The sequence below is a fragment of the Cricetulus griseus genome, chromosome 4 (assembly GCF_003668045.3).
Source record: "Cricetulus griseus strain 17A/GY chromosome 4, alternate assembly CriGri-PICRH-1.0, whole genome shotgun sequence".
Lineage (NCBI taxonomy): Eukaryota > Metazoa > Chordata > Mammalia > Rodentia > Cricetidae > Cricetulus > Cricetulus griseus.
Window position 1 is genome coordinate 192424072 of NC_048597.1, and position 288358 is coordinate 192712429.

Sequence of the window (288358 nt, forward strand, 5' to 3'; positions counted from 1 at the left end):
ACTGTCTATAACTTATGTCTCAATAATAAATAGTAAGATGATACTATGGTGAATACATTCTGTACGGGAATAAAAAGAAGATGCATCCTTTTATCCCTAAGAGAACCAGTGTGCTTCATAGAGGAAGAAATAGCTGAGATAAGGACTGAATAGGAGTTTGTCAAAATGCAATCCTCAGGAAGAAAATTACCATAGAAAACACATAGCACTGTGGGAACAAATATCCTGTTTGAGAAAGAGATCTTGGTTTAAAAGAGAATTCAATACTCAGAGGTAGATGTATCTCTAAAGTTGAAGCCATGTTGAATCTTGTGGATCAGACTACCCAACTTTTACTTTTACAGTATCTTGCAAGGTGACATTAGAATTGATTGAATGATAAAAACTACCAGAGAACTTGAGAGATTTTTAGCCTAAAACCATCCTTTCGTAGTTTCTGACTTTAACTTGAACCCTAGAAATCATGACCTAATCCATCAAGTGAGCTCATTTTCCAATTTTACAACTTTTGCAAACTGAGCCATTTGTAGCCATGAGTAAGAATAGGATTAAAGTTTTACTGACTTGGAACCAGCTCGACAATTTAAAGAAAATGCCAGTTTGGAAGCCACAATAGAGCCAGATTTCACCAGTCTGCATTTAGGATGGTTATTTAAAGACAATAGTTATTATTTTTTATTATTTACTTTTTTCCTATGAAGTTAGTATTTTAATCAAATTTATAAAAATAAGAATTATATTCCAGAGAAGAGTCAGTTGGAGGAGGAAGAACTAAGAGCTACAAAAATAGTCAAGAGGCAACTGACTGACCTTGCCAAGAAGCTGGGGACACTTAGGCCATACTTGAGCAACAGAGGCCTTGAAATAAGAGAAACACTTTCACTTGGAATAAAACAGTTAAAGATGATACAATGCTAAAACTTGAGAGAAAGGAACTGAGTTTCCCTCACATCTGAAGATTAATTATCATGCTTCATTTTTAAAGTTTTGTTTTATCATGCCTAGTATCTTTATTCTTCGCTTCATTTTTTCTTATAATTTGAGTTCTTTTAACATTTATAAGGTTCTCTTAATCCATGTTGCCCTTTTGAAGTGAGGCAAGGCAGTGATAGTCTCACTTTATGACGGAGAAACATATTTAGTCCCTTTAGTTCAAACCTGATACCTAAAGCTTCAAAAACAGTGCTCTTAAAAGTGCTCTGGACAGTGGAGTGAGCAGCTGCCTGCGCAGCCTTCCATGACTGCAAAACTCCAGTGCACTTTAAACACACTGAGCCGCTCCAAACGCCACACTCTGAAACACAGTGGTATAGCTTCTTCTCATGTTGACTTCTTAACACCTCTCTGTGTCAGATTTGAAAGAAAATTGAGACATGAAAAATAGCAGTGTTTCTGCTTTCAGTCCCAGGCCATTTGGCAACCTGATTCCCATGAGCTACCATTCCAGAGTATGAGTGCCACATGCTCTGACCAGCTGTCACCCACGGCACACACAAGGCACAGCTACTAAGATAGTAGTACTTGGGGTGACTAGAAACTGAAGCTGATAAACTGAAAACCTCATTTCAGCCTAAGATTTCTTATTGTGTCTTATAAGGTGACTTGAGAGTAAAATACGAACCAATGGGATCCTACCACAGTCATCTCACAGACAGAAAGAGTTAATCTTATTCTTCTTAAGTCACCATCTAGAGGTAACACTCTGGATGCAGACAGGCCAAGTCACTGCAGCTGGTCCTTGGGCTTTCAAGCTGAAGCCAGAGTGAGAAATGAGATGAGTTAAAGGAAGAAATGAAAACAGTTAAATTTCCCACACTGAAAAGCTTCTGATGAAAAGTCAATGTGATAAATTGAATATATGACAAAAGCCACAAGACAAGGGTTTCTGCTATTAAAAGGAAAAAAAATTACTTTGGCAAAGCAGTGAAGCCTTCTTTATAAGATTCTCTGGAATCCTCACTTTGTAATTTTATTTTAGTCCCTCTTTCTTCTTCTCCTTCCTTTCTTTTTTAACCCCCCTCACATCTTTCTACTCCTCCACCCACTCCATTTAAGTAAGATTTTTTTTAACATAATAATTTTAAAAGCTGTCTTTTCAGATGACATCATCTGGCATCATGTTCCTATCAGTTATCAAATTTTCAAGTCAGTTTGAGATTCAAGTGTCGTATTTTCTTGTCTGAACCACAAGGAGAACACACACACACACACACACACACACACACACACACACACACACACACAGCTAAATATATTTATTAGATTAAATTGATATATTTAAATATATACACATTCATGTGTACTTGGTTCTTTAGATGAAGGTTCACAAAGCTTATCACTACTGTCTTCTCAGAATCCAGGGAATGTGCCTCCCAGGCATTTTTCTAGAAGTTGACATACTTCCAATCTTCAGAGTTCTTTATTCCTTTGTAATGAGCTGTGCATTTCCAGGCCTTCCTTATGATTTTCCTTTTGTCTGAGACCTGAACTTTAACACTGTTTGCATAAAGCACTGTTGTCTGTCATAATGTCCCGTGGTTCCTTTTCTAGCCTTAGACTTTCTCATAACCTCAATGACTAGTTCCTGATAAACACTTTAGGAGGGAGCATCTGTGGATTTCAACCACATGTCCTCTCCAGTTTTCTGAGAATTCCAGCTACCTTTGTCTTCCCAAGTTCCCCATCCATCCCTTGCTTCACAGGCCCCACAGACATATCCTCACATGATTGGACTTGCATATCTGTCTGCAAGCATTCCTTTCACAGAGCACAGCAACAAATCCAAAAGCAAAGCCATCGATAGATATTTGACACTGACAACAGAAGCTCCCCCATCTCAGTTTTTGTCTCAGAGTCCCCAACAAAACTCACCCTTTTAAGATATAATTTTAAGATATAATTGTATAGATTAAGTATTAATCCCTGGCATCCCAGAGGATAGCCTTAATAAAAATAGGACTGCTGAAGAGATTACTGTTCAGATGAATTCTTCTGGAGCAGCATGAAATTTTAGTCCATTATTACTGTGGGGACCAGAAGGGCAGTGGTAGTACATCGTTTAATCCTAGTAGTCTAGAGGCAGAGGCAGGCAGAACTGTATGAGTTAGAGTCCAGCCTGGTCTACAGAGTGAGTTCCAGGACAGGCTCCAAAGCTACAGAGAAATCCTGTCTCAAAAAACAAAACAAAAAAACAAAACAAAACAAAAAAACTGGTGGGACTGTTGGTATTGGTAGTTTATAGAAAAATGGGGAAAATTCTGCTGTAGGCTTCAGATGTTGACTGATGAAAGTTTTAGTTTTGAAATTGGTGAAAGTCAATGGTCTGTTGAATTAATGAATTTCAGGACACAGGGAAACTTACTATTTCTAGAGGCAGAAACACATAGGTAGAGACATATGACAGAAATAGAGGTGATGGTACAATAAGACAGAAATCAGAAGGCTTGCTGGCCACGACCAGAGACCAGACAAGAGGTATAAGTATGGAGTGTTACGATAAATCTTTCTGCCAAAAGCCGCCTGAGCCCTACCGCCACATGTGAGCTTTACGCCAGCCAGCCACCCACCCAAGTTAGGCCCAAATGAATACACAGAAACTTGTATTAGGTTCAAAGCTGCTTGGCCAATGACTAGGATTCTCATCTGTTAGTTCAGTCTTAATTATCATAAACCTATATATTTTATAAGACTTATCTTATCGGATGCCTTATTGGCGTCCCTCCTTGCCGGTGGACCATATTGCACTGTTGGAGGAAGATCGGGAGGGGAAAAGAGGGACGCTTCCTGTTTCTCCTTCTTTAACTATGAGTCTCCTTGCTATGTCACTTCCTGCCTGGATCACCACTTATCTACTACATTTCCCAGAATCCTCTTTGACTCCTAGTCCTAACTTACTGTCTCATTGGCCAAACAGTATTTTATTCAATAATCAATAAGATAAACATACACAGTACATTCCGCATCATCTCCTCTTTTCTGTCTAAATAAAAGAAAGATAACTTATCTTTTATAATAACTGAAGAAAACTATAACCATAACTATCTGTCTTCAACTCTATCAAAGACCACAGAAGGATAATATATAAACTCTAGAATTAACAGAGACATCTTGCTACCTGGACAGTCACCCAAAGTTCCTCTGTAACGTTAGGGCATCCATCTTCAGCCTATAAGCCATAGTGTGTCTAGCACACTTTTCCATTTTAACAGGAACCCTTCAGTACTGTCTTGTTTTGTAAGTTCATTTTCTTGTGGGTCCTGCATGTCCAGTTTATACAGCAACAAACAGTCCAGGCAAGAGCAGTTTCTTGCCCAAATGGCTAATCTTGCCATGTTGAAAGCAAACTCCATAAAGAGTTTCTTTGATGCCCATCCTCCTTGCTGACATAATTGGTGTGCCAGGAGCAGTTGTGTCTCACTGCCAAGAAAAACCCTAAACCATTTAAATGCATATTTCTGTAGGTCTTTGAAAGGTTTGAAGAATACCTAACCATCTCAAATACATCTCTATATCTAGAAAACCTAACTAACCTAATTATAAATTCTTACTATTATATGTAAAAGATCTGTATAAACACAATACCTAAACAAGAGGAGACCTATACATATCACAAAATTGACCTTAAAGCTGTATCAATAAATGAAAATCTATAGCAATTCAAAGTATTCGTTCCTATATCCTATTCCCGTTTTCTTTCTTTAAAAAGAGATTGACCATGCTCATTATCATTTATAATCAACCTCATTTAAATGAAAACAAACATTTATAAACAGTATTTGGGAATTTGGGCCTCGTTCTTTCTAAACTGCTTCCTGCTGATTGGGGGTGATGCTCATACCATTTGGGATCATGATAAAACACAGAAACCTGACCAAGTCCTTGTTTTTTGTAGTCTGCAAGGCTGTATCATCTCAGCTTCAGGGAGTCTTGATTGAGTAAACCATATTAGTCTGGAAGGAATCCACAGCTTTTCATTTTCTGTGGAAATACAAGCAAAACCTTGATTTCTAAGTACCCTGTCCTTAAACTTAAAATTTGAAGTTAGAGCATTTTTAAAATGTATAAGTTGGATTAATTTAGCAGCATTTATAATAAAATGTATTTTAATAGCAGTAATTCTTTCCTTGGCAATCAAACAATTTAAAGACAACAATATGGCATATAGTATCCAGACTCTCTGTGTATTTTCCATATTTATGTGGCTTTTTATTACTTTATTTTTACTTTCTTTTGTTTCTTTTTTCCTCAAGCCAGGGTTTCTCTGTGGAAATCTGCCTTCCTCTGCTTCCTTCTCTCACAAGCCTACATATATTTTTAAACGCAGTGTAAACCTTTAGAGGTTTTTCTTTATCTGGATCTGTCTTTATCATCTCAGAAATGCTGAGTCTAAATTCCAGAATCACCGGGATGGCTCGTGCATATGGAAGCTGCTCCGATGCCTCTCAGCGGCCCAACAGGGCAGGCTGTGGCGGCAGGTTTATCTCTTTCTCTGGGAACCTTGGGACCTGGGGTGATCCTGCTCACTGACACAATTCTGTTAGGATAAATCTTTCTGCCAAAAGCTGCCTGAGTCCCACTGCCACTCGTGAGATTTACACCAGCCCCCGCCCCCCAGAGTTAGGCCCGGAGTTAGGCCCAAATGAATACACAGAAACTTGTATTAGGTTCAATACAAGTTTGAATTGCTTGGCCAATGACTAGGACTTCTCATCTGTTAGATCAGTCTTAATTATCATAAACCTATATATTTTATAAGACTTATCTTATCGGATGCCTTATTGGCGTCCCTCCTTGCTGGTGGATCATATTGTGCTGCTGGAGGAAGAGAGGGAAGGAAAAAGAGGGACGCTTCCTGTTTCTCCTTCTTTAAATATGAGTCTCCTTGCTATGTCACTTCCTGCCTGGATCACCACTTATTTACTACATTTCCCAGAATCCTCTTTGACTCCTAGTCCTAACTTACTGTCTCATTGGCCAAACAGTATTTTATTCAATAATCAATAAGATAAACATACACAGTACATTCCCCATCAATGGAGTGTCAATAGATACACGGCTTTATTGACACCCTGACTTTGAACATCTAAATTTTAGGAACAGTATATATTCTAAGCCTCCCAATTTTCAGGGTTAAGGTAGCCTTAAGAGAAATGTTTAAATGAATCTGATGCTCCAGTCATTTCCTTAGACCTAATAAAATGCTATCAGTCATATCAGATGAGTCTATATTTTACCCCAGTCTGAATTCCTGTAAAAGCAAAAACAGAAAGTGCCTAACTATGCCTAGTAGATGTCAGGTAAATTCATAGAGGAGTTTATTTTTAATCTACAGATTACATTTGGATCAGATTTTTCCAGCTAGGAGTATACAGAAACGAGCCAAGGCAGAGGAAATAACATGTATACCTTTTTCAATATTTATTTCTAATAGTAATTCAGTTTAAAGGACCAAATCCATCAACTTTCTAATATTGCCTGTTCCTCTTTTGCTTTCATAGAGTAGATTTAACCTCTCTGACTTTCATTTGGAAATGCAGACTTTTTTCACATAAGAGCAATTGATAAGGGTAGACAATCACATTTTAGATAATAGACCATTATAAACTGTAACACTCCACATAAAAACACAGACAGATTATGTTTCTGGCAAGTAGAAGACTTCAATGAAAATTCTATACATTTGAATTACATACAGTAAGTTTAAGACAAATGCAACCTTAGAATACCATCCTTGTACTTGAAGAAACCATTCTGAGCAAGGTAACCCAATCACAAAAAGACAAACATGATATGTACTCACTCATATGTGGATTTTAGACATAGAGTAAGGGATTACCAGCCTACAATTCACACTGCCAGAGAAACTAGTAAATAAGGAGGACCCTAAAAGAGATAAACTTTGTCCCCTGGAGAAGGGGAAAGGGTCAGGATCCCCTGAGCAAATTGAGAGCATGGGAAAAGAGGGGAGGGAGCTACAAGAATGAGAAGGGAAGAAGAGGAAAGATGCAGAGGTCATGAGGGAGAAGAAATTTTGAGTCAGGTGTAGATTAGCAGAAAGGATATGTGATAGGTAGGGTTTTAGTTGGGGAGATGGTGGGGGGTAAGGGAGAGAGAAGGGAACTGGGATTGTCATGTAATTCAATCTTGTTTGTAATTCAAAAGAAAAAAAAAAGAATACCATCCTTGTAAATAGCAAAAGTGAATGGAAATTTATGTTCCACCTGGTTCTTGAGCCATTTAGTTCCAGATAAACACACAGAGGCTTATATTAATTATGAACCGTTTGACTGATGGCTCAGGCTTCTTATTGGCTAGCTCTCTCTTAATTATTAACCCATTTCTATTTATCTGTGTATCTCTTTGTGGTCTGGCTTACTGTTGATGACTGGATTTCTTGCTTGACTCCACCTACTATCTTTCTCTGTCTCTGTTTGGATTTCCTGCCTGGCTAAATCCTGCCTGCTCATTTGCCAAAACAGATTTATTAATTAACCAATAAGAGAAACACATATTCACAGCATACAGAAGGACATCCCCCATTAAGCAAAAGTTACTTGTATTATATTATCTTAATTTTCAGACCAGTGCAATTACTAGTATGCATGTTGACAGGGGTTGCTAAATACAATTCTAACTTTAAAGGGAATAAGAGATAAACTCTGAGGCAAATATAAGTGCACAAAACACAGAGACATAGATCTGGGTTTCTCCAAATAATATGAGCTAATGTGGAAATAGTTTCATGAGTGATCCTAGTGTAAGGACATAAAACAAAGCACACATCAAGGCATATTTAGAATATATTTGTGGGGACATCAGATAGGTAGGTTATAGCAAAATGTTAAAATTCTGCTGTAGGCTTCAGACATTGACATACTACAATCCTAGTTTTTGAATTGATGAAAGCCAATTGTCTATTAAGTTTATGCATTTCAAACATTTTATCTGACAGTTTTAAAAGATTATCTCAAACCACAGAAGTTGACAATGAATGGATGTTAAAGGGATCATGATAGAACAAGATAAATTGTTGGATCTTTTCCATTCCTACTCTCAACAATTACAAAGTTCTAATCACTCAACTTTGCAGAAAGTTTAATATGCATACTGCTATGTTTAGGAGGACACTCTCTCCTCTTCCACCTCTGTGTATTTGTGTGTGTATATATTAATAAATATCCAGCAAAAATATTTTTGAAATTTTAAAATGATACAGCAAGACAAATCGTGTAAAATGTGCTATTAAATTCATTTAATAATATACTGGTTTCTCCTGGACTTGGAAGAAGAAATTTTTTGTCATTTTTTTTGTTGTTCTGTGTCTTAGTGTGAAAATAACCTGAATTTCCCTTATGGATATAGGAATATCATGGTTACAGAACAGGTTTGCGGCAGCATATAAATTTCTAATTATTTCCTGTGGAAGATCTAAAGCCACAGGTACATGGTAGCTATGTTGGCTTAATGTTATCTTTCCATTACTGAGACTTACTGACTTTATGTATGCTAACAGATAAGATATCAAAATCACACTTAAATATATAAAGGATGGAAATATAGCCTCAGTGTAGGCATAGATGTTCTTAAGTCATAGTCTTTTTGTGCAAACATATATGCAAACAATGTGTTTTGGTTATATTCACCCTCCATTCCTCCCCCAATTCCCCCCATATCTGCCTCCCTCTCCCAACTTTATATCCTCTTTTATATAGCCCACTAATTCCAATTTGTTCTGTTCATGTACTCATAGGTGTTGGATTGTCCAAACTCTGGAAGGAAACTGACTCTCCCTACCTCCAAACCCATAAATGCTAACGAGGCCTTTCCCTCTCTGTGCTACAGTGTTGACTGACTTGATTTCATGCAGGTCTTCTGCAGACAACCACAGCAAATGACTTATTGTGGGCGGGGCGGGGGGAGGGGGCGGCTGGTGCTTTCCTACCTTTGTTTCTTACAATCTTTCCACACTCTCTTCTGCAAGGGTCCCTAAGTTTCAATGCTAGGAGTGTGAGATAGAAGTCCCAGTTGTGGATGAGCACTCCACAGACATTTATTCTCTATACTTTGATCAATTGTGAGTTTTACATTCACTGAACCTCTCACAGAAACCTCTCTGATGCAATATGAGTGCTGTGCTAATTAGAGGGAAGTTATATAATGGCCCCATTTAGGAAAATAAATGTAGGTTTAGCTCTGGGGATTATGAGCTCCCTGGCTATGGTCTTTTGGCAAGATTTACAGTACCAGGCATGCTTTCCCTCCTGGGAAGTGGACAGTAATTCTAATCAGAAAGTGGTTGGTTAGCCCAATAAATTTGAGCCACTATTGCACCTGTGGGCATATCATGCCATACTGGTCAGTTGTTATTATAGCTCTTGGTGGTTTGAAAGAAAATTATCCCCAAAGGAAATGGAACTATTAAGATGTGTGGATTTGGTCTCATATATATTCAGGCCACAGCCAGTGTCTCAATTCATTTCCTGTTGCCTGAAAGATGTAGAACTCTCAGCTCCTTCTCCAGCGCCATGTCTGACTGTACATCATAGGTTGATATGCCAGATTTTGTTGATTTCCAGGGGAGGCCTTACCCTATCTGAGTAGAAATGGAGGAGGAGTGGATGGGGGAATAAAAGGAAGGTGGAAGAAAGGAATAGGAGGAGATGAGGGAGGGGAAACTGGTTGGTTTGTAAAATAAGTAAAAGAAATGAAACACACACAAAAAAAAGTACAGGGAAACAGAACTAGAATGAGGCTAACACTTGGATATCAATTTACCACATATCCGAGGAAGTCTATTTTCAGTAGATAATAAAAATACATGATATGATTCTATTCAGAAGCTATCCATATGGTACTCCAGTAACACATTCTGTTAGTGTGTGGTATTTACATACATGATGTATGTATGAAAAACAAAAATGTTAATGTGGTCATGCTGTCTGTTCATGGCAATAGAAACCCTTACTCCGACATAGGTCAAAGGGATTACACATGGGAAAGACTGTTTTTGACCCCACCCACCAGTACCATCTAATGAATTTTCCATATCCTGTGTCCAGTCTTTGATGTCTTCAGTAATAGTGTCTTACCACCAAGTTCTGGTGGGCAACCAAGAGCAATGACAACTGCTGGTATTCTGGGGTAGACTTTCCATGCCACTCCTGATAAACCATTCAATGGGAGATACCCTACACTTGATAGTGAACTTTTCATTTGGCAACCTATGGCTTCTGGCTTTTGGAATGAACATTATCCCATATGTAGAATAACTCCAATTAAACTATTTAACCCGAATACACACAATACACCTTATAAAATGGGCCTTGGTGCTTTTAAGTGTAAAAACCACTAATATTTGTATATTTTAATAAAAAAGAAAGTCAGGATATATAAATAGTAGATGTTTTCCTAATTTACTATTTTAATAAAATTATACTTATGATTACCAAAACAAAAACTATTACATTAAAAAGTCCCCAAAATTTAACCCCAGTTTTGCAAACAAAGAAGCTTGGAGAGTAGTGGAGAGGAAAGGAATATAGTAAAATTATTGCTTAAAACTAGAACATGACATAACATCTAACTAAATAACATTAATTTTTTTAAAGTTCTCAGTGTCCCATGTCAATTTTGAAAGTGATAAAACTCATATTCCAGCAAGTGTAGAGTTCTGGGGCTTGACAGAAACTAATAGAGTTTTTGACACCAATGATTGTTAATGTGACCAATAAAAAGCCTCATTTCCTCTGCCTGGCTTTGGTGATAGTCTTTCCAAGATGGCAAATTGATTGAGTTTTGCCTATCAAGTCCCATATTTAACTTTAATTGCATTGCTGTTTTCTGCAATTATAAGTACAAAACCATGTAGAATTGTTTCTTAAAATACTATTCAATTGTGTTAAAACAGAAACAATGCAACATCTACACTAACCATTGTTCAAGCATACATAATTGTTGCAGTTTATCAGACAAAAAAAGGGATTTATATTTTGCTTCAAATTAATAGGCAATTTCTTGCTTCAGTATAGTCAACAAATGTTGACATTTTGCTTCAAATTCTAAAACATAGTTTGTTTTTATAAAGAACAGAAAATGTCAAAATACAATTTCACAGTGAATATTGTTAAATAAAATTGTAACTTTGTAAATCATTATTCAATGTTCACTTGAAGATATTGATGTCTTATCCAATATCTGTATCTGTACAAACCTTAGTAACAGCATACATTTCTATGAATAGCTCTTATAAGAGTTTAATCCCTTAGTTTTTGTTTTAATTACTCTCATGAAGTTTTATATATATATATATATATCCTTATATATATATATACACATATATCCTTTATATGCAAATAGGTGACACGCTGTTTCAGTTTTCTGCTTAAACATATCATAGAAAAAACAAAATTGAAAGATACTGATTACTGAGAATCGTAAGATTCATATGTGATCTCTGCTTTTTAAAGAATTAGATGCAGATTTTTGGGTAACCAATAGCGAAAGGTGTTTCCGAAATTTTCCCTAGGCAGTTATAGTTAGCAGCACACATCAAACTGTCCACAGAAGATATTAAGTACTTCTCACATATGTCTCTTTCTTTGATGCAATATTCTCACTTTTACTTTTCTAATTTAAATATGTGAAAGAGATCATTTCAGATATGTATAGAATCCTGGAGCTATATGGAATGTGGTTTTAAACTGGTTGAGATGATAGATGGATAGATAGATAGATAGATAGATAGATAGATAGATAGATAGATAGATAGATAGAGGTAGATAGGTAGGCAGATACATAGATAGATAAATCCTATTTTCAGCTTCATAGGATTAATATTATTACTGTGTAGCCCCTGCTCCCTCTGATCCAGTAAAGCCAGCTCTTCATTCTTCCCAGAAAAATGGCATTTGGCTACCCTTTACTTCAATGTCTTTAGCAGAGCAGACAACTAATGAATGCATTTTACTGTTAAATCTAAATTTAAAATTCTTAACTGCCTGGTTCTATAGTACTATATCTTCCTCCCTGGCCCTCAACAGAAATAAAAATGATTGCTATTGAATAGACTTAGGAATGAAATTACAGTACTTCTCTAAGATCTATGGTTTTAACACTAGAAAACATGCATTTAAGTTTTAGCTAGTAGAGTTATTCCACAGTTAACAGTTCTGAAGTGAGTAAGGAAAATCAAACTATTTTGTCACAAATAACCTTCAGGAAAGGGCTAGCCTGGAGTGGCAAACTAGATAAAGCCAGGCATCCTCTCCTGACATGATCTGGAAACAGGCACAAGGATCTGTGACACAGTGACAGCAAGAGGAGGGTGGGTTGTCCTCTACTGTCCTGTGTATGAAAGAGCAGGAATTGGGAATGAGTGTTGTGTTGGACTTTATGTTGCAGACCTATTAATATCAAGGCTGGATTTAAGAGGCTTGTTCTTCTACTGCATCCAACGACATAGAACTTTATCTGCAGGAGTATTTTTGAAATCCTCTTCTGGGTTCCTTCAAAGTATTTTCTCTTAAGCACTTTTTCTAAACTCAACAGTTTACATCTCTAAGCAAAGACAGCATACGATGAGTTCTGTTCTCTATGTATGCAAAATTACAGAAAAACATCCTTTCCAAACCTTTTCATCAATCTTATTTCCTTCATGTAAATCAGATGCAGCAATTTTGTCTCTTTGCTTCTCACGTCTTTCACTTTTGGTCAGCTGTTAACTCTCATCTAATTGCTGGAGTTTCAAGAGGCCTGCTTCTCAAAAACATCTTCTTTGTAATTATTTGAAATTGTAAATGTTCCTCTGCTTAAAATTTTTCTTTTATTCTCATTTTCCTTTTATATTTTAGTAGTTTTCAAATGTCTTTGGTTATTTGGATTAAAAGCCACAGTTTTAGTTACTAATGCATTTGCCAATATACTAAAATTTCAAATTTGTAAATTCATACTTTATTTTATATTAGGGCAGATGACATGAGTTGAAGTCACTACAATCCCTTTATATTTCTTACTTGAAAATGTTCATGTAACCAATTCACTTCATTTACTAGAAAACAAAAAGAAGTTTTTCCTCATTAAGTTCTCATTTTAATTTTAATTACACAGCACATTATCTTAATAGACAGATAACAAATAATTTATATTGTTCTATGTAACTCACACATGCATAAAGAAGGCTATTGGGAAGTGAATCACACCTAATGAAGTCCAGAAAGAAAAATTTCATAGTAATATAAACTTTAGCCTTAACAGAGAACAAGTTTTGACTCTATAACACTTTGTACACAGCCAACCAATTCAATGTATTGACTCATTCTATTACTTGATTTATTGGAGTTATATGTGACTATGTTACCCAAACCCAAGCCCTACTGTAATGAGACTGAGGAGCTGGTGTACTAAAAATCATAAATAAATATCCTGGGGGAGAGCTTTGTACTAACTTCAATCACATGTAAAATTTTAATCTTCATCAATTAATTCTATAAAGTTAAATTCTACTAGTCAAATGCATAAGTATAAGTCTCGAGTGAATATACTTATTTTTGAGACATATTTTATTGTCTATATAATAAAATTTTAGTATTATCTAGGCAGGGTGAGTTCTGGGTTAGGTTCAGAGAATGAGCCATGCTTGGTGTTTATTTTTCATGCACTCTCATAGGGATTGTTAATTGTTTGAAATACACTAATTCAGGTATGCAGAATTCAATGTTGAAATAGCTAAAGTTCCAACAGATCAGAGTATCATCCATTTGTAAGGACTCTGAGGCTATTATTTCTAACCAGCAGTGTGGCTTGGCTTTTCTACCCTATCATGGGAAGGGCATAGGTACCTAGTGCCCAGCTATTTATACTGAGGTTATAATCCCACATGGGGTTGCATCAATGGAAGTGGGCTTGTGCAAAATGTAACAATAGTAAAAGGTTTCTGAAAGTATAGTGAATGACCTAAATTTATCCAAAATCAAACGCAAACATTTCAGTAAGCCAGGTATGTAGTATTTCCTTGTATAACTTCACTGTGTATTTGGTTTTGAACAAGGGAAAGGGGCACTTTGCACTGCACTTGCTATTACTAAGCATAAAACAAACCAGTACTGCCTTAAATACTTTAGCTCAGTTTTGAGATTGCTGTATATTATGAATTGCACTGTACTTATTGTACATACAAAGTTTCCCACTTTTAGAAAAACAATGATTTAACAACAGAAACTAAGACATGCCCCATTTTCCCAACAAATTAATACATCATTGGAATGTATTGTGCTAGATTATTTGGTTTTAATTTTTTTCAGTTGCTAAGTTGAATTTCATTTTTTTAAAAAAATGAGCCAATTATTAAATGAATTTTGAGGCTAGAATGGCATACCCAGCAATTTGTGCAATGGCCTTAAATATGCCTCTGTCATTTCATACTATGATAATAATATATAATGATATATAATGATATACAATAATAATAATATATAATGATAATAATATATATCTTAGTCTCAGAATTGATTATTACAAGCTATTGATTGTTATCAAGCTATTGCTCAATTATGAAAACTGATGAAGATGCTCTATATTCTATGGTCAGTCACGAGGGTACTATGTCAGGAATGAACACATTTGTGTCATTCGTCAATGTCACAATTTATTAAATGACAACAAATCCACACAGGCCTTTGGTTTCAATGCCAGTTCTTTGCCAGATTTTCCATGAGAGTTCTTGATTGAGGCCAACACATCTCTCTCTATTCTAATGACTAATTTTCAGATTTTACCACACACAGTAAATATGCCTAAAGTTACAGAATAATAGAAAGGGTTAAGAGAACACAAAAGGTCTCAGAAGTCCCCCAAAAGCAAGTGAGTTGATAGATGGATATGTAAATGAGCTCCTGTGATAGAACCTCTGGAGAAACTTGCTGTTGGCAGTCAGGCCACCGTGGATCAGAGCTTTGAAACTGAAGCTGCATAGTTGAGTCCCGCTGCAGATGAAAAGGGAAGGACTGAGTCTAGAGGAAACAATGGGCCTGCAAATGGAAGACAGGTCCAGATGGACAGCAAAATGTCAGGCACAGTAGGCAGCATCAACAGTGGGGATGGTGCCAAACTGAAGCCTCTGGAATAGCTTGTAGCTCTCTGCCAGTCTGCTCTCGATACATATACTAGGTGGTCAAATGACAGAATAGTGGCAGCCATCACCATCACAGATAGGTGTACACCTCTTTATGGGGTCCAAGTAAAGAAGTTTAAGCCTTTTTTATGGGGTGTGTATGGTATGCCCTGTAAAGTACTGGGCCTTGTTTTCCTGTGATAATTATAACATGCCCATCTTCCCCCACAATCTTAGTATATTCTAACAAATATTTAGAGGGACACACTTTGTACTCCCATGAGGAAGTCAATTATCCTTTGTTGTCATATGGGTGGTTCCAGACAGATGGCACAGTTCATATATCCACTGGTCCTCCCTACCCAAAATGAAGCCAAACTTCTTGTAAAATGGAGTCTCTCAGGACAAGGCACAGTCTGAAAGAACCGTTGATTTTTACAGTATAGAGTATAGCCTTATTTGAATACCTATCCTACTGAGTATGAATCCAAATTTTAACTCTTTATGTTTTTTAAAAACGTTCATGCATCTCATTAGCCTGAAAATTTATTTCTTTAGAAAATGGTAAAATTACATTCAATGTATCTGGCTTTATGCTGAGGTCTTTTACACACTTGAACTTGAGTTTTGTGCAAGGTGATAGACATGGTTCTATTTGCATTCTTCCATACGCTGGCATCCAGTTAGACAAGCACCATTTGTTGAAGATGCTTTCTTTTTACCATTGTGTATTTATGGCTTCTGTATATGTACAAAAAAAGTCAGGTGTATATAGGTGTATGGAGTTAAGTCTGGATCTTTGATTCAATTCCATTGATCAACCTGTCTGTTTTTACAACAATATCATGTGGTTTGTATTGCTATAGCTCTGTGGTACAGTATGAAATCAGACATCATGATACCACTGGAATTTCTTTTATTGTGCAGAATTGTTTTAGCTATCCTGAGTTTTTTTTTTTTTTTGCTTTTACATATGAAGTTGAGTACTGTTCTTTCAAGGTCTGTAAAGAATTATGTTGGAATTTTTATGGGGATTGCATTGAATCTGTAGATTGGTCTTGGTAGGCTGGCCATTTTTACTACGTCACTCCCACCTGGCCATTTTTACTATGTCACTCCCACCAATCCATGAGCATCGAATATCTTTCCATCTTCTGGTATCTTTTTCATTTATTTTTTTCTTTGTCATACAGGTCTTTCAGTTGCTTAGTTAGAGTTACCCCAAGAAATTTTATATTATTTGCGGCTATTGTGAAGGGTGTTGTTTCCTTGATTTCTTTCTCAGCCCATTTGTCATTTGTATATAGAAGGGCAAATGATTTGTTTGAGCTAATCTTGTATTGGGACACTTCACTAAAGGTGTTTTATGGCTGTAGGAGTTTCCTGGCAGAATTTTGTGGGGAGCTTATGTGTACTATCATATCATCTGCAAATAATGACACTTTGGCCTCTTCCTTTCCCATTTGAGGGAGCCCACATCTGACACTGCCCGGATGGCCAGTAACGAGAGGCATTGCAGCAGAGAACCAGGACCAAATACAACTGGCAAAAAATAGTCAATGAAATGATTCCTAATTATATTCTGCTCTATACACAGAAGGGTGCCTAGCCTGGTTGTCATCATACGGGTATCATCCAACAACTTATAGAAGCAGAGGCAGAGACCCACAGCCAAATACAAAATAGGACCAGGGCAACCCTGCAGAAGAGTAGGAGGAAGGATTGTAGAAGCCAGAGGGGTCAAGTATGTCAGGATAAGAAGGCCCACAGAAGCAACTAAGCAAGGTTCATAAGGGTTTATAGAGCCTTAGGAGACAAACACAGACCTGTATGAATCTGAGCTGGGTTCTCTGCATATACCTAATCATTGGTGTTCTTGTGGGATTCCCAAAAATGGGTTTGATATGACTCTGATGGTTTTGCCTGTGCATGGGCCACTTTTCCCCCTACTGGGTTGCCTTATCCAGTGTTGATATGTGCCCATTTTTATTGTATCATTTTAGGCCATGTTTATTGGCTGTCTCTGGGGAAGCCTGCTCTTTTGTTTTTTTTTTTTTGAGGGAGAGGGGAGGTGGGGGGAAGGGATTGGAAAGAGTGGGGGGAGGGTAAACTGCATTTGAAATGTAATATATAAGAGAAGAAAAAAGTTTTAAAAGTATCATAAAATTACATATATACCAAATAATTGCTTAAAGATAAATTTCTTTGTTTTACTAATAGTGTTTAGCTTTTATGTGTATTCTATTTATGTGCATGAGTGGCATGATGTGGAAAGTATCTTGGATGAAGAAAAGTCACCTACAGAAAACTTGAAGAACTGATCTACTGGCTTCATAGCCTATGGTCTTTTGAATCCAAGTTCAGTCTGACTTTAGAGCTAAATGTGTGCTACACTATTTGTCAAGTATCCACAGCCCTGGTTGGAGCATAAGATTAGCTGAACTCTGGGGAGTCTATCAATTATTAAGAGACCATAAAAGAGAATGGATCCACATCAGGGACTTTCCATAAGATTGGTCCAGAAATCCCCCAATCAGAAAAACCTCTTCTGCAGCCAAACCTTGATGGGGTAGTGGGGTTGGGTGGGGAAATAAGTGCAACCCATCACCATAGAGCTTCTGGTTTACAATTTCAGCTTCTGCCTAGGATGACCATTACTTAGATGACCCTCCTGTACATGGTGGGAATAGAATGATGAAACTGCATGCACAGCTGCTCAAGGTGTCCTTCCAGGACAAACACTGGGACATCTGGACTGCCCTTGAAAGGAAAGTCACCACCCAAAAGACCAAGTTCTCAGCACACAAAAGTTGTATTTGTTGTCCTAGAGGGACAAAGAGAAGGAAATAAGAGACAAAGACAGGATACAGAGGTTGAGGCAAAAGGAGAAGGGAACAAGGGAAAAGGGGAAGAGGTATTTGTGCTGGAGGGCAAAGCACTGTTCCTGGATAGAGTGGAGACAGATGCGGCACATAAGAATATGGCAGTTTATAAAGATACAAGGGGAATACCATGTTAGGGTTACTTAATTTTAATTGGGCATGTTATTTAGATAGCTGGTTCTTGGTAGTCAGTCTCAGGAGGAGCTATTGGCCCAATAAGGGAATAGATACTGGAGGCTAGCTTTAGGAATGTAATCGAATGGTTTTTAAACAAGGCAGAGGGAATGAGGGAAAAGGTCAAGGCCTGGAAGGGCCATTCACACCATGCTAAGGATGGCCAGAGTCTCTCAGGCTCCCATTTACATGGCGAAACAACCCAGAAAAATGCATGCAAAAGAGCTCACTCTAGCCAAAGGAAGATTCTTCCAAAATGATGACTCCCCACAGTTCATTACCTCATACTACAAACTAAACTCTTATTGCTTCCTAGCCCACTGTTTTGCAGTGTATGAAATAAACTTCTCTGTCTGTTTAAAAAACATAGCACTTTATGCTATGTTTTTCTATTTAAACCCAAAGAGAGCAATATTATAAGTGTTATGTCTAGTATCCCCCAAGAGATAGAAAATAGAATTTCATTGATTTGAAAAATTGATTACAAGAGTAGCTTTGTTTCTATTGGCTGTTAGATGGTGTAGGTCACAGAATGTGATCTAAAATTGGCTAGTATTATAACTAGTCCCCTTTTAGAAACAATATATTACATTAAAATTATGAATCTGTAGTGGTAGCATGCATTTATGCATGTGAGTGCAGTTATTTTAGAGGTCAGAAGAGGATATTAGGTCCCGTTGGCCTGGAGTTACATATGAATGTTTAGGAGATGTTCTTTGTGGATGCTAGGAACTGAATTTGGATCCTCTGGAAAGTAGAATACACTCTAACTACTGAGCTACCTCACTAGCCTCCAAAACAGTCTTTCAAATATTATGCACCTCCCATACAACTCCTTCCTGACACAAGCTTTCTGAAGGGTAGGGTAAATAAATATCTGGGAAGAATAGTGTATCACTAAGTCAGAGTCAAATTAATAAAATCTAAACTACTATTGCTATTGTGAGAGAGTGACTTTGACACAGAGAATTGGTTAATAAGAAACTATTAGGTGTGAATAGTAATGTAAGAATAATAATGTGTGTGCTTGTGTTATGCCCAGATATAGGAACCCCCAAAATCCACCACCAAGGAAGCAACACACCAAATGTAAAAACAAAGATTTCTTCATTATGAGTTGCAACTCAGACCCTGCCCATTTGGAAACAAGCAGAGTGCTGCTTTTTACCTGGGGATTGGGGGTTTAAAGGAAAGGTTCAAAAGACTGGATGTTTTGAGATTACAAAGTTTTTATGGTTACACAGGATAAAACAATAACTGTGTGTTTTGACAGGATGCAATTAAGCATGAAGCTGTAGAGGAAATAAGTTTGTTAATTATCTCCTAGGCAGGGACTTTTACAACTACCAATTGACAGCTATCTGATCTTCTATAGTAGAGAGAAATGTTGACATAGTTTGGGTGGTGTTATCTGTTCCTAGGTCTCTGTACCCAGTTCTTTGTTTAGCCTTATCTGTCCGGCTGCTATTTTGGGAACCCAGAGAGGCTTAAGAGTTTTTCTATTTGGGCTTTGGAGTCCAAGTTTTAGACTTTCATTAATTTTTTCCCATTTTATTCCTTTCACCTGAGATTCTGAGATGTAGATGGTTATGTAAAGAAGTGTTAAGAGATTTCAGCCACCTTGGGCTACTCAGTCTAATTCTATCTCCAAAAACTGAGGCTTGGAAATTTAACTCTGGTAATTTATGCAAGGTCTACCTAGGTTCAACTCCAGCATTGAAAGAAAAAAAACTGGAAAAAGAAAGTTGATGGGGGATGTATTTCTCTGTATGTTCATCTTATTGGTTGTTGAATAAAGTACTGTTTGGCCAATGAGGCAGCAAGTTAGACTGGACTAGGAGTCAAAGAGGATTCTGGGAAATGTAGTAAAGAAGTGGTGATCCAGGCAGGAAGTGACATAGAAGGGAGACTCACATTTAAGGAAGGACAGGCAGGAAGTGGTCCCTTTTTCCCCTCCTCTCTTCCCCCAGATCCGCCATGTGATCCACCAGGCAAGGGAGGATGCCAATGGAAGGCGTCTGATAAGATAAGTCTTATAAAACATATAGATTTATGATAATTAAGACTGAGCTAGCAGAAGAGAAATCAAATTCATTGGCCAAGCAGTATTTGTACCTAATATAAGTCTCTGTATTATTTTGTCCATCCACGTGACAGGCAGAAGTCAGGCAGCTGGCAGAGACCACCCATGTGGTGGTAGGGCTTGGGTGGCTTATGGCAGAAAGTCTTATCATAACAGAACGTCTTGGCTGCCACCTCCAAGACTGATAGTACTGAAAGGAAGAATTTAGTTATCAGAACCTATCAGCCTCTGACAGAGGATGATTGGACTCAGCTCTCAGAGAAGGCGAACAATTCTAGTGATGCTAACAGTGTGGCCAGTGTAGAAACTTAGAAAACAACCTGAAAATAGAACCAGTTGTCTGTGGGAGGGAACCACTGCTTAGAGATGCTGGCAGGAAATGGTATTTTTTTTCTCATGCCTCATGAGTTTCAAATTTTCATCTCTTAAGTAGGGATGGAGCTGAGAAAGCAGAAACATTTGCAGGGCCCAGCTTAGCAGTGCCACAAATCAACAGTGAAAGAGTTTGACACTAAAAGAAAACGGCTTAATCTAGGGTTGTTTGTTCAGGATGTTCCCACCTGTAATAGGTTGGCAAGATAGGGAACAGAGCAGTCAGGACAAGCTAGCACATCACAGATTCTATTGGCTTTTTACTTTGAGTTGCTGAAGTCTGCGTGATGCATTATTATTTTCTAATTGGAGCAGTTGCCTCTGCAGAAGATCCTCCTGTAATGGTAAGGTAGAAAGGTCTAAAAAGCGAAGAAAATTAGAGGGTTCTGTTGCAAAACAAGATGCAGTTTTAGTGTCATTCAATACTGAATGGAGCTCCCACCCTTGGTGTTTATCAATAAAGATCAGCAACCTTTCCAAACAGCTCCCCTGTAACAGGCTTGATCTAGTGGCTGGCAGGACCTGGGAGAGATTTAATGTGCTATTAGTGCTGTGCGTGGTGTGGTTCTAAGAGCACTGCACTTGGCAGAACATTATTACAACCGAAGGGCCGTATTAATGTCTTACGAGGCTGTAAACTTGTTGAAAATGCACCTGAATTCTCAGAGGTGGGAAAATGAAGATGTAAGTAAGCCTGGGGCAAGTGTTTAGCTTTGCAGTTTATTTTCTGCTTAACAATAATGGGATGGGAAGTAGCAAATTCCTGTTATTTGTGATTCACACAGCCATACACTTTCACCTAAGGTGGACAACTCTGGGATGATGTAACTGCATCTTGATGCCCAGGAGAGAGATGTTAAAGATTACTCTGTGCAGACTTGACAGTGTGAGGCTCCAGACCATTTATAGATACCTATTAGATACAATTTGTTTCAATTAATATGAGATCTTAGCATTTTCCCAAAAGCACCTCCTAGGGAAAGCTGTAAATATATTGATATTTTACAGGATCTGTTTAGTTAACCAGCACATAAGGCATTATGAATTTCAGGAAGCCATTACTGTGCTTAACAAAGTGGCCCATTTTCCAGTAATAGATGTCTCTTTGGCTTGACTTTTCAAATCCCAAGTCACATTATTTTTATTCAGTTCATTCTGTAGATCACATCCTCCAGATTATAGAATTAGTATTAGTAAAGCTTGATGGACGGGCCTTATACAAAGAACGTTACCCTTGACTTAGAAATAGAGATGGAGAGTAGGAAACAGGGAAGTCTGAAGGCTTGTGACCTGGTTGCTCTGGGTTTATTTTAAACTGATTCTCATTTTCTTCATATGTTCCTTAAAAGGTATGTTGTTGGGCTACATTTCTCCTGGAAAAAAAATGTGTTCACTTCCTTAGTTTTGAATTCTTCGAACATTTCACTTTTTGTTAATATTACGGACACTCCAGCCTGTTGCCACATTCAATAATGTCTAATAAACATCTAACAGATATTTACAACTCTTGGAGATTGTTTCTTATAAAAATAAATGTTGGATTGCATCATTTTATTACTTCCCAATATTTGTATATTTGTGTGTGTGTGTGTGTGTGTGTGTGTGTGTGTGTGTGTGTTGCTCAGATAAACAAAAAGAGCTAGACCCTAAAAATGGGTTTTGAAACTAAGAAAATCAGTAATACAGCATGTATACCACTTATAACTGGTATTGTTATAAGCTGAAGTAATAAGATAGTAAAGTCTGAGGAATGGGATTGTGAAAATTTTGAACTAAGAAAATCAGGGGTCTATGGCCAACTTGAGTGGCAAATGGAAAATCAGCCAGTGATGCTCTTGGAAGACTAAGTACAGGTGGAGGACCAACACAGGGCTGATGTTCTGGGACTTTGCTTGGGGCATATCCATTCAAACTCATTCACACTTTGTATATGCCAGATGGTATTGCTATACACCCCACTGCTTAATGTAAACATAGCCAAATGAAATAATACAAATCCACAAAGTGAAAAGATACATGAAGCAACATTTACAGGAACAGACACAAGCTCCCATGAGTACTCTCCGCAGCACGACATAATGCTGATTTGCAGTTTTTCATTTGGCTACATTTACATTAAGCGGTGGAATGTATAGCAATGCCATCGGACATACACAAAGTGAATGGATATGAATGGATTTGCCCCAAACAAAGGCCCAATACATCAGCACTGTGTTGGTCTTCCAAGAGCATCACTGACTCATTTTCCATTTTCCAGGCAAGTTGGTCATTAGTCTGCCCCCCATTCTCTTAGTTCAGAATATTCACACTAGCATTCCTCAGACTTTACTATTTCATTACTTCAGCAAATTGTGACTAAGAATTTTGTGTGTTTGCTTGTGGGGGCTTATCTGTGTATGTACTGATGCATTTTGGAGCCAGATGTTGAGATTAAATGTCTTTCTTGTCTGTTCTCAACTTTATTTTCAGAGACAGGTTCTCTTGCTGTCCCAGATCTTGTTGATTCTAAGAGTCTGGCCAGCCATCTTGCTCTGTAGATTCCTTGGCATCTGCTTCCCAAATGCTGAGGTTACTGGTAGCTGCCATTCCTGCCTGATAATTAAGTAGGTGCTAGGAAGTTGACTTTTGGTCTTCATGATTGAATAGCAAATGTTTTATCCACTGCACTATCTCCTCAATTGGCCAGACATTCATTTTAGAAATTTATTTATATTATCTTTTTTCCTTTATTATTTTATGGAAGTCTGCCATGCTAATTTTCCCAATACATTAATATTTCCTGTGCTTTTTATATCTTCTATAAGAAATACCCAATGTCCTGAAGTCTCACTAAAGTTCAAAACTGTCACCTTACATTTAAGCTTTAACTATTTTACATCCGAAGCAATTACATGAGAGACTGAAAAAAAAGCATTAAATGGATAACGAAAATGGCAGGATCAGAAAATTTCCACCTTATTCTAATCATATTAGTCACAGATTCAAGGAAGACTGTTAATTTTTTGTTAAATGACCATTTGTTGACTTTAAAATGTTCTTTAAAATGTTGTCTCTAAGTTAGTTCCATAGATAACTTGCTGGTTGCTGGTTATATGTTCCTGCTTATCACGGGATGCAACTTTCCACTGCAATGCTCTACTCTTCTAAAGTAAATGTCAATGTGATTTGGGCAAACTCTAATTGCTATTTAGGTTGATAATAGAGCAACTTTTATATTTATCTACTAATGACCATTTGCTTGATTTCATATTTTAGCTACTGTGATAGTACTGCAACAAAGAGGAGAGTGTAGCTGCCTCTTCAACACTGATTTCATTTCCTTCGGCTATATATCCAGGAGTGGGATTGCTGGGTCACATAGTAGTTTAATTTTAATTATTTTCTAGGACCCACACTGTTTTCCATAATGCCTATGCTAATGTATATTGTCATTCTATCACTCACTTTTCTATTGCTGCAATAAACTACTATGACCAAGGCAAGTTATAGAAAAGACAGGTTTCAGAGAGATAAGAGTCTGTCACTGTCACAGCAGAGAAATGTGGCAGCAAGCAGGTATGATGGTTGGAAAAGAAAGCTGAGAGTTGACATATTAAACCATAGCATGAGGCAGAGAGAGCAAACTTGGAATAGTGCTACTCTTTGAACCTCAAATGCATCTCCCAGTGACATAATTCCACCAGCAAGACCATATCTCCTAAACCCATGCAAATAGTGCCTCAATTACAGACCAAGTATTCAGATAACAGACTCTATGAGGGACATTCTCATATAAGCTACCACACCTAGGAATAACAAACAATAGTATGAAGAGACAACTGTCTTAATTTTTTCTTGTTGCTATAATGAAATACCCTGAAAAAAAGCAACCTGAAGGAGAAAAGATTTCTTTTCCTCACAGTACCATGTTACAATCCATCACTATAGAGAAGTCAAGTTGGCAAAATTTGTAGCAGCTGATCACATTAAATACACAGTCAAGATCAGAGAGACATTAACAAAAATGTACTGGTGCTTAACTTGTTTTCTCCATTCTTATGCAATCCAAAATTCCCTGTATAGGGAATGCCACCACCCACAGTGGGTGGGTCTTGTTACCTCAATTAATGTAATAAAGTTACTCTTTCACAATCCAAACTGTCTTAGGTACTTTTCTATTGCTGTTATTAAACACCATGAAAAAGGCACTTTTTTTAAAAAAAAAAGACATTTAATGTGGAGTTTTTGGTTTTAGAATGATAGAGACCTATAGTAGGAAATTACCAATACGGAGTCAGGTAGAAATATAAGGGTATTTAATAGGGAAAAGCCTTACTTACAGATCGAACCAGCCAGCCGGTGGTAGTCTGTACAGCAAGCAGCAAAGAGAAACCGAAACCGAAAACACAGACCCCCTACTCACTCTGACCACGCCCTCACAAGCCTGCCCAGGTACTCCTGTAGCCAACCCCTAAGAAGGCGTGGCTACAGCTTCCCCTACAATTCCCCTTTTAGTCTAAAAGAGGATTAAAACTTAACAATATAAAGGTAAAATATAAGAAGATACAACAATCTGCTTATGTCACCTCCTAACTATCTATTTTAACTAAACCCTAAAGTCATCTGAAAGAGGTGTCCAAGCCTGAACACCTCCTTCCAAACCGAACCATAAACAATAGGAAGCTATTCCTAACTAGGTATTGTGGAGCAAAACACTTGAAAACTTGTATCTTGATTTGAATAGAGGAGAGCAAGAAAAGAGATACCATAATAGAGGGAGCTATTATAGGTTTAAAGAGAAATCTGGCACTTGGGAAATGTCCAGGGATCTACAATGATGACACCAACTAACAATCTAAATAATAGTGGAGAGGCTACCTTAAGTGCCCTTCCCCAATAATGAGATTGATGACTACCTTGTATGCCATCCTAGAGCCTTCATCCAGTAGCTGATGGAAGCAGAAGCAGACATCCACAGCTAAACTCTGAACTGAACTCCTGGAATCCAGTTGCAGAGAGGGAGGAGTGATGAGCAAAGGGGTCAAGACCAGGCTGGAGGAACCCACAGAAATAGCTGACCTGAACAAGGGGATCTCATGGACCCAAGACTGACAACTGGGAAATCAGCATAGGACTGATTCAGGACCCCTGATCGTGGGCGTCAGTTAGGAGGTCTGGGCAATCTACGGGGCCTCTGGCAGTGGATCAGTATTTATCCCTAGTATGTGAATGGACTTTGGGAGCCCATTCCACATATGGGGATACTCTCTCAGCCTAGACACACCTAGGTGGGCCTAGGTCCTTCTCCAAATGATATGACAGACTTTGAATATCCCCCATGGAAGACCTCACCCTCCCTGGGGAACAAAAAGGGGATAAGATAGGGGGTTGGTGGGGGGCAGGGAAGGAGGGGAGGGAGAGGGAACTGAGATTGACATGTAAAACTGAAGGGACCAGCTTCCCTTTCGGCAGCCATAACAGCCAAACACATGCTTGCCATAAACCTGCCTTGGTCACTTAGAGGTCAGATGCCTGTCTCGTGACAAGGAACCCATCAGAAGTTAGTCACTAGAAAGTCAGATGCCTGTCTCGTGACAAGGAACCAATCAGAAGTTAGCTGGTGGCGCTATGCTTTACGACCCTGGGTGTGCTTTACGGACAAGCGCACAGCAATGAAGTAGAGAGCATAGCAACCACCCTGGGAGGGCCTATGGGCCATAACAACCAGTTGACCAATCAACACAGGGCAAGCCCTCCAAGCCTGGAGGCACACCAATTGTGAGCCTGTGCGTACCCCTAGACACTCCCCTTACGCTGCCCTATAAAGATCTGTGCACAGCGGCTTCAAACTGTCTTTTCTAGCCATCCGCCATGGCGGGTGGGTGAAAGACCCGAGCTAACATGGGGTTAGCTCCTTAAATTACAATAAAGCCTCATGCAGTTTGCAGCAAGCTCTCGAATCTGCCTGGTGATTGGGGTGACCAAGAACGTGGCCTGGGACCCCGGAAACTTGAGTTTTCGGGGGTCTAACAAAACAAGCTTGTTTCTAATTTCTTTTAAAAAAAAATCTGAGAAAAAAGTTAGAATAAGAGATAGCTAATTCAAAATAATAAGTCTTTTGAAACCTCAAAGTCTGCTTCTAGTGACACACTTCTTACAACTCAGGCATTTCTCCTAATTCATCCCAAAAGGTTCCACCTGTTAAGATAAATCTTTCTGCCAAAAGCCGCCTGAGCCCCATGACCATGTGTGAGCTTTACGCCAGCCACCCGCCGAGTTAGGCCCAAATGAATACACAGAAACTTGTATTAGGTTCAAAGCTGCTTGGCCAATGACTAGGACTTCTCATCTGCTAACTCAGTCTTAACTATCATAAACCTATATATTTTATAAGACTTATCTTATCAGACACCTTATTGGCGTCCCTTCTTGCTGGGATCACATCTTGCCGCTGGAGCAGTAGCAGAGGGGATAAAGGGGGGCCTTCCTTGTTCTCCTTCTCTTAAATATGAGTCTCCTTGCTATGTCACTTCCTGTCTGGATCACCATTTATCTACTACATTTCCCAGAATCCTCTTTGACTCCTAGTCCTAACTTCCTGTCTCATTGGCCAAACAGTATTTCATTTAACAATCAATAAGATAAACATACACAGTACATTCCCCGTCATCTCTTCTTTTCTGTCTAAATAAAAGAAAGATAACTTATCTTTTATAATAACTGAAGAAAACTATAACCATAACTATCTGTCTTCAACTCCATCAAAGACCACAGAAGGAAAATATATAAACTCTAGAATTGACAGAGACATCTCACTACCTGGACAGTCACCCAAAGTTTCTCTGTAACGTTGGGGCATCCATCTTCATTCAGCCTATAGGCCACAGTGTGTCTAGCACATTTTTCCATTTTATCAGGAATCCTTTAATACTGTCTTGTTTTGTAAGTTTAGAAGTCACTTTCTTGTGGGTCCTGCATGTCCAGTTTATCCAGCAACAAACAGTCCAGGCAAGAGCAGTTTCTTGCCCAAATGGCTAATCTTGCCATGTTGAAAGCAAACTCCATAAAGAGTTTCTTCGATGCCCATCCTCCTTTCTGACTGTTCCAGGAGCAGTTGTGTCTCACTGCCAAGGAAAACCCTAAACCATTTAAATGCATATTTCTGTAGGTCTTTGAAAGGTTTGAAGAATACCTAACCATCTTAAATACATCTCTATATGTAGAAAATCTAACTAACCTAATTATAAGTTCTGACTATTATAGATAAAAGATCTGTATAAACACAATACCTAAACAAGAGGAGACCTATACATATCACAAAATTGACTTTAAGTTGTATCAATCAATGAAAATCTATACCAATGTAAAGTATTCATTCCTATATCCTATTCCCCTTCTTTCTTTAAAAAAATTGACTATGCTTATTATCATTTATAACCCCCTCCGTTTAAATGAAAACAAACATTCATAAACAGTATTTGGGAATATGGGTGTCGTTCTTTCTAAACTGCTTCCTGCTGATTGGGGGTGATGTTCATACCATTAGGATCATGATAAAACATAGAAACCTGACCAAGTCCTTGTTTTTGTAGTCTGTAAGGCTGTATCATCTCAGCTTTAGGGGGTCTTGCTTGATCAAACCATATTAGTCTGGACGGAATCCACAGCTTTTCATTTTTTGTGGAAATACAAGCAAAACCTTTATTTCTAAGTAGCCTGTCCTTAAACTTACATTCTGAAGTCAAAGCATTTTTAAAATGTATAAGTTGGATTAATTTAGCAGCATTTATAATCAAATGTATCATGTATTCAAACTTATGGCCATTCTCACTCAAACCACCACATCAACAAAATATACATAATCTCTCATTGAAATTCCTTTCTCTGGTGATTCTATATCATGTGAAGTTGTCAATTCAGTCTAACCATCACAATAACTTAATTAGTGGAAGAGAACAATTGCAAACTATGCAATTGATAATGGGTTAATAGCTAGAGAAACCAAACTCTGAAAGCCCATATGCTTGCAGAATGTAAGATGAACAGGAGAGCTGAATAAATATTTCTCATTGAAACCACATACAAATAGTCAGCAAGCATCTAAAGAATATTCAGTGTCTCTAATCATCAGGTAAGAGCAAAGTCAAACTCACAGCAAGGAATTACCCTACTCCAATTATAATAGTCATGTCATAAACGCAAAGAATGGGTAACTTTGGCCCATTAATTTTAATAGTGCTTTTACTCTTTCTGAAGGTTTACTTTTGGTCTTTCTTAAGCTAAAACGTAAATTTATTACTATTGTTTTCAAATACTTAATACATTGTTCTTAACACAGAGTTTTTATTCTATGTGATGTTTTGTGTGTATGTCATTTTTCTATTATTGTGATCAAAATACTCAAAATTTCCTCTGTAATTTTCTTGTTATTTTATTATTTGTAAACAATCATTTGAGGGGCAGTCTTATTGTTTTATTGTAGTAAAGAGATCCTAATATTACGGCAATTTTTATAAAGGAAAGCATTACCTGGGGTCTGCTTGCATTCAGAGGTTTAGTCCATATCATCATGGCAGAAAGCATGGCAACATTCAGGCAGACATCACTGGAGAGGTAACTGAGAGTTCTATATCCCCAGCAGGGAGCAGGAAGAGAGAGACACTTGGCCTGGCTTGAGTATTTAAAATACCAAAGCCCACCTCCAATGACATGTTTCCTCCAACAAGGCCATACCTACTTCAACAAATCCACACTTTGTAATCCCTGTCAAGTAGTGCCACTCCCTAATGACCATTCAAATCTATGATCCTATGCAGGTCATTCTAAATTATAACCACGAGTGCTGTTTGTTCACAGTGGCTTGGTCATTTGAATGTCTTTTTTGGTTGACTTTAATAATTATAATTAGGTTAGATAATACATTAATGGAGTGAAATTGAAATTTGCTAATAGTCTATGGTTTTTAAATATCATAGATAAATTATAAACAAATCTCAATGGTTGACTCAAGGTTAATTCATAGTTTATTTACAAAAAAACCACTTTGTATGTAAAAGAAAAATAAAAGTATTGCTGAAAAATAACCATCTTAAGATTGCTTCAAATAAGAACATAAATGCCCATAATAGCTATAGATAGATTGACAGTTATGTTGTTATTGGAGTCTTAAGTAGTTTATTTTGTCTGCCAGTCCAAGAATTAAAAGGTGGGGGAAAATATCTCAAGTGCAACAGGTAGCTGCAGAGAAAATATCAGACACATCAAACAGAGTCAACTGGTGAAGAAGCTATTATTGGGGTGAGGAAAGACAGGAATTCACACAGAAAAAGATCATCTTCAGTGCATCAGGGAGAATCAAGAAATTAAACATGGGCTTCTCTTTATCTCACGGTTGGGAGATTTAAGTGTCTTTAAGGAGTTTTCAACATTTTTTATCAATTTGAACAAAAGCAGGGATATAGATGGGCCTACAACATTGTGGGTAAGCATATCCTGATTCAACCTTAAATTTATCTGGCTGGTCTACTGGCAGGAGTCCTCTTGGCTTGAGAAAAAGCCTGCCAGGTCTTTGTGCCTTTATCTCTGGCCAGAAGTATGAGGAAGAAACTAGAAGTTTATCGTCTTTATTATCTATTTGTGTCTTCCAAATTGTCTGGCTATCATGATTCTGTCTAACTCCTAGTTCTTCAGTATAAATGTGGTTCCCAGAAGGGGCTATTAAACTCATTATAGCCCATAAAACATTTAATTGGAAATGCTAATTTATTAACAGATTGAGAAGCTCACAACCTGGTACTCAAAAGCAACCTGGTTTAATAAAAATACTATTTCTCACTATGTGCACAGTAAGCTCTTATCCAAATTGTAAATCTTAAACCTTGGTGTTTAATTAACTTAATCTTATTTATTTATTTCAGCCACCTCCCAATGACACAGGGTAATTAGTAATGGGGATCAGCAAAAAAAAAAATCACTAACTATCAAATCAAGTTGTGCTTTATTATGTGCGAACACTGTAACCAGTCTTTTAGGGCACTGTTCATTCTCCACTTTGTTCTCTTTGCATGTGCATGTGCATATAGGTAAAGTCCTAGCTCTTGTAGGGGAAAATATGCCTTTGCTTTGCTTCTGTGCCTGTGAATACTATCCAGGGCTGTCCTCATGCACCCTTCACCTTATGTAATACAATTTCTCCTCCATCTCCTCTCATGTATCACACATTTGGAGATGGAAAGTGGGATACAGAAGAACCAAATAATTTAGAATATCCTTTTCCTAGATAATAAGCTGAACTGCAAGGTTGTTGTTCTGCTCTATAAAATAACTGAGTTGTAGACACTATTAGCTCTTTCTTGGGGTAATCCTCCATAACAAATTCTAATACCCTCCTACACTCACTGCTCCCCCATATTCCCTAAAGGAGACCGCATTACATAGAAAGGCAAAGGCACATTTGGGTTTTAAGTAAAGCCTCTATTATATAGGTCCTACACTGGTATGCTAGGGTAACTACCTTGAAGTGACTTTAAGAATATTGGTAACCTATGACTGATCTGGTAGAACACCTTGGCTCTGTGGCAGCCTCAGGCAGGGCCTACTCCACCTATATCTCTGTTTAGCTTTGTTTCAGCCTCCTCAAGCTAACAACTCTCTTTAAATGACATCAGTAAGAAAAGTCAGTTGAAAGTTTTGCACTGACATCTTTCCATGAGTGTAAGAATGATACCAGTTTTTGTTAGGCAATTAAGACTGGCCTGAGACTTAAGATTCAGATTTGCACTACATACAGAGGACAGAGGGTGAGCCTCAGAATCCAGGGAATTGGAGTCACAGGGGTTGTGAGCAGCCATGGGATCTGAGCCCAGGTCCTTTACAAGAGCAGTGAGTGCTCTTAACCACTGAGCTATCATGCCAGCCCTGTAACTGGATTTTAAGGAGGGGCTTTCAGATTTAATAAATACATTAACGATAATTCATTTAAAATTTTCTTAGTAATTTCCTACATTTACCTGACTGATCACAGTTTCTGCACATATGAAAACATATATATTCAGGAGTCTCAAATTTTTAGTTGATGAATCTCATTGAAATAAACATGTGTGTTAGTCAGGCTTTGCTTTGACACACTATATAATTCTCCTTAAGGGGGGAAGGATTTAATTTGGTTCATACTATTTCAGAGGTTTCTGTACATGATGTTCATTTCTGTTGCTTTCTTTTTAGGTAGAATACCATGGCAGAGGGAGCATGGAACAGAAGTTTCTTGTCTATAAACTCATACAGGCTCACGCACATATAAACAACAGGTAATACAATTCTACCCCAAAATAGCATGATACTATGATCTTGGCTAGAAAGGCAGTCAGACCTTTATTGAAAGACAGTTAAGAGGACATTTTCAAGCTAACGGCTCAACACAGTGTTTTGTATTGAATTTAAGTAATAAAACTTGTTAAGCATCAAACAAATATCTTTAGATACTTTCTGGGGGAAAAAAGACTTGGATATGCATGGGGATTTTTTTTTCTATTTAAATTTAGGTAGAATGCACAATGTAAAATCATGGACCTTAAGAATATGTCTCCATGAATTTCCATAAATGTAGATATTTTATAACTATAGTTCAGATTAAGCTATATCTTATTTCTGGTCCTTAAAAGCTCCTCAAGTGCCCTTTTCTTATCAGTATTCCCCACACAGTATAAATTATTCTGGTTTTAGCTTCAGTCTTTGTTTGTTTTGTTTGACCTCCGTCATGAAACTGAAGTTTTACAATGTCAGATATCTGGCTACTCAATGTTATTTCTATGAAATCTGCTCAGACAGTTGCACTGTGGTCATCTGGTTTTCCTGTGTTGACATGCATCACATGTTATTCTTTGACTGTTGATAGCCATTACAGTTGTTTCCAAATTTGGACTGGAGACTTCTTATGGTAAAATGTAAATCACATAAATGTACTGTCTGGTCCACTCTTGCTTTGATTGCATGAGACAGAGTTTCAGTCTGTCACACAGTCTTGTCTCTGTCACCTGAGTGCTGAGATTGCAGTCATGTGCCATCACACCCAGCTACCTTGACCATTTATGAGTGTATAGTTCAGTGGCATTATTACATTCATTTTGCAATGGATCTGTCAATATTCTTCTCACTAAAGCTCTACACTATTAAACAACATTCTCATTTCTCCTCCTCTTCCTTGACAACCATGATTCATCATTGTCTGCATGAATTTGACTACTCTGAGTACCTCACAGAGGTAGGCTCACCTTATTTGACATCTTATAATTCTTACTCAACTTTACATAACATCTTCAAGGTTAATCCATGTTCTAGTAAGTGTCCAAATTTCCTTTCTTTTAAAGGCCAAACAGCACAGTGTTTGTCCATACATAAACAGATACTTTGGTTGCCCTCACACTTTGACTATTATAAATAGCACTGCTATGAACATGAGCATAAAATTATGTGTGTCAGTACTCTCAATTCTCCTGTGTGTATATTCAGAGAAACCATACAGTAGTTTCATGTTTACTTTTTCTCTAAGAACCACAATCATGTTTTATAGAGGCTAAGCCATTATTTTCATACCAGCAAAACACAAGTGGTCTGATTTCTCTACATCATTTGACAACATTTGTTAACATTGGTTTGGTTGGCTAGGTTTTGTTTTTTCTATAATAACTATGCTAAGGATGTGAGAGGTATTGCATAAGCGTTTGATAGAATATTCCTATTTACTAGAAATGCTGCATATCTTTTCATGTGCTTATTTTCGATTTCTTTGAAGAAATGTTTGTTCAGGTCCCTTGCTCATTTTCATTAAGTTGTTGCACTTTTGTTGTTCTTGGAAATAAGTAAAGACTTCTACTATCCTTCTGAATCTCAGCTCATTTCATACTTATGAAAATGTCTTCATATGAAAGCAAGGTTTGTTTTCTCATTTATCATCTCTGAACATTTTCATTTAATGTATAGAAATACATTTTAATTGTCTTTATTTGCAATGTACTATCATTACCTGTTTTGGACAGAGATAAAACCTCAGATTTTAAATAGAAAAAAAAAGGGTTGAGTCAGGATTCTCTTTCCCCTTCTGGAGATAGTCTAAATACAAGATTTTTATTCTGTCGTCACAGCTCCACAGAGGGTCACATATTTGCAAGTGGTAGTTGCCATTTGTCAACAGTAAAAAGTTGTTTTTGAGTTCTTACCAACCAAAAGTTTATTCAAAACCAAAACATAATGGATGTGAGATGTTTCTGGTGGTGTTCATATGAGTTTCATCACGTGACTTCAGTGCAGTATTGATTCTGAACATGCGTTGTCCTTCAGTGGACACCACATTAGACGACATCAATCAAGAGAACCTCAAAGAGCTTACTTGATTAAGATATAAAACTATTATAGACAGTAAAGAGAGGGTTTCTTGTTTTGTTTTTCTGTATATACAAAATGTAAGTAACAAATAAGTATATATCAGATTGTACTCTATGTTTATGTTGTTTTAGCTTTAAGTATTTCTGGTCTAATTGTCTTTTGAAAAACGCCCAATTGTTTAATCAATCCATTATAATGTTTTCATAAGAAAAGGTTAAAGAAATAAATACCCAAGTGTGCATCAAATTATTTCTTGAGAAAGATTATCATTCAAGGACAGTAGCATAGCCCCTCCTTCTTCAAATCACTTGTCTTATTCTAGAAACTATAAAAAACGTCAAGGCAGGGCTTCTCAACCTCCACATTATGTATATTTTCAATTAGACATTTTTTGTCTTTTGCACTGTAGTCAGATCATCCAGATCTTATTATCTAATGTCTTTTCAACCCAAGGATATAATAATAAAAATACTTCCAGATATTCTGATGTGATTCTTAGAAGTAAAATTTCCCCTAATCAAGAGCTACTGTTTCTAGTTATAAGCTTCCCTTTGCTGTGTGACGAATTACTTAGAGCGATCTCTAAAGAAGCAGTGGGTTGCATTTGGGGCCACAATTACAGATATAAAGTGTATCATTTAAACCACACAGGCCTATCTTAAAATGCCAGGCACCACTCTAACTTTGTCCAATGACATTGCCCTCCAGTTTGTTTGTTTGTTTGTAGTTTGTTTTTTTCTGAGACAGGGTTTCTTTGGAGCCTGTCCTACAACTAGCTCTTGAAGACCAGGCTGGTCTCCAACTCATAGAGATCCGCCTGCCTCTGCTTCCAGAGTGCTGAGATTAAAGGTGTGCACCACTACCACCTGGTTGTTGTTTGTTTTTTAATGAAAAGAGGGATAGTTATGATGTGTGGCCTATCTACTCACATATGCTCAGACTAATGGAAAGACCTACAGAGAGAAAACTCTTCAGTAAATCAAGCAGGTCTTTCTCATTTAGAAGATCCATAGGAAAATCAATATGATGAAGATGTATATGTCTGTTTTGTGCTACCATCAGTGATGCAGTCAGACTTCATAAAGAAAAGACATTTATTTAGCTCAGAGGTTTGGCAGTTCAGTGGCATTTACATTAGAGTAAGCTCACCTCTTCTCAGAGTCCCTGGGGTGGTAACATTTTCAGTTGGTGCATATGTATGAGAAACAAGTAGGATCTCACAACAGAAAGCTTCAGAGAGGTGGGTGGAGCCAGCCTCATGCTTTTATAGCAAACTTGTCAAGAGAATTATGGAGGAATCCCACAAGAACTGCCTTAATCATATCAATGTGCTAAGGACTTTCAAATAGCCTCCAAAGTCCACATCTTTTACCCATGATCCTTTAGAGGACACAGAAACCACATCCAAAAAAATTGATGGAACACAGAATGGCAGTTCTGCCCATGATGGGGGAGGGAGCAAGGTGGTGGTGGTTGATGGTAAACTTTGAGGAGGTGTAAATCTAGGGTTGATCATGCAATGAAGAAGCAAAGAAGTGAAGTAAGATCACAACTGCAAGAAGTCGAAGGCCCATTTCGAATAAAACTTATTCACACGTATAAGACCATGCTACTACAAAATTAGCATTGCTTGAAATATGCTAAAAATCTCTTGCTAAATGTTTTACATCCATTTTCCTATAGTTATTTAATATATGGCATATAGTTAAGCTTGAATGGAATAATCATTTCTTACTCTTCTCCCCAGGCTAGCAAAGACTGACTCAGGAAGATTTAAGCACTCCAAGGGCTGGAAGTAGAATAATGGAAGTTCACACAGGTGTCTCAGAGTCATACTAACAAGCCTCTGACCAGCATAGAAGCTATCCTGCAGCTGTACTTCTGAGAAGTTAACGAAAATTAAATGAAATGGGCAAGAAACGTTGGTGACACTTGATGGCTTGGTAAAAAGAAGAATGCTGTTTCATCATGACTTGGCTACTGTAGCATTCTGAAGTGCTTTATAAGGAGGGTACTAATAGAAACTGGGTCCAGAACTGATACGTGACATGTCTGGGATGATGTCCTTGTGGAAGATGAGAAATAAGGCTCCTTGGTGGCCTTTATATGCACATGGTCAATGGATTAGTCCTGCTTTACAGTCTTTTATTGTGTATCCAGGAGAGAACCCATTGATGCCTAAGAAAATCTGGATAGATTTAAGGGATCAGAACAAGATTAAGCTTACAAGAAATAGAAAACTCCTTTAGATCTTTGCAAAAAAAAAATACCTTTAGAAATACATAGAGTCTGGTAAAGTCAGTGATTAAAAAAAAAACAATAGGTTTCTAAGGAAATGAAATTTGATATTTTGTTTGATATCTGACAATATTTTGGGAAGACACAGTCTGAGAAACTGGAAAAAGAGTGATCAGTTTTTCTTGACTCAGCATTAATACGTATGGTTGTGGAAACTCAAGCAATGCAGCGTTGTATAAGCAGTTTTGCTTCTTTTTAAAATTATTATTACTTTTAAGAAATAATAAGAAAATAACATTTTCTCCTATATGAAGATATCTCTATGGTCCAGAGACAATCAGAAGAAAAATAACACTTACTTAATATTTGCTCTCTTAGAAAGAGCTATAAGGTAGTTGAAATGAAATAAGGAAAAAAATCAGTGATAGATTGATAATTCATTCCTTTGATATACTTGAAGATAAATATTGTAAAAAATTTCTATTGAAATTACAGTGTGTGAATACATTATCCAATAAATATGAAATCTAAAAAATTATTATTTTTAAAATGTATTATTACTCCAAACTATAGTTAGGAGAAATAATATGTGGTTCCTTTGTGTAAAGCAGGGTAATTAGAAGGACAGGATTTGTACTACAGTTAAAAGTACTGTGTGCTTACTCTAAACAAAATGTACTAATTAACAATAAGTCACTTGTGCCTATTCCAGTAGAAGTTACTTATAAATGTATATAAGTATATAAATGAGACTTCATATTCATATGTCTGTAGACTTGAAAACTAGCCTTACTACCTTTCTTTTCACTAATTGGTTGCAAACTAAAATTAACAAATTGTTATAAAACCATGAAAAACTAAGAAATTATGACATTTCTAAATTTAATTATGGTAATGAACTATCACCATGATAAACTAATTTTATTATAGCAGAGATAAGACTCCAATGGTTTGGCAATCTATATTCCAAGAACAGAGAAAAGAGGAAAATTAAGATTGCCATATGGGAATTAATTATGAATCTTCTCATAATGGAACGAAGCTGAGATATTCAAAGACATTATGTAACTTGATGTTACATAATGGATCTCAGGTCAAAATAAGTCTGAAGTAAAATGAAATATGTCATTTTAAAAGTGAGTGAATGGCTTAGGAAAACTGAAAAGATATGGAGTGGAGAGGCAATGGTGGCTGAACACAGCCACCCGCTCAAATGAAGAGTGGCTAGCCCTGTTTTGTCTGACATCACTGTACATGGTAATAGTGTACCTCTTTCGAGGCTATTGGATGTCCTTGATCATCAAGTGTCATTCAAGTCATCCTTTTGCTCCAAGTTCATGCTCATTAAGCCAGTATTATATAATCTAATTGTCTACACATTGAGATAAAAGCACAACTTATAACAGTGTGAACACAGCAGTTCTAACAAAAATTAACAAATTGCAATTGGACCCTGTACACAGTTTCTGAGTACAAAAGTTTCCTCGTAAGAGAGTATGACTTTGAGGTGATAGTAGCTATGATTTAGCATCTAATTTTTCATAGCTTCACCTGGATCAATGTCACTTTGTTACATCCTTTGCAGCTTCTAGGCAGCTTTTATAATTAATGACCATATCCCCCAAATACTTTAACAATATATTATTAGTCTTCATTGGAACAAACTATTAGGCAATCAGAATAGTTGATATTATGCTGAATGTATGAGTCTCATTATTGTTTGAATCTGACACATGCCCTCAAACCTCATGTTTTATAGGATTGGTTCCAGCTGATAGTACTGTTGGAGTTGGTGGATGGTTTGGTATGTGACAATTGAAAGCAGTTGGTCTTTGGGAGCATCACCATGTAAAGCATTTTATCAATTACTTTTCTGTTGCTGTGATAGAACACAATGGCCAAGGCAGCTTCTAGAAGGAACAGTTTAATTGAGTGTTCCAGGGGAATAGTCCAAGATAACAGTGAATGAATGGCAATAGGAGCTGAAGCAGGAAACAGAGTATATCTCCAGCTGTAAACATGAAACAGAGCAAATTGGAAGTGGGCCCAGATTATAAACTCTCAGTACTCACCATCAATGACATACTTCCTCCAAGGCTGTGCCTTCTAAATACTCCATGTTATCCATCAACAGTACCACCAACTGAGGACCAAATGTGCAGGTACTGGAGCCTATGGAGGACTTTTGTTTATATTCAAACCACCATGAGCTTGCTAGATTGCAGCCTATTCTTCTCTCTTCTGTATTCTGTGGATACTGTAAGGTGAGCCACTTGTCTGTGACAAGCACCTATGATGTGAAGTTCTGCCTCACCACAGTTCTAAAGCAAAAACACCAAATATCCACAGAAACATTTTTGTGTATTTTTTTCAGGCACTTTTGTCAAAATTGTAGAAAGCTGACCAATACAATTTCAAATGGCAGTTTGGCCACCAAGACCACCAAATACTCTTGTGTTTCTAGACTTGGATCATCCTCTCAATCTCTGAGGAAAGTATTTACAATTTTCTTCACTGCTCAGAAACTGTGTATGTTCAAAGCCATGGATCAGTGATGGCCTTCCCTTTCCTTTATATTCTCTTATAGAAATAGAAGATGCATTTCCTATAATCCATTTGAATTATTTGAATTTACAAGTCTTTCAGGGGAAAAAAATCTTCTATTTTAGTCTCAGAAGCACAAATCTTTCTCTGGAGATCAAATTTATATTAAGTGATTAGAGTCCATCTCCTATTTCATTAAGACTCTGTTTATCATCCACTCTTACTTCATTTGAATCAAACCCTGAAGAAACCAATATTCAATATTCTCTTTCTCAACTCAACTAGAACATAAATGATAAAAAACAAATATTACCTCTGCTTCCACATTCCCTATAGAGCTACTAAGCCTTCACAGCCCAGTTTCTTCAAAGAATTGACATCATACACCATCCTTATCCATGTCTTTGTCTTCCCTTTATCCTCAGCCTCTTCTCTCACGTCTTATAGACATGTGGAAAGGGAGACTGGGGTTCAGGATCAAGACTCATATTTCAAATTAAACTATGCAAGGAATGAGACAATGAGATTTCTGAACGTGCATCATTCATGCCATGTTTTACAGACATTATACAATCCTTTATATCCAGAGTGCATGAAGTTTATGCATCAGGAAGCATGATGGCCCATGATTACTTTTAATAAAACAGCAACAATTATGATTTTCTTTTACATTTGTCTTTTAATTTCCACATATAGACTGCATATTCACAGAGCTTACTACTACAAATATAAATTACAGCAAAAGATCAGTTAAGTCTACACTAAGTGCAATGGTAATTTTCAAAGACTAGTATGTTTTTTTCATAAATGCATGCTAAACAGTTTCAATTTATAAAGCAAACAAGTAGAGATGAGGATATGGTAATCATTCACAATGTCTGCCCTTCAAAATAAGACATCACCAATAGAATGTGGTTTTAGTATATCTTTACATATAAATTTTAGCATGTCATGTTTTACATCCATTCATCAGCTTTGATGTAATATAAGATTGCATTCTAAGAATGTTTTCCACAAAACAAAAATGTGTTGAAACTTGTTTTTATTGTTTGAGAGTTTCATGTATGGATATTATGTATCTTGATAAAAAAAAAAGCCATCTACAAATATGTCCCTTCAATTCCTTTTCATGTCCCACAAAACTTTTCTTTGCAAATCGAAGTGCTCTTTTTTTAATTACTTATTTTCTGAGATTATAGTGTAGTTGGACCATCCCCCCCACCCCATTGCGTGCCCGAAGAGGATCCGTAGTCCATAAGGCTAAGATTTCTTTATTCAGATAAACACCAGCCAAACGCAAGCTAGAGCATGCCCAGAGGCAGTAAGCTAGGGAGGCCAGAGAGAAGGGGTCTCCACGTGTCCAGGGTCCCTTAAGAATCCTCCACCTCCCCTGACCATGCCCTCATGGGCGTGGCCAGGCACACCTGCAGTGGCTACTAGGAGGCAGGGCTACAATGTCTCCCTACATGTGCCCTCTCTTTTCTCTCCCCCAAGCCTCTCATATATCCCTTGTACTCTTTCAAACTCATGTCCTCCTTTTTCATTAATTCTCTCTCTCTCTCTCTCTCTCTCTCTCTCTCTCTCTCTCTCTCTCTCTTTCTCCCCCCTCTCTCTCTGATACATACATAATTACATTCTGCTCAGTGTACATACTTGTAGGGAGTCACCCTAGCCCCGCCCAATAGTCCTGGGGCAGGTACCAGGTGGACCTGGGGACTCGCCCATAAGGGCGGGGTGAAGGAAAGCCGGGATGACGTAAAGGTGGCTTCTTAAAGGACTGCACGTGGGGACCTGGCTCTTTTTGTTCTGGCTGCGCTGGCTGGGTTCTTAACCTAGCTCTGGCCTGTGTTTCACCTGGCTGTACTTGGAAATAAAGAGACCTTAATCCAATACATACTGTTACATGTTTGTATGCTTTCATGCTGTATTTGGTATGTGATAACCAGTTGCAGTGCTCTTTACAAGGGAAGACTGTTTCTCTTGCTCAGAGCACTTCTTAGTTCTCTGTAGTTCTTTGTGTAGAGTTGAGGTGTCTTGGGCATTCTCCACTCCCTGTCACAGGGTTATTGCTGTTGTTCATTTTCTGTTTAGGCAATGATGTTGATGAGACTCATGCAAGCAGCTTCTAACATTGCTAGGAGACACAATCTCCCTGACTCTCTGCTCTTACAATCTATCCTCTTTTGTCGGGAGCGAGAACAATTCCATTAGAGAATGTCTCTGGGTCCAAACCTCTGGTTCCAGTACCCAGGAGCTCCGGTCTGCACAGTATTGCAGATGCTAGCTGATTTGTTGTTGAATGGCATAGTCTCATTGGAGAATGTCTCCTAGTTTTGCATCTCTACAGAACTAAACATTTGAATATGCCTGCACCAGGGCAGAGTGCTAGGTCTATGGGAGTAGAGATGTTTTATAGGTATCTGCTGAGAGGGTCTAGTGAGGCAGAGGAGAAAGGGTCTCAGGGTCAGAGAACGGTAGAAAGCAGTTAAGGAAAATGCTAGAATAAAGGGGAGACTCCAGTCTGCAGCATGGGACTGAGAGTTCTCCAAAGATGACAAGATGCTTGTGTCTGATCCTTATCGCCATTGGGTTGCTAGGAATTTCCAAGTCCACGCTCCCCTTCTCCAGCCGGACCTCTGGCTTCTGCGGTTTGGGACTGAGACATGCTGAGCCATGACACTGTTTCTTGTTCTTTTTTTCCCTTTTCTTTATCCTGACCAAAGTCTCTCCTCCCTCTCTCCTCCCAGTCCCCCGCTCCACTTCCCCGGCCTCCTCTTTCAAAATGATCTCTTGTAGCACGATTAATAAAAACCCAGAAATAGATATTGGGGTTCAAGCTGATGGTCAGATAAGCAAAGCACCCAGCCTAGTGGCTGCCTCAGACTGAAAGGGTGATCGTGGCTCCACGAATCCTGAGTGCAATGCTCTCTCCACGAATTCCTCAGAGACAATAGCTAAATCTCCACTTGAGACCCATTTATACCTCCCTAGTTCTGGGATGAAAGGTGAATGATCCCAGATTCTGAGATCACTTTTGTGTGAGCTGATTCTCTTTAAGACTAATAAATTTCCAGTGGTTCCTGTGGCCTTGAACTATCAGAGATCTATCTACCTGTCTTCTGAGTTCTGTGATTAAAGGTGGGTGCCACGACCACCTAGTTCTATGGCTACTTTGTGTGGCTGCTGGAATTAAAGGTGTGTGTCACTATTGTCTGACCTCTATGGATTGTGGCTAGCTTTACATTCTGAACCCTCACGTAAGTTTTATTAAAACATAAATTGAAGGGACCAGCTCCCCATTTCGGCAGCCATGACAGTAACGTGTTTGCCATGACCTTGTCCTAGTCACTAGAAGTCAGATGCCTGCCTCGTGGCAAGGAACCAATCAGAAGTTAGCTGGTGGTGCTATGCTTTATGGCTCTGTGTGTGCTTTACGGACAAGTTCACACACAATGACACACAGAGCATAGCAACCACCCTGGGAGGGCCTATGGGCCATAACAACCAGTTGGCCAATCAACACAGGGCAAGCCCTCCAAGCCTGGAGGCACACCAATCCTGAGCCTGTGGGTACCCCTAGACATTCCCCTTACGCTGCCCTAGAAGATCTCTATGTAGCCGGTTCAAGCTGTCTTTGCTAGCCATCCGTCATGGCGGGTGGGTGAAAGACCCGAGCTAACATGGGGTTAGCTAAAGCCTCATGCAGTTTGCAGCAAGCTTCGAATCCACCTGGTGATTGGGGTGACCACGGCCGTGGGCTAAGACCCTGGAAGCCTGAGTTTTCCGGGGGGTCTAACAAAATAATATATTGCTGCAATCTCTGAGACTTATTCCAGGAGTTGTATTGTATAAGTATCCTTTAGGACTGGGCCCCACAAGTCTACATTTTGGTTGGTTGTTGGTTTGGGTAATGGACTCCATTTATGGCAAAATGAAGCACTCTTTTTTAAAAATACACTGTATTTACTTAGTGCCATCAGCCTGTTCATGGATGTGGGACCATCTACTGGAGGAATGGAATCTTCAGCATTGCTGTATGCCCCTCCCCCATTGACTATCTCTTCTTCAGCAGCTATTAATTGCCAATAGCTCCATAGCTAGAGATAGGACTTTCTCCACTCTCCCATCCATGTTCACTATGAACTTGTGTTTTGTCTTTATTACACTGAGATGTCTCCTGGATTCCTCATTTCTCCAGGACTTTTATAATGAAGAGGTGTTGGATTTTGCCAAAGATTTTTTCTACACCTAGTGGAACGATGGGGATCCTGTCCTTTAGCATATTTGTGTGGTAGATTATATTTATTGACTATTATTGAACTATTTTGTATCTCTGGGATGAGGCTAACCTGACCATCTTGGATGTTTTTTTTACAAAGAATTTTTTTTAATTTTATGTATATTGGTGTTTTGCCTGTATGCATGTATGTTCATCGTGTGTATGTCTGGTGCTGACACAGGTCAGAAGAGGGCATTGGTTCCCCTAGAACTGGAGTTACAGGTAATTGTTATTCACCATGTTGGTGCTGGAAACTGAAACTGGATCTTCCACAAGAGCTCCCAATTCTATAAACTTTGGAGTGATTTTTCTACATTTTATGGTGACAGACCTTTTTTTTATGTGTTTTTGAATTCAGTTTTTAAGTATTTTATTGAGAACACTAGGATCTGTACTTAGCAGACAGACTAGACTACAATTTTCTTTTTTGTTGTGTCTTATTTTGTTTAGGTATCAAGTATAATGCTGGCTTAATATAGAGAACTTGGAATCATTCTTACCTCTTTTCCACTTTATAGAATTGTTTGAGAAACATTTATTTTACTTCTTCCATAGGGGTCTAGTAGAATTCTCTAGTAAATCGATCTATCTCGACCTGTTTGGTTTTTTATTTTGTTTATTTGTTTTATTGTTTAGAGGATTTCTTTTATTTTTCTTTCAGTTTCACCTCTGTTGCTGGATCTATTTATTGAGTCTTGTTTTAACATTGGTATGCCATATGCATTAAAAAATTGAACCATTTCTTTTAGATATCCTAATTTTATGGAATAAAGGCTTTGGAACTATGTCCTGGATTTTACTGGTGTCTGCTGTAATATTTCCCTTTTCACCTCTGAGTTTATTAATTTTTATTTAATCTTCCATCCTTTTGATTGATTTGGGTAAAAGTTTGCCAATCTTGTTAACCTTTTCAAAGAGCCAACTCCTAATTTCATTGATTCTTCGTAATTTTTTTCATTTGTACTTCTATCATGCTTATTTTTATTTTCTATCTTATTTCTTCCTACCTCTTGTGGCAGAGGCTGGAGTCACAGTGAGTGTGGGGCAGTGCTCTCTGTAGAAGGTGATGGACAGTCACAGCCATGGACAGTCTAGTGGCCTGAAGTAAGTTTTAATTGCACAATTTCAGTTCACTTCAACATTCTATGTGATGGATTCTTTTTTTTGTACAATCTCAGTTCACTTCAACATTCTAAGTGACGGATTCTTTTTTGTTGTTGTTTGTTTGTTTTTTTAGATTTTCTTACATGATTTAAAATGCTACAGTGGGCACTTTGATTATTCAAGTGTGGAATTAGTACATCAATAAGAATGGTAAATATGAGTTTAAAATTAGTATTTTACAGCAAACAGAAAAGTCGAACATTCTGGAAGCACAGAAAATGAATACACCATAGTGTTTTCAAAATCTATTTTGAACATTTGCTATTAATAACGAATTTATGCACAGAATGTTGTCTAAGATTCTCTTATATTCACCCAAAATGTCATGGAAAACAAACAAACAAAAACACTCGGGAGTGTATAGGCAGTAACTTCGATATTGTGGCCTTCTCTCATAATAGTTTAAGAGCTGCTGTGATGAACAGAACTCCTAGGGGGAATGCTATTAAAATTACAACTGAAATTATCACTTACTATCCTTGTTAACAGAGAAAAAAACAGTTTGGTGAGATGGGTAAATTGTTTGTGCAGGATGGCCTATGCAAATATTGAGGTAAGTTTAGAATCCCTTGGAAATGATTGCAATTGTTCAATTTGAATGTCAAAGAATGGCCTTGGCAAAAATCCTCACAATTTTGATTCATAGTAATAATGAAGGGGTGGTAGACAAATAATGCAGAAAATAGACTTAATTTTAAAGTTACCATTATTTACATCATAAGTAAATAATTACAAAAATTAATATTTAGGATGACCATTTCTTATAAGTTTACATAACATAATATATTCTAAATTGTCAATAATCTACCCTATAAATTCATATGTAAATGCAGAGGAAATCCCAAAAGTATATCAGTCTTACTTCGAAGTTCAAAAAATTTTTATATGAAAAAATGTCTCTGAAGCAGTACTTTGAGAATATTACATTCTGAGCTAATATTAATAACTTGTTTGAAATATTGGAATATTTGACAAATCTAGCATATCAAATCTATAATCACTGCCAGAGGGCCTATGAGAGTGTTTTCCCCCATCAATTTACTAAATTTGACCATAAATGACTAACTTTGTAAAATGCCATAGAAATTGACCTGTAAAAATGTTTTGTTTTATTTTGTTTTTAATTTCAGTAGGTTTCTCTAATATGACATGACAGAAATATTTATCTGGTCTTTGGAAGTTTATTTATGATGAAAAGTTTTAACACAGACTACAATTCATGTGTTAAAAGTTGAGATTGTGGTTGCTTTTAGGCAAGGTCTTCATGTAGCTCAGTCTGGTCTAAAATTTACTGTATAGAACAGGATGTTCTTGACTTCTTGATTATCATTTGTCTCCCCCTGAGCAAATGAATGAGTTAACATGTAATGTATTACCACACCCAGTGTGAAGGTTTCAATTTTGGGGTGGGGGTAGGGATATGGGATGGCATTCAGGTTAAAGATCAGCTTGCTAGACTTAGTTCTTTTCCTCCACCATGTGGGTCCCAGTGATCAGATAATTTGTTTGGTATCAAGTGATTTTATTGACAAAGCCATCTCATTAGCCTAAAACATTATTTTTAATGGTAATTGCTGCTTTTTAAATATCTTTCCTGGAGCTGGAGAGATGGCTTGTTAGTTAAGAACACTTGTTGCTCATGTAAAGGACCCAGGTTTTGTTCTTAGCACACACATGATAGCTCACAACCATTTGTCACTCCAGTTCCAGGGGACCTGATTCCTTCTTCCAGCTTCTGCAGACATCAGGCATACACATAGTGCACAAAAAGCTTTCAGGCAAAGCGCATACACACACACACACACACACACACACACACACACACACACACACACACACACACACAGAGTAAAAATAGTCTAAAAAACATCTTAAAAATCTTAGTCTATTTAGATTTTCTACTGTGAGTAGTTCTTTAAAATACAATTTAATAACTTTTTAAAAGTATACTGAATTTTAAAGGTCTGTCTTTGTACCTTGACCTTCTAGTTTTTCAAAAACTCCTCTCCTGGCTCTGCAATGGTTGAGTGAACTGAGGGTTTAGTTCGAGAACTCTGCACCTTCAGCTACATCTACAGCCTATATCCATTGTTTTTCCCTTTTAGCCAAAACCTTTTATTGTTCTTGCCATCTCTTCAATTCTCTTCTTTCTTTGACAATCTCTCATTTGAATGCTTAGTTGGACAGTTCATTTTTTTAAAAGAAGTTTGTAGTCATCCATCATTTGGTTTTAATCACAACTGTACACATTTCACATTATTTTGTCTATCTATCAATCTATATATATTGACCTGTTCTTCTCTGAGTTGTCATTAATCAACTTGCATTTCTGGCTGTCTGCAAATGAAAATAAAGGAGAAATTAAGTCCCTTGGTTTATCTTTCTCACTTATTATTGTTCCTGCCTTCAAGCAACCAAATCAGGGGCAACCTTTGATCATTTTCCTTTCATCTCACTTGGCTAAATTTGCTTTCCCTTCAGCAAACTTGTGAAATATATCCCTCTGTCCATGGAGCTCTTGTGAGGAAGATTTCACACATAATATGCTGCTGCTATTTTGGCTCTTAATTTCTTCCTTCATGCTATCCATCCTTGAATGTAAATAAAACATCTGTACCATTTTTCTCATTAAATCAATCATTCATTTAATTTCCTTGGTCAGTCTTCCAGATTAACATTGGGATCGCAGTTTTTCATTCTTCTACTCTTTATGAAGATTTATTTTTTAAAATGTGTTTCTTTTTATTGAAAATTGATTTTCCACACATATTATATCCTTATAACGGTTTTCTCTCCCTCTATTCCCATTCTTTTCCACATGTTCTCCCATCTGGATTTACTCCCTTTCTGTTTCTCATTAGAAAACAAACAGGCTTTTAAGGAATAATGATGAAATATAGTATAATAAAATATAATAAGATGAATAAGAACTAATACATTAGAGTAGGACAAAACAACAAGAACAAAAAAAAAAAAAAAAAAAAAAAAAAAAACAGAGTGAAAAGTACCCAAGGAGAGGCACTGGCAATAGAGACCTACTCTTTCGTACACTCAGGAATCTCATAAAAACACTAAACTGGAAGTCATAATTTTTACCCAAAGGATCTATAGGGTAAAATGAGAAACAAAAAAATTAATTAATTAAATATGATAAGATAAAATACTCACTAACACATCAGAATTGGACTAAACAAACAAAGAGAAGAAGGCCCCAAAAAACAGAGACCCATCAGTTCACCCACTCAGGAATCCTACTGAGCAGGAAGTCATAAGGAAAGGTAGGGCAAAAGAGAAATGAAAATAATATGTAAATAAACAATAATATTGTAAAGAAACATGATATATATATACATATATACATTACATAAGTGCATATATACATATATTTTTAAAAGGATGAAAGCTCTGACACAATATTGTAAGACAAGGAACTTCTAAGGATGCTATCTAGTGCAATGAGTCTTTCTCTTTCCAGTTAGCTCCCAAATAAAGACAGGTACACTTACTATTATGAAAGCTTGGCCTTAACTTATGCTTGTCCCATGAGCTCTTATAATTTAAATTAACCCATTTGTTTTAATTTACATGCTATCACTTGCCCATGGCAACTCCCGCTTTCTTCTTCCTCGAGACATATTCGTCCCAAGAAGTCTCGCTTAACCTCTTCCTGTCTAACTATTGACCATTCAGCTTTTATTAAAACAATCACAGTGACATATCTTCACCACAATTTAATCATACCTTTCACAACAATTGAATTTGGTTTTTGTTGGCCATCTATTTCTGGGAATGCAGCCTACCCTTAAGAGTAGTTTGTTTCCCCAGTGAGACTCCTTTGGAAGAAACTTACTTTTCATTTACAGGTGGTTATTGAATGGAGATAGCTTTGGGGTTAGGGTGGGGTCTTGGATCTACTTCTCCTTTCAGCTCTGGAACCCTATCTGGTGTAGACATGTATAGGCTCTGTGCATGCTGCTCAAAATCCATAAGTGTCTCGATCCTGTTTATTTCAAGGGCCTTGTTTCTTTGCTACCCTTCAGTCCTGCTGGCTCTTAACAGTTTCTATCTCCTCTTCCCCAGAGTTTTCTGAGCCCTGAGGGGAGGAATTTGAGGAAGTCAATCCCTTGAGGGCTTAGTGTTCCAAGGTCTCTTCCATTTTGCATATTATCTGGCTGTGGATCTCTGTATTTGTTTCCATCTGCTGAAGAAGGAAGCTTTTCTGATGATGCCTGTGCAAGAAACTGATCTATGAATATAGCAGAATGTCATTAAGATACATTTTTATTGCTACATTTTTGTTTTGTTTTTAGAACAGTGGTATTTGGTTTTGCCCTGTGTCCCAGGGCTATCTAATCTGAGGTTCTTAGTCACTCAAACAGTATCAGGTATTTATTTGTTCTATCTCATCAAATGGTCTTTTACTCAAATCAGATATTGATTGTTTATTCTTGCAAGTTTTGCACCACCACTGCACTAGCATATCTTGCAGTGAGGTCACCATTGTACATCAATGGGTTTGTGGTTGGCTTGAGTCGGTGTTTATATTTTTCCTTTGGTGGTGGCATGCCGAATACCTTCTTGTATCAAAGATCCTAGCACATAGTGGTGAAGGCTCTAGGTAAGCCCCTGTGCAAATTCTCCATGTTTGATGAATTATGTAGGTGTTGTCTTCAGCAATAAGGTTTTGCTGTCTGTTTGTAAAGAGCAACATATAGACTTAGCAATAGCCTGGTTTGTTTGGAGACCCCCATGGGATCCCTTTGGCCAACAACTCAATTAGATGTAACCCAATCCTGGTGCTAGGAATTTCATTTGGTGACAAGAGATGGCCAGTAGAGGCTGTCTCCCCCATTATTTAGTGATATATATATATATATATATATATATATATATATATATATGGAAGTTTTTACTGTATTAAATTTCCATACTGCCTCTCAAATGACCCTTATTCTACCTATCTTCCTGCCCTAGTTACACTCTTTCCTTCCCTCCTCCACTTGATGCTCCTGTTTCAGTCCTATCCTTCATCTATCTAAAACTATCTATTCTATTTCCCTTTCCTCAGGATGTCTATCTGCACAACCCCCGGCCCCCTGCAACCCTGTTTCTTACACAACACCTAATATCTGTAGTTCTATAGATTGTAGCTTGTTTATCATTTACTTAACAGCTAATATCCAAATATAATTGAATAGATAATATATTTGTCTTTCTGGGTCTAAGTGACCTTGTAAATGGTCACCTTCATAATTGGTCTGAGTAATAAAAACCTGGAGTTAGATATAGAGAACAATGTTGAGAGATCAGAGAGGAACAAACCACTGCCACACCTTACCTTGTAAGACACCCCCCCCCACCGAGACTGCAGCCACCCCAATCACCATGAGGAGGCTGAAACTTGAAGCAAACAGAAAGAGGCTTTAATGAAAGGTGGACATTTGTTCAAACGGGCTCTCCCAGCATACAGGCTAGAGAGCAGCCATGTCCTCCAGGCACAGGCGGTTTTTAAAGGCAAAAACCATAAGCTTAGGGAGGGGCCTTGACTCTCTGTCCATTGAACCCAGGAGTCATGGGTTCCTAGGAAGCCTTTTTTCTTGAGGGGGGGGCTGGGAATCAGATAGCCTCCTGACCCCACCAGTTGTAAAACCTGCAGACCTCAGGATGTGCTAACTAATGGTAGCTAACTCTTTGTTTCACAGGGACCCTTAATTGTTAATTATTGACACATTGGCCAGTGGAGCAATCTGTTTCCTTCATGAGCCCCTCAGGGAGGGTGGCCATCTGGGAATTCTTGGTACCCAGTTATCTTATGGCCTTGTAAGGGAGTAATTGCTGGTGGCTGGTAAATTCCAGGCACTAAATCATAGTAGTAGCCTTGGTCAGTTTCTGGGCTATATTTCTTTGCTAATTTTTAAGTCTTTCAACCTCTTTGGCAAGAGTAGACAAGAGATCCAGTTCCTGTTTCTCCCTGCTTATATCCAGTTTCCACTCAGCTATCTCACTTCCTGTGTTTCTGTACAAACATCTACACTTCTATGGTTAGCTTGTGGCAAGTTCCATTTACTGACCTTGTATGAGCAAGATATCACCATATTACCTCACTTAGGATTTTTCTAGTTCCATACATTTTCTAGTTCCATACCTATAAATTTCGGGATGCCATTTTTTTAGCAGCTGAATAATACTCCAATGTGGAAATGTACCACATTTTCTTCTATCTGTCTGTCTGTCTGTCTGTCTATCTATCTATCTATCTATCTATCTGTTAAGGAACATCTAGGTTGTTTCCAACTTCTATTATGAATAAGGAAGCAATGAACATGGTTGAGCAAGTGACTATGTGGTAGGGTAAAGCATCTTTTTGGGTATATGGCCAAGAGTAATATAGCTGGATCTTGAGGCTTATCAATTTCCATCTCGCTGAGGATCCTCCACACTGATTTCCATAGTAGCTGTGCAAATTTGCACTCCTACCAACAATGAAGGAGTATTGGATACTTAGTAGGTGTGTTCTTCCCTGAGGAGGACTATTTCTTCCACCCATAGCATTCTTTAGTTTTCTGTAGTTTTTTGTGTGTAGGGTTGAGTCCTTGTGGTCTTTCCTGCATCTATTTGACACATCTATTATTTTTGTCCTTATTCAGTTGATGTCTAAGTAGTCACATTGTTTGAGTGAAATAAACACCAAAGCAAAGTAAGAATTCCTCATGAAAGAAATAATAAAATAATTTATCATGAGATAAATATGAGTGACCATATTCTAGAAACATTGATTCGTTAGTTTAAATGATTCATTTCACCATGGAAGAGATTACATTAACGTGTATAACCAAGGAAAAAAGTCATAAATCAATATTTTTGACATGCATTGGTAGGACCATTAGGCGAGCAAACTACAGCAAAATGGAAAAAAATAGTTTTAACTGGTATTTCAGATGTTACCTTATCCCATTCTAAATGTCAGGGATGATGGATAATAGAGGTTGAGTAAGCTTCACAATATATTTGAGAATTTTCCTTAATAGATATGAGGACGTTATATCAATTTAGAGGTGGATGGCTACAAAACGGACTAAGATAGCCCAAGACAATTTTGACTGCTGACCTGCAACTTTCCATATTTTCATAGTCACTTTCGCCAAGGTCAGTCAGTCTTCAGGTCCTTTCCTAAAGATGCGGCTTTTCAGAGAACTTTATCTTCTCAAGTTTATCATTACATACTCTGTGGCTCTGAGTTGTTGCTAGATCATTTACTCTTGTTTTTATCAAAAAGAATTTTCATTTCTATAGTTATGAATAGAAACAAAAAAATAAAAGATTCTATGTGTATAGAATGAGAGACTATTGAAATTATTATAACACATGAAGCTATGTATTTAAATTTCTTAAAAGTAAGTCAGGGCTGGGTGTTGGTGGCGAATGCCTATAATCCCAGCACTCAGGAGGCAGAGGCAGGTGGATCTCTGTGAGTTTGAGGCCAGCCTGGTCTACAGAGCAAGTGCCAGGATAGGCCAGGATAGGCTCCAAAGCTACACAGAGCCACACTGTCTCAAACAAAACAAAACAAAACAAAACAAAGTAAGTCACAGAGTAATGGGCACCTGATGGGGGAAGTGCTTCTGTGTATGTGTTTGTCTTACTGGATGATAAATAAAATACTGTTTGGCCAATGAGGCAGCAAGTTAGACAGCGGCACAGTGTGATCCACCGGCAAGGAGGGACACCTATGGAAGGTGTCAGTTAAGTTAAATCTTATAAAATACATAAATTTATGATAATTAAGACTGAGCTAACAGATGAGAATCCTAGTCATTAGCCTAGCAACATTTGTACCTAATATAAGTCTGTATATTATTTTGTCCATCCAAGTGGCGGGCAGAACTCAGGCGGCTGGGGGAGACCGCCCACGTGGTGGTAGAACTCAGGCGGCTTTTGGCGGAAAGATTTGTCGTAAAAGGCACCATCTTCAAAGAAATATGTTTTTACTTTCAAATATTTGGGCAATGGTTGTTAAATAAGGGACTGGAAATAATTATTTCATGTAGGTTTGTAATTCTTACACTAACATCTGTTGTCTTTATTCTCAAACAACACTTTGAGTTCAGTGTATAGACTAGACTACAGAAAAACTTCCTTCTGACTCCTCACTCAAGTTTAACAGGTTTCCAGATTAAATTCATATCATCCATCCGCTACAAAGTAGTTTAAATTTTAAATTAGTTTATACTTTTTTTATGCACTTGTCTGTATTTATAAAGATACCAAGAAACAAATGAGGAGAAAAAAAATCCCGTTTCTAACAAAGTGGATTTCTCATTTTTAGAATCATGACACCAAGAAATATGTTTATATGAAGGCTTTTAAAAAATTTATCAATAGCTTAATGGAGAATAGGGCCTGATGATTGCATTAGAGATTCATAAAAAAAGGAAATTAAAAAGTGACTGCCCCCAATCTTCTCTGATGTTTATGCTCTGTGTTCAAAGGAATCACTGAGATAGAATCAACTTAAAGAATTTCTCAAAATTTCTCTCTAATTGTACTCAAAATTTCTCAACAAGAATATCATACCTGGTGCTGGAACTCTAACCAAATACCCAGGGCTAGTGTATTTGTGTCCTTGTGGGAAAACCTACAACCACCATTTTAACAAATCAGTGTAATATCTAACTACATTCTAAATATTTGTCCTTATACCCACAGATTAGTGGAGTCCTCACTTATCAAGGAAACTTCTCTTTGCAGCAGATGAAGACCATTACAGAAAACTACAATCAATCAAAATGCAGAATTGTAGACCCAGTCCGGAAGGATGCATCTAAAATGCACTAAGGCTCAGAAAACATTGCACAAGAGAAAGCAGAAAGTTTCTAAGAGGCAGTGGATAGGGGAATTTGCTATTACAATGTATCTCTTAATCTCAGAAGCTACACCCACCCAGTCTCACTATTATGACTACCCAGCCTGATCTACAGAGCGAGTGCCAGGACAACCTCCAAAGCAATACAGAGAAACCCTGTCTCGAAATAATAATAATAATAATAATAATAATAATAATAATAATAGTAATAGAGATCATCTGGAGGACTGTCAAGTGGGCCATGTCAGCTAATATACCAATAGGTTTCAGACTCTCACCCAATCACCAACAGAATAAAGACAACAAAAATAGACAGGCTAAGTACAAAGGGGAGGGGTCAGGAAGCACATTGAAAACTACACAAAGAAATACAGGCAATTAAGGAATACTGAGAGCAAGAGAAATAACCCAGACAACAAACATGCAGGTAACATTATATATGGTTTAAGAATGTTGTATTATACATTTAAGAATATATATGTATCCACTCAGAGAAATAGACATATAAGAACAATGAATGAAAAAGGAGACCACTAATTTGAAAGAGAACAAGGTAAGTTATATGGGAGGGTTTGAAGGGAAGAAAGAAAAAGGGGAGATGATGTAATTTTATTATAATCTCAAAAAATTAAAGAGATAATAAAAAAGAATTTCACAAAATTGATCATTGAACATTGGCATTCTAAAAATCAAACATTTCTGTTATGAAAGACAGGATAGAGTAGCCATCAGAAAGAATCGTTTAGCTTAATTCAAAACTTGAATGTATTTTTTATGATTTATTATTTGCTTATTTTTTTACACTTTGTTTACATGCATGCACATGTCTATGTGAGTGTATTAGGTCAGAAGAAGTCATTGGATTCCCAGGAGCTGAAGATCCAGGCAGTTTTGAACTGCCCAGCATGGGTGCAAGGAAATGAACATAGGTCCTTTGAAAGAGCAGTAAGTTCTCCTAATTGCTTGTACATCTCTATAGGCTAACAATGTGTAATTTTTCTATTTCCAATTGTCTCCCTATATGCTTTACTCAATAACAGTAAGACTCCATAAAAGGTACGCAGTTTTATTGGTGACTGTTTAAGGCCATGGATAAATGGATCCTTTCTTACCTTGCTGGGAGCTGAACCAGCAGCAATAACATATTCTAGTCTGTAAAGAAAAAAAATCAAGAAACATTTGGGTACTTATTATTTGTATCACTTACTATTGAAAATGCCAGAACATTAAATTGGCTTGGCATTTAAAAAAATGGCTAGAAATGAATACTTTCTGAATTACTTTTCCCTTGTATCCTTGGCTTCTTTTTCTATATAATAGATAAATTTTGCGTGGGGTTTTTCAATTTCATTCTAAAATGCAGACAAATAGCCAACTAGAATTGATTCAACCAGAATTGCACTCATTTGCTCACATTCCAATTTTGAAGAGGGGATGATGGGTAAATAACGTAGATTTTTTTATTAATTCTTCTGATGAGCCAGTATGAATGTATGGTAGTAATGAAACTCGTATAATATGAAGAAAGCAGCATGTCTGCATAATTATTAACTTTATAAAATATATAAAGAGCCCACAAATGTGTGGCTATAAAACTTGTGCTCTTTATGGTTTTGAAAACTATAAATGAAATCCTATTGACAAAGTTATATATGTTTGGTACTGACAGACCTAAGGAATAAGTATAGATTTCTATTTCTTTGGTATTTTAATAACTCGAGGAAACATTATTTCTTATTTGTTTTTACTCAATTGTGAGAAACCTAAATAATAACACACTATAATATATTGCATTCTATTTGCTTTTGATTCCATCTAAATGGTTTTAAATTATTATATCTTTTAATTTTTAGAAAACCATTAAATCTCTAAATTCTGATCCCAACACATATTGACTTTATTAATATTGATTTATGACACCAAGCAACTCCTGATTTTGTCATTTATGAAACTTTAGAATCCATTGTTTCTTATGGTTCAGTAGCATAAAAACTACATGAGTACAGAGTCAATTTAAATGTAATATCCCAGGCCGAGCTGGGCAGTGGTGGCGCACGCCTTTAATCCCAGCACTTGGGAGGCAGAGGCAGGTGGATCTCTGTGAGTTCGAGACCAGCCTGGTATACAAGAGCTAGTTCCAGGACAGCCTCCAAAGACAGCCTCCAGGACAGCCTCCAGGACAGCCACCACAGAGAAACCCTGTCTCGAAAAACAAACAAAACAAAACAAAACAAAACAACAAAAAACTCCCAGGCCCAGCCTCTGAGTGTTTTATTGACTAAGAGATGGTAAGGGGTGTGGCTCTGATAAACCCCATGTGTTCAGAGTGTTGACACCATCACAGGACAATACTGTTGTCATCATTGTACACATAAAACATTGTGGAAACTGAGAGGATAAACTGCACAGTGATTTTTTTTAAAGCTAAAACAAGTATCCTGAAGGCAGCTGTATTTATTTTAAATTAAGCTAAAAATAATTAAAATTTAATTGAAGTTCTTGATAAGAACAAGGCTGATATGCATCTAGTTTTGAAGTTTTCCAAACAGCTTCTTTTAAGGTGAGTGGACATACCCTTGCCACGATGCATGTGTGGAGGTCAGAGAATAGCTTTTGGGAACCAGCTCTCTCCTTACACTGTAGGTTCTAGGACTTTAACTCAGGTCCTTAGGCTTTTGTAACAAAGACTTTTAACCTAAGGAGCTGTCTTGCTGGCACTAGCCTCTCACCATTAGATGGGACCCTATGTATGCCTTTATCCATTACTCATTTTTGGTCTATTCTAGTGATATGGCACTTCAGTTCTATATCTCAATTCAATGTAACAAATATTTGCTGTTTGCAAAGAGCAATGTAGAACCCTAAAACATATATGTATTTTTGTCTACTATTTATATTTTAACAGAAACCTTTTCCTTGACTCTATTTTGTCTTATTTATAATGCAAAACCAATGAGAGAATTATATCTCATTAAATTAGATATTAAAAATAAATGACTAATCATATTTCATATTCAAAAATTTTATATTTCAGATTGACTCAATAAATTAATTAGCTATTTAGGCTATATAAAGCCTTAATGTGTTGAGCTATGAATTTTTAATCTAGCAATTTTTCTGTTCAGTTATAATATGCTTCTGGCAATAATTTTTGGAGGTGTAGGGAGCAGTTATATCTATTTTGCTTTACGGTTGTCCTGTTCTAATTTTAGAAATAATAACAGAAGTCATAACTTCTAATATAAGATTTTTCCTCACAGAAATAAACAATTTATAAGAGATACCTTTGCTGGGGAAAGTATGGATAAATAATCACACAGAATGTACAACTAGGAATGATTCTATCTACCTTCTCTCTAATGACTATATACTCTGCTGGATGCATGTTTACATACTGCTGACAGCTGTACTGAACAAGGACCACAGTCACTCTGCTGAGAGTTGTAAGTAGCAAGACAATAACATGTCTGGCTGATATTCAGTGACAATGAATATCTTTCCCATGAGCCAAGCTCTTTGTTATGAGCTTATGAGAATATACTCATTTAATGCCCATATCAATCCTATTGCATTTTTCATCTTCTATCTATGAACTCTAAGATTGGGAGACACTACTTTCTCAAGATGACTTGGTCAGCTCGTATTTGAAGAGAATTCACTGGATTCTAAAATATGCAGTTATAAACACAATGCTGAATTGACTGTTCAGTATAGGCTGCAGGACCTTCATAAATCTTAAATAATTCATGTACAGAAATGAATAGTTAATCGAGTAGAAGACATGTATGCCTGCAGCCTAACGGAGCATTGGATTTCGGAAGCATTTTGCCCTTCCCATAAAGCATTTGTATTTTAACATTCACATTCTGAAGATATCTGGACAGGGATTAATATAATCAACAAACGTATAAAGGTGTCCTTAACATTGTTAGTGTTCCACCACCTTTTTCGTCTCCACCTCTATTTCTTATAACTCATTCCCCAAAAATCTAGTGGCTTTCTTAACTTTATTTTAGGAATAAATTTTAATAATCTAAATATTTGAAACAGATAATACATACTTTAAAAGGAAAAAAATCAGCTTGGAACAATACATTCAAATATTTAATATATCCATAGATTTGATTAGAAAATTAGTTTCCTGAATATTCTTAGTCATTTATTTCAAAGATACCAGCATAAATATTTCAATTTATGGTTTCCTGCTAGTTTTCTCCTTTGCAGAGGTGATTTAAAAAAAAAAAAAACTGGGTGATAAAGGCCTGGCTGGAACCCATGTCACTCAGAACTGGTAAAGATCATTACGGATCTCAGAGGCTTCATTTGCTAGTACAAGGAGACATTGCAGTTCTACAAAGTTGTAAAAAGAACAGTTTATAAATGAAGCTTTAGTGCGTCGAGTGTGTTTTCACAGTGTTGCTACATCTGTTCCATTAATAGGCCCTATCAAGACACAAAACAAACAAAAGAGAGGGATTCAGTGGAGGACAGATTTGAAGGCAGAAGCAAGAAAAAGATGAAGACAATATGCTGCTGATGAGTTTACCATCAAGGCAAACACTCACCTCCAGCTGTGATTTTAACATTTGTTTATCTGGAACAAGCATCAGTGTAAAAAGCAGTCTCAAGAGAGCAACATTTCCAAAAGTTGATCAAATGGTGAAATCACGGAGGACAAAGAGCTTTCGTTATCTGAAGATATAGTACCAGACGTTCCATTCTAACTTTTGAAATGAATTATTATTCATGAAAAAAAAGCAACTGATTTTTGGCCTAAAGAGAATAACTTGAAAGGATAGATAAGAACTGGAATTTTAAAACACAGTAATTTCTAATGAGCATACAAGGTCCCAAAGATCATTCCACAGTAAATAATTAGAGGTAATAATTTAACATCAGGGAGTTTGAGTATAACTGTAGGTTCAAGTAGATTAGGACTCCGATGTGATCCTATGGGTTAAGAAGACTCAGATTCAGACATGATCCTTCCACAGCATGGCTCAAACTATTTCTCACTCACAAAAAAGAGAAATTTAGCATACACTCCAGTGTACTAGGTCCCTTTAGGGTTGGAGGCAGAACTGGGCATGATCTCTTCAAAGCACTGCTCATCTTCAGTTTTAACATTTCCTCTTTCCCAGAGTCACTAACATCCTCTCCACAAGTGAAACTGGTATTCACTCTATGTTACCCATGCCACCCAGTGTTGAGAATTGTTAAACCACAAGCAGCATTGTAATGCTTGTTATCTCACTTGTGTTCTGCACACAACTCTGAACACTTTAGTGGTGATTCCTTCCTTCCTTCCTTCCTTCCTTCCTTCCTTCCTTCCTTCCTTCCTTCCTTCCGTCCATCTGTCCAGTCCTTCCTTCTTTCCTTCGTTTTATTTTTTAGAGTTTTGAATGGTAGCTCAAATGTCCAATCAACATTCCATTAGTTACTTGTGTGACTGCTGTGACAAAATAGCCTCTAAAAAGCATTGTTGGAATGAAAGGGTTTTGGCTCATAGTCTGAGAGTACAGTGCCATGGAAGGGAAGTCATGGAAGCAGAAGTAGAAGGTCACACTGTAACCATAATGAGAAAGCAGAGAATGAAGAATCTAGTGCTCTATTTGCTTTGTCCTTTTAATTCAGTCCCTGATCTTGGCCAAAGGAACAGTGCTTCCAGCTGAAGTAATCTAGATAACCCTTCAATGGCCATTCACAGAGGCTTGCCTCCCAGATGGCTGATAATCCATAGTAACAATTCGCAGCTGTGAAGAAACTCATACAGTTTTCTCCAAAGGCCTATCATGTATAACTTATATATTGTAATATAAAGAGCAACTAAGGTAGCCTGTGTGTTGCCAATGATGTATCAATATAAGTAAAAATTAGTAACAACCTAGATATGTTTAACTCCCAGCACATACAATCAACATTACATAGTTACTTTTCCCCTTATATGTACATATATGTCATTTAAAAACAAAAATAATGGTGAATGTAGTGATCTTAGAGGAAATTAGAAATTTGACCCTTCCCCCACCCAGGCAGAGCCAGTAGCACACTGCAAGGCATTCTTGTGATTCTTCTTAGGCCTTTGCCCAGAGCACCCCTCACTTTAAAAAATAAAAAATAAATAAGCAAGTAAATAAATAAATAAATAAATAAATAAATAGATGCTATTTGGTGAAAGATATTTAGAAGTAATAAAATGATAATTGTAATACAAAAGTTTGAAAGAAGTTGAATACCAGTGATGTGGTTGGGAGTATGATTAGAATTTCCTAGCAAAGAGAAAGTCTATGGACATCTCGCCCAAGTCTTTCATTTTACAGAAAAGTGATGCTTCACAGAGTTACAATGCACTAGAGGGCAGACTCTAGATTAAATCCTAGCCACTCAGAAACCAAATCTACTTACTCTCTTTCCTTGGATTCTGTAGCTTCTTTTAGGGGAAGTAGAAATGGCATATTTTCCAGCTCTCCGTTAGCAATGAAACCAACAGATGTTTATTGCTTTATGTAATGTAAATGCAAAAGAAAATGTCTGTTAAAATTTGTGATGCAAATTCCTTCTACCAGTATAAGACGGTACCAAATGAACAACTCTACATAATGTCATTTGGAAGAACGCACACAAATGAATCCTGGCTAATGAGAATGCAGAAGAAAACTGTTTTGAGAGTGCAGTTAGTTTTCAGTCCGTCATGTCATAACATTGTATTTCACTTAGTCCTGAAGATGGCTCAAAAAAAAGTAGAGCCTGAAGATATCCTAAGTACCTCACCACTTTTGAAGAAGGGACAGGAGAAAATGAGATTGTAATTTAAAAAATTCAAAATAAAGATGTGTTTAAATGTAAATTAGATCTTCTGTGCTAAATCAAAGTCATGTAGTATCAATGTGAGTTGCACTGGGAGTAGGGTTTTGTTTCCCTTGGAGAAATTCAACCCAAGTCCAGGAAGAGAGACCTCAGGGAGTGTGTTTTTTTCAAGCAGGCTGAAACATTCACTTTGCTACTTTAAATGTCCAGATAACCTCTATGATTTAATAATAGAGGGAAAACAAACTCATATCTTTCTTCCCTTTTTTTCTTTTTCTTTTTTTTGTGGTGTTGGGGATTGAACTTCAGTCTTCATGCAAGATAATATAAGGAAGTATGTTTAATTCATAAAGTTGTAATGTTTACCCGAAATATGGCTTGCAGCCCTTCGAAGAGTGTAGTGTCAATGGATATAAGATAGTTGTCATTTGCTGTTGTCTTCATATATGTAATTTGCCGCTAATCACTTTGGCTGGGGTATATTTTTATAATAGTTTTTTTTTAATTATCATATAAAATAATGAATTCCACTATGGTATTTTCATATATGCTGTGGTTTTTTGGATGTTCTTTTTTCATTCCCCTCTATTTCTTTGCTCTTTCTTGCTAATTCTCTCCCCCTCTCCCCAATACTTTGCCTTTTTTTCTTGATGCCACATGAATTCTACTACTCTCATTCTCCTCTTAGGATTCCTTCTTCCCTGGGATTTATCAGCTCCTTATTGTTGTCCAAAGCAGAGTAGTCAGCCCGGAAACTATATACATATGAACCACAAATCAGACTCAGCAGGTTGTATTTATATATTTGCATGCCTGTGTGCCCATGCATGCACGCGCACACACACACACACACACACACACACACACACACACACACACACACAGCTTTTATTTGTATACATAAATGTATGTATTATATGTTATATATTATATATATTAAATGTACGTATAATAATATTCAAGAAAAAGGTTCTATCAATTTGAGATTGGGGGAAAGCATTTGAGAGTTTAGAGGGAGGGTACCTAGGAAGGACTGGAGGGGGGAAAGTGATGTAATTCTATTTCAATTATAAAGTACTTCTCCCTGTCTCATGGCATCCTTTCATGTTATGATCTAACCTCACCCACACACCCCCACACCTCCCACCCACAAACACACACAAACCCCAAATTCTCCCCCTCCCAAATCAAAATACATGGCAAAAACTTCAAGTTGAAACATCTTAACATCTGGTTGAAGTTCCTATGCAAAGAAACATTTAATTAGTATAGGACTTGAAAGGACTGAAATCTGCACAGACACCCAAGATCAAGTTATCAGCACCAAGATTTACTTGCCCCAGAGGGACAAAGGACTGGAATAAGAGACGAAGACTGTAGGCAAAGGATGAGAGAGAAGAGAAAAGGAACCAGGGTGAGGGGAAAGGATATATGCCCGGGAGAGCACTTTGATAGTCAGCCTAAGGAGGAAAAAAAATGTCAAATAAGGAAATAGACCTTGTTGGCTTGCTTTAGGGGTATAATCTAATGGTTGAGCAAAGTAGAGAGAGTAAGGGAGATGAGTAAAAGGCAAAACCTGTTAAAGATGGAGAAATGTTTGCCATGCTCAGGCCTGCTAAGAGCCTGTCCAGATGAAGCATGTGGGAAAATTATCAGATGGAAATCTAGCCAAGAGATTGATAAATGGAAATAAAGGATGTGGAATTATCTGATTAGCTATAATCATTCAAACAATTCTAAGATAATTCAACCCTGAATAGGCAGCTTGGAAAGCTGTGTTAGTGGTCAGTAGCTAGAGAATGCTTAGCTATTCCTGGATGTGCTACAGTGCATGTGCCTAGTGTATGGACCTTGAGAAAAGATAATAAGATGAACATCATAGCCTCACTTATCAGCAAGCTGAATGTCCTTGAATGATTACATCTGAGTCAGTTTCCTCATTGCAAAATGAAAATTAAAGACAATGCCTGTGTCATAAAATTTTATGAGGAATACTGCAGCAAGTAGTCCATGATTGCAGGACATAGAAATTGTATTTAGTATTTGTTTTTTAAAACATTTACTGGCTAGTTTTGTGCCAACTTGACATAAGCTGGAGTCACTTGAGAAGAGGGTACCACAATTGTGAAAATGTTTCCATAAACTGAGCAGTACGGAAGCCTGTGGAGCATTTTCTTAATAAGTGATTGATGATGTGGGTGGGGCCATCCCTGGGCTGGTGGTTCTGAGTTTTATAAGAAAGCCAACTGGGCAAGCCATTATGGCAAATCAATAAGCAGCACTCTTCATGGCCTCTGCATCAGCTCCCACCTCCAGGTTCCTGCACTGTTTGAGTTCCTGTCCTAACTTCTTTCGGTGATGAACTGTGATATGGAAGTATAAGCAAAATAATTCTCTTTCTCTTCAAATTTCTTTCCGTCACAGTGTTTCATCATAGCAAAAGAAGCCCTAAGATATTGATGATGCTTAATGGAAAAATTGACTGACACTAGACTGCAAAATCATGAAGAATAATGACTTTCGTTTCTCAAACGGTTGAATTAAACAGAGCCACCAATTCCTTTGTTAGCCTCTGTTTTGTAAAAGATAAGCTTTATTACTGTTTTCATAGTTGTGTATTATGACACACTACAAACTGATTTTTATTTTGCTTTCTGTACTTCCAGTGCTATAAATTGAGCCCCTGATCTCAAACATACTAGTCAACTGCACTCTGCTCTATAATTCAGTCACTGAATCTCCAGCCTACAGGTTTTTTTCCCTTTTAAAAAATCCTAAAGCTTTGCAACATTAGAGAACAATCCACATTTCCCTTGATATTTTATCAATTATTCTGTTGTTAGTGGTTAGGCTAGCAATCTTACAGTGAATTTTGCTTCTTGACTACATATTTTTAGTTATTTGTGTGTGTGTGTGTGTGTGTGTGTGTGTGTGTGTGTGTGTGTGTGTGTGTGTGTTCACACTGTGCCATATCACATGTATGGAGGTCAGAGTACAACTTCTAAGAACCAATCCTCTTTCTACCATGTGGATTCTGGAGCTGGAACTCTTATTTGTCAGATAGGTCAGAAGGAAATGCCTTTACCTGCTGAGCCATCACACGGGCCCCTTGATTGCATTTTTGTACTCAGTTTACTCACACACTTACAATTGGTTTAAATAACTAATAAGGTAGTAGTCTCATCACCTAGGGCTATCCACTTTCATGAAACTATTTTCATTTGATTTTATTTGGGTACTAGAAATTCAAAGGTGCAGAGAAACAAGGAGATGGAGGTCCTTGGTAGACAGACCAAAGGGAAATGGGACTACTCGTCATTAATAAGATGACAACTATCTAGCTTATTAGTCATACTCTTTGGTCCAATGACCTTCCCTTCTTTTCCTAAAAGGACCAATAGGAAATGAGAGGAGGAGTAACCATCTCAGGCCACCAAAGTTCCAGCTTTATGGGGGAGAAATCAGATTCTGGTTCCCAAGTCCTCTTCCTAGTTTATGGTGTGTCTTTCTCGGTGTGTTTGCTCTTTCTGTGTGTATGCCTATGTGTTTTTTCACTTTTAATAAAGTTTGTCATTTCACATTTATCCATCGTCTATCTGTCATCCATCTATCATCTATCTCTATCTATCTATCTATCTATCTATCTATCTATCTATCTATCTATCTATCTAATTCTTTAGAAGAGTGGGTTAGTCACAGTCCATTATTAGACTGTAACATTAAAAAAGTAGTCTCTAAAAAATGCTTAGAATTAAATGGTAAAACATAACTGGAGAACCCATTACTCTATTCAATAAGCATGTATTGATTGACCATTTTGTGTTTTGAGTGAGTAAAAGACTTGCATAATTTTCTTGAATTGTTTTTGTGCTATGTAGTTCTAAAATACCTTTAAGCATATGAAGATGTTCAGAGAAAACTGCTGAGGTTATTGAAGTTAGTTAGCGAGTCTCTAAATTTAATATCAAAGACGAAGATTCTGTTAAAACTGAGTCTGAGCTTTTCTGCAGAATTTCAGTGGCTGTGCTGTTTTTGGTAATTGTTACACATTTGTTTTAATTATTAGACTGAGTGCTCTGTCTTGTATAGGGCTGTAATTGGGCCTCACCCAGTGTCTGTCACATAACAGTTCAATTTGCTCAATAAATGCATGAATGTAATTGAAATAGAATAGCATATATTCAGCAACACAAGGCAACCTTTTTCCATTGCTCCTACTTGACTCTGGATTATCTCTGAAATGAACTTTGATGATTGGATTTTAGATTTCTCAAAGAAGAGCAGCAAATACAGTAAAACATTAATTTCTTGTTCATTAACTGGAGTTCAAGATAATTCAATTTTAGTTTATATGAAATTCACTGTTGCAAGATTAATGAAAAACCATATTAAACAAATTATATTATATTCAAAATTATTGACTTTCTTAAACAAGCATGTTATAGAACAATGAAGCTTAACATCTCAAAGACATTTAGAACTGACTGGTTGTAAATGTATGTCTTAATAGGATCATCTATGTAGAATGAGTTTGGAGACTCCTAGTTGCAATATTTGATAATTTAAACTATAAGGTTGTCATAACTTCTACCTATTAGCAACAAAGTACTTTGTTACTAAAGACTACAGAAATGCTTTGAGGATGCTTAGAATCTATTTGCATTGTGATATACTCGGGATTTCAGTATTTGAGGCAAAAGTGAATTAAAAATTTACATTAAAATAACATGACAGGTGGACAAATAAAAAACATAGCTGTAGAATAATTACATTCCCCTGAAGGAAGTAAAACCTTAAAAACACCTTTTGGAAACAAGCAAACAAACAAAACCAGACAATCTGTTTTCCTGACTCATGTAGAACAGGAGTCACCAGACCATAAGTTTTTCCGAGACTTTTTTGTTTTGTTTTTTTAAACTCAAGGCCCAAGTCTTTTGGACCAGCAAGCCCCGTGGGGCTCTCCTTAGAACCCAGCCAGGGCATCTGCCTCTCTTAGCAGAGGAACTGGACAATTGTGTAACCTTGCAGCAGGCACCAGGATGCAGGAAACTCCTGTCTTTTCCCGCCAAACTCGTTGCGAGCATCCACCGAGCTCACCCGAGCTCGCGCGAGCCGGCCCGAGCCCCTCCGAGGTGGATAGCGCAGGGGCTTCTGGGGCTTGTGGTCTCGGTCCGCCTCCCTGTTGATTGACACGGAAAGAAAAGAGCAGGGCGGAGTGACGCTCAGGGCTCTGGCGCCTACCTGCGGGCAGCCCTCGTATCCGCGTGCATGGCACGGAACACTGGTCCCGCGCTTCCCCCGCCGCCTGAGGGCGTCCTTCCTGCTCAGGAGCCCTAGATTTGTGAAGAGCCAGCTTGCTCTGTTCTCTCAGGCCTCTGGTCCCCTCAGGAAGCGCATGCTCCCTGGTGCTGTGGCTTGTGGTTCTGTGTCGGGCGCCCTTGCAGGAGGTAGGTCTCATCATCCAAGGGGTTGGGTCTTTCTTTTTTATTTTTTGTTTTTGTTTTTTTAAGACAGTGTTTCTCTCTAACAGTCTTTGCTGTCCTGGAACTCATGGTGTAGACCAAGCTGGCCTCGAATTCACAGAGATCCATCCCCTCTGCTTTGTGAGTGATGGGATTAAAAGCACCACCACTGCCCAGCAGGCCTGTCCTTAACTGATTAAGTAGATTGCATTTGCAACTTCAAAAACTTTGGCAGGCAAAGCATGTGCTCTCTGGTGTGTGTATTTTACACCTTTGAGTGTGTACAAACCTTACTTGACCATCAGTCATGTTTCTGAGGCTTCCTGTAGAAGAGGGCATTTTTAGGACTGGTTAGATACTTGTTGATCAGTTCTTTGACTTGGGCACTGGCTAGCCACTTGTTGGTCAGTTTTTTGTTGAGCATGCACACACTGGGAGGAACTGCAGGGAGGGCTGAGGATGTTCAAGGTGGGGCAGATGGGGTCTCATGTCTCAAAGATCTGACTAGCATGTAGTGGTAGGATAAGACCCATCTATGGGAGGAAAACCAGATTATGGAGGGTTGTACCCTATCCAAGGAACCAGACCAGGATTGGGGTCCACATTACAGAAGAAGGAGCTAGTGAGGGTTTGGTGAGTTTGGAATGTCCAAAGAGGCAGAAAATGAGTAATTTGTATTGAGTTAGGTATTGAGTTAGCCTTGAATAGCTTTATAGTCTGCAGTTACGTATTTAGGATTTGAATTCTATCAGGAACCGTAGACAACAAACTGATACTTTGATAGTCACAAAATATACATATTGTGAGAAGAATTCTGTAAAATGGAATCTCCATCAACTGAATTTTTACACATATTTTGGAGTTTTGAGGCCAGGCCTCACACTGTAGGCCAGCCTAAAAGCCATGTTCTCAGGACTCGGGACAATCCAGATGCCTCAGACTCTCAAATGCTGGGATTGTAGTGTTAGCCACCAAGTCTGGATATGTCAGGCCATTTTCAATTGCAATATTTGTATCAAGTTCATCACATGCATCCTGATTATTTTTTGGCTTGTGTGTATTATTATTTTTTCCTACTTAAAATTGTGAGATTTTTCAGTGTATCTGGTAACTACAGTGATGAGATTCATGAGTTACCATCCATTATTTTACTTTGTTTTGTCACACCTTTTGGAAGAAGTTTAGATCAAACACAATGTCTTTTTATAAGCATGTATCAGCCAGATGATTTTCAGGCTTGTCAGTGGATCATAAAAATGACCCATCCAGATGTGTAGTTTGAGAATGAAGACCAGAAGGGAACTGTGACTTTGAATATTTTTTAATTATTTTTTTTATTAGTGACAATGGGGGATATCAATATTTTGAATCAAATAACTAAAACCAGTATTATGGAGGCCTTGTTAAAACTTGTATAATATTAATGTATACCACAGTCGGGTATCAAAGGAAATTTGAAGCTTAGTTTATTTTAGCTTTTATGGAATATATGTGTGGCACGTACATGTTAATTTCTGCTGTATGAAGGCACTTGCAGCCAAAAGTCAGAGCATCAATTTAATAGGCAACTAAATTAACTCAAACCATTGGAAGTATTAGTGAGGTACCCATACTTATTGTGGAGAATGGTTAGGAGGAGTTGAGAGTTAGAATGCTGAAGAGTTAGGAAAGAAAAATATGTTAGTGAGCTGAAGAAGAAGTGGGTAAGTTTTTAGATTCTGGGGTATGGTCAGGGAGGTATCACTAATAAATCCAGAGGTAAGTGTTTTAGGAACAGGGGAGTGACTGAATGTCAGATACTGCAACTGGAAGAAGGAGCTCCTAGGATTTGGCAATTATGTCACTTGTAACAATGGTCGGAACATTTGAGTCCCATGGGAATATTGAAAATGTCTCTATATTTGAAAAACAATAATGTTAAAGAGTTTTGTAAATGTATGTTTTATGCCGAGCACATCCCACTTGATACCTCCCTACTCTCCTTTTCGTAGCCTCCCCTTCCCATTAGTTATTCTTCCCCCCATTTGTTCTCCTAGACAGTTTTGTTTTTTGCTTTATTGTCCTATGTATACACATGAGTCTGTGTATCTCTATAAAATATAGGGACCACCACGAATGAGAGAAATACTGAGTTAATTGCCTTAAAATGATCATCTGCAGTTGCATCAATTTTTCCAGCAAAGGACACGACTTTCATTTATTCTGTATGTGTAACACATTTTCCTTATCCCTTCCTCTGTTGTGAACACTTCATTGGTCCCAAAATGGGTTAGTGTGAACAGAGATTCAGTATCACCAAGGTGCATGTAGATGTGCATGTATTTTTGTGATAGCTTGACTTGAGTCAGTTGAGTAAATACCCAGGAATGATGTAACTACGTCATATAGAAGAATTATATTTCTTCTATATGGAAGAGAAACTTCCACTCTGACTTCCACAGCGGCTGAACTACTTCACATTCCATCAACAGTGTATAAACATTCCTCTTGTCCACATCCTCACTAGCACTTTCTGTTATTGTTATTATTATTATTATTATTATTATTATTATTATTATTGTGTGTGTGTGTGTGTGTGTGTGTGTGTGTGTGTGTGATTATCATTTTGACTATGGTAAAATAGAATATCACTCTAGGTTTTAAAAATCTTTTAAAACTTGAGATTGCAATACAATCACATCATTTCCACACTTTATAGAATTTCCTCTCTCAATCACTCACATATATACCTTCCACTTTGTTCTTATTCAAATTTATGGCCTCCTTTTCTTTAATTATTGTTATACACACATAATAATAATAATAATAGACACACGTGTGTGTTTAAATATATAAATATTTAAATATATAAATTCAACCTTCTCATCTTGTATAATATTTTGATTTGTATTTCTTGGATGGCTAGTATGATTGATTGTTTTTTTTTATGTTTGTAGACTATTGGCATTTCATCTTTTGAGAATTATCTATTTACTTCAGTAGCCTATTTATTGATTTATTGATTCCCTAAAGAGGGAAAATGTTTTCCCTTTGGGCTGGTGGGGTAGGGGTTGGGGAGACTTTAAAGAACCAACACTTTGGGAGGATCTTCCTCAAGCATCGTATTGCTGCTACATGGTGATGGAATGTGAACTAAGCTGCCATTTAATTTTATTCATGGTACAGTTATTCCCATTAGGGGAAACGAAGGGTTTAGGGAATGATAAATCAATGATCCACCACAGCCACCACATAAGGGATTTCTTGTTTATTTTTCTGTGTTCCTTATATATTCTTGATACTAATCCTAAACATGGCTGGCAAAGTTTGTCTCTCTTTCTGTAGGCTTGCTTCACTCTGTTAACTGTTTACTCTTCTCTGCTGAAACATTAATTTCATTATATCCTAATTATATGTTGTTGACCTTATTTTGTGAATGACTTGAGTTCTGTCAAATCCTTGCCTATGCATATATCTTCAAGTGTCTTTCCTAATTTTTCCTCTTACAGTTTCAGAATTTCACATGTGATGGTAGTTTTCCCTTTGTTACTGGTGAGAGAAACCTGATGATCATGATATTTGAAAGGCAGAAGCCAAAATAGATGGGGAAAACCCCATGAGGTCTCAACTGTAAACAAAGAACTACAGAGAGCTGGGGAGTGGGAAAGGGGATCTTTCCCAGGGAAGAGCACACCAATTGGTTGTCCAGAACCAAATGGCTAGCTCTGGAAACATACATAAAAATAACATCATATGGACTGAACTAGTTACATATTTAGGAGCATGTATTTACATACATTGATGCCCACCATAACAATTAGTGAAAAAAGAGTCCATAAATTTGAAGGAAAGTGGGGAGGGGTATATGTGAGTGTTTGGAGGGAAGAAAGGGAAGACAGAAATGTTGTTTTTCAGTTTATCCTTTGTTTTTGTTTTCTGTGTTAGGGATGGAGCCAGATCCCTTGAGCTCATTAGGCAAGTGCTCTATCACTAAGCTATACCCTCTGCTGGGGCCATATCCAAAGAACTAAAGGAGTCCTAGACCAGAGGATGAGATGGAAAAGAACTAAAGAGGGAAAATGGTTAGTGGAGAAGACAAGGATTTGCTATGTAATTGCTGCAAATTTTTTGAACATCTCTTGTGGTATATATGTACATATATGCCATAAGCACATATCACAAAATAATTACATTTTCTTATGTTCCAGCTTAGTGGATAAGGATCTAGCTTGCTTTTTTTGTCTCTTCAGTTGGTAAAATTAATCACCTAATAGTTTTCAGTAGCCATCCTCTATCAGTAATAGAGATTTTTGTTCTAGTCAGTGAGATTGTGATCAATGGCACTTACTAACTACAGAGGGATTTAGTTATCAAAACTAATTAGGCAGAATGAAACAGAAGCAGTTCTGATACTTGATATGAAAGGTTAGGACCACCTTCATTAGAGAGAAGTAACATGTCCTGCAAGTATCAAGGAAAGTGATTTCAAGCATGGAGTAAACTTAGATCCTTGTTAACAAGTCCGCTGTACCTCTCCCATGTGACATGTCTTTACTTACCATCAACTTCTTCCTGGCTCAGTGTCCCCTCTTGGGCATTTGAAATATGTTTTCCCTTTGGGCTGGTAGGGTAGGTTGGGAAGACTTTAAAGAACCAACACTTTGGGAGTATCTTCCTCAAGCATAGTATTGCTGCTTCATGGTGATGGAATATGAACCAAGCTGCCATTTAATTTTATTCATGGTACAGTTATTCCCATTAGGGGAAACGAAGGGTTTAAGGAATGATAAATCAATGATCAACCACAGCCACCACAAACTAAGTTTTTTTAACATCCTTTGGAGAAAGCACAGCACGTGCAGCGCCTGTCACTTCTTATTAGGAAGTTTTGGTAACAGCTAATGAAAGAATCTATTTTTTACCTTTCCTGTTTTAAATTTTAATGCTTTTTGAGTCAAGTGATTGGGGAATAAGCACCCGCTTTGCAGAGAAGCAAAGTTACTGTTGCTACTATGATTTAGCATTAGAGCACTGAGTGTTGGCTAAATGCTTTTATAATCAATTGCGTTGTTCAATTTAAAAGATAGCCTCAAGTCACCTCTGTCAAATTTGGTTTGGTGTGATTCAGAATCTTTTCTTAATAAGGATCTTTTCTCAAAAGAGGCTCTTCCATGATGTAGAAGACAGTGAATACTGAAGATTAGAAAAAAAAAATAAGACCTTTAAAGTTATCATCACTTGAAGGGAGTAAAGCCTTTAGTAGATAATATTATCCATGTGAGTCTTTTTTTGTTACCTATTTTAGCAATGGAAGTATAAATGAATGTAAAATGACACCAGCAGAAATATGATCTTGTAGATTGCCAGCTTTCTTCATGATATGGTTTTTAAGTAGGGCTCCTAGATGTGTGTATGTTTGTGTGTGTGTATGTGTGTGTGTGTGTGTGTGTGTGTGTGTGTGTGTGTGTGTGTGTTGCAGCATATTAACATCTTTTAATATAAATATACCATTTTTAAAACACTAGATACTATTTAGAGAAAAGTTTGTGAAACATTTTATATATTGCCAGAGTCAATATTTAATGCTTTGTAGGCTTACATATTATACCTTCTCAGCTCTGATGGTCTAATGCAACAGCAGCTATACCTAATCAAATGAATATGTACATTTTATTTTTATTTTGGGTTTTATGTTTCATAGAGACAGGGATGTTCTCTTCTGCAGTGTGGGCTATGGTTTCCCAACCTCACATTTACAGCACCTCTGAGATTTTCTAGTGAATATTGAGTACTACAGACCAGAATGATCGACAGCTGAATGCTACATAAAGGCAGAACTGGACTAGTTTTATTGTCTGCTATGTATTCATTTCTAGCACAGTGTTTGATAAGTAAGAGTTAATTACACTTATTTGTTGAACAAAGTCTTAACTAGCAAGTTTATCTGGTAGAAGATTACCAAATGACCTTCTACATTTGATTTCCAGGTTATGTGACAGGTCTCTAAAATACTACCATTTGGGGCAGAACAGATAGTGCCTTTGAGTACTTAGATCTGAGAACAAATCCGGAGGAGATGAGTGAAAGAAAAAGAGAGGCTAGAACATATTAGTAAGAAACATTAGGTTTGTGAATCTCTCCCAGTAAAATAGAAAATTGTGTCCTTTAGAAGTCTATAAAGAGAATGTGTTTCAGCCCCTCTCACAGTGTTGGGTATTCCTAGTCCACCCTCTGCTCTGTGTGGCTTTATTAGCATCTGTGATGCATATCTTCCTCTTGTTTCTCCAGATGTTGTACACATTCTTTCCATCTTTCTGCTGCCTGTTCCTCCCCACAGCCCAGAGCTCCCATCAGAGGTCCTCTTCTTTCTCAACTCTCTTTTGCATTTCTCTTAACTGATCTAACTCTCATGCCTTAAGCTTTTGTCAATGGAAGGATGCCTCTGATATACTGTTGCAATTACCAACTCCTGGGCCATTGTGTTGACATCTTAGTTGTCCCCACTTTTAGAAACAGGCTCTAATAACTGTACTTATGTTATTTAGACTGGGCTGTCATCAGCTTGTCTGTGGACCTTTGGTGTGTGTGTATGTATGTATGTATGTATGTATGTATGTATGTATGTATGTATGTATGTGCATATGTGTGCATGTGTCCACAAAAGCCATGGTGCTTGTGTGGTGGTCAGAAGATAACCTGTAGGAGTTAGTTTTCTCCTTCTGCCATGTGGGTTCTGGGGATAGAACTCAGACTATTATGTGGCAAGTGCCATTATCTCTACCAGCCTAGCCAGCCATCTGCATTGATCTCTTACGGGATCTTAGGGTCAAAATGGTTGTAGAAGATGACTCACTTAACTCTATGGTCAGAGGTTAGGATGTCTGCCACAATTCTGTCATACCCTGCTGTACTTGACCATTTCTTCAGTAGGGAACTCAACAGTCTTTACATTCTCACACATGTTTAGATATGCCTGACTGATGGGATACATGTACACTCCTTCCATAGTCTCTGTCATCTTCATTGGGGCTTTATGGAACATGGAACGAGTATTGTTTCTACCTCGTTCTGTTCTTAACAGTAGACCTTCAGGTTTCTTTGCCACCTTTGAAATTAGGGTGCCTAGACAGAATCTGTATTCGAATATGTTCTCTGATAATTCTGGATTGAGTCTTGGTGGGAAGTATAACTTCACCTGGAAGATGGAGATGAAAAGGAGCAACATCTTCTCCCCAGTTTCCATAGATGCACTAAACCGTTCTCTTCACTCCTTACCGGCCTTATGCAAGCCCAAAACATGATGTGAACAGTTATGTTTGATGGTCACTTAAGTTTTTCTCTTCTGTCTTAGACTTAGCTATATTTAAAAACTTTCGATCAATACAAACTTTATTTCCATTTAAAATCTATATAGTAAAAATCACCACATGTGTCTGTGTTTTTAGTATCTTGTTCTGTTTTTTATTTAATTTTCCTTTTTTGATTTCATTTTATATTCCAATCACTGTTCTCCCTCCCCCCCCTTGCCTCCTTCAATCTTCTCTCTCCTCTCCCCAGCCCACCCCCAGTCCACTCCTCTTCAAGCGTAAGTGCTCCCATGAGGAGTGAACAAAGTCTGGTATGATAGGTTGGGGCAGGGTCAAGCCCCTCTCCCATGCATTAAGACTGAACATGGCATCCACCATAGGGAATGGGCTCCAACAAGCTAGCTCATGTTCTGGGATTATATTGTGGTCCTAATGCCACTGTTTATTTTTTGGAGGTGAATTTTTTTTCTGGACCTTAATTTTCTTCCTTGTTCATAATTATATCATTTAAATCTTGTGACTTTAACAAAATATATAGAAATGTATATATTTTGAACATCAAACTGACCTTAAGGAAATGCTTAGAGATAAGTTATTGACTGAATCATTAAATTTTGCTGGGTTTTGTACTGAAAGTCCAATTTAATTTTTACCAGGCTTCTCAGATCATTGTCAGCTTCTCTAATTCTTCCTTCTGATTTATTCAGTGAGTGCATTCCCGGTTTCATTTTTTATTAGATTGTATTCACAATAGCAGAACTCTATAAAATAAACCCTCCTGTATTCACACATGTTTTAGTTTAGTTGGAATAATAAAAAGCCTATTAGAAAAACTAATTTTGATGGTTTGTGAGAGAGATGTAACATTTTTAATCTTTAGTGTAAGAATATATATTTCAAAGGCTGCTTCTTTTCCTGTATCTTACTGTTATTTACATGAATATCTGTCATGGCAAGATGGAAAACCAAACAAAACCTTATTATTCCCCCCAGTGCTGACTGTTTATAGCTCCTCAGAGCAACTGGAAAGTTAAACTTACATTTCCTTTTTCACTAGTTGTATACCTGACCAGAAGTTTATTTATGTGTTTGTCTGTAATCTATTTATTTTCTTATTATCCGATTCTATGATCTTCCCCCCAGATTAAAAGCCCAGAGAGGGGGACGTCTGAGTCACCAGTGTCTGATACAACCAATCATTAATCCCGAATACTTACTGATAATAAAAGACTTTAATATTCTGCCTTTCGATAACAACATGCAGAACATTTAATGTAGTTCTCAAAATATTACAGCTTCCTAAAACTGTATTTGCCTGATAGCTATACCCTAAATAACCCATTATTATCTAAGTTTCATCTTTTAAAACATTCATGACTTTCATCCATTAATCTGATGATTAATCATAACTATTGCAACTCTATAACAAATAGATTAAAAACACATATATTTCTGATAAACTTTTCATCAAGATGTGTTTTCTAAAGCAAATGTGCTAGTTTAAATGCTATGTCAATATTAGAAGACACAATCTAATTGCAGGCAGCATATGGGAGCAACTGGTTCTGACAGTGCATTTTATAATATGTCACTGTTAAAAGGAGGCTAAGTAAATAGAGAAAAAGCAGTTTCCCCAGCCTGCCCTAAAAAAAGATGGCCATGGCTGCTGCATAAAATCATTTAAGGAACTGATCCAAATGTCGTGGCTGGTCCTCAGTTATTAATGTGCCTGCCTCCTGTTTTACCAGTCATTGATAAAAGAAAAAACAAAACAAAACAACAGAAAACTAAGGTTAAGTAAAGAATTGAAAAAACTCAAGAATTAAAAAGAATTAAAAAACTCAAGATGTGTGGGCAGATATTTTTCAGCATTATTTCGAATCCTTGTTACTCTCCGATGCTTTCAGTATGTGTTTCTGATTGGGGTCTGTCACTTCATAGACGAGTCACGTTAGAGTATCACTTCATTTGTCCTGTGCAGTCTGGTAGCAGCTTTCCAGAGGTGCCCTTCTTTATGCACACTTTTGTTGTTTGGGCCTGGTTTTCCTTCTAGATTTCTTTATTTACTAGTGTCAACATCTCTTCATTTTTTTTTAAACAAGCAGAATACACTTCTTCAAATACCACTCAGTTCATTTCACTTATCCACTCTGAAGGCTAAGCTATCTTTCAGCTACCTAGTAAAGGTAGTTCAAATGTCGCCACCTGACATTCAAGGCCCTGTTTTCCCAATCTTATTTTCCCTTTATTCCCTAACCTATTACTGAGAACTGACCTACAGCTTTATATCTTCTTGGATGGGAGTGGAGAAACAGTTCAAGAGCAGTAACGGATTATATTTTTCATTAAATTGTAGGCTTGGCACTGGATGTCACTGGAGAGGACTTTCCCAAGTCAGAGAATCGGTAGAGGAGGCAGGCATGATGAAAAGGAACTGTGATGCTGGGAGAGATGGGTGTGGAAACTGCAGTGGGAGAGCTTGATTGCTCTATTCAGATCTTGGGAGAGTGATTTAGGAAAGTGAACTTTATGCTGTTTTACTGTCAAGTGTGGACTTGGGAATAATCAGAGTACAGAGCATTTAGAAGGAATTGCTGACAATTGATCCTTAGGTAATCACATTTTCAATATTGCTCATGGATGTGTAGTCTGGGCTACACTTCGAATTCTGTCATTAGTTGACAGACTAGATCATCCCTCTGATGTCAGCTTTTAGGAGTTCATGATATATGCAGCATGGTTTTGGTGTTACGTTTTTTAATACCCGAGATACATTCAAATAGTTATTTGTGCCAAAGATGATAATTTACAGTGTTCACTTGGCAGTCAATATAGAAGGCTGTGCACTCAAATCATGTCTTTATTTACTAGTATGTGATTTTGGGTAGGTTACTCTTTGTGCTTTTACATCACAGGGTTATTACAAGAATCAGATATGTTGACAGGGAATTAATAATTACATCATAAAAACACTATCATTCATAATAGCCTTTATTTTCCTTCCATTCCTTTGTTTTTTCTTTTTGTGGTGATGGGGATTGAACACAGAACCTTACACACGCTAAAGAAATACGGTAACACTGAGCTACAGGCGCCACAGCTCAAGATTTTCCTCTTTTTTTTTGAGGTGCCTTTCTAAAAGATTGCATTCCCCACTTCAGAAAGAACCATCAAGTGTTAAAATGATATATCCATATTGTCTTCTAAAGGGCAAATTTCCTCTTGTGATTTAAGTCCACTCCTAAATGTTTTTTTTTCTATGAATAACATGCCATTTTATACAGAATGACAAAAAGGTAATGGCAAATTAAAATTGTTAGCTACATGCCACAATCTGGAAAGATTGCCAGACTTTCTATATTTCTTTCTTCTCTATTTTCTGTTATTAAAAAGATGAGCATAAAGTACATGCCCCTGGCTTTTGCCTATTGAGAGTTCATTTGAAAGCTAGAGAGATAAGTCCGAGTTGAGACCACATACACTGCTCTTCCAGATGATCGGAACCCTGTCGTGAGGACCCCAAACACATCGTGTGTGCTCACCCAGACATACATACACACATTCTCATAAATAAAAAGAAAAATCAAAGAATTTGGATATAACCATTGGCTTTCTTAGTTGAGTTCTGCATTTATTTTTTAAGCAAACGATGCTTATTTTCTCGAGCAGATGGGGGCTAAATGTTAAGTGGCTGCTTTTGGTTCCTTTTTAGGGCTGTGAGAAGGACTTTCTTCCCCACATCTCTCATAGTTTCTGGTGGGTTTCTGGCAGTCTCTCGTGTTCCTTGTGAATAGCATTCTCCCTGTGTTTCCATACTGAATTTCCCCTTCAAAAATGACTGTGTGTTCAAGTTTACTGTTGTTTTTAAATGGATTATTTTTTAAGTTATATTCCTGTATGTGTCTGTTTGTGTCAGTGCCTGTGGAGGCAAGAAGGGCATTGCATCCCCTGCATTTGCAAGTGCAGGAGGTTGTGAACTACCCAGCTCGGGTGATGGGAACTGTAACTCTGGACTCTTAACCACAGAGCCATCACGCCAACCCCAGTTTCTCTCTCTCCTTTAAAAATAAAATATTTGATTCTTTTTGAGAATTCCATATATGCATACAATGTATTTTGATCAAATTCCCCTTAACTCCCTCGAGAGTCATTCTTCCATCCCTCCCAACTCTATGCCCTATTTTTCTTCTTTTTTTTTCAAGCCTTCTTATTCCAGTTTGTGCTGCCCATGTAATGATGGGTATAGTGGTCATGGCGTCATCCATTGGTATGGAAGACATGCCAGGAACCACACACCCTTAAAAGAAGAAGCATCAACTGTCAATAGCTCTATAGCTGTGCGTGGGGCTTGTGATACTTTCACCCTCCCTGCTGGGATATTGGCTGGCTTGTGCAGTCTTGTGCAGGCAACTAGAGCTGTTGTGAGTTCACACTTGTGCATGTCTTCTGGTGCTAGTTCATCGTGCTTGGTGTATGGAATTGAGTTCTGTGATTTGAAAGGAAAGCATGTGCCTGTCAGTTCATACTTGTCCTTGAGTGTTGACATACATTCACACACTCACATGGAGCATACATGGATGAAGATTTGTGGGTGTCATTTTTTTTTACTAAAGACTTTAATATTTTTTTTAACTTTTATTTGTATTTGAAATTTTCAACTGTTAGGAGTATTGAATGAGTACTATGTAAAAAGCTGTGATCAGTATTGCATTTTTTGGAACTTATTGTTAAATAGACATTTTGTTAAGTTCTGCCCAACTCAGCTTTGTCAGATATATCCTAGCTAATATAATCTCTGTTGCTTCATGGAAGTAACTTTCGTAGTTAATGAAGTTATTCCTCAATCATTTAAACAAAGTTAAATAGAAAACGCTCCATTATATCACCTGTTGGTCATAACTATGCAATAAGGTTAATTTTTACAAGGTTTGCTGATAAATTTGAAGAGATGAACCTTCCAAAAGAAATCATATTGCATTAGCCCATTGCTTGCTTAAAAATACTGTCAAGTTTCCAAAGAGAAATTGATAAGAATAAGTATTGTATCTGTGTGTGAGTGCATATGTGCACATGGGTGCATGTGGCTGTGGAGGCCAGAGGTCTTCAGTAGCTGTCCAGCTGTTTTTTTCTTAATATAGGATCTCTTAGTGAACCTTGAGATCGCCAATTTGGCTAGACTTTCTGTCCAGCAAGCCCTAGGAATCCCCCTGCCTCCACTCCCCCAGTTCTAGTAATATAGGCATGTGTCAGGTTCCTATAAGATGGTCCAGCTGGTTGTTGTATGACTCTGATGCCCTTAGTTCAAGCCTTAGAGCCCATATAAACATAGAAGGAGTGAACTGACTCCACAGTGTTGTCCTTTGACCTCTCTATGTGTGCCATGGCATGTGTGTGCCTACACTCACACACATACATCACACAAATACATACAATAATAACTAAATTTTCTTTCTTTGTTTTTGGTTTTTCAACACAGGGGTTCTCTGTATTGTTTTGGAGGCTGTCCTGGAAATTTCTCTGTAGACTAGGCTGGCCTCAAACTCACAGAGATCCACCTTCCTCTACCTCCTGAGTGCTGGGATTAAAGGCGTGCACTACCAACGCTGGGCAATAACTCAATTTTCAAAAGGCTCAATAAAACATGTTTCTTAAGTTCCAAGATGATAGTGCAAACTTTTAAAATATGTTGTAAAAAATCATCTCATGTTGAAGGGAAGTATAATATGATGATTAAATTTGAAAAGAAACTATAGGTGTTTATTGTTTCTGCTAATTTTAATATCATCATGTTATAACTGTACTGTAAGAGTTCAAATTTGACATTGTACTCTTTCTGGTGCTGAGCAAAAAACTGAAAGAAAAGAGAAATGAATTTATGTACATTATGTATATATTTTATATGGTACTTTAGATATGCATATCCATATTATAATTGAACAATTAAAATTTCTCCCAGGTGCCAGGAACTTTATTGAGTCTTTTTTATGAGTTATTTCATTTAATTTTCATCGTAACTATATGACATAGCTTGTGGCATTTGCTTTATTTTTATTTCTTAGATAAGCAAGCAGGTGTGTGTGTGTGTGTGTGTGTGTGTGTGTGTGTGTGTGTGTAGCCTATACTTTTCACTACCTGTAGCATTTGTCTGCTGCTTGTCTTATTGCAGATCCAGAATTGGAAAGTCGATGGTCAAACTGTATAGCTTTCATATAAGTGCTGAAATCTGTCCCTCACCTCAGGCTCATGGCTGCTCAGCTTCTGCTTGAGTAACTCCAGTAATTGGAATTTCATAACGTCACAAGATAGCCCATTCTGTTATTGGATAGCTCCTATCAGTAGATATCTTACTCATCTGTTTATTGCAAATTTGTCTCCCTGGAATCTCCGAGTGTTGGTTCTAGTTCTGCTTCTGGAAATTCCTGAATATCTATCTGTCTTTCCACTTTGTCCTGGCATCTTGACAAGGCTGTGCTCCTGAGCTTTGCTTCTGGCAGCTCCATCTGGGTATCACATTTTTAGGGGGGAGAAGTGAAGTGGTCTTGAGAGCACACTATAGACTCAGCCACTGCTTTTCAGCCTCTCTCTCCTAGGCCTGCATTGCCATGTTCTTTCATGTGGGTGGATCTTCTCTACGCATCTTTGCTGGGAAGTCACCTGCTAAGTGGGGCCATTTCTGGTTACTCTTTAAAATTGGGACAATTTATATATCTCTATTCATTTTTTTTTGTTTTGGCTTTTTGAAACAGGGTTTCTCTGTGTAGCTTTTGAACCTGTCCTGGCATTCACTCTATGGACCAGGCTTGCCTTAAACTCACAGAGATCTGTCTGCCTCTGCCTCCCAAGTGCTGGGAATAAAGGTGTGCACCACCACTGCCCAGCATTCTCTATTCATCTTTTTTTTTTTTTCAGACAGGGTTTCTCTGTGTAGCTTTGGAGCCTATCCTGGTACTCGCTCTGGAGACCAGTCTGGCCTCAAACTCACAGAGATCTGCCTGCCTCTGCCTCCCAAGTGCTGGGATTAAAGGCATGCGCCACCAACACCCGGCTCTCTCTATTCATCTTTATCTAAGTTGTTTGTAGCTATTTATCACAATCTGAATATGCACATTTTGTGTATTCTTAGTATTCCTCCCATTTGAATTAAAAAGCACTAAGTGATCTATTTCCACCATTGCCACAGTCTTTGAGGACATAGTATGTAACCAGATGATATTTGTTAAATAAGTCAGTGAATTGCCATCACACTTACATTTGAGGGTGCTGTGCCCACCAAAGAGCTGGAGGAGAGATGCTGCTCACATTCTAAGTTTTGAAATTAATAGCAATAACAATACAATTATTAATTTGTGTTTGTGTATACATGTCTACCTGATTATGGCTAGGGGCATGCTTGTTCGTGTGTGTGTGTGTGTGTGTGTGTGTGTCTGTGTGTGTGTCTGTTTGTGAGTATGTCTGTGTGTCTGTCTGCATATAGGACAGAGGACAAATTTGTGTAGTCACTTCTCTCCAGTCACTTCCATATTTTCAGGGACTGAGCTCAAGTTGCTAGACTTGAATGACAAGGTCCTTTACCCCTCTGGCCATATTACCAGGCTTGCTCACTTTGTAGAAGAAAATGTACTCTTGGAAACTGTACTAATTTTTCTTTTGATCTTTCAGTTTCATGCACTTATTGGTCAGTTAATTTCTTTGTGATCCAGGAATGTTGTCTGACAAAATAGTTGTCTGTACCACATTTCCTGGTGCTGACTATTATAATGTTAATATTCTACAATACTAGTTATGATGAAAAAGAATTTTATCATTGATTTAATCCTTTAATGGCCCAAAGTCATAATTTAGTGAGTAAATGTATGCTGACTTTTAGAGTATCAACAAATCATGAAATTTTTTTTGTGGTCTCTTTGTATCTCTTCACCTTGACTTTTTGACTGACAGTGTATCTTACAGCTTTTTTTTTTTTGTTCCTAAAAGTGACCACAGTCTTAGATAATTGGATATTTCCACGTTAGTATGTTTTATTGAACCTAGTAATTGAAGACAAATGAACAGATGAGGAGAGAAAGATGAGCTGCTGTGAAATCTACAAAAAGCAAAAGCTCTAGGGCAGTGGTCCTCAACCTTCCAAATGCTATGACTCTTTAATACAGTTCCTCATGTTGTGGTGACCCCCCCAGCCATAAAATATTTTTTGTTGCTACTTCATAACTATCACTTTGCTACTGTTGTGAATCATAATGTAACCTTTATTTTCTAATGGTCTTAGGTGATGCCTGTGAAAGTGTGGTTCAACCTTCAAAGGGATCGAGACCCATAGATTGAGAACCAGTTCTCTAGGGACACTAGAGTATCTGCTTTTTCCCTAGTAGGCAGAGTTTAGGAAACTCTCCTTGAATCCTGAGAAAACATTCCATAAGATAGATGTAGGATTTGGTCACTAGAAGGAAGCATTTTCCCAACAGATTTCTGTTTTGTCATTAGAGGACTGCACAACAGACAGCTGACTTCACTGAAAAAAAACAACCGAAGTCAGCACTGAGTGTCTCAGTGTAACAGGTGACCTGTCTGTTGGTGGAGTGAACGGGGAAGAATTTCTTCATAGTCAAAAGGTGTCTTGGGATACAGAGGGAAAAGACAGATACTCTCTCCATACCCAGACAGTTGACTCTAGACCTATGAATTATTGACACATACCACTATTGTTGTTGAATGTTTGCACATCTACACAGATCAAATGATGCTGTCAGTCATTAGTGCTGGGTCAGACTGTTCTAACTTTAAAACTGCAGAGTCATGATTAAGCAAGGTGCAGGAAAACTCTCGAGGCTGCTTACTTACAGTTATTTTTAATGGGTTTGGAAATGTTTTTAATAACAAGGGGGCTTTTAGCGGTGTACTATGAATCTATCACCACTAAATACAAAAGTTTCGCCAATATGTCTGGTAAGGCAGATGATGACCCATTAATGCACTGTATCTTTACATACCATTTTATATCTGAATGGGAGGGATATATATTTTAGGATACCATGTATTTACCATGGGTGTATGAAATGTCTTAAGGTTTTTTGTGAAGTATATTAAAATGAAAATGATTTCACCAAGGATATAATTTCTTACTTAATTAGTAAGAGCAACCACGTTGAAGCTTTTGTTAAGCTAACAGATGCTGTTGCTTGGAAGTCAACATTAAGGTACAGATATGAATATTTGTTTTTTGCATTACACGAAAAGCTGTAATTTAAATTGGGCTCACAGACTGCTGTTAAGGAGGTAGGGAGGACTGGTCACTGTAATGGCCAAATGAATATGGAAAAAAAAAGAGCAAAAGTAAGGAATTATGTAGTCAAGAAACTTCTCAGACTCCCTTGTCTTTCCCAGAAACTGCATGGCATTTCCCTGGAGGCCCCTCTTTTCCTTCCTCTTCTCAAAATCTCCTAGTCTTGTAGCCCCAGCTATACTTTCTGCCTGGCTACTGGCCAATCAGCGTTTATTCATCAACCAATAAGAGAAACATATTCACAACATACAGGACATCCCCCATCAAGAATCTATTGCTGAACTACTTACTTAACAAATTCTGATGATTAGCGGTTTACTAATGTATCAATGTGTACATGTATATATCCATATTTCCTTATAGTAAGCTTGTTTCTAAAACCTGTACTTTATCCCACTGGATATTTATTCTGTCCATATTCTAATATTATAGTCAATAGTGCCTAAATTAAAACATAGGCTTTTTAAGTTTCTCTCCAAGTAACTTGAAGTTCCCAGTGTTACTCTTTTGCTTTCTTTTCTGGGCTCAAAGCATGTTTTCCACATTAAAAATCAGTTTGTTAGCATGCAAAGTAGTAAGCGTAATATGACATTTTCATATATACACATATATATATCATATATATGACATATATATTAATGTCATTATGCATTGTTCTAATTTACCCTCCTTCCTCTGTCCTCCTCTAGTTGCTCTACCTGCTTCTTCTTGCATTCCCTTTCTCCCGTCTAGCCAGCCCTTCTTTTTTGCTTTTGTGTCATCATCTTTCTTTCTTGCCTCTGCCTCCTCCCCCTTTTCAAGATCTCTTCTCTCTCATGCTTTCTTCTGCACTGTCCGCGCATGCACACACACATTCATAAATTTAAATCTACAATTGAATATGACAGAAAATATGCACTATTTTTCCTAATCTATTTTATTTCTACCCTATTACATGGAATGCCATGGTTTTATTTTCTTTGATAACTGAAAAAAAATTTTCCATTTGTGCCTGTGGTGTGCACATGTGTGTATGTGTATGATATTTTCTTTATCCATTTATGTAGTGACAGACAGGTAGACAAGTTTATGCTTCCTAGCTATTGTGAGTGATGTAGCAGTTATCATGTATGGATATTTGATGTTTATTGTCTGTGTTTCTTAATATATGACTTAGGTTTATGAAGCTAGAATTGTAATCTAGTTTGTCCTAAAATATAAATCCAAGGAGGAAAAGGGATGATTGGAGTGTCTTAGAAAAATGAAGCCCTGAAAGAGGCCATGAAACACTGTCAGTTGCTGGCAGGAATTTGTAGTTCTCTTCTTGAGATTTCAGAGGAACAGAACATCTTTTCAGAGTTAAAAATGAGTACTTAGGAAAACGTTTCTGTGTGGTTATTTTTCTCTTGAGTTATATCCTCAGATTGTACAGAAAGAAGGTTCAAGTTGGTGTTACCTAATAGTAAAAAGTTTATTTTTGTTGTTTGTTTGTAATGCAGTATTTACAGATTGGACCTTATTAGGATTTATTCACGTTTATGCATTCTGGAAACTTTCTTCTTCATCTTCCTTCTAGTCTTTTATACTTCAAAGCTGAATACCTGGCTAAGCGGGTCTGCAGGAGGCAGCTGCCTTTCTCTCTCAGGACTGGGGAAAGTGCTCAACTATTTCTGGTTGTTTCTCTAGTCTATGTTCTGCATAGTCTCTGCATTTTAGGATCTGTAGTTTTTCTCAGATCTAGATTATAGAGTTTATGGGCTTGAGTCATAGAGTTTCTCAGATATTTTATATACTTAGAGTTGACATGGGTTTGGTTTTGTTTTTTGGTATATTTTCAGGATTATACCTATTTCATTTTATGAAATAGCAGTGTAATTGAGGGACACTGATAATTCTTCTAAATATTGTTAAAATACTGATCATTCTTCTAAACACTTTTTTAAAATACATGTAAGTAGTAACCCTCATCATCCGTTTCCTTTTGTGGATCTATGAAGTAGAAGCTGATGGTGAAATAGTGTATGATGTGGAAGCCCGTGAACTTTTTGGTAATTTGTAAAATGTCTGTGATACATCGTTTCCTTGAGTGTTCCTGCAAGAATTTGAAGAAAACACATTCTGTGGCAAAGAAGGAATGGGAATGAGAGGGTGGGGGCATAAAAACCAAAACCAGTAAAACAGTATCAGAAGGCTTATATACTTAATGTCTGTGATTAGTTAACTCTTGCTCTTTTTTAACAAGGAAAAAAAAAAGGTAACTGGCTTGTTTTGATGGGACTGGAACAGAAATAGAAAGGAAGAAAAAAAAAAAGAAATCTGAAGAGGCAGTGTCATTTTATCTTTACCAGCCTCCTATCACCTACACTGGCTTAGAAAGGCTTTTAAAGCTGCCTTCATAATTAAAGTAGACAGAGCTGAAATCTTGACGAACTCCTAATTCTTTTATGTAAAACTCACATGATGTTAATCTGCTGAACACCTCACAGTAACTGTGTGCTGCAACTATAACAATAATTAAGGAATGTGTCAGCTGGATCGAATCCAGAAATTAAATGTTAGACATTGTTCAAACTTTAGTGAACTAATTATTTTTAAAAAAACTCATATTAACATAGTGTTTTGTTATTTCCAGTGCTCTGTTGACCCAGTGTGATATTTGATGAATATGTATTTCCCTATCATGGTTCATAGGTATTTCCTTTTCTATTTTTACTTTTCTGATCACATTCATCTCAATGGCTTAAGAAGTGCTTTACCAATGTCTTTTAGTTTGTTTTATTGGACTAAAGCTCTGCTGCTTCCTTCTAAGCCAGTGGTCCTCAGTCTTCCTAATGCTTGAACGTTTTATACAGTATCTCAAGTTGTGGTGACTGTAAGCCATAAAATGACTTCTGTTGCTACCTCATAACTGTCATTTTGATACTGTTATGAGTCATAATGTAAATATCTGTGTTTTCCTATGATCTGAGGTGACTCCTAGGAAAAAGCTGTTCAACTCCCTAAGGGGTAGTGACTCACAGGTGGAGAACTGATGATTTTAACCCAACTTCCATTTTCTATTCCTGAGCTTCACCCCTATTTTCCTACATCTCATAATCAATGAATATCCCATAGGTGAGAATTATGTTGTTTAGCTTAATAAGCAAGTATATATACATTGAAATATTTTGACATTTGTACATATCGAGAAATCAATGAATGAAACTAATACATATCCTCCCATAGGTGAGTTTTGTGACAAAAGTACTTAAGATCTGTCATAGCAACTCTCCACCATATTCCCAAAGTCCCGACAGTTTATTTACTCAGAGAGAAAATTGTTACTTAGTTAACATCTCATGACTACCCAGCAATAGTCATTCTATTCTCTGCTTCCATATGTTTCACTTTTTTAACTGTTGATTTACTTTATATCTCTCTTTTATCTTTCTCTCCTTTCCTGTGTTCCTGACCTAAAATGATACTGCATTTGTCTCTCTGTCCTAGTTTATTTCATTTACAATGTATTTCAGATTCATCCATGCTTTCTCAAATGACAGAATTTCTTTCTTTTTTGAGACTTAATATTACTCTGTAATATGCACATGTATAATATTCTTCTTTCTCATTCATTTGACAGGCAAACACCTGCTGTCTTTTGATATTTGGAGTTTTCTTCTCTCTTATTTTTTCTCTTCTTCCATTTTCTCATTTTTTTTCTTTTCTTTCCCTTCCCACATTGTACCCCTTCCTCTCTCCCTCCTCGCCTCCTTCTTTCTCTCTGTTCCTTCTCATCCCCTCCTTTTCTTTTCTTTTTTCTTTTTTCTTTTTACAGTACCTGTGATGCAGCTCAGGGTTAGGTGGACTCTCTAGCACAGAGTTACACTTGCTTAGTATCTTGTAGGTAATTCATTCTCCCAGGCAAGAAATAATATCTCATTGTATATATAACCTGCATTCCTCTGGTGATTGATAGTGTAGAGCATTTTATCATGTATCTGTTGGCTATTTGTATGTCTTCTTTCGACGAGTGTCTATTCAGGCTCTGCTCACATTTCTTTGGATTATTTTCTTTCTATTGAAGTGAGTTCTTTTCATATCTGGCACATGTAATGCACTATCAGATACATTTTCCCCAATACAAATATTTTATTTTTATTCTGTTTACTGTTGCATTGACTTACAGACACTTTTAGCATGATAAAATAATCCCATTTTCTGATTAATTCCTCTTCTGTTGTTTTGCCTGTGTTCTGCAATCATAGTTGAACACTCTTAACAGAAGTGTAAAAACATCATTTGCATGTGTTTTCTTACAGTATATTTAAAATTTCAGCTTTTGCATTTAGGTATTGAGTACACTTTGAGGTGATTTTGTGTATGTGTTGGGATGAGTACTTTATTTTTAAAAATAATTTTATAATTCAATGCATGTTACTTTTATTAGTTCTTTGAAAATTTCATATAATGTTTTTTGGTCATATTCACCTCCCGTCCCCCAATTTTTGGATCCACCCACTCTTTCCCAATCCACCAACTTCGTGTTCTCTCTCTCTCTCTCTCTCTCTCTCTCTCTCTCTCTCTCTCTCTCTCTCTCTCCTCTTTCTCTTCTTAAATTTAAACCTACCATGTAAATTTGTGCTGAGCACAAGTATATGAGTCTCAGATGTGTGGCCACCCACTGGAGCATAGACTGGCTTACTAGGTACCACACTCTTAAAGAAAACTGACTCTTGCTGTCTTAGGAACTATCAATTCCCTAAGGAATCTCAGCTAGGGTCTTTGTTTCACCTCCATTCTCCATGATGGAATTTTTCTATTGTGAGCTTGCATAGACCTTATGCTGCTGTCACAACTGCTGTGAGTTAAGAACAAATACTCTGTTATGTCTGGATAACACTGTTTCCTTATAGCCAGGCACCATGTCCTGCTCTTAAAATTTTTCTGTCCCCTGTCCCACAATGGTTCCTGAGCTTTGGGAGGAGGGGTTGCAATACAGGTGTCCTAGTTAGGATGGGTATCTTGTAGTGCCGTGTTCTTTAGACTTTGACCGGTTGTGGGTCCCTGTGCAAATAGATGCTTCTCTGATGAGGGCTGAGAGATGCATTAATATATAGGTCAGTCTAACAATGTGCCCATTTAGCAGAATCATCGTAGTAGGTTCTCTTCTAGGGCCCATGACCCACATAACCACTGGTTATTGGCCTCAGGAACCATGGCAAGTGTGGGTTTCATCTTGTGAAGTGCTCCTTAAATTGGTTTAGAAGTGGATAAGCATCCCATGATATATATTGCCCACTGTTGCACTCGTGGGCATGTCTTACTGGCTGGTTATTATTGTATTTCCCAGGGCTCCCCACTGGGCGATATTCATTATTGATTTTCTCCTCTGGTAGTGTGTAAATCATCTTCCAGCACTATGAAAGCTTCCAGTAAGGATGAAGATTCCAGGTTGGTGCCAGATTTCTCCATGTACTCAGTTATGTGGTATCTTCAGCAAGAGTCTTACTGCTAAGTTCTGGAAGGTGACCATGATCCTGTGATATTTGGGCATCTGTATTACCTCACTGACCAACCACTCCAGAAAAAGTAAACCATTTCTGTCACTGGGCTTCTTATTTATTAGCCTGTGGTGTCTAATGGGGGGGATTGTTGCCATGTCATAGCCTAATTGCCATTAATATATATTATATATAGACATGTATGTTTATACATATGGAAGCTTCTACAGTAATAGATTCCTCTATGACTTTTTTGATAAGCCTTTAGCTCTATTTATCCCTCCTCATGTATTCCCTCCTCTATTCTACCCTTGTACTCCCCACTCCAATTTAGTCCTTCCTATTTTATTATTTTTTTTAATTGTCCTAGAAGTTTTACACCGAGAAGTGTGGCATAAGAGAAATTTCTATAGGTTTAATACTGAGGCAATTTTATGTTTTACATGTTTATTGTGAAAATTTTGGAACATAGGATGATATAAACAAGAAATTATTATCACTCATTCTCAGCTCACTCAGTGCTTAAATCTGTCTTCTTTTGACTTTTTTTTGCCTCCATCTCTTTTATTCTTCTTTTGTTCATTTTCTTCTTTTCCTCTTGTGTTTCCAAAAGTGTTTTCTATTAGAATTTTTGAAAAAATATTTTACTAATTTATGTTCTACTTTGCATTCAATGTCTTATGTTGGTAATGTTTTCCCATATTAAAAAATTGAAAGGAACATTTTTCTTCATTTTATTATGCATAATAATAATTTAATCATTGTTATTAGCTGTTCAATCTGGCTACAGGACTTTTGTTTTAATAATCAAAATGTCCTATGAGTCATTTGGGGGAGTAAATTTTCACATGTAGCTGTGAATACTTTGTAAAGGCAAAACCAAGGGTCATGCCCTATCATAGATGCTTAGAGCATGTTAGGAATTTATTTTTGTGAATAGTTATCTATTTTAAATTCTTACTAGTATGATAAAGGAGTGAGCTGTGGCTTTTGTTATTATATGATTTTTATCAGTGTTCTTGGAAATTAAGCAACTTTAGAATCTTGGATTATATTTCAAAACAGTTTAGTTCAGAACTTTTGATCGTTAATATCATGTTATTATTCATTGTGAAAACAGAAGAGGGAAGGCTAGTACAGTTACAAAAACCATGTTGACAGAGTATCATTCATTGCCAGATGGAGAACCCAGGGAATATAGGGATCCACTAGATTAGTTTTCCACAGCTCAGTGGAGGTGGAGGCTTTTTTATTGTAAGGGCTGCTCACAAGTGGAAAGAAAAATCCCATATAAACTAATATGTGTAATATATAAATATCAAACTTTATATTTCAAACTACTAAGAATTCAAAGACACTAAAGACTTGCTTGGGGAACATTAAATGTTCATTTTAATTCTTTACAGTAATTATTTGAGTATAAATTGAATATAAAAAGCCTCTATGAATATAGTTGGGAAGTTAAAATACTTTCCAGTCACAACAACAAATTTTCCAGTTCTCCAGATACCAGTGCGTTGTCCAACAATTCAGTTTATTTCTGAACCCTCTAACCCAAACAAACTGGTGTGTTGACCCAGTTACAAAGACTACCACACGATCAGGTGTCTTATGTAGGACCTTCAGATTACCCGTGAACTGTCCACTTAAATAATTAGAAAGGCAGCATGCTTTTTTAGAGTTTGCCACAAAGGATTCATGTTGTGGAATATTATTTTAAGATGTGTTACATTCATTTATGTGTGGGCTATTTGTTTAATTATGCAAAGATAAGTTACATTCTTTTATGTTGCATTTGTTTAGCTCTGTAAAGCTATGTTACTTTGCTTTTTAAAAGACTTGGTTGGTCTACTAAAGAGCTGAATGGTCAATGCAGGGTAGCAGAAAGGATAGGTGGGGCTGGCAGACAATAAATAGGAGGAGAAATCTGGGAAGAGAAAATCAAGGGAGAAGAAAAGGCGGAGAGGAGGATTTCAGGGACTAGCCACTCAGCAGCACAGCCATCCACAGAGTAAGAAGTATAGACAGGTATATAGAATAGAGAAAGATAAAAGCCCAGAAGCAAAAGGGAGATGTGATAATTTAACAAAAGTTGCCTAGAAATAAGGCAAGCTAAGACTGGGCATTCATAAGAAAGAGTATGGAGGTATGTATTTATTTGCTGGGTATTGGGCCCCTCCAAGAGCAAGGAGTATAAAAACAAACTAACAAACAATCAAAAAACAAAAACAAACAAACAAAAACCAGATTCAAGCCAGGAATGAATGGAAGAGACACTAATGAATGGTTCTTGTGGTTTGGAATGCAGGGAATGCACAAAGCTGTGATACTCATTTTCTATGCAACATCCTCTTGATGTTTTTATTAGCCTGGAAACTCTCTGTTCTCCATTGTTTAAAGGTTTTTGTTTTCTTTATTTGCTGCTCTATGTGTCACTAGGTAGACAGGATCCATTATTATCCCCATCTTCTGTCTCTGCTCTTCCCCTATGTTGAGGTGGGAGTTGCTAATGACAGTTCCAACTGTGTATTTATGCTTCCTGTCTCTGGCACTCAGTTCCCATTTGGAAACATGCTGGGAGTTGCCTCATTAGAATATGAGTATCTATTGCCACTTGGGAATTTCTAATCCAGAGGACTCAGGAGCTTTGAGTGAAAAACTGAGGACAAAGGCTAAAGGCCAAATGTATGTTTTATATTTATATGTATATAGAAGCTCTAAGTTTGATTTATGGCTACTCTAAGATTAAAAGGGCACAGGCACACACACACACACACACACACACACACACACACACACACACACACACACACACATATCCCAGGAGCCCAGTCTGTTTGGTTTTATTTTGGAGTCTGCATGTGTTTTCAGTTTGATTTATACCCCACAACTCTACACCAGGAATCTCTATTAGCAATTGTGTCTGCTCATTTGTGATTCAATTCTAATTAATGTTCAGACCCTGAGTTAGTAACAAACCAAAGGACTTAGCAGTTTGATCTTTTTTTTTCTGGTTAATGGTAGCATAATTTAAAGACACATTTCATACAAAGACTAAAAATCATAACATGAAGTCAATCAAATGAATTAAAGCAATTAAGTATTACTGAAAGATGTTTGGGGAGTTGGCTGTTTTTATGATCTAGGGAACTTTTCACTCTGATGTTACCAAACTGCTTTTCTAGTTTTCCTTTCTAGGTTATATTCCCACTATACACATTTGCATTTGAGAATTATTTTCTAACTGGAACAAATTGTAATAGCTTCTAAGTGTGTGTGTGTGTGTGTGTGTGTGTGTGTGTAGGGGGTGTCAATATTGTTAATATTGTTAAATATACAGGCAAGGTTCCTTCTTCAGAGGACATCATCCGTGTAACTGTGATCTGCATGCAGGGTGCTTCTCTGGGAGTAACAATTATCTGAGCCCTTAGCCCTATCCCTGACACAACAGATGGATGATGAACCAGCAAGTGGAATGGCTATTGCCAAAGTCAGAATTAGTGGGGTTGTAAGTCTAATCAGTATGTTCATTGCACTAGCATGTAGTCTTTTCAGCAGTGGTGAGAGGTTCCAAAAGTGTCACTGTGCTTTCATTTTGAAAATGTACTCTTTAATAATTTAATATATTATGATACATGTTCATTGACAATAATTAGGATAACAGACAAATGAAATTTTAAAAATCAGTAATTCTACAGTTACATATAAGTACTAATTTACAGCTTTTGTGTTTCTGTTTTTTATGTCACTGGGGCCCTTACTATATTTAGATTTTCATATTTTCATTTACTTCAGTCAGTTCATTATTAATACTTTCATATCCAAATAAAACATTCCATACTAATACCTATTTTTGATGATTAAGTCATAGTCTCCTTTATAATCATGACTTTACATGCTTAAGTACTCAATTGTCAAATCCAGTTTTCAGTATAAAAGCAGTGATGTGAGAAGAGCATATCACAGTTTTAATGAAACATTAAGGGCTGGGGAGATTGTTCAGTTATCAATCATGATGACTCAAGTTCAGATCTCCAAGCCCCAACTAAAAAGCAGGTGTGTTAGTGTGTGTCTATAATCTTAGTGCTGGGGAGGCAGAGACAAGAAGATCCCTGGGCTTTAAAGGTCAGCTTGCTTAACTAATGGGTAAAATCCTTGGGTCAGTGAGAGACTCCATCTCAAAAAATAACCAGGGAATTGATAAAGACACCAGCATTGATTTCCAGATTTCACATCTGCATGCATAATTAGGGTACTTGTTACAGTGTGCCATTTTGTTTCCCAATGGCAGGATATCAGATAGGTTCATGTGATTGTAGGTGGGGGCAAATCTGAGGAGTCTGACTAATTCTCATATCATTTTAAATGGCAGTCTTGCCAAAAGCAATCTACAGATTCAATGCAATCCCCATCAAAATACCAGCACAATTCTTAACAGACCTTGAAAGAACAACACTCAACTTTATATGGAGAAACAAAAGACCCAGGGTAGACAAAACAACCCTGTACAATAAAGGAACTTCTAAAGGCATCACCATTCCTGATCTCAAGCTTTATTATATAGCTATAGTTCTGAAAACAGCTTGGTATTGGCACAAAAATAGACAGGTAGACCAATGGAATTGAATTGAAGATCCTGTTATTAACCCACATTCCTACGAACACCCGATTTTTGACAAAGAAGCAAAAGTTGTACAATGGAATAAAGAAAGCATCTTCAACAAATGGCACTAGCATAACTGGATGCTGGCATAACTGGATGCTGGCATGTAGAAGACTGAAGATAGATCCATGTCTATTGCCATGCACAAAACTTAAGTCCAAATGGATCAAAGACTTCAACATAAATCCAGCTACACTGAACCTCTTAGAAGAGAAGGTGGGAAGTATCCTTGAACGAATTGGTATAGGAGACTGCTTCCTGGACATTATGTCTTTAGCACAGACACTGAGATTGACAATTAATAAATGGGACCTCCTGAAACTGAGTAGTTTCTGTAAGGCAAAGGATACAGTCAGCAAGAAAAAACAGCAGCCCACAGACTAGGAAAAGATATTCACCCCCCCCATAGCCGAATAAGGGCTGATCTCCAAAATTTACAAAGAACTCACGAAACTAGTTTCCAGAACACCAAATAATCCAATTAAAAAGAGGGGTACAGAACTAAATAGAGTTTTTTTCAATAGAGGAATCTAAAATTGTTTGAAGACACATAAGAAAGTGCTAAACATCCTTAGCCATCAGTGAAATGCAATTCAAAGCAACTCTGAGATACCATCTCACTCCTGTCAGAATGGCTAAAATAAAAAACACCAATTATAGCTTATGGTGGAGAGGTTGTGGAGAAAGGGGAACACTCCTCCACTGCTGGTGGCCCCAACTTGTAAGCCACTTTGGAAATCAGTATGGAGATACCTCAGTAAAATGGGAATGAGTCTTCCACAAGATCCAGCAATTCCTCTCTTAGGCATATACCCAAAGGGTGCACATTCATATAACAAGGACATCTGTTCAATGATGTTCATCACAGTATTATTTGTAATAGCCAGAACCTGGAAGCAACTTAGATGCCCCGAAACTGAAGAATGGATAGAGAAAATGTGGTACATTTACACAATGGAGTACTATTCAGGGGGAGGAAAACAATGAAATCTTGAAATTCGCAGACAAATGGATGGAAATATAAGAAACCATTCTAGGTAAGGTAGCCCAGTCACAAAATGACAAACATGGTATGTTCTCACTCATATATGGATATTACACTTGGAGCAAAGGATTGCCAGCCTACAATCCACACTGCCAGAGAAGCTAGTAAACAAGGAGGATTCTAAGAGAGACATACATGGTCCCCTGGAGAAGGGGAAAGGGACAAAGATCTCCTGAGCAAATTGGGAGCATAGAGGAAGGGAGAGGGAGCTAGGAGAATGAGAATGAGAGAAGAGAAGGAGTGAGGAGGACATAAAGGAGCAGGAAGGTTGTGTAGGGGGAAGAATAGAGGAGAGCAAAATAAGAGATACCATAAGAAAGGGAACCATTTTAGGTTTAAAGAATAATCAGGCACCAGGGAAATGTCCAGAGATCTACAAGGATGACACCAACTAACAATCCACGGAACAGTGCAGAGGCTTCCTTAAATGCCCTTCCCTGATAATGAGATTAATGAGTAACTCATATGCCATCCTAAAGCCTTCATCCAGCAGCTGATGGAAGTAAAACAGATACCCACAGCTAAACACTGAACTGAACTGGAATCCAGTTGCATAGAAGGAGAAGTGATGAGCAAAGGGGTCACAACCAGGCTGGTGAAACCCACAAAAACAGCTGACCTAAGTGGGAGCTCTTGGTCTAATAGCTGGGAAACCAGCATAGAACTGATGCAGACCCAATGAATGTGGGTGTCAGTGAGGAGGCCTCAGAAATCTATGGGGCCTCTTGTAGTAGATCAGTACTTATCCCTAGCATAGGAATGGACTTTGGGAGCCCATTCCACATAGAGAGATACTCCCTCAGCCTAGACACATGGGGGAGGGCCTAGGCCCTATACCAAAGGATATGACAGACTCTGCAGACCCCCCCCATGGAAGGCCTCACCCTCCCTGGGGAGCAGAAATGGTATGTTATAGGTAGGGTGGTAGTGGGGGGCAGGGGAGGAGGGGAGGGAGAGGGAACTGGGATTGACATGTAAAACAATCTTGTTTCTAATTTAAATTAAAAAATGGAGAAAAGAAAAAAAAGTGCAGTGCATTAGTCGTTTATGAGCTATCCAGGAAGGATGTACAGACAGGTCTGAGGCAGCCATAAGGGAGTTAAGGCATCATAACTGGTTGAACATTAGCAGAGATTTGAATGGAAAAGAACTTGGGTAGTGTAGCCCTACTATAGTAGAGGATAGGCCTCAGAAATTGAAGTTAAGAAAATACAGGGTGTAATGTGAAATAGTGCTAATAGGATCAATGTGGTAACCATACACTCTTAATATTTTGAAACATTACATGGTCATCTCTGGGCTTTGGGGAAATGGATTCTAGGATCTCCTCAAATATAAATTTAAATAAAATGTACAAGTCCATCATATAAAATGGTTGACTATTCCCATATAATATATGCACATCTTCAGGTTATCATTGTGATACCTAAACATGTGACTACTATGCAGAGTTGTTGCTTGGAATTAAGTAATAACAAACAAAATAATCCATACATGTTCAAAATAGGTAGAAGTTTTTATTCAAACGGATGTGATCTGCATTTGGCTGAATGTGTGCAACAAAAGTGGAAAGTGTAGTCATGAGCAGCTTTTGTACTTTTAACTACATAGAAAATATTTCTAGAGTAGGTTTTATGTTCATAGCCTCTGTGGTAACCCGGTGAAATATGGAGGAAGTCAAAATGTACTTACCCTTCAGTGGAAATGAATATTAAATTAATTAATTAAGCTAAGGTCAATTGTGCATCATGTTTTTCCTTTCAACATATTCATATTGCAAGACTGAAATGTTAATAGTTTGGAGAAGTATACTCAGGACATCAGTTGGAGTAGTTGGAAGTTCAGGATCAAACAACTTCTACAATGCAAATATTCAAAAATTTTTTTGCTTGAGATTATAATATAATTACATTATTTCCCCCTTCCCTATTCTCCCTCCAAAGTTTCCCATATACCCCTCCTTGCTTTCTTTTGAATTTATGGCCTCCTTATTCGTTAATTGTTTTTTCATTCATATGTGTATATGCATATACATATTTGCTAAAAAACAGCCTGCTCAGCCTATATAATGTTATTCATATGTATTTTTCCGGCGCTCATCATTTGGACTGGATAATCAGTTGTTGTAGTCTTCCCTGGGGAAGACTGTTTCTTCTACTCTCAGTATTTCTTACTTTCATGTAGTTCTTTATGTTTAGTTGAGGACTCTGAGATGGTCTTTTCTAGTAATGTCAGAAGCTATACCCGTAATGTCTCACTAATACAACTACTTAAACATGAGTTGAACATGGCCAACAATAGACATGCTAAAGTGTACAGTGAAAACTCATGATGTCTCATACTATTTATTTTCATTCCTGAGAATTTTTTTTCTGTTGCTTGGAACCAATTTATTTTATACATTTTTTAAAATTAGCACTCCCCTGAAAGATCAATTTTTTTCAAATAAACACTCTGTGAAAGTTAAAAGTAAATTTTGAAACTCTTTATTATATCATAGGGACAAAAGCCAAGATGGATGTTCAGACATGGTATTTGAAAACTTCAAAGCTGGCCCTGGCTTTGGCGATCATCCACTCAAAACCTGCAGACAGAAGCAGCAGAGAATATACAGAGCACCTTGCCACCTTGGTGGCCCAGAAGGAGCCCAAATGCCAATCAAAAGTTGAAGCTCTAGAAGCTGAAGTTCTACAATTACGTCAACAACTTTTCCTGAGTAGGATTTCCTCAGGGTTGTTTAAGAATGGTGAGTATGTGAAATCAGTTTTCAGTAATTTATAAACCTATTATTACCATAAATCACTAGAAATTTATCACAAAACCCCGAGAATGTTTATTTCTCCCTTTTGCCCCATATAACTTCTTTTATTTTGTTTTTGCTTGTTTGTTTTACTTTTAGTTAATCATTACAAGTTATTTTTACCTTCTGATGAATGGAACTACATTAGTCTAGGAGATTAAGTAAACAGAATTAAAGTACTCCAGATGTGAAAACAGTTGTTTATTATTGTTATTGTGTTAATGAGGATTGAACCTAGGGCCCTGAATATCTTTGAGCAAGCATTCTACCACTCAATAACAATCGTGCTTGAGGTTGACTGAAGAAATTTATTTTAAAATTTCATTCTTAAATGCAGTAATATTTTTCTTTTTATAATAGCTGACATTTATACAGTACCAGTTCCTTGTGAATAATTAAGCCCAAAAATATACAAGATGAGGGACTATTTTCTCTTTTGATCACCTACCATTCTAGTGGAAGAAACAGACCTAAAATCAACCCAGTTGTGATGTATTACATTAGAAGGATAAAATGCCAAAGAATCCATTCATCCTTTTTAATTTCTTTGAAGGTTCCAGAGGTCTGGCCCTTCAGGTTTGTGTACTTGTCAATGAAATTGTTGCAGGGGATCTAGCAAATGTTAGAAGTATGAGCAAAAAGAGAGGAGTAGAGAATACACACCCATTCAGACACGAGCACTGCATTTTGGAGTAATCAGATTCCTGTAAGTCTGTTGGACATGACAAGAACAAAGGAGAGTTGAGGAGAAAGCTCAGAAAAGCCCCAAATATCAAGCTGCTTCCAAGAATGAAAACTTAGTGGAGATATATTTATATTATTAAATGTTTCTTTCTGGAGTTTTCAGTGTTTCTATTTGTAACTCTTCTTAAGTGTTCAGAAGCTCTCAGTAATGCTGAATCGAACACTTCTTGTAGGATTGAGAGGCTGGGGAACATAAATTACAGAGTCAACTGTCCATTGAACCAATGGAACAGTCTAGAATTAAACAAACCAGTGCTGAAATGGTTTATAGAGCATCTTAGGAACCCAGATAATTCTGTATTCTCGTTTTTTTCTTAACTTTCTTACTGGGGATTATATTCCTTAAGGAACTAAACTACAGAAGGGATAAGTAGAGTCTAACTTTAGAACTATACCACATAGCAGGTTTTTATTTCACTGAAATGTTCAGTAGTAGTAAAGAAGGAAGTATAGAAAGAAAAGAGTCTTTTTTTTTTTTTTGGTGATTTGTGCCAGACACAATTCTCTATTCAGTAAGCAGCTCCTTTCTTTTTTAAAGTTCTTCATTTTATTTGGAAAACATGCTCGTGTCCAGTGGGTTGACCCATAAAAGGCTTACGGCTGTTTTTTGAGAGTTTTGATCTATTTTTTGTGGGGCCCAATTTTGGCCAATGAAAAAAGGAAAACAATTGGGAGAATCTACCTCTTTGGATGAAGAGCTAGAGGCCCATGAAGAAAGACAGAAATTCGAAAATCCGTTTTCCTCAACCTCTTGTTTCTTGTATGCACTGTGCCAAGCCCACAAATGATTGTTAGCCAATTGCTAATGTGGTCAGAATGGAAACCTATGAGGGTGAGGTGAGCCTGCACCCCAGTGACATTGTCCTGTAGATGAAGCAGTTCTCATTAGCGAACATTTAAAAGATGGAGGATGGTAAAATCATTGTTTGTCATTTCTGAGGAATGGTTGGACATCATGAATGAGTGTAGTTAATAATGAGCATAGTACCTATGTTGTGTAGAGGAGAAAATGCGAGAAAAATAATGTCCTTCAGTCTGGAACAGCTTTGTTGAAAATGGCCACATAAAGTTTGCCAGTACTTAATCTAGGGTTGAATAAGTGGAAGAGAGAAATTTAAAAGCACAGACTTATGCCAGGAAGGGGTTAAGGGCCCAAAAGGGACATAGAAGGACCAAAGACATGCCAACATAGGAAACAGATCAGACCTTCAGAGGTTTAGCTCTTCCATGAAAATTCTGTAGTGGTTAATATTGCAGACAGAAGCCATCCTTCATCCCAGCTCTGAATCTGATTGCTTGATTTAGGCATCATCTTTGCAGATGCTGGGTTCTAGGACTTTTTGTTAGGTGCTCAGTAACCTCTTGAGTTAAGTGGTCTCTGCTTTGTGTGTATCACTGGAAGCTCTCCATATCTGACTATTCCTAATGAAAATTGTTTTACCTAATTATTCAAATTCAACTGTATAACTTTACCTCTCTTGCTAAATTTATCCTAATTAAAGTGTATTTATTGATGCAGCATCAGCATTTCCTACTCTAGACTATACCCAATCTCAAGATTTCTGATTGCTTTGGAAAGAAGTCTGAAATCCTTAAGTTGGACTACAATGTTTTCAGTGTTTGGAGCTTACTTGTGAATCTATCCAAGCCTCCTAACTTTGGGTTCCTTTATATTCTGTCTTGTTGCATAGGGAAGTTTTTCACTTATATGCCATCTTCCTTTTGCTTCCTCCCCAAGCTTCTTCCTGCATTGCTTATGTATAGTGGGATATCTCTTCTTTCCTTTTTGTCTGCCTATATACTATTCATATTTTCCTGATACAGTTTCAATATTCTACTTCTTCTCACTACCTCTGTAGACTAAATTAGATTTACATGCTGTGTGTCTCATAGTTTGTATTTGCACTCCATATGTAAGGTAAATTCTAAGTGTCTAATTCTGCTGGCCTTGGTAATCTACACCATGATTGCAGGAATTATGTTGATATTCATCATCAGTATAATCAAATTTTTAGCACAGTGCCAGCCTTTTCAGGGGTAGTTAGTGACTATTTGTAGAAAAAAATGATAGAATAAATACATATATATACATGTTGATATTTGTAAAAACTATCCTTCCTCGTGTGTGTGTGTGTGTGTGTGTGTGTGTGTGTGTGTGTGTGTTTTGGGATCTTCCTAGTCCTTGTAGCAATAGGTGTAGACACAGAGGAAATCTAGCATCTTGCTGAAGATCGTGTTGGTAGAATGAATCTCTGACTCCTGCCACTCAGGGAGTTTAATCAGATCAGAATAAGTGGACAGTGACAATGGCAACTTCCTTTCTTTGAAACAGAAACTAAAATTATTTAGAATACTTCCAAAATTTTAGATGTTTGCCCAATGTGATTTTTTGTTAGTTCAAGCAATAGGACAGATATTTCTCCATATTATTATTATTACCATTATTAATTTGGCTCTAGAAATTGAGCTCATGGTCTCATGAAGTATATACATTATTTCTTAGCTATACCCCTAAACCTACAACAAATTTCAATATTCTTCTTATGTTTAGGGCTATGTTTTAGCTTTTGACATATTGTATATGTGCTTTTTAAATGCCTCAATGTTAATCTGTTTTTGAGATTAACACTATATTAAAATTTTTAATGTGCTTTTCTCTCTCTCTGCCCTCCTCTCTTTCTGCTCCTGTCTTCTGGCCTCCCTTTGTGTCTCTGTGTCTCTTTGCCTCTTTTCTCTTTCCTTCACCTTATCTTCCCTTTCTAATAAAACTTCTCATTCAAAAAATTAATATGCAATGATTCTGAATTAAATATTTAGGCCTTAGAGCCTGAAATTTATATTTTAGAATAAATTCAATATTCAGTGAACAAAACTCATTTAGCTATTGGTGGAAAATGTACAGTATGCTGTCATTCTCTTTATCAAAGCAAAAATAAAATCAGATAAATGAGGCAAATGGGGTGGGGCTAAGACTCTCCATTTCTGTCCATATTCTAGTGTGGAGAGGTGCTGGTGTGACTGACAAGGCTGAGACTTCTCCTTTAATATAATGAGCTTGACTGAAAGGAACAGGAAATAATAACAGTAGTTGGGTAATGTGTGAAGGTAGTTTGAAAGAATTAGAAGACAGGAAAATAGGAGATATTGAAGAAGGGGATCCTACATGGATCCAGAAAAAAAAAAATGAGTGGAAGCAGGAATGGGTGCCCTGAGTTGTAGGGGAAAATGCTGACCACACCCGCTTGGCGCTGGACACAGATATCGAAAGGGTTTAAATATCAGAGAGGCACACACATGGCTCTCTTTTTCTCTTCCCCCCTGACTGAGCAAACGAGCAAGCATCCTGTGTAAACCTGGTCACTGGCTCCATTTCATGAGTACTTTCTTAATAAAATATCTGTGATCAATCTAGTTCTGACTCTACATTGCGTTTGACTTTATTGAGTCCCAGGGAAGGGTCCACTGTAGATAGAAGTTTCTGACCCTCCTGGTCCTGTAGCCATTTACTTCCAAATAAACATACATAGTCTTATATTAATTAGAAACTGGCCTATGGCTCAGGCTTCTTATTGGCTAGCTCTCTAGTAATTATTAACCCATTTCTATTAATCTGTGTATCTCCACATGGTCTTGGCTTACTGTAGAATGCTCAGGTGTCCTACTTTCCCTGTAGCTACATGATGTCTCTGCTTTTTTTCTTTCTTTTCCCTGCCTACTTGTTTGGAATTCCTGCCTAGGTGAATCATGCCTGTCCATTGACTGTAACAGCTTTATTCATCAGTAAAAGCAACACATATTTGCAGCATACAGATGGATCTGTCCCATCAGTCCACATCTCAGAGGCTCTCATTGTCTGGCTGGACATCATTTTGGCATTATCCTTTAAGGTTCACATTTTTCATCTGTTCTTCAAGTAGTCTTTCCTTTGTGTCCCTGTTCAGTGTTGAATGAGGAAAACGCAGTGAGGAACTCATCTAGAATGAAATAAATGATATCAAATGGAGTGGGGTCCTGTGGAATCCTCAACAATGTTCTCCTCTGTCATTAAGATATGTACTTAAATCAGTAGCATCAGTTAGGAAGTTGCTGGGAAAGTAAAATGCTTAAATCCTACCTGAAAGCTGAATAAGAAACTCTGTACACCCAGCAACCCAACACAACTCTTTTAGGTGCTCATGATAAATGCTGAAATTTCAATGCAACTGGTTTAAAGAAATAAAATCGAAATATGCATTCATGAGACATCATCTATAAAATGTACCAAAATGAAGCAACAGAAACTTAATTATTGCCTGGTAAAATACCTGCATGCAGGAAATGAAGAGGGCAATAGGAACATTTTATACTCCCAAGCAAAAATATTAAGACTGCAGTTCCAGAATTCAGTGTTCATTTAGAGTCTGGTTGAACCAGCAGAGTTAAGAGAAAGCAAGCCAGCAAACAAACAGTAGCATTAACTTGACTTTAGTACTGGTTTATGATAGTGTTCCATACCAGTAAGTGAGCTGCATACACAAGCATGACAAGAATCCAGGGGTAGAGTATTGTTGCTTCCTTTTCACTGATGACTTCTGTTATTTCAGTTTTACCTTCTATTCCTGCATCCTTACTGCCCTCTTTCTCAGTAAGCACCTGTGCTGCTTGAGGTCTACTAAGATATCTCATATTTTATGGTGTGAATTGTACCATTGTATAAGGCAGCCTTTTCTGTTACCCTCAAGAGAGTATCTTTTTCTCCTATCAGTTTTAAGTAATTTTAAAGACATTTTGTAGGAAAAGCATGATTATGAGGAAATTCTGTATATTGCATACTGGCAATCTATATGAATGTTAAATTGGATGAAACTATAACAATCATTTGAAGAGTATACAAGGTAACCCATATAAAAATAAGTTTGTTGCTGTGAATGAATGTCAGAAAATTGTAGACAATAATACAAAACAGTCTTCCCATATAAATAAAATTTCACATCATAGATGCTGAACTACACAACATGTATTTATGTTATGTTCCAGGACATATAGAAACTTAAAGTAACTGACCTTAACCTAAAACATGTTGAGTACATTTCTAAGAAGAAAACATACAATAGCACATTTTAGTATAAGTGTTACACCGTCAGCTGAGAATACTTCTAAGGGATGTCTTGTGATATTGCTACGCTAAAGGAGACATTAGGGTGGTGTGAGATGTTCTTAGCCAGTGAAAAGACCCATTGTTTCATATCATCAGTTTTGGAGAAAGTGTATGATTGTTTTGTTGTATCCGGTATCCATTTTTTTCCTCAAAGTTCAAATAAATACTGTTTATATGTCTTTAATACATAAAGAATATTTCTGCCAGTGTTTATGCTATAAAATACACAAGAAAGAGGCTGTTCACTGAAATCTGGGTTCTTTTTTTCATTTTCAAAGTTCTGATGTTAACACTATTTTCTTTTTATGAATTCATATGAAAGACAACTGAGTTGTTTTCTGCTTTCCCTGGTTTTAGATTCAGTGAGATCTTGGACATAGGTTTGCTCTCAAAAGATCTTTCTGGGTCTAGTGATAATATAATTTCAAATCAAGCCAATAGTAACGAAATAATAGAAATTATGTTCATGAGACTTGGTAAATTTTTCAATGAAAATTAATTTGTAATTCATAGAAGTTTAAATTTTATGTTGACAGATGTATCTTGGTGAAAGGTGACTGATGAAAATTTAAATACTTCTGCTTCTTCTGTATATTTTATAATATTTAAAGTTTTCTAATTTGTTATTAAAACAAAATCTGCAGGCTTTAGGCATCTTGCTTTTGTCCATTGTAATTTAAATAATAAATACCATTTACCCTGGAATTTAGTATAATTTGCCTGTTTCTTTCCATAAAATAGTATTTTTAACAGAATGCCCCCATTCTTTGACCTACTTCCTACAAATTAGAGAGCAGTTTGCATATTTTAATACCTAATTTTGTTAATAATTTACTGTGCTTTCAGTGGCTCTGAAGCTGGTTCTACCTGTGCATTGTATGAATGTTTCACCTCATCTGATTAGTTCTCATTCAGCGAACCATGAGGCATCTCATGATAACTGTAATGTCTGAACCATTGTCAGTCCTTAATGATAGGATGCGTTTGTGTGACTCTGTGCCTCTGCCCCATAACTAGAGAGACAGCAGGGTTATCTGGAGCCAGAGAGGTGTGTGCCCAGGTGATCTGGAGAGAGGAATGGGTAGGGAGGGGGGCAGGGAGGAAGCGAGACAGACAGACAGACATACAGACAGATGACAGACAGAGAAACAGAGGGAGACTGAGAGAAGGGACGGAGCCCAGCTCATGCAGGTTGTGAACACAGCAAAACTTGGGAGTGTAAGACTCTTTCCCCATAGTTCTGGCTTTGGAAACATGCAGGGTTTGTGGGGATAAACTGAGGCTTGGGATCCTGAGAAGCCAAGAGACACCATTGGTGAAGGTGCATCGTCAGTTGTCATGGAGATCCTGGGAATAAAGGAGTCAGAGTGAGAAATAGAAGCTTGTCATTGTGAGAGGCCACGAGAGGCCACTAGCCGAGTTGCTGTGAGGACACAGCTTATTGGAGAGGCCGGGACTGTGGGATGACTGACTAGGACAATGACAAGTGTAGAGTGAGACTGGCGTGAGCTTACCAAACAAGATCTATGTGATGGGGGTGTCATCAGCATCGCAGAGGTAGGTCCCAAGCCCTCAGAAAATCACGAGTGATTCTCAGATGTCAGATATTGAACTATTCATAATGTTGAGTTTAGGTTTTGCTTTGATCTCTAACTGTGCTCTGTTGTTCTTCTCTCTTGCAGTGCGAAAGTATATGCCCTCTTTTAGATTTTTACAGCAGCCCAAAGTTGAGGAAGACTTTGGATTTTTAAGGAGACAATGGACTTTTATTATGTTGAACTCTTTTAAAGTCTATGGGATTTGTGTAGTTTCACTGAATGTGATATTTACATGAAATCTTGGGTACAAAGAAAGGAGACGTTATGGCTCAATGTGTTGTCTTTATATGTCAAATTTGAAAAGGAGTGGGTTGTTTGGGTTAGTTTTTGTCAACTTGATACAAGTCTAGACATGCCTAGGAAGAAAGAATCTCAGTTGAAGAACTGCCTCCAACAAATTGACTTGTGATCGTTTTGTGTGTTGTTGTTGTCTTGACCGAACATTTATGTAGGAGATCTGAGCCTGTCTGGGGTAGTACCATCCCAAGACAGGTGGGCCTGAGCTGCTTAAGGATGTGGAGCTGAGCAAACCAGAGGAAGTTAGCCAGTAAACAACAGTTTTCCTTGGTGTCTGCTTCAGTCCCCACCTCCAGGTTCCTGACTTGGCTTCCTTCAATGATGGACTGCATGTATGTGTGTATCTGTAACACAAACAAAACCGTTCTTCCCCAAGTTGCCTTTGGCCTTGGTTGTTTAACACAACAGAAAGTAAACTAGAACGAATGTAGAGGCCAACTAGTCAATGAAAAGATTCCATATTAGTTCATTTTGAGACAAAAGTAGTATCATCTATTGAATAACCTACTGGCCACAAGAAGAGAAGGAAAGGCTGCTTAAAGGGGATTAGAACAGAGACAAAATTTCGTTTATGCTGACATGGAGATTCTGGCCTAGAACTTGCTGTGTAACATAACACTGGCTGCCTCTGAACTAAAAAAAAATCCTGCCCCAGCCTCAGTAGTGTTGGAATACAGGTTTATCAGGCCCAGTTTGAGATAGAATTATCTTTCATTCAACAGTGATGGCTGTATTTGTGATTTAGCTATTACCACTTACAAGATCTGAAAATATTTCCTACTTTAAAGGAGAAAGGACAGCAATTTAATGAGTCAATATTTTTTTCATTTCCTTTTGGTACCTGGAAGATACATTGTTGGATTTTCTTGCTGTTAATGCAACATTTACATAAAAGAAAAAGTAATACACATGGCAATTCTGAACTCCCGGGGGATGGTAGGGGTTCAGGGCACTTCACAGAGACTCTCAGTACCTACTACAGACAACAGATAATACACTAGGATTCTTCAAGACACTTAGAGGTGTGTATTATGGATTTTATCATGATTGTAATTGGAGGAAACATTATCAATGGTCACCAAAAGTGAAGATTAACGAGAATTTTATAATGTTTTCAGTATTTTAGCACTGCAAGATTATTTCATTGGTGATGTCAAGTTATTTTAAGATGTAAAGCTAAGCAATTACCTAGAGATAGTCTGATAGAGATTGTCAGTGCTCTGAGTAGGAGCTAATAACTCCTTCCAAAGAAGGGGCATAGGATGAGAGAATTGCCCATTTTAACTATATTAAAAGTAGTCATTTCAAAATACAGTGGTAACAAAAATTGCCTGAATTTTGTGGAATTTTCCCTTTCCTTAATAGAAAATAATTAGCTTAGTACCTGTGATTGTCAGTAAAGTTTGGGGGGAAATATAGTATTATAATGTTGCACACTGAACTTTTTGATATCTTTTAGTGAGGCTTACGTTTCATAGACCAGTTTCAATATCTGGAGTATAAAAAAAAAAATGATACCTTGAAACTAGACCAAACTCCAAAGCCACTAGCTATCCACAATAGGTTGTAAAAATACTCTAGTCAGAATGGGTTTATATCCAAGCAGGCAGCACAGATTGTGATATTTCCTGATTACTAATTTCATATAAGCAGACATACATTAATAAAACATGTATGGCTTGTATAAGCAAAGCCTACAATTGTAGATAGACCTTTCCACATTGTATTCTAATAATATGGATATGATTTAGAGAGTGGAATTGAAAGATGAAGGAATTAAGGTGTGATTTAAAATTGAAGATATCTTGTGTGCTTGTAAATATGATATAGTAAGCTGACAATTTAGTCTGGGTGTTTATGGATTGCTAGTTTATGGAAACACTCAATGTTGTTAGTTACAATATTCCTCAGTACTCTTAAATTCAGAAATAAATACGGAGACTCTACTGAAATAGTGAAAATGATCAGCAGATACTTGAATATGTCATCTTTTCTCAGTGTGGTGCTTGACTTTGAAGACTAGAAAAGAAGAAAGAGGCTGTTTACTCATTAGGAACTTGTGTCTGGTAAGAGAGGCAAGATATCTTGAAATGGTTATTGTTGTTTCTGCAGTTCCTATAGTGACAACACAGAAGGAATAGAATTTCTATTCATGGAACAGACAATAGCTATGAAACAACTAGCAAGGGGTATCAGAGTGTGTTAAAAAATATAGTAGAGAACAAAACAGGTTGTGGTACTGAATTGCTCAGGGTGGAAAAGACCAGAGAAGTTAGACTGGATGGGCAGTGAGCCACAGTACAGAAGCAGGTGGTTGAGCCAGCTCCTCAAAGAGAAGTCCACTCAGTGTTCTTGAGAAAGGAATGCTCAGCAAGTAAACAGAAGCCACACTGATTGTGGAACAGAAAGAACAAGGATACTGGGGCTATAATGAAGGCCGTGGAGGAAGCAGTTATACAACATATGCGGGGCTCTTTTCAGTGAGTAAAGTTTTTGTGACAGTGGAGAGATCCTTTGGCTAAATTAACTAGCAGTTTTAAAATTCTTGTCATCATGTCTGCGTGGATTGGATTGTTGGTGGGAGAGGAATCAAAACTGCTGGGTAGAAAGGAGGCTATGACATGATGAAGGAAATAATAATGACCCAGGCTAAGGTGGAATGGATAGCTAGAACAGTAAAGCTAACTTTGCAAGGCAGAAAAGGTAGAATCTATGGAAAGAGATTGGAGCTGCTATTGAGCTTAGAAATACTCAACAGCAGACAAATGTGATGAGAGAAAGTAGGAAGGCTTTCCAGGAGTCATGAAGGTACTTATTTGTAATGGCACAGAAAAGGCCTAAGCCATTGTTCTCTCCAGAAATAGCAAAATAAATATAAATTAATGTGCAGTAATGATTCTCCCATCAGAGTTATCTGAGAGCCTTAAAAACGATGGACTTTTAGGCCCCATGCTTAGAAAATCTACTGTGTTTGGCATGGAGTGTGAGCTGACTGTATTGGCTTTTAAAAGACCTGAAACAACTCCCATCTGCAGCTAAGACTGAACATTACAGAAATAAGGTGTTTCAGAATGACTTCTTGTATCTAGATTTAGAGTCTAGTAAGGAACAGGCAAAAACATTCTAAACACATGCATTTGGGAACAGAGGACAATGGTGCATTTTGAGACTTGTATGTTTCCTTTAATTCTGTGTCTGTGAAGGAAAAATACTATATTTGATATAAACATGTGATACTCCTGAAGTGTTTATTTGAGATATAAGTTTGATATCTCCCATGGAAATATTGAGTGCCTATCAATTACTCAATTATAGCTGTTAAATTGTAAGATATTCCCTTTATGATGTAAGTTAGGGAAATAGTGCAATGGCTGGAAGATTTCACTATGCTAGACTTTTTTATAAAGCGTATGAAGGAGTTACTTCTTGACAGCTCTGTGTACTGAGGGTGTTTTAAGCAGGAGGGAATAGTATAAAGATAAATATAAAAATCCTCTGGAAAATTGTTGAAGTTGACTTTGGTATAAGCAGAGAATAATGGTTGTTGTAGAAAACAATGAATAACTAGGGTAGGTCATTTTAAGAGGATGCGTGAATGCCTGCACCAAATGTGCTTTTGCAGTTGGTAATGAAGAGCCATGTTTCCTAGCATGAAAAAAAGAAGAATAACCTAACAATTTTTGACATATGTTATACATGTTGTAAGAAATATGTTTCCTTAAGGCATCCCTTTATGTTATCTGAGTGGTAAGTTAGTTAGACAGAAAAATTAGACAGGGCATAGAATCTTCCCAATCATAATCCCACTCTCTACACATAACCATATGAACATAGCAATAAAAGAGGCTATGGTATAAAACAGGGTTTTGTTTGTTTAATACTGATTAGCTCTTACTCAGAATTACATAGTCTGAGATACAGCAAAAGACCAGGAAGTCTAGTTCTTTCTTGGAGCATATGTTCTTAAGGGTGAAGACAAAAAATACCAGTGGGAAGTGGTTATGAAGTGACAATGACAGGCTAGGGAACCAAAATAGGAAATTGGGATGATGATTCATCTGAAGGCCTCCTTAGGTTACCATGGTAGAGAAGGAATGTCTGAAGAAATGGCATCTAAAGAGATTTTGAATGACAGGAAGCCAGCATTGAAAAACTTGTGAATGAGTTTTGAGAGAGAGCAATTTACACAGAGTGTTTAATACAAAGGGGTGTTCCAAAATGGGAATAGCCCGAGCAGACTTAAAAACTTCAATGAACAGAAAGATAGGCAGGATCAATATGTGTTAATGTATGAGGCTCACAAAGTAGATTCTCAGGTTTCAAACTTTGGAGACAGAGGGATAGCACTGATGCCAGGATCAAGTGTAAGGGAAGGTGATGGTTTCTTTCTGACTTGGCAGGTTTTAGGTGCAGAGGTCAGTCTTGTCGAGATAATAGTCAGAATGTAACATGAATATAAAATGTTCCCACAGTTCATGTGTTGAAGGTCTTGATTCTTAGTTGATGGCACTGTTGCGGGAGGCTGTAGATCTTTTCAATGGTGGGCTCCATGGGAGTAAGTTAATCACTGCAGGGCCAGCTTTGGGATTTATAGTTTTGCGTTGTGGTCCACTTATATATGAGCAAGTATTTTTATAATCCTTCTACCTAGGATAGTCTAGGTCTTCCATAATACCTTCAATTCTATGAATGGTTTAAGCCATCTCAAAGTGAGCCAAAGTAAATACTTCCTTAAGTTATTTCCTGTTAGGCATTTGTTCATGTGCTGGGTAGCAAAATAATTTGACTTTCAGTATCTGATTATGATTTCAGTACTGAGGGCCACACTCTGGGATGTCAGCATTCTAAGCACTCACTTAAATTTATTCACTGTACTGTCTATGACTAAAAGTTTTTTTCAGTAAATCCTTCTGTTTATCCCATTTATCTTCAGCCTAAGTATCTTGAGTTCAAACCATTGAGAGGTAGTGATTTTTGAAAGTTATGTTCACTAAAATTCTAATACTTGTTCTGTAAGAAATAACTTATTAAAATGCTATCAGCATTTTAAAATGGAGACAATAGCCAGCAAAGAATAATTGAGAATTGGTTGGGATTAGAGAGACAGATTTGAGAGTCTTTACCCAAAATAGTTCTTTGTGGGTGTAGGATGGAGATATTCAGGATGGTGAAATAAGAGAAGAAAGACACAGATAAAACAGTGCAATCGTGAAGAAAGCTACCTTTGCAGAGCTAGAAGAGGTGATAGGAAAGAAACAATAAGGAAATCCCAGAGCCTGAGCACTTGAAGACATGAGGAATTATGGTATCAAATTGCCTAGGACAAAGTTGGCCCACAAATACACATTGTGTTTTGTTTCCACTCAGAAAAGACAGTTCAGGCAAGAGAAATCATTCTTGATTTTAATGGAAACACTTGCCATTAAGAGCTCCCAAATTGATTATCCTATACCAAGTGATCAACCTTGAGATCATATAAATATGTGAAACATGGACTGAGCAGGTTGTATTTATGTATTGGGGACTATAAAGAAGCCATGAATTTGAGAAGCGGTGGGGGAGGGAGGAGACATGGGAAGGATTGGAGGGAGGAAGGGAAAATGCAATTATCATATAGTTATAAAATATAATTATCTTATAATTAAATGTAATTATCTTCTAGTTCCAAAATTATAAAAAGCATTATTAAAAACAATTATGAAATGGCTTTAAATAACATTTTCTGTTTGACCACTAGGTGGCATAAACATTACTTTTACATTATTCAATGCAGGAGTATAAGTTGGATCATGATTATTAATGATGGGAAATCATAATTGGTAGTGGCAAATTATATATCCCTATGTGAAAGTATTTGATTTGAATGGATGTTAACGAGAGAGAGAGAGAGGAGAGAGAGAGAGAGAGAGAGAGAGAGAGAGAGAGAGAGAGAGAGAGAGAGAGACATTCTTTCAATAAGTATTAAAACTACCCACCAGGCAGGCATCAAATAGGAACATCCACAAGAATAAACTCATCCCCTCAGAAACTTCTCCCTGTAGTATGGAACCACTAGCATATTAAAAGCACGTTGAGGTGAGGAGTAATGAAGTACATGTAAGGCTTTTCTGAGCCTGGGAGAACCTGGAAAGCTTCACAGAGGCTAAGAACTGGATCTGAAGAAGAACCAGTATGTATTTGGAGAACAGCATGTGCAAATGCATTGCTGTGTGAAACAGTGTGGCTTGATTTGTGAACTCTATGGGGCTGATTGCTACATTCATGAAATGGGGCTAAGGATAAGGGTAAACTAAATAAGGGGGGCAAACAGAGATGGGGTCTGTGTGCTAAGCTGACACCCTTGGAGGGCTGTTCTATAGCGAGAGAGAAGCTTCTGGAATATTTTCACTGAAGTGGTACTTTAGTGAAGGTAGTACAGACTTACTAGAGACTATTGATCATGGAGGCATCTATATGTCCAAGAGATGGTGGTGGCCGGACCCAATGTGAGGAAGTGATTAGAGGGGGACATACTTAGAAATGATGCTTTGGTTATTGACTTTAAGTTTCAGTTCGTATATCTTGACACTCTTTGGTTAGGGGCAAGATTATTTGTGTCGGTAGACTGAGGACAGCAGACTGGGTTGGCCTCATCCAATAAGTTGAAGGCATGACCACAAAAGAAAACCTCATTTGTTCTAGTAAGGGGCATTTCCTCCTTCCTTCCTGATGGTTGGACAAGTATTTGGATGACAAGATGTGTTTCAGGAAGGCAACAGATTTATTTTGTTGAATATTACTGAGATCTATTTTGAAAAGATAAATGGATTTAAATAATAAAATTTAAAAATAGAAAAATGTAAGGCCTATGGTCCAGCAAAATAAAATATAATACTTATAGGATTTGGTATGTAAGAGATACATATAGAATTTGTAGAGAGAATCTGTAGGTAGCATTTGTTATAGCTTTTAGTTAATAATCTCATTCCCTCAATTTTTGTACATGGTACTGATTTTATTATAGATTTCTTAGATGTTCTAGTGTTTGATAGCAGTGGGTTGTGCTTATTGAGTATATAATGTTTATTATATTATAGTATCTATGTGTTTATGTACAGCTTATCTCTATTAAATCTACTAAAAAGCATGTTAGGAAGATCATATATTCCAGGTTGGAACACTGTTATTTTCAGTACTTAAGCACCATAGTAAATTAAGAAATGGCCCTTTCATTTAGGAGGATTTCTATTTACTCAGTCAATTTTTTTTTATTCTTCTCCTGTGAAGAAGCCTCTTAATTTCATCTAATCTCATGTTCTCATGTTCATCTTTTTTTTTAATTTCTTGAGTTATTGGGATCCTTGCTTGTGCTTATATCTTGAAGGGTTCTTCTTCAGTTTTCCTCTAATAGTTTCACAATTTGAGGTCTTATATTATGGCCTTTACTGTTTGAGTTGACTTTTACACAGAGTGAGAGATGTGGATTTTATTTCATTCTTAATCATGTAGATACCCAGTTTTTCAGCATCATTTGTTGGAAAGGTTGTTGTTTTCTCCAATATATATTATTGTCATCTTTTGCTAAAGTCCTCTGCTTTTACTGTGATAATTTTTGCCTAGTTTCTCTGTTCTTTATATGTGTGTGATTTTGCATCACTACCATGCAGTGTTACTGCTATGGCTCTGTATGGATAAATGTTGTCTCTATCATTTTTCTTTCTGCTTGGTATTGGACTGCTTAGAATCTTTGGTGCTTCCCTATTTTTTCTCTCATTCTGAGAAGAAAATGCTTAACATTTTAATGGAAAGGGAATTAATCGATTGATTTTTCTCAACAATACAACCGTTTTTCACATCATTCTAATAATCTATGATTGTAGGAGATCTTCAGTTACTACATAGATGTTTTTAATTTTATTCCTAGGTATTTGAATTTTTTGAAGGCACAACGAACTGATTTCTTTCTCTGTTCATTTCTAGCATATAGAAAGTACTTGTTTTGGGGTATTGATTGTGTGTCCTGCTACTCTGCTGAACATGGTATCAGATGTAACAGTTCTCTATTTGGAGTCTTTAAGATAGTTGAAAACCTGGATCTTGTCATCTGTAATTATGCATACTTCGGCTTCTTTGTTTCCCATATGTATTCAAATTGTTTATTGTTTTCCCTCTTACTTCTTTCTCTTGTCCTCTTACTCTACCAAGATGTCAAGTGCTGTATTCAAAAGAAGTGGAGGGAGGGAACACCTTTATCTCCTTTCAGATTTTAGAGGAACTGCTCTCAGTTTTCCAGTTAGTAGAGAGATAACTACAGGATTGTTGATAATAGCATGTGGTTTTTGAGATGTGTTCCTTCTTCCTAAGTTTCTTCAGGGTTTCACCATGAAGGAATGTTATACTTTACCAAAGCCTTTTCTACACTCTGGATATTTTTATACTAAATTAAAATTACTCATTTGTGTACACAGATACAATATTGTATTCCTGGAATAAAACCAACTAAATCATGGTGTGTGATCTTCTTAATGTGTTCTTGAATTCAGTTTGCCAAAATTTTCTTTAAGGAAATCTTTACTGGTGAATAAATTCTGTAACATATAATTTGCATATTTATACAATTTAATGGCTTTTAATGCAACATATTCATTACAACTTTTGATTTTAGAACATTTTCTGAAAATTTCACAAATGTATATTTTATTGCACTTATATTCACTTCCCATTACCATCTTATGTTCCTCCCACTCATTCTGAATCCCTTATTCTTGCAAACCACTGAATTTCTTATCACCCCCCCCCCCGCGCCACTCCGTGTTTGGGTGTCTTGTGTAGGTATCCTTGGCTGATTTCTTAAAGTCGTCAATCACCACTAGCTGTCACAATTTTTCTGTCTCCTTTTGCAGGTAGAATCCTGAGCATTGAGGAAAGGGATTTGATGAAGACATTTAGTTCTCCAAAGTCTTTCACTATCTGTATATTGTCAAATTGTGGGTCTCTGTGTTAATTCCCAGCTGCTGGAAGAAAAAGCATCCCTCATGAGGGGTGCATTAGGCATTGATCTATAGTTACAAAAACAAGTCATTAGGAGATATTTCACTGTTATATTGCTTTGGCAAAATAATAGTTAAATTTACTACTAGGGCCAACTGTAGGACATAGCTACTTCTTGGCTACTTTAGCAGTATTTTTTTTTTTTGGTTTTTTGATACAGGGTTCCTCTGTGGCTTTGGAGGCTATCCTGGAACTAGCTCTTGTAGACCAGGCTAGTCTCGAACTCAGAGATACACCTGCCTCTGCCTCTCGAGTGCTGGGATTAAAGGCATGTGCCACCAATGCCTGGCTTACTTTAGCAGTATTGTGTATGGGTTCCATTTCATGGAGTGAACCTTAAATCTAATACAAAAGTAGTTGGTTACTCCCATAATGTCTGTGTCACTATTGCACCAGTGTATTTTCCAGGCCAGGCATTGTTTTTAGCCACATGGTTTGCAGATGTGTGAGACTGCTGATTACTTTTCTCATCTAGTATCATACAGTGTCTACCTAAAAACTTATAATAAATGTAATTTGGGGTATAAATAAGTAGTTTAAATGAAAATTTCTTAGCTGGGCTGGCAGTGCTCCCTCTAAGAGCCAATGACTGTCTAACAAAAACCAGAACACAAGGCATGAATACATTTTTCAGGTTATTTGTCTTGGCTGTCCAAGATACTCCAGAAACATTATAGGCCATTGCTATTGCTCTTGGTTGTCCCCCAGAAGTAGAAGGTAAGTCCATTTTGCTAAAGATAATGTGCACTTCTGATACAGGGTCCAGAGCCCCTGAACTGGAACTGACCTGAATGCCTTGTGCCTCAGAACTAGCTTTTGTGGTACGAGAAGTTTTGTGGTACCAGAAGGCACAAACTCAGATGCCTATGACCCATGCACTGGGATCTGTTCTAAATTCCCCCTTTCTTCCCTAATTTAATAATTTGTGTCTCCCTCTTTTTATCTCTCTCTGGATATTTTTGCTAGGGGCTTTACCCAACTTGTTTAGTTTTCCAGAGAATCAGCCCTGCTTGCTTGAGTCTATATATTATTCTTTTAGTTTCCATTTTATTAATTTCTTCTTCAATCTTCATAATTATTTAGTATTAAGAAATCTTAAAAATTAAAATATAATTATCTCATTTCCCCCTCCTTTTCATCCCTCCATTTCTTCCCATGTTTCCCTCCTAGTTTTCTCTCAAATTTATCTTTATTTCTTAAATTGTAATTTGCTACATACATATATAATAAATAAATGCACAAACATATAAATAAGACATTTTAAGTCTGTTTTTGTTGCTTATATGTATATATCTTTAGGACTGAACACAATATTAGATAACTTATTAGGGGCTTGTCCCTGGCTAAAATAATTCTCCCTCTCTTAGCAGTTCTAAATTGCAATTGCTTACAGTTTTTCATCTTGTGTTGGATCATTGTGAGATTTCATCCTTCCATGTAAGCATGCCTGTTGATTCTGTTCAGGTCTTCCTTAGGCAGCCATATTGTTGAGGTGTCATGGGTCTAACTTCCTTGGTCGACTTATAATCTGCCTGTCTTCTCTACAGCAATGTTCCCCAACTGTAGGGAACAGGGGTGCAGGGGTTTGTAGAAGAAGTATAAATAGGGATTGGGCACCCTGATCTTTACAATTTTTTTGCTATCTACTGCTTCTGGTTTTTATTTTTACTGTTTCTTTAAGGCTTTGTGGTACTTAATTATATAAGATCTCTCTTATTATTTAAGGAATGCATATTGCTGTGAATGTTTCTGTAAAAAGAACTGCCTTAGCTATAACTCAAAAGTTCTTGTAAATTACATTCCTATTTGTATATGATTCTAGCTACTTTTAAATTTCCTCCATGATTTCTTCAGTAGCCCACTGGATATTACAGAGTGTACTTGTTTAATTTTGGAATATTTGTGTGGTTTCATATTTTTAAAATTTGCTTTGTGGCCTATAATGTGTAGTAAAATAGTGACAGTTCTTATAATGTGTAGTAAAATAGTGACAGTTCTAGGAGCTGTTGAGAAGAATGTGTGTTTTGTTGGATTGAGTATACTGTACATATCTGTGAAGTCTACGTGGTATGATGTTTCTATTAGTTTTGAGATCTCTGAAAACAGATTCAAACACATGAGTAGGTTTTGATTGCTGCTGTAGAATGCTCTCTTAATGGGTCACGGATATATTGCTATTTCCATGATGTATATTCTCAAACAGATTGGGCATTTAAAAACTTGCCTTTATCAATAAATGCCTTGCTTATGACCATTGACAGAGATTATAATGCATTAATAGTGGCACTGGAGTTGTTTAATTCTAAGAAAAAAGTGTGTTTCTTCTTCTATCTTAGTGACAATCACTATATAATTGCCCATTATTATTTAGCTAGTTAAGCCATAAATATTTTCCAGAAGAAAGCCTTGGCTGTTAAAGTAAATGTTAGTTATAAGTACCAACATCAGCATTAAGAAACAGGATGGTTACCTCGCTCAGAATGGTTTCCTCAATCCATTTTCCTGCAAATTTCAAGATTTCATTGTTTTTTTTCTGCTGAGTAGTACTCCATTGTGTAAATGTACCACATTTTCTCTATTCATTCTTCGGTTGAGGGGAATCTAGGCTGCTTCCAGTTTCTGGCTGGAAATACAAATAATGCTGCTATGAACATGGTTGAACAGATGTCCTTGTTCTATGAATGTGTTTCTTTTGGGTATATGCCTAGGAGTGGAATTGCTGGATCTTGTGGTAGACTGATTCCCATTTTCTTGAGGAGTCGCCATACTGATTTCTACAGTGGCTGTACAAGCTGGCACTCCCACCAGCAGTGGAGAAGTGTTCCCCTAGGAAGTCACAATCACTCTGTGCTTCCTCTTCCACGCAGAACTGAAACAATTCTTTGAATGATTTGTTTTATTTTTTGATTGTCTGCTTGCATGCTTTATGTTATATTTTCATTTAGAATAGAATCATTGTATCATCATTAAGACATTTAGCTGCAGGAAGATAATGCTTTTGTCCTTTTCTGTTTCAGGACATGATGTGTTCCCTGCTGTGTTGCCAGATCAGGAGCCTACAAGTTCTGAAAATACGTTGGCTTTGATGGATGATTCTGGATGTGTTTTATCAAACGAGCAGAGAAGTGAACCTGCAGAGCTGTCCCAGCATTGGTTGGAGAGCTGCAGTCCCCCATCCCTTCTACCACTGCCTCTTGAGAACAAGCCATACCCCGCCCTGGACAATCCTCCGTCTTCACACATGCAGTTCTTGCAACATCTGCTTGAACTCAAGAAACTGACAGAATCCAGTAGTCTGAAAATATACTTAGCTCACTTTGAAAAAGACTCTTCTATAGTTTCTGAGTCTGTTTTGAAGTTGTTAGATGGCCTGATAACCTTTTACCGTAACCCCAAACTCCCTTCCTCAAGCTTTTGGACTCAAGCTGTTGGTACATTAGCTAGACTGGCGAGTGATTTTAATTTATCTAATCATATTCTTAAGAAATGTTCTAAGAAGTTGGAAGAATTTGAGAAAACTCTCCTTCAGGCTATTATAGGGAACAGCAGTATAAACCGGGTAAGTAATACATCTTAACCTATTTATGACTTAAGATCTAAGCAGTTTCAATGTACATTCCTTTTGCCAGAGATGCTTGGTCGTACTTTCACATTGGTGGCTCAGAGTCTGCAGTTGGGCCTGCGCACCTGTATGTGTCTTTTCCCAGTTGACTGTTTCTAGCCTTCTGTTGCTACAGTGCTGTTCTCTCTTGACATGCCTCTGCCTCCTGCTTTTGCTGCCTCTGGTTTGAATTCTTTTACTTTTAATGTTTTTGTTTTTATCCTTTGAATTTTGCCCTTTTGGTTTGTTTGTTTTCTTTTGCCTCTTTTATGGGTCAAAAGTTGCAAGCCTTTCCAGATGACCACTAATGCCCAAGGTCACCCAACATTATGTCTTCTGTAATAAAGTTCCACATGTCTAATGTCTGGAAAGAGATGTGAGGGAGAAGTAAAAGCATAAGTTATTAACATTACTAGTCCTAGGCAGAGAACCAGAAGCCAGGACACAGTCTGGTTTAAATGTTCAAATCAAAGTCCATTCCATGGGCTCTAAAGATCATGCATCTGTTGAGCCCCTCCTTACTGTTCTTTGGCCTTTAAGGCTGATCTCTAGAACGATGAACCCAAGGTGTGTTTTCAGGCTTTTTGGTAATTGTTGAAGTAACCAGAATAAATAAAATGTCTTCATATGGCTTCTAGATATTTGATCATCATACGAGTTTTAGCTTAAAACAATTCTCTTTGACTGTAAGTGCTATTTCAAGGTGAGGTCTGAAGGCTTATATATGGGCATGTTTTTTTTTTTTTCTTATCAAGAAGAAATTAGCTAGTGAGAAGTAGTTGTCCAAGGAATACTTTGTATAGACTAGAGCCATTATAATGGTTGAGCATACCAGGCATATTCAGTTTTGCTTATACTTTCTTGCTTGTTAAGACATTGAAGGAAACCAAAATTTATCATCTCTTCCTCTTCTTTTTATGTGCCACCAAGGCCAGTTGGTGATTTTGCCCTCAGGGGTCTCTGCATCTTCTAGTCTTTCTTATACCTGCTGTTCCATCTATGTGATGTAAGCCTTCACTTGAAAGCACTGAAGAGGCCATTCCTCTGCACTGACCCTGATCTTTGTAGAATAGACATTTGTTAGAATTCACCAGATGGGGTCTTCATCACCTTCATAAACAAGAGAATAAGTGATGCCCCCAAATTACAGAACATTTCTAGAGAAACCTAGCATTTCCCTTGGATCTAGTTGAACTTGTCGAGAAAAGGAAAAAAAAAAAAAACAGTCTTCCTTTCAATCCACCTGATAACATTAAAATATAGGCCTCCAAGAATGGTTATTGAACACATAGTAGGCCAATTCTTATACTTTTAAATACTGTGTAATATTTACCAGACCTCCAGTGTGTGTGTGTGTGTGTGTGTGTGTGTGTGTGTGTGTTTTGTTGTTGTTCCTTGTTTTGTTTTCATTTTGATACATTGTTTTGACTGATGTAATTATTGACTTCTACCAGGAATTAAGAATTTTCCCAGTTTCACTCCTGCAGTCAGATACCAAAGGGAGAGGAAACCTAGAAATGGCTAGACTTGAAAAGCATGTGTGATTTTACAACAGTCCAGAGAAAACATGGGAAAGCACAGAGCCCATCCTTAACCCAAAGCATAAACTGTAGGTGCTAAACAACCTTATGCTAATGGGCAGCTACAATAACCATAGACAAATCGAAGTCAGCCTCCTTATTATGACATAAAAATGTGCTGACCTTATCACTTGGCAGTGCAGCCTATGCTAGAGTCTCCCCTGGGCCTCCCATTTCCATGATTCCCTTAAGTATCCAGGGAGGTGAAAACAAAAATCAAAACAACAACAACAACAAAATGGGGAAGAAGATTGGGATAAGGGACAGAATGAATGCCTGTGGTACATGAAATTCAAGGGGTACCAGGAAGTTTTATGGTTTATAGCATATGATTGCATTAAACAAGACAGCACTTAAATCACATTGCTTTCCTCCCCTTGGTCTCTTTCTAGCCAAGATACTCATCTTTGTAGGCTGGCCACTGGTTAGAATTCACCAGGTTAGAATTCTCCCTGAACAAGGGGCCAGGTGACTCCTGAGCATTACAGAATGTTTTGAGGAGTGCCACAATCCCCTGGGACTCACTCAACCTCAGAGAACAAAGACGAGAATATTCTTTCTAATCCCTTTTATCGCTTTGGTTAGTCTGCAAATATGGTTAATGAAACTCTAAGATTAGTTACACCAGTCTGCTACTTTTCACTATTATGAAATAAGAAAGCTCAAAAAAAAAAAACCAAATACTTAAGTAAACTTTGATTAGAAACACATTTTTTGTTATTTAAACTAGTCCTTGTAATTATTATGGAGATTATTATGCAAACTGGTTTAAGCAGTTTGACATCAATGTATTGAATTTTGACTTTTTGCGTGATGTATATAACATGCTCAGATTCTTGCAAATTACTTAAATTTTCAGATTTCTTTTCCATTCTGGAAAAAAAATCAGGATATCATTTGGGACACATTAATATTATTTAACATCACCTTACTAAAAGGAAATTAAACCCAAACTGCATGCATAATAAATCAATATTACCTGGATACATACTATTAAAATGCTGAGTTTGGTAAGTTCCCAGGTAAACTTTATAAAAAACACAAGGCAGTACATAGAGTAATCTATCATAATCTTGCCTTTGGCCTTGAATGAGTGTTTGAAAAGGCAGCTGAGTCATCACTTTATTAGAATCAGTTTGTCCCATCTGCAATAAGGCGGAGACAGAGAAATAGACAAACAGAGACATCTTGGTTCAGTGTTGTTTCTCCCTCCCTTTATTTCCCAGTTCACCTAGATGGGCATGTCCATTCTGTCATCAGAGAGTAGTTAGTTTGGTCTAGTCTGTCCCATGGACAGACCCAAAGAAGTATGTGATTTCCGCACCTTACCCATGACTCAGTCCATTACCATCTCCCAGTTTTTCTCCTTTCATGAACCACAAAAAGCTCCGAGGGAAAACAGAAGCCATGTATCTGTGTTCTGGGTCCTGCTCTCATAGCCTCACAGGATCTAGTGATCAGTCCCATCGCTAACGACAGAGCCCGATACAGAATGGAGGCAGATAGGCTCAGCTCATTAGCCCATTGATCCACTGGGGGAGCCCAAGAATCAAGATTGATCTTCCTCATTCGGGGACCCATCCACCTGCAGAATCAGAAATTCTAGTCACTTGCAGAAATTGACTGACTATTATTAATTCTACTTCCAAGAGGGAAGAACTAGGGCACACTTAGTACCACTTCACAACAAAAACAAAGCCTGACACTGTAAATAGCTCAGTGTCCAACATCTAGGATTCACTTATGTACATTTGGACTCTAAAGGACTTGGGCAGCTCTGTTTCTCTGGTTCTGCCTGCCAAAGCACACACAGCACATCTGGTCATCACACAATCCTGCCATTTCCTTTGCCTGTTATGCCACCAAAACCAGTACCATGTGGGAGACTCTTACGCATTACCAAGTTTGGCTGACAGAATGAGAGACAGCCTTGGCCCCTCTAGACCATAGTCTCTGTGTGCTGAATCTTAGTAAATACTTTACAGAGGATTTACCTCAATAGTACTGGTCTCATATTAGTCACAGCTGCTATAGCTGACAAGCAGACTTGGCCCTCTCACAGATTTGCCTCTAATGCCCATCACTTTCCTATCTGATCCCCAGACAAACAGGCTGGAGGTCTTTCAGGAGATAACTGGTTATGAGAGCATCACACCTGTGACTTGTACCACAGTCTAATGTCACCCAATTGAAACAAGTTACATGACGATCATGGATACTTTTTAGATTTGGCAAGCAGAGTTTCAGACATGTGCTGGGCCTGCATTCAGACCACTGATATTTATAAACTATTCTGCAAATTATTCAACAAATACTTGCTATTTTGTATCCACCTTCGCTATTTGGTCTCACTACATAACCATCATGCCAAGGGTTCAAGGTTGCAACAAGTAGTACCTATAATAGAAAGCAGTCACAGAGAGGCTAGTTCTTCAAGGGCAGAGATGTAAAGCTGTCCCTCCCTATTAGAACAGATGTATATAACTGGGAGGAAAAGTGGACATTTGCAAGGATACTCTGCCACCAAGAGTAGCCTCTGCTGTCTTGGAAGATCCCCTGTCCATAGGGATCAGACCAGTGTGAGGCCGCAGGCATGATGTCAGAGATGGAAAAGCAGGATCAAAGACAGGTAAACTAGATGGGACACACTCCCTCTTAACTATAGAAAAGCAGCAGCTAGGATATTTGTGGAAACCTGTCTTTGTGAGCCTTCAGTCCCGTTCATACCTGAGAGGGGGAATTTGGATTGAGAAAGGGCAGGTAAAGATCCTAAGCAAAATAATAGAGACACAGAATAGAGTCAGGAGGGCAATCCAGTGAATACTGAATGCCCCAAGTTTATTCTTCAACATTCTTAAGTACCCCAACTTAAAGGGGGCCATGGCAGAAGACTTCTATTATCATGTATAAGGAACAAACAGACTTTCTTCTCTTAATCCTCCAAGCATTGGGTAGCCACACCTGTTATCTGGCCTTGAGGATCAAGAGTAAACACACCTGAGCCCAAGTCTGTTGGTATTTAGATAAGACATCTTCTACCAATATCCTTCAGTAGCTGAACCTTAGACCTTAGGTCTTTTGACTTACTAAGGATAGTTTTGAACTCTGACCTTGAGGCAAGGTGAATTAGAGCATCTTCATGAAAGATATTCATCCCAGGTACTCAGAACATGGGAGTTTGACTTCAGAATCCCAGAGTGGAACACTTTTTCTTCTGGCCCTAGAAATGAGTGCTTTTCCCTTCTCCCAGCCTGCCTCTCTGTTGTCTCTAGAGGCTTTCCTGAAGGTGCTTCCCATACTGGCAACACTTAGCAGGAACTGTGAATTATGTAGAAAACACTGGAATTTATAACATGGGTCTCACACAATGAGCAACAATCTAACTCTCAATTCATGCCAGGATCAGCTTCCCACTGTGGAAACTTTCAACCCTGTTGGCTACTCAGTATATGTTTCCCAGTAACTGGATCAGGCCTATCCCAGTGGGTAAGGGTGCAATCTAGGGGAGCTTTCACTGACAACTACCCATCTGTAGAAAAAAGAGGATGTATAGGACATCCTCCAGATCTTTGTCTTCGTCTTCAGAGCATCCTTGGGGATAATACAAACATAGGGATAGGTACCTATATGTTTTTTTTTAATTATCAAAGATTATTTTTTGTTTCTATATTTTTTTGTTTTTTTTTGTTCTTTTTTGTTTTATTTGAGTTACAAACACGATTGAATTACATGACAATCCCAGTTCCCTTCTCTCTCCCCTCCTCCACTATAACCCCCCAACTAAAACCCTACCTATCACATATCCTTTCTTCTGACTCAAACTTTCTGCTCCCTCATGACCTCTGCATCCTTCCTCTTCTTCCCTTCTCATTCTTGTATCTCCCAACCCCCTCTTCCCATGCTCTCAATTTGCTCAGGGGATTGTGACCCTTTCCCCTTCTCCAGGGGACAAAGTTTTGTCTCTTTTAGGGTCCTCCTTGTTTACTAGTTTCTCTGGCAGTGTGGATTTTAGGCTGGTAATACATTACTCTATGTTTAAAATCCACATATGAACGAGTACATATCATTTTTGTCTTTTTGTGATTGGATTATCTTGCTCAGAATGGTATCTTCAAGTTCCATCCATTTTCCTGCAAATTTCAAGATTCCATTGTTTTTTTCTGCTGAGTAGTCTCCATTGTTTAAATGTACCACATTTTCTGTATCCATTCTTCAGTTGAGGGGCATCTAGGCTGCTTCCAGCTTCTGGCTATTATGAATAGTGCTGCTATGAACATCGTTGAACTGATGTCTTTATTGTATGAATGTCCTTTTGGGTATATGCCTAGGAGTGGAATTGCTGGGTCTTGTGGTAGACTGATTCCCATTTTCTTGAGGAGTCGCCATACTGACTTCCAAAGTGGCTGTACAAGCTGGCACTCCCACCAGCAGTGGAGAAGTGTTCCCCTTTCTCCGCATCCTCTCCAGAATAAACTGTCATTGGTGTTTTTTATTTTAGCCATTCTGATAGGAGTAAGATGTTATCTCAGAGTTGTTTTGATTTGCATTTCCCTGATGGCTAAGGATGTTGAACACTTTCTTATATGTCTTTCAGCCATTTTAGATTCCTCTATTGAGAATTGTCTATTTAGTTCTGTACCCCACTTTTTAATTGGATTGTTTGGTGTTTTGGAGACTAGCTTCTTGAGTTCTTTGTATATTTTGGAGATCAGCCCTCTGTCAGATGTGGGGTTGGTGAATATTTTTTCCCAGTCTGTGGGCTGCCGTTTTGTCTTGCTGGCTGTGTCTGGTACCTGTATCTTCACCTTCTTTATTAGCAGTCATGAAAGAAGGTGGAGCCTGTACAGAGTATTTGATCTTTCTTTAGTACATGAGTTTAATACATTGGGACCGTGAGGAATTCCTATTCATATAAGATCTAATATTCAGGAAAACTCTGGGGTAGATATTCCCTTTCATCCTCTTTTTCTCAAATTTATAATCTATAAACCAAATGAATCCATACTTAGAGAGTGTATTATTTACTACATAGAAGTATGGGCTGCCTTTTTTCCCCCTCGGTGTGTTTATGTAGTAGCAACTGGGAAATGCAAACAAAAGTGTGTGGGGAGGGTGGCTAGGACATGCTGGGGTAGAGACAAAGCAGACCTTGAGACACCTGGTCCCTTCTCTTTCTTCCTCCCCTTGAACTTATCTCTTTTCCACTGGCTGCTCTGACTAGGTCTGGAACATGTTGAAAAATGTCAAGGGTGCACACCCCTTAAAGTTTATTATTATTTCAGCTGTAGACTTTTTACACATAGCCTTTATTTTATTGGGATGAGACCCTACAATATCTACTTTGTTTTAGTCATAGTTTGTATATGCTTTGCCCATACATGTTGAGGTTATTCTTTTTTTTTCCTCTCTCTTACTTTTGGCTAACTTGCTGTGTCATGTTGATTGACTGGTCTGCATCTTTGGAATACATTTGAAATGAACATGATATTTGATGCTTTTAATATTTTGTTGACTTTGGTTTACATTCCACTAAGGATTTTATTACTTAACTTAGGAGAAATTGTCTTATTAACTTTCATTTTGTAAAGTATCTCCCTTGTTTTTGGTCATCTTGATAGTAGTTACATATATTTTGAAATTATTTCTATATTTAGAAAGGTTTTAAGAAGAATTTGTTGTCGGTCCTTGTTTTTTGTTTGTTTTGTATTGTTTTTATGGAATTCATCTTTTCAAATAGGGTGACTGTTGGCAACATTTTTCTTCTTAGTTATTACTTACCTTGTTTTGTATCAGTCTGTCCATACTTCCTATTCCTTCTTCATTCAGTATTGTTTAAGTTTTATTTCTCTATGAGTTTATCCACTTATTCTGTCACTCCATTTGTTAAGGTTGTTCATATAATAATTACTTAATATTTATTTTATTTCCAAGGCATCCACTGTAATCTCTCTCCTTGTATTCATAATTGTATCTTTGCTTAAAGACTTGTTCATTTTCCATTATATAAAATTAATTTCTATTTGATTTTTAAAGTGTTCTTTTGCTGCCTTTTCTTTCTGTTCTAAACTTTACTATTGCATTCCTTCTGCCAATTTTGGACTTTCTTTTCTCTCTTCTTAATAGACCTAAATATCTCATTTACAGTAATGGATAGCACATCTGGAGAGAAGGTCAATAACGGAACATTGTAGGCCAAATGGTTTTAGTTGGCATTGACAAAGCTCCCTACTCAACAGAAGAATGCATTTCTTCTCAAGCACACTTACAATGTCCTCCAGAATAAATCACATCTAAGTCGCAGAACAAGCTTTGGTGCTTTTAACAGACAAAAATCATTCAGTGTATCTTTTCTGACAACAGTGTAATAAAGCTAGAATTAAATAAAATTACACAAAATGGAAGAATTTACAAGAATGTAGAAACTAAAAAAAAAAAATTAAGCAGTCATGAAGAATAGATTAGGATAAGTAGAAAATCAAAAGTAATTTAAAAAGTATCTCAAGGCAAACGAAAATTCCCGAAATGTGTGGATTTCACTAAAAGGTTTTATAAAAAGAAAATATAGAGGTGAATGCCTGCATTAGAAATGAGTGAAATCTCAAAAAAAAAAAAAAACCAAACAAATAAGCAAATAAACAAAAGCAAAACCTGGTGTTTTAAATGCAGTTTTACTGCTTAAATAGTACATTGAAAGTCTTATTTACTAGTTGTAACCTTGAATAGATTACTTAACTTGTGTGTCTGAGGCAGAACTAAGAAATGTGACTGCATGATAAGATTGTTGGAAAATTTCACTGAGAAAATAAAGTACTTAGCTTGCTATTTAACATTATGGAAACCCTAAATATACATTTGTCCCTTCTTTTCTTCTTGAAAAATAAACCTGTTCTGTTTTCTTCACTCTGCCTGAGGTCACACCAGTGTACCAATGAGGTCTCTTTCTTTGAGAAATGTTTATTTATTTGTATTTTATGTGCATGCTTGTTTTTGCCTGTGTAGATACATGTACACCATGTGTAAGCAATGACTGAAGTGGTGAGAAACCTTGAACCCTCTGGAGTGGTAGTTACTGACAGTTGTTAGCCACTGTGTGGATGCCGGAACTGGATTGGGTCTCCTGAAAAAGAAGCAAGTGCTCATAATTGTTGAGCTGTATCGCCAGGCCCCTGGGCTCTTTTTAACTGGAAATAAGTGGCCATTTATGTCTCCTGCAGCACCGTACATTTGAAGACCATTGGTTCCTTCCCCAGCAGCATGTCTTTCTAGCATGGTTGATGCATTCCTGGCATGCTTGCATTTGTCACATACTTAGACATTAGGCACTGGTGCACTCACCGGCCTTCTGCAGCTGCAGCTGGCAGTGCTTTCTGTTTTCATTGTGGAAGTCTACTATAAATTAACTATTTGAGTGTCAGTTTCATTGACTGATTGTACTGGTCTCTTCCCATAAAGCTCCATCATGTGACTCTGATGTAGAATTTTTTAGTTGATGATTTCCTCATAGATGGCTTTTGTTTAAGTTTGTTGTTGTTTGTTTTCGCCTGAGTCAAAGTGATACTTACTTGGCCCGACTTCAAGCAATTCATCAAGTCTCCTTTTCTGCATCAATGTGTATTTCTTAGCTGTATCTTAAAATCCGTTCTTGTTATAATCATGGTGTCCAGGGAAGCACGTTAATGTCTGAATTTCACTCCTTACAGGTAGGAGCATTGGATGCACATTTCTTTATTGTGAGGTGGAGTTACTATCACTGCAGTAATGAATGCTACAGCTTTTGTTCTTAGGCCTTTTGTTCTTTCTCTGCTATCCTCTATCATTTCTGTTTTGTCATAGGCATTTATCAGTTTAGTGTGCCAGAAGGATTTTTGTTAAGCTAGACTAAGTTGGCCTTGTTTTACATTGTTCCTCAGGAAAAACACAACAAAACAGTTAAGTGGACTTCAAGGTTAAGGTTTTGATTAGTCACTGTTTTCTATTGCTCTGAAGAGGCAAAATGACCAAGGCTACTCTTATAAAGGAATGCATTTAATTAAGGGCTTAGAGTTTCAGAGGTTTAGTCCATTATCATTATGGCAGGGAACATGGTGGCAAGCAGACAGGCATGGTTCTGGAGAAGGAGCTGAGAGCTACATCCTTATCCACCTATAGAAGGGAGAGCCAGAGAGACCTGCGACATAGTTTAGGCCTTTGAAACCTCAAAACCCAATCCCAGTGACAGACACACCACCCCCAACACGGCCACACCTACTGTCAATAATGTCATGCCTAATCTTACCCAAACAGTCTACCAGTTTGACTAAGCTTTCAAATTATTGAGCCTATGGGGACCTTTTTTTTTTTTTTTCAAAGCACCTCAAGTTCCATAATTCAGTTGCACCTGAGTTGCATAGGTCTAATTTTTAAATATAGAATGATTTTCTAGCAGTTTTCATTTAATATAATAATTATTTATTAAAACATTTGTGTCATAAGGTGCAATCTTAGAACTCATTTTGATAAGGGCATCAGTGTATAAACAAACCTTTTTTAGATTTCCACAGTAGTTTTTAACTTTCGGTGTTCAGGTTGAGGAAGCAGGAACACACAGAGCAGCACTTTGTTCAATTTAATTTCAAAGCATACTGTGCATTCCAGTATCTCTTTCTGAGATAATTAATAGCAGTCTGACTTTATAATCTACCTTTTGGCTTCAAAGGCACTCACACTGAGAGGCTATTATCTGTTCTGACCACAACTAAGGACCATGTAATGGCTATTACTGCTATCTTCAGTTTATAGATGAACAAACTGAGGTCAGGCAAGTTAAAAGACTCATTCAAAATACTTAATTAACTGGTAATGAAAAGACTGGGTCTCAAATCGAAGTATGTGATGACAAAGTCTTCTTTTTACTCTATCATATTTCCGTTTTAGTTTTTAAAATTAGTTGTGCATTTCCCCCCTAAATGCAGAAGAAACAAATGGACTTACATTTATGAGCTAAGATATATTCAGTGGGAAACAAACACCTTATTAATATTTCACTCAATTTCATAATGAGAATATTTGCAGTTTGCTTTGGTACGTGTTGCAGAGATCCATATTTATAGATAGCTGAAAAGGAAAGAGCAAAAGTTGTGGCACAATGTAGAATCACTTTGTTTTCTTTATTGGCTGCTAAGGTACTGTATCTTGGAAACTATACAATTCCATGTCCAGCCTTACAATGTCCTTTCTTACTGACCATAAATGATATAGTTATGGTTGTAGATACGTTAAAAGTATCTTTCTCCTGCTTCACTAATTTTTGGGAAATGGTACTTGCACTTATCTAGAAGCTTCATAAATGAAAATAAATGGAAAATTACTTCTAGATAGCTCATGGTTATGTCTTTATCTCTAGTTCACTAAGTTAATCACTTCTGTAAGAGGCTTTTACCATGTAAGGCAGTATTGATCACTAGTTCCTAGGACTTAACATGAATATCTTTTTGGAAGACTTGTTTTTTTCTGTCTATTCTATCTACTTAGTATTTATATTCCAGTATGGATGTTTAGATTTATTAAAATGTATACTCATTTCTCCATGTAGCTACGTATCCCTCTCATAGTTCTGTAATCTAAGGTTAGTCCTTATTCCATCACCTCAGACAAGAATAGAAATAAAGTGCATCTTAGGTTGAGGCTCAGAGGGGCTTCCTCTAGCTTTCTAGAGGCTTCATCTCATTCTTTGGGGGTATACTGAGAATCAGCTCTTGATCTCTTCAGGTTGCCCTCTCTTGTGATGATGTAAAGCTGGGATCTTACAGTCATCATCCTATATCAGAAGGGTTAAACAGCCATGTAAAGGAAGACAAAGCCCAAGGAATGAAATAAATTTTAACAAGAACTAGGTTAAGACAACCCTGAGGCCTACAAAATTTATAGATTTCCACTCATAGGTGTCAGCACATTTTGTCAGCATTTAGGGTGACCTAAGTTATTTTTCTTCCTTGAAAATTCAAGCACAACAGGGCTTAAATGGATAAGCCTTTCAAAATGTGGACTTCAGTCAATAGGTAATGGAAATTTACTGATTGCTTTGGGTTTCAAATATCTCACTTTGAGTATATCAGCATTATTGGTTAGAAATAGAGTAGTAGTTTACTTTACCTACTCAGACAGCATATGGGAAGATTTTTCTGGAATAAAAATAACTGTCCCAAAAGGAAAAGCATGTGTGTTCTACTATAAATGATTCATTAAAAAGAAGGTATTACCACACCCTGAGACTTATATCCATCATCCCCCTTTTAAAAAAGTAAGACTTCCTAGTTGTCCTTTAATTGTTGATCTAAAATATGAGCATACAATTAAGAATTTCAAATTTCCTAAGTTGGAACCTAATAGGAAACTTGACCTTGTCAACAGCACGAAGACACCAGAGAGAAATCAGGAAAAATAACAGCAATTTAAACTGTACAGACACGTATGCACTTTAATGCTCTCAGAAAGATAAAAACATGCTTTGCAATAAAAAAAAAGAATAAGGCACTTTAAAGTTTTTTCAGGAAATGAAAAAGACCTTTTAAAAGGTAAGAACATGGTGATAAAATGTACAAATTAAAAACTTAGAAGGTCAGGTAGGAAAGACTCCCAAGAAATACAGGAAAGGGAAAGGAAAATATATGGAAACAGAAGCAAAAATGAGAGTCCACCTGTAGAGCAGTGTTTGAATGGTAGGATTTCCAGAGAGAGGGAGCTAAGAAAACTGAGGTGGGGGGATAATTATATATAATATATCATGATGTCCCTAAAAATTAAACCCTACAATTCAAAACTGAAAACTTACTGAGCATCCAGTACTCATGAAAATGGGTTTTATATTAAAGCAATCGTTGTGAAATTCTAGAACACTAGGACAAAGAAAAATCAAATTCCTGTATACTTCTAGATAGAAGAGGAAAAAATTAAAACAAAATCCCACCAGAGTATTCAAGCAGAATGTCAGGAATATGAGCAAATCAAAATTTTCAGTTTCTATAGTAGTAGTATTTAGAACCGTGGAAGTGTCCACAATGTGGATTTTTACTGTTTGTTTTCCATCTTATTTTGATTCTGACATGTTAGGGATGATTTGAATAGATTTTCAGACATATTTTATCTCATTGTCTTAAAAGATACTCCCAGACCTCTAACAGTGGGAATAAGAGTGTCACTGATTCTTTTGTCTACTCTTGAGGGTCTTTTCCTCCTACTGGGTGGCTTCACCTAGCATTGATATGAGGGTTTGTGCCTCATTTTATCTGATCTTGTTATGCTATATTTGATGGATATTCCTGGTAGGCCTGCTCATTTTTAAAAGAAAACAAAGAAGGGATGGATCTGGGGGAGAGAGGAAGTTGGGGTGTAAGGGTGGGCGCCATAGAGGGAGGGGAAACTACTGTCAGGATTTACTGAAAACAAACAATAAACCTCCTAGACAAATGGAACCAAATGAAAGGCATTAGATGCAAGTAACTGAAAGAAACGTGGGGAGAGGATATTGCTGGCAGGAGACTTTAGGGTGGCACTGTCACTAAGCTGAGAGAGCCACCATTGATTTAGTAGAAATTAAGAAAAGTATATTTGTGGGATATATAATATATATGAATACCTTGAGAATAACTAGGGATGAGTTTTTTATTAAATGCATAAAAATTAGCCCTGTGAATAATACAAAACATACATTAAATAGGAAAATATAATACTCTATGTGGTGTAGCTGTATATATGTGGTGGAGGTGTATGCCTTCAATCCTAGCACTTGGGAGGTAGAGGCAAACAGATCTCTGTGAGTTCGAGGCCAGCCTGGTCTACAGAGTGAGTGCCAGAACAGGCTCCAAAGCTACACAGAGAAACCCTGTTTAGAAAAAAAAAAGAATTATTAATGGATACAATGATACCAATATCAATCTTTTGAATAATATATCATATGGTGGTATAGATGTCCATGATAGGTCTAAACAGAGATACTCTCCTTCTCCTTTTATTATTTCTAAATTGCAAAAGCCCATACCCTTGCATTTAGATTTTGCAAAGGCCTGCTATTCTTTCACACAGCATGTGGATGCTGGTTCCTGTTTTAATGTCCATTAAACCTTGCTACTCAGAATGTAGTTCAAGGATCAGCCATGTGTGCATCACCTGAAAGCTTGTTAAAACACAGACTCTTGAGCTTCTATCTCAGAACAAGGAAATTTAAATCTGTATTTTAACAAGGTCCCCAGGTATTTCATACAGACATTAAATCGTAGAAACACCTCATTAACAGATTTTGGTTCCAACTTCTAATTTGTTAGACCTACATTTACTGAGTTCTTGCTAACTGCTTTGAAATGATCAGTACATGTAGTTTTAGAAGCAGTCTGGAAAGGTGATTATCCCTGCCTTACAGATGGGAACACTGAGGTGTAAAGAGGTGACATAACCTACCCAAGAGAGCAAGCATATAAACCCTGATCTAATTTTAGTTTATGAGTTATAAGTACTTCCCTTGAACAAGACAGTTACTACCTTCCCAAATCTCTTCTAGCCTCAGCCCATAGAGGTCCAACCCCTTCTTCAGCAGTTCACTGATTTCTTTCACTGTAAGTTTTACTATGAGTCATGAAAGTGAGTTTTTTAAATAAAAGAATATATATCCTTTTATCCAAAGGAGACTTTTAAAAAATTAGTCTTTCATATTGTTTTTCACGTAAAAGAACTATTTGAACAAAGTGCACAATATGAGATGCCTCCAATGATCTTGTCATAATTTTAATAAAAGTAAACTGTAACATTTAATCACTGATACATGTCAACTAATATGTGAATATAGGCATATACAACAGATAGGTTCTTAGTTTTGCTCTTATATGTATATATGGACTGATGTTGAAACAGAGAAAGGACCAGATCATCAGCTTTGAGGTAATGTCTTCTATAAGTGATAGAGAAGCTGTACCATGAAATCTCAAAACTATGATCACCTAAGCAAAATCTCCACTACACCACCAGCAGTTTGCATGCCAGAGTCAATGTGAAGTCTCATATGGCCCCAAGCTTAGAGGAAGAGCAAATGGTAATTAGTGGCTGCTGAGAGAGGGATACTCAGTCTTCTCCTGGCATGAGTCCCTAATAGTGTATCTAATCTCAAGGGGTCAGCTCCACATAAGTATGCAATACCTATGTGTATGAGCAAAACGTAACGGATGCAGTAGACTGTACAGAGAGAGAGAGAGAGAGAGGGGGGGGAGAGAGAGGGAGGAGAGAGGGAGGGAAGAAGGGAGGAAGAGAAGAAGGGAAGGAGGGAGGGCGGGAGGGAGGGAGAGGGAGGTAACTATAATTAAAGAAAATGGGGATAGAATTTGAGAGTGGGTTGGGGCACACTGGAGAAATTGTAGGGGGAAAGCAAGGGTGGGAATGATGTAAATATAGTTCTCATATGAAATTCTCAAAAAAGTAAAATTAAACATGTTTGCTCTTGAAAACAAATTTGAAACTTTTAAATTCACCTTCCATAGCCAAACTACGAAAAACAAACTTAGAAAACCTCAGTGTAGAATTCCTCACAATGTATGTACTAATTGATGTAGAATCAACACTGTTCTTGATTTGCCCTTTGTCCAGCGGTACACATGTCCCCACCACACGTACTGGATCTCATGGTATGTGACATTTCCAAAGGCTTCACAGATGATTGTAGGGATTAAGGATGATCAGTGCAGTCATCACAATGCTAAGAGGCAGGGATTTAAACATCAGTACACATGTATGTGTGCAAACACATATCCTGTTTAGTAACCAATAGAACAAGCTGTCATTTGCATTTGCATTTAGTGTGAACGACTTAACGTCTCTTGTGTTAGAATGAACAATGGTGTCTTTATGGTGTTTGCTCTCTCTGAAGTTGTTGTTCAAGAGACACCCATCATTCACTGACTTTTTTTTTTTTTTTAAGTCTATTACAGTCACAGCCTGACTCAGCAACTGGGACATACATTTTAGAAAGGTTGTATAGTAGTTTTGTGTAAAAATAGGTTAGTGCATTCTCTAGATGCACTTCAAATCTATGAACCTGAGGTTTCATTTTCCATGAATTAATTAAATACCAGGGGAATTAATGCTGAGGAAAAACTGTACATTTATAGGTGCAAGTGTCAATTAAAGCTGGCAGCACAGTAGCTCAATAACAGAGGTTATTACAAGGCTCTTTTAAAAACCTGCAATCTGCTAAGTATGTGCAAGTAACCTGGTGCTGAGCACTGTTAAATGGAAATGCCAAAATAAATTGACTTGCCATGCATTGCCTTTTTAGAATGCCATATTGGCTGGCAAATGTTCTGTTTTTCCACCCCAAGATAAATAGAAAACAGGATATAATTGGCTGCATGGATACTGTTCAGTTGCTGTCCTCAGCATTCCTATTGTTTTCTCCATTTTCTAATGAGTGACTTAGAAATCAGTTATAAAGCATAATAACATTATTAGAGATTAAATACCAAGAGAATCTACTGATAGTGATTCCTACCATCCTGCTTGCTTTTGGGACATTAGACAAAAATTTCTCTATCAGATAAGCATTTCGGGTAAGGATTGTGTAGAACTCAGGAAATTAGTAAGGATTTGTATTAGGAAATGAGAAAGCTTTGCACTCACTAGAAAGTCACATAAGATCTCTCGGGCTGCATTTATCATTTGACAATAAATCAGAAGAGGATAAAATGATATTTGTGAAAGTACTTTGTAAATTTGTAAATCTTTATGCAAACACTGTTGTTTTATTATTAAATGTAGCTGTCTTTCTGGAGTGAGAGACAATATGTAAATGTTAAATTAATCTCTAAAACAATTGTAAAGATGTGTTCCAAAGAAATTCCCACTATGCATGACTGCTTGGGATGAATAATTCAGTACTCAGAGGTATAAATATGTTCTATACTTTATAACAATAAAGATTTGGGAATGGAGAATAGACACATTTATTTTTTTCTTCCTTTTATTCTGAGCTTGTTGTAGGATTATGTAAAGGAGTTACATAGATTTAGACAGTGAAAGAAAATTATGTGGAAGATTGCATATTTATGTCACTGGTCCTTTGTTAATCTATCTTTTTTTCCCCGATAGAGAGAAATTGCTAGTGTCATCTTGAGGGTGAGCTAACAGAGTATTCCTTTCAACTTACTCTTTTTCATACGAAAACTTGGGGTCTCAGCAAATACAGCTTAGCTGAGTAGGGTTAGGGAAAATGGAGAAAGAAGAAATTAGATAGGAAGTTGAACTAAGAGTGAGTCTTAACTCAAATCAGATATTTATTCATGACTCCCCCAAGCTGTGTGCCACCATTGTACCTATATATCTAGCAGGCAGGTCACCATTATTGATAAAAGGGTTTGTGGCTGATTTGATGTTTAATTTTCATTTCTCTTTTTGTTTACCTTTGATTTCTCCTTTGGTAGCATACAGAGTAATTTCCAGTTCCAAGAACTTTATTTCATAGAGGTGCAGGCTGTAAGTAGGCACCAGATTGACTGTTCTGTCTTCAATTAGTTGTTTAGGTGTTGTCTTGAACAATGTTGTCATTTCCATATTCTGTGTTTGGATATTCAGTTTCTTTAATATCACTATGAAAGAGACTATTCTTGTCTTTGTCAGAAATTCACTGAACAAGACATCATGGAACTTTTTTTTTTCTTGAGATTTCTACTAAAGAGAGAACTGCAGATGTTTCAAGAAAAAAAGTAAATTGTTGTATATAATGGAAAATATGTATGGCAAATTTCCCTACCAGAGCCTTATAATTTAGGCACATTCAGAATGCAGAAAGAAAGAGAAACCATGCAAACAAACAAAATAAAGCAACCAGTAATATTTTATCTCCCTAAAACTGTCTTACAGAAGTCAAAGAAAGATGACATTTTCAGACAGGGTAAAGTCAGGGGAGTTTATCATATAAAATATGTCTTTCTAAGAAATACCAAAGGTGAATTCTTTGACTTAAACAGAAGGACATTAAACAACAAAACGAAGGTACAAATCTCAGAGGGTTAGATAACCATTTGAACAAATTAAGAATGCTCTATTACTGTGATGGTGGTTTGCAAATTACATGCAATCATAATATAAAGGTTAAAAGACAAACATGTAACTTAAATCAAATCACACTACCACAAAAACTTAATAAATCAAAGGAGAACATAGTAAGAGAGGAAGACATATACAAGAAACTCCAAAATTGTCAACAACAAAATATCAGTAGTAAATTCTTATGCATTAATAATTACTTTAAATGTAAATGGTTTGCTGGTGTTTCCATTTTGTCATATTTGATGATGTTTCAAATTGGAAAGGGGGCATGGCAAAAATACATGATAGCTTAAATCATACTTCTAGCATATGGAAGACATTACCTTAGCATCAGATAGTGAAATTCACTTTTTTCAACTTTCTTTTTAGAGTGTTAAATGTGTCATTTAGGTGATTCTTTAATTTTACATTTTAAAAATTACCAGGGAGCTGTAGAATTTGGATATCGGCTTTAATTATAATGGTCATATTTATTTGATACTTAGGAATCAAATTGGTGTAATATTATAGAAATTCAGTTTCTCAATATTTAGATTTTAATCTTATGTCTCTACATGTACCAAATATAACAAATAAGGAGATGGTAAATAAAAAAAAAATGTGTGGCAACTTTACGAAGAATTGTGGCCATGTATATAGCCAAAACCAAATTGGAGGTTAGATATTCATCCCTTGTTATATGCTGTTTCCTTGAATTATATAAACAAAAAATATGGGCACCTTACTCAGGTTCTAAAGCTAACCTTATAGTCAGACATTTATCTCTTTTATGCTATTCCTTTGAAAACCATAAAACAATTGATTCTTTACTGATTCTTTAGTATGTACTTGAAAGATCAAGTTCAAACTTGGGTCTAAATCTAACATGATATTCTGGAAAGACAATGGAATTAGAAAGGCCTGTGAGGGAAATGCTTATTAGCTGCTGTTTTGATGTCAATACTATTTCTGCTTTGGGAGGTACTTCTTTCTTTTAGGAGCAGTTTGAAGCCAAAATATGAAATGCTCAAATTATTCACCCATTCCTTCAGAAATAGTGCTGATAAATTATATGCTAATAGAACACAATTCTCAAGACAGTTTCATATTTAAGATGTGTGAGCAAAGGAGTTGGGGCAAGTCAGTTAGAAGAGGCATCATTTCCTGAACTTTAAATAATCTTAGAGTAATGACAGTAGTATCCATCTTATAAATTGGGAACTTATCATATTGAGAACATATATTTCATGTGTCTCTTTATAGAGGTATGCATGCTTTTATAAATATGGTACATGTGTGCATGCGTGCATGTGGAGGTGGATGTATGTCCAAATCTGTCATTTTCCACTTCATTGTTTGATTTAGCATCTGCCACTGAACTTGGGGCTGAGCTGGTAACCTGCAAGCCCAGTGATCATCCTGTCTCTTCCCTCCATAATAGTGCTATGGTTATGTAGGTCCATGGACATACCTGCCTTTTAGGTCATAACAGGATCTGAACTCATGTCCTCATAATTGTACTGCAAGTAATCTTACCTACTCTTCACATAGTTTGTATTTATATTAGGTTCTGATATGCTAGCAAAAACTAAAAAAATGAAGAAAATAAATGTGTACCTGTTGATATATTTTAGTAAACCCTCAGTTTACTAGAAGATCATGACCTGGCGAATAGAGAAGTCCCAGCTTAATCTGGTAGAACTATTGGTGATACAGACTTACTCTGTATCTGGACTGTTTGTTAATTTAATTCACATAAGTACAGATAGGATGACAGTATTCTACCCAAACAGGTTTCATTCCAACTCTCCAGGACTATTCTTTATGTAATTGGTACAAGTGTGACAACTTCAAACCTAAGTAGGGAAAACAAAAAAGGCCAAAGAACTGAGTTGATGACAATTGATTCCTAGGAATGATGACTCAAACTAGAGCATTGCATTTTTACCTTGCAAAACCTGAGTGATTATGCATATGGTTTGGGGTGTATGTTGTACAATCAGATTTAGCAAAATGTGTTGGAGTGGACAGAGTGCCCAGGTGAAATCTGTGTATTTGGAAGGGTAAGCTGGAATCCTTCAATTCAACTTAGCCTGTTAGTGATGATTTAAGAAAATGTTTCTTTATCCAAGATTGTGCTTCAAACTGTGTTTAAGAGGCTCTAGCTGCACCAATCCTCTCCTTAGTTTCAAATCAATTACAAAGAAGTGGCTAAAGTAAACAAGAACTGCCATATTTGCTCCTCTAGGAATTTAGAATTAGAATACAAATCTGAGTCTGCCCTTGGTGAATACAATGTTTTTTTTTTTTTGTTTTTGGTTTGTGTTAACCAATCAAAAGTTGGCAAATTATTGAGTTGTGGGAAAATCAGGGTTGTGTCTTTTAGAAAAATATTGATGTGAATACAATAGTAGAGACACAAATTCCTGTGGTTCCCAACAGAAACAAAGGATCTGCTGAAAAAATGTAACCAGCCATTGGCGAGCTTCATTCCCTACCTGTCTCTATGTATGCTCAAGGGTCTTATGGAATTCAAAGAAACATCTAATGGCAAACACCACTAGTTATGAAGGGGATTGCATTCAGTATTTTGTCAATAATTAATAATGGTAGCAGGCAAACACAGTACATACCATGGTTCTCAGAAAGAGATGTGGAGAGGATAAAAGTAAAGAATTCTTGGGACAGGAAGAGAGTACACAAGGTGGTGGTTCTGTCATGTCCTGCATAAATAAGCTCTTAGTGTGTTGTAAACTATCACATAACAGGTTGTGTAGTGTCATACATTTATACAAAAATAGACATGACTGAAGCCCACCTGGAATCTTGTGTCCTTTCGGCATGGTGTTTTGGGGAACTTCAATCAGCCTTTGAGATTTCATTTTAATTTTTCTTTATTACATAAATAAATCCTGATGTAAAGATGTAAATGATTATTTGTTGAAGATTTTTCCCCCAGAATTATGGTTTGGGAGTTTAGACATTCAGAATTTTTTGATATAAGGCATCTGGACCATTTCAGATTTTAGCATTTGGAATTATGGTGTTTGGGATTATAATATATTGGCTAAACTCACTTATGAGTTATTATTTTTTTGTTCAGAAGGTTTTATCTGTGTTTTGTTGTAATTATTTAGCATATGAAATTTGACTATGTCATCTTAGTGTGACTATGTCATCATAGTGACATATGACACTACACAACCTGTTATGTGATAGTTTACAACACACTAAGAGCTTATTTATGCAGGACATGACAGAACCACCACCTTGTGTACTCTCTTCCTGTCCCAAGAATTCTTTACTTTTATCCTCTCCACATCTCTTTCTGAGAACCATCTGAGAACAAAATGTTTTTATAACTTTTATGATATATCAAAATACAAGAAGATAGCAGAAGGTATTTTTATTCTGAATGGAGATGATAATATTATGTTATTCAGCAGAAGATAACTTTAGTTGGAAAGGTGAAGAGTATGTGAGACTTGACACAACCCAGACACAGAGCTGAACTCTGTTGTCCATTCTTCAGTTTCTGGGGACAGTGTGCTTTGAATGTGGATGGAATAGTATCCTTTGATTCTTTGGGTGATCACCATGCTTTACCATATGTTTCTTATTCAAGGTGACTCATTAAAGTTTCCTGAGCTTTCCACCTCCTAATTTAGATAATGCTATGTTCATTTGTTTCCAGCTAGATTTTTGATATAAAACTATGTTTGATGAGCTTTCTGTGTAACAAATGGTAAAAGATACTGCATTCTTTTTGGGGGGGACATCATTCCTTAGAGGGAAAAGAGTTCTTTTCTATTGCAGTTGAATATTAATTACAACTTTATTATGTAAAGTGAGGAAATAAGACCAGTTATTTACTTATTAATAATGGTTTACATAAGAAAAACTAGATATTTTAAATAGAGTTGCTCATAATATAGAGATTGAGAACCAGGGTCTCCCATGGAAGGAATGGATTTCCAAAGGCAGATAGCTTAGGGATCATTTTGCAGTGAATAAGAAAATCTTACTCCAGTAATTAGATCCACTTCTCCATCTTTGCTGAGAACAAGATAAGAACAATATTATTCCATTCTAGAGTTAAACCAAGAGTTCTTTTTGACAGAACAACTTGGAGCATTTGAGATTATAAGAGCAGATTATTAAATATTTTCCTAAGACCTTGAAAATGGAATCAGTTTTCCATTTCTTCAGAGGGTATGCTTTCTTCAATTAAGTGAAACAAAATGCCATGAACTATCATGATTCCTTCATCTGGCCTGCCCAGCCTTTATTATTGTTCTGAAAAAAATATTTAATGAATATCGGACAAAAGGAATAGTTCAAAACAAGGCATGTGTATAAAATGCATTTGGGACATGCTGTTTACTTATGTGCATTATTATGTCTGTGTAATTTTTGCTTTGGGTTTTAAGAAAAGGAACTGTAATTCCCCGTTATTAGTGCCATTCATCTGCCTTTTCATAGCACATAAAATCACTCTTAAGATCCTGAAATGTTAGTTTCTGTATTCCTGTATCTGCTGCTCTTTAAAACCAAAATTATCTAGATATGCCCATGATCAATGCTTTGGCTGCAGGATAACAGAAGCAATGCTTGGGGAAATATGTAGTATGGCAAATGTGATTAGTATGTACACATATATTTACGTAAGAGTGAATGTAGTAGTGGTCCTCTGTCACATGAGATAGAAAGGCTTGTTTATGTTTATATTCTAGTCCATCACTAACCTTGTTGACTCATCCTGTAAAGTATATCTTTATAGCAACCTGTGTCAGCGGCAAGAGGTCCACCTCAGGACAAGGGAGCAAAAGAGAAAGGAAAAGTAAGGGTACCACAATTCTGTCCAAGGGCATACCCCAATAACCTAAAACCTCCCAGTAAAAGGTCCCTCATGGATCATGGAGTGTAGTAGATGTCTTAACACATGGGCCTCTAGGAAATATTTAACATCCAAACTATAGCATCCTACCCCTGGCTCTAGGATGATCATGTCCATCTTGTAATGCAGAATTCATTAACTATATATTCCCAAATTCCCAAGTCTTAACCTTCAAGGGCATTTATAAGTCCAAGATCTGTGAGATTCAAAGCAAGCTATTTAGCTACAAGCTTCTGTACAAAAACCAATGAAGTTACATACTTATATGACACAGAGTAAACATTTGTATTTCAAATGAAGGAAAGAGAAAGTAGGAAGTATAATCACACTAAAGCAAGCCCAAAGTCTAAGAGGACGAACATGAATTTCCACAGCTCCACTTTGAGTGTCTGGGGGGTAACTATAACAGGATGTGAGCTCTCAAACTCTTCTTAGCTATGTACTTATGGCCTTTCTGTTTGCAACCCACTCAGCCATTGTCTGGACTTGCTTTATCCAGCGTCCAGACACTTATGCTTATGTGTGGGTCACAGGTTGATGCTGGACCATGCAGAGAGGAATATAACTTAGGACAAGATATGTAGAGCAGCTAGCTGAGGGATCTGACATCTGGAGGCTGTCAACAGCTGTCCCCATAGCCTGGGTGACAGAGATTCCATGCATGGGTATCTAGGTGGTACATCAATGTCTTCCAGAGAAGACAAATTATATCATCTTTGTTTATCTTCTTACTGAAGAGATTTATTAACTGCCCATGTTATGCCTGGCAGTAAACTAAATTCAGGTAGAAAAATGTGTAAAGGAACTATATCACATGTTGTAATGGTGCAGAGAATGAATGAACAGAGACATATTATGGCAGACATATTGTTGGAATCTACCTCTGCTTTTTTATGCGTATCATAGAGATCTTGACAGTAATAATTAATAGAGTGGCATGAGTACAGATACCCAAATAGCAATGAATGAAATAGTTCTGCTTCAGACATTAACCAGTTATGGTTCTTTGTGAAAAGTGGACAGTTAAGTTCCTTTCCTAAAAACTATCAATGACTCCTGTATAAAAGTATCTTTAGTGCACATTTTTGTAGTCTTCACTTCCATGCATATAGTTGATTACCAACCCTGCATATTCAGAGAAAACATATGACCTCCATGTAATAAGTCATGATAGTAGACTTTATAGGCTGTCACAAGGGCTGTGAGAGGTGGCTAAGCAACCTCCCCCATCTTTGACTACATCATCCACACCTTTTCCATCAAGTAAAAACTGATCTTCTGCGTGATTGGTGCTATAGATGGCTTAGATATCAGTTGTCCAGTTCAAATATAACACATGGATTGTCAAATCACTCAGTATAACTTGCTTATTCCAAACAAAAGTTAATTATTGGGAATTAAAATTAATTAGGTTTCCTGTATTTTTTATCTCCTGAGTCAGGCAGCTCTATTTGTGTAATTCAATAAGAATTTTCAGATTTCTTTTCAGACTCTGCTACACAAATTGAAAAAAAAAAGAATTTACTAATAGCATGTAAATTGATAACAGTGGAAATGTAAGGTCTGCCAAATGTGTGACTTATGTTGATGGATGCAACTGAATGTGAATTAAAGTGAGCTACATCAATGCATGCTGAGCAAGTCTGGCTGGGATATGTTGCCCACTCTCAGATGTGGAATCTCATTACTGTCCACCACATCTTCCCAGGTGAGAACAGACATGAAAAGATAGTTTTAATGAGTATAGAGGTGTACTTGGCAGATGGTTCAGCAATTTTTGATGCCAAACTACAAAAAGTTGCAGTTAACACTTGACTAAATCCCCAAATCTTCCTCCAGGCCACCTGTTAGTGACTGTGGAAGCCTGTCTCTGGAGTCAGGGTGGTAAATGCTGTGGAATAAAGAACTAGGACTATTTTTTTCTCAGTTACCTATGACTAGACTTATCTGTAGGCTGGCTGTGATCCAGAGAAGATTGGTAAGAGTTTGATTGCACAAATATTAATGTCTGTTAACCCTACAGGAGATAAACAATGCATCTACCTCATGCTAGAGAAGAGAGGGGAAGGCATCCAGTCCATAAATGTAAGAGCATTTGTTTAGGCATCAGAGTGAAAATTTCCAACTAAGCTATTATTTCATGGCACTGGCATTAGTAGAATGCAAACATGGTCGGCTTTTTAGCATTTATCGGTAGTTTTTTTTTTTTTTCTCCCACCTGCCAGTTCTCAAATAAACACTCAAAGACTTAATTATAATTTTTTGGCCAATGGCTCAGGCATATTACTAACTAGCTGTCACATTTAAATGATCTCATTTCTATTCTGTGTATCACCATATGACCATGGCTTACCTGTAATGCTTGGACGTTTTTCTCCTTTGTTGGCTCCATGGTATCTTCCTGTCTCTGCCTTCTTTCTCTCTGTATCTCTGTTTGGATTTCACACCTGCCATGCCATAGGCCAAAACAGTTCTTTCTTCAGCAACCAGTGAAAGCAACATATATTTACAGTATACAGAAGGACACCCCACAGCATTTGTCCTTAGATATTTCTTCCAAGGGGAAATGCATGTCATGGCTATATATCTTTAATTCTTAGTAATCAAAGATTAGCACATAAACAGATCATAAATTAGAGTAGGGAATGCCTGTTATGATAAATCTTTCTGCCAAAAGCCGCTGAGCACCGCCATCACATGTATGCTTTACACCAGCTGCCCGCCTGAGTTAGGCCCAAATGAATACATAGAAACTTGTATTAGGTTCAAAGCTGCTTGGCCAATGACTAGGATTCCTCATCTGCTAGCTCAGTCTTAACTATCATAAATCTAAATATGTTATAAGACTTTATCTTATCGGACACCTTATTGGCGTCCCTCCTTGCTGGTGGATCACATCCTGCCGCTGGAGGAGGAAGGGAAAAAGGGGACCCTTCCTGTTTCTCCTTCACTTAAATATGAGTCTCCTTGTTATGCCACTTCCTGCCTGGATCAGCACTTCTCTACTACATTTCCCAGAAGCCTCTTTGACTCATAGCCCTGCCTAACTTGCCGTTTCATTGACCAAACAGTATTTTATTTAACAATCAATAAGATAAACATACACAGAAGTACTTCCCCCATCAAATGCCTACAAATAAGTTACTTTTGTTTCAAATGTCCACCAGTGATCTCTGTCTTTGTTCACATCTTAGGGCTGTGCATGTTTCCCTTTTCTTTTGTAAGTATCTATGCTATGTCTCCAAATTGATGGATTGGAATATATTTTCTTGATTAGATTTCTGTCTGTAAGAAGAGACGGTGGAAAAACACAGGAAATCAGAACTGCTTCCACCGAAACTGATCATATGATTGAGTATTCAAAATATTGAATTAAAGCTTAGTTGTACTATAATTTTCTTTTAAAATTGATGAAGGCCATGTAAATAAACACCACATACATCATTCCATTGTTTACAGATGCATCTCAGTTATTGGAAAACTAATTTGTTTAAGTGAACACATGTATTCAGTAGTTTTGTATTTATTTAACAATATATTCTAGCATCAGGTTGTCAGGTAGTCTGGGTTTGAATTTTACCTGTGCCAATGCTTTGTGGTAAGACCTTGATAAGTGCTAATTTAACTGTTATTATATGTCAGCTCATTGTGGCTTTAATTTTAATTTTTCTGATGGTGAATGAAATGGTGAATGCTGATGATATTGGGTATTTTTGTATGCTGTTTTGTAATTGGAATGCCTTTCTTTGAGAAATGTCTGTTTTAGGTCTTTCCATATTTTAAATTATTTGATTTTATCCCATTAACATGTAGTCCCTAGATTATGGCTATTAGTTCCCATTTCAAGTGTTACATACAAATGTTTTCTCACTCAGTGAAAGTAAAGAGCTGTATCTTTATTGTACTGTAGAGCTTTCTAGTTTTTTGTTTATTTGTTTTTTAAATTCAATCTGCCTGTTTTGTTTTCTTTTTCCATGTTTTAAGGTCAGTTCAAGAAATATGCACAAACTAAGACCATGGAATTATTCTCCTGTTTACGTCTTTTATAGTTTCAGCTCTTAATTTATAATTATCCAATCATTTTATTAATTCTTACATTGGTTTTTCATTCTTCTCCATGATATCTGTTTTCCTTAACATTATTTGATAAAGAATATTTTTATACCATTGTATTAGGTAGCTTTGATTGTCAAATTGACACAACCTATAATCTCTTGGAAAGAGATTCTCAGTGAAGGATTGTCCTCATCTGAGTTGTCCTTGTAGGAATATTTGTGGAGATTGTTAATGATGTAGGAAGACCACGCCCACTGTGGTTGGCACCACTTGCATAGCAAGAGAACTCTGTAAGAGCAGTGAAATTCACTGAGCACAAGAAAACATATATCCTAGTTTGCTTTCTGCTACTGTGATAAACACTATGACCAAAAGTAATTCAGGGGACAAAGTATTTGTTTCTTATTACAGCTTATAGCCTATCACAAAGGGAAGTAAGGCCAGAAACCTAAGGCAGGAACTTGGAGTAACAGAACCATGGAGGAACTCACTTAGCTTATTTTTTATGCAATGCAGGACCACTTTCTCATGGTTATACAGTTCATGCTCTCCCATCAATCATTAATAAAGAAAATGACCTATAGATTTACCTAGAGGCCAACCTGAAAGAGTCATTTTCTCATTTGCGGTTCCCTCTTTACAGACGACCCTAGATTGTGTCCAGATGACAAAACTCTGACCAGTATATCAAACAGTGCCCAGAGCCATACTCAATCTCAGGAGCAGTTGGCCAACACAAAACAGATTTCTTTGTGTGTGTGTGTGTGTGTGTGTGTGTGTGTGTGTGTGTGTGTGTGTGTGTGTGTTGCCTTTGTTTTTAAGGGGAAGAACATGAAGTTGGGTAGGTAGAAAAGGAAGAGGATCTAGAAGAATTGGGGGGAAGAGAAAGAATATGATTAAAATGTATTGTTTGAAACTGAAAAAGAAAAAAACAAAACAGCACAGCTTGTTCTGCATTTGTTCTGTCTCCTCTTGACTATGGATGTAGTGTGACTAGCTGCTGCCAAGTCTCACCCTGTCTTAATTTCTCCAGATGGTGGACTGTGACCTGGAATTTTAAGCCAACTAAACCCTTTCCTTCTGTTTGTTGAGGGTTTCTATTGCTACAATGAAACACCATGTCCAAAAGTAAGTTAGGGGAGGAAAGGGCTTATTTTGCTTATACTTCTGCATCAAAGTTCAACATGGAAGGAAGTTGGGACAGACACTCAAGCTGGGCAGGAACCTAAGGCAAGAGCTTATGCAGAGGGGTTCTGCTTGCAGACTTACTCCTCGTGGTTTACTCAACCTGTTTCTTAGCGCACCCAGGGGTAGCATCATTCTCAATGGGCTGATCCCTCTCACATTAATCGCTAATTAAGAAAATGCTCTACCAGCTTACCTACAGTCCCATCTTATGGTCTCAGGTGAAGATCCTCTCAGATGACTCCAACTATGTCAAGCTGACATAAAACTAGCTAGATAGCCCATCCCCTGAGTTATCTTTTGTCAGGTAATTTTGGTATCACAACAATAACGAAACTAGGGCACGAGTAGTCACTGTCTATAAGTGTGCCAGTTTATTTTTTGATTTTCTATTCTATTCTAGTTATCAATATGTCTCATTTTCTTCAAAATAATATGCTATGTGGATGACGATAACCTTGCTTTTCAAATAAAATCCCATTTACCTGTTAATGTAAGGTGTGACTCTATGCAAGTACTACAGCACGGGTGTGAAGGTCAGAGAGGAGCTGTCAGGAGTGAGTTCTCTCTGTTCACTGTGTGTGCTTTGGAGACTGAACTTAGGTCACCAAACTTTCCAAGAGGCCTTTTTACCCACTGAAACATCTCATTGGCCCTACCATAAACTTAAACATCTGATAAACTCTATTCTGTTTTGTGAGATGGCTCATGTTCATGAGTTGGAAGAATGTTGCTAAAATATTCATACTACCCAAAGCAATACAAAAATTCAATGTAATTCCTATCACAAGTTCAATATCATTCTCCACTGAATTAAAAAAGAGCAACTTAAAATTTATATGAAGCTACAAAATTTTAAGAGATACCTTTCTATTTATTTTTTCATCTCCTATTTGTTTTGACAGTGTTTTATGGCTCTCAGTATTTAGATCTTCCACATTTTTGGTTAAATTTCCACTGTAGTATTTTTTTCATGACATTATAAATAGGATTAATACTTTGTTTTTCAGTTTGTTGGCAGTGTTTAGAAACACTTAAGTACTTTTGTAAGATGATTTCATATCATTAAATCATCTTTATATTTCATAAATTGTATTGTGTGTGTCTCTCTCTCTCTCTCTCTCTCTCTCTCTCTCTCTCTCTCTCTCTCTCTCTGTGTGTGTGTGTGTGTGTGTGTATGTGTTTAGGGTTTTCTCTATATAAGACTTACTAGTCTCTTTCCTCCATTCATTTTTAGTGCAGTTGTCATTAAACTATTTTACTTTTTAATCCAAAAGATGCCTTTTCTTGTTTGATTAGGTCTTCTTATTGTTTAAAAATCACTTGTGGCTCCTACTTACATATTTTTATTTTTAACACATATAAAATTTGTAATTTTAAATGATGTATTTTGAGTGTCTTAAATGTGGATCTAGAGATCTTTCTTTTTCTTTTTTCTGTGTGTACTTATAAAGTGGTAAGATTTTTCACAAGGCTTTCTATTTAAATTATAGGTTCTCACTGCCTAGAAAACATCAGAGAAGGCATCCATTGTAGTTAGTTTGTGGAGACAAACGCTGTAGTCAGGAACATCACAGCAAAAATGAATTGGGAGTAGCTTTTTACCAGAGTTTGAGCTTATGTTGTGAAACTCAGAGGAAAGATTAAGAAGTGGAAATTGGTTTCAGAACTTGTTACTGTCAGGAGCAGGGGCCCAGTTATTAAGTGTCTGTAACCTTTGCCCAGGAGATTAGAAGAACAAAGCAGGCCTCAATAGGCATCAATATAAAAAGCTGACCTCTGCAAAGGGAGGACTTGCTGTTCAATTTTATAGCTGTGCCATGGACTGGCTGCATCCAGTTACAGATACATTTATGCTCTGGTAGGAACATACATCATGGGCTACTTAGCAGCTGGGTTGGTTTGTTTTTGTTTTTGTTTTTGTTTTCCTTTCTCAGAATATAATCCAGGATCAATGCATATGTGTTGTAAAGATTCTTAATGCCCATCCTACCATATATCAATGATTTACTTCTTTATTTTAAGTATTTGCCGACTCCTGCTTATGCTTAGCTGGCCCCATATCTAGGCATTTAAAATGCCCATATCTAGGCATTTAAAAATCTTTAAGGAATTTTTGTAAAGCATTTAACACTGACAATAGTGGCTTCACTGTCTCAACAGTTACATGGTCATTCCCCATCTCAACAGTCACACAGCAGACTCTTTGCATTCTGGAGTTTTCATTGCCAATGGCTGTGAACATAAGAGGGCTAACCAATACTGGTGAATTATAACTTATATTGTAGTGCCAACTCGTTATGGTTTTCATCTATGTGGTTGGTTCCTGGCCAGACAATAGCATACTATTTAATCATAGTTCCATAGATCAACTTTGAAGATAGACTAGCTAATATACATCACATACACTGCTTAGAAGTGACTTAAGGTGATTTTTAGCTCAAAATTGAGAAGGCAGACTAATACTGGCTTATTTGTTCGTTTTTGTTAGGTATTGCTTATCTCAGTCTTCTGATGATGTGAATTCAATTGTTTGTGTATCACATTTTCTTTTTTTGTTAATTTAGAAACAATTATTTTACATATCAATCCCACCATTCCCTCTCACTCCCATCCTCCCATGATCCCTACAAACCTCACCCACGGAAGGCCTCACTATCCTTGGGGAGCAGGTGGGGGGGTGAGGTCAGTTTTTGGCAAGATTGCCATTTTTACTCTGTTGATCCTACGTATACAAGAGCATGGGAGATCTTTCCATTTCCTGGTATCTTCTTTAATTTCTTTTTTTAAAGACTCAAAGTTCGCCAGGCGTTGGTGGCGCACGCCTTTAATCCCAGCACTCGGGAGGCAGAGGCAAGCGGATCTCTGTGAGTTCAAGGCCAGCCTGGTCTCCAGAGCGGTGCCAGGATAGGCTCCAAAGCTACACAGAGAAACCCTGTCTTGAAAAACAAACAAAATAACAAACAAAAAAGACTCAAAGTTCTTGTTGTTTTGTTTTGTTTTTTTGTATCTGTTGAGGTTTGCTATGTTGCTGAGTATGTGGTCGATTTTACATAAGGTTCCATGTTAGGATAAATCTTTCTGCCACAAGCCACCTGAGCCCCACTGCCACGTGTGCGCTTTACGCCATCGCCCAGATAAATACACAGAAACTTGTATTAGGTACAATGCTGCTTGGCCAATGACTAGAATTTTCATCTGTTAGCTCAGTCTTAACTATCATAAACCTATATATTTTATAAGTCTTATCTTATCGGACGCCTTATTGGCATCCCTCCTTGCTGGTGGATCACATTGTGCCGCTGGAGCAGGAGCGGAGGGGAAAAGAGGGCCCTTCCTATTTCTCCTTTGCTTAAATATGAGTCTCCTTGTTATGTCACTTCCTGCCTGGATCAGCACTTCTCTACTACATTTCCCAGAATCCTCTTTGACTCCTAGTCCTGCCTAACTTGCTGTTTCATTGGCCAAACAGTATTTTATTTAACAATCAATAAGATAAACATACACAGAAGTACTTCCCCCATCAGTTCCATGTGGCACAGAGAAGAAGGTATAGTCTTTTGTGTTTGGATGGAATGTTCTATAAATGTCTGTTAAATCCAATTGGGCCATAACTTCTGTTAGTTCCTTTGTTTCTTTGTTAAGTTTCTGTCTTGTGGTCCTGTCTAGTGGTGAGAGTGGGGTTTTGAAGTCTCCTACTATAAGTGTGTGGGGTTTTATGTGTGATTTAAGTTTTAGTAATGTTTCTTTTAAAAATGTGGATGCCTCTGTATTTAGGGCATAGATTTTCAGAACTGAGACTTTATCTTGATGGTCTTTTCCTGTGATGAATATGAAATGACCTTCTTCATCTCTTTTGATTGCTTTTAGGTTGAAGTCTAATTTGTTAGATATTAGGATTGATGCACCAGCTTGTTTCTTGGGTCCATTTGATTGGAAAATCTTTTCGAAACCCCTTACTCTGAGGTACTGTCTGTCTTTGAAGTTGAGGTGTATTTCTTGTATGTATCCCTTCTGCTAGCCTGTGTCTTTTTATAGGCCATTTAAGACCATTGAAATTGAGGGATATTAATGATCATTGATTGGTAATTCTTGTTTGTTTTGGATTTGGTGGTGGAGGTGGTATTGTGTGTGGATTAGTGGATATATATTGTTTAAATCTGGTTTTATCATGGAATATCTTGTTTTCTCCATAAAGTGATTGAAATTTTTCCTGGGTATAGAAGTCTGAGCTGACATCCATGGTTTCAGTGTTGGTAGAATATCTATCCAGCACCTTCTGGCACTCAGAGTTTCCATGGAGAAGTCGGGTGTAATTCTGATAAGTCTGCATATATGTTACTTGGCATTTTTCCTTTGCTTCTCTTAATATTTTTTCTTTATTCTGTAAGTTTTGTGTTTTGATTATTATGTGACTAATGGACCTTTTTTGTGGTTCAGTCTATTTTGTGTTCTGTAAGCTTTTGTAGTTACATAGGCATGTCCTTCTTTAGGTTGGGAAAGTTTTCTTCTATGATTTTGTTGAATATGTTTTCTGTACCCTTGAGCTGTATTTCTTTGCCTTGCTCTATTCCTATAATTTTATGTTTTGCCTTTTCACAGTGGGGCCATATTTCCTGGATATTTTGTGTTAGGGATTTGTTGGACTTAAGATATTCGTTGGTCAATGACTCTATTTCTTCTAGTGAGTCTTCAACACCTGAGATTCTCTCTTCCATCTCTTGTATTGTATTGGTTATGCTTACATCTGAAGTTCCTGATCATTTACCCAGCTTTTCTGTTTCCAGCATTCCCTCATTCTGTGTTTTCTTTATTGTTTCTATTTCAGATTTCAGTTCTTGAACTGTTTGAATTGTTTCCTTCACTTGTTTGTTTTTCTTTTTTTCTGACTTTCTTTGCATTCTTTAATAGATTTATTTCTTGAAGTTTTTGGTTTGTCTTTTCCTCTATTTCCTGTATTTTTTGTTTGTTTGTTTTTCTTCCATTTCTTTAAGGGACTTTCTTGTTTCCTCTTTGAGGGTCTCTAACATTTTCATAAAGTAGTTTCATGTGCTTCATCTGAGTTGGGATGTTCAAGTCTTGCTGGTGTAGAGTTCCTAGATTCTGGTGGTGTCATATTGGTCTTTCTGTTGTTGAATATGTTCTTATACTGTCATCTTCCCATCCCTTCTTTGAGTGGGTACAGGTAGGGTCTGTCCCTCTCCTTTTGTCTCCCAGTGAGTGTAGGTGGGCTAAGACTTCAATGTAGGCAACTCTGGATGGTCCAGCCTCTCCTGGTGTTCTCCTCAAGCAGAGGGCATGGGGGGGGCAAGACTCAAGCTCAAGGAGTAGGAGGGCCAAGACTGAGATGCAGGCAGACTCCAGAGAGTCTAGGCTTTCTACTACATTTTCTCTATCTTGGCCTGGCTAAGTGTGAGAACCACTGGAATAAGACCAATCAGTTCCTGGTAGCTAGGGGTGCAGACAAAGCACCATGGAGTATGAAGTGCTGTCCTGCTGGCATGTGGCATGTAGGAGGATGCCATTTTGGGGTGACAGCCTTTGGCAATACTGCCATCTCTAGTGAATACGGTGGCTCTGTATTATGTAGTCTTAGCTGAAGCTCACATATTCTGACCATCTGGAAATTGTGAACTTGTGAAATTGGTGATATGATTTTAGTTTTCATGTATTCCACCTCCAAAAATGGTCTTCTATGCAATGCAAAGGACAGTTACATGATTTTGTACGAAGCAAAAGTAATTGTGTGTGAAAAGTTAAAATGTTTTAGAACAGGTATCCAGGTATCCATAAAAAAATCATTGTGTATTTTACCCCAAAACTTTTAATTTTGAGAAAGTATCTGTCCTGGTATGCTCTTCAGGAGGAACACGCTGTAAACTTATCTCTGCCTTATGGAACAGGATTCTTTTCTGAATGAATGCAGGACCATCTATTGTATACTCAATAATCTCAAATCACTTCACAGTTTGAACTATCCTCATTTTCCTCTATAACTAAGCCAGAGCTGGGGGAGAGAGCACACACTCATCTCAGCAGTCTGAAGGTAGAGGCAGGTGGAGTTCTGAGTTGCAGGGTAGCCAGGGCTACACAGAGAAACTGGTTTGAAAAACTAAATTTTATATATATAATTTTATGTCTATATAAACAAACAATGGCCTTTATTGTTTTAAAAATTGCATTTTATTCTTTCAAGAGGAAGACTTAATATAATCTCAGATGGATCATAGCCGATTCTTTTAAAAAGTTAGCCAGTCATATATGTGTGTGTGTGTGTGTGTGTGTGTGTGTGTGTGTGTGTGTGTGTATATATATATATATATATATATATATATATATATATATATTATTCAGTCATACTTTAAGGGATAAAATTCAGGTTTAATTTTAAAAAATTGAATAGTTTTATTTTACCAATAGTGCTTTGGATTACTTGACTGCTCTAAACAGAAAGCCTTCACCTTGACCCTTAGATAACATCTGCGTGTAAAATCATGGGAGACAATGTAGCAATTGTTTTTTCTGTTTTCCTGATGAAATTAAAAGCCTTCCCTTATTTTTATCAGTAGAGCACATGCATTTAAAACTGCTGGATCTTTTTGAGTGCTTTTATACTCAGAGCCCAAAAGAATTAATCTGACACTGAGCAGAGACTTGTGGCTATTCTTCTTAATGCTGTAGAATGATTATTCCTCATTTCACTGTTGCTATGTAACAAATCTCTCTAAAACTTCGTCCCTTGAAACAGTAATTTGAACCCAATCAAAGTGGTTAGTATCCATAGAACATTCGCATACTGAACAGAGTGAACAAAAACATAGTGAGTTGTAATGTATATTAGATTAGACTAGACCCCATGGAAGTCCGAAATAGAGGCTTCTAAAAATACAATTACAATTAGCACATAATTCATTTATACCACCCAAAGAAAAGAATGTCAGCATGAAACAGATACCTGCACACTCATGTTTATCACAGCCCCACTCACAACACCCTTTTATGAAATCAGAGTAGATGTGCATATATATTTTAGTTAAATCTTATTTAGCATTTAGGAGAATGAAATCATCCTATTTTCAGGAAACTTTATGGACATCATCTTGTTAAGCAACATAATACCAATTTTTTTTTGTTTGTTTGTTTGTTTTTGTCTTAGAAGACACTAGATTTTACAAATCCATTAAAAGGAAGAAAACCATCTGTGGCTTCAGAGTTGCCCAAGTTCCTAGAGTTCTCTGTAGGATTCTTTACATCACATTGAATCTGCTGAACTCTCTGTGTCCCATTGAAAAAGATTATAAGGAGAACATTTGGGAATGTATATTGGGCCAGGCCTGGAAGTAGTATGGGTAATACCTTCATCTGTTGTCAACTGTCTTTTCCAAACAAACTTAACTTCTAATGGATGAAAATATTCCCAACATGTTATTACTATACATCATTGAATTGATATAATAACATATAGAACAGCAGTGGCACCTGGGGATTTACATTGAATAACAGCTAATATTTTTGGTTTGGTCAAGTAAAAAGTAGAGTCTAAGTTTGTATAAAAAACATAATGTATAGCCTGAATATGTGAACAAGTAATAACATTTAAGATAAAACATATGTAAATACTGGCAACTATTTTCTGAGAACAAATTGAAATTGAATGCTAACTCTGGCCACATAAGTCAGGAGTATTTAGCAGTTGCAATATTACCAACTCTTTATCATTTATGAACTATTTTTAAAGGATCAATTGAAATCAGATTACAAAATTTACTCTTATTTGTTCCAAATAAGAATATATATGCTTAGCAAAGTCACATGAATTGGATTGTACTGAGAGTGTGTCAAGCCACACTGAAATGGTAAGTTTAAGTTTAAACTGGCCATTAATGATTTGAATGTCTACTAATAACAGTTATTTTAAAATTCCTATAGCATAGGAAAACAACAATGTTCATTGCTCTATAGGCATGAGGAGGAGAAAATAAGTGGAAGTTACAATGGAAAAGACTAGATTGCTTGCAGACATGTTAAGAACAAGAAGTGACTGATGAGAAGTTACTCTAGAACAAAGGCATCAAGGGCAAAACAAAGCAACCTTTTGCAACTACAGAGAAGAAAGGTCTATTGACTCCATAATGTCAGTGAGAAAAGAAGTAGTAACCAGTTTGTGTTAATAAAAACGTCTTGGTCATAAAATATTAGCCCCATACTTCAAGTGTTCAACAGAAGTGACATGAAAGGTATTAGAGAGATGCCCTGAAGGGCTCTGTGCCAGTGGTGTATATAGTGAGGGCACATTCAGAAATTAGTTTTAGCCTCTGGTGAACAATAAATCTGCCTCAGCTCAATAGAAATCAACTCAGGAACAAAAAGAAGGGAAGACCCAGATGATGGGAAACAAAATCAAATAAAGCCCTGGGAATAAGGAAATCTTCACTAGGCATCTCCATACCACCCTCCTGACACAGCCTCTCAGCCCATTCTTCTGCTGGGTATTTCTCCATACTGTGTGAGCTCCTGATTCCAAATCTGCCTCTACTGTTTCCTTGATACCTGAAAGAAGCTATTGATATTTAGACAAGCAAACATTAGCATCCCTTTGTATAATCACTATCATTTTTCCCTTTAGACAGGCAAACATCATTGTCCCTTCCTATAATCACTATCATTAGCACAATGGAGAATCTAGATGAAATAATATGATTCCCAAAAAATCTTCCTTTCAGCAAGGATAAAAATGTCTTAGCTCTATAGAAAAGAATGTACTCCCAAAGGTCAGACCTGCTCTTTCCTTCTATACATGTCATTCCCACACCTTCCTGTTTTATTGATCCCTAGAAAGGATTCCTATTTTTAAGTCTTTATTTTATTTCTGCCTCCATGTACGCTATTGCACCATAGGCATACAGTATCTTCAGAGCCACAAGAGGGCAATGGATCCCCGAGGGCCAGGGTTGCAGGTAGGTGTGAACTGCCATGTGGGTGCTGGTAATTGAACCCAGATACCTCAGGAAGAGCAACCAGTGTTCTGAAACATTTAGCTATCTCTCCACCTCTCCCTCCATTTCTAAATAAATTAGTAGACTTAATAGACTCATGCAGGAGAATCTATTGGTCAATATGCCAAAATCTTCAGTCATATGCCAAGACTCCTGGCTGCCCTGTGTGTGCTAACCCTCACATTTGAGTACAATTTCTGTATTCTTACTTTCAAAAGAGCATCAAACCTATATTCATAATTGATATATGTATGTATGTATGTATGTATGTATGTATGTATGTATGTATGTTTGTAACCAGCCAGCAGCCTCAAGTCAAGAAAGTAAACAAACAAACAGCCAACACCCCACCTCCATGTTACCTAGTTGTCTATATATATAAATATAATTTTGACTTTTATTCTATGACTTTTCTTCTTTAAAATAGTTCCATTGCCTTGTGTTACTAAAGAATAGACTTTAGCATTATTTTTATACATTTTACAAATAAAAATAGGTTGTAGATAATCTCTTAACAGGTTTCTTTGCATTTTATGTTATATCTGTTGAGGTATATATTTGCTAAAATTCTGTTGCTAAATTTTTCTGGTGTGTGTGTGTGTGTTTGTGAGAGAGAGAGAGAGAGAGAGAGAGAGAGAGAGAGAGAGAGAGAGAGAGAGAGAGAGAGAGAGAGGGAACAGGCACACATGTATGGATACAAATATGTCCGTGGGGTTGTTGCTTTGGTCTTATGGTCTATATTTACTGTTTGCATAATGTCTTTAATTGAAGTAGAAGTACATTACTTTCCCCTTAATTTTGCTCCCTGAATCCTCTCCCTGCTACCCTCTCTCAAACCCTTATCATTACCCTATAGTCACAAGTTGATACCGTATTTTTCTTTGATTATTATTGTTATATATGTATGTATTGGTACAACTGTGCATGTATATATGTGAATGTAAATAGGTATAAGACACCACACACACACACACACACACACACACACACACACACACATTTGTATTTTGAATCTGTTTCAGTGTTGTGTCTCTGGCTTCAGGGCTGACCAGTCTGCATTATACAACCACTAAAGTCCTTCATCCCTGGGAAAGGATAGTTCCTCTCCCGTCAGTTATTAGTTATCTATAGTTCTTTGTCTAGAGTGGGAACCTGTGAAATTTTCATTTGTAGTTACTTTATTAAATACTTGTACAACCAGCATTTTATCATAGCCATTCTGTTTTTGTAGAATATATATCTATATTCTATTCATTTCTATTATTTTTTTTGTTATCCTTAGTGTAAGTAATAATCATAGACAATAAAGCTAGCCTTTTTTATACTTTATGGATAGTTTTTAGAGAAATTTCACTCCAACTTAAATGTAAGGATTTATCCCTTTTCACAGTACTTGAATCCTTTTAAATAGTGTAGCCCCCTAAAGATAGGGACAGAATATTTCCCTGAATGACAGAATATGTTGAGCTCATACATGTAAGAGATCTAGAATGTAGCTGGTCCCTTCCTTTGCCAGAGAAGTACAAAAGCCTGAAGATGTGATAAGAGCCATTCTTTTCATATGGAAGTAGTGTCTAGATATGCCTTGGGATTTGGCTTTAGAATAGTTTCTTTTTTATTCATTTATTTATTTATCTATTTTGTTTTGAGATTTTTTATTGTTTCTTTTTTTATTAATTATTTATTTAAATTGAAATCAGTCTTATGGGGAAATGGAATTGGTTTGTTTTGAGATTTTATGAGTCCTTCCATTACCAACATCTGATGTCTCATTAGTTACAGAATTCCTGTGCTAACAGCTTAGTTGTTTGGCTCCTCAAACTTGTTTTCTTCAAGAATTTTTATTTTCTTAATTTTCTTTTGTTCATTGTCCCTTATTTCACCTCTATTCTTTACTTGTTCTGTGTCCCAATTAAGCTCAATTTGCTTTTTATTTATGGATATTGCTTTCCCCATATCTTTGTTTTCTCACTGTTCAACTATTGTGTTACCAACCCATCTAACAAACATTAATTTCAGGATATGCTGTGTTTTGATGTACACTAAAATGAAATATAAAACTAAATATGAAAACATTTTACAATGGAGCCAAGCGTGGTGGCACATGTCTTTAATTTCAGCACTAGGGTAGCAGAGGCAGGATGATCTATGCAAGTTCAAGGCTAGACTGATCTATGAAGCAAGTAACAGCCTGCTCAGGCTGCATAGTGAGATCCTATTTCAAAAATATTTTAAAATAGATGAACATAAGTAAAGGGAACAAAGCCTTTGGGGCAAAGTGTTTGCCCCTTTGTTGTGATTCCGTCACTGATAAACTGACTCATATTTCATGCATTGATCTCCTATTTGAAGAATAGGTTAATAAGTACTTTGTTGTGTCATTATGGTTGTGAATAGACCATTGGAGCTTTCATTCTGTAATAAGTATATTGTCAATCTTACTACTATTTCCTTTTAATATGAACGATAGTTCTTGTATCTGTGAGCTTTATTGTTCATTATACCTAGAAACTTTTCTTCCTTTATCCTTTGACATTTTTCTTCCCTGTTGTCCTCCCTGCCACACTGCATTTCTTTATTTACCAAGGACCAACCCCAGAGACATGTACATTCTAGGCCAGTCTGCTGTGTCCTCTACCACCGAGCAATTGCGTTTTACCTTCTGTTCTCCTTTCATCTTCCTTCAATCTCTCCTTTATCTTGTTTTCAAACTCCGAATAAGGTGCACCTTTGGATTCTGTTCTATCTCTTAGCCTCTCTCCATATGCCACACATTCTTTTCCAGATCTAGCTGATTGCCTTTCCTTCATTTTCCCAGTTTATCACTTTCCTCTTTAATCTCACATTTATCCCAGTGGCTTAGTTTAAACTTTTAATCTTCTATTTCTCATTTACAGTTGTTATTTTTCCTTTCATAGTACTATAGGTCATTTTATTCACGATTATTTTCTCTTCCATACTTGATGTCTGACTAATGCCTCATGTCTTTGGAAATCATACGGATAATTTTTATTATTGCTTATTAGATGATAGCTTATTTTCAAGTTTATTTATACAGCTTTTATTATAAGCCAATGTTTATCTGAATTTTAATCTATAAGAATTCTTAAAACCAAAACTGAAATTGCTTTTGCTCAAAAGTTGTTTTTCATTTGCATGTTCCAAATGCCAGAAATAATTAGTTTTTCCTTCTCAATGTGTGGTTTCCTGGAATACTTAGTAGTATAAATCTGATCTACAAACCAAATATAGATATTGCTGCTTGGCAGATTCTTAGAAGTAGTTATTGCTTCACTGTTAACAGCATTGGTAATACTATCTCCTGAAGGTTCCCTTCCAGAATTGTTCCACCTTTTGAGGTTGAGGCATAATGCTGATATTAATTTCATGCTCAGAAACCACACAGTTAAATTGAAAGAAACAAAACAAAATAACAACAACCAAAAGAAGCCTTTCCAAATTCCAAAATAATCTCATAGGGACTGTGTGTTTCAGTGGTTAAGTGTACTTGCTCCTTTTCTAGGGGACCTTGATTTCATTACCAGCACCCACCTAACAGCCAACAACAATTATTAATTCTAGCTACAGGTGCTTTAATGCTTTCTTCTGACCTCTGTGGGTATTACAAGCACATAAGGTACACAGATGTACAGCTAGGCAAAATATACACATAAAATAAAATGGCATAATTTAAAATTAACCCTACAATATATTTGAAGAAGTTTGTGGTTTTGTGTTGGGGTTGTGTTCTTGCAACACAAGCCACAGGCAGTATGTGAGCATGTTGGCATCACTAGTCCATCTTTCACTGGCAATATGGACAAGGCTGTATCTAAGTAATCTTACTGTTAAAATGTGTTACAGAAGGGGCTAGGGAGATGACTCAGCAGTTAGAAGTGCATACTGCCTGTGCAGAGAATCAAGAGTTCAGTTCCCTGAATCCATGGACCCCACATCAGGCGGCTCACAACTCCTTGTAACTCTGGTTTCAATCAGTCTGGCCTTGCCTTATAGCCTCTGCATGCGATGCACTCATGAGCAAACACACACACACACACACACACACACCATTTTAAAAAGAAAAAAGAAAATACACATTACAGAAGTCTGGAGATACTACAACCGATTGCCCTCTTAGCTGACAGAAAAATGCATCTTCTGACTGGCTAATTCAAAGTTTAAGCATTTGGGGGAATGTGCTTTGATATATCCTGGATCTGTAAGGTTTTGTAATAATCTATAGATTCTTCTCTGATGTAGATGTTCTATTCAGTAGATAAGGAATGCCCAATAGTTGAAGAGTTTACTTTGCATGATGTTGATCAGTTTAACATCTAAACTAGCACTTTAGGATCACAAAGATGGTTCAGTGGTAAAAAGGATACCTTCTATATAACACATCAACATGGTGTCCTGTGGAATTATTTGAAGATTGTAATTCCTATAAACTAATGGCTAAGAAACAACAGATTGACATAGATTTAAACAGTGGGGGGGGGTAATCTAAAGTGCTTCTGTTTCCCTGTGTATTAGGGTCACCATGTTCCTACATAGTGTAGGCTGGTGTTTCGGGAAAGGCTACCTCTGCACAATAACTCTGAGTGATCCAAGACACCTAGATTAAGTTACCATTCCCTGCAGTTCTAAGGTCTTTTTGTCTTCTATGTAGCTCATGTGGACAGTTAATTTGGCATGTGGTAGGAATTTGTACCTTCCATATTTCAAGCCTTTACTGTGGAAATGTACACTATGAATCCTCCAGATGAACACGCAGGACAAAGCACTTTGGGAAGGCTGACTTTTAAGAAGGAACTCTCCAACTTGTAGTGTTGTGGAATATTTAACTATGTAAGGATGTGTTACATTTGTTTATGATGCATTTGTTTAACTGTGTTAAGATGTATTGTTTCACCTTGCCTGCCTAAGGAACCTGATTGTTCTAATAAAAAGCTGAACAGCCAATAGCTAGGCAGAAAAGGATAGTCAGGGCAGAGAGAATAAATATGAGGAGAAATCTAGAAAAAAAGAAAGAGGAACCAGAGAAGGAAGGAGGGGAGGAAGAAAGAAACAGACACACCTGAGGCCAGAAACCAGGCAGCAGCCAGCCAGAAACACAAGCAGTGAAACTAAGATATACAGAGGAAAGAAAAGTAAAAAAAATCCCTTCCCCGAGGCAATAGGTAGATAAAGAGAAACTGGTTAATTTAAGTTAAAGGAGCTAGCCAGAAAAAAAGCCTAAGCTAGACCGAGCATTTGTAACTAATAAGAAGTCTCAGTGTCATGATTTGGGACACAAAAGAAAAAGCCTGGTTTACGCATAGGTTCACAAAGATAGGGGCTGCTAACAACCTGCATAGTTAGCTTCTGAATGACAGCTGAGTCACATCCTTGTCAATAAACTGCACACTCAGCACCTACTTCTAGGCTGTTCTTCTGTGATGCACCTTTAATTCAGAGACTCAAAGAGCATGTCTCATCAGCAGAGATCCACCCATCCTCTCTTCACAGGCTTTTGGGAAGAGATTGGTTCTAGCTCTCTAGGCTCCTGAAATAAAAGAAAATTCAATAGGGGGAAGAAAGTTTGATTTGAGTGTTGCACTAGGCCTTTCATATTTTCATAGTTAGCTAAAATATTATGTTGTTGATAATTCTGACCTCTCCATCAGTCTTTCTAAAAGATTCCATTATGTATCTAAAAAAGATCCGCTTCAATTATAATTTTGGATACATAGAGGTCATTTAAAAATAACATTATAGAATGGTAAACTGCACTAAGAGTTATATAGACTTTCTTTTTCTTTATGATATTTAGTCAGAATACTAGTTCTTTTCTATACTATAGATAAGGTCTTTATTTTGAAATTGTATTCTCAGCATCATTCTCTAACAGGATTACATCCATTCCATAAAAAGTTTATTCACAGCGTTTAACTTTTCAGTAGCTAGTAAATTAAATTTGTATCATATAACCATCAATGCTTTTATATTACTGTTATAAATTATTATAGTGTTGTGTTGCTTATTGGGCAACTTCCTAGATATCGACACTGTCCTCAGCATTTTTACTGTCTTAACTTAATGTGCTTGACAATTCTACTATGTAGTTACCTTCACAGTTGCTTTGCATGTGTGGAAGCTGTGAGACAAAAGGCTTAGTGAGTGCTAGTACAGGCTCTGAAACAGCTAAGCTAAGAGTGATTCAGATGATAGAGTCCAATGTTGCCTCACCACTGGCATTGTCGTTTTACTACTGCTCCGAAGTCTCCTTTGTTTTCTGTGATTTTTTTTCTGTATTTGAACTTACTGAGTGCAGAATTAAAATGTGGAGACAGGAATGCACACAAAGCATCAGTTAAAATAAAACAATCATCTGAAATCTCTTAGAGTTCCGATAAGGTCATGTTTTTCTGTAACTACAAAACTGAGAATGCTGTAAACATTTTAAGCTTACAAGTAGTACCACATTTTTATGAGCAATCTGAATCTAAACCAATTGCATTGTTAATAAACAACGATAAGGAAATATCTAAATACACTATGATAGTGTATTTCCAGAATTAGGTTATCTTAGACTCCTGTGAAATATAAATTGTATATTCCAGAATTATAATAAATATTTTCAGTAGCTCTGTAATCCGGTCATTGTTGTTGCCACTGTGAACTTCCTAAAAGAATATGTACTATTAAAGTATCAACCTGAATTGTAACTGTAGATACATTTTTACCCAAAAAGAAACAGTTTTACAATTTCACCTTGCATACATAGAACTGAAACTGATGTCTCCTCAGTGTTATTTATCCTTATGGAGAGCAGTAAATGTACCTGGCCATTTGTATTTTAAGTCTTCTTTTCTCTCACTACTTTGAAGGTCATATCCCATGAAATACTTCTCATGAGTTTTACATATCAGAGTGTGATTTTTAAGTATGTGACTTTATTCTTAATAGCAGAGATGTGATGTGTGGTATCCTGTTGGCATTTAATTTTTCTTAATGGTGGTGGTATGGAAGGATGATTGAGTAGATAAAAGCTTCCTAGTGATCCAAATGACCTAAGTTTGATCCCTGGAACCCATACATGAAAATAGGGAACCAACTCTCACAAGTTTTCTACTGACCTATGCTTGTACATTAGCACTTTTACACATACATGCTCATAGACATACAAACATGTACATGCACAATAAATAAATAAATGAAAAGAACTAACAAAGAGGAACTCAGACTGCCATGTATGTAATTTTATCCCTATACCTATAAAGCCTGACTCCTGACAAATAGGAAAGTTCTCCACCCTGTTCTGTCCCCTGTAGAAGTGGGGCACACAGAAAATCCTTAGCTCACATATACTTCGAAGTTCATTCATCACCTTTGAAATCTACTTGTTTATATGCCTGTCTTCTATTAAGTGAGGACTTAAAAATCAATTTTGTTTTTACTTTATTCGCCTATTCTAAACTGAATTTTTTTAACAGTTCGAGTTCTTCCATTTTAGCACTCTGTCATACATTTAAAACTTTTGACTGATCAAAAAAAAAAAGATGCTGGGCAGTGGTGGCCCACACCTTTAATCCCAGCACTCAGGAGGCAAAGGCAGGCGGATCTCTATGAGTCTGAGTCTAGTTTGGCCTACACATCCAGTTCCAGGACAGTCAGGACCGTTACACAGAGAAACCCTGTCTTGAAAAGCCGAAAAAAGAAAACAACAACGACAAACTTTTGACTGTTATTTAAAAATCACAGTACCTATATTATACTACTTTTTCCCCACAGTTTTCCTCAGTACTAACCCAGAAGTATGCTGCCATGTTGTACTTCCACAGCACTTACCTTAGAAATAAATGTCTTAAGAAGCTGTACATTAAATAAGCTAATGTGATAGGAAGTAACCTCACTCAATTTCATTTGTAGTTCCAGGTGCAGCATTATGTCTCTCAGAGTCTAGTAACCCTAGGAAGTTGCAGCGTGTTGAGGAAGTCTATCATATTGTTACTACTATCAGAAGTGAACAGCTTTGTGGACCACTTGGGAGCCATCAATCAGGTACATGTAACTTGAAGCTGTAACTCGTTAACTTGTTCGTAACACGACTATCAGCTTTTGACTTTGTCCTCTTTTTTTCCCTCCCTTTATTGATTTGGTGCTGTTTCACTCATTGCATTGTCTCTAATACATGTGAATATTTCTGCTTACTGGAATTGCACAGGGTGCTTCAGCCAGTCAAGGTTTTGAATGTATGTTTCTTTTTTAAATAAACCCATCTTGTCCTCTTTACTGGCACACCTGCACCAATGTTCTGTTGTTCTTAGCAAAGGAATATTTAGATAAATAGACTTAAATATCCCCAGTGGTAATATACAGTGAAATAGTGAGGGGACAAAGGTGGACCTGAGAGGAGCCTAAGTAGAGAATGATTCTTCTACCCAATTGCCTGAGAGAAGTTTCTAGCTGAACTTGAAATATTCTGTTGTCAATCTGTGCAATCTGTGCAGAGGTCTCTGAAGCAGGATAGTGGGCATTAGTATTGCAAAAGCTTTCCTGATCATTCCACTATGCAGCCTAGACTTGACACCAGTGCTTCTAGCCCTCTCATCTGTATGTTTTACATGTTACCTCTGACAAACATTTAGAAGGAATATAAGCCATTCCCAGATCCTGATGTTGATAATTGATGTTACATGTGTTTACCTTGTAGTTACGTTATTATTCTTACTGTCTCCATTGTACAATTCAGAAACACAATTAAAAAGAAATCAGAGATAAGTTGGCATATTTATGTAGAAGTAAAATAAATTGAATTACTCAAATATATCATAAAGCTTTAAATTGACTTTTAGCTAAGTATTTACCTCTGACTTCTCTACATTTAATAGAATGGTCTTAAAGCTGTTATTCTAGTCTTGTTCAGTGGATGACATGGTATAAACTAGTCAGCAATTATTTAGGTGATTCTGAGAGATAAATGTATAAACTCACTGTCACAGATCTAAAGGAGAAATGTCTAAGTCAAACTGACTACTGTGAAAAAACCAAAATGTTGAAATAAATGTCTGGTAGTGTTTATACAAGTCCCAAGGTCAAAGAACTGGTCATAGTAGTTTATAAGCCCCCAAAGCACTTCCTGTCAAAGGAACAACTTAGAAAAATAGATGTGAGTGGAATCAGCAGAGAATACCAGAACACAAAGGAACTTGACTATTACATGTAATAAGAGGTTTCCCAAGGGTTCTGAGGAAAACAAGATAGGTTTGGTACTTAACAGAAAACAGTGTGGAAAATAAGTTGAATTGAATTATTTATTTGGAGCATAAGAACAAGTTGAGAAGTCAAAATTTCATGTTTGTAGCTTGATTTAATTTTGAAGTAGCATCATACTTCTTATCCAGCTTACAGATATGGAACCAAGCCTCAAATCAATAAGACACTTGACCGTGACTTCAGAAGGACATTTGCAAAAGCCATACTTTAAACTTAGGTGTTCTGTTATGCTACTTTAATAAAAAGGGGGCTGGAGAGATGAGTTAATGGTGAAAACTACTCACTGTTTTTGCAGAGGACCCAGGTTCCGGCTCAAGCAGCCATCTCTGGCATCTCACAGCTGCCTGGAACTCCAGTTCCAGTGGGCCCAATGGCCTCTTCTGAGTCGAGGGATATCAGCTTGCCCTTGGTATACATAAACACATGCACTTTAAAACACACGAAGAAGGGAGGGTAGGAAGGCCGAAGCAATGAAAGTTGATTTAAATAATAAAAGAGGGGGGAAACAAAATAAGGCAGCAAACAATAACTAATTGTTTGCAGGCATTTGTGTTAAATACTTCACTTGTGCGCTGCTAATCAATCCTTTTGACAGCCCTCCAAATATTAGTATTGATCAAAGACAAAGAAACCGTAAGTCAGCATTTCTAATGGCAAATAGAATGCAGTGCAGCCAATTTAAACAAGTGGATTAATGAGCAGCTATGGATATTTGGGAGTGGGCTGAAGATTCTGGACTGTACTGTACTGTCAAGAATGGAAGCATTTCCACACTGCAGAATTAGGTTACTAAGGGCTACTTTTGCTGTCATGACCAGGAGGCTGTATGCTGAAGCAGTAGGTTCTGGATATTCTTTGTGGTTGGGAGTGTTAAGTCTCAGCACAGTGTACAGACACAGCCTGTGGGAGCCCTCTGTAAGATCTAACTCACTGCATCACTTCCTTTCAGCTCAACAGTTTCTCTTAATACAACCAATAACATAATCACGGAGAGACAAAGATATAATTATGTGCATTCTCCACTTAGTTCAAACTGTGGAAAAGAGTTATAAAGCCTTGAGTGATAACTGTAGATCACAGTGTCCATCACATCTAAGGCTCAGAGAGTCAGCGACATACTCTTAGAGGATGACCAGTCATAAGTAGTACACAGTTAAGAGCTTACATATGGGAAAGCCAGGTGGAATGCAAAGATACACGGTTGAAGAACTTGGATATGTTAGGAAGCTACTTATCCCCAGATCTCACTACATTGTGTGTACCAGCAGTTTCTAAAGGAAGGTTAAAGTGGAGAGATTAGCTTTAACAACAAAAACAAAGAATTTCCCACTGAAAAGAGTGAGGCTACTATGGAAAAACACTCGTGTGTGGACAGAGATTGAGTTTGGCTATGCTAAACTTGAGAAAGCATTGAAGTAACCTACATGTAGCCTGATGAAAATATGAGACAATCTTTGGAACAGTGTAAGCTGTTCTGCTAGATAGGGGTTGCATATCAGATATCCTTCATGTCAGATATTTACATTATGATTCATAATGAGCAAATTTATGATTTTGAAGTAGCAAAAAATAATTTTATGGTTGGGAGTCACTACAACATGAGGAACTGCTTTAAAGAGTTGCATCATTAGGAAGATTGAGAAAAACTGCTCTATAGGACACGAAACTTTTCTGAACCCAATTTAGAAGGTCACTGTTACTTATCAAAACTAGAAAAAGACACTAACAGCAAATACCAAAGCCTCGTGTTGATACCACTCATGCACATAAAAAGAGAGGCTGTACTATATATTAGGAAATGGAATCAAGCAATATATGTCAGTAATAATTCCAAGTAACCAAGCCGGGCGTTGGTGGCACGCCTTTAATCCCAGCACTCGGGAGGCAGAGGCAGGCGTATCTCTGTGAGTTCGAGGCCAGCCTGGTCCCCAGAGTGAGTGGCAGGATAGGCTCCAAAGCTACACAGAGAAACCCTATCTCAAAAAACCAAAAATAAAGAAAAAAATCTTAATAATTCCAAGTAACCAAGTAGAATTTACCCAAGGAATAAAACAAAATAATCAACATATTTTAAAAAGTTATAACAAGCCCTATTTTAGAGTATGTAGGAAAGACAATTGGCAAGATTTATCCTTCATTAATGATTGAAACAAAAAAAATGTACTAAAGTGGAAGAAAATTGCCTGAATATATTAACATTTATCTGTGAAAAAAGTTAGTTATCCAATGTGAAAGAGTAAGTGATTATTTTCCCAAACTGGGAACATGGAATATGGAATATCTCTCTCTCTCTCTCTCTCTCTCTCTCTCTCTCTCTCTCTCTCTCTCTCTCTCTCTCTCTCTCTCTCTCTGTTGTGTGTGTGGGGGGGGGTTATTATAGAATTACAACATTTCTTTCTCCCATATCTTCCCTCCAAACCCTATACTCCCCCATCTGCTCACCTTCATAGTAATGGCCTGTTTTTTTTCTCTCTCTTTTTATTATTATTATTATTAATTCAAGTTAGGGAACAGGCTTGTTTCACATGTAATTCCCCTCTCCCTCTCCCTCCCCTCACCCCCATTCCTTCTCCCCCACCTCCAACCTACCCCCCACCCCATCCACCCACCACTCCCCAGGCAGGGTAGGGCCCCCAACGGGGCTCCACAAGTAGTAATGCCCTGTTTTATCACTAATTCTTTTGCATGATAATATATATAATATATATATATATATATATATATATGTATATATATATGTGTGTGTGTGTGTGTACACATATGCATACATGTATACATACATATTGTAAACATAACCTGTTTTTTTAGTATGTTGCTTTTGTAGTTCTAGTAAGCCCTGAAAATACAGAATATTTTTGTATCATTTCCATTTAGTAAGTTAGGCGGCTGTACTATTGGAATAATACAGGCCCCACTATCCTCATTTATAGTCAACATGGTCATGAAGATAGAAAATCAAAAATTGTTTTCTATGGCTGAAGTTCTGTTAATAATTCCTCATACAAATAGCCAATCGATTTTATACTTACTTTAAGGCAATTCCATTGGGAAAGATTGGGGCAATGCTCAGTATGATAATGGGGAAATATTTGAACAGACTCTTTATAAATTGCTATATTAGTGGTCAGAAAGAACATGAATAATTCACAACAACAGGAAGATTGCCTGGATAGGATTGCTAATATAAAAAGACTAACAGTACTCTATATTGAAAGGTGGGTATCAACCTGAATTTATAAATTGGTATTTGGACTGTGACAAATGCACACAGTTTCTCAGAAAGTTAAGCATTCTCCTAAACCACTATTTGGCTCCACAATTCAATAACTATGTTTACATTTTGAAATTTTACCTGAATGCTAGTTGCATCTTTGTAATAGTTTGGATGGTAAATGTCCCCCAATAAGCTTCAGTATTTGAACAATTTTAGTTACCAACTAGTGGTGCTGTTTGGGTAGGTTTAGGTAGTGTGCCCTTGCTGGAGGACGTATGTCACTTGGGACAGTCTCTGAGAGTTCAAAGCCTGACTCCTTTAGTTTGCTCTGTGCTTTGTGCTTGCATTTGAAGATGTGAGCTGTCAGCTACATGATCCTGCCTGCTTTTTTCCATACCTCTCTGCCATGATGGGCTCTATACTTTTGTTCATTGTAGGTAGAGTTTTCTTGTGCACAGCCACTCTCAAATAATCACTCAATTACAAATGTTTGGCCTATAGCTCAGGCTTGTTACTAGATAACTTTTTCATTTAAATTAACCAGTATTTCTTATCTATGCTTTGCCACATGGCTCCTGGTTTGTTACCTCATTTTCTCCACATCCTGCTTCCTTGGCAGTTGGTTGATATCTCCCCTGACTCCACCTTCTTCCTCCCAGAGTCCTCTGCTTCTGGATGCCATGCCTATACTTCCTGCCTGACTATGGGCCTGTCAGCTTTTTATTAACCAATGGGAGTAATACATATTCACAGTATGCAGAAGGATTATTTAGTTGATAGATTTTGAAAGTCCTATATTGTGTTAAAAGGGAGGATGAAATATCCAAGGGAGAGGAATACTTAAATGTATCAGCTGCAAGGTTATAGATACAAAACCATTGTATATGTCTAACGCTCTTCCAGTGTACACATGATTAAAAACTGTCTTCAAAATTTTATAGAATCTAAAGTAATACATGAGAAAATATTGCTGTTTAAATTTGTATATTTTATTAGTGAACACCTATGACTTTTGCATTATAAATATTTTATATTGAAGAGAAAAATTCCACTTGCATATCAGAAGTATATTGATTGAAGATGAAACTGCAAATTTAATTGCATTTTTTCCAGAAATGTTTTCCTCCTTAGATGCAGTTCACCCTGCTGTCTACTCAGCATGATTTTGGGAACAGTAGCCAAACTATTAAAATGAAAAGTACATTTGGAACTTTGATAAGGATGGCTGAGATCGGAATTCTGAGTAGCATATTCATATTCATACTAAATAGTTCGGAGACCTAGTGTTTACAGAGCACATAAAATTTTTTACATGAGAATAAGAGCATAGTAGGAAACAAACTCAAAAGCTATGTTGTTCATTTCGTTTAGATATTTGTTTTCTTGTTAATTAAAATAAAAAACTAAGCAATTCATCAATAAAAGTAGTCATGCAACTACCACCGGCTGGCTGGTTCGCTCTGTAAGTAAGGCTTTTCCCTATTAAATACCCTTATATTTCTACCTGACTCCGTATTGGTAATTTCCAACTGTTCTGTAGGTCCCTGTTCTATTCTGGTATAAGCTTCTAGACGTTCTCCTGGCTCACGAACCTTATCCCAGGCATTTAATGCTGCTTTCCTGCAAAGAGACAGTATATCGTCATCATATTCAGCCTGAACCTGTGGGTCAGCATAAATACCCTGACCAAGAAGCTTATCTAGAGGGGCTTCAAAACCTTCCTTTATGCCCTGACGTTCAAGGAGCTTTGCCTCTTCCCTTACCAATGCCTTCCACTGGATTTGGCATGAATTCTCAAGTACAGCTGTTACCAATAGTTCCCAATCTGTGGGTGTCACCCTGTTAAAGGTTGCCCATGAATGTAATAGCTGTTTTACGTATGGGCTATGGAGACCATATGAGACAACTGATTCTTTAATATTCTTAAGATCCTTTGGCTGTATAGGTTGCCATTCATAAACCATTCGTCCATGAGGGTGTTTCTTAGAAGCTGGCTTTTCTACCATGGTAGCTGGGTACACTAATGGTGTACGAGTAACAACCTTAGAAGAATAGTCACGATACCTGGGTGGAGTAGGTGCCTGGGATTGGAGTGATTCTGCTTCTGAGGCATCCCACTGATCTTTAAGCCTAGCAATGATATCCTTTTGAAAAGTTTCAATCTCCTTAATCATAAAAGATTCCAAGCACGTTAGTGAATCTGTAAATTGCTCTAACTGCTCATCTACACGTTTTTCTAGGTCTTTCATACGATCATCCTTAGACAGCATCTGGATGGCATGGAAACTGCCTTCTAGGTATTGGAGTCTAGATTCCAGGTCATGATTTGCTGATTTTGAGTCCTCAGCAATCGACCGTATGGACCTATGTAATCTGTCAGCCCTGTACTGTAAATTATCTTCCAAACATTCAAATCTAGACTCAAATTTCTGATCTGCTACCTTGGATGCTTCAATAACTGATTGAATGGCATTGTCCAATTCTTCAACCCTATGCTGGGTATTTTGCACCGTTGCATCTAGTTGATGAGTAACATTGCCTATCTGAGTTTCTAGCTGGCTACAGATATTCTTTAGCTGGTCATGGTCTTCTGACAGCCTAGCCTCTAAGGCCTCAGACATGGAGGATCTCTCTGTGTTTATCTTATCATAAATACGCTGTATCTCATCAGACAGCTCTGTCTTTAGTGTATTGGACACAGAGCCAAGCTTATCATCCAATTTCTGTTCCATTTGCTGCACAATTGTGGTCCGACCTAATCGTAAAGCTGTTATTTCCTGTAAGCAGGTGGTGAGGTTATCCTTATCTCTATTCCTGAGTCCTCTGGCTAGTAATACTATTTGTACCAGCAAGCTAACTGCCATGACAGCATATAGGCCAATAATTGGCAAATTAGCATCCTCCTCAAACAGTGAATTCACGTAATAAGCAAAAACATTACCAATTTTAGCAAATGATAAATATTCCGCCATGATTTTACCTGATTTCTACTCCAGATGCAGTAAATATATTTGACCAGCAGGTAGCACAGGCCTTCAGTTATTCCGAGGCGTTTGGCAGCAGTCGGTCAGCAGTGGAGAGAGGTCACAAAAGCTCCTGCGCTTATCCTAGAGAGTATACGGCTTTTCAGCCGCGCCTTACAAAAGCGGCTGCGCTTATCTTAGAGAGTATACGGCTTTTCAGCTTTGGCTTTCCGGTTCAGCCGCAAGGGGAAGCCTCTGCTGAAAGCCGAAACTTACTCACCTCTAGGCAGCTAGAAACTGGGTGGATGACTGAGCAGCACAGCTGCCGTGGGTCAGCTGCTAGCCGGGAACGCCTGTGGAGAGAGGGTGCTTTCCGGGCCTAGGCGGCGGGCCCGATGGAACCCACAGCCTGTCCCAAATGGGGTGTGGGTTTCCAATATCCCGCTTCTGACACCAGATATAGTAGGAAATTACCAATACGGAGTCAGGTAGAAATATAAGGGTATTTAATAGGGAAAAGCCTTACTTACAGAGCGAACCAGCCAGCCGGTGGTAGTCTGTACAGCAAGAAGCAAAGAGAAACCGAAACCGAAAACGCAGTCCCCCTACTCACTCTGACCATGCCCTCACAAGCCCTCAGGTACTCCTGTAGCCAGCCCCTAAGAAGGCGTGGCTACAGCTTCCCCTACACAGCAGGAGCACTCCTCTAAGGCCTCTGAATGGGTTCTGGCCTCCTAGTTCCTAGATGAGTGCTTTCCATGATTCCTCTCCATGATTGTCTGAGATCAGGATGTGCCCACTAAATAATCCCTCTCCTCCCCAAGCTGTTCTTGGTCATGATTTGTCACAGCAATAGAAAGAAAGCAGAAACAAGTTTAATGGGAATGGGGCAGAAAACTCAGAAATCATGTGGTAAAATAAATCTATCTCCTCAACATTGAATGTCTCTGCTGTTTTTTCCCACAATGGTAGAAGTCTAATAGAATGAACTGTTTTTTTTTTTTTTATGTGCTATAAAATCTAGAATACAACATTAATTGGCCTATGTGGATATAAAGTAAATGTCAACTAAAATGTGTTCAGGGTATCTTGGAGCTATGGTTGTAAGGTACCTAATTGCAAAAGACAAGTTAACACTAACACTGATGCAACCCACTAGAAAAATCAGTCTGGGGCTTACTCAGAAAACTAAAAGTAGAACTTTTGTAGATCCAGATGTACTTCCCTTGTTCATGTGCACAAATGACTTTATATGATACCACAGAAATACTTACACATCAGGTTTATTGCTGCAGTTTTCACAATGGTAAGGGAATGGAACTATCCTAGATGTCCAACAACAGATGAATAGATTATGAAAATGTTTTACAGGGACTGGAGTGGTGGCTGGGTAGTTAAGAGAACTTCTGCCTCTCAGATGACCTTGGTTTGGTTACCAGTACACTGCTTACAACTGATTGTACTGCCAGTTACAGGGGACGAATTATTTTCTGGTGACCTCAAATGTCACCAGATACACACACTTCATATACACATATACAGGCCGAACAGGTATTAAAAAATCTTTTTTTAAAAAAAAAGAAAGTATAATACAAAAATATGGGTAGAATTTTATTTAGCCATAAAGAAAAATGAAATTTATAAAAAGTGGCTAGAACTTGTAATTACTATGCTCAGTGAGGTTACATAGAATGACAAATACTACATGTTATTTTTCATACGCTTATAATTGTGTGTGTGTGTGTGTGTGTGTGTGAGAGAGAGAGAGAGAGAGAGAGAGAGAGAGAGAGAGAGAGAGAGAGAGAGAGAGAATGAGAATACAGGTGTGAATTTGGATAAATGTCATAGAGTTAGAAAGAGGACCATGGTGGGTAGGCAAAAGTTTTAAGGACTAGAGGGTAGTAATAGAACCCTTGTGATATGAGAGTATTATATAAAGAGGACTTCCTGACATTAGAAAGGTACAGGGGTATGAGGAGACAGGATATAAAAGTGGGAGAGGTTCAATAAAAGTATATCACATCTGAAAATGACAAATGAAACCAATTACATGCAGGTTAACTAAAAAGAATACACATAAACAAAACCTCAAAATGTATTTAATATTTTTAGTGGTTTGTAGTTTCTTCTGTTGGTGGATGCATAAATGCATGCACATATATGTCTCTGTATATATATATTATACACATATGTATATATTTGTATGTAATACTTACAATCTTTTCCAAGAATCATCTATTGGAAAGATTCATTTTTTCCCAGACATGTTTTGATAACCTTTGTCAACAATTGGAGGACCATAATTATGTGAATATATACTTGGGTCCTTTATTCTTTTCCATTGTCTGTTTCTATTCCATACCCTGCTGCCTTTGTCACTGTATCTTTGTGGTAAAACTCAAGGGCAGGTGTTATGATGGTTGGTACTAAAAAAAAAAAAAAAAAAAAAAAAAAAAAAAAAAAAAAAAAAAACCTTTGGAATTATGTATTTGGTATGTTTTTCTATTGGTTTTATCAATGTCATTGGATTTTTATTATGATTGAATTTAATCTATAGATAATTTGGTAACTGCATTTGCACAATATTAATTCTACCAATCCAGCAGGATGTGAGTTCTTTTCATCTTCTATATCTTATCTGATTTCTTTGTTTCTTCATCTCAAAGATTTCACTATGAAGATCTTTTTCTCCCTTAGTCAAGTTCATTCCTATGTACTTGCTAGTGGGAAATGGGATACTTTTCTCAATTTCTGTCTCATACAGTTTATTACTATTACATAGAAACCTACTTGTGTCTGTGCATAGTTTGCTGAAAATATTTAAGTTTTAAAAGTCTCTAGGGGCTTTTAAAACTAGAATAAGTACACCTGCAAATAGGAATTGTTTAGTCTCTTGCGTTTTCCTATCATTTCTGTTTGTACCTTGCTTTGGTCTAATTGCTTTTGTTAAGAATTTAAGCAGTCTACAAGAGCTAGTTCCAGGATAGCTTCCAAAGCCACAGAGAAACCCTGTCTCAACCCCCCCCCAAAAAAAGAATTTAAGCAGTGTATTGTTGAATGAGTTAGGAAGAGTGGGTATCCTTGTGTCCTTACAGATTTTAGAGGAAATGCTCAATTTCCTCATTTAAAATTATGTTGGCTACAGATTTGTTACATATATTACATTGAGATATATTTTATTTTTATCTTCTTCAAGACTTTTGTCATGAAAGCATGTTGACCTTTGTCAAATTCTTTTTCTGCATCTATCAAGATGTCTATGTGATTTCAGTTTTTAGTATATCATTGTAATTTTTACAATTATTGATTTATTTAAATTGAATCAACTATATATTCCCCACAAGGAAGCTAAATTGTTCTTGGTGTGTTATTGTCTTATTTATGATGTATTTTTTCTTTAGTTAAAAATAATTGGCCAGGTATTGGTGGTGCACTGAATCCCAGCACTTGGGAGGCAGAGGCAGGCAGATCTCTTTGAGTTTGAGGCCAGCCTGGTCTACATAGCCAGTGCCAGGATAGGCTCCAAAGGTATACAGAGAAACCCTATCTCAAAAAACCAAATAATAATAATAATAATAATAATAATAATAATAATATATTTTCCTCTTCCCTTTTCACCTTCCAACCCCTCCCATGTCCTCTAAACTCCCTGTCAAATTCATGGACTCTTTTTTATTATATTACTACTGTTTTCATGAATTTGATGAGCAAGCATTTTGTTTAGTTTTGCGTCTATTTTATTTGTTAACTTGGCATGTAGTTTTCTTTATTTTTACCTTTCTTAAAACTTTTGTGTATGTCTGTATGAATGTGGTGTGTGTGTGTGTGTGTGTGTGTGTGTGTGTGTGTGTGTGTGTGTACATGCACAAGCATGCTCTCACTGGTATATATGACCTATATGACCTACTGTGCATGTGTGGCGATCAGAGGACTGAAGTCTTCACTGAGTCTGAGGGGATGAAATTCATATTCTTGGTCTCAGCTGCAGGCAGTGGTAGGGGAGATGCTCAGTCACATTCAATATTTCTGACCACACTTCTGCTCATGTCTTAATCCTTTCCCTGCTCTCCATGGTTGTTTTTCTGTAGCTAGGGTTCGTCTGTTGGAACTTCTGGTTGGTGTTACTCCTAGAAGTATTTGCATGGCTACAAGAGTTCACACTGAGTATTGACAGTATTGACTGTAGCTAGAGCCCTGGTGGCAGGCCAAACTTTGCTTGGGCATCTGGTAGCCAGATCCGTTGGTAGGAGTTCACTAACATGTAAGTTCAAGGACAAGTCAAGGAGTTTGGTGCACTGGAGCAACAGCCTAACTATATTTGTTCTATCATTCAGAAAAGCAGCTTCTAATCTGGGGCTCAGCCTGCAGGCCTCCACTTCTTCCATCTGCTAGAATGACAGCACTCTCAGTCTTTTTTGTCATCTTAAGTGTTCTTGATTCACAAAAAAACTTTTGACTTCAGGGGTTCCATACATCGAGATTAGTATTAAGTAAGGTAGGGTTTTTTTTAGACATGTTTTTTTTTTTTTTTTTTTTTTTTTTTTTTTTTTTTTTTTTTTATTGAGATGCGATGCCTTTTCCAGCCATACCATACCTGGGACTAAGAATTCTTAAGTAAGATTTATTGACCAACAGGCTCCCTGAATAATGGAAGGGCTTTGAGTCTGTCTAAAGATTTTTAACAGCATGAAATTTGAAGAGGAAGCTATAGAAACCTTAATTATTCAAATGAATGTAGTGGTACATTGTACACATACAGTCAAAAGAATGTGCATGTATTTGTGTTTGTGTGTGTGTATACTGCAGATTATTATTATATGTATTTCATATATGTAATAGCATATAAAGTAGGAATAAAATGTTAAAGGGTTCTTTTTTTTCTTGATCAGAGCAGAGATTCTCTGTCCCACAATCAAGAATGATAAACAAGAAGAATAGTAAAACTAGTGTAAGCAAGAAAGCTTTATTCAGAAGTAGAATTATCACTCTCTGAAGCAGTCCTCAAAAATAAATTGCCAAGTAGCATTTCTTTGGAGTTCTGTTGTTTTGTTTTTCTGAAAATGGGTCAATTTGGTCCTGCATGTATGTGTAGCACAAACAATAAAAACCAGAGACTGATATTGTGGTTCAGGCTGAAGATCAGAGAAACAAACAGCCAGCCAGTAGCGCTTACCTCTACCTCAGACAAAAAATGGGTGATCTTGTCTCCATGAATCCTCAATGTGCAATCCAGACTGCGCTGCTCTCCACCAAGCCTCAGACTGCAGTCCTACACTGCTGCCTCTCCTCAATGTGGCTGGAGACTAATTCTCACATGAGACTCTTTGCTTATTCCTTTTACACCTCTCAACTGGTGGGATTAAAGGCGTGAGCTCTGTTTCACTTTGTGTAGCCCAGAGTGGTCTTGGACTGACAGAGATCTATCTGCCTTTGTCTCCTGAGTCCTGGGATTAAAGGTGTGTGCCACCACTGCCTGGTCTCTATGGATAACTAGTATGGCTTCTAAGATTAAAGGTGTGTATCACCACTGCCTGCCTCTATGGCTGTGACTAGCTTTGCATTTTGATCCCCAGTGGCTTTATTAGGTCATAAATAATGTATCAACACATGTGCGTAAATCGGGCTTTGAGCTGGATGAATCTGGTTTAATGTGTACATAATGGGGTGTTGTGAGTGGCCCATGAGTCCACATTCAAGAACTCTGCTAATACCTTCCATGAAAAAGGAAAAATATCAAGAAGTGAAAAAGAGAGGCTTGTAGTTAGCTGGCATCTTGATGAGCTGAGACTTTGGGGTTTTAGTTCATTAGCTCACAAATTAGCAGTGTCTTTTTTTTTCCTTTTTTTAAAATTTGAATTAGAAACAAGAATGTTTTCCATGTCAATCCCACTTCCCACTCCCTCCCATCCTCCCCTGCTACCTCCCCAACTAACACCCTACCTATCACATATCCTTTCTGCTCCCCAATAGCAGTGTCTTTTTAAACATCCATGCTGTGAGGCCTCTCCAGCATCCCTGGGCTCTCACCTGACCAGCCTACAGGAGGGGCAGCTTTCTTCCTAAGGTGGAGCCCATGATTATATTTACCCAGAAGACATATTCTTAAATATGTAAGCACCTGGCAAACTAATGATAATGCAAAAACACATTAAACAAAACTTGGTAAGACTACAGCAGAGTTGGATAGGTCTCTGGATGTTAAGTATTTTGGTATTCCTTTCTTAGTTATTGATAATACAGTAGATGGAAAATCAATAAACACTATGGAGGAGCTGAACAAGGCTATTAACCAGCCTGACCTCAGTGTTATTTTTGCTGTAGTTCATCAGTCAGCAGTGGGATGAATGAATGGTTGTTTTCAAGAGCATAAGGCAGGCACAGAGGTAGATTTTGTTCTCAGCCGCAAACAAGCCTTAATAAAATTTAAAGTCGAAATTATATAATTGATTATTTTCTGATTACAGGATTTAACAAGTAATTAGTTCCATAATGGTATACAGACACTCATCCCTAACTGTTTAGAAATTAAATACACGCACACACACACACACACACACCACACACACACACACACACACACACACACACACAGAGAGAGAGAGAGAGAGAAGAGAAGAGAGAGGAGAGAGAGAGAGAGAGAGATGGAGAGAATAGTGCAAAGTAATCAGTAACCCAAAGCTGCTTATTGGGGGAAAATAAAACAAAAGTTGCCAGAGTCAATGTTTAATGCCACCCAATGAATATGTGAACTAATTCTTACATACAGTCTGCCAAATGTTCTGTAGAATAAACAGACAACTCCAAGGTTAACCACATCCATTAAACAAAATGAATTTTAAAACCTTCCAGCAACAGCAGATGCTAATCCAGGATGGTTTCAGAGAGCACACAGCTGGACATTTAAAGAAGCTTTCCCTCTTCTGTAGTCTCTTCCAAGAAACAGAGGGATGTTTAGAGGGGGTCATTATACTAGCTGGAGGTTTCATGATATGGTAGAGGACAGGGATCTAGTGATTGGAATAAATGTTATTCTCCAGACTGCTGTTGCTGAGTCCCCTGGAAATCCATGGAAAGGTTCAGTTTAGGGAAATAGTCTATAACATACCATAGAACCCAGCAAATCTGACTTATGTAGTAGCTCTCAGATAGATAAGTGTAGGCATTGAGATATCCACAGACCCAAAACAAACTTTCAGAGGCATGGCTGATCCAGCATTAAGTATGGGTTCTATAAAAAATCTGCATTTATGACCATTTAGTTTGGTCTTTAGAGTGTCTTAAGGGTTATGGTGAGCAGATGATAAAATAAAGCACAGCCCATAACTGCCTCTTCTTAGGATTGCACATTAATCTGTTTATATTTGTCTTTTTCTTGTTACTCATCATATTGGTAATGGCTCCTTAGCGATCATGATCACAAAGAATGTGCTAAAATTTGTACTTGTAATTCCTAAATAATTTATGCCCCAAGCAAGATGTTCTGTCTCCTGTCTCTACATTGAAGGCTCACACATTAAAATATTTGTTAAAGCCTTGGAAATCAGCAGGTTTTTTCCCAAAGAAATGACTGAGACCATTGTGATCATTTTTAAATATTTTTAAAGACCTACAACAATCTCTTCTCAGCTACTGGCTTAACTTTGACATTCTGACAATCACTTGGTATCAGTAAACAAATTTGCATTGCAAATTGAATTCTTATGTTAAAGGATGATGAGTTTTCAAGCAAGCAACAAATACATATATGGAATTCAGTAACTTAGAAAAGATTTTACTTAACATTCTAAACCTTGTGATGAAGTTATCAAAGTATTAATTATTTCTTAAAAAGACTATGCATGAATAAGTGACATATTGAGAAAATATAAAGCAAAGATTGTATTGACAATATTGTAAAATGGAAAAGGTATCCAATATCTTTACAGAACCCCCCCATGTCTCAGAAAAAGCATGAGTTGGAGATGGCACCACATGTAACAGAGGGAGGGCTGTTCTGCAAAATATACAAAGAACTCAAGAAGGAAGCTAGTCACCAAAACACTTAACAATCCATTTTAAAATTGGGGGTACAAATCTCAACAGAGAATTGGCAACAGAGGAATCTCAAATGACTGAAAGGCACTTGAGGAATTCCTCGATATGGTTAGCCATCAGGGAAATGCAAATCAAAACAACTCTGAGATAACATCCTGTACCTGTCACAATGGCTAAAAACAAAAGGACCAATGACAGCTTATGCTGGAGAGGATGTGGAGAAAGGGGAACACTCTTGCATTGCTAGAAGGAGTGCAAACTTGTACAGTATGGCAGTTTCTCAGGAAAATGGCAATCGATCTACCTCAAGACCCAGCAATTCCACTCTTAGGCATATTCCCAAAGGATGCACACTCATACCACAAGGACATCTGTTCAACCATGTTCATAGCAGCATTATTTGTAAAAGCCAGAACCTGGAAACAATCCAGATGCCCCTTAACCTTAACATCTTGAAATTCACAGGCAAATGAATGGAACTAGAAGAAACCACCCTGAGTGAGGGTGAGGTAACCTAGACACAGAAAGACAAACATGGTATGTTCTCACTTGTAAGTGGATATTAGACATAGAGCATAAGATAAGCATCCTACACTCTACAACCTCAGAGAAGCTAGGATATAAGGAGGACCCTAAGAGAGACATACATGGACCCCCTAAGAAGGAAAAGGGACAATATCTCCTGAGTAAATTGGGAGCATGGGGGAAGGGGAAGGGAAGTAGTAGAGACAGGAGAGGAGAAGAGGTGGGGGAGGAGGTCATGATGGATCAGGAAGGGCGAGTTGGGGGAAGGACAGAGAACCAGAGCAAGGAAAGAGATACCTTGATAGATGGAGTCATTATGGGCTTAACAAGAAACCTAGCACTAGTGAAATTCCCAGAAATCCACAAGGATGATCACAACTAAGAATCTAAGTGATAGTGGAGAAGCTACCTTAAAACCCCTCCCTAATAATGAGATTGATGACTACCTTAAATGCCATCCTAGAGCCTTCACCCAATAATTGATGGAAGCAGAAGCAGAGATTCACAGCTAAGCACTCAGCTGAACTCCTGGAGTCTAGTTGTAGAGAGGGAGGAGTGATGAGCAATATGGGTCAAGACCATCTTGGGGAAACCACAGAAGTAGCTGACTTGCGCAAATAGAAGCTCATGGAGTTCAGACTGACTGGGGAACCTGTGTAAGACTGAACTAGAACCCTTGAATGTGGATGTCAGTTGGGGGGCCTAGGCAGTCTGTGGGGATGCTGGCAGTAGAACCAGTATTCATCCCTAGTGCATGAACTGGCTGTTTGGAGCCCATCCCCTATGGAGGAATAGCCTCTGTCCTGCCCCAAATGATGTGACAGACTTCGATGGTCCCCCATGGGAGTCCTCACCGTCTCTGAGGAATAGATGGGGGTGGGATGAGGATATTTTTTTCTTCTCAATTATACTCTATTGTGGCATCACTATTGGAGCTGTCTATGGTTTTCCTAGTGTTTGGTCATGTGAGTTGTTCCTATCCCTAATGATGGTGCATTTAGTTAGTTAAAAGGCCTTTTCTGTTCCTGTTCAGTCCTTTTGACTCACAGCCATGTGAAATTCTATACCATAAACTACAGCATTTTGAAAGATTCCTGACACACTCAAACTAATAGGTTGAGTTTGGCAGTTTCCAGAGTTTTGCTACATGTTGCACCTAGGACTCCACCCTCACTGTTTGGGGAATCTAGGAGAGTTTTCTAAGCCATGAATCCTGCTTCTCCATCAAGTTTAATCAGCCACTGGTTTAGAGCTCATTTTCCCTTTTTGCTAATTTGGTGAGAACCTGGAGAACTGAGTGATGCAGAAATCATTTTCAAGAAGAATCTTCTCATCCATAAGGGTGTGGTACCTTTGTGAGGAGTTTAAAGGAGTAAGGGAATATAAATTTATTATTTATCATGGTCAGTTAATGAAAATGGACAATGTACTTAAATAAAATAATGAGGAAAGCTTGCTGTGAGCATTTGGAGTATGAATTACCATGTACAGAACACTTGTTCAGGGAAACCAGGTGCACAGTCACTGAATTATTCTGCACTTCAGATGATAATTAATTCAAGAGATGCTTTGCGTAACTACAGAAAATAATGCTAATTATTTCCTCTGTATTTGGCTGCCCTAGCAATAAAATGCAAATTAAATATGATTAATTCTTTCTTTTTCCATAGGTATGAGAATATATTGCTATAGTTTTGATGGCTGTTGTGTTGAACTTTATCAGCAACAAAAAGAAATCACCACAGTCAGTGTAATGAAAGAAATTCTAATGTATCTCAGCCTACCCTTTTCTGTCTTTGTTACTGGAAGCAAATAATAATGTTTGTTCTGAATAATTTCCTGATGAAATTAAAACCAAATTAATGCTTTCTATGACATTTTCTCTAACCACTGTAACCAAGAGCAACTGTCTCCTTTTTAGTCCCACTTTGTAGCACGAATATTAACACATTTTTATTGGACATTTGCTTCTTTGAATGTACTAGGATTAGCAAAAAACTGTTCATTGTTTCATATCTCACCTATGAAAAATACTGAGTTTCCTAATAAGGATGTTTGAATTTAAATCAAAAGCAGCAATTTACATGAGCAATTTTCACTTAGAACTTCCCACCACTTGTTTTCTAAGCTGTGATTCAAAACTAAAAACAAGGAAGGAAACAGTGGACTTGCTGTCTCCCCTGCATCCTACGCCAAGAGCTTTGATCCCTGAAAAGACTGATTTAAGGGAAAAGATGAATTTGAAGGTCTCTCCTTTTTGTAGATAATCAGATATATCCGTGGCACATATTTAAGCTTTAAATTGTACCTATTGAAGGAGTCAAAGGGACTAAAAGATGTAGCGTTAGAGAGAGAGTTTCTGAGTTTACAGGGATGTGGCATTCAAGCCCAATAAAAGAAAGACAGAGGAAGACTGAAAGTTGCACTCAGAGAGTGAAGTTTATATCTGCAGTTTAAGAGTTTTGAACTCTCACACTTTCAGCTGTCTTTACAGAGTAGATGTAAACTTTGTTGGCATGTACTGTCATACCTACCCAATGAAGCTTTTCTCCAGCCCAGTCAGCTGCAATTAACTTGACACCTACTAAACAGCACCCAGAATGTAAAGGCAGGTGGATCACAAGTTCAAGGCCAGCCTGGGCTACAGAGTTACACATTTGAGATCAAATGGAGGGGTGGAGAGAAGGAAACAGGAGTCATTTGTTAGTGGGGGTGGGAGTGGAGACAATTTATCCCACAAGGGATAGGAATCCTTGAAGATGATGGCAATATGCAGAGCAGTGGGAAAGGGGAACCTGAGAAAAAAGTACCAGGCACTTCAGTTCGTAGGAGTGAAGGCTGCCTGGGATCTCATGAGTGAGTGAAAAAGCAGAGACAGAAATATAGGAAAGTATCATTAAGACCTTCTATGGGCCATAGACTTAATTCTGCTGAGACCTCGGAAAGGCTAGCTTGGTGGCTGTGACATGGCACATCCAGATCTGCTATGTATCCCTGCTACTTAACAACTAGATCTTCATGTAAGCTCTTCTCTCAAGGAAACTAGAGTTGCTGGAGTAAGTGAAGAGATTGGTTTCATGAGGCCTGGAAGGTAAGAGGTTATCTCTCCAATTGTGACCAGGGCAATAAGAGGTTATCTCTCTAACTGTGACTTGTAGTTAAGTAGAATGTGAGTTCTTACTTTTTAATCATGCTATTCTGAATCTAAACTGTAACGTCTTTTAAAACTGTATCGTTGTATCTTAATAATCTAACGATACTTGTTGAGCTTTTGTGGCCTGAATATGTTTGGGGGCTCTGATATATAATGCATGGGAGACTTAGCAATTTAATCATACAGAGAGGTATCTGATCATCTGGTCCAAAGACGTAATCAATAATTATTTTGAGTTAACATGGAAAGTAATCAAGTTACTCTTCAAGGGGTGGTAATGTTGATCACAGAATCTATAAGTTATCAAACAAAAATCCCAGTGCTAAGTGTGGGATACATCCCTTTGATTGTTGCTTAGGGGTTCCCAGAGATCAATCCAGGTTATCACCATTGCTCTTGGTTAATCACTTGGTGGTAAGAACCTATTCTTGACACTTTGTTGTTACAAGACAACTTGTATGGAACCTTTGGATAATATGAAGGCTTTCAAGAAGGAAGGATACTTAGTCATCAGTACCAACTTGATTTCTCCATGCCCTGTGGCCGTTGTGTATAGTATTCTCAGCAGTACAGTCTTACTATCAAGTTCTGATGAACAACCAAAGGCAGTGGCAATTCCCTGTATCATGGGGAGGAGACATTCTCTGGGACACCTCTGTCCAACAATTTTGAGGGAAGGTATTTCATACCTGCCGCTAGGCTTTTTATTTGGCAGTTTATGGTGTTTGGGAAGACTGTTATCTTCTTGCTCTACCCCCCTCTTGCTTACCCTCCTACTGCTCTCTGCACTTACATCCCCCCTTATTCTCTTTCCCTTCCTTTCTCTGTGTTCTACTACCCTCTCTCCATTAAGATTTTTCCTTCTCCCTCTTCACACTCGAAAGGGCCATTGGAGTGAAGGAGAAAATAAGTGTTATGGTGGCTGCTATTCTCCAGAAGAATCACAGAAAAGACTTAATCCTCAGAGTAAAGGTGGTACACACAGAGAGCAATCCAGTCTAGCTCAGGGAATGATGACCAGCAACTTTGTTCTATGTGACCAGGCTGTTTGGTTCCATTTCTTCACTATGAAAAGATTTTATTCCATATTTTCACTAATACTCATCTTGGAGATTCCAGTTTTAAATATAATCTCTGCTTTATGATTTCTTGTACACACATGTTTCTTCTTGGTATATTTTCCTTAGAGTTCTTAGAGGGACAAAGAATGTAAGTAAGCAAAGATGAGAACTTCAGAGAGATTCAAGAAAACAGTCCCCTTCTTTCCACAGACACTGTGATTACAGCCTTTCTGTGCATTGTAGGCTGGAGATGCTGATTGCCAGTGCTGGGAATACCAGAGGGAGCATTACATGCTATTCTCTGGAGCAGTACAAAAGAAACCCCATCTACTTAGTCACTGAAAATATGACAGGCTTGAGTGGAACTACAACCTCCTACATTATATTAACATTTGAGGCACTGTTTCCATGGACACTCACTCCTGTGGCACATTGGTCTCAAGTGCTTGGTTGTAGACACATCTGATACTGAAATGTAAATGCAATGGCAGGGTTTGATAAAATAATAGCAATTTTACTACACTTTCATCTTAGCCATGTAGAAAATGGTTAAATGTGAGAGAATATATTAAGCATTCCATTTCTCTTACTCTGTAGGGGAAGAGTTTGTGCAAAAGCATTCAGAATAGCTGAGGGCAGAGATTTGTAAGGGGAAAGCAGGGATGGCCTCTGTACATGTGGTCTCCAGCCTAACTACAGGGCATCCAGTTAGTCCTGCAATGGCCTAGACACACATTCCACATCAGATTTAGCTCATTTACAGAGGGTGCTAGGAAATCAATTTGAAATGATTTACATATCAACCTCCTACTCATTAAGTATGATGGGTTAGGGGTTCAAACTTGTAGTAAATTTTTTTGGATGGATTTCAGTCAGGTTATCTGCTTTAACTTGAATGTTCTATTTTTTTTCCTATAGCAAAAAAATATCCTTTCTGAGCATCATGGTTTTGTTCTACAACCTACATGCTTCTCCTTAAAATAAATAAATAAATAAGTAAATAAATAAATAAATAAATAAACTGTGCCAGTTGTCCCCTCAGAAACTCTCTAGCATTGTGAAACACTAAAACAAAACCATCAGAAACAAACTAAAGAAATGAGAAGTTTTATTACTCTAAGGACAACCTTAATTACTTAAAGTGTTCATGCTGTAAGATGACACTTTAAGATACAACTTCAGAAAAGCTGGCAAAGTGATTTTACTTTTTCACAGTAAGATAACATGACTATGTCCAGCTTAAAGACAAAACTAAATGTGTTCAGAGTGTATATCTCTGAACCAACGAACAGTCCACTACTGTTTGCATTTGTAATAAGCATCTCCTTAGTATGTTTCAGAGATGTTTATAAATTACCCAGATTACTTCGATTTTTCATCTATGCTTAGAATAGCACACATCATCTAGTGAGCCACCTTATTCATAAGAGATACCATTTATTATAGGCATGCATATTTGCTTCCATTATTATCTCATTAATATGGGATATAAATCCATGCAATGGCTCTTAAAGACAGATGTCAACTAACTAATTTTAGAACAGTTCTGTTTAAGCTATAGATAGTAAGAGAGGTGACTATTTTTTCAATGTGCTACAACCTATTGCTATGTCTCTATGTTTGTGTCCGCCAAACATTCTGGTAGAAACCCAATCCCACAGTACATGCAATACTAATTAGAGGCAGGGGCTCTATGTACTGAACTAAGCATGTAGGTGAATCCCTCAGAAAAGGGGTTAATTGCTTTGTAAAGAAAGCCCAATTAATTGGTTTGTTCATTCTGCCATGGAAGGTCTAGGCGCAAAGCATCCTCAAAAAAGAATGGGCCTTCATAGACAATGAATTTGGCAGCTCTTAGATCTTGGAGTTCTTATCCTCTGAAACTACAAGAAATAAGTTTCTGTTGTTTTTGTCCAGTCAGTTTATAATATTTTCCTATAGAAACCAGAAGATTTTGCTCACCAGCTTTGCAATGTTTGCTAATGATGAAGAATTGACATTATGGAGATAATATATTTCAAACAAGGACTAGAAAAGTTTACAAACAGTTACTCTGTAATGGAGGTTTATAGATGGATATAGCGCTGGAAGTATGTCTATCCTGTTATAGACCTTTGAATCCTTAATACTCTATGAGAAATGAAAAGTAAATTTTTGTTTAGGTCTTCAGTATGCTGAAATTTCAAAAATTTGGCTTATAATGCCTTCATTTTATAATTCTGCCTATGTATTACTCAATACCTCCAATGTGTGACATCTGAAAGACCTTAGAAGTTAATCACCAGGGCTATGGAGATGATTCCATGGAGAAGAGCATACTCGACAAACCTGAGGACCTGAATTCCAATTCCCAGCATCCATACAAAAGCCTGGCATTGCTGTGTTGCGTATGAGCCTAGCATAGGAGGATTATGGGAGGGAAACAAGTAGATCTCCAGAACTAACTAGCCAATGAAGTCTCACCAAAAACAATGAGCTCCATGCCCTAAGGCAACAAAGAAGATAGAGGACAATGTGGAATATCCTCTTCTGGTCTCTGATTGAACACACAGGCTCACACACCCACACTTTCGCATGCATCACACTGAACAGAAAAGATACACATGGCAAGAACATAAGCAAAAAATGTGAAAAGCACCAAATGTGTGTCCTTGGGATCAGCTGATCTTCAGCCTTAACATTTGAGTTTTCTGATGCTAGTATTTTAAAACCCATTGGCTTTTCCTACATTTTGGCTGGTTGCTTTTCCCATCTATTGCTCATTTGGAAAAAAAATTGGGTAAATGACACATAAACTTCTAGCAGCTGATACATTCCATTACACAATATTTAAATTTTTTACATTTGTAAGTATTTCTATTGATCTCACCAGAAAAGCCTCTAAATATTAGGAAACTATTAAATGCACTTTAGTGGATACACAGTTTTCTAACTTCTAAATTTGCTTGAAGTTATGGATTTATCCACAACAACTAATGTAATTCGTTCTTTGATATGACATCCTCACTTTTTTCATAGGTGGCTGTTGGTTCTTATTCGTTAGTTCAGCTGCAAACTCAATCACCTGTCATTTTTCTGATGAAAAATATAACCTTTCAGAATGCATCAGAAGTATTTTATGTGGACTTCCTGTGTAGTCACAAAGAACGTTCAAAATTTGTATATTCAAAGATTGATATTTAAGCAAATTGATAATTTTATTGGTCCATCAAGGACATTCATTGAGTCAGTACTTCTGTATTCTTTATTTTAATATAATATTTTTATTGATTTTTGAGAATTTTGTATATGCATTTAATATATTTGATCATAGTCTCCTCTCTCTTCTCCCATAATTTCCCAGATCCATATTTCATACCCCAGCCCTTCTCAACTTAATGTCCTCTTTTTATTTTTTAATAATCCATCTACCTGTGTTGCTTATCTATGTATATGTGTAAGGCTATCCACCACAGCATACTCGACTTACCAGGGACCACAGTCCCAAAGAAAGTAGAATCTGCCTTTCCCCCGCAGCTGTCAGTCATCAGTAGTTCCTGGGTTGGTTGTTGACTGGCTTGTTTTCATGCAGGTCTTGTGGAGAGAACTACAGCTGTGCATTCACAAGGGTGTGTCCTGTCATGTCCAGAAGACACTGTTCTGCCCCCATTTCTCTTCAGTGTCTGACTCTTGAAACCTTTTTATCCCCTCTTCCATGATGATAACTGAGCTTGAAGGCAAGAGTTGTGACATAGATGTCCTATTTATGGCTGTTTTGCTCATGCTTTTTTTGTTTGCTGTTCCCTTTACAGTATGTGCTTCCTGATAACAATGATAACTTGTATAGTTTGGTGACATTGCTTTGACTTGATACTAAGACACCATGATTTTACTCATTATCGCTTAATGCATAGTCATTATGATGATGCATAACGACTGTGAAAAAGATACTTTATAAATTACATTCTTGCTTTTGGACAGCCAATTGGAACAATAAAACTTTACATGTCATATTTTGAGAATTTGCATATTTCTTACTGTGTAGCTATAAAATGCCATAGGGTAGATTCCGAAATAAAATATCAATGTTTTAGAAGTTGAGAATTCCCAACACTGAGACATTAGTATCTGTTTCTTGGTTCATAGAAATATTTTCATGTAGTATCCTCATATAAATGAAGGGGTAGATTTTTTTTCTTGGGCATATTTTATATACCAACCCTATTTGACTCTACTGACAAGTCCTAATCCTATAAAAGGCCCAACCTTCTAACACCTTCTAAAACCTTCTGATTGTTTCAATGTGTGAATTTTAAGAAGACACAAATACTCAAAAATAGCAATGTATAAAATAAATAATCTGTAAGGTTAATGAGACAGATTAATGTTAGCAAAAAATCAATTTTAGGAACTAAAGCATTTGTCTGTACTTTATAGTAAAATAGAACCTTAATGGAGAATAAAGATAATATATCTGTGCATTTCATTTTACTAATAAAAGGTGAATAGCATACATTCATTGAATTGCCCAAGGTAATGAATTTAACAATGCAAAGTCAAGACTGCAGTTGTGTCTTGGTAATTTAATCAAGACTCCATGGTTTTAAGGGAACAAAAGAACATTTAATATTTCCAATTCCTAGTTCCTCTGTTAGATATCAAAGATGATAAATATGTAGTTTATATAACCAGAAGGGGTACGGAGCAACCTATGTGAAAATAAGGAACCAGGTGCTTTGAAACTATGATAGATCAAGTTCTGGAGAAATCTTATTCCCTGTGAAAATGTCTTTCTCAGAACAGTTAAATCTAAAGTGTGGTCTGAAGTTTTGCATGTATGTTTTAGAGTTCTGTACTGAGTCATAAATTAGGTTCTGCTAGAATAGAAAGTGAGATAGTTAGAAGCATAGAACCTACAGGCTAAAAGATAACTGAGTTGGAATCACTTGGCTGGTGAGTTCTTCAATGATTCTCTTGGGAAAGCTGAGTGTCCTACTTTGCATTTCTGTTGCTGTGATAAAATGCTGACTAAAATCAACTTGGTGAGAAAAGGGCTTGTGTACCATACAGGTTAGAATCCAAGGAAAGTAAAGGCAGGTACTCAGAGTAACCTGGAGGTGGGATCTGAAGCAGAGGCCATGGATAATAATTACAATATGAAGAAAATGCAGTTGTGCTTGTTTATCTTCCTCAAGAGTATAAAATGGTCTATTGGTTACTTGCTTTTTTATTTTTTCTGTGAACAAATTCCTAACAAGAAGCAAATTTTGTTTATTTTGGCTGATGGTTGATGATGTAATGCATCATGGTTGGGTTGGGAAGGTGTGGCCATCGGAGCATGAGGCAGCTAGTCACATTGCACCCATGGTCAGGAAGCAGAAAGAGATGAGTACGGTGACCAGCTCATTTTCTCCTTTTTATTCAGCCCAGGGTTGTCAATCCTCAATTAAAACCCAATTAACCTTCACTAACATTCCCAGAGGTTTTTCTTGTAACTAATTCTAAATGATGTCAAGTTGACAATCAAGATTAGCCATCACAGATGGTAATTTAGAGAGCTTAATTAGAACTTCAACCAAGGGAATAATAGTAAGTTTCTACTCAAAGTATGCAGGGTGCTTTTATAGAACAGTTCACTATTTTCTTTTATCCTAAAGAGTTTTTCTACTAATAACTTGTCCTAAAAATGAAATTGTAGAGTGATCAGCCATATATAGGATATAATCATGTCCCTCTCCTCAAGCTTCAAGGATAGTCCAAGGTAGGGAATGGATTTTATGTGCTAAAATGGTAGATAACATAAAGGAGGCAATGTTTTCTGAACACATGGGCTGTTGCACATCTTAACTAACAGGCTCACAAGATCCTAATATCAATGAGAGAAAATGGGCACAAAAGTCACATTACTAGCTGTGCAGCTATTGGCATTAAATAACTGCTAGGATAAGAATCAGTTGTTTTGGTTTGAGTTTTGTTGTTTTAACAGTATGACTCCTGGTAGTCTACCATATGTCAAGTTGAGTAGTAAAAGAAGATAAATAAATATAATATCACACACCAAAGTTAACTAGACTCAAAGGGTATACATTTCAGTAACTGTTTATACAGTTAGAATAGACAGTTAGAATGGAGTTGTTGAGCTTCACATAGGATTTTATATTTTCAATGTTAGATATTATTTTGTGCATGTATCCATCACCAAAACTAAAAAATATCATAGCAGAGTTAGAACTAGGAAAAAATTTTATTTGCAAGGATTTTTTTGTAGATAAAGTTTGCTTTATTTTTTTCCAAGAGTGGAAAAATAAATAGATTTCTCTCATACTTGGATCCCTTCTTGTACCTCATTAGTTATAGTATAAAATCTAAGTTTCTCAGCATATTGCATAAACTCTGTGGTCATACTCCTCATTTCCTACAGTGTCCTGTTACATATAGGATTCTCATCTTTATATTCTGTTTGTGGTTGACATTGATTGTCTTGGTGTTTTTATTGCTGTGAAAAGATACCATGACCACAGCAACTCTTATAAAATAAAACATTTATCTGGGGTGGCTTTGCATACAGTTTTAGAGGTTCAGTCCATTATCATGGCAGGGAGCATGGTAGCATGCAGGCTGAGGTGGTGCTGGAGAAATAGCTGAGTCCTACATCTTGCAGACAACAGGAAGTTGACTGACAGTCACACTGAAGGAAGCTTGAGCAAAAGAAACCTTAAGACCTGCTCCCACTTTATCTAACAAGGCCATACCTCCTAATAATGCCACTCCCTTTATGAACCATTTTCTTTCAAACCATCACACTTGTCTTCTGGCCAAAGTGCTGCACACTCATCCAGCAAGCCTTCTCCCTTTCTGACTCCTTCCCATTCCTAAAGACACTCAGATTTTTACCTAAACCCTAAACTCCATTGACTATTTCTACCCTCTGTTTCTAGAAGACCCTACCTATTTACACCATTGTACTCATGGAAAGATGATTGGATTCACCAGGAACTAAAGCTTTATAAAAGTATTAGCAACATTAACTAATGGATAATTAATGAAAATGAAGTAATATTGGCTATGTAGTGGCATGAGTCTATTATCATGTCTGAATTGAGGAAAGTCCTTTAATCTCCAAGAGTATATCAGTTGCCCCATATGTTGGCTGACTGAGGACAACAGAGTATAGAATGCAAGAGTTTGACTAAGATCTAGCCCAGTCATTGACAACTGTATATATTTTGGCAAACTAAGCTTCGGAGCAATTTCTTTATAGGTGTCCTGGCCAATTTTATATCCACTTGACATAAGCTAGAGTCATCTGAAAGATGGGAACTACAATTGAGAAAATGGGGGAGGGCACAGTCCATTGTGAATGGAGTCTTCTCTGAACTGGTCATCCTGGGTTCTATAAGAAAACAGGCTGACCAAGCCACCAGAGCAAGCCAGTAAGCAGCACCCACCATGGCCTCCTCATCAACTCCTGCCTACAGGTTCCAGCCCTACTTTAGTTCCCGTCCTGAATTTCCTTTAATGATGGACTATGATGTGGAAGTTTAAACCAAATAAACCTTTTCTTCCCCTTTTGGTCATAGTGTTTCATCATAACAATAGAAACCCTATTTACGACAGTATGATACAATTGCTGTACCTATGTTTTGTGAGTACTAACATGAAGTACCTGAAATAAATGTCCTTAGCTTGAAGGAGAAAATATCTGTCAAATTTTGATAAGTTAATATGTGAATATATTCATTACTTTAATAATCAGAATATTGGAAAAATGTGATTTTAATGTTCTGATATTAACAGCTGCTTGGTGGATCACTGTGTCTGCTGTTTCAGGGGATGACTTGGTGCCTCATCTGAAGGGATGAGGACATCTGTGACTACAACTTCTTTGCAACACATCTGATGGTCATTGTAAGCCTTTATAATCTCTGGTTATATGAACAATATTCCCACAGAATGGGAAAAGATCTTCACCAACCCCACATCTGACAGAGGGCTAATTTTCAAAATATACAATGAACTCAAGAAGCTAGCCACCAAAACTCCAATCAATGAAATTAAAAAGTAGGGCACAGAACTAAATAGAGAATTCTCAACAGAGGAATCTAAAATGGCTGAAAGACATTTAAGAAAGAGCTCAAAATCCTTAGCCATCAGAGAAATGCAACTCAAAACAACTCTGAGATACCATCTTACACCGGCCAGAATGGCTAAAATCAAAAGCACCAATGACAATCTATGTTGGAGAGGATGTGGAGAAAAAGGAACACTCCTCCATTGCTGGCAGGAGTGCAAACTTGTAAGACCACTTTGGAAATCAGTATGGCGGTTGCTCAGAAAAATGGGAATCAGTTTACCTCAAGATCCAGCAATTCCTCTCTTGGGCATATACCCAGATAATGCATGTTCATACAACAAGGACATATGTTCAACCACGTTCATAGCAGCGTTGTTTGTAATAGCCAGAACCTGAGAGCAACCTAGATGCCCCTCAGCTGATAGAGAAAATGTGGTACTTTTATACAATGGAGTACTACTCTGCAGAAAAAAGCAACAGAATCTTGAAATTCGCAGGCAAATGCATGGAACTAGAAGAAACCATCCTGAGTGAGGTAACCCAGTCACAAAAAGACAGACATGGCATGTACTCAGTCATATATGGATTTTAGACATAGAACAAAGGATTACCAGCCTACAATCCTCTTTACCAAAGGAACTAGGAAACAAGAAGGACTCTAAGAGAAAAATGCATGGTTCCCAGAGAATGGGAAGGGCCAGGATCTCCTAAGCTAATTGGGAGCATGAGGGTAGGGGAGAGGGAGCTGGTAGAATATGAGGAAGGGAAGAGGAGGGGAGAGGAGGAAACGGAGGAGCAGAAAGGTTGAGTTGGGGGAAGAATAGAGGAGAGCAGGATGAGAAATATGGAGCCACTATTGATCCAAGGAGAGTTCTGGCACTAGGGAGATTTCCAGAGACCTACAAGGATGACACCAACTGACAATCTACACAATGTTGAGAGGCTACCCTAAATGCCCTTTGCCTATAATGAAACTGATGACTACTTTATATGCCATCCTAGAGCCCTCATCCAGTGGCTGATGGGAGCAGAGGCAGACACCCACAGCTATACACTGAACTGAACCCTGGAACCCAGTTGCAGACAGGGAGAAATGAAGATCAAGGGGGTCAGGACCAGGCTGGTGAATCCCACAGAAACAGCCGACCTGAACAAGGGGGAGCACATGGACCCCAGTCAGCTGTCTGGGAGGCCAGTACAGGACTGATCCAGACCCCTGAATGTGGATGTCAACAAGGAGGCCTCAGCACCCCATGGGGCCTCTGATAGTGGATCAGTATTTTTCCCTGGTGTAAGAAGGGACTTCGAGAGCCCATCCCACGTGAAGGGATGCTCTCTCGGCCTGGACACATGGGGGAGGGCCTAGGCGGGCCAGGGATGATGTTGTGGAATTTGGGGAGCCCCCACGGTGGGACCTACCCTTCATGGGGAGCAGAGGGGGGAGGGGGAGGAGGTGGTTGGGGATTTGGGGTGGGAGAGGGAGAAGGGATTGACATGTGAAATTACAAATTTGTAAAAATTAAATTAAAAAAAACAGAAAAAAGAAAAAAATATATGACACTAAAAAAAGATCTGATTTTAATGTTCTGATGTTAACAACTGCTTGGTGGATCACTGTGTCTGCTGTTTCAGGGGATGACTTGGTGCCTCATCTGAAGGGATGAAGGCATCTATGACTACAACTTCTTTGCAACACATCTGATGGTCATTGTAAGCCTTTATAATCTCTGGTTATCTGAACAATATTCTATTCTTAAATACTCTACTTGTTTATTATGATTAATTTTCTCTTCATAGTCAACTTTACAGTCAACTTGGGGTCTATTAAAATATCCAATTAAAATTTTCACTGGGTGGCAGTGATTCTTTAGTTTGCCATAAGGAAAATTTGCATTTATGCAATGTCAAGTCTTTTCTTCAATGTATGTTTTATGACTATTTATTTCCAAGTGTCTTGACTTTACTGTGAGCATTATTGCTATCTTTTTCATTTTTAGTCCAGTTTAATTACCTTATGCTCAAATACAGCCTTTATGATTACACTTTCTCATATGGATTGAAATTTTTCTTTGTGATCTAACACTACTGTTTTTTTATGTTTCATTTTCTTCAAATATAAAATGGCTTTTTAAAAATAATATACTCTTAACAGTTTCTGCATACATTAGCTATGTTGTCTTATATGGATACTTACTTACTTTTTTTATTTCCTCATATATTTTTTGTCTTAGAAACATTAAGTATGATTGTGGATAAAGATATAATGCTGTTCAGAATATTGTTCTTTATTTGTTTCTTTGTTGTTTGCAGCTATGCCATTTGTATTCTCATATATATTTCTTGTGCTTTATAAATTTGTTCAGTATGAAATAATCCTTTCAACCATATTCAATAATTCTCATCTTGAATACCATTGTTGTCTAATACGCACCCATGTTTCTTTGATTATGCTAGTGTTTACCAACTCTGTGATCCATCCATATATTGTGTTCATTATTATTTTATATTTGTCTGATGTAAGCAGCATGTACCACTATGCAAATCTCCTAAACATCCTAGTAAATTAGAAAATAATAATAATAATAATAATAATAATAATAATAATAATCCCTCATCATGCCTTCATTTGTTGGGGCAGAGCTCAGAGAGACCATTACCAAGAATAGAAAAGTAATTGCAAGTTTCATATTTCTAATGAAGGAAGGAATTGAGTCGTATGTTGAAATAAAGTAAAATCACAGTGTTACCTTTTGCCTTATATCTCATACTTATCTTTTCTTATGATTATCATCATAATTCATTATTATTTTGTTTTCCCTTTCTCATCTCTTCTATTTGTAGAGCATATTTACCTTAAATTAGTTAAAAGTCGTTCACTTTATTTAAACTTGTATTGAAATGTATAATTTCTCAATTAATATCTAGTACCAATCAGTATTTCCCCCAAACAAGAATAAGACTGAAGTATTGACATTGTATCCACCTGCCTTTTCCTTGCATACATCACACATGTGTGCTGTCTTGAAGTTTCATTTCCATATTTTAGCACTCTTTATTGGGAACCAAGCTGTTTCAAGGCTTTCCCTGAGACCCTGATGTATGGAGAAGGAATGTAGTTCCCTGTTTAAGACAAGGAACATGCATGGTCTCAAAAAATCAAGAGAGAGAGGGCAGGGGGAGAGAATTACATTGTAATTGGAGAATGGGCATCATTAAATAGTGTAACATTACCTTTAACACAGTGAATATTTGCTGTTTATTTAATCAGATCCTCTCATCACACAACTCATAATTTGAAGATATCCCTGATGAGTTAATCGGAATGACAGTTTCAACATCTCAAGTGACAAGTTTTCACTTGTTTTTCCCCCAAAAGCCATCAGTATGAGTTGTGAAAAAATACTTTCCACCATGAGTTCCAGAAAATTTTTGGGCACTTGGGCCACTTTAATTATATACATGTCTGCTGCAAAGTTAGATCTTCTGAGGTGTATAAAGGCCCTTTTGAACAGCAATTATATTCAATCTTGAGTAATAAAAGCATGTTTCTAAATGTTTTCCCAAATAAGTTTTAGTTTATAAAGTTCTTACATATATTTGTTGCTGAAAGTTATAATTCTTCATGAATAGCCACCTTTTCAACTTTATGTGAAAGTATGCTTTGTACATAGAGACAAACCTTCAAGACATTGCTGCTAAAATGTAATATGCCTCATAGGTGCTACATAACTTAAATAAAGAACCTAAGTCCTTTTACTAATTTATTTGAGACACCCATGCTGTATTTTCATGTTAACAAATAATGCTCAAACGTATGAAAGAAATTTCATTTAAGAACACTTTAATGTTTCTATCTGAAATCATAAAGCTGCTTCAGTTATTTAATAAAAGCAGTTTATTGAAAAACTGCAAAGAAGTGCTCTGGATAAAGAAACATTATGACATCAGCTTTCATTGGTGCACTTTTTTGTTTGTTTGTTTTGCTTTATTTGCTTTGTTCTGAAGCTTTCCTCAAACAAGGTCTCATGTACACCAGGTTGTCCTCGACCTTGCCATGTAGTGGAGGATGATGTAGATTTTCTGGGACTCCCTTTACCTCCCGACTGCTGGAATAACAGGTGTGCACCACTATGCCCGGTTTATGTAGTGCTGGATTTCAAAGCTTCCTTCTTCCCATGCTGACACTCTATGGACTGCACTACATCTCTGGCCTAGCACATGTTTTTGAGCAAGACTTAGATGTTCTTTAGCCACTGACACAGATTGAGGATAAACGTGTCACCTAATGAATACACCCAGTCACAATTGATCCATTAATGGTCAGTTATATAAAACTGATGAAAACCCCTTAGATAAATTGCATTTTAATAAAATGATTAAGAGTTAATTATGCTAAAAATTATGATACATTATTTATCTGTCAAATAATATTTAACTGCCTTGGTATTATCTAACCATTTTAAAGCTATTCTGATTTAATTAATTATATACATATTAATTAGGACTCATTTCTTACTCATTTAATTATACTATTCTCAGTCATATTATGAGCATTTATTGACTAGTGCATTGTTCAAAATAATCAGTTAACTTAAGAAGATATAGACTGTCCCCTGAGTCTTCAGTTTGGGTCAGAAAGAAGCAACATTCTTGCAGATACTAAAATTTAGTCATCATAGCCTTCTTTACATTTCCATGCATAGGTTTTTCTTTTGGGTTGGGTTTTGTGGATGGGGTATTGTTATTTTTTATTTGTTTTCATTTTGTTATTCGGGGTAACACGCTTGTAGTTCTAGCTGTCCTGGAATTCATTGTATAGGAAATCATTGTTCCAGGCTGGTCTGGAACTCCAAAGGTATGGGAATAAAGACATGAGCCACCACTCCTAGCCACAAGGTGTTTGCACTGGGATTCTAAACCACTTCAGAAAGATGAACTTTAAGTTTCTTATAATTACTTTAAATATGGTTTTCTTTTAATTTTGAACACTCTAAGTGGGAAATGATTGAACTTTATGAGTAAAGATGTTATTACAAATACCATGCATGATAATTAATGGGAAATGCTGTCTTTTTATTTCTTTTTAAACTACTGATTTTTCATTTACAAAGTCATTTCATCATCAGGTTCAGCAATCCCAATATACACATACAGAGAGGATGAGGGCTGTGGGCTTACCTGGATGTTGGTAGCCATATGCTTTTGATCCATGTCAATTGAATTATGTCAGAAGCCTGCCATTGATCAGATGCCAGATGAAAAATCTTAAAACATTCCTAAGTAATATTGATTTTTCCAATTTGATTTTAGTGATTTATTCAACTCATTCCCTTTCAAGAATTATAAATCACAGCATAACTAAATCTTATCATTTCCAGCATTTGTTCCCATAACTTAATTTAATTTAATTTTGCAGTATTATTGTGACAAGAGAAGCAGGCGTTGGATATTCCTACCATGCAGGGGAAATTAAGTGGGAATCAGCCTCCCATATTAATTTTCAAAAAGATTTGAGCCTTCACTTTCTGACTCTGTTTGACACCTCTTTCTACTGTAATGCATGCCTTCCCACAAGCAATTCTCAACAAAACTGTGCAGTGAAATTTGAATGAAGTGAGAGGGCAGAACTGCTAACAGTTGCCCTGTGTACCTAATAATTCTATTATTTAGCTGCTGTAGAAAGATTCAGCAAGCACCTGGACACTGGGCTTTATTAGAAATCCTGTTCACACTCTGATGAATGATAGCAGGGATCATAAAACTGCATGGAAACGCTATAGAGCTATAGATTTACCTGATTTAGTTAAGAGGCACTGGGCGAGGCCTCACCCTCTCTGAGGAGTGGTTGAAGGGTGGGGTGGAGAGATGGTGGGGGAAATGGGAGGACTGGAAGGAGAGGGAGCTGGAATTGCTATGTAAAATAAGATTGTTTTCAAAATAAAAAAAGTTCATATCTGTAAAAAGAAAAGAAGAAAGTAATCTTTGAAACAAAGGGAAAAAAAGAAGCATTATCTTATTTAACAACCCATCTTTCTCGTCCAAACCTCATTTCTGAAAGTGTCCTCTTAGGCTTCAGAGTGTAACATGGAACCTCTGATAGAATCTTGAGCATGGTTCTTACATGTGTGCCTCAGGAAGTTTTTCAAATCTGTTGTTCTTCGAAGTCTGTTTACCCAAGTTTCATTATGTCCTAGCTGATTCTGGTCTCTAGTGTTATTTTTGCAGACAGCAGAATCACTCTCTCATGGGAATCTTTTCTGATGCAAAATTAATTCCTCTCAACCCCATTACTCATATAGACCTTATCTTGAATCATATTTCTGCTCATTAGTGGTCACTTACTTTCTGCCGTTTCCTCAGACAGTCTCCATCGGTGGCTCTTCCTCCAGGATGCCCTTTTGTTGGATAGCAAAGGTTTATATGGTCAGTGAATTATCTACCCCCTAAACCTTTGTACAGTTTACCTATGCAACTTTCAAGGCCTGGATCTTTCATTCAACAGTCGCTGTTAAAAATGAGAGTTTGGACTCAAACCACATCTTAAATCAAACATCATTAATTTTCTTTCTTAGAAAAATGAAACTACAGATATTTTAGGAACCTCTAGGCTATAAAATGTCCTGATTTTTCTCTTCATAAATTTCGACATTCTTAGATGCCCTTTCTCATTCTTAAGTCAGTGTAGATGTGCTCTGAGGGGCTGTTTGCAGTCACAAGTTTAGTTTCTAAAATCAAGCAGCTGTGGGTTGAAAAGCTTTGCAGGAACTTGATAGGTTAGTAACTTGTGAATGAGTCAGCTTCTTTATGATCTAGCTTCTTCATCTGCCCCATGTGGGTTATTGCAGGGCTCTTCAGGAGTAGTTGAAAGGATACAACAATACAGCATGTGTGAAATACTTAGTACATTGCCTGGCACATTGTTTTTCTTGCTAGTAAAAGGAATATTTTTTTATAATAGTACTCTAAGAGTAATTGTCATTATTATATATCCCTCAACTAATGAAATATTTTAGCTAAACACAGTTTGGAAAACAACAACCACAGACACAGGTATGGCTAACTAGTATCAGAAACATAACTTGGTCCACAGGAGAAGATAAACAGGCAAAGAAAGTGGATGCTTGCAGGAATAAGGAGGGAACTGTTTTTCTGGTTGTAGTGCTGACTTCAGGTTTAGTTCCAAGGACAGTCTACTCAGATATTGGTTTGACTTGCTTTCCCTAGTTGTACATATTCTGTGATTAAGTGGTTTTGACAAGTAGACTTGAGGGCTCCTGTGAACTAGCCAGCAGTGTGTCTACTTGACCATGACAGGAAACACTTGGCTCTTTTAACCCATTATTCATTAATATGCACTCATAAAAAAGTCTTCCATGCAAATCACATATTAGCACCAAATGTGCCCTTAGATTTTGCTTTATAAAATTAATATTTTGTAAATGATGGAAGAATTTGCCACACCATTCACCAATCTTTCTTCTTGATATCCCTGTCTTCTTTCTCCACATAAAATGTTGTATGATTTATGCATTTGGGGATTCAAATAATTATAGATGTTGAGAGTAAATGAAAGAAAAATGAAAACAAGACTCTAAACTTGCCCTCATGCTCTCAGTCAAAAGAGAGTCAAGTCTGTGAAGAAAAACTCCAGAGAATGAGTGAATCCATTCTCCGTGCTTACTCATCATCCTGCAGTCATCTGTAAGACCATAAGTAGCAGTGCCCAAATCAAGTGCAACTTGAGCACTGCAGTGATAAGGTATTGGAAACTAGGCACCAATAAGCCAGGCCTATGAAAGAAAACCAGTGTTTCTGATAGCTATGTCATGGACTCAGCCATTGGAGCTGTGAGAAAATATGCATCTGCCATATGTGTCACCCAAGCAATGTTACCTCACAGCAGCTTCCCTGGAAAACCAGTGCAGTCAGGGTGGACTTTGGGGAAGTACCACTGAATGCTAGTCTGCATGAAATAAGGGCATGGGCATTGTCTCAAGAGAAAATAAAGGAGAAAGGGCCACAAGCCCAGAGTCTTGATGCCATAAGGATACCATGTGCTTGGGATAAGTAGCTGGTTAACACATCAAGTGGCTGATTGGATGGTAAGGTGGATGATATTCAGTACTTTCAGGATGAATTAGGAGACATTGGAGTGAGCTATAAGTGCTTGAAAACTTCCACAAAACCTGCAGATTCCTTTCTGGGATGGCTTTGGAAAACAAGGCCAGCAGGGACACGACACTACTTTTTCTCCAAACTGTCCTGACAAAAACTAGAGAGGAAGGGGTTAAGTTCTACAGTGTGTTCCTAAGTAGAAGGCACAAGCTCAGATAGGATTGAAGAGGCAGGACACAGAAGAACTTGCCTTGTTAAGGTAAACATTTTTGTGATGTTAAGTTAACATGGAGAATCCCAAGGAGAGTGAACACAATAGCTCACAATTCAACTTGCTCAAACCAGACAATACTGCCCATGAGTGCCACTTATTTGCAAGCTCTATGTCCAAATGGTAAAGTCAAAAGGTTATAACTTTCTTTTGACTTCCTTTAATTCAAGAATGACTTTTTATTTAAGACATTTGAACAGAGTTCAGGGACAGTATTAGTCAGGAACAGATAACTACATGCCATTAAAACTGTTGACAAAAAGTGAATGTAATTATGGCCTGGATGAAGCTGTGATATCTGGCTTCTAGCAGGAAGTCGAATTATTAGTTCTTTACAGCATGTGAATGTGGTTTCTAAAGAAGCTTGTGTTTTCAATTTCATTATGACTACTTCTCCCCGAATTGCTCTCTGGTAATAGGTGATTAAATGACTTCCTTTTAAAGCAGTTTAGCCAGACAATTGTTTTAAACTAAAGACCAACAAAAGTTCGCATTGCATTTCTGGGCAGTGATCCTGAGTGGTCCTTCCAAGGGGGCTCAGTGGCAATGTAGTGAGGCACATGTGTGCTAGTCTTCATGCTTGTGTGCTTAGCGCTGTGGGTTGGGTTCCTTAACTTTCAAACAGGACATTACTTTTCTGGAGAAAATAGAGAGGATCCAAATACTCAAATACGGCGTGGTGGTTATGTTGTGCCCAAATTCTGAATCCCCAAATCACCAAGAGGCCCATTTCGATGCAAAAGCAATGAGTCTTTTATTGTAGTTGTTTAACAAGCTAACCCCATGTTAGCTCGGGCCTTTCATCCATCCACCATGGCAGATGGCTAGGAAAGACACCGAGAAACCACAGCAGAGAGATCTTACAGGGCAGCATAAGGGGAGTGTGTAGGGGTATGCACAGGCTAAGGATTGGTATGCCTCCAGGCTTGGAGGACCTACCCTGTGTTGATTGGCCAACTGGTTGTTATGGCCCATAGGCCCTCCCAGGGCGGTTGCTATGCTCTGTGTGTCATTGGTGTGCACTTGTCTGTAAAGCACACCCAGAGCTGTAAAGCATAGCACCACCAGCTAACTTCTGATTGGTTCCTTGCCATGAGGCAGGCAGCAGACTTCCTAGTGACCAAGGCAAGGTCAGTCAAGCATGTATCAGGCTGTTATGGCTGCCCAAATGGGAAGCTGGTCCCTTCAGTTAATCTCTCCTTTAAAGGTAAACTAGAACTAAAGAGAAAATCAGGCTATTCCAGGTCAGCAAAGCAGGGGGAAGGGTGGACTGGCTGGACTGCTTAGTGCTCTTTTGCTGTTTAAAATAAGCAGGGGAAGATGCTTGGGAAAATGTTACCCTGATATAATAGAAACATACTTGAAATTCAGTTTTATTGTATAGGACTACATGCGAGATTGCCATAAAAAAAATTCCTACTTGGAAAAATGCACTTGTAGGAAGGCATTGAATAAGAGCCTTTAAAAAAGAAAGCCACATAGGAAGCTGCTTTTGTTTTCAGCCTTGTTGTGAAGCTCAGCAGTCTGCTGGAGGGCGTGGCCACACAGCCTTCTCCATGTAGGCTCCTCCCTGCCAGAAGTTCTCCACCCATTTCCCTTGGCAAAGGTAATGAGGCCCTGAGCTCCACTGGGGCCTTCATTTCTTTTTTTTAATCAGTGTGTGTGTGTGTGTGTGTGTGAGTGTGTGTGTGTGTGTGTGTGTGTGTGTGTGTGTGTGTGTGTGTGTACACATTTAGATGCATGTTCCCTATCTCCTTTATTAGAATATAAAAAGCACTTTCCCTATGATATAGGTCACCATCAAAGAGGCTCTTCATGTTATGTAGCCCAGAGCAGACCATTAGGAAAAGTTACATGAATATGTGGCTATGAGAATAAGTGATTTTCTGATATGTGTAAAGGAAGTATTGTGATCAAAGTGTGGTTAAATGAGAGCTTAACTTTCTGCTATATTTAACATGACTAAAAAGCATATGACCTTGTAGGCTGATTTCAAGTCTGGGGAATTGTAAAATTCCTCTTAAAGGGTATGTAATGTAGTCTTGTAAGGGATTAGTGGGACTTTCAAGATCAGAAACTTAGAAACTGGGAAAAGAAATTTCTGCTGTAATAACACTGGATACTCAACATACTGTTTTGTATTAAAGTAAACGTATTAATAACAAAGTTATGTGACAACAGAATTGACATATTTTGAAAACATAAAAAGCATCAAGAAGCTGAGTGCCATCATAGTCAATGGTAGAATGCATATCATATAGCATAAGTGATTGCTGTGCCACTTTCTATGAACATCATCAGGGAGCTCCAGTCAGTACGGAATTTATCAAACCAGTGTTCAAAGAATGATCTAGTTGAAGTCTTCAAAGGACCTAAGCCAGAAAGATTATTCAATTCATCACATCCTCTTCTGATCTTTCTCAGGAATGACATAAATCAATACATAGCTGACCTTGGGGGTCACACAGACAGACATTGGGATTTAGGATAAGAAATAATATAGACTTCAGAGCTGTAATGACCTGGGAGAGAATTCTGTTGCGACCCAACTGAACTGGTTCTTTAACTTTAAGACAAACAGAGATACTTGAATTACCTGAGGTTTCAATGGGAATTTAAATGCTTATTGAAACCTCTGGTTTTCAATAAATGTTAGTTTTCCTTGCCTTTCCTTAAATGCCACTTCTATTGATACAATGTCCAGTAACAGAAGCCCCACCATGCTTCTGACAAGTCAGTCTGTTTATTTATCCACTGAAGTAGTTAAAATTGAAATTGTCATGACTTAGAAAATAATTAGACAAGATAGCAGCTTCAATTTCAAAGTATCATAGTGAGTCTTAAATTGGGAAGAGAAATAGAAACTTTCAGCAAGAGAAGGAAAAAAAGAGGTAAAGAAGAGGGAGGGAGAAGGGAAATACAAATTGAAACTTAGAAATAGCAAGGTAGCTGGGCGTTGGTGGTTCACACCTTTAATCCCAGTACTCGGGAGGCAGAGGCAGGCGGAAATCTGTGGTCTCCAGAGTGAGTGCCAGGATAGGCTCCAAAGCTGCACAGAGAAACCCTGTCTTGAAAAACCAAAAAAAAAAAAAAAAAAAAATAGCAAGGTAATAATCATTGATATAAGGGCCTAGTTAATCTCATGTAAATTATTGTGGAAGAGCCACTAACTTAAGTCCAAAATAGATATTAATCATTTAAGAAAAATTATGCTTTAAAATTAAATGCTGATAGAATTATGTAAATGTCCATTTTATATTTAACTATGTTTCCCATAAATATGGATATACTCATATATACATAAGATTTATTGTCTTTGAAAATTAATGTAATTGACGCTTGTCAGAAAACCAGGTAGACTGCCTCCAGATCTTCATCTGTTTCTCTGTTCCTCCATCCTGCAACAGTCTAGTTTAGAGCTGCAACTGAATACCAGCTGCAGCCTTCCTTCCTTCCTGCCATCTCCTGTGAATCCCACAGACCATACCCTCCCCTAGCTCACTACATCCCAGACCAGTTCCAACAAGCACCCCCTGCTAACACAAGTGCCTTAACTCCCAGACTGAAGGCATACACACACACACACACACACACACACACACACACACACACACACACACGATTTTCCTACTGCTCCTGAGATATGATACCCACCCAACTCTGTAGCTGGAAACCTGCTCATTTCTCCCTTTCATCTCTGAACTCATCCCCAGTGGCTCACAAAGACCTTCTCCTCCAACCTTCCTTACCCCAACTCATCCCATTATCCCAGCCTCTAATACCAGTAGGTATTCCCTCTGAGCCAGCCTACTGTGTTGGCCAGGAAACAGGCAACACACAGCCATCACACTTCCTGAAAATCTAGAGAGGAAACAGAAACCAAGGAACAAAACACCCACTTAACAAAGACAAATCTAGAAGTTAGCACCTATACCTTTAATCATCTCAAACCCATATACTGAGACAACAGCATGAAAACCAATAAACAGCAGCCAGGGAAATGACTCCACTAGAGTCCAGATCTCCTACCACAGCAGGCCCTGAATACTCCAATGAAAATGAAGCACACAAAAAGAAAGACCTTAAAACAACCTTTAGGACTATGATAAAGGACCTTAAAAAGGAAATGAATACCTTTTAAAAAATCCAAGAAAACAAATGAACAGTATAAAGGAATAAATAAAACTGCTCAAGACCTGAAATTGGAAATGGAATCAATAAATAAATCTCAAGCTGAGGGAATTCTGGAAATGAAAACTTTAGGACTTCAAACAGGAACTACAGAGGCAAACTTCACCAACAGAATGCAGATGATGGAAGAGAAAATATCCGGTGTAGAAGACATGACAGAAGAAATAGATAAATTGGTCAAAGAAAATGTTAAATGTAAAAAACTCCTGGCACAAAAAAGTCAAGGAAATCTGGGATACTTTGAAAACACCAAAATTAAGAGTAGTAGGTATAGAGAAAGGAGAAGAAACCCAATTCAAAGACCCAGAAATTTTTTCCAACAAAATCATAGAGGAAAATTTCCCTAACCTAAAGAAGGAGATGCCTATAAAGGTACAAAAAGCATACAGAACATCAAATAAATTGGATCAGAAAAGAAACTCCTCTCACTACATAATAAACACCAAACATACAAAACTACAACAAAAGAATTAAAAGCTACCAGGAAAAAAAGACCAAGTAACATATGAAGGCAAACCTATTAGAATTATGCCAAACTTCTCAATGAGACTATGAAGCCAGAAGGGCCTGAAGAGTTATGTTGTGGAATCTAAGAGACCACAGATGTCAGCCCAGACTACCACACCTAGCAAAACTTTCAATCACCATAGATGGAGAAAACTAAAATATTGCACAATAAAAACAAATATAATGAATATTTATCTACAAAAAAAGCCCTACAGAAGATGCTAGAATGAAAAGAAGATTAACTATAGCTGTGAAAATACAGGGAATAAATAAACTCTGAATAGCAAAATCAAAGGAAGGGGAGGACACACACACACACACACACACACACACACACACACACACACACACACACACACACCCCACTACTGTTGTTTGCTGCATCTGTGGGCAATGAAATAGGATCAATAAAAATCAACAAAACTCATGTTGAGTTTATTGGGGAAAGGGAGCAAATGGGGGGGGGGGGCGTAGGTGTTGCCCAACTGGGAACAGAGTTGGAAGAGGGGGAACAGATGGGAGGTGACCACTTAAAAGGGAAGCTTGCACATGTGTATAGAGTCCTTTCAGATGATGTAGCCACAGAACACACGGCCCACTGAGCTAAGTATCTGTCTGAATGCTGGTGTGCATACCCTGACAGTTGTCAGGGGGCGGGTGAGCATAATGCCAGGATATCAACAACTACCTTCAACATCAACTCTGATATGGCCTAACATGACCTATCAATGGTCAGGGTCTGGGCATATTCTGTTTGGTTTTGCTTTGTTTTCAGTGTTGGAGATTGAATTTGGAACTGCACATGTGAGGCAATTGGACAGTACTACCCTGCATCCTGCACAGGGGCATTTTAAAATGTATGCTTTTGAGAATATGATGATACAGCCACAAATGCACATTTACTGACAGTGGAAAGCATTTGAAACTTTGTGAGAAGTGTATACTGGTAAGATAACCATTGCTCTGAAACTGCACTTCCTGGGGGTGGGGTGGGGGGACTCTACTTTCCATCCTCAGAACCTCCATTTGTTCTCATCATTACCAGGAGCAAGTGCTCAACAAAGAGACTGTTAGGTCGGCATAAAGAAGCCATCCCAATAAGCTGTTCTGGTTATAAAGCTGTGCCTTAGAAGGACACATACATTATTATTGATGAAAATCAGAAAAGCCACTGAAGCAACAGAAGTAGAGCACTCTAAAACTGGATTCCTCCATAGTACCACTTAACACAATTGGAGAGATAAATTATTTACACAGCTGTTCACTCCATGCTTATGCTACTTGAGAATAAAGCCTATGATGGCAAAAAACTTTGTCTGTCAGTTGTTTTGTATACATCTTAAAAGGAACATTTATGTGACTTTGTGTTTGTACCCTTGCACATAAAACATGCATAGTTTTAATTATAAAATTTGGCCATGAATAAATGAGGGTATGTTTCCTTTCCCCAGACTTGTGCTAAGCATACTAGTCACTTTCTGGTTTACCCTGCAACTACTGCAAAGAGCTTAGCAGCATGTCCTTGACCTCTTGAGTGACACTAGTTGACAAAGAAGACAACACCCATACTCCACTCCACACTTCAGAAACAGCCAGTCTGTGGAGGAATGGGAAGTCTCCTTACAGTGCAGAGAAAGTGCTGGTAGACCTCCTCCTCGTGGTAGTGTGGTAGTCATAAGCAAAACAACATCAGAAAACTGGGCAGATGTTGTCCTTTAGATGTACTCACCTTACTAGTGGTTCATTTGTTCTGAAACAAACAAACAAAAATCTATTGGGTTCAATATGCAGGAAGTCAGATAGATTTTTATATGGATTTTAATTAAGATTAAAACTATAGTCACCATAGTGTTATATCATTTCTTTAGAATAGGTATGTTTAGTGATGTCAAATAAATGTAACATCTTAAAAACATTTTTAAGAGTGCTATTTTTTCTAACCATGACAATTGAAGAGTCTTTTAAATCTTGCATTCTATATGTTTATCACTTAAAAGTCTCAGTAATATGTTCTTCAGGATATTGATTCTCCATTAATAAGCACAAAGTCATTTATGTTCAAAATATCTTAAATTTATTTGCTAAAAGCAGGTCAAAGTTTCAGCTTGAGTCATGTATCTTCAAGGGGGTGATTTTCAGTTTGTTCCTGTTTTCTGCTTTCCTCAGACAGAGCTCTTTTTCTCAAACCAACCTCTCAAGTCTGATGTTTATTGAAACACACTCAGAGTAAAATGTGCATTCAAAAATTATATAAAATCTTTGCAAAAGAAAATAGAACTTTTCTTTTAGATGACTTCTGTCTGACTCACATAATAGCTCAAATAACTGCCTGGATCACAATCGGAAAATCTATGAATTCAGTCTCATAGCTGGTTGCATTCTTCCAGATGACAGCCCTGACTCTGCAGAGGTCTGAGTGTGCAAAGCAGTGGTGACTTCCCCTGACCCCGTGCTCCTGCCTATCCCTACCTCACATTTTGTGTTACTTGCATGTGTGTTCTTTTTGCAATTGCTATACCAACTTCTCTAGTTAGAAGATTTTCAGTTATAAGAAATGAAAAGCTATTAAACGGAAGAGCTTACCTAATTAAATAGCATTATGTGGGGGTCATTAAAATGGAACATATGAGCAGAAAGGTTTGTGAAATGCCTGTGACTTCCTTAAGTCATTTGCATGTCTGCAAAATTTTACCTCACTTCTAGACTCTCGGGTTGTGATAAAACTCAAATCACTTTACTGTAGTGCTGATGTCAAACAGCTGGAATTAACACAAGTGGCAGTGGTCAAAGGCAATGCCCAGTAAAAACTAATCTCATTCTAGAAGCCAGTTTGCAATTTTGGGGGTCTCCAGGGGACCTGCATTTCTGAATAAATGGATGTAAATGTGAGGTAGTTCCCACAGTATCCCTCTAGCTCAGCCAGTTGCTACAGGGACATAGAACTCAAGAAAATGCAGGGAGTATGCATGTGTTGTAGGTTTCTTCTGTTTTGTTTGTATTACAAAGAATTTATAACCAGATCAGCCAGCTTAAGAGATGTGTAAAGTTGGGAATGTGCAGTGCAGTGTTTACATGGCTTCTCCCTCTTGCTTCAGCCACTTAGTATGTTGGTTTGTTCACCAACCAGAAAGTTGCAGCAAGCTCGGCTGTCCAGAGCTTTAATGGCTCTTTTATTAGGTAATGATTGATTGACTCATTAGCTACATGATTGAACTCAGTCTCCACCATTTACACATTTCCAAGAATCGCTGCCTGTTTTTCCAACTGTGTGGTGTTAGGTTCATGTCCATGGAAGCACATTCAAGTGACATCCGTTCCCATTCTAAGATACCAAGAAATGTGCCTGTCTTCTTTACAGTGTTTCCTACCCTCTCCTCTGTTGTCGGTTCTCACTTCTGTCAATTTCTTGGAGTAGCATTTCCTTCTCCATCCCATTGTCCTCAAGATGAGTTCCTTAATGAATGAGAGGGGCCCAGAGACTACCTCTACAGACAACCATAGGGGGCAAGACAGCCAAAGGTGGTCTCCTGGAGTCACTGCACTGTCTGTATAGGAAGATCCTAGATCCTTAACATTTGGAAGGTAGGTAAGATAAGCAGATAAGCAGCCTTTTATTCACAATAAGTGGTTCATTAGGGAAACAACTTCAGTTTGTTCATATGAAGCATAATGAGTTAGATTAGAAAAAAATGATTGTTGATAAAATACTAATATTTGCCTCATGAAAAAAAAAAACTTTCCTGGAGGATATGAAGGGTTTGTGTTATGTTATTTATTTAATGTCAATGTTATATTAAATTCAGGCAGTGTATTTAAATAAAGAATATGTCACCTTGTAATGTTAACAAAATGTTTTAGTTTGTAAGAAAAGTAAAATTTATTGGAATTTCAGACTAAAGATAAGAAACAAGCAATTACATTCCAAATGCGATTACTAAATGTCATATATTTAATAGAAATCATGTAAATATAAGGTAACAAAGCACTTGAAAGCCTTTAAATCCTATAACATGGTTAAGTATGAAAGACTTTATGCAAAATTTTTGCTCTTTTATTATTCTATTTATGTTTGATCAAATCTTGCCCATTTCTTTATTGATTTCTCTTTCTTTTTAAAATATGTTAAGTAAAATAGAATTGCATCACTACTCCCCATCCTCCCCATGCCATGTAAATAACTATATGCACAGATATATAAATACAACTGAGTTTGGTTTTTTTTTTTTTTTTTTTTTTTTTTTGAGTATAAGATTTCAAGCCTGGCCACTCTGCACTGAACAATCAGCATGGGCACTCATCTCTGGGAGAGGCTAATTCTTCCCTCTCCTGGCACTCAGTAGTTGCCTCTTATTCTTTGTTTAAAGGTGTGATTCCACAAAGTTTTCCCCCACTCATATTAACATGTCCATTCATCCTGCCATTGGCCTAGCCTTGTTTATGTAGCCGTTTCTTGGAGACACTGTTTCACCGCCCACTTCCTGGCTCTTATAATCTTTCCACCCCCTCTTCCATAATGTTCTCTGAGCCACAGATGTAGAAGCTGTGTTGCAGATGCATCCTTCAAGGTTGATCTCTGTGTTGTGTCCAGTTGTGGTTTCTATAAAGATACTTTCTATAAGGACAGGTTTCTAAGCGCCCTTATCTATGGTTATAAAGAAGAGAAGTAGAATGCAGTCAGGAATCAGGTGAGTCTACCAAGTGGTGGAAATAGATTATTTTCTATTGCCTCTGACATTAGTGACCCTGGGAAGCTGCCTAGAATTTCAGCACCAGGCACAATTTCTTAACTGTTAAATGGGCCTTAAATCCAATTAGACAACTGTTAATTATTACACATGTGTGAATGCCATTTATTTCAACTTTTTGTAGAGTCTTGTAATGCTGGTCATTTTCATCGTTCCTCAGTATTGCAGCTGCAAGGACTGTTTCATTTGTGTGTATGTGTGTATGTGTGTTTGCCTTAAAATTATATACATATGTACATATTATATGTATATAATTTTAGGTAAATATAAAATGATATGATTTACCAAACAACCTTGGTGTTGTTTGTCCTTTGTCCTCCTTTTCCTTCTGTACTGATCTTTCAGTCTTCTCTCCGGTTAGTCTCCGTTTTGTTTTCCGGTTTAGCACTTAATATATCCTGTATTGAATTATTCCCTTATAATCTCACCCACCCCTTGCCTATGGTCCCTTCATGTTTTACTGGTGTCTGGGTTACTTCTCATTGTATGGGCACATCCAGAAATTTACAGATGGTAGCCACAATTGAGAGAGAATAGGTTGCATTTGTCTTTTGGGGTCTGGGTTACCTTACTCAATAAAATCATTTCTAGGTCCACCCATTTACCCAAAATTCTGATGATTTCATTTTTCTTTACGGCTGAATCGTGTCCCATTGTGTACATGTGCCACATTTTCAATGTCCATTCATTCATTCAAAGAGATTTAGGTTGTTTCCATATTGTGCCTATTGTAATCTGAGCACCAATAAAGACTACTGAAAAGCGTTTGTGGACTGTGATGTCAAGTCCTTTGGAGTGGTACAGCTGGGACATATGTAGACATATTTTTACTTTTCTGGGGATTCTCCATACTGATTTCCAGAACAGCTTCACCAATTTGTATTTTCACACATAATGAATGGGAGTTCCTCTTTGTCAATAGCCTCACCAGCATTTATTGTCAATTGTTGCATTGATCTTAACCATTCTGACAGGGATAAGATAACATCCTCAAGTTATTTTAGCTCGTACCTCTGTTATTGCTAAGGCTGTTGAACACATTTCGTGGTGTTTCATTTTTATTTCTTCCACTAAGAACCCTGTCTTTAGATCCCTACCTTCACCTGTTTTTTTTTTTTCTTTTTTAATTGGGTCATTTGTTTCCTTGCATCTCTTTTTTAATTGTGTGTATATTCTGGATAGTAATCCTCTGTCAGATGTACAGCTGGCAAAAATTCTTTCCCATTCTGTGAGTTTCTTCTTCAGTTGATTGTTTCCTTAGCTTTATAGAGGCTTTGAGTTTTATGAAGTTCCAGATATTAATTAATGGCCTTAATTCCTGGGCAAGTGGAGTCCTCTTCAGAAAGTCCTTTCTTATGTCTATCTCATAGGAAGGGCTTTGCCTGTTTTCTTCTAGAAGTTTTAGCATTCCTAGTTTCAAATTTAGGTCTTTGATCCATTTGGATATAATTTTTGTGCTAGATAATAAACACAGGCCAAATTTCATTTTTCTGACTATAGCTATTAAAGTGTCCCATCATCCTTTGTGAATGATGTTGTCTTTCCTCCTTAAGAGTTCCTATATAACTCCTATAGCATGCACTCTGCTATTTAAGAGCTTCACTGCCTTCCTGGATATTTATTTGATGACCATCTCTAAATCCAAAATCTAACATCCTTCTGAGGGGCAGCATGAGGGGGTAGTGGAAAAATCCCATTCCTGAATTCACAGATTGCAGTGAAAAATTGAGGCACAGTAAAAATGCAGTGTAAGCTGGGCATTGGTGGTGCACACCTTTAATCCCAGCACTCAGGAGGCAGAGGCTGGCCAGGTCTCCAGAGCGAATGCCAGGATAGGCTCCAAAGCTACACAGAGAAACCCTGTCTTGAAAAAACAAAACAAAACAAAAAATGCAGTGTAAAATTAATCCTAGAACTTCTCTAAAGGGAATACATGTAGCATTTATTTCATTTTCAGAGTTGAGTCTTATCCCCCAGAAGTAGTGTTGTATATACTGCAAAAATTATATAATATGGGAAAAATGAAAAGCTGAAATCTTACATACACTTTGTCTCGAGCATGCTAGCTTTGGAATATTCAGCCCATGCTAGAAATACCATCAGGCAGAGATCCTGTTCTATTTAGTGTTGCGTCCCTTGCGATAAGCATAGTAGGGTATCCAGTAAGTGCCTTCAATGGGATAAAAGGAAGAGAAAACAAGGCTCACAAATGTATAAGCTTTAAAGGTCCAAGCACCACCACACAAACTAGTCCTGAGAATCTAACTGGACTTGTTCCAGTCCCTCTGCCCTCTTCTTCCTCAGTGGCCTTTATCTGGCAACTTAATCACCTGGTTTCTATTGTTTTGTCAAGATTTGTGCTCCAAGCAAAATGAACAAATGACTCATATTTGAAACATATATCCAGCCATTATCTACTGTAAATAAGATAAGGAAATTTCTGTGGTTAGGGTTCATAGCTCCAAAAGTAAGATTTCAGATCCTGAGAAAGTGGAATGAAAGAGTGCAGACTAAACCCATATGAGGTTAGCTGATAACACAGAAATGCATTTTCTGTCTATCGGGAACACTCTGTTTTTTTAGTGAAGAAATCTGAGAATTAATGCCTATGTCAACTGCTTGATATACTGACCAGCAAAGTTTTAAGTGGAAATCAAAACACAAGATCTTCTACAGCAGAAAAGGAAAACTCAAAATCTTGAAAGTAATTTGCATGTATTTATGATGTTACTAGGTTATACACCAAAACCTAATTTTTACTGACAAAGTTCTAGAAAAGATTTGGAGTGTCTATACTTCATCTTAGATAACTAAAGAATAATTTTTTAATTGAAAGCAGTTAGATTTTTAAGCATAATGTCTTGTTAGGGTATTGGAGGTAGGGAAGAAGATTAAAGGATCCTTCTTGATACTCCATTAGACTCTTGATCCTGCAATTACACTGTCCTTGGGGCCTTCTAATGTCATCTTTTTTTAGAGTCCTTGGTACTACACTCTTCTGCAGAAAAGAGGAAGGAGCTGTTGTTCTGCTGGACTGTGTGAAAGACCTTGATAAGAGGAAATAGGTAACATTATATTCCTATGGCTTTGCATCTTTCTGGGAATACAATTCACAGAAACTTGAAAAGCACCCAATAATTGACATCAGTACCATCCTTCAACAATTACATCTTCCCTTTATGTGAAAAACATCCTAAGTGTAGGGAATCTATGTTTCTTTTCAATTTTTATAAAATAATAATTGTGATAGTAATGGATAATGCTTATCTGAAAATTTGTGCATCATTAAAGTTACTTAAATATTTCATTTATTTTAATCCTTTTAAGAACTTACTGTTATTATTTCTTAGTAAGGCATTTAATAAGGCATTAATTATGTTAAGTTGAAAATTTCCTTTCACACAATCTTGCTTAGCAACATTCTGTTATCTGAGATTCCTTCACAAGCAAGGACTCTTGCCACATGTGTTCCTATCCCGGGCCTTAGTCCATAGATTGTCAGACAAATACCTGTCATTCTCTCTTTTTGATGACTTTTATACAAATTGCCTTCTTAAGTAAAAGCTACTCATTTTGTTATTTCCATCTGAGCTCAGCCTCTAGAAACAGATTTAAGAAACATAGATATTATTGGTTAATGCAAATATCATTTTAAAGTAAATCCCATAAAGAAAAACAGATTTTTAAATTTACATATAACAGATTTTTAAATTTGTATTGCATATATTCCTTGATGGATATCTTTGTGTAAATACAACCTAGAATATTTGTTGAATGCCTTCCCACAGAAACAAGGTAAAATATCAAAATCCCAAATCCCAATTTTAATAGTATAGAAATTTTCACCTAAGTTAGCCCACAAATTAAGCAAAATCCTCCTAGAAATAATCTTCAGGATTCCACGTTTTAGGCAGGCAAGCATATTGGTATATATAGGAACTTCAATGAATTTTTACCTACTGTGTCTGTTCTTTGTAGTGTCCTTCCCAGGGCCTTTGATTAAAGGATGATGCTCAAATCTATACCAACACTTTGCCACTGAAAATCTTCTTTACTTAACTACATTCTGCTGTGAGCAGAGCTAACATGCCCTTGGTATGGCCCAAAACACAGGGTGTGGAGAGAGGGAAAGCCTATTGGGCAACCTCTAAAGGAGGCACACAGTGAGACAGTGTGGGCTTCCTGGAAACCAGGCTGTTGGTTATGTAAATGTGTGGGTTCACCCAGGTGTCTCTGCTCTGAGCTGTTGCGTGGCTACAAGTGTGACCAGCCATTGTCTTCACTGGGCCTTGATCCTGCCAAGGATTATGCTCTTGTGCTTCAGAAGCTGCCAGCAGCTCAGAGAGTTAACTTCTTCCGCAGGAATCTTTGTCTGAAATCTACTCTGCTGTCTTTGCTGTCTACTAAATAAAATGGATAACTCACTAAAGGTCAGGGGCAACTTTCCCACTTAATTATCATGGTGACAACTGACCTTTTTCTTAAAAGTGTTGTGTTGAATTCATTCTCTTAGGAGAAGACTAATTTTACTTGTATCTTACTTTTTCTTCTGTTCAACAAAATCCGGCACATAGAATACCAAGCTAATGATATATTATATGCAGTGAACATTTAATTTAACATTTAGATTATACCGCCGTGGTCTTTGACTTAATTTTCTTCTCTCTAAAATCCTAGCCCTCCCCCCTATGTCTGCTGCTTTTGTGGCAACATGAAAATGTGGTGTGTGTCTTCACACGTTCTATGGCAGGCTGCTTGTTTCTCAGCAGGCCAGGCTGCAATGCTGTGTCCCCACGGCACCACACCTGAAATATCACATGGTTAATGAGCCGCTGCGTTTTTATGTTTTGCAGTTAAATATAAACATCCAAACTACAAACTAATCCTCACGTGTGCAGTACCACTTTTTCCCCGGTCTTCTTTTTCTTTTCCTTTTATTTTATTTGCACAGTTTCTGTTGCCAGAAATTCTGGCTTTCTTTTTCTCTCTTTGACTATCATCTCTCTGTTCTGTACAAGATAGAACAGAAAGCAGTAAGTTTCAAGGCCAAGGAAACTGGAAAGCTTCACTGCCTAAGTCAACTCTGTAAAAGTAAGTTGTAAAGGATGGAAATGGTTCAGAGTCCATGAGCTCCTGCAGGTCACATGTTCCCTGTGAGTTCCCCTGTCATGACCTTGACACCCCCCACCCCCTGCCTAATATAATCCCTCTTCTCTTTCTTCTCTGGACCATCAGTTAGGGAGTCTTCATGGGACAGACTTAACCCCTGTGCCCCTACATGTGGTGACAGTTGTGTAGCTTGATCTGTTTCTAAGGCTCGTAGCAGTGAGATCAGGACCTATTGCTGGCACTTATCTGGCCTTTGGGACCCTGTTCCCCATGCTGGATTACCTCTCTCAGCCTTGATGCAGGGGGAGGAGCTGGGTCCTCCCTCACCTTGATTTGCCATGCTTTGTTCAAGCCCATGGGATTCCTGCCCCTTTCTGAATGAAGAAGGAGGAAGGGATGGGGAAGGGGGTAAATGGGAGGTGGGGGAGGAAACAGGAAGAGGGGAGGGAGGGGAAACTGTGGTTCATATATAAAATAAATGAACAAATATTAATTAAAAATACATTGTTTAAAAAAATGTTGGACATGGACAAGAGGAATTCCAACATATTGCAGTCAGTATATGTATCCCTAAGCGTCAAATGTGCCTGGTGGCACAATGCACTCAAGAGTCTGGCACTTTTTTTGTCCTTCGTCTCTGGCTTGCCAGATGACAGTTTTACCTCTAAGACTGTGTCCATATTTCCTCATGGGAGCAATGATGAAAGGGGAAGGGTAAAGTGTCTTCAGTATATTTAGTTTGTATTCAGCCTCCCCAGCAGCTGTCACTTACTTATACTGGCACCTTTTAGAGCAGAATTAACGTAGTGAATGCTAAAGAATAGAGAACATTAAAATTTAATTGTTCCATTTATACATTGAGGAAATCTAGGGTTTTACTGATGAGGAAATGAGGAAATCAAATATGACCATCTTATTTACCTTTCTAGGGAAGCTATTTCTCCCTCTCAGCATTCCTTAGTTGTCTGCTGTTCTTCATGTAGAGTTAGGATTTCCCCATCTGAGTTAGTATGTTTATTAGTGTTTTCCATGTCCAACTCATGCTTAGACTATTATGTTGATAAAGTGTATGGGTTTAGCTTCTAACATTATTAGAAGACAAAAATCTCCCAACAAACTCCCTGTTTCTCTGGCTCTTAGAATCTTTGCACCCCCTCTTATGCAATGGCCCCTGAGTGTTAGATGCAAGAGTTGTGTAGGAGATGTATGAGTTGGTACTGAGATACACCACTCTGCATTTTGAATTTAATCCATTTATATACTACATAACTATTGATAGGTACTGACTGAGTAGCGTCATGTTGATGTTTTGTTATTTTATATATCTTTTGTTCCTTTCTTGCTATCTGTTTACATGATTCCATATTTTTCTCTAGAAATGTGCTTTGATTATATATATTTTTATTTTTCTACTATCTTTTATATGTTTTATATTATAGTTATGAGTTCTATCGTTAGAATAGGCTATTTTATGCTGATAATAATTTAGATCTGATAAAAATATTCACTTTCCATATTTTATGCTTTTGATTTAATAATTTATATATTTTATACTGTTCATCTAGTAAAAACATCTTTGAAGCTATCTTTTTAATCTTCATACTAAATAAATAATAGATTTATATGCAGTGTTTAAGAAATGAGAGTACTCTGAATTTAACTGTATGTGTATTACCAGTGTGTTTTATTCTTTCACCTGTTTTCATGTTACTAAATTGATGAGTAATGCGATGTTTCCCTTTAAGCTTGAAGACTTTCCTTCATCATGTATTTATTTTTTAAAGAGAGGTTCAATGGTGAATAATACTCAGATTGTCTTGTCTGGGAAAGTCTTCACCTATTTCTCAATTCTGGCCTTCCATTTAAATTGTGTTTGGTGGAGAAGTTTGTTTTCTTCCTCTTCTGCTGTTTGAATAAATCACCCTCTGTCTCCCAGAATGTGACCATTCTACTGAGAACTCTACCACTAAATCTGGTGATAAAACTGTAATGTGATATGCTTTTCCTTGATACTTTCATAATCCGCATCATCTTTTATTTTTGACCATTTATTATAATATGTAGTGGTGTAGTCTTATTCTCATTGAGATTGGCTAGCTTGCCTTTTTTTATACCTGGACATGTAAATACTTCAGTCAATTTTAGAAATGTTTATCTATTATTGATTTAAACATTCTTTCTGGCCATTGTCTCTTTTTCTTTTTTCACTCCTAGAATTAGAACATTTGTTCTTTTTACTTCCCTATAAATCATCTATATTTTTCATTTATTTTCATTATTTTATCCCCCTTTTATGTTTTGGATAATGGATTGTTTTTCTCCTCTGATAAATGCTATTGATTTTATTTTATTAATTTTATTGCCAACACTATTTTCTCTTTAGATTTATTTTAATATTTTTAAATAATTTCAACTTATCTGTTAATTTTTGTATCTTGATTTTGCTGACTTCTCATTTTTCTTAAACATATCTGAGTTTCCATAAATAAATATTTAAAATTATTCATCAAGTAGCTTGTGTTTCAATCTTTGGTATAGATTATAGAAGATTAATGTATCTGTTGTGATATGCCTCTAGATTTTGTAGCAATTCTTGTTCATTTACATCAATGCCCATGTGTTCCATAGAGCAATTGTTTCTACTACATTTTACAGGCTAATTTTGATGTAGTAATACTACCCAGTCTCTTTTCCCAATGGGGCAGGTAGCAGGGAGACTGCAGCCATGTGGCCTCTGTTCATGGCTGTCAGAGGTTAATGAGTAAGAAGAGGTCAGGAGGATAGTACAGAGATCCTTAGTAGCCAAGGCTCTCCATATCTGCAGTGGCAGTGAATGTTGTTGCATGTGGTAGTCAGGTTTGGCCAGTAACTTTTTTCCTTTCACCAGGGAGAGAAATTGTGGCGGAGACAATCCCATTTGGCATCAGATTTTTCTTTCAGGCCACTTCACAGTATTTGTAGCATCAGTCATTTGTTGACTCACCTTTGGAGCTGATGCCTGAAGTACAAGGACATGGGCATGGGCTCTGTCTTTGGGGTCTGGGCACAATTGACTTCTTTTTGGTTTTAGCTTACAGTTGCATTGGTAATAATATGCACCAATAATAATATTATTGGTAATAATAAAGTGCTGTAATTGGGAACCCAAACATGCTTAGAGTTACAGTAGCTAGGGCCCAGATCATAGGCACACTGAGACCTGGAGGCTCTGCGGTCTAAAAGACCAATGCAAACTGTTGCAGTATGGCAGAGGCCCGTTGTAAGATGTAGAAGTATATATTGCAGCCACAGAACCCATGTCCAGAGTGTGGGCACTCTTTAATGGCCTCAGCTTGGGAATGCAGGATGCCTGTATGTGGCAAAGGTGGTAACGACAGTGACTAAAACCTGATGCAGTTCAGCCACATCTAAGAGAGGCAGATGGGCCTCATTACACAACTCTTTTTGAAGTATTTATTTATTTTCAGCATTCTGTATCTCTGTAATTGGGTTTATCGGGCTACCTTTTTGATGAGTAAATTCCTCTGACTCTGCAAGAACAGTCTTCTATTTATGTGTCATGCAGTGTGTTGCATTGATAAATGTTTCCAGCACATTCTTTCTCCCCTAACCCCAATTGTAATACTTTCTTTAATGAACTTCAGCAAAATTGCATAAGAAAAGTCCCTAGTTAAGATCTGTAGACTTAGAGTTCTAATTAGTGTACTTCCTTGGCTCTTTTCTTGTCTGTAAAATGGTGATAAGCATTAGCTTACCTCCTAGGATGTTGGACTTACTTCTTAATTAATAAGGAAATAATGAAGCAAGCTTATGCTTCTACACTGATACCTCTATTCTCTTAAGTTTGCCATTGCACTTCTTAGGCTCGTTTCCTTGATTATGCATAGCCATCCAGGCCAAATAATTCCTACAAGGCCATATCTGTACTTCTGTCCATGTATACAGTCTATCACTGATCTCTGACTTGGCAGACTCAGGGTAAGAAGATATCTCATTGCCTAATATCTTCAGTCTACCATTTGTACCTCCATACATATCCCTAAAATCCTACCCACAAAAGCCATTCTGGTCCTTACTACTGGAAATAGTAGATTCACTCGATACTCTTATGTATATACACTGTTTACTGAGCACTTGAGATGTTTATTTGTAAGTAAGTAATTAAAGGAAAATAAGTAATGACAGGCAATATTTCTAATTCAAATCTTGGGGCCAGAAATATTTGTAGTTTAGATTTTAACTCTTTAGGATTTTACATGTAACTGATGGGATAATTTGGAAATGGGACACAGTTATTACCATGAAATTCCTTTATTCATAAACCCTTTAAATATGCATCCTGTAAATAATTTTACACAGTATATCCATGTATGTCTACTATGACTATACTGCAATATGTAATATGAGATCATATATGGAAATTTCCATTTATGCTGTCATATTCTTATCCAAAACACTTTGATTTTAAGACGTTTAGACTGGAGTTCTAGGAATGATAATGTATAGAACAATGGTAGAAAAAGATTTCAAGCTTCATAAGTCATCAAGAAAAAAGTCATTCTTCAGTTGATGGGCATCTATGTTGTTTCCAGGTTCTGGCTATTTTAATAACACTGATATAGACATAGATGAGTACGTGTCCTTAATGTATATGCGCAAGAGTGGTATTGCTGGATCTTGAGGTAGATCGATTCCCAATTTTATGAGAAACCCCCATATTGATTTCCAATGTGGCTGTTTAAGTTCAATTACCCACCATCAGTGGAAGAGTGTTTACCTTACTCCACATCCTCTCCAGTGTAAGCCATCATCAATGTCTTTGGTCTTAGCCATTCTGACTGGTGTGAGATGAAATCTCAGAGTCATTTTGATTTTGATTTGCATTTCCCTGATGTCTAAGGATGTTGAACAATTCTTTAAGTGACTCTTAACCATTTGAGAATCTTCTGTTGGGAATTCTCTGTTTAGATTCCCCCCCCTTTAAATTTGATTATTTGATTTTGTGATGTCTAGTTTCTTGAGTTCTTTACATATTTTGGAGATTAGTCTCCTTTTTGATGTGAGGTTGGTAAAGATCTTTTCCTGTTCTGTAGGGTACAGTTTTATTCTATTGTTGGTGATCTTTGCCTTACAGAACTTTTCAGTTTCATGACATCCTATTTATTAATTGTTGATCTCAGTGTCAGTGCTACTGGTATTCTACTCAGGAAATTGTTTCCTGTATCTCTGTATTCAGTGATTTTCCCAAATTCTTTTCTATCAGACTCCATGAAACTGGATTTATGTTGAGGTCCTCTAGATGAATCTATGTCCCTAATGCTTTGGCTGGCTTACAGGAACCTGTGCCTCATACTGGGATGCCTTGCCCAGCCTTAATACAAGGGGAGGAGCTTAGTCCTATCTTAACTTGATATGTCATGCTTTGTTGACATTCCTGGGAGGCCTGCCTCTTCCTGAACAGAAAGAGAGAAGAAGTCAATGAAGAAGGCAGGGAGGAAATGGGAGAAGAGGAGGAAGGGGAAATTGCATTGCACTCCAGGTGTAAAATAAAATTAATAAATTTAATTAAGTAAAAAAGAAACTAACATTGTGTTTGTAAAGTACTTTAAATATTTGTTTTCTTTCTCCCCACTCCACCAATCTAGTTGTCTTCCCATTCCACCAACCAAGGGGACAGGAACACAGGCTTTTAACCAATCTGAAACTTTTCTTTTGTCTGACAGTATAATCCTATGTAAATACTTTTTATCTGACCCACACAGTGGTTTATGGATTTATATTGTTTCTTTGTAGGATCAAGGCAGTTATGATGTGACACGCTATGAAAATATTTTCTCCCTATTCTGGATTCTGGAGCAACTTCTTCAACAGGAAATCCAGGGAGATCCCGCTTTACACATTGATCACAGCAGCCCGGAAATCCAAACATTTCTTCAGAAGCATGATGAAACCATCTTCCGACTTTCAGATGCTTTTCCTTTATTTACTTTTTACTTGTGGAGACTGGGCATTCTCTTGAACTCAGCAGAGATGGAGACTGTTGAGAAGGAATCATTTCCTTAGCAGTCTAACATATATCAGAAAATGGTGTGTTTAAAGTTTTTCAAAGGTATTTTTAAATGAGTAATTTAAATTGATTAACCAACCTAATCATTAACTCAATTTAGTGATAAGACTTCTGCATAGGAAATGATGAATCACTGTTTTACATTCCAATCAGGAATTTCAGTTGACAATGCCCGTTAGGTTCATGTATTGCATCTACTTCACTCAATAGTCTAGCTCTGTTTTCTAAAATGGACCAACCATTGTCTCATAAAGTATAGTAAATTGTGAAAGATTTCCAGCTGATATAAATCTACAAATTGTAATGAAATACACATTAAACTTCTGTCATTTAACGCACAAATATAAGATTTAAGTAAATGGTGAAAATCAAATTTATTATATAGTTGTATTGATGTCATTATCCTCCTGAATTATAGTTCAGTAGAAGGAGAAAAGGCTTTGGAAACCAGTGTTTTTTTTTTAATTTTACATAATCAACATGTTTGTTAAGTATTTTTGAACTGTTAATTAGTTCTTTAAAATATCTGTTTTTAAAACAAATTTTCTGTTGATTAAAAACATTATTGCTCCTATGATTGTTAAAATGTAGTATGAATTTTATTAAGTCATTAAGGATGCTTTTATAAATTTTAATATCCCCCAAGAAATACACTTTATTCTTATTAAAAGTACTGGGTTGAATTTTTCCATCACACAATTTCCTTTACTTCATTTCAGTTATTAGAATTATAACAGACAAGCTTAATGAGCACACATTTTGTACTTTCCTATTGTGCAATTTAAAGAAAATATAATGTAATTTTCTTTCCGTTGTTAATTATGTGTGATTCTGTTTTATAAGTTAATTATCATTTCCACATGCCATTAGTACTAAAAAATAAACCTCGCTATGTTCTTCTATAATGTATATAAAATTATATCGTCTTCCAGAATTATTTTTGGAATTATTTACCAGGAAAACTGTTGTAAAAAAAAAAGTGTCTCCTAGAAATGGCTGTATAAACAAGAACGGAAAATGGCAATACCAATGGACATGTTAACATGGAAAGAAGAAAATTTCCTGGGGTTTCACCCCTAGATAAAGAACAGAAGACAACTAATGACTGCTTGGAGCGGGGGAATTAGCCTACCCCAGTGATGAGTCCCCTTAATTGTTATCTAATTAAGAGTGGTCACCCCTGAAGTCATGCGCACACACACACACACACACACACACACACACACACACACACACATGAACAGACTCAGCTAGTTATATTTATATATTTTTGAATAAATATAAATGCATCTATATATGTATGTAATAATAATAATAAAGAAAATGAGGCTATCAACATGAAGGGAGAACATGGAAGGAGTTGGTGAGAAGGTAACTGAGAGGATTGTGGCAAAAAAGGGAGTGGGAATGATATGATTATATTTCAATTTTAAAAATATATACTTTAATTAATTATGTATTTTTTAAAAAATTCTCCTTTTGTAGATTTTATGTGGTGGTGGCACTGCCTTATTGCTCCAGTCATTCAGCCAGGATACGGATCAGGCACTGGGATGACTGTGGATGTTCATTTTTTTCTAAATGAGCCCCAGAGCCAGGCCACTCCCCTGAGAGGACTGAACACTTACTATCTCCTCTTACTGCGCTCTATCACCACTACTGCTACAACTGATTGGGTATTTTACTTTACTACTTGATACAGTCTAAGCATAACAGAACACAGTGCTCTTGGAAATTTACACTCTATTAAGTATACTTAGGTTACTTAAATATTCCTTTGATTTTTTTATTTTATTTAGAATAAGTGAAGTCTAGTTGAGATTTCCAATTGATGGTATTTACTTAAGTGGCATAGATACAAATTTTATTCTAGGATCTGATTGTTTGGTAAGTCAATATGACTAACATTTCCTGAGGATAAAACATGTTAAGAGTCCTTAACCTTGCAGAGATCAAGATTAGAGTTCACTCCCAAGACTTAGACATGGAAATAAATAATACATTGAGGATACTTTATGCTGGCTGCAGTCATCCTATCATGTGTGTGTATGTAGGTATGCATGCAAGTGTGTGCATGAATGTGGATGCCAATGCTCAATGAGTGTCATTCCTCAGGAGCAGCAGTTGTTTCTGGTTTTGTTTTGTTTCTTTGTGGGGTTTGAGACAGGGCCTCTCATTGGCACCTAGAACTCTCATGTTAGGCTGGATGAGCTGATCATCAAACTCAGGGGACCTTCTATCACTGCCTCTGCCTTGTGTGCATTACAGGTATATGCCACCATGGTTCTTTAAGTGACACTCTAACTCAGGTTTTCATGATTATGAGGCAAGCCCTTTACCAACTGAGGTATCTCTTTTGTCCCATGTTTGATATTTTTAAACAGTTTTTGGAAGTAAGAAAATGTCTTCGTGGCTGCCTCATAGAGAAAAGATGGGCAGAATTAATTAATTTAAAATGTGTCAGTGATGTGTTCCTTCCTCAAAGTAGCTTTATTTAGGCAGCTCTTGTTCACAACTTTTCCTGAGATCTGGAAAATGCTTTAAGGCCTTTACTTTACCCTCTGCTTGTCAAATGGCACTACACATATTTTCTTTTGAAATGGGCCTTTTTGACATATTGAAACAACAGTGGAGTTCAAACATTGTAGAAGGTATAAGTAGAGCTTGAAGGAAGGCAAGAAGTCATCTGATAATACAGGCTAAGTGATGCTGTGATATTTCTCTCAACGGCAACTGTCTTCCAGCTTTAAAGCATTAAGAACAAGCAGTATTTATTACTATTAGGAAAATATGTTTCTTTTTATCTTTTTTATTTGAATTAGAAACAAGATTGATTTACATGACAATCCAATATGTTTCTTTTCAATGCATGCCTCAATGATTAGGCCAAGTTGTGAACTTAACTACTCATTATTATTATTAAACACCAAAAAGCACTGGGACTTTTCTGTCTTTCCTAGCTTGATGGGAGACTTTCAGTAGAAGAACATAGTACTTGGAATTAAAAATGAGGATATCATTCTGTCTCTACCATATAAATAAAACGCCAACTTCATCATTAATATGTATTTTATATTTCTCTTTTATTTGTATTCTTCTCTCATACATAACATCCTATTCGCAGTTTCCCCTTCCTCCTCACCAAGTCTCTCTCCCCACACCTCCGTTTCCACCAAATCCACCACCCTCCTCCATCTTCCCTGAGAAGAGAGTAGGCTTCCCAGGGATATCAACCAAACACAGTGTAACAAGCCACAGTGTGACCAGCAGCATACCATTCCATTAAGGCTGGATGAGGCAAACAGGAGGAGGAAAAGGGTCTAGAAGCAGGCAAAAGAGTCACAGACACCCACACTCCCACTGATGGGAATCCCATAAGAACACCAAGCTATTCAGCCATAACATATATCCAGAGGACCTAGATCAAACCCTGCAGTCTCCTTGATCTCTACAAGCCCCTGTGAGTTCTTTTCAGTCAATTCTGTGGGTCATGTTCTTTTTTTTTTAAATTAGAAACAAGCTTCTTTTACATGTCAATCTCAGTTCCCTCTCACTCCCCCCCCCCACCCCACCTACCCTGTATTCCAATCCCCCTCTGTTCCCCAGGGGGTGAGGCCTTCCATTGGGGAATCTTCAAAGTCTGTCATATCATTTGGAGCAGGGCCTAGACTCTCCCCAGTGTGTCTAGGCTGAGAGAGTATCCCTCTATATGGAGAGGGCTCCCAAAGTTCATTTGTGTACTAGGGGTAAATACTGATCCACTCCCAGTGTGGGCCCTGTTCTTTTGGCGTCCCTGACCCCTCTGATTCCTCAGATCATTCGTAGTCCTCCTTCGCAGGGCTCTCCAAATGTTTGGCTGTGGGACTCTGCATCTGCATCCCATCATTTGCTGAATGAAGTCTCCCTGGTCTCTTTGATAACAATTCAACTGGGCTCCAGCCCCAGAACATTGTGCATGTAGGACAAACTGTAGGTTCAAGGTTTTGTGGCTGGGTTGGTGGCCCAATCCCTCCACTTTAGGCCTTGTGTGGTTATAGATGTTGGTCGGTTAAGGCTCCATGTCACCATTGCTAGGAGTCTTTCCGAGGGTTACTCTCATAGATTAAATAGAGTTTCCATTGCACTACATTTCCACATCACCCATAAATTCTCCCCAGTTGTCCATCAGTGTGTGAATTTACATCTGTGTCTTAAGTTGGATTCTATTGATCAATGTGTCTGTTTTTATTCCAATACCATGTGGTTTTTAATCACTACAGCTCTGTAATACAGCTTGAAATCAGGGATGGTGATACCTCTTGAAGTTCTTTTATTGTACAGGATTGTTTAGCTATCCTGGGGTTCTTGTTTTTCCATATGAAATTGAGTGTTGTTCTTTGAAGGTCTGTTAGGAATTGTGTTAAAATTTTGATGGGGATTGTATTGAATCTATAGATCATTCTTGAGAGATTAGCCATTCTTACCACGTTAACCGTACCGATTGATGAGCATGAGAGATCTTTCCTTCTTCTGATATCCTCTTCAAGTTCCTTCTTCAAAGACTTGAGGTTTATCATACAGGTCTTTTACTTGCTTGGTTAGAGTTACCCCAAGATATTTTATATTATTTGTGGTTATTGAGAAGGATGTTATTTCCCTGATTTCAGGACTACTGAATTTTTTTCAGTTAATCTTTTATATAGCCACTTTGGCGAAAGTGTTCATCAATTGTAAGAAATTCTTAGTAGAATTTTTTGGGATCAATCATGTATATTAACATATCATCTGCAAACCAGCATCACTTTGAGTTCTTCCTTTCCAATGGGTGTCTCTTTTATCTTCTTTAGTTGCCTTGTTACTCTAGCTAAAACTTCAAGTAATATATTGAATAGGTATGGAGAGGTCGATAGCCTTGGCTTATTCCTGATTTTTGTGGAATACCTTTGGGTATATCTCCATTTAATTTGATGTTGGCTATAGGCTTTCTGTAATTTGCCTTTTATCCATGTATGTCCCTTTTATCCATGATCTCTCCAAGACCTTTATCTTGAAGTGTTATTGGATTTTCACAAAGGCTTTTTCAGCATCTAATGAGATGACCATGTGTTCTCTTTTCTTTCAGCCTGTTTATATGGTGGATTACATTGACGAATGTGTGTATGTTGAACCATCCTTACATCTCTGGGATGAAGCCTACTTGATCATGGTGGATGGTCCTTTTGATGTGGTCTTGGATTTGGTTTGCAGTATTTTATCAAGTATTTATGTTCATGGGGCAAATTGGTGTATAATTCTCTTTCTTTGTTGAATCTTTATGTGGTTTGGGTGTCAGGGTTACTGTGGCCTCATAAAATGAATTTGGCAATGATCCTTCTCTTTATAAATAATAGTTTTAAAAGTGAAATCCCACCAGAGGGGTTTTTTCATGTGAAGCTACATGCAGAAATTGTTTTGTGAACTCTGAAGTGAAAATGTCACTAGGAAGAGCAAACCCTTATATAATGTTTGTTACAGACCAGGGCATGATCCAACTATCTATCTGTATACCTCATTCATCTTCCTGCAACCCCAGTCAATATTATGAGGTCAATTGGCCACACTTTTATAGCTGAGTAGCAAGGAAGTTAAATGGCTTGTCCAAAGTCAGCAGGAGACTGTTATTCTGTGTGTGTGTGTGTGTGTGTGTGTGTGTGTGTGTGTGTGTGTGTGTGTGTGTGTGTGTGTGTGTGTGTCCTGTCTGTTCTGGCACTCACTTTGTAGACAAAGTTGGCTTCAAACTCATAGAGATCTGCCTGCCTTTGCCTCCCTAGTGCTGGGATTAAAATCATGCACCACTATGCCCAGCTAACTTTTACATTGTATTTATTCAGATTTTCTTCTACTCCACATGTTCTACCTGCACTCAGAATGGACTAACAACCCATACAGAAATCCAGTTTCTACTTGACTTTAAATTCTATTTAATGTTGACTATGATGAATAGGATAATTAATAACTTAACTTTTAATTAGAAATATTTTTCAGATTTCATAATTTGCAATGTACTTGCTTTTCATCGATTTTGCTGCACAGGTGAAGTTTTCTTCATAACTGTAGAGGCAATGAGCTCTGAAGAGAGCCATGCATCTAGCAAACCCTTTTCTACCAGCCAGCATGCAGTGTAATGGATTCCAGGTGTCCCCATACCATGAAGATGACTTCTATGCACTATTCCCGTGGTAGACTTCCTGCCTTGGCTTGAAATTGCCATTCTGTATCCCTGTAGCATCTGAATCTAACCTTAGTTTTCCCTGAAAATACTACAGAAATGTTAGCTTTCTTTTCGAGACGACATTCTAAGTCCTGTGAATTCTCTTCCTCTTTGTACAGTCTTTTAGACTAACAAATGGAGATACTGCTTTTTCCCAGTTGAAATGTAAGCACATGATACAACTTTAAGCCTTGGTAAGTGTTACTCTGGAATTTGAACCCTGTGCAAGATTAGCAAAGCTAGTTGTAGCTCATGTATAATGCGGACACTAGAGTCATGCATTTGTTGAACCACACCATTAGAGGAGAGTGGCTTTTTTATTCCTTTCTCATCCCAATCCTCTAATTTTGTTTTTGGGGTTTTTTTGGTTTTTTTTTTTTTTTAAGATTTTATTTATTTATTATGTATACAACATTCTGCTTCCATGTATATGTGCACACCAGCAGAGGGCACCAGATCTCATAATGGATGGTTGTGAGCCACCATGTGGTTGCTGGGAATTGAACTCAGGACCTCTGGAAGAGCAGTCAGTGCTCTTAACCCCTGGACCATCTCTCCAGCCCCCAATCCTCTAATTTTTAGTTTGAATATATGAACTATCAAATGCTATTTATTGATGACATCTCTTTCCTAGCCCCACTAGTTAGAAACAATTTCTTAGGATCACTGGTGTCCAAACAACATGCCCATTAAACAATTTGGTCTCCTGTATATCCCACATTATACAGTTCAAGCAAACTGTTCTTTCAGACTTTCCATGACAGGACAGCCACAAGCTGACAACTACATCAACCAAAATACATCTCCTGTGAACCTTAACATTGTAAATAACATTGAATAAACACCATGGGCTTTTTAGGAGACAAACTATCAGAAACTACCCAGCTCCTAACCTGGTATGTTTGCCCTTGAGTTAGGTAGTTCCTTAGATCTATTAATTTCAAGGTCATAAGCACTCTGTCTTTCTGTCAACAGCCTTCAGATGAAATACCACTTATCCTTGGATCTCATGCATGGAGCATGTATGTTGGAGGCAGAAATGAACCATTGGTTCCATTAATCAAACAGTCAGACATTCATGTTTGTATCTGTAAAATGCCAAAAGTTTGACCATAAGAACTTATTAACACTAGCTTGTTTACAGATGGCAAACATGCAAGAAAGATTAGGGAATGAGCTACAATAGCATGTTAGTTGATAGCCTGACCTAATGCTAGCTTGAAAATGATGTAAGTTGGCTCTTACTTGGCCCTTCACATTTTAACACTCAAGAAGAGTCCATGAAAAGCTTGGAACCAGGCATTTCTTGTACGTAGTAAGTGATCGACAGCTTCAGATAAGGTAACTTTGCTGATTTTTCAGCACACTTGATTTTCTCACTTTCATGTGGAATCTGGAAACAGTGCTGCAGTGGTAATGTACCCCATCATCCATGGGATGCAACTGTAAAACTATGAATGAGCTATACAAAGGGAGGTAGGTGCATACACATCTGCAGAAGCCACTGCCACTTCTGTCCTAGGGCACTCACTTCCTTTACTAGGTGAAGTGGATGACTGAAGACAGCTGTGCAAACCTGGATGCACAGGCACTGGGTTTTCTCATCCAGCTGTCTTCTCTCTAGATGCTGCTTCCTAGTTAGACTGAGCTGGAAATTAAAAAGTGTTTTTTTGTGGAGAAAAATGGTACAAATTGTGGATACTTATAAATAAAGCACCAGGAACATCAGATTCACTATGGATTAACCTGAGTTGTTGTTCACAGGAAAAACATCATTCCGTATATAAAATGCTTTATTTTTAGCTAAAACATTCCAATTTTCAGTTGCTCTCTTTACAAATGATATTTCAGTCTCAAAAGACTGTTGTTGGAAACTCCAGATCCTTTCCATCTTTAATTGTTCTATTTTTAATAAAGTCACCAGATAGCAGCCCTGTACCAAGAGTTACATAAAGATCAGTGACAGGAGTGTCCTTTTTTCCCCTTCCTTCAGTATTTGAAAGGAAATTGTTTTTGTGAAGATAGGACATAGATTCTGGCATTTTTCAGACAATGAAAAAAAATGGACATAGAATTTCCCTGCTGTGTATGGGTGATTTTCATTGACTGTTGAGCAGTAACAGTTTACTTTAGTCTTTCCTATAAGACAGTTGAGTGCAAAAGAAAAGGACCAAGCAGTCAGTATTGCACAATAGTGGTGATGCAGCCCCATACTGACTACTCCATCATTCTAGAGTTGGAGAAGTGACTTCCCAAAACAGAAAAACCATCAGCTTGCATATATAAGGAGAATGAAATAAAGGCACAATATAATTTTGCTTCACTTCCAATAGTCTCTGTATGCAGAGGCTTCTTCAAACTTTGCCCCATTCAAAAGACAGATAAGCCCCTTTCTGCCTGTGGATAATTATTTCACAGCAAGAGATTAGATGTGACTATATCTTGGCTGCATTTTTCTCTTCAAAATGGGGCAAAGGAACTATCACAGTAAATTTGATCAATTATGGCAGAATGATGTCAGAATGTATAAATAGTCTGAAAGACTATGAACAAGCCAAGCTGATACTCAGAAGAAATACCGAAAATCCATTAGAATGTCAAAAAGCATATATCACGGAGGCAATATTTACAAGTGGAGTATAGTCCTGAATGGGCAATCATACAATAACTAGGCTTCATCCATCCTGCAAGAAGATACAATATAATTTGACTTTCATTTTTAAAAATTAAATTACTGGCATCCTTGAACATTATCAAGCTAGTAGAGAAAATGTAAAAGCATGGAGGATGTTGCAATGTAGGGAAAACTGAAATATCCAAATAGTTAAGTGTATCTAAGGAAAGAATTAATGAAGTTATGAATATGGAGATTTTCTCTTAAAGTGGACCTTTATAACAAAGTAAACTTAAAAATATTTCCAGGCAAATGTGACTTTGATGTCGTTGGAGCACAGCATACCTGACAAATATTGGATCTAGCTATGTCAGTATGACATTTTATTTACAGTTAAAATTATCTGCTTCTCAGGGAGTACAGGAAATGGAGGGCACCATGACAAACTGATCTTGAAGCACAGGCATGATCATTTATAAGTTATGTATTACTGGATATTTTCAAGCCAAAATTAGATCATGCTGAGATGCCATTGGAGAAGAAAACTTGTTCCTATTTCTGGTTTTCTTAGTTTAGTTTAGTTTTAAAATTTGATAACCAAACCTGGAAAATACTCATAGCAAAATAAGACTGTCCTATAATACCATAATTATTTTTCTAAATAAATACTCAAGAGAAAGTCCTACATATGTGTGGAAGGATTATTAATCTAAAATTGAACATACTTCAATATTCAAAAAAATCAATGTTCCACAATACTTCAAGTACGAATTTTGGCACCTGTTACACAATCCCCTTCTTCCTTAGAATCCAGAATGATGTTGAATTTGGGCTAGCATAGAAGGAATAGGAATAGAATAGCAAACATAAAACAGGTAATTAGATGTAAATCATGCCTGTGATGCCTAGGCTTTGTTTCATATTCATGAATGATTGAGGGATGACTAGAGGGTTCCAGTAGGAGAAGAAGGGAATGTAAATGGACCCACAGTGAGCTTGTATGACATGATCCAAGGGTTAACATACAAAAGCAATAGTAGACTATGGTGAAAAAAATAGCTTGTTTCTGCTAAGACCCTGATCAATTCTCTTATATACAAATTGCACATTCAAAGATACCTCATTTGTATAAACTTCCAGTGACCTTTAACTGACAACCAACACAGAAATAAGTATATCAGACACTTGAGCCACAGTTTGAGTCCTGAAGTTGGACTATGTGGTAGCCATACTTTGCTAATTCTGTGAATTCCTAACAGGGGATTCCTTTGGACTTTGGGGCAGATAATCCATGAAAATCCCATGTGGGGGTGTACTGGGAAAAAAAAAAAACCTGGTTTGAGGCTAACATAGAATACACAGGCAATTTACTGTGAAGTAGTTTAGTTCTGGTCACATTTCTGTTGCTGTTATTAGACAATCTGCCCAAAGCAACTCATAGGAGAAAATTTATTTTGCTTCCAATTACAGGTTACAATTACAAGTTCATCACTGAGGGCATGTTGAGGCAGAAACTTAAGCATCTATTTGTAACGGCAATCAAGAGCAGAAACAAAAATGGATGCTAGGCTGCCTGCATGCTGCCTCTGTTTTCATCAGTCGACCCCCATCCTATATAATTCAACTTCAACCCATGAAATACACCACCCACAGTGGACTGAGCCTTCCTGAATCAATTAACAATCAAGACAATACCCCTAATCATGTCCATGTATCAACCTGGTCTAAACACTTCCTCAGTTGAGACTCTTAGGATGCTAGGTTATGTCAAGTTGATATTTGAAACTAACTAATTCAAGTCTAATAAAGCAAATTCTATTTTCTTTAAAGCCTCTATTTTTAATTAGGTAACATCTTACTGAGAACAAATATTAACAAGCAATGAGATAATGTTTGGAAAGCCTGAAAATGTTTTAATATTTTCTATATAAATAAACCTAACATTTCTGGTAAGATGCTCACATATATCCCTTGAGTATCAACAATAAAAGTGTTATGTTCATGTTCAAATACATGTGAAAATACTGATACATAAAAATATACATAGAAATTCTCAGGCACTTCGGAGCCTCAAATTGATTTAACACAGTTTACTTCGTATCTTTAGAAGAGTATTTTCCATTCCTTGTGTTACCTTGATCACATTATACTGTGGTCCAGACAGTGCATGGCTTTATCATGATGACTTCAGATGATAAGAAACGCCACCTTAAAAAAAAAAAGAAAGAAACACTAACTTAAACAAAACATTGATGGGATCAGCAGTTACCTACAATGGAATTTGTAGGTTATTCTGAGAAACACAATTGCTTTTGTACTTGTTTGCTTTTGGCTTTGTTTTATTTGCAACAATCTAAGGTTAAATGTCATTTGATCATTTTGTTTATACAATTTATCACAATCTCTTTTCTGTCTGAGGCACTGGGGATCCAGTTAAATATTATATCAAGATTCTGTTCATTTCCCGATACTGCAAGATGTAGGAAGATATTGGTAATGTGTTAAATCTAATCACACCATCCAGATTGTGTGTGTGTGTGTGTGTGTGTGTGTGTGTGTGTGTGTGTGTACATGCCTGTGCACACATGTGCTCTCATTATGTGTACTGGAGGGAATGCCTGCATCTCATGATGCTCCTGTGAGATTAGAGGATAACATTTTAGAGTCTGTTCTCTCGTTCTACCTTTTTGTGGGCTCCAGGAATGGAGTTGTGTGTTCAAGGGTAGGAACACAGTCAGTCACGAGGCTTACAAACTATGAGCTTTCACCAGCTTACCTAACCCTTCAGCCTCTCCCTTTTACTTGTGATTTCCTTTTAGTACTAAGGAATGAATTTAGTCACAGCATCTTTATTCCAGTTGATCCCCTCCTTTCCCCACTCAGTTCCCCTTTCCTCTTCCCAAGACTACTCTGCTCTTACCTTCCATAAGATCCTATGTGAATTGGTCTACCATGTCCAACAATGGCTGTCTCACACTGGAGAGTTTGACCTTGTTGGCTACTTAGTATACAAGGCTGAATATGTTTCAGCTGTTCCCAAATAAGCTTTGAGGGTTCCTGGAGAACTGCTGATCTTTGAGCAACATGAGACGGGCAAAGAAGCTGGTCCAACAACTGTTGAGGAATAATACTGCAGCAACAGGATAGATGAACTTGCTATAAAGAATTAAGACAAACAGGCTGAAAAAATAGAAAGGGGAGTTTCCCTCTTACCTGGCCTTTTGTCTGGGCTTCCATCAGAGAGTACCACCTTGTTAAAGTTGGATCTTCCTACTTCAAGTAATATGATTTAAAGGGGGCCTCAAAGGAGTGCCCAGTCACTTATGGTTTAGTTGATTCCACATCAGAATAAGTAGACAACTGTTATTAGTTATCATAAATGGACTACTGATATTTTCTTAAAAATGTGCTTAGTAATCATAATCAGAGAGTGGATCTGAACCTTTATTAATTCATATAAACACATAAAATATTTCTAAAAATCATTTCTCTCCCTCACTTGTCATTTTTGCTTTTTTACCATACACCATGGGATGATGCAATACAAAGAATCACACAAGATATGGGAATTATGCTCCTGGACTCTTCACCCCTCATTAAATAAACCCCATTCTTTATAAATGATGCAGTTTTCCAGAAATCTCTAAGAAAAGAGGAAAGGAACTGACTGGAGTCTATTAGACTTAGGGAGCTCATTTCAAATGCACTATCTAAAAGTCTTCAAATGATTAATTTCAAAAGAAAACAGTTTAATCACTACAGTACCATTGTGCCTTTCAATAACACCAACACTGGATTTTCAATGCTTTTTAAAATAGTTGCATTCTAATCTTTTAGACATTTCAGGCAATTGATCTAGGGATTAGAGTCATCAGATTATTCCATGAATATAATTTCCATAGTTTGTTGAAATTATATTTTTATGCCTCCTTTACTTTTAGGTTTTAGTAATCTAACTGAGCAAGTAATTAAGTCCTCTGGCTGATTCTAGCTGTAGGACTATGGGCATAAGAATGATGGAAATTGACTAAAGGAATACTTGTTTCTCTTAGGACTCTTAAATCAAGGCAGTGTCAACTGAAACAAGCTTGGAAGGGCACACTGTCTTGTTATGAAACAGTCTGTGAGCTTTCAGTGTTTTGTATCCTCTTAATTGCCCCCATTTTGGTTGCATGGGTGTTTTCTTTCCCATTCAACATGATACTGAGATATGACAAAGATTCATGTTTAATCTAAGTTGAATGCAGCAGTTCAGAACATCAGACAGATTGTCTTATGTCCTATGCCAATCCGGCTATTTTGACAAAAAGTACTTTTGACACTGACATAATAAGATCCTGATTCTCTTACTCTACTGTGAGCCAAGACTTGAAAACTTCACAAACACCATTTTTTATAAGGCAGCTCTCCTTATAAAAGCCACATTGACTGGGCTTGGCCTTTCTTCTAGTCCTCAGTTCTCCAAATCTGTTGTTTGTTAAGTGTAACTTTGGATTTGTATAAATTAGGAAAAGCCCAGGGGGCAATTATTCTGAAGTTAAACCAGGACTGCGGCAGCTCACCACAGGTGCTACCCTGGAAGTTATGGTATGAATAGCTCTAGTGATGACTGGAGACTTTATAAACTTAAAGTTTGTTGTTTCATGGGTTATGTTATCTATAAACTGCAGACATAATTACAGTGGCCTCCTGACAAGAATTCTGTAGCTGTATCAGGACCTGGTGGAGAAGCAGAGAAGGAATCAAGCACAGGCAGAAGCAGGACAGGAGAGGGTGAGTTAAGAGCCAAACTCACTTTGTAACAATTCCTTCTCTGCAGATCCACTCCATTCATAGAGGTGCTACATTAACTGGATCTTGAAGATGGTGTCTGTGTCACCTTTTAAAGATCCGTCAACTCTCAATATCATCACCCTTGAAAACAAAATATAAAGCAACACATGGTAGTTCCACCTCAAGAATATTTAAGGGACAAGCTATATTCAAATCATAGACGATACTATGGCTATACTTCTAATAACTAATTGCCAGAAAAACTAGATTCTTGATGTTTCATTCACTTCTTCCCCCCACATGTTTATAGATAAATGATACCTTTATTGTTACAGAATTTTCTGCTCAACATTGGTGGCAACATCTTTCTTTCTTTCTTCTTTTCTTTCTTTCTTTCTCCCTTTATTTATTTCTTTATGTATATATTTGTTTTTTTGAGACAGGGTTTCTCTGTATTGCTTTGGAGGTTGTCCTGGAACTCACTCTGTAGATCAGGCTAGCCTTGCTCTTTGTAGTTTCATTATTAGTTCTTTGGTAATTTTATAAAATGTATTTTATTCACCCTCCCCCCAACTCCTCTCATATCTAGCTACTATTCCCCAAACCCCAACTTTGCATAATTTTTTTTATTTTAAACCCATGGAGTATAATTTGAGCTGAATTATACTTTTGGATATGTGGTCATCAACTAGAACATAGTCTACCTTCTAGGGGCCCCACCACTAGCAAAACCTGACTCTCTTTCTCTACCAGCAGCTATGGATTGCTAGTATCTCTTCAGCTAGGGAAAGAATTTCATTTCTAGCTCCTCTAATCCTGCTGGGATTTTCACTGGCATGAGTATATGCAGGTGTTACTAGTGTTGTCTCAACTATTATGAGCTTACCTTCCAAAGCACTGTTTCCTTGTAGTCATCCACCACATCAGCTTCTTACAATCTTTCCACATAGTCTTCTGCCATGACCTCTAGCAACTTGGGAGGAGAGTTTGTGATGATAGATATACCATTAGGGCTAAGAATTCCAGACTCTACTTCTCAATGTACCTTACTAGTGTGGGTGTCTGTGTTAATTGTCATTATCAGCTAACACAAAAAGAAGCGTCTAATGAGATCTGAGAAATGCACTAATCTATCCATGTAAGGAAATCTTCCTGTCTTATGTTGCTATGGAATAGAACATTGGCTTAATGTTTGAATGCAAACATTTTCAGAAACAAGCAATGTTTTCCTCCCCTGGGGGAAAAATGTTTCTGATGTTCTGATCCCATGTTGCAACTGAAGCAAATTCCATTTTATAATAAAATAGTCTATAGCTTGATTCATGTAAATTTTTCTAACCTTTACATATTGAAAGAATTTTGTAAATAACATTAAATATTAAAACTTAAGCTTCAAATAACACTGCTTTGAGCATTTTTATAGTGTTAATATGACAGACAGCATCTCAACAAAAAATTCTAGAAACATAAAAAGGAAATCAAGTAATGAGCTAGCAAGTGAAATGGGATAATTTTCATATGTGTTATGTCACGTTCAAATGTATTTGAAGTGTATTCACTTGTGGGAAATAGGAGAACATGATGAAAAACAATTTAGAGAGAAATTTATGGCTAACTTTTCTTGGACATTTGGTTTCTATTCAATAAGGCATGGGCCAGTGGGTTTTTTGTTTTGTTTTTTGGGGATTTTTTTGCGGGGGTGACACAGGGTTTTTCTGTGGCTTTGGAGGCTGTCCTGGAACTAGCCCTTGTAGACGAGACTGGTCAAGAACTCACAGAGATCTGCCTGCCTCCACCTCCCAAGTGCTGGTATTAAAGGCGTGTGCCACCACTGTCCAGAGGATTTTTTTTAAATGAGCTCCATGTCCAGGGCAGATAGTAGCTGGGTCAGGCCCCAAATATGATGTTTTAAAGTGAAGCCAAGTACCTTACTCTTTCTTCCCTTCCTTTCACAACAGCTTCTTTATAGGTTGCCTGGGGCCTGTCAGAATATGTACTGCTGTACTGTGCAGAAGTATTGAGGAAACTGCTATAAAAATGCAAATTTGGAGATATTAATAGATTGTTCCCTCAAAGCTGCCTAGGTATCATTCAGAGAAATAACAAGCATTTGTGGTAAATAAGAAGAAGAAAAGTTTAAAAGATCATTTGCAGTATGGATTCTGACAAGTTTTTAAAATAGCAGCTTAAGTATAATTAAAATATGATCTGCATGAACTTTTTCCCAATAAGAAGAGAATTTTAGAAGACACATAACATTTCGCGACAAATATATGAGTCAGAAATGACTTAAATTTTTATTTTGGAAATAAAATCTCACCGTCTGCTTCAGAGAAGCATATTTGATGAGGGGTGAAATCTACACTTATCTGTGGGCATGAGGATAAGAATTTAGATATAGTTAGTGATTATGTTGGACTAGAAAAGTGGCAGTGCTAAGTTCTTCTCTAAGATACATGAGATCACTAGGCCCACTATGTTTCCAGTACCAGGCAAGATTTCCCTCCTTTTGAGCACACTGTAAGTCCAATTATAGAGCTGTTGGTTACCTCCAAGATGTGAATGCCACTATTGCACCTTTAGGGATGTCTTGGTATGCTGGTCATGTTGTGATTCATAGGCATCACAACTGGGGAGGACTATTGATTGCTTCTTCTCTTTGGCTGATTGTATGCACGGTCAAATACTATGAAAGCTAATCCTCAGGGAGAATGTTTGAAGGCCAAGCCTAGCTCTAATCTTCTGATTCCTGTGCATGGCTCCTCTCCTAGACAAAGAACTATAGGGAGCTATTAATATAGAAAGGTAGCATTGAAGGGATGGCTATGGGAGGGGAATGATGTCATTTGATTATATACTTAATGAGACAACATCACAAGAAAATTCAAGGAAAGTCATTTTAAGAAAAGAGGAGTACTTGCAAAGTCACCAAAATAGGAATGTGTTTGAGAGCACTTAAAATGCATTTAATTAAAAAATGCATTTTATATGCTATATCCACTGTGATGTTGGTTACATCAGAGTACCGAGGTAAATCATGTAGACTTTTCTATGTTGGGACACTATTTGGGGGAAGAGTTGGGAATATAAGTATTCTGGGAAGCCATCCTAGGGTTTGAACATGGGAGTTACTTGACCTGATACAAATTTTCATTTCATCTGTCTGTTATATTAAAAATCAATTATAGGGTTAGGAAATATAAGTAGGAAGTTGAGTTAGGTTGCTGTTCCATTAATTGGTGTTGACACTTACTTTCCATATGATCATTTATGGTTTTATTGTTAGTTGTAAGCTACTTAATGAAAGGCCCTAAAAATAATTTGGTTCTTTCTGTCAGACTCCAGAATTGTTTGGCACAATAAATAAATACATATTCAGTGAGAATTTAGTGGAAGAAAAAGGGAGGATGAGAGTGATGGATGGAGAGAGCAGGAATGAGGAAGTGGGAAGGGAGTGCTAGTCACTTTGCATCTCTGTGACAAATGCCAGATAGCAACAGGCTAAAAGAAGAAAGGATTTATTTTGGCTCATGATCCCAAGATCCCATGATCTTATGATCAGCTGGATCTCTTGACTCCAGATTTAGGTTGTGTCAGAAAATCATGAGCAGCCAAAGGACATAGCAGGTGAAAGCTGCATACCCTGTGAAGGCCACGAATCAAAAAAGAGACTGGAAGTGCTCAGGGGCAAGATTTAGCACTTAAAGATAATCCAGTGACCCATACCCATTCATCATGGACCCTATCAATGGATAGATCTCTTCAAAATATTTTTTCATGTATTTATTTAGTATTAATATTCTCTCTCTCTCTCTCTCTCTCTCTCTCTCTCTCTCTCTCTCTCTCTCTCTCTCTCCCTTCCACCTTTTCACTGGGTCCAGCTACCACACTGAGGTCACCATGTTTGTATAGGAACTGTGTTTAGCTACTTGTCCACCTCACCATTCCCAGATAGACATTTTAATGAAGTTTTGTCCTTGTGGGTCCATTCACTTCCCAAAAGCCCCAGCAACTGGAGACAAAGTTTTCAAACAAGAGTCCTTTGGGACATACTTCATATTCAAACCCTAACAAAAGGATGAATGAATAAATGAATAATGATATTTAAATTTTAAATCTAGTCCAAAAAAGACTCAGATGAAAGAACATATCTTCCTAAATAATTAGTTATGAAAGAGAAAGACAACGCTGCAGTGTGATTGCACTGAGTGGTGCAGATGTGTTTCCATACTGAAAACCTGAAAGTTTTGGCACCACCGGTGCACCAACACTATCTGCACAGGCAGCCCTAAGGAAGATTCATTCTGCAGGCTGACCAACAGGTGCTGAGAGTTAGAGGAAACAGGAAGGAAAATTGTGTTTGTGGAAAGTGGATGGTGCCTTTCAAAAAGAGGGAAGTAATTATCTCTGCCTTCTGACTTAGTGAGTGGTGGTGAGCTCTCAGCATCAGGATCATGGAGCAGATGTTTGTTATCAAGGCAGAGTCAAACAGAATTAGCCTCTCATCAGAAATCAGTTTTATTTGCAAAGAAAGATTTCATGTTCACAGATGTACTTGAAGTTGGCACGTGAATGAGAGCATGTTGAATGTGAGTCAATTGCTCCAGTCCTTATGTTTTCTGTTAACTGTTAGTCAAATACCCTTCTGCTAAGTTTGGCAAAATAACAATAAATCATAAACTTCAACACAAAATAAAATGACTAATCATGCAGGAATCAGTCACAAGACTGGGGCTTATTAAACAACCTTAATTCAACCTCTACCATAAGACATTTAACATTTGAATAACAAATTTCATCCACAAATGGTTTAGCTGTGAAAATCACTAAAAACAGGCAAATCGAAGGATGTCTGAGTCACTTCGCATATTGTAAAATTAAAAAGAAAAAAACTATTTAATTCATCTAATGCAAAGATTAAACTAACAAAATAAACAACAGCATAGTAAGAAGCTCCTGAGGAATGATTCCATGTGGCTGTAAAGTGTTTCAGAACTTTCTGCTTGAAGAATTAATGATCTACAGGCCTCGGGTTGACTGAGAAACTCCACTCCTGATAGAAAAGCTGACCTGAGCAATAACACCTGTAGAGTTTCTGATAAAGTCTGTATTCCCACACTCAGTCTCCCACTTTTCCCCAATATTTACTACCTGCAGATGGAATCTTGCGTTCCCCAAAATTCCTCTTCCCACCTTATAAAATCCCCAAGTCCCCTAAGCTACTTGCTTCTGGAGATGTGTGTTTTCCCTTTTATTTCAATGTCAGCTCTACTGATCCTAATCTGATATTACTAAAAAAAAAAAAAAATGGCCACAGTCAGGGATCCATGTCTTCACCTGAGACAAACATGTAAGAAACTTTTGCTTTCAATGTCCTTCAACCTGGACCACTTTGCCATGATTTGAACAGTGTCCATGGGATGTGTTTTAATTCTAGAGTAGCTTTTGGCAAAAAGAAAGTCTGTTTTGGTCACTCAGATGAAGGTCCTTGGTGATCTTTTTGAATTCTATTTATTTTCGAGTCTTCATATTAGATCCTGACAGCTTCATTCTTGAAATATCCAGACGCTTCCTTCTTCTCCATACTCCAAGCTTTCATTCTCTCCATGGCCTAGACTGCTGCCTAGCCTTCCTAACCACCCCCTGCTGGACACCAGAGACTTTGAGCAGCCACAGAGAAATTCAAGAGATTAAGGCATCTGTGCAACTAACTATGTTCTCGCTCCCCTCAAACTCCCATCACTGTTTCATGTTAAAGTGAAGGATAAAGTGAAAAGGATAAATGACTGGTATGATCTGCGTCCCCTCACCTCTTACCTTTCTGTCCCCATTATCCATGAATTTTCCTTGTATTCATTCTACACATTGTCTTTTTCTGTCTTTGGTGTACTCTGGACACATTCATGCCTCAGGGCCTGTGCAGTAGATGTTTAGTCTTTCTGACATGACTTTTCACAGTCCATTTCTTTACTTCCAGAATTTATTTGGATTCCTCTCTCAGTGAGACCACACTCTAAAATTACGAAATCATACCACACATGTTTATTTCTTTTTCCTGCTACATTTTGTTCCTCGTGCTTACTCTGATAACATATATTCTTTTGAGTATATTGTTTATTGTATTTCTCCCAATTGGAGATGAATCATCAACAAGTTGTCTTTCACACTAAGGACACAGTAAATATTTTTCTAAATGGTCAGCTAATCTGTTTTGGATCATCCTTGACTTAATATTATTATTTATACATAACAACTGAAGGGAACTAAATTTGGGGATTTGGACATAAATAATAATTTGAAAATCTATAATTTTTTCATAGTTGTAGCAGGAAACCATATAATCAGAATATGTAAACTGAAAATTAGTATCTGTAGGAGTAAACGTTATATGTGAGAATACTAAATCAGGGATTCCATTATAACTTATTATAATAGAATTTTATTATACATTTTAAATTTACTGTAATAGGTGAATACTAGAGACAAAATGACATACAGAGACAATGGGTACTAATCTCCACTTCTATGTGGTAGAACACAGGTTCCAACTCTAAGCTGAATGTGACTTCATCTTCAGTAGGTGACTAGCTGACTTCTCATACCCTTTTCCTAAGTTCTGGTGCCATAATTCCTCTTAGTGAGTCATGTGTACTGTGGTAGCACTGGCAGACCGATGGATGCTTCAACAATAAATGAGGAGTTTAAGATCTTGGATATTTTACAGAAAATTTAAAGCTAGGTACATAACTCTTGACATAGCATGGGGAACGCAAGATTCCATCTGCAGGTAGTAAATATTGGGGAAAAGTGGGAGACTGAGAGTGGGAATACAGACTTTATCAGAAACTCTACAGGTGTTATTTTAAGACTAAAAATCTTAGCATCCACAGTTCATAACATTTACATTGTAGTTGTATAATTAAAATGACTAAGCATCTAAAGTCCATATTCCATGTCCCCCAGATCACATGCAGTAGATTTGTTTTTAACATTGCTGTCATCATCGTCATTATTATCATTGTCATCATCATCATTGACATATGAGGCAGGCTTTATCTTTGTAACTTGGACTTGCAATTCTCCTGTTTTAGGTTCACAATTATTGGGGTTACAATCATATGCCACACATCTGGCTTTGCTGCAGCCTAAAGAAAGTGCATTAAATGAAAATTTGATATTAACCTTAGGTCAATCAAATATTACTAGAGAACCAGCATGGCAGAGGAAACTATTATCCAATGGTACCAATATGCTGGCTGAAAAGAATGTCATCAGAGAAAAGCAGCAAGCAAGAGGCCTCCAAATGTCTACTAGAACTTAGTCCCCGGCAGGTGTCAAGTTAAGGATTTGAAATTAGGAACAGTTCTGAACCTGACCAAAGGAGATCACTAATCATATAATGCAGTTTTGACTATTTAAATCAATATTAATCATCAACATTAAGGTTTAAATTTCCAAACTAAAGTAGAAGGTTTACCGCTGTCACGATAACTGGCCTTATGAGTCACATTACGTCTGTTAGTTACCACAGATCTCAGTAACTTTAACAACTTAATTTTAAAAATCATGACTTATATATGCTTCATCTATTTCCCCACACATTATAGATTAACATTAAATATTAGATAAACCAGAAACCTCTTCTACCATATGTGATATTCCTAGACCAAGCAAGATGAACTTCTTCCTTACACATACAGAATAGATTTTAAGACACTTTAAAATTATTTTATTTATGCATCAATAATGGTTCTTTGTAATTATATTAAGGTAAAATAATTATAATTGCATAATTCAAATGCTTATATCTGACCAGCCATTTAGTGTCTAAGTTTCATTGTAGCATACCTTGATAAATTTATAGAAATAAATTTAAATCTACTTCTAAATTATTCATGCATATTCTCATATTCAGACAAATGATTTTTTTCTGTTTTACCTAAAACATACATTGAATTTATCACTCATGTGACACCATAAAATATTCATTCTTTGTGATAGGATATGGTTCTTTATTCTTTCATACAGAGCTTTCCAAGAATGCACAGAGGATTTATATATAGATTTTTAAAAATATTTTACTGTTATACATATACATACATGTATGTGTATGATGTATGTGTACTTTGTGTGTGTGGGGTATAGACATACATATAACCTGCTAAGTCCGTTGTTGCTCTTCTGTACTTGTGCTTGAAGCTGACCACTGGGGTTAGACAACACAGGGCTTGTCAATGGAGAAGACTGCTTCCTCTCCTAACAGACATTGGCTGCCTATAGTTCTTCATCTAGGAATGGAGCCTAGTGAAACATCTTTCTTTAAGGGCATGTTGACTGGTATTGTCTTTATTGGGTGCTATTTAAGCAGCCACATTGCTGAGATATCATGGGTGCAATGTAGCATCAATATAGTCAACTTTTCAATATTACCTTGCTCTGTGAACTCTACTCCCATAGATCTTTGTTTACTCCCCTGGGAGAATTGCCTCCACCTGCCCTAAAATTGCTTTGGGTAAAAAGTCTTTTCTCCCTTCCTTAGCAGAGCTTTTTGGCAAATTCAAAATATGTGATGCCAATACCCTCCATTGTGCATGAGACCCTCTGTCTCCTGAGCACATCTGGTGATGGTAGTAGGAAATCCTCTTCATGTGTCTCATTGTTTTTGTTTGTTTGTTTTGCCTCTGCTTTGAACAGTTGCCCAAATAAAAGCTCCGCTGAATGCCAGTCAGGGTACTCTTGGACAATAAAGCCTTTGATCCCATGGTTCTGCAGAATCTTAATGTTAACTTCAGTTCCTAGGCACTGGTAACTGGCAGATGGAGACAGTGCATCTCTGTAATGTCAAAAAAGCATTAATTTAGTAGAAGTGTCATAGTAGCAATTGAAGGGTCAAACATGATGTAAAATACAGTACTTAGCTATGAAGTCCTCTATAAATCAAAAGATTTAGATTAAAAATATACTACATATTTCTTCAATATCCCCATGGATATTAACATAGAAATCTATTAAAGTGTAGTAAATAAGTGTGTTATCATTTTAAAAATATTTATTATATATATTAAATTATGTGAATATATGTATGTCTTAGTGTGAGTGTTTGAGTACAGGTGCCAGAGAGTCCAGAAGATGGTTTTGGATGCCCTGGAGCTAGCGTTGCAGTCAGATGTGGGTCCTCTGTAAGAGCAGTACATGCTTTTAACCCTTGAGCCATCTCTCTAAACCCTTTCTAGGGTGGTTAAATGCCCACAGAGTTATACAATTATTGATTATTTTGTCAAATTACATTTAATTTGTAAATAAAATCAGAAGAGAAAAAAATCACACACAGCTCTTTTGAGAGGAATATTTCTATCTTGAAATCCCAAACCAGAATTTTTGAGTCTCAGAAGACTAAGGGTCTATGCTCATTTCTAAATTCCTTCTGCTGATATTTTCCCCAAGCAACACTGGTGTAAATTAAATACTTCTTAGCTTTTGGGGAAATTGTAGTCTTACCCAACCGTTTAAATTTAAGGTACTTTTTCTTTTTACCTTTGCTTTACCTTTATCTGACAAGCTTCGGGCAGAATTTAAACCAGGAATCATATACCTCAGTGTTATAGTAATAAAAAAGAAATGAGCTTTCTACAAAACCTTTACTTGAAACTTACTGCTCTGTGGTGCCCTCTCCCATTCCAATAATTTTAATAAAAGTTCAACATTCTCTTCCAAACAGAAGACTGAGGAAAACTGGAGAAATCTCCAGTAAAAGTTTTGAGGAAACATATAATTCTATATAAATATGTAAACTAAACACCAATGAGCAGGCACTTCAAAAACTGGCAGTTCTTCTGAAAAGGCATAAAGGCATATGACAAACTATTCCTGAAGAAGCTTCCTAAAATTAAACACACTCCCTCCCCCCCCCTCTCTCTCTCTCTCTCTCTCTCTCTCTCTCTCTCTCTCTCTCTCTCTCTTTCTCCCCTCTTAAGTAGATTTACCCTGGAAGCATGTTAATGAACATACTGGACACTGCAGGCTAGCAAATAATACCTAGTATCAATAATGTGTTATCTCTACTGGTTGTTGGTCAGTGGGTGTGGAGTCTTGGTAAATCTAAAATACTCTAGTATATGACCACAAAACAAAAACACATTAATGCACAGTAATGAAACTCAAAGGGTTTAGAAAAAATGAAGACACAGAGTTAGATAGATATGGAATTATGGGTCAGTTAGTCTCAGAGAATATGAGATAGGTGTTAGATATAATCAAAACACAATATATGTAATTATCAAAGAATCAATTAAAATACTTACATATAAAATGTTAATAACTCCAGGAATGTTTTTACAAAGTACCTTAGGGTTTCTATTGCTGTGAAGAGGCACCATGACCTCAGAAACTCTTATAAAGTAAGACATTTACTTAAGGTGGTAGCTACAATTCAGAGGTTCAGTCCATTATCACCTTGGCAGGAAGCATGGTGACATGTAGGCAGACATGGTTCTCGACACATTTTGATCAGAAGGCAGCAGGAAGTTTATTATGACATTGGGGAGTATCTTGAGCATAAGAGACCTCAAGGCCCAACCCACAGTGACAGACTTCCTCAAACATCACAACTACTCCAAAAAAGCCATGCTTCCTAATAATGTCACTCCCTATGAGCCTATGGGGGCCAATTACATTCAAACTACCACACAAAGGAATGTGGGAATTGCTAATAAATGATGCCATAGTAGTTAAAATAAAGCCTGCTTTTATTCAAATCTTCATCTTCACATTTCAGGCAGACTAAATCATGAGAATTCTCCTCATGAGAACCAAATGCTATGAAAAAGCATGCAAAGCTTCTAAGAGGCAAGGTAAAAGGTACCAATTTTAGCTCAGAAAGGGCCTGAGGGTTTGACTTGCTATCAAATATTTGGTTAAGTGATCGTGTATGCCAATGACCAGCTGTTCGTCATCACCACAAAGGGCAAGCCTAGAGACATTGAGATAAGATTCCAGTTAAAACCTGGGAACCCATGTCCCTGAATAAGACCCTGCCCCAAGTCTATATCTGTTCACTTGGGAACTTTAATGGAAGACCATTTCCCAGAAAAATTGAATAATCCTGAGCATTCTCATGTTTAATAGCCATTGCTTGGTTTCATTACACAGCATGTTAAGAATTCAATAAATATATTATGGGCATGTCTGCTTCTTGCTGTTGTTTCTGAGCCTGTATCCTACTGACCACTTCATATTTTCCTTTGCAATTCTAAAGAAGCATAAAGTTATGTAGTTTAGTCACGAAGTTTGAGTACTGTTTCCTGTTTCTCATTAATCATAAACAAACCCAGCTTCCTAAAATGAATAGTAAGAGCAGAATCTTTAGATTCCTAAGTAGCTATCAGTGTTGCTCTCCTGCCTTTTAACTATTCTCAGTTTGATTCTAATGCTAACTTCTCTTGCTAGGCCCCTGGGAACTCATGTGCCTCCACTTCCATCTGTAACTGTGCCCTTTGGAAAGGAAAAGTTGTTCTCAGAAATAAAAACAGGAGAGTAAAAGGTAACTAAGAGAGCACAGGGGTTCACAAATGGACAAATTAAAATTTCTATTCATGCAACAGCCAGCTAATTTCCAAAGCCTGTTTAATTTAACCCCTTTACTTGGACATTTACACTTTTGACCTCTAATGCAGGCAGAAGTTGAAATCACATAGATTAACTTTTGGCATTGTTTTCACTCAGTCTGCTTCTAGGTGTTCAGTTAAGACTTTCAACAACCACAGAAATTGCTCATTCTACCCTGCTTTTTTTAACCCTTTAGTTAAAGCTCAAATAAAATCTTCATTTAGCTTTTACAAAAGAAGAACAAAGAACACAGAAACTAAAGTAAAGGAGATAGAGGGAAAAAATATCTACTTCCTTTACCAATATTAAAGCCAAACTAGTTTATAGATGGCTTTTTAATCTCATATCAATATATTCTTCAAAACAAGTCTGAATCTTGAGTATTATAATGCCAGGTGAGCAGTTCAGAAAGTAATGGCCTTCCCACCACAAACTACAAGGATCAGGCTCCACATGAATTCCCCTCTGTCACAGCTAACCTTCTTCTTTCTTTCTCTTGCCTAAACTTATCCCCAAACAAAATACTCATATCTCCTGTGACCCTAAATCCTGAAAATGTCATATGGTAGATGAGGGTGGGGGACAGTTCTCTCATTCTCAGGCACTCTAGACCAGCTCACCTGAGCCCCTGTCAGCAGGATCACCACTATCCTGTTGTCCAGGTGAAGTACATAACAAGCTCTCTCTAGTGCTGCAGCCCGTGAGGGACAGAGCTGGTTCTTCCCATTGCAGCAGCCAGTGAGGGGCAGGACCAACTCTGTGAAGCCCCATCCTCTCAGCCTTCAGTGGTAACAGGAGCCAAGGACATCAACACAGACCATGGGCATGGCCAGGTACACAAACAGCTCTTGGTAGCAGCCCAGGCTCAGACATCACCATGGCCTCAAGTGGCAAGCAGGCCACTCACCCAAGTCACCTCCTCACCACCTTCACCTCTTTGGATCTGCCTCTCTCCATAGGCATGAACCATTCTCTATCTCTCTCTCTGTGTGTGTCTCTCTCTGTCTCTGTCTCTCTGTCTCTGTCTCTGTCTCTCTCTCTCTCTCTCTCTCTCTCTCTCTCTCTCTCTCTCTCTCTCTCTCTCTCTCTCTCTCTCTCTTCCATATCTCACCCTATATTTGCTCACCACTTAATAGTGCCCGTGATTTATTCTCCCAGCCTGAGGCAAAGAGCCCAGGTGGGCATGTGGCCTTTTGTCTCTGCCTCAGTCTTAATGGTGCTGGGCAGGTTCCTCTTGTCTCCTCCAGACCCAGGATGAAAAGTCCCTGGCAGGTCTGTGAATCTATCTTCTGCTCAGTCTCAATTCTAGTTCTATTTTTAATGCCTTGCTCCATCTTTCTGCTGTAAGACTGTGTTCAACTTGGCTATTAAAATTGTTTTTTTAAAAGATGACACATAGAATTTTCTGTTTTTAATATTCAGTAACTTTTGTTGGGAGAGTTAAGACCATTAACATTCCAAGTTGTATTGAAAGATGTGCCTTTATTCTTGTCATTTTGGTATTCTTATGCTATTCGATGTTCCTCTAATTCCATTATCTTATTTACCATTTCAGTTTCTTCTTCCTGTGGTTTCATAGATGTGTTTATCTTTGCCTACAGTGTAGAGAATTTCTTGAATTATTTTCTGTGGTGCTGGATTAATTCTCATGAATTCTTTTACTTTGTGTTTAGAATGTGATATTTTCCTCTTAATTATTCAAGTCTAGCTTTACAGGATTTTGCAATTTAGATTGGTAGCTATTGTCTTATGTAACCTGAAATACACTGTTCTACCCATACCAGACATTTAGAGTTTCTGTTGAGGAATCTGCTGTTATTCTGTTATGTTTGCTTCCATATCTGAACTGGACTTCTCTCTTGCAGATTTCAGTATTGTTTTTTGGTTTGTTTACTTATTGTTTTAAATATGTGTTTCTGTATATTTTGGAAGCTTTCTGCAATGATATTGTAGTATATATTTTCTGTCCTTTTATCTTCTATTTCTTCATATTGTTTATGTCCATGATTCATGCATTTGATCTTACTGAGTGTTCTTATAATGAGTCTTTTGAATTCTTTTTCTAGGAAGCCATATGGCTTATTCTCATTAGAATCTATTCCTGTGGGATTAGTAATTTTCAGAGAACTTATAATGCTTAATTTGTTATGATTTTTGTGTTTCTGGTCAGTAGCTAAGCACTCAGTTCATGTTTTTATGGTTCTGGGTGTGATATCCAGCACTACTCCAAGAATAGAGCACTAACAGCAGAAGTAGCCACTATCACTATGAACATCCACCCCTTCAACTCCAGTAGATTTTAATGAATAAAGGAAAGACCATAGTCTGATGTGTAAGAATATGCTAGTTACTGAGGATAAGAATAGAAAAAAAACTAAGCCAAGGAAAACTAGAGATTAATATAAGAGCAAAGAAAATAAGAAAAGTGACTAGGAAAGAATCTGGAAAAATAAAAATAAAGCAGAGAGGGATAATCAGCTTCAGCTAAGGGAAAAATGGGGTAAGATAGGGAAGAAACAATCATGAAATATAGAACTCACAGCATTCACATGACTAAGATAGTGAACCCCTTGGCCCAATCCTACCTAAAGTAATATCATGGAGGAGAACAGAGAAAAATGGTCACCCAAATTAAGGTAAGATGTTAAATTCAGGATACACAGAAGTGAAGGAAACACCCTGTGTCTGCTTTTCTGAGTTCAAATGCAGTCTTTCCTTCCATGGGCTCACCTGCAGTTAGTCTCTCAATTCCAGCAATCAGACTTGGTGTGTGTACTGTTGAGACTAGCCCTTTGTTGTTCTTTGTTTTTCTTGTATTTTCTGCCCATAATCAAAGGGCATTTTAACTCTAAGTCCTTTTCCATTTGTAGGTCTTCAAATATGCTGTTGGGCAAAGCTTTCCACTGTTGTGTCCACTTCTGTGAAGCACTTGCTGCTTGCCATTGTACTGTTTGCTCTGAATTGAGTCATTTTTTTCCTGACATGTGGCCCAATAAAACTCAGAAAGTAAGCAAAACTCCCAAGTCTTAGGAAGCTCCTGAAACTGCCAAGAATCACAACGTCCACCCCTGCAAAGGTTAGATGAGAATTAACAGTATGGAGTAGATAGTTTATGATCAGCCAAACTGCCTGTCAGCAAACAGAAAAGTGTTGATGAAAGTTTCCACCCTGCCAGCCAGGCCCCACAACCACTTCAGTCCCAAATAAACACAGGGAAGCTATATTAATTATAAAACCGTTGGCCAATGACTAGGGCTTCTTATTGACTAGCTCTGTCTTAATTATTAACCCATTTCTATCGATCAAAGTATTTCCACATGGTCTTATCTTACCAGAAAAGGGTCAGGACCTGGTACTCTCTTGCCAGCCTACATGGCAACTCTCCTTTCTGCCTACCAGAATTTCCCAGAATTCTCCTTGTCCTAGTACTGCTTACCTTCCTGCCTCATTGGCCAGACAGTTTTTTATTCAACAACCAATAAGAGAAACATATATACAGAAGGACATTCCCCGTTAGAAAAGATCAAAGGTTCAGCTCTTATGACTCATAGCCTGCACTGGTAATTCAGCTACCTTTGGGTCATCCTCACTCATGCTAATGCAAGTGACCCCAATAAACTCACTGGTTCACTAAGCCAGACTTGGGTGAAATAATTTCTATGGTTTGTCATTGATGCCCTATCCAAGGTGAAGAGAAGCCTGCTCACATGTCTTAGGAAAAGTTTATGCACCACTGGGAGCTAGTGAGTTTTACTTCAATATATGACTCAGTATAGACTTTGTTTGTTCCTGTATCCACAGGAAAAGTTACACAATGCAATTTGCATCCAAACAGGAATGGTCAGAACCAAAGATGAGTTGGAAGAAGTTGTTCCGTGGCCCCTGTTATGGGTGCTGAGAGAAATCTGAATCTGATCCCTGTGTGGCTGAAGTATGTGTTGAGGCAATCCTAATCAGAGAGTTGGCTGTAAGATCATGTCTCCTAGTGATGTCAGAAGCTACCCTGTGAAGTTCCATCAACATGGCTACCTAAATAGGAGTTGATCAAAGACAGCAATAGACATGACAAAGTGGATGGTGGAACGCTCAAGAGGCCTCAACTCTATACAAAGAACTGCAGGCAAGAAGAAATGTCATTAGGTTTCTGTGGCCAGACACTTCCGGTGAAAAGTCCCCAATAAGATAACTACCCTTTCTTATCCTCAGTAAATTGAGTCTTAGCCCTGCCCTGTTGCCCAGAGTTTAAGTATTATTTGTAATGGTAGCCTACTGTCTACAAAAACAGAAGCTAAAGTTGGTCTTCCCTGAGTCTCATGGCTGCAAAGACCTGCACAGTCTGAAGGCTGTATTCAGGCACATACCATGATTGACAACAATGTATTCTGAAAGCCTTCTGCCCTAGGGCACAAGTTACTCCCAGTGCTTGGGCCAGTTCCTAAGAATGGCTTGGTTTTAGTTGTATTGCTGTTTGGATGGGAGGTTGTGTGGGGACTATCCCTTGTCCATGCAAACAGATGCTAAACTGAGTTGCACCTAAGTTTCACAGTTATGCTGACTAACCCAACATGGGACGACTACCTTTCTGGCCATACTTTCCCTGAAATGTTTGGATCCTTGAGGCTATAACTTGACACCCAGGTAAAACTGTAGTCTGCTGTAGATGGGAGTTTCTGTCCCTCCCTGCAGCTGTTCAGTCTCAAATAAACACACAGAGGCTTATATTAATTATAAACTGTTTGGCATTTTGCTCAGGCTTAATACTAACAAGCTCTTGCAACTTAAATTAACCCATAATTCTTATTTATATTTAGTTAGGTGGCTTAGTACCTTTTCTCAGTAAGTCATTCTCATCTTGCTTCCTCTGCATCTGGCTGACAACTGTGTCTATGCCTTTCCTCTTCCAAAAATTCTCCTAGTCTGGTAGCCCTGCCTATACTTCTAGCCTGGCCAATGGCCCATCAGCATTGTATTAAAACAATACAAGTGATAAATCTTTACAGTGAACTAGAGAATTATAGTATATCAGTCTGCCCTACTGAAGTGAAATTTGTCATCTGATGTTCCTGCAGATCTAGAGGTCCCATGTATGAGCTCCGGACTAGGTACAGAGGTCTTTCCTTTTAATGCTAATTCTTGTGCACTGGATCTTACATTGGGCTCAAAGACAAAGTTCTGTGCTAATTTTGGTGTCCCTCTTTGCAGTAGTTGGAATCATTCATTATCTTTCTTCTGCTGCAGGCAATAGGAGAAGGCAATTAGCTACCTTGCTGACACAGTTCTAAAGTTCTAGTACCCAGTAATCATAATCAGGACAGAAGTTGTGAAGTTTTTCCCAGCACATTGGGTCACCTAGTAGACTAATACTAGGTTTTCATATCCAAAGCCTGGGATTAATTCCTGCTAGCTCTCCTGAGTATGAGACATCACTCTTCACTGATTGGAAGAGACCTGGGGATGATGTTGAGACTTTCTTTTTCCTCCAATGGATTTTTTTTATCTATTCACTCAATCATTTTTAATGTGTGATGGTTTGATCAAGTCCAGGATCTTATAAGCTAAGTAATTTCTTTACAGAGAGTTTAATTCCTAGAGCATATTTTCTTACCATTATGCCAGAGTCAATGACTGCAGTATTTCATCTAGCATCTTTAGCACTTGAGAGTATAATTAGGTGTGTGAGCAACTGTTCCAACAGGTATGTTTGTCAGGGGATGATTGTTAGAAGATCTAAGTCATCACCTTGTTCTGCCACAAGGTGAAATATTTTTAATACCAAGCAAATGTATTAAACCACACATGTTTGTCAATTTCTACCAAGGCAATCATTAAACAAAGTGTTATTTTTATCAATCAAATTTTTAGTATTCACAGGAAAGTGTGTGTTTTGAGATTCAGGAATTTTCAATGTGAATTTGTTTTGAAGAGAACACATTAGAGGGAAAGTAGTCTAAAGCTGACAATTAATGCATGTTAATTAAAAATATGAAGAGGCAGCTAAGTCTTTTAGTAATTAAATTTCTCACAGAAAAACTCTAATCATCTCTACCTCTAGGATTCTATCAAGTATCAGAAACTTAACTTGAGCAGCATTTAATGACTTATGCAATTGAGGTTCCTTAGTGATGCTGTCTTAGGGAACCTCTGGCTTCAAAAGACTATTAGGTATTATTTTTTTGTGAGGAATATTGTTGGTATTTTGATTTGGATTGCATTGAATATATAAATTACTTTTGATAAAATTCACAATATTAATTCTATCAGCCCATGAACATGGGATGTTTTTCCATTTTCTGGTGTGTTATTTAACCTCTTTCTTCAGAACTTTTAAAATTTATTTTGTGGTTGTTATTGTAGAGGTCTTTCACTTCATTCATTAGGTTTATTCTAAGATATTTCCATAGACTTTGAGTGTGCCCATGACATCTTTCTCAGTGTTTATTGTTGATATATATATATATAATATATATATATATATATATATATATATATATATGTTGTGACTTTGCTGAAAATTCTGATTGTTTCTAGAAGTGTTCTGAAGGAATTTTTGGCATCCTCTTATGTGTAATATTATATTATTAACCAGTTGGGCATAACATGACTTCTATTTGTATCCCATTAACTTCCTTCCCCTGTCTTGTTACTCTGGCTACTGCTCCCAGGACTATATTGAAAGGAAATGATCACAGTGAACACTCCTGTATCATTCTTGATTTTAATGGGATTCCTGTTAGTTTTTCTACATTAAGATAATGTTGGCTGTGAGTTTGTCACATAAGCCATTATCATATAAAGAGATATGTTTTCTTCAGTTCTACTTTCCCTAGGACTCTTATCATGAAATGATTTTCTGTCTATTGAAATTATTATGTGATTTTTGTCTTCAAATCCAACTATATTATTTCTTATATTTATTGAATTGAACATAGTGATCCAATCAGCATTTCTGTGATGGTTCTAACTTGATAATGGTGGATAATCTTGACACACACCTATACCCAGTTTGCTAGTGTTTTTGAAGAACTTTTCATATGTCTTCATCAATAATATTGATCTATAGTTTTGTTTTGTTTTGTGTATGTATATATGTGTGTGCATGCACATGCACATGCATGAACATCTGTGTGTTTACCTGGTTTGGGTATAGAGTAATATAGACTTCATAGAATGACTTTGGTAGAAATCTTCCTGTTTAGATTTTTTATTAAAAATAGATTTTTAAATGCAATATATCCTCTGGAAAACCACAGAAACAGCTGACCTGAACAAGGGAGAGCTCATGGTCCCCAGACTGAACAAGGCCCCCTGAACATGGGTGCCATCTAGGAGGCCTGGTCAGTCTATGGGGCCTCTGTAGTGGAACAGTATTTATCCCTAGTGTACAAATGGACTTTGAGAGCCCAGTCCCTATAGAGGGATACTCTCTCAGCCTAGATACATGGGTGAGGGCCTAAGCCCTGCCCCAAATGATGTGACAGACCGTGATGATCCCCCATGGAAGGCCTCACCCTCTCTGGGGGAGCAGAAGGGGGATGGGTTGGGGGGTCCTGTGGGGGGATGATCCCCCATAGAAGGCCTCACCCTCTCTGGGGAGGAGAAGGGGGGTGGTTTGGGGGTCCAGTGAGGAGCATGGGAGAATGGGAAGGAGAGGGAACTGGGATTGATATGTAAAATAAGATTGTTTCTAATTTAAATAAAAAATACAAAATCTTCTGATCAGTTTCCCCTTCTTCCAATCTTTGCAGATCCCCCCACTAACCCATTATTTCTTTTTCATTTCTTTCTTTTCTTTTCTCTTATGTTATTTCTGTCTCTTCCTTCCTTTCTTTTATTTCTTTGGACAGCTTAAGAAAGTTTGATTGTTGTTTGACTTTGAAAGTCTGGTACAAATCCATCTGGATCTGGACTACTTTGGCCTTAGTTGGAAGGCTTTTATTCTTTACTATTTGAATCTCCTCATTTGTTATGGGTATGTATAAATTGTTGGTCACTTTTGGATTACTCTTGGTAGTTAGTTTAAATGGATCAAGAAATTCATCCATTTCTTTTAGATTATCCAACTTATTGAAGTATGGGATTTTAAATAATTTCCTTATAATATTCTGTATGTCATTGGTATTTGTTGTTATGCTTCCCTGTTCATTTCTGATTTTATTTGTTTGGCCCATCTTTTTCTTTTGTTTTGAGCCAATGGTCCATCAATCCTCTATTTTTTTAAAAGTTCTAAGAGGCACACATTTATTATCTTTAAAGTATATTTTGGGTGACAATATGCATTTTTTTAATTGTACAGAAACACCTTGTTTTCCTCTAGACCTTACATTTTTTATTCAATCCCAGCTCCCTATCCCTCCCCTGTCATACTGCCCCTGGGAAGGGCCTAGGCCCATGTGTCCAGGCTGAGAGAGCATCCCTCCATGTGGAATGGGCTCCCAAAGTCCATTCGTACACCAGGGATAAATACTGATATACTAACTGAGGCCCCATATATTGGCGAGGCCTTTTCACTGACACACACATTCAGGGGGTCTAGATCAGTCCCATGCTGGCCTCTCAGCCATCATTCTAGGGTCCATGAGCTCCCCGTTCATTATTCAGCTGTTTCTGTGGGTTTCACCAGCCCTGTCTTAACCCCTTTGCTCATCACTCCTCCCTCTCTGCAACTGGGTTCCAGGAGTTCAGTTCAGTGGTTAGCTGAACTGTATGGGTATTTGCTTCTGCTTCCATCAGGTACTGGATGAAGGCTCCAGAATGGCATATAAGGTAGGCCCACGGGACGTCAGCCTGGGCCAAGAGAGTCAGGGATAGGGAATGGGGACAAGAGATGTAGAAAGAATGGCCACAAGATAGGATTCTGATCAAGTGGCAAATTTTATTTTTCTCGGGCTAGCTTATATAGTCAGCAGAGCAGGATATGGGGAGGGGAAGAATGGGTTGTTTGTGTGCCAGGTGTTAGTATAGGCAGGATATTAGGAAACCACAAAGAGAGAATGTTTGGCAGGGTAAAGAGTTTATGAGTAAGGGGTCCAGAATGTTTTACCTAGGTGACTGAGCCTGCAGGTGGAACACAGGATGGAGGACTGGGTTAAGTTGTTTCTTTTCTTGAGCTGAGGTCCTAAGAAGCTGCTATGTAAAGGTTAATATATAACTATGTGGCTGGCCAAGCATGACCTAGGATCTCATGTCAAGCCCTGAGATCTTTGGCTCCCAACAGTCATCAATTTCATTATCAGGGAAGAGCATTTAAGGTATCCTCTCCACTATTGCTTAGATTGCCAGTTGGTGTCATCCTTGTAGATCTCTGGAAATCCCCCTAGTGCCAGATCTGTCTTCAAACCTCTAATGGCTCCCTCTGTTATGGTATGTCTTTTCTTGCTCTCCTCTGTTCTTCCCTGACTCAACCTTCCTGCTCCCCCATGTCCTCCTCTACTCGTCTTCTCTCCCTCTCTTTCTCCCAGGGCCCTCTCCCCTCCACCCATGCTCCTAATTTGTTTTGGAGATCCTGTTCCCTTCCCCTTCTCCAAGGTACCATGCATATCTCTCTAAGCATCCTCCCTGTTTCCCAGACACTCTGGCAGTGGGATTGTAGGCTGGCAATCCCTTGCTCCATGCCTAAAATCCATATATTTGGAGAAAGGGGAACACTCCTCCACTGCTGGTGGGAGTGCAAACTTGTACAGCCACTTTGGAAACTGTCAATCCTCTTTATCATCTAAAAAACCCAGCTCTTAGATTTACTGATTGTGTATATTGTTTTGCTTCTATTTCATTGTTTAATTTTTATTCATCTATTTATCTTTTTCATTTACTGGTTTTCTTATTGATTTGTTCTTTTTTCCCAAATTGTTGATTTGCATCATTAAGTTATTTATTTGTGCCCATCTCTCAATGGCATTTAATCATCTTTCATTTCCCTGGGAACAAAAGGTTAGGGGAAGGGGAAAGTCAGTGCCACTGTCAGTACCATGTGAGGTGAAGCTGGGGACAGATTGGAAGAAACAATGAGATGATGCAGTAGTAGGATAGAGTCATAAGATTGACTCTGATAATAAATATTATGAATAATATTTTGTGAGCTTCAAAATCATTATCAGTATCCCAAAGTCTCAAATGATGTGAAACAGTAAAACAATTTGGTGATCTCAAATTGTACAGGCAAAGTGGTTCCCAGTTCTTCCAGGTTATCAAACTTCTTTTTGCACAAACAACTTAGCAAAAACAAAAATGAATATGTAGCTGTCTAGATGTCTGTGTTAATGAACAGACCACTCCTACTGCCTACTAATTACCATCCCACGAGTTTAATCAACACTTGATTACTCATTTTGTTTTCATACTGTGTATTCCTACTGCAAAAAAAAAGTCAGTCCATAAATACACTCAGTAATAGTAGACAGGAGTTTCTCCTGGAACACAGTTTTGAAATTCTTATTGCACAATAATGTGTTGTAACTATAGCTATCAAAATACTCATTAGAATTTAGACTTATTCATAGCATGTAACTGCAACATGGGACCTTTTGGCCTAGTTTCCTCATTTCAAATCTGGGTAGTGATCATGCTACTTTTACTTCCTGTGTATTCAGTCTTTGTTGTACATATAAGAAGGCTTACAATGTCTGTCTGTGTCAATTTACTGAATTTAGTATGATGTTCCTCAGTTTTATACATGTGATTACTAAACCAGTATCTTCTTTTTGACATTAAATACTATTCAATTTAATTTATATACATAAATATCAGAATCATATTTTTGTCAGTATTCACCTGTTGATGGCACTTAGGTTGTGGCATGCTTTGGCCATTCTGAACAGTGACGTAGTAAACACAGGAACACAAATGTATCTGTCATATCTGATTTTATTTTATTTCATTCACTGCTGTCTGGCTTTCATTTTTCCCATTATAGGCTTTTCTGAAGGAATTTTGTTTTATTTTCCACTTGTTGATTTTTAAATTTGTTGACTGAGATTTAGTTGTCATAAACAAAGCCGACTGGTTGTCAAAAAGTTTCCTGGCAGTTTTCTTCTAGGAGATTGTGATTAAGGCCTCATTTTTGTCTGACTGTCCATTGTGAGTTGATGTATTTTGTGTCATGCAACTTTATTCATGTTAATGAGGAAATCTCATTTTTCAAATTTAATTTCTTAATATTATTACTTCTTCATGTGTCTTCATGATATCCCTATTAAAAATTAATCAGCTATGTGTGCTTACATTTTGGGTGTGTCTGATTAGGTGACACAGTGGGTGAAGTGCTTAGTATCAGACACTTTAGTCCCATAATTAGGTATGGCTTGGTAAGAAAGCTTGTGGAAGTTGTTACTTTTTCATCACAATCACAGCAGAAAATAAGTCCTGCAGGCAGGCTTACTATTAGGGCTATAGTGCAAAGTTATACTATTCCTGGATTAGTAATGTGTTAATAGAGAAAAAATTTCAGGGATGGATCAAGTAATACTAAGAGCAAAGAAAGTGTCTCCTTCCTTACCTCAATCCTGGCTCCTATCATAATGTCCACATGAAACAGTAGGGAATATCTTTAAAAATGACCTAACTCCTCATAGCATATAAATTATAACAGTGAAAAGTTGTCTGAATGGCTATGCATTTTAACAGTGTCATACTTGTGTATAAGGTGGGGAACTTCTTCCTGGATTGAATAATTTAGTAAGTTTCTCTACTTATCATTATAGTTTAGTGATCTTAACAGGAAATATCTTGCAGAATTACTTTCTACCTGAAGGGAGTCGAAATCACCAATATTTGTGATAAGAACCTGCACAAAAATACTTTTCATAGCCTTGATGCATATATTCAACTGGATTTCTATCTTAATTTTATGTTCTATCACTGTGATAAAATATCATGACAGTGGCTAGAGAGATAGCTCAATATTTGTGTGCACTTCCCTCTCTTCTGCAGAACCTCAATTTAGTTCCCAGTGCCCAAGTATTGCAGGTTACAGCTTCCTGTAACTCCAGCTCTAGGAGATTTGACATCCTCTTCTGACCTCTGCAGACTACACATAGTGGACACACAAGCGTGCTAATGAATGCACACACACACACACACACACACACACACACACACACACACCACTCATTAAAAAAATATTGAGATAAAATCAACTTCAAAGGAAAAGGGTCACTTGGCTCACAATTCTAGGTCAATATCCATAGCTGTGGGAAAATCAAGGAGTCAGGAACTTGAAGCAACTAAGTCATATTATATCCACAGTCAAGAACAGAGATCAACTACTTTCTCTACTCTTACACAGTTTGGTATCCCCAAACTTGGGAGCAATGCCACTCAAAGAGCATATTTTTCCACATCATTTAATACAAAGAAGAATATTTCTTCACAAATATCCACACAGGCCAACCTAATGCAGATAATCTCCTTTTGAGACCACCTTCTTATGTGACTACAGATTGTGTCAACTTGATATTTAAAATTAACCTTACAATTCCCCTAAAGTACTGGGAGTTCCACAGTGTAAGTGAACATAATCTCCATTAAATAACAAAGACATTTGCTGAGTTTTATGCTGTTTTTATGAAACACATGGCTTAAGAATAATGGTCATAAATGTATTAATTATTATGTGATCCAATCTGAAGGCATTGTTTTATACAGCAAAAAAAAGGTGTGGTAATTTTTTAAATCCATTTCACAAAAATAAGCTCACAAAAATAAAAATAAACAATAGGAGTTTGAATTTTGGTTTTGAGGAAAAAAAAACAACAAAGCAACAAGTAAGACCCCTCTGCATCATAGATAATAAATGAGCTCACCAGGTGAGATTCATAAGTGTCAGAAACAGAAAAGGTTTATGAGGAATTAATGATAGCTGAATTTCTCCATATAATTTCAAATGTAGTCAACAATGGTTAGGAACAGTATAAGAGAATTTTGAAATGGATATTTTCTTGTAGTTTTGTTTGTATGCCTGCTTTTTTTGGTTTCCCTGTGATAATAAAATAGAAAATAGTGATTGCTCATATAGCCAAACATTTGTTTTCTATTAAAAGAAACAAAGGGATAAGAAAAATGGACTGTTTAGAAAATCAATTGAAAGCTTGTTCTGTTTAAAGTACTTAACTTTGTTTCATTCCCATTAATGGATTATGGCATTTTATTTATTTAGAACATAAGTATGCTATGATGACATTCCATCCTAAATCTCAGTGGTTGAAGACAATGCTTACATATTTTAGCATTTTTGATGTTATAATGCAATGTAATTACAAAATTTCTCCCTTCCCTTTCCTCCCTCCAAACTCTCCCTTACCCTGCACCATAGTCTCCTTCAAATACATGAACTTATCTATGTATATGTACATAAATATGTATTCCTAAACATAGCCTACTCAGTCTGTATAGTGTTGCTTTTATGTATATTTCCAGGGCTGACCATTTGGTACTGGCCAACCAATTGCTATGTTCTCCCTTGGGAAAGAGCATCTTTCCTGCTTCCAGCTATCCTCCGTTGCCTAAAGTTCTTTGTGTAAGGTTACAGTGCAAAGTCACCATTGACTATGGGGATCTCCAACGTGCTAACACAATGGACTGGCCCAGTGATTCAGGCTGTTTTATTTTATTTTATTCTCTTTTCTTTATTTTTTCCATTTTTTATTTAAATTCTTTAATTACTACTCATATTTACATATCCATACCCCCCATTCCTTCACCCTCCCACCCTCCCATGCTCCCCACCAACCCTCCCAATCCATCTTCCAACTCCTCCCCAGGGATAGTGAGGCCCTCAACCAGGGACCTTCAAAATCTGTCATATTGTTTGGGGGAGGGCCTAGGCCCCCTTACTGTGTCTGGGCTGCAATAGTATCCCTCCATAGGGAATGGGCTCCCAAAGTCCATTTGTGCTCTAGGGATAAAGACTGGCTCCACTGTTAGAGGTCCCATAGACTGTCTTGGCCTCCTAGCTGGCACCCACATTCAGAGGGCTTGGTTCAGTCCAATTCTGTTTCCCCACATTTATGACTAGGGTCTCCATGCTCTCACTAGGTCAGGTTAACTGTTTCTTCAGGTTTCTGCAGCACCGTCTAGGCTCCTTTGCTCATCCCTCCTCCTTCTCCACAACTGGATTCCAGTAGTATAATTCAGTGCTTAGCTGTGGGTGCCTATTTCTGCTTCAAACAGCTATTGGATGAAGAAGGCTCTAGGAATGGTAACCAAGGTAGACACCAAACTCATTATAGGGAAAAGGCATCAATGGCATTTTCTCCACCACTGCTTGGATTCTTAGTTGGGGTCATCAAAGTGGATCCCCTAACATTTCCCTTTTGCCAGACCTCTCTCCATACCTGTACTGTCTCCCTCTATCGAGGCATTTCTTTTCTTGCCCTCCTATATTTCTCCTCTGTCTCAGTCCTCTTGTTCTCCTCCCCCCACCCCTTCTTCCCTTCCCACCTCCTTCTTCTCCACCCCTACCCCATGCTCCCACTTTGTTCAGGAATTCTTGTGCCCCTCCCCTTCTTCAAGGGACTATGCAGTCTTCTCTTGGAGTCCTCCTGGTTTTCTAGCTCCTCTGGCAGTGTGGATTGTAGACTGGCAATCTTTTGCTCTATGTCTAAAAATTAAAAAAAAAATGAGTGAGTACATACCACATTTACCTTTTTGTGATTGGGTTACCTCACTCAGGATGGTTTCTTCTAGTTCCATCCATTTGCCTGTGAATTTCAAGATTCCATTTTTTTTTCTGCTGAGTAGTACTCTATTGTGTAAATGTACCACACTTTCTCTATCCATTCTTCAGTTGAGGGGCATCTAGGTTGCTTCCAGGTTCTGGCTCTTTTAAACTGGCAGCCCTACCCTTAAGCCTTTATGTGTGACCCTTATTCTCACTCTCAGAGGGACAAGCAGAAGATCCTGAAGACTTTCCAGCCTTGGGTGGGAAACCAAATATACTGCTCCAGCTCAGAATTCCCTGGCAAGTACCAGTCACTGCAAATGAAATGGAAATTAAGTACTTAATTGCTGGGTGATTTGTTTATCAGATGTTTCCAACACCAACTCTACAAACAGCTCAAGGTTTCAAATATTGCCTTTTCCAAAGGCTTCTTCTAACATTTTATATTCAACAATTTATTTTAGAGAAAAGTTTTGATGTGTTATGTTCAAATTATTAGAGAAGAAACACACAAAAAATCTTAAACTTAGTTAATTGGCTCAGTAGCATTGTGTTCTATTTATGATTATTGCTGGTAATTCTTGGGTAGGAGAAAACACAAATATATTCAACCAGACAAGAAAACAGAAGCAACCAAGTTCTCTGCTCTCCTTCCTGTTTTCCCTCTCCCCTCCTCCCTCTCCTCCTTTTTCCTCCTCTTTTTCTCTACATTTTTATACTCCCTTCTCCCTTTCCTCTCCTGAATGCTCTCAAGGACTAAAATAATATTGCTGATAATTTCTCCTTTCTGCAACTCTTTTATTCAAAACTTCTGATTTATATTGGGGAATTATGAAAAGAATTCTCAAACTGAATTAAGATTTTACTCTTTACACTATAGAAAATTTATAGCTGTTTTAGATCTTTGCTAGCTATATTTGATATTTTCATAACCCTGTCCTCAAAAGGAACACAGTTGACTGAACCTCAGTGGGACCCAAAACAATATTGCACAATAATAATACAAATAATTAGCTACTATTAGCCCAGTGTAAATGTGCTGAGTGGAATTATTTCAACAAAATGCCTCTAGCATGTCTTTGCTTTTATTTCCATGGCACACAGATATCCCTTTAGTTCCTAGGACATGAACTTAATTTTGATTTAGAGTTCCTAATAGTGAACTAACAATTTAATATAAAATTAAGTTTGTTTTATTCTAATAAAATATTTTGGGTGTATTTTTGAGTCAACACAAAGTAAGTGTCCCCTATTTTTTCTAGTAATAGATTTTTAAAAACTATATGGAAAGTTTATTCCTAGTATTTATATATCATTCCTAACAGTTGTTTGAATAGTGTCCCCAGATGATAAATGTGCAAAGAATTTGTGAATATTACCTTATTTAGAAAAAAGTCATTACAGCTCTGATTAACACATGTCTCAAGGTGAGGTTATTATAGCTATGGTCAGCCCTATAGGCAATGGTGAGTAAAGAATGGGTAATGTGAAGAGAGAGGTAGAAACTGGGCTTATTCTACAAAAACAGACAACAATAAAACCAACCTTCCCTGTCAGAAGCAGGAAGAAGCAAAGAAAGTCTCCTGACTAGCATCTTTGGAGAAAGTGTTGCATATTTGCCACCTTGATCTGAGACGTCTAAGTTTCAGGACTACAAGGAGTAGTATTTTTTATATTTTTAATCTACCAGATTAGTGGTAATTTACTGGAACAAACTTCAGAGCTTCCTTGAGTCCCCTAGACATTCTTCCATCCAGAAAATGATTTTTTGAAAATCTTTGAAGAGCTGTGCTGAGTTAGAATTACACATTTTGGAAGGTTTCTCTAGAGTCATTTAAGGAACATCAGCTCCCAGTCCTGACACCCTCAACTATATTACCCTTAATATTTTTCCATTTTTGCTAGAATGATTATGACATTGTTCTTGTGACAGTTCAGGACTTTATGGTAGAGTGGTCCTTCCTTTTATATTCCCTAGGAAAGTGAGTTTTATTGGAGAAAATGATGAAAAGTTCCATGACAACGATGGTTCATACATTAAATTATAAAATGAAAAGATTTATATCTCCAATATTAATACTACTCACAAAGAAGACAGAATGGGCAGAAATCACTTTCTCTAGAATTAGTGGGTCACTTGATGGATCAGAAAGAGAAACCTCTACGCTATGGAAAGTATCATTGTACTAAATCTTCCATCTTTCTAAATAAGTTTAAATCCTTGTTTTAAAGATTTATTTATTTATTTTGCATACAGTCTTCTGCCTGCATGCTAGCAGAGGGCACCAGATCTCATTCAAGGTGGTTGTGAGCCACGATGTGGTTGCTGGGAATTGAACTCAGGACCTCTGGAAGAACAGTCAGTGCTCTTAACCATTGAGCCATCTCTCCAGCCTCAAGTTTAAATCCTTTAAAAACAAGAGACAAGGCAACACCCCAAGAATATTTAATAGAGAAGGTTCTCACTTATCTCCACCTCATGTATCTTATCTGCAGAATAAGGAAAACAATAGTTTCTATCTTATATGCTTCACTATCTATGTAAATATATGCACAGGACCATGAGATTTTCATTGTCCACCTTTCTTCTTCCTATTATAATTATGGTTTTCTGTAAGGTGTTGCTTGTCAGCCCTTTAGTGTACATGCAACTGTCAAGAGGTTAATTCTTCCCTCTGGTGGTTAAATAACTCCCTTTCTCACAGCCCTGTAGCACCATGTGATGTGAGGGTATATACTTTTTTCTACTGAGTGATTTATATAATATAAAATCTGGCCCAAGATTAGAACTCTTATTTTGAGTTATTAGCTTCCAGCGTATTCAGAAGCTTCTACATTTTTGTTTACCATGAATTTCCAAAGAAGTTTTCCTTCTGTTTTCAGAACACAGTGGGTAAGAAAGAGCGAACTAACATGTGGTGGGAGGTATCATTAATCACAATTGCAACTTCATCAGAAATATTCTGACAACCTGCTATTTGGTTGAAGGTATAGAACTAAAAAGTAGTAAAGAACTATGTTACTCCCCAGCACAATAATGGGCACTTACACTTCTCCCATGGAGAGTACAATGTTAGGCAATAGCTAGAAAGGCATTTAAAGTATCTTTAAATAAAACCCCAGAAGTTAACACCATTAGAAGTTTCAAAAGAAGGACTATCTTACCCATAAAACATATTTTATTAGCAACATACTTACCTTGTCATCCTCCTTTAGATTAAATGAGTAGTCATATATATTTATTAACTATTCAGAAACTTCATTAAAATTACCTGTTAGTTCAAAGTTATAGAGAAAGACAAATCATACGCTATTAGTCATAGAAGACATCTTTCCCAATATAGCAAAGAAATTTCACTGTAATGCATAGTATTTTTTCATCTGGCTTAATGTGTTATTTTTGTGGATGTTATATGTCATTTCAGCTATCTACAAAATTGGGTAGCATAGGGATAGTGTTGTATTAGCTACAAAATTAAAAAAAATACCAAGAGGTTCAGTAAGATTCCATTTTAAAATTTTACTTTTCATTCCACAAAACAATATATTAACATCTATATGATGCCCTATCATAATCACTAATGCTATTTATCTTTTGGCTTATATTTTCAGTTCCTCAGAATATAATAGATGGCAACAGCTGATGGAAACAGAAACAATGAAAGTATTATATCAAAACTGTAATATAATTATAGTATTTATTTGTAGTATAAATATGCATATATAATATATATGATTAAAATATAATACATTAAAACTGAAATTCCCTTAATGTCCAATTGTCTGGACTTTTGAACCATGAATATAGCCTGAGTCATAGTGTTAGCATGCATAAACAAATAACAGGGTAATGTAAGTCAGTGAATGAAACAAGTTAATCACATGACTCAGGCAGTACAAGAAATGGTGGCAAAAGAAGTCACTGGACCACCAAAGGGAAAAATGAAACAAGTGTAAATGGAATTATAATAGAAAAGGAAAGAGAAAGCTGACCAATTGAAATGTCTAGGCCCTTGGATTCTTGATAGCATCAAACATTACTTATGATTGCAAAAGAGGTTTTATGTAAGACTCATTGCTTTCCTAACCTCATAGCCTATCTTTCTTCATTATTTACCTTTTGAGTTCTTGATCCTTTTCTGTTTTCTTTTTTATTCTATTTTGTCCTTTTAAGTTCACTGTCAATTATAATTTTTAAGAAATTAACATAGTATATTGTTTTTCAATATATTGACATTTCCATTTTGACCAAGCTCTTTCAGAAGAACATTCACACATTATATTAATAAAGGCATAAATGACAATGCTGATAAGTTTTCATACATGTAATAAAGAATTAGCCTTCATAAAATGATGCAAAAGAGAATGAGAAAATAAACCTCAAAATGGAGAACTTATATCCACAAAATGTACATGAACTATGAAAACTATTATGAACCAATAAGACAAAAAAAAAGAATAGAAATGAATCAACCTGACCTTTCAAAATGATTCCAGTGGTGGTATGAAAGTATACAAATAGTCACCATACCTCATTCACAACCAGGAAAATTTAAATTACAGTGGTTTGAAATTGCTTGTTTGATGAACACCAAAACATCTAACAGTGTTAATATAAATGAAGCAATAGGAACTCATATATATCGATTGTTTTTTTTTATGTTACTACTCTTTTTTATTTAAATTAGAAACAAGCTTCTTTTACATGCCAATCCCAGTTCACTCTCCCTCTCCTCCTCCCCTGCCCCCTACCAACTCCTTATCCCACCCCCTTCCTGCTCCCCAGGGAGGGTGAGGCCTTCCATGGGGATCTTCAAAGTCTGTTATATCATTTGGAGCAGGGCCTAGACATCCCCTGTGTGTCTAGACTGAGAGACTATCCCTCTACGTAGATTGGACTCCCAAAGTCCATTCATGTACTAGTGATAAATATGGATCCACTACCAGAGGCCCCATAGATTAACCAGATCTCCAAACTGACATCCTCCTTCAGGGAGTTTGGAAAAGTCCTACACTGGTTTCCCAGCTATCAGTCTGGGGTCCATGAGCAACCCCTTGTTCAGGTCAGCTGTTTCTGTGAGTTTCTCCAGCCTGGTTTAACCCCTTTGCTCATCACTTCTCCCTCTCTGCAACTGGATTCCTCCTTACCTCTTTGTAATGCTTGTCATGAGGAAGACTACCTGCTCTTTATGAGGTATTAGGTCACTTTGAAAATCAGTTTGAGGCATCAACAAAATTTTCATCATAAACACCCATCATTTCCAACTCAGAAAACAGAGAGAAACAGTTGCGAATATGCACAGGAAGTAATGCCCCAGTGTATTTCAAGCTACATATTGTTTGACAGACTTAAAATGACAATTCAATATCAAATTACTCTAACATGGAACAAATGTATGAATCTTACAATCACATCATGGCTGTTGCAAACCAGTGTAAGTGAACACATGATGTCTTCATGCAAAAATATTGTGCATGAAAACACAACTGCCAGCAAGCCTCAGAAGAATGCACAGAGCAAAATTCATTTATAAAAAAATAAAAACAAGTGAAACTAAATCATATTGCCTGAGGATATGGGCAAAAATGGTAAAGCTCTGAGAAAGACAAAGGAATAATTATAACTAAAGTCAGGATAGAGATTACTTACAATGAAGATTTTAGTGACTAAAATAGGACATGATAAGGTGGGAGGAGGGTAGAGGAGGTGTCTACTGCACTGGTTTGTGTTTTAAAACTAAATGTAGTTTTATGAATATATAACTACTGCTCTAAATTAAAATTATTTCTGAGATGAATAAGAATGGGGCACATAACCTCCAAAGATGGCTTCCAGTGAAGTATGATCATAGGTAGCCTCTTCTTTTGGAATCTGGGCTGCCATTCACCCACAAAACATGATGAAGAATATGCTATGGGACTCTCATCTACATCACAAGAAATCTTTTGTTGCTTTGTTTGTTCTTTCAGAATTTTTTTTTTTTTTGTATTTTAGTTGTTTATGTAGTCTGGATATTAATACCTGTCAGAAGTGTTGCCAGGCAAAGATTCTCTCCCATTTTGTGGCCCTCCCCTCCATCCAGTTGATTGTTTCTTTAGCTGTTTAGAAGTCTTTTAGCTTTATGAGCCCCTGCTTGTCAATTGTTCATCTCAATTCCTGGCCAAATGGTATCCTATTCAGAAAGTCCTTTCCTATCACAGTATCCTGTAAGATACTGCTTGTGTTTTGTTCTAAAAGTTTCAGTGGCTTAGGTTTCACGTTTAGGTCTTTGATTTGTAATTGGTTTTGTGAAGGATGTTAGATATGATCTAATTTACTTCTACATGTGAACATGCAGTTTCCCAGCACCTTTTGTTGAAGATGCTCTCTTTTCTCCAGTCTATGTTCTTGCAATCTTTGCTGAGTATTAAATGACTGTAGTTACACATACTAATGTATTGCTGCCATGACAACCAGTCTCCAACAGTTCAGGGTTTGAGGGGGAGCCTATGGAGTTGGCAGACTATCACTCAACGTGACTTTTCTATCTGGGGAATAAAACATAACTTTCTGGGGCCATTGAGAGGGACAAAACTTAACTCCCTGAGGCTGGCAAAGAAAAGAAAGAACACACACACTCTTAGGGTCTTTGTTCAATCTCTCTCTCTCTCTCTCTCTCTCTCTCTCTCTCTCTCTCTCTCTCTCTCTCTCTCTCTGTCTCCATGCCTTCATTTTCCCCTTACAGCTTACATATCCCAGTAAAATCCATCAAGCAATATAAAAATTACAATGTGGTTACATTCTATTTTTCAAATGAATGATTATAATGAATACAAGTAAAAAACGTGTTTCTCATTTCCTTTACATGATTAAACATCCCACATACTATAAATGAAAAACAAATTGTCCCAAAAAACCACATACATTCATATCCAAGCAACTATTTATAGGTTAACAGAGTGTAAGCAACCAAGGTATCTTTCCTAGCCAGTTCTTTTACTGGCAGGCTACATTTTGTGGTTACAAAGAAAGGAACAATTACTTAATTGCTTATCTCAAAAAGTAGTAATCTTATAAGGAATCTTAAAAGAGTCACAAACCTAAACTTTTATATGTGAAAAACCATCAGTCATCTCAGTTGTCTCTACTTTAAACATTCAGGGTGAATACCCATTCATCAACAGTTTTTTATATCAGGAAGCTGAAGGCAGAAATAGGTCCAAGGAATTAATCATTATCTTTGATCAACAACCAATCCTAGCAAAAAAGGTACATCAGCCAGCAATAGTCAGGCTGTCATTGTTCTTGTTTCTTAACTTAAATGAGTCCCTCACTCAACTATTAAAAGTATGCTTTCAAATTCTTTGTCAAGACTTTAACTCATAGCCATTAACAAAGCATCTTAACCTAACCTTGAGTAATATTTAAGGCTTTGTTTTAGCTATGATGAACACTAAAACCCTTGAACACATCTCTCAACATTAAAGTTATAAAAAGATGGTCTTCTGGGCCTCAATTGTTTTTCTTAATTATTTCCTAAGCCACGGACTATACAGCTCCTCAGGAGAAACTAGCTGTGTGACATTTCCTTGTTCTTATATTCTATCTTTTTCAACCCCTACTTTTATCGGGATGCAGGCAATACTATATCTTGCTTTTACATATATTAGTTTTCCACTAAGCTACCTCTATCATAATCTCTTTCTATATTTATTAAATACTCTCAATAGTCAAAATCCTATTTAGACTAATATGATAATTATATAAAATCATTGTTTTGGTTAAACAGTACAGCTTAGGAGAAAATTACTTCATAATTATCCACAGGTAAAAATGCCCAGTAGAATGGGATAGTTCCAAGAGATAATCACACCACGTTAAGAGCAGTGAGTATCTCCCCACCCCATTTACACCATGCCTGATAAAAATGGCAGTGGCAAACATGCAAAGATAGCAATAGCAAAAGACATTGTAGGACCAAGGCTCTTGGGGACTTGCCTGTCTGAGACTCACCAATCATAGCTTTGCTTCCTGGTGGGATGATCCCCTTGTGTCAGTTGCCACCTGCTGCCCCTCTGACATGGCTACCAGCTGTTATAATAAATCTTTCCGCCAAAGGCCGCCCGAGCCCCATGGCCACATGTGCACTTTATGCCAGCCGCCCGCCTGAGTTAGGGCCCAAATTAATGCACAGAGAGACTTGTATTAGGTTCAAATGCTGCTTGGTCAATGACTAGGATGTCTCATCTGTTGGCTCAATCTTAATTATCATAAATCTATATATTTTATAAGACTTATCTTATCGGACACCTTATTAGGGTCCCTCCTTGCCGATGGCTCACATCCCGCCACTGGAGGAGGTGAAGGGGAAAGGGGGACACTTCCTGTTTCTTTTGCTTAAATATGAGTCTCCTTGCTATGTCACTTCTGGCCTGGATCACCACTTCTCCACTACATTTCCCAGAATCCTCTTTGACTCCTAGTCCTGTCTAACTTGCTGCCATTGGCCAAACAGTATTTTATTCAACAATCAATCAGATAAACATACACAGAAGTACTTTCCCCATTAACCAGCACTAATGTTTGGGTCTTCAATTCTCTTTAAGTTTATTGGGCTGTTACTTTCTGTATTTAAACTCCTTGAATACTTGGTAAAGTTTATGATTGTTCTTTTTAAATTCTGTGTCCTGAGGTTCACCTAGGTAATTTTTGTTGTGAACATTTCTATATGACTGATAGATTTGGGGGAGAGGGTAGATAATGCCTTTATCATTTGTGATGAGATTTGGGCATGTGAGACTTTGTGTTAGCTTTATTTCAGATGTAGACAGAGCAGGTTGGGGCAGAACACAGGACATTCAGGCTGGGTGGGCCTAAAAGTTGAACATGACATAGTTGGAATAAAATCAGTTGGGCACAGGAGGCCAGGCTGGCATGCGGGATGAACATTCTGGTCCAATCCTGGAGTTTGGTGGTAGATGTGGTAGTTGGAGAGGAAGCATGGAAGACAGAATAAGGAAATTTCACCTAGCCACATGCTGGCAAAGGATGTGCCGGATCTGGCTGGGTGGAGGGGCTGGATGGTGGTCTGCAAGGGGAGTGAAGGTGATGGGCAAACAGGGAGGGCCCCGGCAGAAGGCTAGAAGTTGGAAACAGAGCAGGCACAATGACCAGAGTGGGATGAAGTACTAGATGTGTCACCCTGAGATAAATATGGAGGCTTAGGGAAATTGTTTGCTGAAAAGGATAAGGCAGGTTCATCTTGGGGAAGATGTGTAGAATCTATCTGGGCAGAAAAGTTGTGTGTCTAGTTTTTAAATTTTAATTTAAATATAATTGCATCACTTCCTCCTTCCCTTTTCTTCATTTAAACTCTCCCATTTCCCACCCTCATTCACTTTCAAATTGATAACCTCTTTGATTCTTATTCGAATGTCCTGCTGAGTCTATTTAATGTTGCTTGTGTGTATATATTTTCAGGGCTCACTACTTTGTACTGGATAACCAATTAGTGTCCCTTCCTTTGCAAAGACTTATTCTCCCTCTCTTAGTAGTCAATAGTTACCTGTAGTTCTTTGTCTATGGGGTGAAACTCCGTAAGATTCCTTCCCTCTACAGCATGTCTATTGGTATTGTCATTGTTCAGGTCTTAGTAAGATAACCATATTGTTGTGGCATCATGGGTGTAGCTTTCCTGTTATTTCCAGAAGATAATCTTACAGCAGACATCCTGGTCCTCTGGCTCTTCTTCTAAATCCGTCTAACAAAATGAACACATTATTCATCCCTAAAATAAACTGTTTTCCTAAATTAATATTTCTGTCCATGCCTGGCTAAACCTGACTCATCTTAGATTCATATCCTTGGTTTCATTCATTTAATGAGATAGACTCCAGTTTTTATCTGTGCACTTCATCACTTGACTCATGAATTCTTACAATAGATATTGATTATCTACTAAGCCCAAAACTGGCTTCCATATGGAGGAATACTCTCTCAGCCTAGATACAGCGGGGAGGGCTTCGGTCCTGCTCCAAATGATGTGACAGACTTTGATGATCCCCCATGGGAGGCCTTACCCTCTCTGGTGAGTAGAAGAGAGTAGGATGAGGAGATGGTGGGGGGAATGCAAAGACAGAAGGGAGAGGGAACTGGGATTAGTATGTAAATTAAGATTGTTTTTAATTTAAATAAAAAATAACTGTCTTCTGAGAAACACCGGTGATGCCTTCCATCATAGAGATTTCATGTCTAACTTAGTGTCTGGTATGCCTAATTACTGACTCCCTCATTTTAACTATATCCATCTCCCTTTGGGCTTTACATCTTCTGGCATGAGCTAAAGCTAACTCAAAACAAGTTTTCAGGGCTTTGGCTTAGCCATCCCACAAGAGTGGTCTCTGCAGCAAAGGAGGTTCACTGATACATTACAGATCTTCCCCTTCCCAGCTCTTAGGAAAATTTTCATGACAACATTTTCTTCTTGTTCACTACTCATCATTCAAGACACATTTTTTAATGTCATCTCTAACATGATAACTCTTTATGGTATGTGATTTGCTCTGTCCATTTTGAAATCACTGCATTAGGGGCTGGTATTTTCCTGTGTATTGTAGTCATTTCATAGAATAATTCCTGAAATTACCAAGCCATGGACTTAATCATTATTATCTTTCAATGTGGTATAGACTTTCCCTTGTTTATTAAATTTATTTCATGATAATTCAACAAAGTCCTATTTCTTAATCTATGTCCAATCCAGTAGGGTTTGCAACTGTTAGATTATTTTCATCTGTGCAAAGGCTCTGTCTCTGGATGAGGTAAATCTACAATTGCTGTGAATATAGAAAGGAAAATTATGAGATTCCTCAGAACTTTCTGCATTGGTGTATATTAACTCTTCTGTACATTGGCTAAATAGAGAAAACTTAATTAAAATAATCATGTCTTTTAAAGACATATAACCCAGATATCTGCCTCATAATTTCACATGGGTAACTGAAAACTATACTCAGATAACTGAGCAACAAATCACATAGATGTGTGCTGAGGCTATAGCTAAACTATTACTTCTTGATACTAAGTATTAGATGCATGGTTTCTATTTAATGTCCCTGTCGATGAAGTGAATGCCGATTCCACAAGTTTCACTTGAGTTAAGTTTTGTGGTCCATAGAGAAATTTCAGACATATCTCAGAGACAGCAACACAGAGCTTGAATATTTCTCTCAGATCAGCCACTTCTGCGTGGTTAACTTTGGACATCTAGGGAAGTGGCCCTTCCCTAGACTCAGAAGAATGGGAGGGGTATACCATCCAAAACTACAGATCTGAATCTGTGTGATCTCCACAGGCAGTGCCATAGTGGACATGCTACTGGGGCTTTTAGAGGCTTTCCTCACAGAGAAAAGTGTGACAAAGTCAACACAGAACAGAGACCATTTGGAGGGGTACAATTGACACATAGGAAATTTCCTGGTTCCAATTATTTCTGTAAATTGCAGTAATAACTGAGTTTTTGAAATTGACAGACTGATTATTTGTAGTATTTGATGAACTTTTAAATAAAAATGCTCATTGTTTTCAGTCTCCTGTTTCAGCCACCATGTATGTCACTTGCATCCGTGATTCCCCACCATGATGTATTCTTATCCCTGTAGAACTGTAAGCCAAATAAACTCGCTTTTCCATAAGTTTCCTTGGTCACAGTGTTTCATCACAGAAACAGAAAAGTAATTAATAGAACATATGACAGATGGTGATTATCTACAATATGCAAATAATGTCAAAAATATAAACATAAATAAAACAAACAACCAAACTTAAAATGAAACATGAAACTAAATGGATAGTTAGTCTTTAAAAGACAAATACATTTAAAAGAAGTTCAACATTTCCAGCTACCAGGAAATTGCATATTAAAGCTACTTTGAGAATTTGTCTTACCCCAATCACAATGCCTAATATCCCAAATGACAAATAATGGTAGGTGCTGGTGTGGAGATAGAAAGCAGTGGTATAACGGAGGGAAGGGGAAATAATGGAACAAGAAGGATTAAATGATACAGGGGGTATAAGGTAAGGACAGAGGGATAATTATAGGGAGAGAAAACTAACCCAAAATTACTTTTGAAAAAGTCATGTAGAAACCTACTACTTTAGAATCTCCCTAAAACATATTAACATTGATATACTTAAATAGTTTAAATGGAATTATTCTATGAGAATTCTCCTCCAAATCACCTAAGGCTAATAAATCTAAAGCTTAATACCAGGCATAGTTTGCTTCTCTATGTTCTGTTGACCGGCGGGGTCCCATAGATCCCCCAAATACTCCAGGCTACTGTCATTCCTCTTGGTTACCTTTTAGAACTTTGTGGTAATATACAACTGGAGAAGATAGTGCATATGTACTTAGGTCACAGAACACGGAGAAATCAAACTGGTATGACCTGGGAGCTTTATCTCTACTGGCTGGCTTTCACAGTGTTGTAATGTTCTATGTATGCTACCAAAGGAGAAGTGATTGTCAGTGTTATCCAGCTGTGACCCTTGTGATTTACAAATAATGACTCCTCTAGCCATATATGTCCACTGTTGAAAGAATGATCCCAACACCATGGACATATTCAACAACTTTCTGGTTGAATATAAGCACTTCTTCACAAGGTGGAAACTCTACCTGGCACCATTATCAGGCAAAGGACCTGTGATAGACAGGTCAAATGTGCTGCAGGAGCACCCACTACTATGATTCTGATAACTGGAAATACCAGTAAATAAACTCTTAGTGAGTTATCAAAATACCCATAGATTGGTGAATTACTCAGCCCTCACCAGAGACATTTCTTTGCACTGGGGCTGGTGATTAGCATAGAGAATTACAACTGTTCAGGATACAGAGAACAAGAGACTTCAGAATGCCTCGTCATGTATGGGACATCTATACCACATGCCCTCCTCCCAAAACTCAGGGATCATTGCAGAGGAAAGGGCAGGAAGATATAAAAATCAAAGGCGGTAGAAGACTGCATGCACATGACCTACACAACCTCAAGCCAGAAGAAGTCTAAGCATGAAGAGGGCAGGTGATCATCAAGTCTCTCTCCAAGCTGCAGAGCTACCAGCTGGGAGGAAGAGGGTTGGTATGTTTTTTTTCTTTTGTTCCTTTATTCTTTTTTTAAATTTGAATTAGAAACAAGATTGTTTTACTTGTCAATCCCAGTTCCCTCTCCCTCCCTTCCTCCCCTACCACCCTCCCAACTAAAAGCCTACCTTTCATATCACCTCTCTGCTCCCCAGGGAGGGTGAGGCCTTCCTTAGGGTGTCTTCAGGTCTGTCATATCCTTTGGGATAGGGCCTAAGCCTTCCCTCATGTATCTAGGCTGAGGGAGTATCCTATGTGGAATGGGCTCCCAAAATCCACGCCTATGTTAGGGATAAGTACTGATCTACTACAGGAGGGCCCATGGATTTCCAAGGTCTCCTCACTGACACCCATGTTCCTGGGGTCTGGATCAGTCCCATGCTGGTTTCCCAGCTATCAGTCTGGGAACCAAGAGCTCCCCATTGTTCACATCAGCTGTTTCTGTGGGTTTCACCAGCCTGGTCTTGACCCCGTTGCTTATCACTTGTCCTTCTCTGCAACTGGATTCCAGTTCAGTTCAGTGGTTTGCTGTGGGTGTCTGCTTCTACTTCCACCAGCTGCTGGATGAAGGCTATAGGATGACGTATAAGACAGTCATCAATCTCATTATCAGGAGAAGGCATTTAAGGTTGCCTCTCCTCTGTTGGTTTGATTGTTAGTTGGTGTCATCTTTGTAGATCTCCAGACATTTCCCTAGTGCCTGATTTCTCTTTAGACCTAAAATGTCTCCTTCTATTATGGTATCTCTTCTCTTGTTTTCTTCCCCCGACTCAACCTTTCTGCTCTCTCATGTCCTCCTCACCCCTCCTCCTCCACTTCTCTTTCTCCTAGCTCCCTCTCCCCTCCTGCCATGCTCCCAATTTGCTCAGGAGATCTTGTCCCTTTCCCCTTCTCCAGGGGACCATGTATGTCTCTCTTAGAGTCCTCCTTGTTACCTAGCTTCTCTGGCAGTGTGGATAGTGGGCTGGATGCTCTAAGTAGGTTGACTATGCTCCAATGGATGGCCTTATGACCAGAGTATTTGGGCATCACAAATTGCATTTGATGGGTTAAAAAGAGGACACAAAGTTTGATGGGTAGTTAAGAGGGATGTGGATCTAGGAGGGTGTGGGATTGAGCGACTGAATGTGGCCAAAATACATTGTATTCCTCCACATCCCATTCTTCCCTCCTCTTCCTGTTCCTCCTCGCTTATTTAATTTTCTAAAATGTTTTTATTTTACTAATTTAGTTTTGACAAGGTCTCATATAACCCAGGTTTGCCTCTAAGTCAAGATTCTCCTGCCTCATATTTGCAAGCTCTGGAATTATAGCTCTGTCATCTTGCCAAGCCTGTTATTCTTAAAAGTAGTATAATGAGCATCCTGTATTTCTTGGCTAAATTTCTCAGCTCCGGTGAAGGAGACTCCTCATTCCTCTCCAGATGACAACTCTGCTTTTTCCTTTAGACAGTGCTGGGAATGCCTCCTTGTCTTATTAGCTACATTCTCAACATATAGGGTCAATATGTTTTCAAATTGCTTTGTCATTAAATTCTCCTGACATCACACAATTTGAAAACAACCTGTTTCTGGCCAGAATTCTGATGGGTGTAATTATCAACGATTTTACAATTACTTATAGCATTTTTCTATTTCAAAAATACTTTATTGAACACCTTTGTGAAGGTATCTGTGTAAATTAGGAGACTATTTCCATAGGCACATTTTCTAGAAGGAAAATTTACTATCTTCTTACTTTTTCAGATTTTATATAGCTAACCATAACATCTTATAAACTGCAATTAGATACTTCTAATTGTATGAAGGCTGATGAGATTGCAAATCTATTTCTTATGCTATCTACTAATCTATTAATTAATAATTCACCTTTGATTTCTTCTTTCATTTTCAGTGTAAATTACCAATCACTGTTTTCAGTGTGCAAGTCTAAGAAAAAATGGAAAGCTGTTTCTCAGGGTTTCATGACTTTTCCCTCTTCCTCCCAGTGCCTTTCCCTGTCCCCTCAGTGATTGTATAGGAACTGTCCAAAACGACTCTCTGTGGAGTAAGGCAACTGTCCCCAGCTTTTCAGGAAGCTCATTAACTATCCCTGGGTGCATTCAACAGTTAAGCAAACTGTTGAGACATAACGTTAACTCTGAACGCAGGCTTGTTAGAGGGATGATGGAAGCAAAATGAAATGGTTGTATGTACTCTCTACTCTTATTTCCCCAATTACTGGATTTAGCACTGCTCCATGCTAATTCTTTATTAAATGTGATCTTTTACAGTTCTTTGCCTGTTACTCAACCAAATCTTTGGCTTACATATTTCAAAAATCTAATTTTCTTTTTTTGTATATTTTACTTTTCAGCCTCCAGTAGTACCGATCTTCAAATGTTCTCTCCCTAATTGATATTTTATTGAAATGTAAATTACTTAAAAATAGAATGCTCATAGTTTAAATACAAGCCTTCTGTGACTCTTGCATGTGTGTTATCCCTAGGAATACATACATTTCCATTACTTCAGATAAGTTCATTCCCTACTGTTAGCAGACTTTCTCTACTATGTTAATAAGTTTTCATCGTGATGTCAAGGTACTTAAGCAAATCAAATAAAAGGAGCATGGGTTTTGCTTTGTATGATAGGTTCAGAAGTTTTTATCCAACATAGGTTGTATTGCTTCTTGGCTCATGTTAAAACAGAAAATAATTAAACAAAACATGCAATGAAGAAAAATGACATCTCTTCAGATAGAAAACAGAAGACAGGATGGAAATGAGGGAGAGAGGGGGACTGCAAAACATATTGACATTCAGGAATGCGTAAATTTAACTTTTATATTTAGATATTATCTGTGTGAATTTATTTTTGTAAATAATAAAATAATTGATACATTGTGATTTTTCCATTGACTTATGTAGTTGTGTGATTAACATTTATAAAAAAATAATTTTTCTTTATACTGAAAAACTTTTTGGCCTTAAATCATTGGCTGAAATCTATATTGTAAATCAATCAATGCATTCATAGTCCCCTCTTCTGCCTGAACCTATAACCTGGAATACTGTTCTTTAAATCTTCAAAAACTCAAACGAGGATAACCCAGTTCCATAAACCTGCACGGCTACAAAAGATGACCAGGGTGGGGATGAAGAATGTGGTTGGGTGTATTGTATGGGATAACATATTTTCAATTTAATAAAAAAGAAAAGAAAGAAATGGGGAAAATAAATTTTGAGATCGAATCTTTAAAGTACACATATTTGTTCTTCAAACTTTTGGCCTTTCCATAATCCCCCTGCTGGGATTTTGACTGCGGCTCCGCTGACTCTGAGGTTCTGCTATCTAAAGAGCATTGCATCTTCCTAGTAAAGAACAAAGCATGTCATCAGTCAACTCATATCTTTTTAAACATTTCTCTAAGCAACAGAGATTATTCTCCAAATACTTGTGTAAGAGATTATTTCCAGATATTTTATCTTGCGTGTTAGGTAGTGGTGTTTTATGAAATTATTCTTAATTCTAATTTCAATATCAAGAAATGCTGTAGTTGTTTATATGCTGACCTCTTATATGAAAAGTAGTGCCTGCCAACAGATTTTGATAAGGCTATTCATCTGCAAGGAACATTAGAGATATGTGCCGGGTGGTGATTTGCAGATGACACCAGGCCCTCCAACAGCCAGAACTATACCTTTCTTAGAATAGTTTCTTGTCTTCCCTGGGATTATCCAGTATCCACTCGGAGCCTGCTTGTTTCTAATTTGTCAATCCCTTCTCCCTCTTTCTCCCCTCATCCCTCACCCCCTCTCCCATCCCCCCACCCTATCCCCCCTCTACTCTCAAGGGAGGGTAAGGCCCACCATGGGGGATCCCCAAAGTCTGTCATATCATCCTGGGCAAGGCCTAGGACCTCCCACATATATACAGGCTCAGAGAGCATCCTTCCACATGGAATGGGCTCCCTTTCTTAAGCCAGGGATAAATACTGATCTGCTACCAGAGGCCCCATAGAGTGCCAAGGCCTCCTCACTGACATCCACATTCAGGGATCTAGATCAGGCCCATGCTGGCCTCCCATACATCAGTCTGGGGTCTTGTACTTCCCTTGTTTAGGTCAGCTGTTTCTGTGGATTTCACCAGCCCGGTCTTGACCTCTTTGCTTATCACTCCTTCCTCTCTATAACTGGGTTCCAGAGTTCAGTTCAGTGTTTAGCTGTGGGTGTCTGCTTCTGCTTCCATCAGCTACTGGATGAAGGCTCTAGGATGGCATGTAAGGTAGTCATCAGTCTCATTATAGGGAAAGGGCATTTGGGGTAGCCACTCCACTATTGCTTATATTGCCAGTTGGTGTCATCCTTGTAGATCTCTGGAAATCTCCCTAGTGCCAGATCTCTCTTTGAACCTATAATGGCTCCCTCTTTTATAGTATTTCTCATCCTGCTCTCCTCTACCACAGACTCAAACTTCCTACTTTCCCATTTCCTCCTTCCCCACCTCTTCTCCCCATCTATTTCTCCCAGCTCCCTCTCCTCTAGCCCCATGCTCCAATTAGCTCAGGAGATCCTGTCCCCTTCCCCTTCTCCAAGGCAGGGGAGGCGCAGGGTGGGGCTCGAAATGCATTCTTCTCTTAGAGTCCTCCTTGTTTACTACTTGCTTTGGTGATGTGGATTGTAGGCTGGTAATCCTTTGCTCTATGTCTAAAATCCATATATGAGTGAGTACATACCATGTTTGTCTTTTAGTGACTGGGTTACCTCACTTAGGATGGTTTCTTCTAGTTCCATCCATTTGCCTGCGAATTTCAAGATTCAAGAATTTCAAGATTGCTTCTTTTCTGCTGAGTAGTACTCCTCTGTGTAAATGTTCCACATTTTCTCTATCCATTCTTCAGTTGAGGGGCATCTAGGTTGCTTCCAGGTTCTGGATATTACAAACAATGCTGCTATTAACATAGTTGAACATATATATGTCCTTGTTATATAAATGTGCATAATTTGGGTATATGCCCAAGAGAGGAATTGCTGGATCATGAGGTAAACTGATTCCCATTTTCCTGAGAAACTGCCATACTGATTTCCAAAGTGGTCTTACAAGTTTGCACTCCCACCAGCAATGAAGGAGTGTTCCCTTTACTCCACATCCTCTCTGTCATAGACTGTCATTGTGTTTTTGATTTTAGCCATTCTGGCCAGTATCAGATGGTATCTCAGAGTTGTTTTGAGTTGCATTTCTCTAATGGCTAAGGATTTTGAGCACTTTCTCAAGTGTCTTTCAACCCCTTTAGATTCCTTTGTTGAGAATTCTCTATTTAGTTCTGTACCCCACTTTTTAATTTCATTGTTTGGTGTTTTGGTATCTAGCTTCTTGAGTTCATTGTATATGTTTGTGATCAGCCTTCTGTCACATGTGGGATTGGTGAATATCTTTTCCCATTCTGTGGGCTGTCATTTTGTCTTGCTGACTGTGTCCTTTGCCTTAAAGAAGCTTCTCAGTTTCAGGAGGTCCCATTTATTAATTGTCAATCCCAATGTCTGCTCTACTGGTGTTATGTTCAGGAAGCTGTCTCCTGTACCAATTTGTTCAAGGGTACCTTCCACTTTCTCTTTTAAGAGGTTCAGTGTGCTGGATTTATGTTGAGGTCTTTGATCCATTTGAACTTAAGTTTTGTGCATGGTGATAGATATGGATCTATCTACAATCTTCTACATGTCTGAATCCAGTTATGTTAGCACCATTTGTTGAAGATGTGTTCTTTTTTTTCCATTGTATAACTTTAGCTTCTTGGTAAAAAAACAGGTGTTCATTGGTGTGTGGGTTAATATCAGGGTTTTCAATTCCATTCCATTGTTTATCTGTCTACTTTTATAGCAATACCAAGCTGTTTTCAGGACTATGGCTCTATAATAGAGCTTGAAATTGGGGATGGTAATGCCTCCAGAAGTTCCTTTAATGTACAGGGTTGTTTTGGCTAACCTGGGTTTTTTGTTTTTCCATGTAAAGTTGAGTATTGTTCTTTCAAGGTCTATGAAGAAATGTGTTGGGATTTTGATGGGGATCTCATTGCTTGAGTCTGTTAATTTCTATTCCTGTAATGATAATGGAAACCCAGGGATTAAAAACACTTATGTTTACCTCACCCCTCCTCCATCACACACACATTCCATTCTTCCATCCTTGTGAGAACAATGTACTTTAAAATATGCAACATTTCTCTGTCACTGCTAGAAAGTTCTAAAGTTATAAAGAAAAGCAATAGAGAAGACTTTCTAGACATTTAATTGAATTGCTGGAATGACTGAAACCTTACCCTCTGATGCTATGCATCAGGGAAACAAAGCACCTTTCCACACATGGTACCACTGTGAACACAGACCATATCTGAAAAGTGTCAGTATGAGAAACCTCATATTCTTCCATTAACTGAGAATCCTCATTTGTCTTTATATGATCTATAAGGAAATATTTTATTAGCACACATTTAATAGTATAAAGTAGATTAGAAGTGATATTTTAATTTTAAAAAGAACTGCTTTTAAGTGCACTTCTGTAGTTTGAAACCACATATCCAAAATGAAGCAACTAATTAGACTAATGTGAGCCCATTCTTATCCTTTTATTCAAGCATGAGCCAAATAATGTGTATGCTTTAGGATACTATCAGCTTATTTGTCATTTTAATAAATTGTTCCCCCCATTTAGTACCTCCATGGCTGCTGCTAATATCACAGAATGACATAGCTATTACTTTGTCTATCTGTCCTCTGACTGTCTCAGTCTTGTTCAAGTTCATTGTCCCTGTGTTCATCATGATGAGATGTATCACAGAGTAAAATCTGACTGTGTACATACTCATTTTTAATGATATCTATCACTCAGTTTCTCTGGCTGGTATTTTATTACCTGTTAAAGAAAACCTACCATTTCACTAAATCGAACATTCTGACAGTCTAGATGAAAGGAGGCAGAAGTTTAATAAATAAGTTTTACTCCCCAGGGAGGATGAGGCCTTCCATTGGGGAATCTCAAAAGTCTGTCATAAAATTTGGAGCAGGGCCTAGGTCCTCACCCATGTTCCTAGGCTGAAAGGATATCCTTCTATGTGGAATGGGCTCCCAAAGTCCATTCATATACTAGGGATAAATACTGATCCACTACTAGAGGCCCCATAGATTGCCCAGGCCTCCTAACTGACTCCCATGTTCAGTTATCTGGGTCTGTCTTATGCTGGTTTCCCAGCTATCAATCTGGGGCCCATGACCTCCCTCTTGTTCAGGTCAGGGATGGTGGGGTCCAGGAGAGGAGGGGAGGGAGAGGGAACTGCAATTGACATGTAAAACAAGCTTGTTCCTAATTTAAATAAAAATAATAAAAATAGAATGTAGTCCTCAAACAAGAGTCAAAGTACTTGGAATTGTTGAGGAATGTGTGTTCTCAGTACTTATTATTACAAAAATAATTAATTAGTTAATTAAACTTTATGCAAAGGCCCAGTTGAAGTTAGGGTTGGATATGAAACTTGTTTGTCACCAGCCTTTTATTGCCCTGCCATTTGCTTCCTGCTTCTGCCAGGTTCACAGATGTTACACTTAGCCTGGTACCTCTATACTCAGAACCTTTGCTGGTGTGTAGTTTGGACACACAGCCAAACTTACATTCCGTATATTAGAATCTCAGCTCCTGAAACTCATAGCTCCACAGAGCCTAGTTATCCCGCCTACCTTCTGTTTTATGCTTATTTATTTATTTGCTTTTTTATCTATTTAATGATTTGAGATGGTATCGATCCAGCTATGTAGCACAGGATGTCCTTGTACCAACATATATTTATGTTGTGAGCACAAAAAAGGATCTAATGTGTGTGTGTGTGTGTGTGTGTGTGTGTGTGTGTGTGTGTGTGTGTGTACTTTCGTGAGTGTGTGTATGTATGTGTGTAGGGAGTAATACAATTGGTAAAATACTTGATGGGGAAGCTGAGAATCCAAGTTCACATCCCCAATACCTACATAAAAGTTAGGTTAAATTGCAAGTAGTAAAGTTTCTAATTGAGCACCAAATCAATCTCCCCATGTTTAATACCATAATTATATGGTGTCTTCACAATCTTTATTATCAGATTATGGAGGGTAACCAAAGCACTGGAAATAGCATGTAATGTTTGGGATTGTCTATTAGTAGCCTTTTGGCCAATGACTCAAAAAGATGTATCACAAAACCAATAGTGTGAATTTTATTTTGTAGCATAAGGTGTCTAGCAGGGTCACTGCGTTCCTCATTATACAGTAACTCCAAATTGTATTTCTTGTGTATGTGTATATGTTTCAGGAAGTTTCTTCAGTAGGATTCTAAGACCTTTTGAAAAAGTTTAATTTCAAAGTCTAGGTAAGATATATGCTTCCCAGAAAATTTAAGTAACAAACTTAGAAAAGATAGAACCTCTCAACAAATTTACTGTGTTCTTGTCTGTACATGAAATTACAAGTGGTGAAAAAGCTTTAGTTTAAAATTTTCCATCTCAGGAGATTTCTGACAATCTATATTATTGAACAGAATTATTTAATCTGTGATATGTGCTTAAAACTGGGAGATAGGTAAACACTTCAGACCTGTTTTACAGAGGTCCTTATCCTTTTAAAAATATGACTCTATATTCCATTCTACTCAAAATAATTATAGTGTCTTGAGGTTCAGATAAAATAGACTATGGAAATTTGCACATGGACTTTGAATTATTCTAATTCATCTGAATCTTAATAGAATTTATCAAAGTTGTATATATTTTTTAGTTTATCCGAAGGGTGGTTTATGCTGTCTTCCTTATTTTGAGCTGTATTTGGCCAACACTGTTTTTTAAAAAAATTCATTACATTACTTCTACCATTAGATATCATCACTTGGTGTCTGAGCAAAGTATAGTCTAAAACAACTAATGCCTTCTTTATAATGAAGAAAATGTGACACTAAAATTCTGAACATTGTTTTATTTATGAAAGTACAGTCCCTCTAATGGTAACATGCACTTATTACAAAGACACTTTCTGTGCTTGTACATAATTAAGTATGGGTATATTTAGGAGGAAGAGAGTGAGACAAAATACGAAATTTTAATTTTTTCACTTTTCCCTTTCTTAAATTACTTCTTTATGAATTTAATACAATGAGTTTCAACCATATTAAACCTACTACCCCACTCCTTACAGATTCAACTCCACATCCCTTCCCTATCCTTTCAACCTCTTGTCCCCTTTGTCACCCACTAAGTATAATTTTTGCTGCCTAAATATTCTTGGATGTGTCCTCCTATTGGATCATGGCTGTCAGAGAAAGCTTACTATCCCCCCAGAAACTATCAACTACCAATAGCTCCTTGCCAGGGATGGGGCCTTGTGTTTAATTTCCTTCTTTATTCTGGGATTTGGTCTGGCTTGAGCTTGAGCTTGAGCATGTCTTGGGTGTGTTTTTATAACCTTCATGTGCAATTTTCCTATTCTGCATGGATTATGCTGTTTCCTTGTGGTCATCTACAACCTCCGGGTCTTATAGTATTTTCCTAACCCTGTTTGGAAATGATCCCTGAGCTTCAGATAGGCTGTTGTGTCTGGAGGGCATTGTTTTCTTGGATGTTTATTAATGTTTTAATTTAAATTAAAACAATCTTATTTTACATACCAATCCCAGTCCCCTCCCTTCCTCGTACTTCTGCCACAATCTCCCCATCCCACCTCCCAACCACTCCTCAGAGAGAGTGAGGCCTCCCATGAGGGAATCATCAAAATCTGTCACATCATTTGGGGCAAGACCAAGCCCCTCCACCTGCTCTTCTGCGAAGATCCCTGAAGCTTGGGAGGAAGGCATGTAGTGTAGATGTTCTATTTAGTGCTGCTCACTCTCTGTCTTTTATTATCTGCACTTTGAAAAGCTGTGCTAATCACCACCTATAGCAAATGGAAACTTCTCTGATATTTTACTTTTAACATTATGTAGCACTCACTTAAATGCTATACAGGTGATTTAGCAACATGAACATCTAATTTATATGAGCAAGTTTTTTGTTTAAGATGTTTAGAAGCCAAGAGTATTTTATGATAGAAAAAAAATCTGTATTTCAGATAAAACTGTACATGAGCTTTATATATTGCAAACATAGTCTCACTGTATAAAATCCTTGTGTCCACATGGATGTCTGGAATGTGCACAGAAGAGAAGGAAAAAATAATTGTGTTTGAGGAGTCATCAGTTGGTTTTCACTAAGCACTATAGGCACATGACTAGTGCGCTACCCTGTACCTCGTTAACACTAACAAGCTCACATGACCTGAATGTCTGTATGTAGTCTTTTAGTTCATAAAGAAAAGAAATAAAAAATTCTATTTTATTCTTTATCATTGATATGGACAGAAAGTATTTTGCTGCTGAGGGATTTGATATTTTCCCCTGTGATTTTGGCAATGTAACATCCTGTCCAATTAAAAAGCTCTCCTTTTCCTATAATTTTAAGAAGTCAGTGCCCACGCTTCACCATGGTGCTTAGCTCTCATTTATTAATAGCTCTCTTGACATCTTATTAAATTGGAAGGGATTTCAGGCACACAATCAAATGGAATGTATGAATATCTTTATATTGTCATAAATGTATTTCATATCCACATAAGCAGCTATTTTTATTATCTTTATTTTGTATATTGTCATGACTTATATGGGTTATTATCAACAACATCACTGAGAGGTCCATTCCACAAAGAAAATAGCCTGATAAAAAAGGATTAAAAGTAAAAAAAAAAATCACAAAAGAAAAAGATTTTAATCACAAAAGGATGCATTCCTTAAGAAAGTAAATAGACAAAACAAGCAAATAAAGCCTTGTCTTTTTTGTACCAAATCTTTGGGGTATGCAATAATAAACATGCCCCCCAATTTCACAAAGTAGACTTATTTTGTCTAAGATTCAGATAAAGTTAGTCAACTCGAAATCAATGTTTTTATTTAAATATTCTGCATTATACAATACTCCATGTCACTAGCTAGAATTTACTTTCAGTAGAACAAACTGGAATAACCAGTTTTGAAAGTTGTAGATGGAGGTTGTAACATAAATAGATGCTAACATCACTCCTTCTGCTGGCATAGTGACTGGAGATCCCTTTTTTCTCTTTTCTGAACTTTCATGTTGTCATTTGTTTTGGAAGAAAGTCATAATATTTTGGACATACTTTAAAAGTATGAAACAACATATATCATTCTTCATAGAATGGCTGCCTATGAGGTTTGGCACACTTCTTGACAGGGTGTGTCCATTCTTCTTAATTAATTTATGTAAGGTGGTATGGATTCATTGAAATTTCCTCATATAGTGCAGAGAACAGTTCATCTATTAAAATGTTAGGCACCTTCTTTTTAGTACTTAGTTTTACAGACTCTATTGTTTTCTTAAGTTAGTCTAGCACTTATCCAAAACCTTTTCCACTTCTGTGAAGCTGCTTTGTTCACTTGCAAGGCAGTTATAGTCTAAATTCTATCCAAGAATTCTTACGTTTCTAAGGTTTTAGAAACTGCATATATTAAAGTTCACAATAGTACGAGCTATGAGAAAAACAGTAAAAAAAAAAAAGGCAAAATCAAAATTCAGGCTAAATAATACATGTTTGAGTCACTGGTATGGATAAGGGTGTCATTAATTGGAACTAAAACTTTTGGAAATAAGGTGGTATCTTACCAGCAGTGAATTACAAAATTTATGTTAAATTGGAGACCTTATTGAAAATCTAGGAAAAATATGTAGGTTGACTATGGCAAAAATGTGTTTGTTATTTGCCTGACATGCCATTATTTTTGTTTTAAGTTGACTATGTTTTAACAATATACAACTTTAGTGAAAACTACATTTAAATACATCATATGTTGTATAGAAATATGAATTCTATTTCCTGTTTAATTTATTTTAAAAAATCCCCTGTATATTTTTAAACATGAAAGTAAACAAATGTAACTGGCACTTAGTGAATTTCTCTACAACTGGTTTTCCCATCTGGTTTTATTGAAATTATGAATTAAAGGCTTAAACTCTAGTGTATTCACACTTAATAGCAAAGTTCAAAATAGTCTGACATTGCTTCTTGGCATTTTGGCTAAGATCAAATGTAATATCTGTTCTTATCAGAATAGTCTGACAGGACACATTTGTCCCTATGTTAATCAATACAGTAACAGAGGGCAATCTGTACTGACTCCTCACACCTTTTGATTTGTGCTAACCTAATGGACATTACTAGCACTGAATTTCAATGGAAGAGAATAGGGGCCAAAACACAGACATAATCAAGAAAGGAACAAGGCCCAGGCAATGATGCACACACATGTGTGTTCTCTTAATTTAAAGGTCTCCAAAGGAGGCTGTGGCTGGGTGTATATGAGTTCTGTGTGTAATCGTTAGCATTGATGTAATCCATAAAGAAGCAAAAGTAAATCTTGAGGAGAGTTCCTTGTACACATGATGCTCCTTATTGTCACTGTATGTGGAGTACTTTGCCATCTGCAACACAGGACATAGGAAGAAAATAGTAGGACCTTGTCTATAACGCTAAGACTACATGGAAGAGAGCCCTTAAAGAATAAGAAACTGTCACACAAGAGCAATACATTGTACGTAATTCAGTGTGGTATTCTGCCTCTTCTACTTCAGGGGTGGTCATTAGCTATCAAACAAACCCAACTGGTATTTGTTCCAACAGAAATGGACTCCCAGGCAATGTTAAGACGCTGTGGTATGGTATGTACAAATAAGTAGGAACATTTGATTTATCTGTTAATGGACACGTTCCTATTGATCCTTGTGCAAGCATCAAATTAGAAAAATTAGTACCATAATGGCTATCTTTTTACAACTTTAGAAAAATCTATTGTACAGTTTAATTTTGCATCTCATGTTTAAAGCTTTCAAATCAGTGTAGCTCATTATCCTCAATAAACATCAGGTCTAGATTAAGACAGGCAGAAAGAAGGAATATTATATCTGGACATTAGAGCTTTGTCTCATTTCACATTGATCTTTGTAATGGTTGTAGGTATTGATTCTAGAATGATTGGAATGATTACCCCTTTGGGGGGAATCATAATTTGTCTATTATAAGGAAAACTAAATTTTAATTTACTGGCTCTCTTAAGTACAAGAAGCTCAGAGACAAATTTTGCAGCCCTAAAGCCTATTAAAAAAAATACTCAGTAAATGAGAAAATCCACAGTTACTTTTTGCTAAGTATTTTCATCTAATTTTCAAGCATACATCTCCACACTTCCCACGTATTTTACAAGTGCAAATGGATGTTAGGCAGCACTAACTTGGCTGACATAGTGAATCTGAACTTTGCAGACCAATGATTGGGAATGTGTGGCCCAGCATTTAAATTAATTAATGTTCACTGGTCCTTTTAATCAAAAGAGTGATGGGTGGCCCCCAAAGGAGGGAGGTTTAACAGTTGATGAAAACAACATTAACAAAAGAAAAAATTATGATTATAAATGATCAACTTATGATTTTATATAAAACATTTTCTATAAAAATATATTCATATTCATTAAAATTGCTGTACAATAGGGAGCATGTAGCAGCACACCAGTTATCCACTAGGGGAAATTACAGCTGTGAAGAGTGTTAATGTACTTACCATCTGATACTAAATTAAAACACTATTTAAACCATGAATATGAGAGAGAGATATCTTTTACAATTTAAAATATGTATTATAGAAAAACCAACAAAACACCACTTATATTTCAACTATATAAATTTATATGTAATTAACAATTTAAAAATATACTGAAATTAAGTTTAATCAATTATTAAATCAACAATAACCTTTACCATTTTTAATTCAATTCAACTAAAATTATGGTTTGTCAAAAGACACCTGGAATCAGCAGTTGCAAGCAATTTTCCTCTTCTCTTTATATTTTTCTAAGGATTTCTGGCTTTCTATAGCCATCAGTGACATTTTTATAGTCAATGAAATACACATTTTATTATTGAATCTTTTGCTCACACATTATCTTGGTGGTAATGATTATGTCCTAAAGTGAGTCTATCTGTGAAGGTCCTGGAAGCAGTGGACAAGCCTTGATAATGATTTATAAATAACCACAGGAGTTTTCCTCAAACTCATAAAATGCTCAGCAGCCCATTCCCTTTGCTCTGACTTATAACAGCAATTTGCCTGGAATTCAACAGCCTCTTTTAATTAATGTTGTTTTCATTCCGACAATATTTTCTGTTTTTGCTCAACTCAAAGCTTCTGTTGTGTTGAAAACCTGGAGTGGGATATGTTTTGTGAGATTTGGGCCAGAGAGAGGATTTTTTGCTTTTCTGCAGAATTAGGGACATGGTCATTCATCACCTGAGAAACCAATCAACTTTGGGCATGCTGTCATTCAGATACTCCAAACCATATGATGAATGTTGTTTCCCTAGGAACAAGGGCATAGTTAGTCTGCGCTGTAAAAGAAATTAACCCTGACAAAAAAAATTAGCTTTGTGAAGGAAAATTTCCACAAAAACTGCAGCAGCCTCTGCACTGGAAAATGACAAGGTTAATCTGATCTATCTTGGGCACAATGCTGGGCGTTGTGCAGAGTTGAAGCTCAGTAAATGAGTACTGAAGAGATATAGCTGGGCATTAAGCCACAAGGCAGTACCTGTAAGCTGCCATACTTGGTAGACATAATTACATTTTAGCTTATAGCCCAAATAATAAAGATTTGTGTGTACAAAAGGCCATTGTTTTCTTAATATCTGGCTAGGATGACATTCATTTTTGGGGAAATATAAAATATGTAGTTGGGGATTGGATGGAACAAGGGCCAAGAGTCAGTCTTTGCTCTTACATTGTTCTTGGGTGAAATAACCTAATTTCTATCGACTTTCAAACATCCCACTGTAAAATGAGAAAACTGAAACCTAGATCCCGGTGCCATGTTGGAAATTGGATGATGTAATGTGGGCAGAGCAGTGTCAGAGCTGTACCAGGTGCTGTGGTAGCTAATTAGATTGTCAGGTTTGTGAGATTAGTCAACATCAAGGACAAGAGTGAAGCACCCCATTGAGTGGTCCTATGGATGCTTTTCCAGAGAGGACTAATGGAAAGTGGAAGACATACACTGATGGTAGAAAGAACCATTCCAGGACATGGAGCAGCAGGTGAACTATGGAAAGGCAAGACCCTCTGAGTATCATGATTTTATCTGTTTCTTAGCTGTAGATGTAAGATGACCATACCTTCCCCACCATGAGGGACTCAAACTGCAGACCAAAACAAACCCTTCCTAAGTTGTTTTTGTCAGGTTTATTTTTGTTACAGCAATAAGAACATTAAGAAACTAATAATAAAACCCCCAATGGGTTTCAGGCATTACTCTGAAAATGAATTCATTCTGTGCTACTAAGAACTCATGTCTTAAGGAATAACAATAATCAAGACTTTTGGGCCTGAGCTGAGACAGTTGTTGCTTCAAGTCTTATTTCTATCTTTTGCTTGTGTGATCTGGACAAGTCGTTGAAGGCTTAATTTCTGCAAGTGTAAAATGCTGATGAAATTTACCTCACAGAGCTATTATGAAGATACAATTACAAAGTTCATAGAAAATGTGTGTTAGAGTGCTAAGTCACTGAGTTCTCATGCTGATTTGCTTGAATGTTTTAGTTCTGAGACACAGGGATTCGAAACATTAGTGGTCTCTCTGCCTGCCAAGTCTCCAGGCTTTGTAAAACCCTTGGTCAGCTAAGATTGCTTGTTTGAACGTGTGGAAAGGGGCCATTTTCAGCCATCTGCCTTCTACATACTTGATATTCAGCATAGAGTTAACTGATATTTTTTTTACCCTACTCCTGATGTCCTCATATGACTGATTGGTAGGCACCTGCTCATCTGTATACATCCCACATGCCTTTGTTCAAGGTTGTGTGCCTCCATAGGTGATCCTCAGCAGCAATGGGAATGGATATAAATGAAAACATAGCAAATTATAAAAAGCCTTGTGAAGTATTAGAATATTTTGGCATCTATCCATAAAGTTACAGACTGCCTTATAAACTGGACACAGGAATACCATTAGGCCCTAGAATGATCAAACTTTTCCTTTTGGTTTTTAAGGAATAGTTGTTTCCATGGGCCCTGCACTATTCCCAATACCAAAGCCCTCAGTGCCACTATATATTGTCAGTTTTGGAAATCCAAGCATTTCTTAACTAATCATCTGTTATAGGCAACGAGAGATATGCACATAACCTTTGATGATTCCAATCCTTGCAAAGCCAATATCTTCAGTCTTACTCTACAGAGTGCACATTGAACTTCAGAAGTGTAAGGTACTGGTGTAAGGGTTGGAATTGAAGCATTAAAGCAGGTCACTCAAAAGATGATTGACATGATCAGGAAAGACTCTTTGAAAGAAGCATATGCATTAGTGACTCAACCATGATGCCAGCTATCAATACATCATTATCTCCCTGCAGTATTTATATAATGTCACAACTGTCATTTCCTGCCACTCTAAATAATTACAAATCTGGCAGAAAACACTTTAAAACTTGTATCAAAATGCTGAAAACATTGAAGAGTCTGTTTTCTTTATAAAAAAAAAAAAACCTCTCATCACAAAATTTTACAACAAAGGCATCCTAATGTACTACAATACATTGCAGACAAAATAAAGAATAAAATCTGGAACAGCACCGGCTAAGCTAATCTCCAATGTCCTTAGAGTTTTGTAGTTTCTGCATATTAATCCTGAGCACATTTCTCCATATTTTAGAACTGGACCATTTACTTGGTTTCAGACATGGTCTCCCTAAATAGCAAATACTGATCTGGAATTTTCTCTATAGCCAAGGATAGACTCAAATTAATGGTTATCTGGCACACGACTTAGGAACACTGGAATTACAGAATTGTTCTACCACCCACAGTTTGCTAGATTCTTTTACCTATTTTTGGTGCAACTCTAGTGACGTTTCAATTTCAAATTCCACTGTTTATCACTGGCATATGAGAATTCAACATACTCTGTATATTAACATCATAGTCT

At 37.4% G+C, this 288358-nt stretch overlaps 1 protein-coding gene, 1 long non-coding RNA gene and 1 pseudogene across 3 annotated transcripts in view; 2 read left to right on the forward strand and 1 right to left on the reverse strand.

The window, feature by feature from the left end:
- Positions 1–95580: 95580 nt before the first annotated feature.
- On the forward strand, positions 95581–219151 carry Mei4 (meiotic double-stranded break formation protein 4). 2 transcript variants are annotated; one of them, XM_035444503.1, is made up of 5 exons: positions 95581–95829; positions 111602–111611; positions 115720–116231; positions 160943–161074; positions 218025–219151. In XM_035444503.1, exons 1-5 carry the CDS (start codon positions 95581–95583, stop codon positions 218292–218294), a joined length of 1173 nt encoding a protein of 390 aa, XP_035300394.1. In that variant the 3' UTR covers positions 218295–219151. The 2 variants fall into 2 exon arrangements, with proteins under 2 accessions (XP_035300394.1, XP_035300393.1); XM_035444502.1 differs by lacking the exon at positions 111602–111611 and having other exon boundaries at positions 95581–95812; positions 115690–116231.
- A 58090-nt stretch (positions 219152–277241) lies between these two features.
- Positions 277242–288358, reverse strand: part of LOC107978708 — a 16975-nt gene continuing 5858 nt past the window's right edge. Inside the window, exon 3 of the long non-coding RNA XR_003484597.2 lies at positions 277242–277374. This is a non-coding gene — a long non-coding RNA (uncharacterized LOC107978708). The remainder of the gene's footprint in view (positions 277375–288358) is intronic.
- Positions 283391–283524, forward strand: LOC113835232 (annotated as a pseudogene).

Bases quoted from the DNA above. Each gene is read 5' to 3' on its own strand.
- Mei4 (XM_035444502.1), top strand. From the start codon at position 95,581: ATGGATGTTCAGACATGGTATTTGAAAACTTCAAAGCTGGCCCTGGCT. The intron at 95,813-115,689 runs GTGAGTATGTGA...TTTCTGTTTCAG, and splicing joins CTCAGGGTTGTTTAAGAATG to GACATGATGTGTTCCCTGCT. The intron at 161,075-218,024 runs GTACATGTAACT...GTTTCTTTGTAG, and splicing joins ACTTGGGAGCCATCAATCAG to GATCAAGGCAGTTATGATGT.